This window comes from Danio aesculapii, chromosome 3 (assembly GCF_903798145.1).
Source record: "Danio aesculapii chromosome 3, fDanAes4.1, whole genome shotgun sequence".
In the NCBI taxonomy this organism is placed as follows: Eukaryota; Metazoa; Chordata; class Actinopteri; order Cypriniformes; family Danionidae; genus Danio; species Danio aesculapii.
In genome coordinates this window covers 26,166,931-26,455,288 of record NC_079437.1, presented here as the reverse complement: position 1 = coordinate 26,455,288, position 288,358 = coordinate 26,166,931, and the positions used below count along the sequence as shown (strand labels likewise).

Sequence of the window (288,358 nt, the reverse complement as noted above, 5' to 3'; positions counted from 1 at the left end):
AAAGTCTAAATAGGTGGGAAAAATAAACATGAAAAAAAAAATAGGGAAAACTGTAAATTTACAGATATTTTTGACAGTCTAGTCCATTTCTGCTTAGATACATAGAAATCTGGGCTGTCAGTGGAATTAATATAATAATAGCAGTCTATTGTTGGACTTCGATGGACTATGTTTAGATGTTTATTAGATGTCTAATAAACACACACACACACACACACACACACACACACACACACACACACACACACGCTTGCTTGTTAATCCCACCTTCTCGAAGATATAACATCACACACATTGCAAAAACATGAAATGTTCTGTCCAAAACATGCCAAATAAAAACATACTATACAGCAATACTATAGTGTTTTTGAACCATACTATAGGTAAGCATATTATACTGTACATATCGCAGTATTAACAACACTGCAGTATACTACAACAACACTACTACAGCATACTGTAGTATTAACTGTAGTCAACTGATAAACAGTAATAAATACTGTAGTGTATTTTAGTTTTTACTAAAGTAAACTGTGGTGTATTTTAGTAAAGAATACCCTGTTTGTAAAAAGCTGCAGTCTTAGTTCATTTGTTTATTTTAATATAGTCATTTCTATAGCTATTATAGAATTACCACAACAAATTAATTCAAGTACTATATACTAATATATTGTAGTATTTACTATAAATCACTATCATTTTATTTATTTATTATTTTTTAGGATGACAAGAATGAAATAGTCAAAATAACAGTCTAACACAATCATTGTAACAGAAAAAGAAAAATGCGCTCAGAACCTGGCATAAGACAAAGTAGTAAAAAGGTCTAATAAAGCATCTGGCTTACTTTCATCATTCAGAGTGAATTACCTGTGTTATTTATTTATATTTTTAAAACTTTTTTCTTCTTCTGTTTTTGGTTCATGCCTGACTGCCAGCATCTTTTTCGATGTAATCAGCTGTGTTCAAATGTTGGGTCAGAAACTATAATTGTTAAAAAACTAATATAGCAAAAATTTGATTAGTAAAAAATGAAAAAACTAAAAGAAAAAATATGTTGTGGATAAATGTTGTGTTAGTCTCTTTTAATTTCAGCAACAGATTCCCTTGCAGGCTCCAGGGACTATTGTATGTGCATAACTTTAACCCTTCTGTCTGCCGTGTCATAGTAATGTGCTAACAGAGCAGAACACAGCTCCACATCTCTGCTCTCAGTGTTTGCCTATGGACACAGTATCTCCCCTACCAATGCCGTCCATGAAATCTAATGAAAAAGATAAGGCCAGAAAAGCCGTGAAGGAAAATACTGCAGCATTTACTAAAAAAAAAAAAAAAAAAAGAGAGAAAGAGAGAGAGTGAGAGAGAGAGAGAGAGAGAGAGATAATAGCAGTGCCACCTAGTTTAATGAGATCCACAATGCCACAGCTTCTAAAAGTGTAGAAGTGCAAAGTAGATCATTTAGATACAATTTAGAGATTCTGAGCAAATAGTCCTACTTTAGTAAGGGTAAAAGGGGTCCATACTGTATTCATAATGGAGTTAAAGTGTTTGCTATTACATTATCTTCACATCTTCAGGGTCAATATATTATTTTTACTTTATGAATTATACCATGTCATTTAATATTGAACTTTTTGGTTAGTGCCAGTTAACACTAACACAGAAATGCTTTATGATGTTTGTTGTACTACTGTATACTTTGCCTTACACCATGTCCTGATTACACGCAACATGGCACCATGACGCATGATAAAAGGTATCTTTTTTTCAGTGTTAAAAGATGTTTTGTTCCTAACCATCTGCAACGGCAAACATGTGAAATTTCTATTTAAGAAAAAGTTTTTATTTCTACAACGTTGTAGATGAACAACAGCATAAACTACTATGACAATGATCACCTCAGGTACAGATTATGTGCTTTATTCAATGTTAAATGCAACTGTGAATTTACATATACATTTTAATGTGACATTTATTGCCATACTTTTGAAAGCTGCCACAGACAGTTCACCTCAGGTCTTGGAAATAAAATAACTTGCAAATGGTTTGAAAATGAAAGTCAGAACTGTGACATAGCAGGCCAACAACATTAGTAGCCCATAGGTAATCTTAGAGGTTTAATATGTATTAAATGGATTAAAAGCCTTTACATTTCATTAGAAATGCAATGCTTGGTATTTAAATTTTTTTTTAACTCATGTCGTGTCACGTTTGGTGCAGACAGCCAAAATTGCTTGTCGCTGGAATCTTGTTGCGTCGTGTGTTATAAGGACACAGTGTTGAAGGTAGATTTCTTCTCAGACATCCCACAACAAAGGCATTTTTGGTTTCTTTCTTTAGTTTGAAAGATGATGTAGGGATATAAGAACACCAAACAGAAAGGCTACAGTAGGTTGTACAGGTGTTTCATTGTCAGCACAGGAGTCTCTTGGCAGCTAAATTGTAGAGGATAAATGATGCTGTTCTATGCTAGCATGTGTTCTGCAGATGGACGGTTATCAAAAGAGATCATTTACCGTTTTGCACACCTGGTTTAGCAAATGTGTTTGAGAAACAAGTTTTCACTTAGAATAATGTGTTTTGTGCAGACCATGGTATATCTGGTATTTAAACAAGTCAACTTCTTTTACACTTTGATATCGATACTTGACATTTTTAACATGGAACATGTCAAAGCAATGTCACCAAACACACTGCATTAGTTAGCTTTAAAAGAATTGTTGCCATACATTTAACAAGCTAGAAACATTATTCAATACTATAAAGATGCAATCGTTGACTTTTAAGTGTATACTTACACCTAAACCCAAACAGCTACTTTAAATATTACATATTTTTTGCCAGTGTATATGTACTGTAATGCAGAAGTTTTGACATTCAGAATTCAGCAGAATGCATTTCAATCACTATATTAACAATGACTTTTTTCCTTTTCATTTGTTTTAAGCTGAAATAAACACTTTACAAAAGTCATAAAGTACAATAGCAGTGATTAAAAAACAACTAAATAAATAAGAGGGATACATTATAAAAATGCAACTGGAAGGGCATCCTTTGTGTAAAACATATGCCAGACTAGTTGACGATTCATTGCTCTGTGGCGACCCCTGATAAATCAGGGAATAAGCCAAAGGAAAATGATTGAAAGAATAAATGATTATATATAACAAACTTCTATTTATTAATACTCACATCATGTTGATCCAGACCTGAGAGACTTTTGCTCATCCTTGAAACATAGCTGAAGATCATTTTAATAAAATTTAAGATATTTAGACTGTTATAGATTTCAAAAACATGACTGTTATGATTTAAAAAAAAAATAAAAAATAGAAATCTAAAATGGAATATTTCATGGGATCAGTCCAGACAGGTATTCAGTTCAATACGTAGCTACAGTATATCTAAATTTATCATCAATGTACACAGTAACCTTATGTTCAGGGATTTCAATCCAACCTGCTCTTTAAGATCTCAAAACACAGGGCTTCTGGTAGTACCCAGTATAGCAAAGTCTACTAAAGGAGGTCGAGCCTTCTCATTTATGGCTCCTAAACTCTAGAATAGCCTTCCTGATAATGTCCAGACACACTCTCTCAGTACAAAACTAAATTAAAGATCTATCTTTTTAGCGAAGCGTACACACAGTGCATCACATAACAGTATGATGCATGAGTGTGCTCCACGCAGGTGGGCTTGACAAACCCTCATATGCACATGCCTGTTTGTTTAAATGACTACTATTTTCATTTATAGCTTTCCATTTTTACATCTCGTATTTAAATACACTACACAGCAGCTATGCTGATTATTTTCTTTATTCACTATTTCCACCTGAGGATACTCATCCCAAGGCCTCTAGAGAATTTGCAGCACCATTGATGTGATCAAAGACCTGTGAAGATTTGCTCTTCAGTGTTTGGACTTTCATAAGACGTCATGTATAAAAAAATGCTTTCTTATTCCACTTCATGATCTCTGCCTTAACATCTTTCAATTAAAAAACACTAACAAAACAATCCAACGGACATTCCTCTGCATCTTTTCAGTCAAACAAATGTATGTGAACCCCAAACTCTACTATATTCAGTCAAGACATGAGATACTGTATGTTACACAATAGTTGCTCAGTCAATGACTGCTGTGAAGCCTCTGTACTTGTTTAGCACCCATACAGAGCAAATTATCTGTCTGTCTGTAACAGAGCTGGCACAGCATTTACTGAAAAATGGCCGGCCACTATCTCAAATAAGAATGCAGCCCTACTTGTGGATCATTTACAACCTCCGCAAACTCTGTCAAGACGTGGGAGCAGGGAAGAGGGAGCGGACGAGCGTTTCGAAATTGAGGTGACGTCAGGGTTATCATATTCTTTTCAACTGCCCACCAAGTGCAGATTACTCGTCGGGGAGCAATTTAGTCAGCATCAGCCCTTGTCTTCCCTAGCAAATAGCAATAGCTGTGACTACGATTTATCAGTGTCCAGCAGGAACTGAGCCTGTGGGCAAAAGAGGAGAGAGCATCTGTCTGTTGAGGATAAGCACGAGTGATATTGAATAGTTAACTTCAGCTCTCAGAGATGGCTGTCAGTGCGATCGCTGTCTGTAATTCTTGGTGATAAGATTATTTTCGGGGTTCAACGATGGTGTCGGATGTGTAACTTTAGCATGGAAGCAGTCTGAGAAAAAAATAAATCAGCATGTTAACATGGTGTGAACTGAAGTGTTGCTTAAAAACACAAAAGTAATTGGAAAGTTAATTGTTATAATCATGCAGTGAACAAGCTAATGCAGAGAGTGGGCCTTTCACAGAAATAAGTCATTCAGTAAATTATTTAATGGGGCAAAAATTGAAGTGATTTAAGACAGAGGGAAATCTTTTCCAGACTAAATGATTTAGTTATGATTAAGTCAAGTTAAAAAGGATAGTTCACCCTAAACTTGTCATGTTTTACTCCCACACAAGTGATTTCAAACCCGAGTCCCTTTCTTCTGTTGAACACAAACATAAAGATATTTTGAAGAAATCTGTAAACTTGTATCCATTGACATCCAAACAAAAATCAAACAGGTTTGAAACAAGTTGACGGTGAGCAAATGATGACAGAATTTTCATTTTTGGGTTAAGCAATGGTCCCCACTCACTGCATGCGGACATCTGGGGTATAGATCAGTGCACACTGATTTCATGAATTGGCACCCTATACTGATGCTCAGGAGAAGAAACTGCTGAATTAATTTTTTTATTTTTGTTGTATTTCCACACAAAAGTACTGTTCTTTCATTCATTTTCTTTTCGGCTTAGTCCCTTTATTAATCAGGGGTCGCCACAGCGGAATGAACCGGCAACTTTTCCAGCATATGATTTATGCAGCGGATGCCCTTCCAGCTGCAACTCATCACTGGGAAACATCCATACACACACACACACACACACACACACACACACACACACACACACACACACACACACACACACACACACACATCACAATCTTTTTGGACTTGTGTGGGAAACCGATACATCCACGCAAAAACCCACGCAAACACAGGGAGAACATACAAATTCCACACAAAAATGTCAACTGACCTAGCTGGGGCTCGAACCAGCGACCTTCTTGCTGTGAAGTGACAGCGATACCCACTGCACCACCCAGGCGCAGTGGGTGACTGTTTGGATCTGTTTACAGGCCTGATCTGTTTACAGGCCTTTTTTTGCATAAAAAGCAGAAGTGGATTTAGCTGGTTTTGATGCAAAAGAAAATCTACCTTGTTAAATACCAAAGAATTGTCTAAAGTGACATTTAAAAAAAAAAGTTATGTTATTTACCGGCTAATAACCTTATTACCTATAAAATGAAACTACTGAACCTAATTACAGAAGCCTGATAGAAAATGCTCATTTACAAAAAAAGAGGTCTGATGGATTTAGAGGGTTTTGCATCTGAACTCTTCATATATAAATCTAAAATCTAATAGATGTCTAAGAATAGTCCACAATTAGACTAGTTGTCAAATAAACAGATTACACAGACTTCACGTGTAGTCATTCATTCATGTCTGATTTTAGGCTGTTAGATGCCTATTCGATTTTCAGCCCAAATGTAGCATTGTTTTAGCCCTGATGTCTATTTTTGGATGTCTATTAGACGTCTATTAAATACAAAAAATGCGTAACTTTACAAGCACTGCAGAGGTTAAAGTTCAAGCTAGAAAAGGAATGTGCAGATAATATCTAACAGAATATATTGATGTGAATTCATGAACAATTTAACTGCAGTGGGAGTTTCTACACCATTTGAAGGTCAGACAGTCTTTCTTATGCTGCAAGCTTTAGTCATGCAGCACAGTTTTAATCTAATGTTCCTCAAACACATCTTAGTGGGGACTCTTGTGTGCTGACCTGCAGTAAAGCGGGTTTCGGGAGGCAGAGTTCCTACAGCCATAATCCCAGGAAACTCTCTTCAAAGAGCTGCGTTCTTGTCAGAAGTGATTTCTTCATGGAACCAGTTGGCAGCACAAAGTTTCTCCAAACCCCTTCTGTAATCTCTCCAGCCTTTATCACAGATCGGAGAGGCAACACGCACCTTTTGAAATGCTAATGAGAGAAAGGCTGCAAAAGCTCATTTGTCAGATCAGATCAGATGTAAACCATTACTTGTGTTAAAAGAGAGAGACAGCTGAGGAGGAAGATGCGGAAAAGGTGACCCTCCGAGTTATTCACCGGAACAACCGCTATTTGACTGCAATATGGTAATGCTTCTTGAGAATATTAATGATGTTTATGAATAAGTAATGAAAGATCCTGGCAAAATTTGGACTTTAAAAAAACAATATCAGCCGGAATGAATTATGAGGGCATAAATATTTATTGTAAAGTTTGATATGCAAATTAGATTGTCATCTAAATCACCTACACCAGCCGTGCTGTTTCCTTTTACCTGCAGTCAGACTGGCCATCACTTCCTTCATGTCTGAGCAAACATCTGTTAGCATCCATTTCACACAAGTTGTTAAACAAGTATATGTGACTGTGTTGATTTCTGTAGAACAGTGAAAAGAGAGCTAAGAAACACTTAGAAGCAAAGTAGCATAAATAGCCATGAATCATTGAAACAAGAAAAACTTGCCATTGAAGAAGAAAAAAATTAAAATTGAGAAAGAAAAATTGAGAAAAATAAATTATATATATATATATATATATATATATATATATATATATATATATATATATATATATATATATACACACACACATATACATACACATATATATACATACATATACACATACACATATATATATACACACATACACATACACATACTGTATATACACACATACACATACACATACACATATATATACACATACATATACACATACACATATATACATACATACATATACACATATATATATATATATATATATATATATATATATATATATATATATATATATATATATATATATATATATATATATATATATATATATATATATATATATATATATTTATATATATATATATTTATATATATATATACATCCTATATACATTCCTCATAAATGCAAAAATGTCAAATAAAATAAAATCAATCATGTTTGTTCCACACTGAGCCAACTGTTATCCTTTTGATTAGCATCGTTTCTTTTGGGTTGTGCAGTTTAATTCACAGAATTTTTTCAAAGTATGTTGTATATGGTAAACTTGCAGACTTTGTCACTTTTGCCATTTTCTGCTCCCACAACTCTGTGGCTAGTTGTTTTGAAAAATATAAACAGATGTTTCAATATAATGTTAACATTTACTTTCTCTGTCAATTTATATTTTGAGATTTTACTGCAAATGTCACATCCATAATGCTGGAATTGCTCATATATTTTAATTAGTATTTTTGTAAATTAATAAGCAAATTAATAAAAAATGTCACAATAGAATGGTTTGGATATGGTTTTACAATACATGTATAAATACTGTACATCTAATTTGTATTTTATTTCACCAAACAAGTACAAACCAGGAGACTCAACAATCAGAAATCTGATCTGAAGGAGACATGTTGGTTGTTCTGCAGTCAAACAGTATCTTCAAGAAGTCCACAAGTCTGCAAGAGCCTACAGAAGTCTATTACAGTGACCGGAGAGTCTAAAATGAACTTGGTTTAAGTTGAGTTGTCTTGTAAGAGCAATAATTGTCTTGTCTACACAATATGTTTTTAGTCGTGGGCAGTGGCTAAAGGTAAAAATGGCTAACAAAGCATGCACATGATGTAGATAGGTGAAAGAACCTGCCCAGCCACTGATCACACAAGTTTATCAACAAAAAAGTTTCTTTGGCCTAAATGGATCCATAGATATATACACTAGATCAGTGTTTCTCAACTACGTTCCTGGAGGACCACCAACACTGCATGTTTTGGATGTTTCCTTTGTCTGTCACACCCATTACAGGTCCAAAATGTGCAGAGCTGGTGGTCCTCCAGGAGTGTTATTGAGAAACACTGCACTAGATATTGCATACAGACCCTGAGCAGGCATCAATACCGCCACCACATTTGTACAGTGCTCCCAGGACTAAAGTCATTCAACCACACTAGTCAATTACTAAAGCCAATCTGGAGATGCAGGACTTTTGCGCTGTGTTTGGGTGTAGTAATGAGCAAACAAAGCGTAAAGACAGAACATTTAACGAATAAGATTTAGTTTTTTACAATTTTGTATGTCACAAACTTTTGTGCTGAACAAACAATGTTATTGATGACAACACAGTTATTTACTGCACTGACCATAAGGCAAAGTATAACAGTGCCTGCGCCTCAATGTGCATACTGTCCACCCTAAATTATTGAATATTACAAATGTTCTATACCATTTAGATCAGAAAGGTGGATATTATGCAGGGATATCAATGGTTCATTTGAGTCGGTTATAGCAGAGATTCATTCGAAAAACGAATCGCTCCCTCCGTTAGAATTAACGTTAGAAGTGAAAGCAGGAGATGGGGTGTGTTTCAGGACACGGATTAGATCAAATTAAGCAGGGAAGGAGGATAATACATTTCCATGCACACAAACACATGCTCAAAAGGAACGCTACACTGTACCAAAATGGCAGCTCTATTGACGCATTCCTTCCAACAGACAACAATAGCATAGGCAACATCTAATGCAAATATCTATGGAATGGATCCACAAAGGCAAAGTTGTTGAGACCCTGCCCATAGCATTTGCATCACTTTGGATCAGCCAGTGCTCAGGAAGGAAATGAAAGGATACAATTAAACACCAAAGAATAAATATCACTGTTAGTTTGATGTTAGTATGAAATAATATTTCCACATATAAATGTTTTAAACACTATTTCTTAAGTGTAAAGCAAAATAATAATAATATACACATATATCATTTCAATCATTCCACTTCATATTTTTATATTTAATTGAGTGTGTTGCTGAATTCATTTAATTGTTTGTGAAATTTACTAGAAAATCCTGAGTTTTTCCACCAATTTCTCCCAGCGTTGGAGTGAAATTAGCTATGAAATATCATCTGTCTCCAGCTGACAAAAAAAAACGAGTATGATCTAATACCTCTATCACATGCAGGCACATCAACATCAATGTACAACATCACGTCTTTATATAACATCCATTATCACAAATTGTATGTTACAGAGTTATTCTTCTGCATTCATCATGCGTGTGCTAACATGATTAAATGTGCAACATTACAGACTGATTAAGTTAACTGTAACTGAACAGCAGAGCGGGAATGCAAATCAGCTCCAGAGATACCAGACTAAAGCACAATGATCTATTCCAGCAGTGTTAATGTCTAATTGCTCATTCTTAGCAATTACACATTAAAGTTTATCTACCAGAGGAACATATCTCACCCTACATAGCAGCATGCAACAAAAACCTTTTTAAAACAGAGTTCTGCTATAATTACCTCTTCCAAGCAAGGAAACTAGATTAAAACGCTCCAAATTCAAGGGGAAGCTAATGAAATGTGGCCTCAGTACTGCAATGATAGTGTGCTGCACATTTTAAGCACTTAAGCAATAAATCATGTAACCAGGTCTATAGGGAAACAAGCCAACGCGGAGCCCAAAGCAGATCCTGAGCCAGAACAACGCCGCAGTCAGAGCCGTTTTATTCAGAGATCTTTCCAGAACCCATGTGTGTAGTGTTGAGTGGAGGTGGCTCTCTTCTCTTCCTGCAGTAATGAAATGATGGACACACAGAAAATGAGTCATTCAGGGCTGATGGTGCAGATGATTGAAGGTCTCGCAGGGCCAGCGGTTAACACTCCTCACGCCAGCATGCACCACCTGTCCAACTATTTGCACACAATCTCCTGTAGGTCATGCTGAAGAACTGCCCACGCTGGCTGTTGTGCGTGCTGCGCTGCGAGCTAAATTGTTTTACGGCTCCGGTAACGTGATTTCGAATCAGAAATTGAAGTAATAAGTCGTCCATAGCTGCTCAATTGCCTTTCAGAAACACAGCATTGCATGTAATGCATTCAGAAGAGTGTGGAGTTAGTGCCTAATACAATTCAGAGGCATTTGTATTGACTATGGACACATCTGTGTAATCTAGAAGTGGACAAACTAAATAGTCAAACACCGTCTAAGTGTTGTTTTCATGTGCTGCATGTGTTTGTCGCAGGTTTTGCACAATGACTTTAGCAGCAATTTCATTATTTTTCAAACTGAGCAAATTCAAAACAGATCTCTACTGGAAAAACAGAAAGAAAAAAATCCCAAGTGTTATATATATATATATATATATATATATATATATATATATATATATATCCCATTAAGTGTTGCATTCTGTTGCCTATGTGTGAATTTTATAAGATTTGTATGTAATTTGGTCTCTGAGCCTGTTAGTCTTTCTGATGTTGCATATGTAAGAAAAGAATAGTGTTTATACTTTATATAAACAGAATTCTATACTTTGATTTGTGAGTTAAATGAGCACACAATCTGGTAAACTTGTCAGAAGAGCTTTTTATGTATTCATTGGAAACAAATTCCAATTTGGCTATACAGTGGTCCCTAGTTAAATAGCGGGAGTTACACTCTAAAAATAGCCTGCAACAGGTAAAATCATCAAAGTAGTCTGCTTAATTTTTTAAAAAATTATAATTATTATAGATGTTTTAAGGCCAGTGTTGCCAGATTGGTCGGTTTTAGATTTGATTGTGCGGTTTTGGAACATACATTTTATATCCAATTTTTTTTAACAAATGTGACTGTGTACTCTTACTCCATATAGTTAGTAGTGACCAATGTGTAGCGCACACTGCGTTAGCCCACCCGCAAGCAGGTGAAGGAAAGTTGTATCAAAATCTGACTCCCCGGACAAATCGCACTCCCTTTCGATTGCACGCCCATCTAGCAGCGCCTACAGTTAAACTCACAACGGTTTATCATGACACTATTATTGATCATTTTTCACGCAATTGACAGCAAGAACAAACATAGGAGAGTTTGCCTGATTGACAAACCAGCACCTCAATGTGTTCAAAAGAATGTTAAACGACAAATGAGATGAATTGATGCATTTACGTCATTATGCATCTACCTGAATCCATACTAGGAATGCGTGGAGCTGCTGTAGAAGCTGGAACTCCTGTGTCCTACTTTTGTTTTGTCAGACAAGTAATCGTTTCACGAGTTGCCAAATTAATTATTTTTAGGCTCACCAGATTTACTAGAGACTAAAAAAACTAATAGACTGAAACTAACATCTACAATACAACCAAAAGACGGGAAAGAAATATAAGCAGAATAATTGACTTCGGTCCATTGAATTATTACCACCTCAGGTGTGCATTGTTTTCAATTCAACAGCCACTCTTCAATTATTCCTTACTTAATTTAGAATTAGCTTTTCTTTACTAATGGTTTTATCACGAATGAATTTGTGATACAATGAGCAAAAAGAAACAAAAAAAAAAGCAAAAAAACAAAACAAAATAAAAAAACACATCTCCGAAATGTTTACATGAAATTTAAACGTGCACGTTCTGAATCTGAATAGATAACCTTTACAATGATTAGAGATTAATAGGCAGATTTAATGATTATCAATCTGGCATTTTAAGCTATATGAATACATTTTACCACACATTCAAATTGTATAAATTAAACTAAATATTTTTGAACATTCATTCATTTTATTTTCGGCTTAGTTCCTTTATTAACCCAGGGGTTGCCACAGTGGAATGAACAGCCAACCTATCCAGCATCTGTTTTATGCAGCAGATGCCCTTCCAGCCGCAACCCAACACTGAGAAACACTCATTCACTCTTACATTTACACATATACCCTACTGCCAATTTAGCTTATTCAATTCAGCTATAGCGCATGTCTTTGGACTGTGGGGGAAACCAGAGCACCTGGAGGAAACCCACACCAACACGGGAAGAATTCATGTACAATTTTCAAAAAAAAAAAAACAAACAAAAAAAAAAAAACACAGACTTATGTTTCCTCTGCAGCCCGATAGATAACAAATCATTTTTCTTTCTTTTTTCTTTTTTGGAAGTCAACAGCAAAATCATGATCGAAATGAACACTAAAATCAACTTACTGACATGGACAGCCAACTATTGAACGGCCTGAGAGTCATTGATTAGAGCAACACAACTGTATAGATTTAAAATCTCTTTCTCTTTCTTTCTCCTCTTGTCTACCTAGCTAGCTAGATTTAAAAGCGTAATCTATATTTGCTGAAGCAGCATCACTTGTATACCAGGATTTAGCTGTTTGAAACCCCACAAACAAGCATAAAGACATTAGTTAAGAGAGCAGCTAATGATTTTTTGGTAGGGGTTCAGCAATAGAAGTTAACTTGTATTATTGGGTCAGAAGCACATACTGTAGTCCCCCTTCTGAACTTCTGTCTGCAAATATAGTCACACAATTGAGTAAAATGGTTGGATTCTTTAGAAAGAAGGCACAAATGTGGCGTGTAATTAAGGGGTCATGGCATTTAAGTTGAGTTAAAACTGCAAACACTCACTGTTTTATTGAGGAGGTTCTGCTGCTTTGAATCTGTCTGTCCTCCAGGGTGGAACACGCAGAAATCGGGTTTTCTGAGCCCGCAGCTGTAAGTGGCTGATAAGGCCGTAGGCAGAAAAGCCAACATTTCGCCCCGGCTGTGCAACTTATCCCCCATCCCTTTTATAGGGTGTGATAGGCTCTGTGTCCTCACATTCTCACTTCTCCATAGAGGAATGTGCAGCAGATAGGAGACTCAAGCATGCTGCTGGATTAGCGCAACCAGCTCTAACCTCCCGCAATATGAGGTGTCTTACAACTGCAGACAGTGTACATCAGGCCTGTATCGAGGTGGGAGGGGAGGGGGGATGATGGGGTTCAAAAGACCCACACCTACAGACAAAGTCAAGGATTTGGCCCCTATTTGAGATAATTTTTCCGATTTTGACAGTATATACTTAGAAATTGTGAAAATAAATGGCCTGTTCACACTGGGACGCTTTTTTGCTTGCATTTTTTTATCGTCGGCATTTAACACCTCGTGATTAATTATAGGCTACCAATGTGATCGTGCACACCAGTGCGCAAAACGCCAGGCGTAAAAGCATAATTTTTAAAAGAAACGCCTCGTGCAGATTGGCACTTTTCTTCACGTGCATGGAGCTTACAGTAAACACCACTTGGCGGTGCTCAAGCGCAGTACACACACATTCAGTTCGGTTTTGAATTTGATTGTGCAGGTAAAAAATGACATAGGTGGGTAGAGAAAATTTAAGCGATTTTGAAACGTAGTTTTATGTTGCTGAAAGAACTCTGAAATGCCTGCAAATCAATTAGGAGTAGGGGACATCAGCTGTCAAAATAATTTGCACTTAATTACATAAATTTGGTGTCAATGGGTACCAGCACTTTGAAAGTTAGAAAATAATAATACCTTTACAGGCAAAACATTACTAATACAGATGATAGGTCAGCAAAACAATCTGTTTATGTGTGAGAAACTGAATAGCAGCGCTGAGGAGGTTGAATGATGAAACAACTGATGTTTGTTTACAACAGAGATTGGGACAAGTGTGTTGTGCTGTTCATCAAAATGCTACTTGTGCGTATTTTGGAAGGTGCAATCTAAATTAAAAAAGTCAATATGTTTGCATGTTCAATGAAAGTGCATTTGGGAAGCTGTGAAGCAAGGTTGACTTTACAGATTCCCAATGCTTGATACGTCTCAATAAGCACAAAGTGCAAATTACTGGGGGTTGGGGGGGGGGGGGTGTTTCTACTAATTAACACTGATTTCACCCCCCCCCCCCCCCCACCCTTAAGAAAGTCAAAACTAGATTTGAGAGGATCTGCCCTTTAAGCAATAGAAAATAGTTTGGACCAACTGATCAGTATCTTAAATAATAATATTAATAATACAAATAGATAATATTTCCCAGAGATGGGTGGCGGCTGAAAGGGCATCCGCTGCCTAAAACATGGGAACAGGGACTAAGCCGAAAACCAAAATAAATGAATGAATAATAGATAATTTACTTAAAACACCTGACCACATGTTTAATGGTTTATACCATTGTGAATACATGATCGCCAATCATAGCAGACTATGTGAGAAAATATTCAATTGGCAGTCTGAAACAAGAAAATCAAGCCAACAGATAGATGATCTTCTATTCAAAAAACACTTAAAATAGGTATTTGTTTCTACTTGTTTGTATAGCCTAAAATTTAAGTAAAATTAAACTCATATTGTATAATTAAATAGATGCCCATGCACTCACATGGAAATTAAACCACAGGCTAGAATAGTGTTATCATCCAGTAATGCAAATTTAGTCAAAAATAGGTCATCTTTGAGACTCTTGCCTGTTGATGTGACCCATCAGAAGTCAGAATCTGCTCCTTTCCCCTTAAAACATTAAAAAATTAAATAAAAACTAAACATGATTGATTAATAAATGAGATGTAATAAATAAACATTATGAATTTGGTTCACTGAAGCATGCACATTTTATGTTTTACACAAACTACTGAAAAAAGATGACCCGCCTTAACAGTCAATGCACAATTAAATAAATTAAAATCAGTTTCTTATGTTGACTTACTAGTTCTTTTCATTAGACTTCCAAGACACTGATATTTTTTTTTTCAAATTAGTTTTGCCTGAATATGCTTTTTGCTAGAATATGTTCACTTGCATTTTATGAATCACAAAAGGCTCTATTTTAATGATCTAGGTACAAAGTCTAAATTTGCCATTTACATGGCAGACTTTGTAAGTGGAAAAGCTGAACGCTTCACTAGCAAGAAAACAGTTAAACAGAGCATCTGCAGCAAGGAAAAAGAATAAGCCTCCTCCATCCGGCCTCTTTACTTTCTCTTTACTTTACTTTTACTATTTACTTCCTTTCGTGGATAAGGAAACTGTGTTGTACACACTCCACTGAAGACATCCATTAGCCTACATATTTAATTCCCTTTGTTAAGCGCAAAGATTTGTTTCAAAACTATTTCTAGATTCAGTTGTATTGCGCAGTCATTTTAGTTCCTCAAAATAGCAACGCGCCAACAATAAGCCTTAACACATCTCCTTTCTAGACCAGCACACCCATAAGTCCACAAAGCGGCGCAAATGGATTTACTATTTAAACAACATGGTGCAAAACAGGAAATTTAGGGTAGCATTGGTCTGAAAATAGCAACAAATCGTGCCAAAAAGGTCTTGCTCCTAATTGCTAAAAGGTTTAGACTAAAATTTTTCTCTTGTTCTTCTAAACAAAAGAATTCACCTAATTGTGAGCAAATTAACAGCTAATTTCCATGTTTGTGTCCCTTTAAATAGTAAAGAACAGCTATTTGAATTCAAATAGGAGGAAAATTTAAATGATCTCCCATATTTACATGCATAATTTCATATACTGTACAAGTAACCTATAATAAAATGCTTCTATAAAATGTTTGTAGCTCACTGGGGTCAAGAACTGTTACTGTTTAAAAGTTAGGAAGGTGTAAATCCCCAGAAGTGAGTGCTCACTAACAGGTTAAAAAAATTAATAAAATAATAATGGAGGTCAAAATCTTCAAGGTGACAGACAGACAGTTGATGCATCAAAAAGGAGCCAGTTCTCTAATTCTGAATTTTAACAAACATTTCATGACACAAATGTGTTTTTGCTTGTACTGTGTTCCTTTCAAACAATATTATTTTTCATTCAGTTCTCTTGTTGATTGTGAATTATTTTATTCGAGCTAAAAAAGATCTATACAGTCTTGACATCCACTCGTATGCCAAACTGAAAGGCTAATGCGTAATGAGTTTTCTGTGGACTTTCCTAGTTTAGTTGAATAAATTCTGTGATTAACACCACTTTCAGAGACCACCTCTCTCTCATTTTCGAGCCTCCTTGATCTTTAAAACAGCTGCACCCCTAATAAGAACTAATAAGTGTTGAGTTTAAGCTTGTGTTTGGGTGCATTTCGCATCCTGGAGGTCATCTCTGTAATGCCTGCGTAGATCAATAGAGCTTGTGCTTGAATAATTATCTGTGGCTGAGCTTGCTGAACGCAGTCCAGAGTCAGTGTAAGATATTGCACAGCACTATGGGTACAATACGCACTAATGACCTTCGCTCATCTGTCATCTGGACGTGATCAATCTGTTTGTGTCGAGTGATGGAGGGAAAAGCATCAGATGAGTGATATGGATCTGAGAAAATTTTCCATTCATCACCCCCGTGCCACATGACATTTGCCCTAAAAATGATATTGATGTCAGCTCTATTTTAAGACCCCAACTGCATTTGAGCATTCAGTGTCTTCTTATAGGTCAATTTATCTGCTCTGAACGGGAAGTAGCAATGAAAGGTCAATTTTCCCGAAAAGCCAATTTTGCAGTTGTCGTCACATTTAAAAAAAAGCTCCAACAATGACGTTGGCTACAAAACAAGCTACGCACGAACACAATAAAAAGCTATTGTCTAACCATAAATAAATTCATTAATCTTCCTCACACTTTTTTTCTAAAGTCCATCATCTGCATACATTACTGGATGTGACCTAGAGGATTAATTTAAACAGGATAGCAGATACACGAGCCAGCCTGCAGTTCTTCCACACACACATCCCATGCGGCAGCACCATTACATTACATACAGTACATTATTCAGTTAACACACACTTGTTTTTTTATTCAAAGTAATTTACAGTACATACTACAGGGACAACCTTCCAGGAGCATTCAGAGGTTAAGTGCTTTGCTTAAAGGCAAAATGTTGGTAACTTTGAAGTCACCAGGGGTTGGGATACCACATCTAAACCACTAACATGGTTAAAGCAATGTCCTATAGGATTCCCTCCACTTGCTTCTACAGGTCTAACTAGAGTCAAGAAGGTTCCAGTGGGTAAGTCAGCGCCATCAAGGAGATGCTCCAAATCACTTTCCAGAACCTTTTCATTTACCATTTCATTAATTAATTCATTCATTCATTTTATTTTCAGCTTAGTCTCTTTATTAATCAGGGGTCACCACAGCGGAATGAACCGTAAACTTATCCAGCACATGTTTTATGCAGCGGATGTCCTTATAACTGCAACCCATCACTGGGAAACACCCACACACTCTTGCACACACCCACATACACTACGGCCAATGTAGCTTATTCAGTTCACCTATAGCACATCTTTGAACTGTGGGGGAAACCAGAGCAACTGGAGGAAACCCACACGAAGATGGGGAGAACAGGCAAACTTTACACAGAAACACCAACTGACCCAGCCGGGGCTCGAATCAGTGACCTTCTTGCTATAAGGTGATTGTGCTTAGGATTGTGCCACCGTGCTACCCCATTTACTATTTATTTTTTTTATTATTATATTTTAGGGGTTTTTCACATTTTATTGGGATAGGATAGTGAAGGACAGACATGAAAGTACTGGGAGCAGAGAGAAGGGGAGGGTCGGCATAGGACCTCAAGCTGGGAATCAAACTCGGGTCACCGTGAGGCCCATGGAGCTATATGTTGGCGCACCTAACCCCTAGGCTATTGGTACTGACCATTTACCAGTTCTTGCTGGTGAAACCAATCCCATATGAAATCACAGACAACAATAAAATAGCACTTGAAAACTCACCTCCCCCATAAGCACTCGACAATCTTAAAATCAAAGCAAATACATTTTATTATTTAGCTTTTCAACCCTTCTCTAATCATTGTGCTTGATGCTTTTTGGCAGGGGCGTCGCTAGACCCAATTCACTGGGGCACGTGCCCCAGTAAAAATCTCCAGTGCCCCAGTAAATGCATTGAGGTATGATTTACTTCATATGTAAGTGTATTTATTAAGAGTGGTAATTCCGAAATAAAGACGTTATTCTCTAAATGCAACCGAACCAACGCTGGTGAAAGCAATGTGTTTAATCAAAAAGCAAACTGACGCATCTCCGCGTGTGCGCAAAGAACAGGCGCGCCTCTTGCACGCTGCTCTGAGAGTCCGGGTAGTAAACATGCGCACCAAAAAAGACGGCTACCTGCTTGTATACGTGCCGCTCATGCGTCGTAAAACCAGCATAACAGCTTTGCAAGTGGACAAAACTAAAGTTTAAACAATATGATGGTGATCTTACTAAGCATGCCTCCTGATTGATTTTTTTTTGCATGAAGCAAAAAGGAGGGATGACGAGTCAGGGAGGTAAGACTTAACAAACCTAATTATCTGCCATGTGTCAAGTCTACAACAGATAATCCTATAACACATCTTTTTTTTTTGTATTTTATTGAATTGTCAATATTCATTAAAATGAAATTAATATTTATGCAAAAGTAATTTCTTAAATGATCTTAGCATCACTCCAGTTGTCTTAACATTGTTTTCCAGTTACATTTAAGATTATTTAGAAGAATAATAATATGTATATAAGAATAATAATATGTATATAAAATAATGTATAATAATAAGAATACTTTTATTTATAATTATTTTAAAGATTATGACTTGAGAATATGATTTTACCTCAGCGCTGCACTTTTCTCCTTCGCCCTCGCGCTGAGTTCAGGTGACGGAGTGTTGTGAAGTAGTTAAACTATTCTCAGTTTAATTTACAGTGTCAAACTGGCACAGGAATATCAGTATATTAATATTGGCTTTGCTAAAACTTTGAAGTCACCAGGGGTTGGGATACCACATCTAAACCACTAACATGGTTAAAGCAATGTCCTATAGGATTCCCTCCACTTGCTTCTACAGGTCTAACTAGAGTCAAGAAGGTTCCAGTGGGTAAGTCAGCGCCATCAAGGAGATGCTCCAAATCACTTTCCAGAACCTTTTCATTTACCATTTCATTAATTAATTCATTCATTCATTTTATTTTCAGCTTAGTCTCTTTATTAATCAGGGGTCACCACAGCGGAATGAACCGTAAACTTATCCAGCACATGTTTTATGCAGCGGATGTCCTTATAACTGCAACCCATCACTGGGAAACACCCACACACTCTTGCACACACCCACATACACTACGGCCAATGTAGCTTATTCAGTTCACCTATAGCACATCTTTGAACTGTGGGGGAAACCAGAGCAACTGGAGGAAACCCACACGAAGATGGGGAGAACAGGCAAACTTTACACAGAAACACCAACTGACCCAGCCGGGGCTCGAATCAGTGACCTTCTTGCTATAAGGTGATTGTGCTTAGGATTGTGCCACCGTGCTACCCCATTTACTATTTATTTTTTTTATTATTATATTTTAGGGGTTTTTCACATTTTATTGGGATAGGATAGTGAAGGACAGACATGAAAGTACTGGGAGCAGAGAGAAGGGGAGGGTCGGCATAGGACCTCAAGCTGGGAATCAAACTCGGGTCACCGTGAGGCCCATGGAGCTATATGTTGGCGCACCTAACCCCTAGGCTATTGGTACTGACCATTTACCAGTTCTTGCTGGTGAAACCAATCCCATATGAAATCACAGACAACAATAAAATAGCACTTGAAAACTCACCTCCCCCATAAGCACTCGACAATCTTAAAATCAAAGCAAATACATTTTATTATTTAGCTTTTCAACCCTTCTCTAATCATTGTGCTTGATGCTTTTTGGCAGGGGCGTCGCTAGACCCAATTCACTGGGGCACGTGCCCCAGTAAAAATCTCCAGTGCCCCAGTAAATGCATTGAGGTATGATTTACTTCATATGTAAGTGTATTTATTAAGAGTGGTAATTCCGAAATAAAGACGTTATTCTCTAAATGCAACCGAACCAACGCTGGTGAAAGCAATGTGTTTAATCAAAAAGCAAACTGACGCATCTCCGCGTGTGCGCAAAGAACAGGCGCGCCTCTTGCACGCTGCTCTGAGAGTCCGGGTAGTAAACATGCGCACCAAAAAAGACGGCTACCTGCTTGTATACGTGCCGCTCATGCGTCGTAAAACCAGCATAACAGCTTTGCAAGTGGACAAAACTAAAGTTTAAACAATATGATGGTGATCTTACTAAGCATGCCTCCTGATTGATTTTTTTTTGCATGAAGCAAAAAGGAGGGATGACGAGTCAGGGAGGTAAGACTTAACAAACCTAATTATCTGCCATGTGTCAAGTCTACAACAGATAATCCTATAACACATCTTTTTTTTTTGTATTTTATTGAATTGTCAATATTCATTAAAATGAAATTAATATTTATGCAAAAGTAATTTCTTAAATGATCTTAGCATCACTCCAGTTGTCTTAACATTGTTTTCCAGTTACATTTAAGATTATTTAGAAGAATAATAATATGTATATAAGAATAATAATATGTATATAAAATAATGTATAATAATAAGAATACTTTTATTTATAATTATTTTAAAGATTATGACTTGAGAATATGATTTTACCTCAGCGCTGCACTTTTCTCCTTCGCCCTCGCGCTGAGTTCAGGTGACGGAGTGTTGTGAAGTAGTTAAACTATTCTCAGTTTAATTTACAGTGTCAAACTGGCACAGGAATATCAGTATATTAATATTGGCTTTGCTAAAAGGCTGGTCAAATGTCTTTTTTACAGAAGCTAACAGACGCGCATGCTGCGACCGGTGATGAGTCAACAATGCAAATATTTTGACTTATTTAAAGTAGGCTATAGGCTATAGCATATAGTAATTTTGTGTAAAGACATTTATAAAAATATGTAGCTAATATATCACAGGGGTTTGTGTAGCAACAATTACGGGAGCATTAATTAAATCCTTTTTTCCAGTGGAGCGAAACAAACACTGCACAGATAGCGGATGGAGACGCACAAAAATATATATTAATTATATATATTTTCGTCGGAGGAAAAATATTCTTTGAACGAATTTTGTTTTGTACAATTTGTATCTTAGTTTTTGTGGGTCAGTTATTTACAAAATAAACAAGAATAACTAATAAACTGAAGTGAAGCGATGTGCCTCAGGGTCCGCTATATGCCGCGGCCAAAACACAAACTGGTCTGTTAAATACAATCGTAATATAAATAAAATAAAAGTGAAATATTCAGTTTCGAATATTGAATCTTTGTTAACTGTATGATCAAAATTAAAAGAGCAGCCTATATTATCAATCTTTATGACAAACATCCATTGATCGGTCAGTTTCGCTTTAATCAAAGCGTTTGAACTTTTTGATATTTTAGGCAAAGTGGTCTGCATAACCAATGATTGAACTTATCCACCTGCGACCCACCCATAATTAAACATCATGTAGGCGAGCTGGCTTTTTGATTACCTGAACCGTGTATTAACGGCTGCACCAGCATAACCGAGATCTGCGTATTAATAGCAGCACCAGCAGATATAAGAGAGTTTTATAAATGCTTTATATGCTTTTATGCTTTATGCTTTATAAATATCCAATATTAAGAGAGTGACTCCATAAGGTACATAAACTGCACACACTGGATTATTACTTATGTGTAAAGTCATGGACGCATCTCACAGCGCAAAGCATAACTTATCCTTTAAATGTCCATGCTTAATATGTCATTGATGATGTCTATCTATTGAAAGGGTTACAATATAGGCTATATATGCACTAGCAGGGACGTTAAGGTTGTAGGTAACCCTTTCAGTAGATAGGCCCTGAGGCACATGGCTTCACCTCAAAGTTTATTTGTTATTATTGTTTATTTTGTAGATTACTGACGACAAAAACTAAGATACAAATTGTACAAAACGAAATGCGTTAATTGTAAAAAATATCTGAATTGTATATTTTTGTGCGTCTCCATCCGCTACACAACTGTGCAGTGTTTGTTTCGCTCCACGGGAAAAAAGGATAATGCTCCACTGTAACTGCTGCTACACAAACCCCTGTGATATATTGGCTACATTTTTTATAAACTTCTTTACACAAAATTACTATGCTATAGCCTATATCCTACTTTAAATAAGTCAAAATATATGCGATTGTTGACTCATCACCGTGGTCGCAGCTTGTGTGTCTGTTAGCTTCTGTAAAAAAGACATTTGACCAGCCTTTTAGCAAAGCCTATATTAACATACTGATATTCCTGTGCGATTTTATATATATAAAATCCCCCCTCCCCTCAAAAAAAAGGGGCACGTGCCCCAGTAGAGCTTTATGTCTAGCAACGCCCCTGCTTTTTGGTAAGCCTCATTCACACTATCGATTCGCAGCAGCAAAGTGACGTGACCGTTCATTTTAACGTAGAGTGAGCAACAGCCACCGTTGACGACCTGGTGGGCGTGTCTATCGATGCGACAAAGTTAAGAATCCTTCAGCTTTATGCAAATGAAAAGCGACTTTGAGCGACAGCTAATAAGAACCCCAGTAAAGCTCATGTGATCCTATCTCAACTCGCTCAGAGGCTTGTTGTTTTCACAATGTTGTAAACCTACAGTACACAGACCTGAGTTTGCAGCAGATCGCCACAGAGCGACAGGCAGCTACAAAGTTGCTGCTAGTGTGAATAAGGCCATAGTATTGGTCACTTATGTGCCTCTAGATGCCTTTAAGTAATTTTGGATAAAAGCGTCTGTTAAATGTCTAAAAGTAAATGTCAATTTAAATAACCAACAAACTAAGGGAATGTTTACATGACAGTGTTTTCAACTAAAACATATTTTTTATGCCTTCGGCCATTCATCACCATGTCAGCACAGTTTTTGGGAGCCTATAAATGCAAATCTTTGAAACTGGGTTCATTTTTCTGTAAACTACTACATACTGTATCTACATACAGAAATTATATATATATATATATATATATATATATATATATATATATATATATATGCAACGATTAACTGATTTCACAAGTAACCACACTTTAATTGGTCATGGTTAATTAATCGTAAAGGCTTTTCAATACTATGTTTCTGCAAGGAAAAAAACTTCTGCAAATAAACAAAGTTATGCCAACTGTGCGCTAGTTCCAAGATTGTGCACCGAGGCTAATACGCACGCAAACTGGATTAACTATGGCTAAGGCTATTAACTAAGGGCTGTTCACGTCGCTGTTTTTGTGCGCGTAAGTTCGTTATTTCTTTTCTTGCGTGCATATTGGGAGTGAAGGCTGATATACACTTCTGCGTCAAGCGCACACATATGCTCTTGCGCAGCATTAGCAACGATGTTTAGTGTGAGCTCTGTAATTGGTCGGCTTGGTAGCGGTGACGAGTGTGGGCGGTGCTGAGAGCGAGCGAGTGTTTACAAGTGTCAAGTCTCGTGAAGTAGCTCTAGATGTTGTTTTGTGATTACCTTATGATTATTGTTATTACACCTCCGACAGTTCCCGCCTGAATGAGTGAGTTTTAGCTACTTGTACATTAAGGTAGCGTTGAGGAAAAAAAAATACCAGCGAAGAAACTAGACACAGAGGAACATAAAAACCTACTGCAAGCTAGCGTGTCGGAGGTGTTATTGCAGAGCAACACAAACAGCACGCAGAAGTTTAAATGCACGGCTACGCGCAAGACAGGCACCATGGATCATGTCGATCACTCAATGCAGAAATATAAATCAGCCTTGCTGTGCACACGATGCGCAAGTGGCACGATGTGCTCACGCTTTCCAGGTGCACCTAGTTGAAAGAATGCTGTGAGCGCACCGTGAGTCATGTGACAAGAACTGACCGTTTAGCTTTTTACTTAGTATGGAATATACATACACATTTCTACTCCAAAAAGAAAAGAAAAAAATACAACATGAAAATACCAAACAAGTTCATAATATAGTTAATCAAAAGTGCCTTTCAGACAGAAGTTCAGCAGCCTTTGACTACATTTGGTCTCTTTAAAAGGGAAATACTTAGCTAATGTGTTGCTTCGAGTTACATTAGACAATTTTTTAAAATTATTCTTATTTAATTATTCTTTGTTCTGTCATTTATTTTCAGTGTAACATTATTACTTATGTTTAAATGCCAAAAAAAAATCATTTATTTTTAAGTCCAAAGAGAACGCTACGGTTACTAAAGTAACCCTTCGTTCCCCGAGGGGGGGAACGGAAATGCTATGTGGAAACTTCCACTATGGGGATTTCGTCAGAATCCAATCATCTGAAAGAGTATAAAAACGGGCCAATGAAATGCCAATGAGTTGGCAGCGTCAGCGTGCACAGCTGGCGTCAATGACAATCAGTCATGCTATAAAGACGCAGCGAGTGCCATGCTCGACATCCTTTTCTAGCTGAAGAGACTTTTGCGCTCAACAGTTAAGGGACAATCGTTGTGGCGAAGGAACATAGCATTTCCGTTCCCCCCCTCGGGGAACGAAGGGTTACTTTAGTAACCGTAGCGTTCCCCTTCGGATGGGGAACTCCAATGCTATGTGGAAACTTCCACTATGGGGAAATCTATGGAAAACGCCACAACGAAAGAACCTTACTGCGCCCCTGGCGAAGGGTGTGCCACGCAGTAGAGCGAGCGCACCTACAACGCCCCGAGACACAGTCTTCCAACGTGTCCCCTGGCCCTCACTTACCTGTTCAGAAACGGTTATATTTTTCGGGGAGTCGCAATAACCCAGAAAAAAAGGTTTTGATACGACAGTACGTTGGGAAAGCGTTCAGTCCCGATAGGGAGGACGCTGCGGAGCTCACCTGCTACCCAGAGGGGAGACCTGGTGACAATCTATGGACCAGCCCAGAGATGGGGGGGTCCTAGCATAAGGAAGGTTAGCGGGGAGGGAAGACACGAGCCCGCCTAGAAGGGGGGACTAAACCGTGGCTGAGTGAGCGTATGGGATCGCCAGCGGGGATCACGCATAGCAGGCACCTATACCCAGAACGCGGGCTGACCAGCGGGCATGCCAACAACGTAACGGGCCAACACCTGACTCCTCCGCTGAGTCAAATGCTGGGGGCCTCGGAGGAACTCTGCAGGGTTCGCCAAATGGGGAACAGAACTGACAAAGCTGAAAAGGCGCACGTATCTCCGGGTTAGGGAAAAAAGGCGCAGCAAGCGTATTTCGACACCTCAACCGAATTGTTTCCTCAATCACCAAGGGTTACCTAATACCCTTGAGGAAACCGGCTCCACTCGCAGATTGTAAAACCTTGCAAATGTATTAGGTGTCACCCAACCCGCAGCTCTACAAATGTCCGTTAGAGAGGCGCCGCGTGCTAACGCCCAGGAGGATGCGATGCTCCGAGTGGAGTGCGCTCTCACCCCCGGGGGACACGGCTCACCCTGGCTCTGATAAGCGAGGGAGATGGCATCCACTATCCAGTGGGCCAACCTCTGTTTAGATACGGCACTTCCCTTCTGCCGACCACCGTAACAGACAAAGAGCTGGTCAGAGGATCTAAAGCTCTGAGTGCGGTCCACATACACTCGCAAAGCGCGAACAGGACACAATAATGAAAGGGTTGGGTCTGCCTCCTCCGCGGGCAGCGCTTGCAGGCTCACTACCTGATCCTTAAACGGCGTGGTAGGAACCTTGGGCACATAGCCAGGCCGGGGTCTCAGGATAACGTGAGAGTAGGCCGGCCCGAATTCTAGGCACGAGTCACTGACCGAAAATGCCTCCAGGTCCCCAACCCTCTTAATCGATGCCAACGCGACCAGCAGAGCTGTCTTCAAGGACAGAAATCTCAAGGATACTGAGTCAAGTGGCTCGAAGGGATCCCCACGTAGGCTCGTTAGCACTGCCGCGAGATCCCAAGAGGGCATGAGAGGGGGGCGGGGTGGAAACATCCGCCTCGCACCTCTGAGGAACCGGATGATGAGGTTATGCCTCCCCACGGTGCCGCCATCCACCGCATCATGATGAGCGGAGATGGCGGCCACGTAAACCTTCAGTGTGGAGGGCGACAGCCTCCTCTCCAACCTGTCCTGAAGGAAAGAAAGCACGACACTGATCTGGCAAGATCGGGGGTCTTCTCGGCGAGAAGCGCACCACTCAGTGAATAGACTCCACTTCAGGGCGTAGGCATGCCTCGTAGAGGGTGCTCTAGCCTGAGTGATGGTATTAACCACCGCCAACGGTAGGTTACCTAAGTCTTCCTCGATGCGTCTAGGGACCACACGTGGAGGTTCCACAGATCTGGGCGAGGGTGCCAGATGGTGCCCTGTCCCTGAGAGAGTAGGTTCTCTCTCAACGGGATCCGCCAGGGAGGGGCCGTCGCGAGGAGGGAGAGTTCTGATAACCAGGTCCGGTTGGGCCAGAGAGGCGCAACTAGCAAAACCTGCTCCTCGTCCTCCCTGACCTTGCACAGTAACTGCGCGAGTAGGCTCACTGGGGGAAACGCATATTTGCGCATGCCCCGAGGCCAGCTGTGGGCCAGTGCATCCGTGCCGAGGGAGCCCTCGGTCAGGGAAAAAAACCACTGGCAATGAGCGTTCTCGGCGGAAGCAAACAGGTCGACCTGGGCTCCCCCGAAGCGCGCCCATATCAGCTGAACAGACTCGGGGTGGAGCCGCCATTCTCCCGGGGTAAGGAGCTGCCGTGAGAGCCCGTCGGCCGCACGGTTGAGCCCGCCCGGAATGTGAACAGCACGCAGTGACTTCAACCGCGTATGACTCCAGAGGAGCAGACGGCGAGCGAGCTGAGACATGCGGCGGGAGCGTATACCCCCCATACGGTTGATATACGCTACCGTCGCCGTGCTGTCCGTCCTGACCAGCACGTGTTGCCCCCTCAGCACCGGTAAAAAGCGGCGCAGGGCGAGAAACACTGCCAACAGCTCCAGGCAGTTGATATGCCAATGCAGCTGGGTTCCCTTCCAAAGGTCCGCAGCAGCATGCCCGCAACACACGGCCCCCCAACCCGTACTGGAAGCATCTGTCGAAACGACAACATGTCTGGACGCCTGACCTAAGGGCACTCCGGCCCGTAGGAAGGAGGGGTCCCTCCAGGGGGTGAGGGCGCGGCGACACAGCGCAGTGACAGTCACTCGGTGTGTGCCCGCGTGCCATGCGCGTCTGGGGACCCGATCGTGAAGCCAATGCTGTAGTGGTCTCATATGGAGCAATCCGAGCGGCGTGACCGCGGCTGCGGATGCCATATGCCCCAGGAGCCTCTGAAATAATTTCAGGGGGACCACTCTTTTCCTGTCGAACTCTCTCAGACAGTTCAGCATTACCTCGGCGCGCTCCCGTGAGAGACGCGCCTCCATAGTGATCGAGTCCGGCTCCAGCCCGAGAAAGGAGATGCTCTGCACGGGGGCGAGCCTGCTCTTTTCTCGGTTGACCTGAAACCCCAACAGGTGGAGGTGCCGGAGCACCTTGTCTCTGTGCACAATCAACTGCTCCCGAGTGTGGGCTAAAATCAGCCAGTCGTCGAGATAGTTGAGTATGCGGATGCCCACGAGCCGAAGGGGCGCGAGGGCACCCTCCGCGAGCTTGGTGAAGACCCGCGGAGACAGAGAGAGCCCGAAAGGGAGGACCTTGTACTGCCATGCTCGACCTTCGAACGCAAACCGCAGAAACTGCCGGTGGCGTGGAAGTATGGAGATATGGAAATACGCGTCCTTCAGATCTATTGCTGCAAACCAATCCTGAGGACGGACGCATCGGATGATGCGCTTCTGCGTAAGCATTGTGAAGCGCAGCTTGTGAAGGCAGCGGTTCAAAACGCGCAGATCTAGGATTGGCCGTAGCCCACCGCTCTTTTTGGGCACGATGAAGTACGGGCTGTAGAACCCGCTCTCCATCTCGGCTGGAGGGACCGGCTCGATTGCATCCTTCGCCAGGAGGACAGCAATCTCCCCTCGCAAGACAGGGGCGGACGCAGGGCTGACCCTGGTGTAATATACGCCCGTGAACCTGGGAGGCCGTTTCGCGAACTGAATCGCATAGCCGAGTCTGATCGTACGGATGAGCCACCGCGATGGGCTGGCCCGCGCTAACCAGGCAGGCAGCGCCCTCGCAAGTGGCCCCCCCCCCGCGCAATCGCTGACGTGCCAGTGGTGGGGCAGCGTGGAGTGAGTGGGCTTGCCCGGGAAGCGCTGGGGTCCCACGGGAGAGCAGGAAACGAGAGACTCGCTCTCGTCTCGCACCCAAACTCCAGAGGAGGGGCTGAGAGGGGGAGAGAAAGGAGACCGTTCTCTCGCGCTCCGTGAGCCCTTGGCGAAATGCACCGATCCTGCGAGCTGGAAGGCATAGCGTCCCAGACTGGCAGTGTTCGGGCTGTCACATCCGGGGAAGGAGAAAAAAGCTCTTTCATTGGGTTTTGAGTGGCGTTGAAAAACGCCTGTGATGTTATTTGTTGAGCCCGGCCCCCCACCGGGGAAAGAGCAAGTTCTCTCTTCTCCGGATGGCCCGTCTCAGGGATGCTTCGCGGTCCGTTTACCGGACTTAACGGCGCCCTGGGGCAGGGGCGCTGGCTGCCTGCGGGATGCTCGGCGCGGCCGCTTGGCCGGAGGCGCGGGCGGGGGCACCGGAGCAGGTCTTGAAGCCGCAGGCGGGCGCCCTCGGCGAGGAGCAGCGGAGGTGGATGGCTCGGCGGGGGGAGCGGTCTTACGTACCCGCCGATAGATGACTTTGCCCATCGCATCCGACTGCTCTCTCACCGCGGTGAACTCCTGGGTGAATTCACCCACGGTGTCGCCGAACAGGCCAGCCTGGGATATGGGCGAGTCAAGAAAGCGAACTTTGTCAACTTCGCGCATATCTGCCAGGTTAAGCCAGAGGTGGCGTTCCTGGACCACTACTGTGGCCATCGACCTTCCCAGGGCACACGCCGCTGACTTGGTGGTACGCAGAGCATAGTCAGTTGCGGTGCGAAGCTCATGGAGCAGGCCTGGGTCGGAACCACCCTTGTGCAGCTGGGCCAGCGCCTGCGCTTGGTAGCGCTGGTAGGTGGCCATAGCGTGCAAGGCGGAAGCAGCCTGGCCCGCAGCTTTGTAGGCTCTGGCTCCGAGGGAGGCAGAAGACCTTCATGCTTTGGACGGGAGCTGAGGCGGACCCCGCCAGGAAGAGGCGCCACGCGGACATAAATTGACCGCAATGGCGCGCTCGATCTGAGGAATCGCCTCATACCCCCTGGCTGCTCCACCATCGAGCGTGGTGAGGGCGGAGGCGCACGCAGATCGGGCAGAGAAAGGTGCCCTCCAAGACTGCGTGAGCCTACTGTGCACTTCCCGGAAGAAGGGGACGGGAGGTCTAGAAGGCTTTGCCCTCTTAGCATCCTCCACGTAGCACCCATCTAGTCGGTCCGGCCACGGAGCTGGGGGATAAACCATCTCCAACCCCACGGCCGAAGCAGCCCGAGAAAGCACGGCTAGCATATCCGCTTCTGGATCCGTGACCGCGCTCGCCACCCCAGAGGGAGGGAGCGGGTCCGGATCCTCGTCGGATAGTGATAGCCCACCCTCCGATGCAATGATGGACATCTGGTCCTCGGTGTCATCAAGCGAGAGGGCGACCATCCCCGAGGATGGAGCGCTTCTCTCGCTCAAAGCTTGGATGGAGCGCGCTGAGGAGTGGGAGGTCCGCGAGCCCGAGGGCGGCGGATTTACTCCTACTGTGACCCTCAGATCTGCCCGAGTGCCAACCGCAGAGCGGGGGACAACTGGGGTGGGTCGCCCTTTTGCAAGGGCGAGCCGCGATCTTAGCTGCGCAACAGACATGACGTCGCAATGACGGCATGAACTGCCCGCGAGCACCGCATTGACGTGCTGGACCCCCAGACATGCCACACAGTGCTCGTGCCCATCATCCGGGGACAGGGAACCACCACATCCAGAAACGCACGGCCGGAACGACATCTTTAAAAAGACGCGCTGCTCGGCCGTGTTGCTCTTTTAGGAAACTTGTTTCCTTATACCAGCCGCTCTTTGAGGACCGGAGCCAAAGAATGCCAGGCAAGGGCGAAGAACCCAGCTCGACCGACTGCCGATGCGTATACACGCTCTGGACCGGGAGAACTGCGTCTCGAACTCTCTCTGCAGTACAGCTTGGAGAAACCCTCAGTAACTCTCTCAGAAACTCGCGAAAGGCTCTGAAAGCGAAAGGATGTCGAGCATGGCACTCGCTGCGTCTTTATAGCATGACTGATTGTCATTGACGCCAGCTGTGCACGCTGACGCTGCCAACTCATTGGCATTTCATTGGCCCGTTTTTATACTCTTTCAGATGATTGGATTCTGACGAAATCCCCATAGTGGAAGTTTCCACATAGCATTGGAGTTCCCCATCCGAAGGGGAACTGGACTGTTGTTTGTTTTTTATCTTTTATTTTGTGCTGTATTATTTAGTTACTGGGCAATAAATAACATGTTATTTTCTAAACTAGTAGTGTTTTGAAATTAATGAATGTATAATAATCATGATAACCATGAACCAGACTATAATCGTACAACCAAAATCGAATCGTTGCATTCCTACTGCACACTCAAAATAAAAGGTACTGCATTAAGGTTCTCTTGCGTACCAATACACTGTGGTTGTGACAATGCAGTCAGCTTCACCCTTTCTGTAATAACCATGAAAGATGGAGCTGATTGTACAACAACCAATTGTACAGGTATAAACAGAGCTGTAGGATTGATGATTAAATGTGTGATTGCGTGTTAGCTAACACTGCATATTTTAATGATACAAATAGTATAGACAAACCAAGAGAAATCTACACCTGCAGATGTTCTGTACACCCACAGTATAGATGTAGCTTTGCTCCTTGTCTAGCAGATTATCATACAGTACGTACTATAAATATTATTGGAGTGCACAGCAACAGCAGACATGTGGGCTACTGAACACTTTAGAAGGCAGGAGAACTGGCAAGAGTTATGTTTTTCTAAGAATTAAAAGGTCCATGGGGAATTATATTATATTATATTATATTATATTATATTATATTATATTACATTATATTATATTATATTATATTATATTATATTATATTATATTATATTATATTATATTATATTATATTATATTATATTATATTATGGAGCAGCATGGTGGTGCAGTGGGTAGCGCTCTCGCCTAACAGCAAGAGGTTTGGTGGTTCGGGCTTCGGCTGGGTCAGTTGGCATTTCTGTGTGGAGTTTGCATGTTCTCCCCGTGTTCGCGTGGATTTTCTCCGGGTGCTCTGGTTTCCCCCCACATGTCCAAAGGCATGCAGTATAGGTGAATTGGGTGAGCTAAATTGTCTGTTAAACGTTATATATAGCGAGTGGATGAATTGATTTCTTTTTCCCCCATGATAAAACACTAGTTTGGAGATTATAAGAGCAGATGGCATTTTATAAAGTTATATGACCCTTCAGACGAGACATAAAGCTGCCAGTGTGGCTCTGACAGTGTTTAAATCTGAAGACGGTGTCGAGAAAAGCACTATTTCAGATAACTGGGAGTGTTTGGATGGCTCACACCACTATAAACAATGTTGTCGGGACCGTGGTGTAAACAGCAGCAGCAGAAAACAAGCAAGCATAGCACAGTTACATGAACCCAGTGTGATAATTAGTCTCTAAAAAACAACCACCCTGTTTTGTATGTACTACATTACTGCTTGAGATTTGCACCTGTTGATTTTCTTTTGCTTGTTTGCTGCCCCTGTGATGCAGACGTGTGGACAGAGTCCTGCTGAGGGGACAAATAAGGCTAGTTTCAAATGATAGGGTGATCACAAAACAGGCGGCACAGCCAGAACAGATCACATTAAAACTCTCAGAGCTGTTTCCTCCCCAATTCCACTTCAGGTTATTCATATTCCTCCCACTTCCTTTTTTCCCCTCTACTCTTCTCTCCTGCCTTGATTTGCTGTCAAAACACATTTCACTCTCACTGAAGAATCATTTTGCATGTTGAGTTTTGAAGCATGTGCTCTCGCTCTCTCTCCACTGACTCTACTCATGCCAGCTGCTTTAATGTTTCTTGCAGCAGTTTTGACCAGACACATATTTTTTTCCTTCTCATCTAAGCTTCGCAATAAGAGTTTCAGACCTGCAGAGCTCTGTGAGCAGGAATCGCTACAGGATACATGCTAAAAAAATATCAGTCTGTGGCTTGAAAAAAAAAAAAAACTCCCAAAGTTTTGTGTGTGTGTCAGCATAATTATTACAATTTTAACTCTGCATATCTCATCGAGCTAACTAAAGGTAACAACACTGCTGGCTTTCAGAAGTTCAGAGAAAGAAAAAGTGTATAAATAGTGAAGATTTTTCATGTAATAAGCTACTTTTCTTCTGATATGAATCAGTTTGTTCAATTCCAAATGGTTACATTTAGAATAATATATTGCATATATGGCAGTGTTTCCGCCATGTGTTTGAAACTTTAGTTCTCCCTAAAATGAAAATCATGTCATTGCTTACTAGTTGTTCCATACCTAAAGGAAATGTGCATCTTTAACCAAACTTAGATTTTGGTTTCTGTCCCTATATTGAACATCTATTCACCCAAAACTTCAATGCCTTAAAATGCATGTTCATTCATTCAATCATTTTCTTTTCAGGTTGGTCCCTTTATTAATCTGGGGTCGTAACAGCGGAATGAACCGCCAACTTATCCAGCATATGTTTTAAGCAGTGAATGCCCTTCCAGCTGCAAACCATCACTGGAAAACACCCATACACACCTATTCACACACATAAATTACAGACAATTTATCTCACCCAATTCACCTATGCCATGTCTTTGGACTTGTGGGGGAAACCAGAGCACCCTGAAGAAAACCTACGCGAATATGAGGAGAACATGCAGACTCTACACAAAAATGCCAACTGACCCCACTGGGACTCAAACCAGCAACCTTCTTGCTGTGAGGTGATTGTGTCACCGTGCTGCCTCAATATACTTGAGAAAAAATGATAATTCAATTCAATGGATCTGTGATATTGCAGACTTGTAAGCTTGTAAGGATTTGGAGATAATATTAGAAGAGGAAATGTGGGATCACTCATGTAAATATTCAAATTTGATGTCTGGGTAAAGAATAACTCAGTTTAAATTTAGCACACCAACTGTAGGCTGATATACACAGCTATGTCAAGCACATGCATATGCGTATGCTCCGGCGCAGCCTTCGCACGGTTGAGTAGCCCTCGCCGTGGCTGACCTCTCAAAAAAACATTTAACTACATATCGCAACGATGCGTAGTAAAAGCTCTGTGATTGGTCGGCTTGGTAGCTGTGATCATTGTGAGTGGGACTGAGAGCTGAGACAACCCATTGGAGCGAGTGTTTATAAGTGTCGAGTCCTGTGAAGGAGCTCAAGATGAATCCCATTTTTTTGTGTTTACCTTATGATTAAAGTTATTGCATGTCCGCCAGCTCCCGTCTCTGAATGAGCAAGTTTTAGCTACATTAAGGGAGTGTTCAGAAAAAACAAAACACCGGCAAAGAAACACGAGACAGAGGAGCATAAAAACCTGCTGCAAACTAGCATTTCAGAAGTGTTACTGCAGAGCAACACGGATAAGTATAAATGCACAACTACGCGAAAGGCAGGCGCCGTGGGTCACACCGAAATCTCGACACAGAAGTATAAATCAGCCTTTACATTCCATCCAGATTACAGCGATATACAACATTACACTTCTCTGCATTTAATGTGGTATAGAAGGCAAATGTTTGCATTTTATGTGGTTATGATAAAGTGAATGTGTTTTCAGTACAGGTACTGTATGTACTGTAATGTCATATAACAGATGCATTGATTTGATTTTCCATTGCTCCCGGAGATATGAATATTACGCAATTTTCTGAACTCTAATGTCCAACATAATCAAGCTATTAAGCATGCAGAAATGTTCCTGATAATAGCTAAACAAATGCATTGCTTTGAAATGGAAGGCTGACAATTGGACTGTGGTTCTTCTCAGATGGTTGCAGCTGTCTACATTGGAGAAAAGGACATGTTCTTTGGGATGAAGGGCTGAATTCTTTTAATTAAACTATTTTTGAATGCTATAAAAATATTTTCAAAATAATTTTGATTTGATAAAATTGGTTTATATTGTATCTTGTTTGTCACGGTTGTAAGAGTGTAAATTATCATATGCATTTGTTTAAATGACAAAACATGTCTTTTTCCACCAAGAAGGTTCATACAGATTCCTAAGGCAGACACTGATAAGATCAGGTACTGGTTAATATGTGTGTGAACTTTGGGGGTTTTATGATGTGGTCACAAGATGATTGGTCAGTTTGTATGTTTCAGTTTTTGGGCTTTGTTCACAGGGTCAAGAAAGATACAAAATATGTGGTAAAGTTTGCTCTGGTCTCTTTTTATGCTGTGGAGTCTATCTTCTCTGACTCTACTGCTTTCAACCTCTCTTTGGAGCCTACTCTCTGTTCTGTGTTTGTCTCTGTCTCTCTCCCTCCCCCTGTCTCTCCCTCTCTTTCTCAGGTAACATTATTTTACATCTAAGTTGGGTGCAATTAGTACAATTAATGTCACATGTTTTTATCATTTGATGTTTATTCTTTTTATATAGTTATTTCATAACTTATTCAGTTGTACCCATAGCAAATTGTCATTAAATCATCATATTTTCAAGTGTTTGTGAATTACTTTTGATTTAACATCAACACTTAATTGCCCCATACTACAATAGAATACAATCACATAATAGCAATGCTCTCCCACATGTTTAGCTATTAATGCTGCCCTTTTTTCAGTTTTTGATATAAGATTGCAGAAGGTTGGTTTGACTACAAATGTAAATTTTTTACCTTCATACTGATAACTTTTTAGTCATTCGGCAAAACTACAGTTCAAACTGCTGTAGTTAAAAACCCATTCTTACACAGTAGTCCAGGGAAAAGGCGACTCCATGTGCAGATAGTACATTTAATAAACAAAGAACAGTAACTTCGTAAAAGAAGTAAGGGAAGACTCAAAGAAAATGGCTTATTTTCATACAGTAATTCTAAATACCAAACAGGATAAACAATGAACGACCAACAGAAGCTTTAAAACAAAAGAAGCTTATGCACTATAGGGAAAAAACGTATGACTCAGAGCAAGAACTTCTGCTATAAAAGAAGAAAAGCAACTTACTGTAGTCAGGAAACATGCGCTGACTGGACTATTCGCCTTAGTGTCGACAACCAATCAACCACAATTTCTCCCTGTTAGACCTGCCTTTTATATACACTGTTTGCATAGGTTTTAAGATGCCTTTCCACTGCACACAACAAGTGACAGGAAATTATTTATCTGCAGTGAAGAGTAATACAGGAATTGAGTCGAGTTCCGATCTTATATCATGCAGATAATCCAGACCCGATTTGAGCGGTCAGTGCATTAAAATATTTTAACTTCTGCATCACTTCCGATCTCACCAGGAAGCGTAAACATTTGAAGTATTGTGAGAAAAAGGGGCTAATCCATACAAATTCACACCATTTCATTCCTATAAAAAGCATACATGTATTAAACATTAATCTAGACTAACTCACAGTTTTGCTCCAAGCCTAAGCAAACACAGCTGATTCAAATAATCAAGTTGTTCAAAAGAGTCTCAAACACCTTGATTAGTTGCATCAGCTGTTTGATTAGGGTTGGAGTAAAACTGTGCGGAGCTACAGCCCTCCAGGAATTGAGTTTGAGATTGCATCTCGCCACGTTATTGCTATTTCTAATCTTTTAGCTAGACGAGCCATTCCTATCTATGGAAACAGGTACTTCCTCCATCACATGACTTGTGGATCAGAGAAATCTTTAGCTGCATAAAACTTGAGAAGTTAAGATGCTTGTATACAGGATCTATTAAAACATTTTACAAGACCTGGAACAGTTTTAGACTAGATCAAAGGTTTACCCTGTTCAGTTGATATCAGCTCTCAGAACTTTTCTTTTTTTACTCTTTTATTGTAAACTAGCTCAATTATTATTATTATTTTTAAATAATTATTTTCTTCATTTGTCATTTTTATTTATTTCTATTTATTTTTTCCTCTCAGAGGATATGTTTGGTTTTTAATTTATAAATTGTATTTATTTTATTTTCAGGGGATAGTGGGAAAATAAGAAAAGTCTGTAATTCTGTAATTTTTCCTATGTTGTATTGTATACTACTATGTATGGTCTTGCTAAACACCATCAAAAAAACAAAAACAAACAAAAAAAAAAACATTATTTTAAAGGGTGGTGTGCCTCTAAATCCCACTTGTAACCCTCATTGGGGGATGAGCAAACTGTACTAAAACTATGAATGAGCCATTAAATCCAAAAGCTATGCTGTGAGATTGTGTTAGCTAGACCGTATGTGACTGTTTGATCAGATGTGATGAATTCCTGTGTTGTCCAATCAGGTCTGTGTGCTCAAGATGAGAATTACTACATTTTTATTTATTATTAAAAAACATACTTGTTTATTTATAAATATATTTAGTATTTTAATACTCTTTCCACATTCTCTCCAAAATTGGTGATGTTCTACACATTTCTGCTTATTTACTTTAGTGAGATATGTTCCTGTCACTTATAAAACTTCAGTAAAGCAACAGAAAACAGGTTCATGCATTTAAGGGGCAAAATCTATAGATGATGGTTTACGGTATTTCAATAAATAAAAAATGGATGATCACATTAGCTTATTAAGCATAATTAAATTAAGAATACACATGTAAATATGTTTAGTGATGCTGACCTCAGTAATAAATACTGTTCAGTGTTATAAAAGAGAACTTTTTATTATCTTGTATTATTCGCCTCTCCTCTCCTTTAGACAGAAAGAGTGATGGACCTGCTTTTAACAAGCTCATCCAATCAACATTCAGCTGACTATTGCGGCTAAGCATTTGTCATGGACAGCATGACAGGCATTTTGACTTAAATCCTTCAATATACCACCATTTCTGGCTATTTTGGGATGATGTTGCTGACAGTTTGGCTTGTATATTTGCATCAAGTGTCAATTAGAGCAGTAATAAGAGTGAATGATGATATGAGCCTCTGATGGGGAAGCTGCAGGACGAAGCGACGCTTCACTGTCACTCATACATCATTACACTGTATGTTTGTGCTTCAGAGTGTGCAAATGCAGTGCTGCATTATGTAATGCTTGTTTTTTTGGAGTTCACGTTTAGTTGTGTGTGCATGTCTGGGTCAGTAGTCAGAGCTCTGTCCATCTGCTCTGTGCTCCTGAGCATTTCTTTCAGTCTCTTCGGAATTCTCCAGCGCACATATACTGTACATCAGCTGTACATTACCCTAGCGAGAATTAATAGCATGTACAATGATGAATACATTTCATTTGTACTCATAACATCACCAATTATAATTATAATAATTGCTGTTGTTGTTTACTGTAAGGTCCATAGTTATAGCAATAATTATTGTCGCTTTATTTTTACAGTGCTGTATTTTTTTACATTTACTGATTTTTAAATGTAACATTTTCAATGTAAATATTAGTTATATATTTAGTTATATACATATATACAAATAAATAAATCAAGAGCAAAGATATTTATTACTATTATTTTATGATTATTTTATTTTTATCATCATTTTTACAATTTAAAATATTGTAATTGTTAGTTTAGCTATATTCATACATATACAAATACATAAATCAACAGAACAATTATGCATTATTTTTTATCATCATCACCTGCTAAATAATATATTTATTTAAAATAATTTAATGAATTGCAATAAATTATTTATATATATATATATATATATATATATATATATATATATATATATATATATATATATATATATACATATATATACATATATATATATACATATATATACATATATATATATATATATACATATATACATATATATACATATATATATATATATATATATATACATATATATACATATATATACATATATATATATATATATATATACATATATATATATATATATATATATATATATACATATATATACATATATATACATATATATATATATATATATATATATACATACATATATATATATATATATATATATATACATACATATATATATATATGTATATATATATATATATACATACAGTATCTATGTATATCATATGTATATGTATGTATATATGTATATATATATATATATATATATATATATATATATATATATATATATATATATATATATATATATATATATATATGTATATATATATGTATATATATATATGTATATATATATATATATATATATATATATATATATATATATATATATATATATATATATATATATATATATATATATATATATATATATATATATATATATATATATATATATATATATATATATATATATATATATATGTATATATATATATGTATATATGTATATATATATATATTTATATATATATATATATATATATATATATATATATATATATATATATATATATATATATATATATATATATATATATATATATATATATATATAAAAATATGTATGAAGAAGAAGAAGAACAAAAATAAGATGAACAACAACAACAACAACATGAAGAAGAAGAAAAAGAAGAACAACAACAAGAAAAATAAAAACAAGACAAACATAAAACAACAAGCAGAACAATACAACAAACAAGAAAAAAAACAATAAATTAACAAGACGTACAAGAAAAACAACAACAACAACAACAACAACAACAACATGAATACAAAGAATAAGACGATGAAGATGAACAAGAAAAATAAGCAAGAACAAGACAAACATGAAAAAAACAACAAGACGAAGAAGACAAAAAAGAAAAACAACAACAACAACAAGACAAAGATAATGAACAAGATAATGAAGAAGACGAAGAACAAGCTCAAGACCAAGACAAAAGTACAAGATGAAGGACAAGGAGAATGAGTCCCTGACTAATTAAGTATTAACACAAAAATCGATGTGAAATGTAAACAGAATCTCTCAGGAGTTGAACTGGTCATATTTGCTCATTCTAAAGAAGAACACTTTCGCAGTATGTTCTCATTTTGAAAGGCAACAATGAACTGTTGAACCACACATTCCGGTTTCCCAAATGATTGTCTAAATTGAAGTCTGGAAAATGAAATGATAATTAATGTCAGTGAAAACAGATGGTGGCAGTTTATACTTGCATATTAACAGCAGTCCAGATGTTGTAAAGCCATGTTTATTTCAAGGGCAATGCGCAGTAGCCTAATGAAGAGTGGAATGACTTCAGACTGTGGGTCATTTTTCAATTCTTCGCCAAAAAATTCAACTTAGAAAATCCAGTGTGTAATATTTCCATCTATTCACATGAAGATTTCACACTTTTGTGTCAGTGGATTTTTTTAAGGGAGATAAACAAAAATCAATCATTTAAAAAGTCGGCAGTGTTTATGAATCAGTCGACAAACAAAATAAATAAATACAAATACAGTTTCATTATACGATACTAAATGCACATGAATATTTATACTTCCATCATGATCAGAGCTGTATGTGTGATGAATTATTCATCTACTATAAGCAAATAACTGACATGTTATATAACATTCTGCTGAACTGTTTCTGAATCACAGCGACTGCTTTTGTCTCAGCCAAACCACAACATTAAAGGGAAATATATTGGTTTAGTTCTATTGCCGCTGACAAGATTGTGGTTCATTAGTGCGACACAGAAATAAACTTACTCAGAATGTTATTCTGCATACTAATATGACTCCTAAATAGAAGGAAGGGGAGACTGTACACAAAGGATGAAAAGGAATGCATGGAAGAACAATGAGGCTTATTAAAAATCTGTTATTTCATTTGATTTGGTCTCTATTGACCCATTTTTAGCTAAATTCAGGAATCTTTATTTACAGTTTTTTATTTTAAAATGAGAAATAATAATCCTCAAAGTAGGAATGAAGAATCAAATTTGTGCAGGGTTGTAGGGCATTGTTCAGAGGTATATAATCTACAGACCTCAGAAACTGCAAGTTTGAGAGTATTAACGGAAAATGGCAAGTAACACACTGAATTGAATGTGAAATTGAAGTATAAAAAGAGTTGCTATTTAAGATCATAAATCAGAACGCTGTGCATCACTACTTTATTTGCATTTTGATATTATGCTGGAAGTTTGCATGTTTTTCAAAATGAATAAAAATTTTCTGGTTTTCAAGTTTCTGCTTGATTTGTTCATTTTAAATTAAGGGATGACATAAAATAGAAGATATTATATTCAGATTTAATAAAAATTAAATATAAAAAAAGAATTAAATGTAATATAATTAAATATAATTTCTAATATTTAATTAAATATAATTTATTAAAATAGTTAAATAAGATACATTTAAATGCTAAGATTTATATATATATATATATATATATATATATATATATATATATATATATATATATATATATATATATATATATATATATATATATATATATATATATATATATATATATATATATTACACACACATAACAAACATACATAACAAACAAACAAACAAACAAACAAACAAACAAACAAACAAACAAACAAACATACATACATACATACATACATACATACATACATACATACATACATATATATATATATATAAAACAGCCACATTGCACTGCTACTCATGTGATATTGCATTTATACAACAGTTTGACGGCATAGTCATGTATATAAAAAAGAAAATCAAAAACAAAACACGAAGAGTCTAAAACCCTTTTGTATGAGAAACTATTTTCTTCTGCCATTCATTCACATCTGCAGCTGATGTCAGAACAGCAGAAGCTGTTACTAATTCACCAACATCACTTTAGAGCTAGTATTTGAATGATTCTCTAGCGTAATGTCTAAAGTGATGACAAAACAGGTGATTTTGCTCACATTTTAAGAATATAAGGCTGAATGGCATGAAAGGCCATCAGTCTAGAGGCAATTCAAAAAGGTATTTCTCTGTTTCAATCGGGATATCACAATAATTAACCCAGAAAAAGCCAAAGTAAAGCAAACACTACCAGAAACTTTGGTATAAACACAGCACTACAATAAAACAGAGATTGACTTAGAAAGTCACTTACCAATTTTATAATGATTTGATCAGCTGTAACTAGAAATGACATGTTTTTCTCCTCTATGGGCTTATTATGCAGTCTTTGTCACCATCTTGTGGTGGAGCGTCAACCGTCTTTGCTCTGCTCTGTATGACAGGCTGATGGATGCTGACATGCGCTGAATGTGCTGTCTCTCAGAAATTACAAATATTTAAAATAGGATCGATCCTCATAAATAAACTGCATAGTTGCAATCTAAACAACTACATTCTGGCCTTAAAAAGCACCAAAAAGTACATTATGTTGTCCAACAGCTGCAATGTTTGTCAAACTATAGTGACTTTATTGACCTGCTCTCACTCTATGTGGGCGGAGTAATACAGAACGGTGAGGAGGCTGTAGGAGTGCTGTTAGTGCAGAATATCAGATTTAAAACTAGACAGAACTGTTATATACTTTTTTTTTTTTTTATCATTAATACTGAATATTAACTAATGCCAGACTGCGTTTTATTTTCATGCCATCTAAGACTACATTCACACAGTGAGTGTACAAGTGCTTAATTTTTTTCTCTCAGTTTTTGTGCATAGGCATTTACAATGTTGTTTTAAAATGTGGCTAAAATCAGATTTGCAGTATGAAATGACTATGGTCCTTAACAGACCAGCATATGCAGATGAACATTTACACATTGTAAACTTTTTAATGTACACAATGTGTATACTGTATGATGTGACGTGACATTGTCACATTGTGTTTAATGATTGTGATGGTCGTATTTGCAGACATACTACAAATGGTTGTTTTTCTAGTTCTAATGTGTAACTTTATTTATAAAAATATGTGATTTAAAAAAAAAAAAGAGAGACAAAAGTTGTGATCTATGAAAAGCGGGTCAATCTAGAGAGCAGTTCAATCTAGAGAACAGCCAAGACTGACCATACCGGTTTAGTGCACTCATTAAGGGCAGCCATGAGCAGTAAGAGGATGTGTGTTTCATGTACAGTACCAGTGCAGGATGATGACACATGCCGACTGAAAATGATGTAGAAGTCAGAACTGAAACGATCAGATTCCAAGTGGATTGTGCTGTTCAGAGTCTCATGACAAAACAGAATTGGGACACATCTGCCTGCTGTGTGAACATAGCCTAAGCTTTCAACAAATTGTGAGTTTGTCTGCCAGTGTCCTAAAGAAGTAAACTAAAGGGTAATGTGGTAGCAGATGTCTTAATCCATTCATTACTCAGGCTGTTTGAAGAGATTAAATGTATTTGCATTAAAACACTTTAAGAATGTGTACAACTTTAGTGGTAGACAACTGTTAAGAACTGACAAACAAAGCAGAAATGAGGAGCTTGATCTTTGTTCGCCCGTATATTACCGTTCCACATATAGAGGTCAAATATTCATGCATCTTTAGCAACCTTCTCCATTTGATATATTTATTATTTATTAGATCATTTGTAGTGTCAGAAGACAGGATGAGGAAATCTGTCAGAAAAAGGTGTCACTAAAGCTTTTATCAAAGCCACCAAACATCAGAAAACCCCAAGACATAATAAACCCCTTAGCCAGATTAACTGAAATCCCCTTTTTCTGCTTAAAAACTTTGTCAAGATTAAAGCATTACCGTACTGTGGATTGTGTTTTCTGCTGTAAGGCGGGCTGGATGTTCAGTGAAAGTCATGTACTGCAGCATTTGTCTTTTATAAACCTGAAATTGAAACACAGTGTGAGACTTGCCATCCTTAAAATTGGGTTCTCTGGAGTTTCTTTGGGTAGAAATCATCAGATAAAAATGAGCAAGGAGTTAGACATGCACTGGAAAAACAGTTCATTGCAAACAATTGCAAAAGCAATTGTTGCAAACAATAAACTGAATTTAAACAAACCAATTAAACAGTACAGTACTAAATTTAATTTGTGTTTAAATCCAGCCTATATACACAGTACATTGTTTGCAACCAAAAACTTAGTAAACTTAATGAACAATTTTTATTTTAGTGTATGCAGATGCTTACTGTCTACCTACTGACCACTGAATCTGTGCAACACGCTGGGGGGGAAAGTCTATAGGCCATTTTTGCCATTTTGAACAGACCAATATCTCCTTATAAATTATATTTAGAACTGCTGAAAAATTTATACCCAGAGCCATTGAAGGAGCTATGAATCATCTATTTAAATATCTCACAGAGAACAACGATGAAATATGGTCAAACTGAAGCTCCCACTGAAATGTCTGGCCTCCACATTCAGTATTAAATGGCTCCTGTCGTGACTGCAGATTAAAAGCGGCGGAGGATGTTTTAATGCAAAATAACATGATTCACTTTCAGCTAAAAGCTGTATTTCATCAATTATTTGTTTCAGCTTTAATTGGTATTTTGGCAGGGCAAAAATAAGCAACACTTACGGAGAAGTGAGGAGTTATCACTTTGATTCATGTGCTTTCAGTGAAAGAGACGAGTACAGCCCACAACCCTCATCAAACTTACATGAGATGCAGTCAAGTTTTTGGTATATTTAGATATCAGTTTTAGTTTTTTGTTATGTTAACTTGGACCATGTGAGTTCTGATTTAACCCTTAAACATATCCTGACTAAACCAGCAGTTTTCAGTCTGTGAATTTCATTATATATATATATATATATATATATATATATATATATATATATATATATATATATATATATATATATATATATATATATGTATATATATATATATATATATATATATGTATATATATATATATATATGTATATATATATATATATATATATATATATATATATATATATATATATATATATATATATATATATATATATATATATATATATATATATATATAAATATAAATGACACATATTTTTCTGTTTATATACAAAATCAATTTATTTGACATTCTAAATATCCAAACAAATATATATTGTTTGGAAACGAGGGACAGTAAAACACTAATAAAACTAGGGGTCCGTTCTTTGTACCTTGCTTAAATGATCTAAGATAATTTGACAGATCCTGGATCTTTTAATCTTGATAACTGATCTCTGGCTAATTTGGTTCTTCAAACAAGTTTGTGAATCAGATTAAAATGTCTGAATGAACTGATCTGAGATCGCTGCGTGTGCTATGAAGGACAGATCTATTGATCCTCGAAATCATGATCAGCAATCCAACAATTGGCTGATGGCACAGCAGCGTAATGACATCATCTGATTAATATTCAATTATCAAAGTGAACAAAATGTAAAAAAATTGGTGGTAATATGTTTGTTAAATATGATAATAACAAGCAATAACTTTCCACCTTTGTTATGGGCTGCAGACTTTACACTCATGTGTCAAGAATATTTAGCAATTTTGTTAAGTTTTACATTTATAGCAGATTATCTTTACTATAGTAGGCTAGGCCTATTCAAGTTTCTTAATCGGCAAATTTAAATGAATTTAGCATCAAAAAAGCATTTTGATATTGGTAAAGGTGTCTACAACTTCTGCGAAGAAACAAATCACCGTCATATTAGTTGTCAAAACATGTGCATGTCTGAATAAATGTATTATTATATCTTTAAATAACAAACAAACAAATAACCAAACAAACAAACAAAGAAAAAACAGTTGAACATTGTGCATGTCTATTATCATACACAAACTGTAAAGCTCGGTCGGTACCTTAAAATAGTACGCGTTTATATCTAAAAAGTCAATATTAATAAATGTTCTGATCTCCTTGGGGAGAACCAAGCCGTTTTGTATTTTTATTTTAAAGTGCAGATTGCATAAATTTTATTTATATACGTATATAAACATAAATATAACTAATTATTTAATTACTGTAAATTATAAAATGTAAATATACATTTTTTTTACTATTTTCCTATTTTCCTAAGTATATCCTATAGGTTACTACTGTAAGAAAATATCAGCATTTGGTACAGTACTTTCAATATTACCTTAGCTTGAGAAGATCCGATCTGATCCTGTTTATATAAAATAAGCCTACTTCCGAGCAGGTTTGAGCTACCAGAACTGTTGGTATGACAACAACTCTCCCATGAGTTTTGAAGAATGAAACCATCCTGGATTGTGTCAAATTGTCAATAGCCAAATTCAGCCAATTGACTAATCCACGTACAAAGAATAGACCCTGGGTCACAAAACCAATGTATACAAACAACCAATGTATAATTGTAAATTTCCAAAATTGTATGCCAGTTGCTGAATAAATAAGCTTTACATTGATGTACAATTCAACTTTTTGCAGCAATACAACCATTTGTAATCTGCACTGTAAAAAATTCCCTAAAGTGGCAGTTTTAAGATTTTCCACATTTGATTCATGTTTTTATTCATGCTTTTAAATTGCATTATGGGACCTTGATTTTTCTTCCAACAACAATTTTTAACCTTGAAAAGTAAAAAAATTTGACTTTTATTAATATTTCTAATGGTTTAAAGTGATATATTGTCTAGATTGGTGCTCTAAATTATAGCACAAAACCTTGTAATAAACTGGCAGTACATTTTCTGTTATTTTAGACTTATTTCTTGATATATTTTTTCTTATACATTACATTAACGCATTTTTTGTACGAGGAATTGTATGAAAATTGCCTTTATTGTTGTACAATTTTAGATCTTAGCAATGCATATTACTAATTACAATTAAGGTTTAATATATTTACATGATCTTGATTTCATTTTCTAATGCGTTTGGCAAGTAAAATTCACAAGTATCCACGAATGAACAAGAGAACTCACTTGACAGCAACATAGCCTGAACACCCGCCGGACACCCACTCAGACCTGCAGCTTCTCTCATGACGGATATCTATCGTTCTGAAGCCTCCGGCACCAAGACTGCGCAGCTCTACACAAGATGCTTTGCCAGAGGAGAACTGGCCGTGCCCAGCTGAGCAGGTGTAAACAGGTGTGCCCAGCTGAACCTGGTTTTTCTCAAGTTTTTTTCTCTCACTTTTAATCAATTTCTGAAGTTTGTTCCTCGCCACTGGCTTGCGTGGTTTGACTTGTGAAGCTGCACATTGGGCAAACTCACTTCAGTGTTTAGGCTTTCATAAATGACATCTACATTGCACTGAACTGCACTAAGCTTCAACTGTGAAAACTGGACTGAAGCGGTTTCAATGAACTAAATCTAAAATACTGCTTTGACACAATCTACACTGTAAAAGCGCTATAGACATAAAGATGAATTTAACTGAACACAGACAAACAGCATTTCAAATAGTAACCATCAACTACCTGAAACAAACACGAAACTTCAAAACCACAGAGATAATGACTCAATGAATGTCAAACAGGTGATGCAGATAAAAACTAATTATGGTGGGATAAAGCTGCGGTCACACTTGACTTTTCCTTCCATAGACCCCGGAAATGCGGGTTCATGCGTCATTTCGCAGGTTGCTGCAGTGCAAAGTTCAAGCTTGGTGAACGCTAACCTGCTAAATAGCATCACTTGACTGCGTGAGACCAATTGAAGATCAAAACACGACCTCTCTGGGCAGAAATGTAAAACATGGAGCAATCGCTGGCTTTTTTTTAATGTCTAATAAGCTTGTTTAATCCCGCCCTTTTTCGCAGCACCGCACAACAGATTTTCGCCCGGTGTGACCGTAGCTTAACTCAACATCGGCCTGTTTACACCTGGGCACATATTTTGTTTGGTTTTTTGATCGAATAACTCTCTAATTTCAGAAAATGACTCCTTTTGCACTTGACCACACGAATGCATCTCCACTAATGATTCTGGTCTTCAAATCTCACACTATATGCAAATTGAACTAGTTCACATTGACTAAATCATCAGATACAGCTGCCACTTTTTTAAAGGACAAAAAGGTAAGATGCATATATATATGCATAGACACTTTGTATATTGATGGCTGTAAGAAAGAAATTGTTTCTACTAGAAGTACATCCTACTCATTTTGGGATAGGCTGTGTCACTTTCCTTTTTTTTGACTACAGCTGCTCACATTTTGAGGTGTTTTGACAACAGGTGTTTCCCCAGATGTTATTTAGTTGGGTCAACGAATGTGCTGGCACATGTTTTTTGTTCAATACTCCATTTTGATCATACAAGTGATGTTTGATAAACAAATTTCGGGGGGAGCACGCGCAGAAGTTTCAGTATCAAATACGTCATTGACAATTATTCTATTATCCAATCAGTTCTTGACCAAACCCCTATATATACCAAAGCTGTCTTACCTGCAGCATCTTACGACTTAGCATCCCTCCACCACCCCGTCACCTCACCTCTTAAGCATTACTATCCCGGGGGGAGCGTTCTGGGGCCGGGCTAGATACTTCGCTCGAATCCCTATTCCTCTTTGTTTCCTGATAAGAGGAATGACTCGAGTTTAGGTGTCTTCCCCGAGCTCAGAGCCCTCTCCCCGGACAGCACGCCAAATACGCTTTATTCTGAAACTGTTGCAAGTGTGAACTCGTGAAATAAGAGTAAGACATCCTCCGAAACTATAACTGGGGGTTACACATATTCTGCTGTCTTACTCTATGTCAAAGGTCTCAAACTTTATTCCTGGAGGGCCTCAGCTCTGCACAGTTTTGCTCCGACCTTAATTAACCACACCTGATCCAACTAATCAAGGTGTTCAAGAATACTAGAGATTATTAAGCAGGTGTGAGTTGGAGGTGTTTGAAGCTAACTATGCAGAGCTGTGGCTCTCCAGGAATTGAGTTTGAGACCATTGCTCTATGTGAATGAATTGTGGTGTGTGAACCAAATATCAGCAAACTTGGCATGCAGAAATAACACGACATACAAACATACTATAGGTGTGCACAAAATGCTTACGCAAGCTCTGTCATTGGTCAGTTTGGTAGTGGGGAAGAATGTAGGCAGCATTACTTTGCACTACATTGATGATTGGAAGCTGCGCCAGAGATGCATTGAGACGGTTTATTTTCCATTACAGTAAAACTATTATTTACATAAAATATTTGTTTACAGAATATTTTGTTTACTTGTTTTCGCACAAGCTTGCATTTCTGCTCTGATGCATTTGCATGCGTATGAATAGAAGTCTGTGGGGAGAAAAGTCCAGTGTGACCGCAGCTTTAGTTGGTGGTTTATTCACCAGTGGCAACCCCTGATTAATAAAGGGACTAAAGCTACGGTCACACCGGGCTTTGTGTGTGCGAAATTCTGTCGTGCGGCGCTGCGAAAAGGGGCGGGATTAAACAAGCTTATTAGACATTTAAAAAAGCGAGCGATTGCTCCATGTTTTACATTTTTGCCCAGAGAAGTTCTGTTTTGATCCTCGATTGGTCTCACGCAGTCAAGTGATGCGATTTAGCAGGTTAGAGTTCACCAAGCTTGAACTTTGCACCGCAGCAACCTGCGAAACTTAACGCATGACCCCGCGTTTCCGGTCTGACGCATTCGCGTGCGTATGAATGGAAGTCTATGGGAAGAAATGTCAAGTGTGACCGCAGCTTCAGCTGAAAAAAAATTGAACGAATGACTACCCATAGTTAACATAGTTATTAATGTTACAAATGGTAACAATTGCCTGAATGCTTGCAAAATCATAATACGATTACAGGAAATGATGAAGTAAAATCCAGACTCAACATTGCATATGTTGTAATGTGACTATTGTGAATGATCACATATTGATGCTGAAATGATATATTGTGCAGCCCTAGCTTATAATGACATTAATCACGGAGCCTGCCTTGAAAAGTTTTCACAAATCAGATCCAGTCACATAAAGTGGCCAGGTGTAAACAGATCTTTATATGACCTTGATTAGCTTTATCAGGTGTAATTAATTAGGGCTGAAGCACAACTGTGTAGAACTGTGGACCAATTCTTGCACTCCTTGCAACTGTTCCCAGAACCAATCTTTGTGAACAAGTGCAATTTTTGCAAAAAAACAAATTTCATTTCACCTTAGGGAGCAAAATATTTCTTCCTGAGGATTTATATGCCTATATGGTAATATGAGTGCCTAATATAAGCCAGTTTGTCAGACAAATTTAATCTGTCTCAACTGCTTTCCCCATCATTGTATTCATTAAAAGATAATATATTAAACAACCACCTTAAAATGGCTTAGCGCTTTCTTTTTATCTTGTTAAGCTGCCCTTGAATTTTCAGCAACTTTGCTCAAACTTGCTTTTTTTGGGTCATTTGCAGTTCTGTGAAGCGCCTGCACGGCGATAAGGCGGATGTGAAGGTTTGAAGCAATGCGCTAGTCACCGGCATTAGCATTCACAACACCAGACTTCATGTCTTAGAGTGAAACTCCAGAGGAGCCGCCGAATTGATCCGCGCTGTGACTTTCTCTGTTTCTTTCTTGACTTTACAGCAAAGGTAGCAGTTTTTGCTACTAATTAAACTTACAGTGCAGAGAGCAGCTCAAAAGTTAGCCGAGCCGAGAGAAGATGAGGACGGTGAGGGATAGTCAACGCCAACACTTAATTTCATGCATCGCGGCTCCCTTCAATAACGGAGCAGGCCGTATGGATTAGCGCCATTCACTTCTGTCAAAATTTACCTTGAAAGGACTCCTGATAACCAAACTTGATAATCCACACAAAGCCTTCGACTTGCAGTATTCATGTTAATGAACTATTATTGTCTGTTCAGTGTGATGGATTTAATTACCTCCAGATGACCAAATGTTTGAAATATGATAGTGCTCATTATCTAAATATAAAGATGGAGGAAATAGCTCCGCCATGAAAGCATCTCTCTGACTAATTGGAGATTTTCCCCCAAATGGAGCCTCACAGCTGAGACACTGTCCATATGTTCAGATACGGAGTGGAATTCTCCGGAGAGAGTCTTGCTGGTAACTAAATTAGCCTGAAATTCAAATCACTGCCTGTTGAGTTGTGAAGGACAGTCAAAGCGCGACTACATGAAGTCAGCGCATGCAGATAATGCAAGATTGTCTTTGGCCTCGCTGAAACGAGAGTGTTAGATCAAGATTTCAAACTAAAGTTAGTCCACATGAGTCATCCTTCTGCTTATTAAAAGAGATTTTTTAACAGCTTTGTTACACACAGCAATGAGTCACTGCTTGTGTTGCATTTTGTCCTTAAACTAGCCTCTGGGGCAGCGCATGGATGGCTAACTTTGTGCCTGTGGCTGATTTACTCGCATATCGCTGTCCACAGTGTGGATTATATGATTTAAAGGTGGTGAAATATAATTGGGTGAAAAGAATTAGAGCTGCTTTATAAACTGTCAATGCAGGCAATCTGAATGCTAATATCTCAAATGTGAAATTGTCAGAAACTCCCCAGGGCCGATAACTGCATGACTGCATTGAAGATTTAACGTCACAACAAACAACCGCCAGCCTGAAAAAGCAACTGGGGCTCAACCACAATGATCAAATGTGTTCATTCTGCATGGATTAGCCTCTCAGCTATAGACATGTGTCAGGATGACCACAATTGTGCTTGACATGCTGCTTTCTGGTGTTTTTTTTTTTTTTTTTTTTGAAAGGGCTACCAGGCAAAAGTGATGTTTAATGGTACAATATGCAGTGGTGTAAATAAATGAATTCCAAATATTCAAATTAATTGTAATTTTTTCCTCACGAATCGTACTAGGTATTTTAAAAATGTTATCTTTTTTTATCTTTTTTTTTTTTACTTGAGTGCAGTTTTACTACTGAAGTCACTAAATTTGTGTTTAGTTTTTCTTGTTTACTGTGATTGGTCAAGTAGAATAATCATTCCTGTCCAATCAAATCATGCATAGATAAATGGCATTAGATAGACCAACCTCAAGACACTTTATACAGTAAATGCAGCGATCATATGAAGAGTTTAGAAGCAAATACCTCTAAAAGCCATGATATATTTTATTCTAAATTATAATTTTCTCAGACTGCTATATGCTCAGTAATTTTACCTTTATAGTGACGAATAAGTTCTTTTCATTGCCTTTTCAGTGAAATAACTGAACATAAACATAGGAGGCAGAGAAAAATGCTAATCTTAGGATAACATATCAGACGGCATTTAGAGGTTTTTGCATCGGAACTCTTCATATAATCATTAAAGAGCCCCTATTATGGGTTTTTGAAAATAACCTTCCATGCAGTGTGCAACACAGCTCTAAGTGAAATAAAACCTCCAGCTGATGTTTAAATCTGAAAGTGCACCTTGTTTAAAAATATTGAACTCAGAGTCGTTTAAATGATTCGTCATTTGTCTGGATCTTTTGTCTGTTCGTATCGACATCAACACGAAACAATACCCAATATGAAGTGCTGGATCCAGTAAAACGTAAACGCGCCTTTCCCTTCAAACTCTAGCAGAGTGCGGGTGTGTGTGGGACTTATCACGACTGAAGATGAGTGAACATTAACAAGTGAACGTTCAGGTGATTAATGCAATAATTTACCCTGCATTGGGGGATTTGTCAGCCATTTGTTAAGGGAAGGATCAGGAAAGACTGTAGATGTATGGGACTTTGTCAGAGCTTGACTGGAACTGTGTATCAGTACACAGTTCATTGATCAGTTTCTTCCTATAGTTCACAAGTGTAAGCAAGTGTAATTAAAATGGTTGCCTCCTCGTTTTCTCTAGCTTGCGAAATATGTAGTTAATTGTGTTTTGTTACTTGTAATCGCTCCATGCAGCTTGTACTGTATCTGGTTAACTCTTTATATACTCATATCTCGTCTAAAACCCCGTTGGAAATGCGACGTGTGCCGCTTTCTTTACAGATTTAAATGTGTTTGTGAGCTCGCGATCCTCTGCCGTTGTTATGGCCACCGTCAGCTGTTCCTGCACACGTGTGGCAGTCAAGTTTCAAAATAGTTCAGCTTTTTACACTGTGTTAATACTGAATGCATGTTGTTTTTATGTATGGTTAACAATAGAGCATAGAGCAATATGAGAATAAAGCAATATGCTGTTGTTTAACTGCATTGCTTTAATGCACTCCTGCATTGGGCTTACACATATACTCTGCACTCTGACTACTTCAGCAACGTTGATAAGCCGTGGTTGGCATTTCTCGTGACTGAACACAGTCGACCAATCAGAACAGACTAGGTCATCGAGCCAATCAGCGCAGATTAGCATCGTGCTAAGGAGGGGTTTGGGAACAAATGAGTCACTGAACAAATCATATGGAAGTCGTTGGGATAGTTAGGTAAAAATAAATGCATATTATAAGACAATGAAAGTGTTTTTTGACCTTACCCATATCAGACCCCCAAATCCAAAAGATGACCTTTTATAATGCATAATAGGAGCTTTTTAAAAGTGTACAAGAAGATGAAAAGTGTATCAAGAGACTGTTTAGACTGCATGTCTCTGTTGAGAAAATGAACGACTGAAATGACTGAATGACTACTGTATGACTGAAATCGCCAAATAGCCTTAAACTATAACTAAGTGCACTACAGAATATTACGTTTTCAATTACATGCACAAACCGCATGTATTCTACAGTATGTGCTGTATGTATCTACAGTAAGCTTGGTTTATGGTGCCAACTGCTGGATGTATAAGGAGGGCATGCTGAACTAAATATTAAGGTATTGAAGTATCATCACAGCTAGATTCTTGCCCCTTGGTTACACAGATTTCACTGCATGTAAATGCATCAACATGATTTCTGTTAGGCTTATTATAGGTGCATATATAAATGTAATGTTATCACATTAAATTAATCTCACATTTTAAATATATACTCCATTAATGGCAAATAATTGAACTTACAGTACACTTAGAAAGAATGAAAATGGCACTAGGCATGGGACAATAATCGTTTCCCGGGTATAGTTAGTTTTTTAGGACAACAGTATCTCCAGCAGAAAAGATATCCAGAGATGTTGTTTAAAATTGTGAAGAAATCAGTGTGTTTGAAACTAATGAAGACAGCAGATGTCAATGATTCATTAGAATTATTTCGCCTGACATGTTTACTGCTCCAAAATATTATAAATATTTCTCAAAATAAAATATTTTGTGTTCAAAGGGGAAAAAAGTTCTTGTTTTTTACGCAGACATTTAAAAAGAAGATATTTTAGAGCAATAATCACAATACCGTGAAACTGTGATATTTTTATCCAAAGTTATCATACCGTCAGAATCTTACCGGTCCATGGTACTAATGAAAGCTACATTTTTAATTTGCAGGGAAAAAGAAAGGAATAAGAGTTTGCAGGGAATAATTTCCACAGCATAATGCTCAGTACTCTTAAGTACACTGTAAAACCTAACAGTCAAAATCACTAAATGAAATAAGTTAGTTTAACTTATAATTATTAAACTAATAATTTTTTAAAATGTTACTTTGACTCAATGAAAGAGTTATCGTAACTCATAAATGATTTATATTAAGCAGAACTTAAAATGAATGAGTTATGAATGAATTTATTATATTTAAACTAAAAGCAATACCAAACCATTTGAGTAGCTATATAGTTGGACTTAATTTGTTGAACTCATAGCGATTTGATAACTGAACTTTAATGTTTAAGTTACTAATACTCTAAAAGTTTGATAACACAAATTATTAGCACAAATAATATGTGCATATGACTTTATATAGTCATAGTCATATAGTTTACAGTACTCAAACCCTATTGTTCCAAAACTTAAATGGTTTGCCGCAATTGATTTCCTCAAACAGTGTGAGTTAACTTTATTTATCAGGTTTTACAGTGTACTTGTAGAAGAGCTACATTTTACTCAAACTTTGAGTAGAATTTAGAATAGATGTTTTTACTCTACCAGCATTACTTTTTTGGTAATGGTAATGGTACTGCTACTTCAGTATGATTTGTTAGGACTTTTTCCACCACTTTTAACACTGTATGACAAAAATGTATGATCCTATTCAAAAATATCCCATTGTCAAAAATGACATGAAATTACAAGTATATTTTACACTTATTTACAAAGACAACCAAACACATTACACATTTACAGTCGAATATGACCTTGTGACTAAGGCTACAGACTACAGGCTAAAATCTTATGTAATTTACTTATTTCTCCATATGTGACTCACAGCACTTACTGTATCCAGCACAGTTAACTTATCATTTAAATTTCTGATATGTAAGGTAATTAAGAACTAACTCGGATGTGTTCATGCAGCAGACAAACGTCAAATCCTTGATGTTTTTTTTTTAAATCTCATATCTGATACAGGTCACATGTTTTACAATGTGGTGCACTTGCTTTTACGTCACTGCGGATCAACATTAGTCATAATTCTGTGCTGACAGGGGTCACACCAAAGATTTTTCCAGGTCTTCTTGAGTCACTGTGAATATGACAGACAGTAGCAGAGGTATTCAGTAGGAAAAGCCAACTCATAAGTAGTACTATACAATACTACAGCGAGATGAACCTCAACAGTCAGGTGGAACTCATTAGTTCTACAATGACAGTACTGAAAATATTTTAAAGCGTTGCTCTTTTACTGTGCTTCAATTCACGTCTTCCACAGCACATCACTTTATAAATAACTGTATAAATGCTGACTTCAGTATTCGCCGTGTTTGCTTCAATGTGACAGAGTGCTGCATGCCGTCTTGTTGTTGTTTTTTTGCACAGGACTATGATTAGGGGTCTGTTTTGTGTATGATACCAGACATGCACATTCGCCTGTTTTTTTAAGGGAATAAAAATTAATGCAGTCATGTACATGTTTTGATAGCTAATATGCCGGTGATTTGATGCGTTGCAAATGTTGCAGACACCTTTGTTGATATCAAAATACTTTAAAACAGCCAGTTATTCCTTACACCGATTAAGAAACTTGAATAGGCCTAGGCTACTATAATAAAGAAAATCCGCTCTGAATGTAAAACTGAATCAATTGATAATTACTCTTGACACATGAAATTGTAAACATGTAGCCCACAACAAAGGTGGAAAGATTTTTAACAAACAGTTTACTACGATTTTTATGTAATTTTGCTCACATGGAATATTGAATATTAATCAGATGATGTTGCATTGCTGATCATGATTTCGTTGGATCAATAGATCTGTCCTTCACAGATCTCAGATCAGTTTAGTCAGACATTTTTAATCTGATTCCCGAACTTGTTTAAAGAAAAAAATTAGCCAGAAATCAGTTATCAAGATTAAAATATCCAAGATCTGTCAAATCATCTTAGATCATTTAAGCAAGGTACGAAGAACGGACCCCAGTTCACACTTTAATGTGATATTGCCTGCATTTATAACACAATGCAAAAGCAAAAGAATTAAAGAAAGAAATAATATGATTGTTATTTTAATTCTGACTTTTTAATCATCATTAAAATCAATTATTTATTTATTTTTTTGTTGTTGAAAAGCACAGAATTAAAGACAAAACTGGCATTCAAAGACGTAGAAAGACTCAAAAAATAATTTCTCTCTCAAAAAAAAACGTACAGCTTAATTATATGACTCATACAGCACAATAAACCACACAGAACGCAAGCATGCATTCAAATCTGGAAATAAAGCCAAAGCAACCGAAAGAGCCCTGCAGTTAAACATGATAATAATATTACCCTTCCCGTCTTTCCATGGTTTGTTAGAATTATTGCATTATTTAAGATGCAGTGTAAAACTTCATCTCTCATTCTCCCGTGTGAGGTCGCAACCTGATAAAGGACGGTGGACTGAGACAAGCAGCATGTGAAACAAGCTGGAACTGATAAGCAGTCAACGTGAAGCACATGCATTTGAATACATGCCCTAGATACCCAAATAAGTCTGCCTCAATTGCTGGAAATCATATTCAAAGCGGTCGGCTGGGGGATCTATACTGGTAACCCAGATAACTTTTTGGCTTTTAATAATGCTAGAAGGCATCCTAGAGCATGGCGCGTTATTGGGTATCATAAATCTTGTGTCCTGTGCATTAGAACTCCAGAAAGATGAGCCATTACATCTGTACAATACCTCCGGCCACCGAGACCTGCTGATCTGAATACATTCATAATGAATAAAAATCAATTACATTTACATTTATTCATTTAGCAGACGCTTTTATCCAAAGTGGTTTATAAGTGAGGATAAAAGAAGCACTTCAAATCATTAAAGAGTATATAAATGCTATGAAAAGTTGAACTTTTTTGCTTGTTTGTTGCGTTTTCAAAGAAGTAAGGGGTACTTGAATCACATTAAGAATTGCTAGATATTTTTCAGAAGCATGGATTGTGGACAAAGTGTTTGGTGCATACGGAGAGGAGACTTCTTATACGGGTAGGATTGCAGACGGATTATTTCATTTGTAATTATTATACTTTACTATGGCATAGGTTTCTCAAAATTATTGACTTTGGTACCAATCAATTCTGACATTTAAAAAATATTCATCCTCTACAACCGCTCATATATCAGCTGATGGCTTTCAAATGTTCCTGAGTCTGTGTATAAGTGTTCGCACTTGGTGAACAGAGGTGAAGTATGAGTGTGGTAAAATAACGATCATATCTGGTGAGCAAGTAAACACAATGACCAATCAGCTGAGTTTACAGACAATAAAAACACTCAGTTACCAATTGTTTTTCAAATTTAAGCACAGATTGGGACCAAAGTCATTATTTATGTCAACCCCACTAAGCTATGTGCTCAAATGTATGATGGTCGAAAGAGCTCAAATGTACTGCAAGTTAAGTAAACATGAAAATAGACACTAACAAATTGATAAAACATCTTTGTCAATTTGACAGCAAATGAAAAGACAGAATGTGCTGCAAATAGCACAGAGCACAATGGAAATGTGTGTAGAGGAAAACAAGGTATGAATCCTGCTGCTTCCAGTTTAGAGTCAGAGGTGCTGTCTAAAATCGGAATGGAGAGTTTCTTGTTTATTTTAATATCATGATTGTATGTTTTTTTTATTCTTTGTATATTTTTAGCCTTCATAATTTTAAGAATTGCACTTTATGGGCTCATGTAACATATTTCTGTTGTGCTCTGCGTAATTTTGCAGTGAATTTTCTGTATTTGCATGTGTTGTAAGAAACACAAATGTTTTATATAGTTTCTCAAAAACTGTTTAGAAGTACAAAAGAAACAATTTCCTCAATGTTTTTACGTACCATGTGGGCATATACACACTTTTCACACAATAAGACTGCAATAAGATTCCATTAGTTAATGTAATGTATTTATTAATATGAACTAAGATAAAACAATATTTATACATCTTATTTGTAACATTTACTATTACATTATTAAAAACCAAAGAAGTGTTTTCTAACATTATTTAATGTAATGTTAGTTAATGGGAACTAACAATGAACCACTCCATTTTCATTAACTTAAGATAAAGAAATGTTAATAAATATATTGCTCATTGTTTGTTTATTGTTTGAATTTTATTGTAAAGTTTTACCAGTTTTCAGCTGCGAAAAAACTATAGACCATCAAATACCATGCAATATTAAAGGTAAGCTGTCTATAATTTTATAATTTCAGATTTACACAATTCAAATCATTGCTGGCCCAATAAGCCTTTCCAAAGTGTGACCATTTTACATTTTTGGTAAGCTATTAAAAAACTATACAGCAAGAGAACTACTCAAAAAACAGCAATCTTCGATGAGGTATAAGTTGGTTTCATATTCAATTCAATTCACCTTTATTTGTATAGCGCTTTTACAATGTAGATTGTGTCAAAGCTGCTTCACATAAAAGGTCACAGTAAATTGGAACAGTGTAGTTCAGTTTGTAGTGTTTAAGTTCAGTTCAGTTTAGCACTTTTGGACTTCAGCGTTCAATGCATTTTTTGATCAGCATGTAAAAAATGCTAAAATCTGTTGTTGTTGTTTTTTTTTTTAAATCATAGTCGATTATAAGCAGAATGAACAATATATTTTTTCTGTAGAACTCTGCATTTTAAAGTAGTAAAAACATGCTTACCTCTTTGGAGGCTGTGACGTCATCACTTTTTTGAAGGACTGATGTGATTGCAGCAGGCATAATCAAGTGGTACTCAGCATAATGTTGAAAAATCATGCTACTATCAATGATATATTTTTGTATTTAATTTAATCTTTAATAACCTCATTTCAAAAATGAGAAAAGAGATGGGAGCCGACTCACAGGCTACTATATATATTAGGTAATAAGTCTTGTTTGATATTTTAACTACTCAGGTACCTTGTCGCTACTCATAAAACAAGTTGAACGTCAGTTATCTAAGCTTGTCAAACATACCGATGCGGCACATACTCTCCAATAGTATCTCTCACACGATCCGTGACTTACTCTTTATTCTAGTGAAATCTCAAAACAAAAACGAAATGTGCTGTAAATGTGAGTTTACATAGATTCATGGACAGCTGGAATTGATTTATATCTGAGTTAGAGACAGCCACAAAAAGCGGAAAGGGCGGGGCTTATGGTGCATTCTGGAAAGTTCAATTGTTTTATATGGTTACTTCACGCAGCCGCCATTTAAAAAAAAACAAATGTAAGGCCACAGTGGGAAGAAACCCGGAAGTAGAGGATCAGCACTGTAAACATTGCAACAACATGCTGTGGACTACAAACCTCCAACTGTTGCTGCGATTTCAAAATGCAGATATGGTGTAAACATTACTGATGGTGTAAACAGCGCTGATTTGCTATAGTATTCACCAGTGCGCAACAGAAATGACTGTGTTGGTCATGAAGGTCATCAGTTCACTGCTCTTCAGCACTGTTTACCGAGTGCAAACACAGACGATCAACTGATATCCGCAGCTTTAAAACACTCCAGTGTCCATGTATCTGTGTTTGCAATCGGTGAAGAGCGGTGAACTGATGGCCTTAACGGCCAATCACAGTCATTTCTGTTGAGCACTAGTAAATAGTCAACAGTGCTTTAATGTTAACGGGAAATGGATGTTTTTAAATTTCAGTACTGAAATTCAGTATCGTGACAAGTCTAATATAAACAACAAATCTGTTCATTGAGTTTGATAAACGGCATCTAAAATGTGTGTTTGGGAAAGAAAACATTAGCTAATAGTGCCATTTCCCTTAACTTGAGAAAATGAGATCTGACATCCCTTTTTATTTTCACTATTCATTCAGAACGGACCTTCGGGTCACTCGGAAGGCAATGAAATGATAAATTTGTGTCACTTTCTCTTCACTGATAAGATATACAGCCAGGTACACAGCGTTCCTGAGTGACTCAGGTGATGCTTCCGGGTTTCTTCCCACAGCAGCCTCGATTTCACTTTTGAAATGGCAGCCATGTGAAATCAGTCTATTGTAGCTAGATTTTCTGACAAAGTTATGAATGAAGAGTGGACTGTATTTATTTATTTATTTTTTGTCATTGCTATACAATTTATGAGGGTATTTTAAATCAAAATTAGGTGCTATCATATTTTTGTAGGCTATTTGCAGTTTTTTGTAAATGAAAAAACATAGCCTATATTAATTTCATATATTTTAACAAATTTAACATCCACTATGCGCCATTTATTGCACACACCGAGGTTTTGTTTGCCGTCAACGTTCAAACATATTCATATGTTGGCATAACAAGACTTACAGGGTATTTATTAGCTCACATATCAACACAGAGTAAAAATTGGTGGCAAATTACCAAAATCTTGTACTGAACATTTAACAATAGCAAAAATAACTTCTGGCTGAGGTAAAATTTCATTTCAATTATTAATATTTACTTAAAATAAGACAAATCTGCTATTGTTTTTATTCTCCACTGTTATTTAGCAGTTTAGACAATGTTTTAATGCTTCACTTGCTAGCACAACACACTAATCCAGTTGTACTTAATTAATTACTACACTTTTAATAGGCTAAGAAAACCATGGCCTACTTTCAGACTAACACGCAGCCAAATCAGAAACACTGTGCTCAAAGAGAAACAGTTTCACAGTCATAACTGCACTAGCCTTCAGGTGCATCCAGTTCAAAAATAAGATCTTTCTGACATGGCATAAATGCGCCATAAGGTCAGCTGAAGCAGTTACAGCGTGTTCATTTTTTACCCGCACAATATATTCATCATCAAAATCTCTGGTTTGTCATTTGGATTCACACACGCTGAGCCTCATTTGTTCAGCAGAACAGAAAAGGATCACAACAGAAGAAAAGAAAGCAGAAGGACAGCGTTTAGCCTAGAATGCTGTATTTTGTCAGCCCATGTCAACGGCAAAGAGTAAACGCTCTGGAAGTGGGTTTTGTTGGCTAGTTTGTAAAGTAATTAATTACAGGCTCAGTCCTGCCAGTCCACATCACACTTGTGATGATTAATTGCAGTCCTTTACAAGATGCGAGCGAGAGATCAGGAGTGTACATTAGCCAGTGTTTGAAAATGAGCAAAGCTGAGCAAACTTATTCATTTCCCTTCAGTGAGCAACAAAGGCGCATCTGCGGCTGAAGTCATTCGACATGCACACACACAGATGCTGGCCGCTAGATTTGCTGTCACTGCGGATTTTGTATCAGCGCCTGCGGGGTCTTCTTTTGTATTTCTTCTTTATTTCTCTTTCCTTCTAAAAAAAAAAAAAAGAGGTTACTCATAAAATAAAATAGGAAACCGTTCCACGGCTGAGTAAATTTTCAGACAGGTAACATTGTGTTTGCTCGAATGCTAATTCTTTAGTCCTGAAATGATGCAAGCAGTTCATATCAAGTCAATTGATGTAGACCGAGCAGGTTTTTCTCCTGAAGATTACATCTTCTATTGTTTCCTTTCTTCCAGTGAGAGCGAGCCATTGTTAGTTTTTTGACAGTCCCGTTATTGTGCTTTGTTCCAGCGTATTCAAGCATGAAACCTAAAGATCCATTAAATAGCAAAGACATAAGTGATAGTGCTTTCTTCTCTCTAAAGCACAAAGCCTATTTAGATATTGAAAGTATTTGTCCCAGTCATAGCAGATATGATCAATATCACATTACTGAAGAACAAAGGGAGAGCAGCGGAGGTGAGGTGCAACTTCCAGAACAATACAACATCCAGTGCAGGCTGGAAATTGGTGGAAAATGGCCTGAAATTATTCTCGACATATTTAGTGACAGTATTTTCTTTTCACTATTGTGGTCTTTCATTTGGTTCAGAATTATTTACTGTAATAATGAGTTATCATTAGTTGAATTGAAGCAAAAACATCATGATTCAATGTCCAGATCATTAAAATGATTAGATTATGAGAATAAGCTGTGTACTTTGTGGTTTTGTGGATATTTTTCTGATCAAGAAATTAATATGCAGGAAAATAATGAAAGATAAATCAGAAATTTAATTATTTTTATATAAATAATGGGTTTGGGCATGCATGGATGGATAGATGAATGACAAAAATATGAATGATATATTGCACACCCAAAGCTATGTTTTACGTACTCCCAGGGCTGTTTATAGAGAAGCTGATATTTAGCCACACCATGTTGGTGTTTGGTAACATCTAATTTTTACGAGGTGGGTTGTTAACCCAACATTTAACCTCCAACCTAAAGGTCATACATACACATGCATTACAGACAATTTAGCTTACCCAATTCACCTATAACACCCCAGCAAACAATTTTGTGTTTAATAGATGTCTAATAGACATCTAAACATAGATAGCTAAGGCTAAACATGGGCTGTCAGTAAATAGACATCTAAGAATAGCCCAAAACTAGACTAGTCGTCGAATAGACAGATTAGACAGACTGTATATGTGTATTCATTCATTCATTTTCGGCTTAGTCCCTTTATTAATCTGGGGTCACCACAGTGGAATGAACTGCCAACTTATCCAGCATATGCTTTACCAAGCGGATACCCTTCCAGCTGCAACCCATCACTGGGAAACATCCATACACACTCATTCACACAAATAAACTACGGTCAATTTAGCCTACCCAATTCACCTCCATGCTTTTGGACTTGTGCACTCTCAGAAATAAAGGTACAGGAGCTGTCATTGGGGCAATACCTTTTTAAAAAATACATATTTGTACCCAAATAGTCCACAGTGGAACCTAAAAGGTGCATATTAGTACCCAAATGTACCTAAAAAGTACCTCTGAGGTACCATTGTGGACCCTTCAGTTACAAATATGTACCTTTTGAAAAGGTACTGCCCCAGTGACAGCTCCTGTACCTTTATTTCTGAGAGTCTGGGGGAAAACATAGCACCCGGAGGAAACCCACGCGAACACAGGAAGAACATGCAAACTCCACACAGAAATGCCAACTGACCCAGCCGGGACTCAAATCAGAGTGTGTAGTCATTCATTTCTGTGTATTTGATTTTGGCTTATTCTTAGATGTCTTTTCACTGACAGCACAGGTTTGGGCATGTTTTAGCCAAGACGACTACGTTTAGACATCTATTAGACATCTTTTAAAAACAAAAAATGCTTGCTGGGACATGTCTTTGGAGGAAACCCACGCAAACACGGAGAGAACATGCAAACTCCACACCGAAATGCCAACTGGCCCAGCTAGGACTCGAACCAGCAACCTTCTTGCTGTGAGGCAACAGCGCTACTAACTACACCACCAAGCTATGTTTTAATCCTCCATATTTAATTATTGCACTAAAAAATGGATAGGGTGTTGAATTAGGATTGGGTCCCAAAGATTTCAGTCAGCCAACATTTAGCTAAATTAAGCCAGAAATGACAAAACCCAGAAATCACTCTTTTATTTCTCCACAATGTCTGTGATAGAGCCTTTCTGCACACATAATTCCTTATTTTTGCTGCCAGCGAAGCTGCTTTCCTGACTCGTGTAATATTGCTGGGTCACGGCCCCTGTTTCACACATGTTCAGCCTGAAGTCTCGAGGCCAGAGCGCCACATTTGTCGCCATTATAGCATGTACTGTACCAATCATCACTTAGAATAACCAGAGCTGTCAGTCAGTTTGCAAACCTCGGGCTTCACGAACTTTCTACGTGTCTGCAACCTTCACCTGGAGCACGGGCATCGGAAACACACCGCAACAGATACAGTGATCATATAAAGTGGCAGAAAGAGCCTTTATTAGAAAAATGAAACTTTGACTTATATACATGTTTTTACATCTTGTAACCCAGCACACGTCCTGCAACCACATTGTACTGACATTTCACAAGTCACATACCAAACCTGTTCCTTTAATATGATCTACATACACAGAAAAAAAGCAGAGAACGCAAAACAAAATCCGAACACAATACTTTTATGTTACAAAATGAGAGAACAGGAGATATGTTCAAACCGCCCCACTGAATTAGTACTTTCTCATGCAATTTTGCCAATAGCAGAAATGATTTCATTTATGCGAGTTTGTGTCAGCTTTGTGTAAGCGATTATTCCAACTTACGTTAAAAAAAGTTCTTAAGACATTTCAGCACGCACACGAGTGATAATGCTTCATTATAAAAGAACATTTAGGCAGCAGGTCACATGGTTTCAGTGATAAATAGGTTATAGTCACATGACAATCCCCGCCCGCCCCTGTATAAAACACTGCTCTAAAATAAGTTCTACTTGTAACTACATAAAATATGAATGCAAAGCTCACAAGAGAGTGATTATTAAACATGAAACACAAGTGATTCATTTCAGACCAATGTTCCTTTGCTTATTGTGAGTCCACTACGATCATAATCATAGTCATTTATACAGGGAAGGCAGCGTTGCTTTTTCCTTAAATAAGTGCAAGTATTCCAGCAGCTCTGTGCTCAAACTTAGAAGAAAAGATTTCAAATATCCATCACGAGAAATGCATTACAGAAATCAAGAAGAGCGTTTAGTTGTTAAACCGAAGGTGAGCGAAGATAATCATCAGTTAAAATGGCATTGCTTAAAAGAGCCACGACTGACAGCGAGTGTTTTCATGTTGTTTCCAAGCTGCCATTTTGTTTTTTGCTCCTGAGGGTTATAAAACGGCCTGAGAACGAAGGCGAGCGAGTCGATACAGTCATGCATGAGGACTCTCGCTCCTGTCTTTAGCCACCTGCCCCTTCTCACTGTGCCTTGTGTGGCTCTGGCAGATGTAATTTGAGCTGAGGTGATTTCTCCTTGAAACTACCTCGATGGGAACTCAGCCAATGATGCAGTGACAGTACAACAGCTTGCCTGGCAGCCGAAAGCGCTTATTGTTCTTACTACACTGCACTTGGCAAAATATCAATTTGGGAAAGAATGGATTTCGAATGGTTTTACATGTGGATGTAGAAGCGACCTGGAAGGAGATCCATTGTGGTGTTAAGTAACGGTCTCACTTCCTTGCTTCACTTTTTCGATATTCTGCCCTGCTCGGTCAAAAATAATTCTTCATCGGGAAAGAAACTTGGTTCTGTATGTATCTTTTGGTGTAATGGCTTTTCATAAAAGACAAACTGGCGACAGCAGGATCTCTGTTATCTGAAAAGACTTTTAAAGTCTAAATATTCAGTATAGCGAATAACTGCCATTAGCCGTTGATCCAAAAAGTCCCTTTCTTCATCATACACAAACACAGATCTCTGCTAAAAGAAGTGGAGCGTAACAGACGTGAAGGACAAAACAGATTAACCCTTAACTGACGCTTAAGGTGTAGTTGAGAAAGTACTAATTTTTTTTTTCTGAGATTTAAAGATCCTTGCTTACCGACTTGTACTACTGCGCCTAGCCTAGCTCGTCTTATGGAAATAATCTGCATCTGAGCTACTTTAAATTCACATTTGTGTACTATTCTATCAGAGGTAAATGAAACCAAAAAATATATAATATATCATAGATTTTTTTAAATGAACTACAGATGGCTTTTGCCTAGCCAAAAACTGCTACATAAAATAAATCTACACGGTTCATTCGTATCCAGTTGCAATCAATACCTGACCTGCGCTGTTCCACCCGACCCATCCGACTGCCTCCGATAACCTTCAACCAATAAAGAACGATGAAGTAAAAAGTACGTTTTGGTTTTCAAGATGTTTTTGTGTAAAAATCCCAGAAGTCTGGTGGCCTAAACGACAGGCCAGAGTGACCACAGAGCTTTGGTTCATGAGCAGGATGGATTCGTACCCTGCAGTTTCGCGACTGTATGTGTATGAACCAAAGAGGCCAGTTTTCCTCACACTGATCTGCTTGCTCATCTTCAAGTGGATTGACAGTATTTACTTTACTAGAAAAAATCTGCCGCAATGCTTGTAGGCCCAAAACCTGCCCCACCCCCAACCCCACCCCAGCCCAAAATGTTCAAGCTTAGAAAAACTGCAGGGCTACAATCCCTGATAACAAACTGCACAGAGACTTAGAAATCTCGTAAGGTGACGTTTCGTTTTGATGCAGACCTTGTGAGTTATGTCATTTTTTCAGACATACGCTACAGAAAACGAGTGCTACTGTACAGACCTGTGAAACCCACACAAAAAATATTTACTCTGTATCATTGTAACTTTCATGAATTATTTGAGTATGAATTTACAAGCAATTTACAAGTGTCTTATATTCAAAATAGTTGCTAAGTCTTTGAGGAATTAAAAAAAAGCTCTATTCTTACAGCAAATCATAGATAACAGAGAAAAAAAGTAGATGTCATATCTTTGGAGGGATAGGCATCCCGGATTAGGACTTTTTTTTCCTCTCTCTCTCTCTCTCTTTACAGGTTAAGTCTGGCTATATGTGACAGGTAAGAGACAGAAAGCATAGCTGGTGATGTTTTCACCTGCCAATCGAGGAAGAGCAAGCATATTCGCCTCGCCTCACAAAGGATGTGAAATCAACGCAGATGTGGCTCTGTGATTAATACTAGAGGCTAATACCTTGCTTATTTCCCCAAAACAGCAGCTCTGCAATATGAATGATCATTTTTCTTTCCATATATATGCTATATTTGCACCCTGTTACAAATAATTTGTGATCATAACATCATAACAAAAACATAGAAAGAGTTACAATTGAGTTGCATGCCATTATTATAATTCATGTTCATGTAATCAAAATACATTTTCCTTAAAGACTGGGGTTATTACAAGGGTGAAAAAATAACTGAAAAACAAGTTGCAAAGAGTAAAAACTATGTATGGCATATATATGATTACACGACCTTGATATTTTACATGTGCATACGCACATTAGCTTCTTAAAGCAGCACTTCATATGATGAATATGTTCATGATTACGATAGTGATGACATATTCAAGATAAGTGTACAGTGAATTATGTCACATTATTGGGGAAGTTCAAAGAAATCAAGTCTGATATGAGAGTGGAAGCTGCGAGAGCAGTCATAAAACACGTTCACGTCGATACACATCCTGTTTTCCAACAAACGTTGGAGTCGTAAACATTAAGCTCATTTCAGAGATGGCTGCAAGATCCTCTCTCTACTGTTCACATAAACACGATCGCAATGGAAGTCCTCAGACCTCCATAGCGAAGTGAAGGGAAACATGCCAAAACGCAATGTGAGTGTGCCTTTCGGTAGTGCACAGAAAATGTTAGACAAAATGACACAGAACCATCCTGAGGTATTTGATCTACACGATTTGGCTATGTGTTCTGATTCACATTGCATGGAGTTCATTGAGTGTGTTCGTACAGTATAAAGTTTAGTAATAGGTCTGCAGAACAAAGGTCTTGCATGGTAGTCCTCAATGCGATAGCATGTTGATCATGTTACGGACTGCAACAGAAAACCAGTGCTCTAGTTCAGACTTCAAGCTTCACATGCGGCCCTCGTTACACTTAATGAATGGATCGCGACAGCGAAGTCAGGCTCCGCCAAACTACAGTAAACAACAGTCTTCGAGAGGTGATGCTCTGATTCGGTTTCACAGTGTACAGTGACGGGATGGAAGTACTGAACAAAAGAAATGCAAGACAAACTTCCATTGATAAAACTTCCCCACAATCTTCAAATGGAGGATCAACACAATATTCGAACAACTTACATACAGGTCAAGTTTTCATTGCACAGATGACCACCTCAGCTTTCAAATGAAATCACCTTAAATGTAAGTATATCTTCAACCGAAATAAGACAGGAAAATAAACACACATGCAAAAGAAATCTATTCCTGACAGTAATATAGAAGTTCTGTTTATAAAGCAGAGGTGGGCGGTTAACTAATGATTATTGTGCTACCAAATAAGATAGAGAAAGATAGAGTCTAAATTCTAAATAGGGATTAGAATGCCAAAAATCCCGAGTCTATAGTAATAAAAGCAAAAATGCAATTGCTGAGTGCCATGAATGAAATACCCTTGCTTGACTTCAGTTCAGGAGCTATTCCAGCCACAGTCTGTCTAATACAGGTACACTCTTGTCACATGCAACGTGGGGCCAAATCCCTGAAACCCCATTCTAAGATCTGCTTCGGTTCACCATGGCTTCGGCTCAGAGCTTCGAAGCAGCAGATTCGTCCTAGCACTCAGCGATTTGAGAACACACTAGCATTAGGCCAAGTGTGGGGGATAATAAACTTCCATGCTGGACCATATTTAATTACACTTGACTAACTGTCTTTCTGCAGATACCTGCCCAGAAAGCATCTTAAAATGCTGGAAACCTTTGGAAATCGCTCGTGAGCGGTATCTTGGGTACTTTGTAGATGTAGGTGACTGTGGCATTCTAAGTGAGTAAATATTTCAACTACACAAAAAAGCATTAAACATCTGACTCGAGACTAGGTATTTTCTTATACACTCGTCTATTGCTAAACTGCGAAGAGTTGAGAACCCGGGGAGCTGAGTATGCACTAGTCTTGTTGGCTACATAAGGCATTACATGCTCTGAAATGTACATGTCATTGGGTATTCGACCATCCCTGGAACAGTATGAAGTGGTGGATTTCACAGAAGACCTCAGATTGTTCTCGTTCCTGGCTTTGATGGGAGCCAACTGTTTGTAAATATCCGAGGAGCTCCTGCCGTGGACCAGGCGAGTGTCGTCCCGTATAGATTGCATGAAGGGGTTGTCCGAGGGGTGATCGGGGTAAAGTGACTTACTACGCTTGCTTTCCTCCAGGTTTCGGTTAAAGAGCATGGACCTGCTGCCGAACAGTTTGTCAGCCTTAATGTTAAACATGTTTGCATAAGGGCTGTCCTCCAGGAAGCGATCCTTCTCTTTTAGGCTGACGCTCCGCGCCGGCCGGTTCAGGTCAATCTCTTTGGGCTTCTCGAGCATGATATTGTCAAAGGAGTGCTGACGGCTGAGCTTCAGTCTGTTCCTCCTCTGTACGTGTGGCCCATCCGTCTGAGGCCAGTAGTGGCTGAACATGTCATCGTGGTGCATGCTAGGGCTAATCATGGCCTCCTGCAGCATCTGATCCTCACTGATGTCGTACAGGTTGCCCATGTGGAGGCACGCCTCGCATCGATTATACGGCGAACGTGCGCCGGCGTACGGCCCTGTGTTGTAGTTGGGCACCTTGGAAAGGCAGCTCCTGCAATGAGTCTGTTTGAACCGGTCATTGCTTTCATGCGGACTGATATTCTTCTCCTTCAAGCTGTAGTGTTTATTGTAGACATTGTCTGGTAGGAGGTCTGATTCACTTTGATGCATGGGGCTGCTGTTGAGATGGATGATGGGCTGGTCGCATTTTCTGTAATTGTCATTGTGGTCTGAGTAAATTTCACCAAAATCCAAATCGTCTGTTGTTAGGCCTCTGCCTTCCCTGTAGTGCTGTGGATCTGAGTGCAGACTCAGCTCCCGGTCAGAGTCTATGGTGTATATTTTCTCCCGGCCCGTTCCGCCCTGCTTATTTTTTAAGTAGGACAGCTCCACTTCACTGCAATCCCTAGGGTATTTTGACGTCATCGATCTTTTTTTTAAGTTATCCTTGGGTTTCAGGTGCTTATTATTGTCTGGATCCTTGTAGGAGGTGGCCCTGCTTGAGCAGTCAGAGATATCTGAGTGTGCTGTGTCCTCTGGCAGGTACCTCTGACTCTTCATGGACAAGCGGGGGTCTAGGGTTTCAGGACCCTGAGGAGTTTGACGCAGAGTATCCACAGATTTCTTCCACAGAGCTCTGGGTTTTGCATTGGTCTGGGCTGTGTCTGCACTCACTGCCACCTCTACAGTATTGGGGTTAGATTCATTGAGAGTGAGGGGATGTTGACCCTGAAAGATGTAGTTGTTCAGATGGTCCTTGTGGCGGTTAGTCAGATATGACTGCAAATCACTGGAATCCCCGTAGATGTCCTTTTGGGCATAGCTCCGATTGTCGGTGTAGATGAAGTTCCCTTTCTCTGCCATCATGTCCATGATCATTGGGCTTGCTGAATGCATGAACTCGCTGCCACGTTTAGGAGAGTTGATCCTGGAGCCACTGAGGTTCGTCATATTAGTCATTTGTTTGGCAGACTTGATAAGCTTAAGCATGTTGGACTGTGGACTAAAGTCCAGGTCTGAAGACTTTTTCTTCATATCGATATGGACGCCATGAATGCAACTCCATATACCCTACGATTAAAAACATAGGATAAAGTTCAGTATTCATACATTAACCTTTCTGTCTGTGAATTTTTCATACTGTATTACACGACCCCAATATCTGATCTTACTGCAGAGACTAGCAAATGTATTCATCACCGAGATCAAAGAACACTTATTAAGTTTTTAATCACAACATAGATCAAGGCGGTGACAAAGATGCTTTTAAATTTAAAATGAATAGCCAAGGGGGTTATTTTGAAAAGCACATTTCCTTTAAAAATGATCCTGTCTTCTTACCACCTCTGTCAATCTCTTTTAACCAGTAAACATTCTATTAGTTATGCTTGGGTTCCCCAACACCAGCATTTCATTACATCAAAAGATGCTAATCAGAGACAACATATTCTCACACTGACAGCAGCATGTACACAAAACCATCGGGGATAGAAACTAAACAAAGACATACTGAGCTTTTGGCGGTTCAGGAGATCATGCTGTCAAAACAGACTGCTGCTCTGTCGTTTTTAAGCTCCCTGGCCATGGAATGAGTGGTCGAAGATCACATTTCTGACAAACTTTTTCTTTCAAACACTGGCCATGTCAGGGTAAGCATTGAGCTCAAACATTAACTGGATTACAGCTGACACTCTCACAAGTTAGGTTGAGTGATATTGGCTGTCCTTACTGTCAAGACAGGAAAACTCAGGCTGCGGATTATTTCTGTGGCATGATATGAAAATCAATAACCGTGAGGGCGATCCAAATCAACAAACAACAAACAGTGGGCTCTCAACATATGGTGGTGGTTTCATTGTCTCTCCCACAGTAAAATGTAAAGGAAAAATTATAATGTACTGTACAGGTATAAATCAAGTCCCACAGCAGAGGCAGATGTCAACCATGAGTGTTGCCATGTTAGCATTTGTTTTTGCTGACTTTACGTTTTTATCAACTTATTGAATAAACAGACTGAATGAGAGCCTTACCCTGCTGATGCTAAAGAGCAGGCCGGGCGTGCCTGAGCAGACGCCAGTGAAGCAGTATCTGAGTCTCCAGTAGAACAGGTGCTCCCAGACAAAGGTAATGAGGCTGAGACCCATGGCAGTCGCCAGCATGTAGAACACTCCAGCCATGTTGTCCACATCCAGCTGGCTGCTCATTACCTCGTTCTTCTCATTGTGGCAGATCCCAGTCAGCCACTGAGCCTCCAACTCCTCCATCTCACCTGAGGAGAGATGCACATGCCCAGATCCACGTCATCAATCAGCTGTCTTCCAATTCATGTACACCTCAGTGGGCCACACCGCTATCGTCCACAGACACATCCTCCTGTTCCAGAACTCCCTATGTGCTAGCATGTCAAACTGAGGATCAGTAAAATTATACACTCAAGTTTCAGCCATATGTTAGTACCATCTGAGACTTTTTTTCTCTTTCTCTACAAGGTGCAGCTGCCAGGAGGATAATTCTGTCATTTTTCATGCTCTGCGTACAGGACTACTGTGAAACATGGCTTACAATGTATAGAGAGGGAAACGCTGCAGAACTGCATGTTAAAAGAAAGCTAAATAACGTAACAGATGGGCATTCTACATCTGAGTTTACAACACTGCATGATTTTTTATATTTTTTGAAGCAGACATTGATATTTAAATGTATTCATTTACCAGACACTTTTATCCAAAGCGACTTATAAATGAGGAATGTATATACTTTCAACATACAAGTAGAGACAGCAGCACATACATATTTCAAGATGTTAGAAAAATATGCACATAAATATGAGTAGCTGACAAATAACACAGATATATTTTGGGGATAAAGTGTCTAAAACATATGGATATCCTGTTGTTCTGTTTATAAACAGAGATGGCAAAAGTACACAAAGATTTACTTAGCTTACTTAGTTTTTTACTTTGTTTTACAAGTTAGGTAAATATTGTACCCCCATTGTATCATCATCCTGATGTAAACTCACAGCGTTCATTGTGTAGTTTTGCGGCTGTTGGATTAAAAACAGCGACTGCCATTTATGTTCATACACTCTAAAAATAATTCCGTAGGCCTGTATATCTTTATAAATAATGTCTTACATTTTACATTGAATTCTGTCCAAAATATATAGAATTTTATATTTGAATATTTTTTAATTGAATTTATTGAAATTATTTTTCGTATTTGACCAGTATAGACCAGTAAAGCAAATAAATCCCAATGCATATAGTTTTTATAAAGTATTTGATTGTTCTATTAGTAAATGTACAAATATTTCCAAAAAAGCCCTTTTTGGGGGTATAAGATTGAAAGACCACAGAAATCCCATGCAGTATGATCGGAAGTGGACAAAAGACTGTTTACCTTAAGCATTTGTGTGTCATGTTTTTGAACTGGAATGTATCTTTCTTGTTTACCTGTGATCTGATCGTGCCAAATGTGTCTCATTACCGTGTAAACAGGGCAGCATCAGTCATGTTAAATTTGCCATCTCCCTCTGTCTTATCAGCGTAGTCATCCTTGCCTTTCTCATTGTAATCTTCATAAACTAGCTTACATATGATGCGTGATAGCCTTGGAGCACGCGCAATCACAAAATGTAGACTGACTGCATCAAAGAGGTGCTTAAATTGCACAATGATGAGAAATAATATAGGTCGCACCACCAAACCCATTAAAACGAAAGTAACAAGCCTGATTTAAAAATGTGAGTAGAAAGTACAGATATTTGTGTAAAAATGTAAGGAGTAAAAGTAAAAAGTTGTCCAAAAAAAAAAATAGTGGAGTAAAGTATTTGTACTTAGTAATTCCCATCTCTGTCTAAACAAATACAGTACAGGCATTAACACCTACCAAATGCGGGTAGATTTTAGCTGTGGCGGGTTAGACAATCACACCCACTAGCCACTTTGGCTGGTTGAAAATGATTTTTAAATTGCCAGTGCTTGCTAGTCACTAAAGATTAGAATGATTTGTCAATTTATAGTTTGTCAATATGCGTGCAAATGTGATCTTAAAATTGAGTGTTAGCAAAAGAAAGCACGCACACAGTAAGATACAGGCACTCTCCTGTTACCTTGCGCAAAGCAACAGTGCCTGGAAATGCAACTGTTCTCGGTTCTCTTTAAAATAGACAGGACAAAAAAGCAATGCTCATGCACCCAATGTCCTGCTGCTTTCAAGAGCTCAAGATCTTTAGGTAAGCAGCAGCGGTTGCCACTTTCGCTTTAACCATTCTTTGAACAGATTATTACTGGGCCTACTGTTAACTGTGTGCATGTGATCATCCTTTAGTTATCGCACATGTTTTTCACCTGATTTCTTGCTTACAGTTATTTTTAACATAGTTTAATTATCATCCCTTACTATAACATTGCTTTAATAGGAGATTAACTCTCCATTTATGTATAGTTAACTGGTGATCTGGCATCTGGGACGATACTATGCATAGTTTTAGAAACATAACAATAATTTTTTTGTCATTTTAAAAACATTTTTTTGTCTAATTGCATATATTTTTCTATATTTTGCTTGTTTTGACACATTATATAAAATTTGTAAATCTTTAGTGTTGAGCCCTGAAAAGTCACGTGAAATAAATTCAACATGTTGTAACGCGACACTATGAAACCACAATCTATTTTCTCAAGCTCATTGAGCAAGCTCACAACACACAAAATGTTAAATGAGCGAGGAGGCAACACAAAATTTAATATTATATATTAAATATATATGACCATTAAATCATAATCTGCTTTAATAAGTAAGATATTTTTAATTAAATAGTATTGTTAGCACTCAAGTGCAGACCATCCAAGCTTTATTTAAATATACATATTTTAAAAGAATTTGAATCCTTATAGTGCATTCTAACTTGCACATGATTCTGGAGGCACTTACCATCTCCAATAATAGCGAGAATAGCCAGATCCACCGGGCGCTTCCAGAGTGACCCCTTTTGGAGGGCAATGCCGTAACCAGTGGTAGCAAAGATGTAACCACTTCCAATGGTCACTAATTTACAGCCCTCGTCTCTACCAGCCATGTAGTTCAGCACAGCAGCGTCATAAATGAAGGCATCAAGTTTGCTGGGGATAGAAAAGAGCACAGACAGATGGCAAATAGAGAGGTTAAATGTTCAGTGTTCTGAGTCACTCTCATTCATTAACACCACTGTCATGCTACCAAAAGCACTGAATGAATCATAACTCATTTTAACTTTACAGCAATGACGTAGTCACGAAATCACAAGTTTAAAGTGAGAGACAACGCTGGGTGTAATCACACCACAAGAAGTGGAAAAAAATACAGTGCAGTGAAAGAGATTTGATTGACTTTGGCCTGATTTTTTTATGCTGGGGTTGTCAAACTGGTGTCTGCAAAGGGGAGCAGAAAATTTGCAAAATTCATTTCATCAGTAAGAAGAAGAAAGAAAAAACAAAACAAGGCAACATACTTTACAGAAATGTTTGTTTATATAAGCCTGCATCTTCCATCTTGCTATTGTTGCTTCTAACTTACTTACTGGTGCTTTTGAATTCTCTGTACAGTGCTCCTTTGGAATAATATTTGTTGTGAAATGTGAAGAATATGTGAATCAAAAATAAAGCATAACTCTCATACTGGATAGAAATGGCATGTATTTAATAGTTAAATCTTTTGACCTGGATTTTGGTTTTCTCTGCTCATGGTACAATATTGAATAAAAGACAATTCTTTTGTTTACATTTTTTTCTGCACACTTTTAATAACAATTTTTAACTGAATTTTTACTTTAGGAATGGTGTCATATGGGGTTCTTTATTTCAGTTTCAACTTTTAATATTAGTTTTTAGATATAACACTAGAATCAGACTGTAATGTATTATTATAATCTCAACTCTATGTTATACGTCCTTATAAGGGTCTCAGAATTAAAGAATTAAAAGATCACAATGAATAAAAATACCCAAAGAGCATAATTGGTTGTTATTTTTCAAAAAATAAACACACACACACATACAATAAAATTTGGTCAATACAATCTGTGAAATTTGTCTTAAACAGCAAAACTGTTTCGAAGGAAATCACATAGTGCGCACTCGACTTTGGACCCCACCTACAAACTGACATTTGGAGCCTTGGTGGGCTGCTTGTCAAACTCGATCTCTCTGTTGGAAAAGCCTTTGTCTAAGACTCATTAGTCTGGTTGTCTGACATTTCAAGAATGTCAAATGTAACTCAGGGATCATGCTGACATCCAGTAGATTTGCTCAATGATTCTTTTGTATAGGTGCGAGCTGGCTGGATCTGCAGCATGAGTAGCTGCAGGAAACGATGCAGCATACAAGCAAAAGAATTCATCTGCACTTTATTAATATACTGCAAGGGCAGTTTAATAATGTGCATGTGCGGTACCGATTCACAAATATACAATGCAGGCTTGCTGCAGTTAGAGAGTTAATGAAAGCAGTTTAATATCCCTTGCTGATGATCTACGGCGCTTCTCCTTCACTGTACCACATAGTACTCAGAAGGCAGTATTGCAAGTATTTCAAGAACTACATCAAGCTCAATTGTCTTAGTAAACAGTAATATAATCTACAATGAATGAGGATCAGTTCATCATTATTTATATTTTAAAAAGAATTTTCTTTAAACTGCACAAGCTTCCTTATGTTAATAGTAAGGTTTTATTAATCTAGGAATTATAACTTTATCTAGGATATCTTGCTATTTTCTTATGTTTCATTAGTGTTTTTGGCCCACAATGCCACTTTAATTCAGCTTTCACAATTATGAGGACAATTTTAGTGTTTAGTTTCTATTAATTTTTTAAAAAGGAAATGTTACCTTGGCTAACTAATTGAAATGAACATGAAAATAATTCTAAAAGTATAATAGAAACCTTCAAAAGGGAAACACAAAAATATATATATAAATTATTCTGGAGAATTATGAATATTATGCTGGAAACCTGCAACCACTGACTTCTATACTTCCACTACTATGTTAGAAGAAACTGACAAAAGTTTGAAACCACTTGAGGGTGAGTAAATATCTACTAACTAACTATCCCTAATAATGTTATAGGTATTGTAATGTAATAATCCCGAATGTAATAATCCCTAATGTAATGTTATAATCCCTAATAAAAGTATATATAATACTAAAAGAACATTGTTTATTCCTCACACAAAACTATTGTATGATTTTAAAATCATTTTGTAGCTCGACAGGCCAGGATAACATACTTTCTGTGTTCCACAGATGAAAGAAAGCCATACGTAAATATGGAGTGACACAAAAGTGACTAAATAATGCAAAAATCTTCATCGGGTCAGCTATTCTTTCAATAATAGCTCTGCCACTTTAAGAAAACACAATCAGCATTCAGAGTAAGACTAGGGTTATATGCTAGCAAATATAATGACTCATTCACTACATTTCACCCATTCTGCTCAGCTACTAATGCCAGAATAAACACATGATGGTGTGCTATACTCACCCAGTTTTCAGGCTGACCAGCGCGTCATTCACCCCGGTCTGATGATACTTCACCATGTACTGATGCATGTCTGGGTAATTCTTTCGGATGTTCCTCTCTGTGCTGCCGTTTGGAACCGTTCCAAAGCGGAAAGGAGGAGAGTAGGAGTAGGGGCTCTGAAACTACAATTAAAAAAACAAATAAACTATTAATAAAAGCACAGAAGGAAATAAAATGCTTCCATGGCAATAAATACAGGCAATAAAGCAGTTGAACATTGCGTTTTTATCACTTACACTCTTAAAAATACTGCTTCCAATAAGAACTAAAAATTGTTAGTCCTTTGGAAACCCTACATATGGGAATTCTAAAGTACAATAATAGTTTAATCTCCAAAGAAACAAAAGACAATGTAACAATCCTCTTCAAAACATATTGAAGAAGCTTTATGTGGATTTGAGTTTTGAAACTTGCAGTTTTATTTTCTATAGTTCCACTGAATGCTAAATGGAGTTTTAAAGAAAGCTTGATCACCTAATTCTGTCAAGACTAATGAAAGAATATGGGAACAGCTGCTGAGTAAAAAAAAAGTTCTTTATTTGCATTTGTGCTTCCATGAAAGAATCAATGCAGTCAATGAACTGTTCATTCATTTTCCTTGTCCCTTATTTATCAGGGGTCACCACAGCTGAATGAACCACCAACTATTCTGGCATATGTTTTATGCACCGGATTCCCTTCCAGCCACAACCCAGTACTGAGAAACACTCCTACACTCTCGTATTTACACATGCACGCATACACTACAGCCAATTTAATTATCCAATTCTTTTTTTTTTTTTTTTTTGCTGTATTAAGGAGAACTAGCAAGAGGGATTAAATCAGAAAAGAAGAAATTTAAAAAGGATGTTTCCAAACATTTTTATGCAAAAATGTTAAAGAGGAGCATATATTAACTGTTTTCATTGCTTTTCTATTTTTAGAAATTTTTCTTTTATATACATTTGAATCTCTTTTTCTAACACCATGAAGAGAGGTTTGCTTTTGGCTTGGATTTAACTTGGATTTATGTATGTGAAACTTACATATATAAAGTTTACAATAAAACCAGCATCTTTTGAAGAGCGATTCGTAATATAAGATCCCAAAATCACATGTTTATAAGATAAGGAAAATGATTTTTTAAATATTATGAGCAATAAAAGCATAAATATTAATTTAAAAAGGTCGAGTATATTGGCAAGACCAAAATAAATGTAAAATGGTTTCAGTTCATCCAATTCACCAATACTATACTGCATGTCTTTGGATTGTGGGGAAACCAGAGCACCCAGAGCACCTGGAGGAATATGAAATGGGGAGAACATGCAAACTGGCCCAGCCGGGATTCGAACCAGTGACCTTCTTGCTGTAAGGTGACATCACTGAGCTGTTCTTCAGATTATTGCTCCTCACACTATATATTAAAATGGTTCTTTAAGTGTCTTTACTCCGGCATTTTTAGCCCAGGTTATTTTGAAACCAAGTCAAAATGTGTATGCTAAGCATCCGACATCACAGAACTAACTAAGATAGATCTGCATGTTAGCCTTATGTTTTGTACTGGCTGTTTTGCCATCAGAAATGAACAATTTCACCTAGCAGTACCAATTCCATAAATTCTCGTTTGTTTCGCTATGTTTGAAAGCTGTTTATAGAAGAGTTTCTGCACTTCCACTCTTCAATGTGGATTCTGTGGATAATATTTTCCATTGCAACACCCTACACTATTCACAAATGCTGAACTTGCAGTAAAAAAAAGTCCCATGACAGCTGAACAAGACAAATGATTCTACGGTAAAAGAACTCATTGCTACTTAAGAGAGTTCACAATATATGTCAGAGAGCTTTGGGCTGTGTTTTATTGGTGATTTTTCTTAGAAAGGATTTTTATCCGTCTGGAATGGCCAGTGGTTCAAATTTTGATGTTTTCACAAGCTCAATCTTTACCAATGAAATAACTGATTGACATAAAAAAGAAACTATTTAACAACAAGCTTTGCAGTAATACTATTATCATCTATGACATTATATTATTATTAGAGGAGAGTTTGCTACTTTTTTGAAGAAAAAAAAGTTTTGCTTTTTCTTACAACAAACCATTTGTGTAATCCTTTACAATCTTCAAAGCATTCAAATTATTTTAAAGAATGCTCAAGCTCATTTTCATGCATCACGCTGGTGTACTGCAGGATTGTCTTGCCTTCTCTGCACTGAAAAATACACACTAATCAGCTGTGAAGTCTTTATTTTCATGTAAAGGAGGAGCACTCGTTAATCTTGGATAGGAGCCTCATGAACAAAACATCCAACGCCTGAATTTGAAGTCTGCAAAGTAAACACTCTAGACTGCAGTAAATCCCTAGCAGAGACCGCAACGTCTTACCAAAGGTCAAAGTACTTTGTTGTGCTATTATAGGATCGAACCACTGTGTTGCCATTAGTGGCATGGTTTTCATTAGATCTTTGGAGGACTCACGCTTTGTGACTATTGAAATGTATTGATAATGGCAGTTTATGTGCAGATACACTGATTTGTCTCTAATACAAATACACACACATGCTTAAATGCTCATAATTCACATACAGAACAGTACAAAGACTGCATTTGTCTGTCAAAATACAGCAAAAGCAAAAGAGTCACATATGCGCCCAAAATTTTATCTATGTGATCTCAGAATTTATTTGGGAGCATTTATGTGAGTGCATAAAATTTTTGCCGTGCGACCGGTTTCCACTGCAAAATGTTTTATGGGACATTCACGCAGAATGCATCTTTGCACCTAAAACACAACGCTCAGGAATAGTTTAAAACCGTTGTCATTTCAACTTGCTGCAGTAAACAAAACCCGCAATGCTTGCCCCGCCTTCAAGCTCTTATGATTGGCCCACTGCTCTAGAACTGAACGCAAATGGATTGGTTAATATCGGCTATCAATCACTCAGTCAACGCCTTCTGCCTTCAGATGACAGGGAGCTACAACCTCGAAAAAATAAAGAGCTGAAGATGAAAACAACATGGATAGATTTTGTTTTAGAAACAAACTAAAATTACAAATAATGGCACAACTGTGATCATGTGGTGAATGTTAATCCACCATTTATACTTTTCGAAGAGTGGATAAAAGACTATCACTGGGTTAAAGTCTGCTATGAAAATGACTAAACCATTAACCATAAAGCCAGTGTTTCAGGTAGCAGCGTTTGCCACATCTACACGATTTAAGCGTGAAAGGTTCTGTTTAATTCTTAATTTAAATTAAATTAAAGTGGCAGCTATATGTAAAACGTAACTCCACATACACCATCACAAAAGGGCTTGCATTGCTATTAATTGCATTGCTAATAAGATGACGTATACAAATAATAAGTTATTTGTCAATAGCATCTGTGCAATATCAGACACCACTCGTGAGAACACATCACAGTTGTTATATCATTGACTAAGATTCATTCATGTCAAGCAGTGTATGCAGGGCTGGTGGGTGCATGGATATATATTTTGTTTGTTTGTTCGTTTTGATTAGTGTTGATTTCAAATGCAATAAATCTGTTAAAACAAAACTTGTAGTAGTGCTCATAATTGCTGGGTGCGAAATTATTATTAGGAGCACCAGTGCTAATAAGCATAAAGGTTCATTTAGAACCCTGATTAGTATTAATACATTTTACTGATTAGTATTATTACATACACAACTATTTTCCATTTATTTGTTCTAAAGTAATTTATTTAACTATCAATCAAGTCTTTGGAAATCATCCTAATATTTGAATTTGCACTGTAAAAGCGATTTGTTTCATTTACTTAAAAAAGTGAGTAAACCCACTGACAAGGTTATTAAGTAAATGAAATATGTGCAAAATAATACAAGTTTAAGTAAACAGGTTTACTCACTTTTTTAAAGGTGCAGTATGTAAACTTGACACCCAGTGGTTGAACTAGGTAATGCATTCCTGGATAAAAACACACGCAAGCGCAGGTTGCCAGATTGACGTGAGTGTGCCGGACGATCAAGCCTAAACGCTGATTTGAGGCTGATTTAAATCATGTTCTAAATAAAAGCAACAGCATGCGAAAGAAGGAATATTTTCATCTTAAAAGTTATAATACCTAACCAAACCAATACCTAGAATTTATATTTTAGAAACGGCTTCTATTTCATGCAGCTGAACAACAGAAAACTTGATGAAATGATCACCTCAGGTACAGCTCATGCGCTTTATTAAATGTTAAATGCTAAAAATGTGACTTTGAATGCTGTTTTACATGACATTTTATCACCTTAGAATTCTTAGGTTCTATCTGATATTTTTGTCAAAATTGAGTTATTGACATATTCTTATTAAATGACAACTTATTTACATTATGGTATGTTTTTTTATAAGTTGTTTACATTTTAAGACTTTTTATTAAAAAAAAACAAATGTTACACACATACTGTTTGCTATGGAATGCAAAAACTTTGAAGCTCAATATCTCAAAATCATTCATAACGCAGATAGAACTTTATAATTCCAAGGTGTCGATTTATTTATTAAAAAAAAATGTTTGAATTTAGAACTGTAAAATAATGCAAAACAACACATATTAGTGATTCAGCATCTACATTTAATAATGTTAAAGAGGTTTAATATGTATTAATTAGATTATAAACCTTACCATTTCGTGAGTGAGTGCATATTCTGTGCTGCTTCGTCTGGTGCAAACAGCCAAACTGTTTAGGACACGTGGTTACAATATAACCTGCTCACCTAATGTTTACATTCGCAATAATTATATTATTTACTAATTAATAACCTCATGTGGAACTGAATCTGCGTCTCATTTCCATTGGAGGTTGCATTTCGGTCATGGATGCATGCTTTAAGAGCCTTTCTAAATGAATGAATGAAACATGCGGTTTTGCAACAAGGCAACCCGGGGTGCTGAAATTTAATTGGCTAAACTAGCATTGGGCGGGTTAAAAGAACCAAAGTAAAGACAGCGCTCTGGCCAATCTGACTTCAGCATTGTTTTTCAGATAAACAAGAATGTTCACTTGGCATGTTTCTTAAATATCTGCAAATATACTACGTTTTTTTATGCTTTAAAAGAGTCAAAAACTTACATACAGCACCTTTAAGTAAAGTAACTACTGTAATCTCTTTTGTTAAGTGTAATGCACAGAAACATTATCATTTTTGCATCTATTCGCACTTGTATGTTCTTGATGAAAAGAAATAACATTATAAAAGGACATTTCTGCTGACTTCAAACTTTTGAATGCTAATGTGTATATATGTGTTGTTTTACCTTTTTGTCACTTAGGCCTGTCACTTGGTCCACAAACTCCTCCTGGATCATGAAGGCAGCCAGGTTAGCAGTGTAACTGGCCAGGAAGATGACAGCGAAGAAGGCCCAGACAGACACTATGAATTTACTGGTCGTGCCTTTGGGGTTTTGCACAGGCACAGAGTTGTTAAACACCAGGCCCCACAAGAGCCACACTGCTTTCCCCATGGTGAAAGACGGTCCGTGGGGGTCTGCGGAAGACACTTTTTATTAACATCCTTCATTTGTGCCAAAGCCTTTTATTTCAGAAATAACATAATCGCCCCTCTGCACGGTCATTAGAGCACTCGCACAGAATAATGGACACGTACAACACCCTACTGCTCCGCTGTTAATCTTAATATTTTCGAATAGTTAAATATAAATGAAGACAGCATGCAAGACTGTGGGACATTGGGATAAATACACCGAAGCGAATACATAAATGGTTCCTTTGTAAAGCAGGACAGCTGATTTATCTTGGAACTCCTTGACGTGCTTCCCTTTTGAAAGCGAAAAAAGGAGCTCCAAATGAGTCATCTAACAAGAGAAGAAATGCTTTTTAGCACCACGTAACAAAGGCACTCCAATGTGAATTAAATCTGATCCACTTGAATCAAATGAAAATGAATTGAACTAACTAGGAGCCCGAAACCACTCAGCGCTAAACTGGGTGAAATTGGGTATAAATTAAGCCTTTATACTTTGCAGGTTTGTAGTGCAGATGTGAGAGCCTCTGTCAGAGCAGGGGGGCGAGGAATTACGAGTGTGCCTGAATCTGAAAGAGCGACTGCATTGCAGGGGAAGCGCGGAGGGAGAGAGAGAGGGAGTAGCTGAGAGTGCTGGTTACGTACCTTTGCCCTGAGCGAGGTTCCTGTTGAAGCCCAGGGGGCTGATATACTCAAACATGAAGACAGCCATTGCAGTCACCAGAAGTAGCATCACAAACATCATCACCCACACAGAAGCACTGAAGGGCTCTGCGGAGAGAGACAGGTAGATCAGGATAAAAAAAAAAAACACACAGTCAGCGACTATCATCCAGCCATTCTGCTTGATATGTGACTATAGACAAGCCGAAGAGATTAAAGAGCTTTACTGTGGGAAGTAAATGGGAAACTGGCAAGTGTCCATTGGGGAATGTTCTCAGACCCTGTAATTATTGGCCGTATGCTAATTAAATAATGGCTTGCTGATCTAGTGCCATCAAGCATAAAGGAGCACTCAGGGTACTATGAATCTAAAAGCGGCCCACTTCAGCGGATTTCTGTCGGATCTACGCTTTGATTGGCCATTCAATATTTTGACAGGTGGAAACGAGACACGCCCCTTGCCATCGTCAGGAAAGCGCTGCAGATGGTTACCTAAAAATGCTGATGGAGAGACAGTCCCGTTGCTACGGGATACCATCACACTAATCCCTGTTTCCACGAAGGGGACGGAGAAATCGATGACCTCTGAACGCTCCTCATTGATTGTCAGGGAGCCCACGGCCATGACTGCTTTTTTGTACACCACCTGTGGTAGAAGACAAAGATACACAGAGGTTTAGACAAAGGCTGTGAAGTTTATATACAGAACACCAGGGATATTTCGCTTATTTCTGCAGCGTTTTTTTTTTCCTTTTGAATTTCCAATTAAACAGAAAATTTTCAGCTTTTTCCTTTCTTCAATTGCACATTTCTATAGCTAGCAGGCGTTCTCTATTACAAAATGAATTCCAGTGGAGAGCTGAGAGAAGCACACTCTGCTTCTGTGGGCAAAACTTTATTCAATCTATCCTTTGTTTAGATGGTAGGAAAGCAAGAGTTCGATAACGAATTGCATCAGTGGATTTGGCTATTGAAATCTTACCTCTCCCACCATGCCGTTCCACACATTGTTGATCTTCTTCCCATGCTTCCCGTTGGTCACCAGATAAAGGTCGTAGGTGAACTTCACATTTCGAGCGATTTTTTTGAGGATGTCAATGCAGAAGCCTTTGCAGCACTTTTTAATGTACGTCCCTCCTCCCTCTGTGGTGTTGCTGATGGATAAAGCACATTAGTCACAGATCAACTAAAAGCTAAATATATGAGTCAGAATATCAGAATAGTCAGAATATGAGTCAGATATCAGAAACATTTTACGATGAAAGATATGCGATCAATCCAACTCAGACTCATTGAGAATATGTGCCCGGGGCTACATTTTTCAGAAAAGCAAAACATGTGTCTGGGAGTACATATGGCTGCATTTAGAGTGTAAAACATTAGAGGTATGATACCACCGACAATTTCTGCTGCTTTTTACACTACCGCTGACCACTTACCTATGTACGGACGGCTATACTGGCCTGAGTTTTTTACTCGGTAGCTCATTATGTAAAAGGGGGGAGCGGACCAGGGTTCGAGTCCAGAAAAGGACAGTTCTAAGTAAAACAAACTTAAAAAAAGCAATGTGAAATGATGGTAAAAGCATGCAACCACAGTGGCTTTTCTCTTGTAGTCTGCTTATGAAAACACTACACTTGGGTTTAGTAAAGGGAATAGGTGGGTGGATCAGTCCACAGCAAGCAGATTCATGCATGATTGGCTTCTCTTGGACACATGCGAGAAGGATGTTGAGATTGGCAGAAAAGTACACAGGGACCTCTAGTGGATTTATGAGAAATGGCAGGTATGAGAAAACGTGCCCCGGTAACATATTTTAGATTATCAAAAATATACATGGTGACCTCTAAAGAATCTGTGAAAACTTGAACTGCAAGCATACAGTATAACCCTGGGCACATATTTTGCATTTTTCAAAATAATGTAGCACTGGTTACATATCTCCAAAGAGCCTGGTTTCAATTAAATTGAATTCAAGTTTAATTATATAGCGCTTTTACAATGTAGAATGTCAAAGCCGCTTAACATAGAAGTTCCAGTAAAGTCCAGATTTCAGAATTGAAGTTCAGTTTAGATGAAAATGCAACATTTTGAATATGCAAATATGAGAATGCCTTACTTATTATTTTGTGTGTGAACAAAAGTCACTCCTGAAACTACAATGATTAGCATGGCAACTTTGGGGCATAAAAAGGGTATAAGCAAGACACATACTACTCTTAAGATATTCTTTTATTCTACAAAGATGCATAAAATGTATGAATAGTACATTCATCCAAAAGTATATATATTTAAAAAATTGTTTGTTTTATTCAAGGTGTTACTATTTCCACAACAAAAGGCATTTCTATTTGTGTGTTGTATTTGTTAGATTCTTTTACAGCATTTAAAAAAATAATTTTATCATCTCTTTATTTATTTAGACATTTTATGTCTTCTCTGCAAACATTTACAAGGACCCCTAGCAGTATATTGCTCTGTCAGTTTAAAGCTAGATTAAAGACACATCTCTTTGCATTAGCATACACATAAAACAAAAATATCTTTGAAATCCGAATCCTCTAAAAGATCGTTAGTCTGGCTTATTTAGGGCAACCTGAACTGGTAACACTTTCCAAAAGACATTATAATTTGAACGGCATCTACGCTTATGTTAGTCTGTAGCTGTAGCAGTGGTGAACAGGGAGGAGTGGAGAGCATGAGACTGATTCCTGAAAGACCCAGTGACAGATGTGTCTCAGCACTGATCCCGTGGGCCAGCTCTGCACAGGACGTTTGGCCAGAGGATAAATGGTCGTGCCCAACTAAGCCTGGTTTCTCTCAAGTTTTTTTTTCCTTCACTTTCATTAATTGGTGAAGTTTGTTCCTCGCCACTGGCTTGCTTGGTTTGGGACTTGCAGAGCTGCGCATCGATGGATTTGCTCTTCAGTGTTTGGACTTTCAGCAGTGAAAATTAAACCACACTGAACTGAACTAAACTGATCTTCAACTCTGAAAACTGGACTGACACAGTTTCAATTTACTAGAACTTCTATGTTAAGCTGCTTTGACACAATCTACAATGTAAAAGCGCTATACTGTAGAAATAAACATGGATTGAATTGAATTGAATTGCAGTCCTCCGTTTGAAGTATATTGTCAGGACTCTTCGGTTATGTTTATTCTTGTTTTATAACAATGTTGAGTCAGATTTATTTTAATGAAAAATGTTAATAGCTACAAACACCTCTTATTAAATTGGCATTCAAAAAAGTTCCTTTTGTTTTTAAGAAAAAATGCTTTATTTGCAACAAAATAGATGGATTATCATTTATAAATCATTCAGTTGAGAGTTAATTTGGTTGTCACTCCTATATGCAAGAGAACTTAGTGTGAACAGAATGAGATTTAGTTAATCCAAGCACTGATTTCATGACTACATACACCATTTTGTTACTTCACAATATATTTTTACACTCTAATCCAGCCACAAACACGAAATTACACGCAAACTGTACATCGCTATCTGTGGAGCCCTCCTTTAGTGCACCTTTAGTGAGCTTCACGTGATTTTCACTGCATGTATAACCAATCTCAGCGTGAACAGAACAGGATTAAGCCCTCAGAAGAGGAGTCACAATTGCATTTAGCTGCAGTGTGTCTAAAGCATATTTTTGGACAGCAGCCTGATTGCGCAGACCAATTGCTAGCTGGGATTAGAGTACAGTAGGAGGTATAGTGTGCTGAAGCATGAACGATAGAGCCTTTCGCTGCCGGGAGTGGAGATATTTCTTAATTACAATGAATAGTAGGGCTTTCCCATGAGAGCCTCTCAGGGAGCCATCAAGGGAGTGCCAAACCTCTGGTGAAAATTGCAGTCGGCTAGAGATTTCTGATGTCTCGTAAAGACCACCGCCAATCTGTGCTGACTTAATTGCAGAGGGGTTCCTGTTTTCCCTGAGCGATGAGGAAGACAATTCTATTTACGGGGCAATCAAGATGATTATTTCAATTGGAGGAGGACAGAAGGTCCTGCTCTTAGACACGTCAGGAGGAGTTGACTGAAGCAAGACCTGCTTTACTTTATCTTATGTCTGGTGTTTATACTGTCATTCACACTTTATTCCTTTCTCCCTTAGATTCATTCAAGGGGAGGGGTTGGCAAACTATGGTACTTGTTAGGAAAAAGTAATTTATTTTTTATTATATTGTCTCTTTTTCTTTTGATTAAACAATTGTATTTGTATTACTTAAAGATGATATATTTATTGAACTTCTTCTCTTGAGTGTGATATGCCATACTAATAAAGCATTTTTGCAGAAGTAGATGGAACTGATAGAAATGCAAAAGCCTGATTGTCTAAAATTAACTTGAGCACTGCAGCTAAACTTCCTGTGAGCAGAAACTGAACATAGAATATGTGCAGTCGAGAAGTCTTTTGCTTTTAATGTTGTGCAGAGAATTCATAGAGAAAGAGGATGTACGTATGGGTGCGGCCCATGGAGGTCTGGATAATGATTGACTGTAATGTAACTTATTGCATTTCATTGAGAATACCAGAATTCTGTGAATCGAATTATTCATTTGTATCCAATAAATTACTGATATTTTTGATATTGAAGAAAACCCTCTCCTGACCTTTTTTATTGAACACGCATGGAACTGGCTAGATATTCCAACATACTTCACTCAAAAAAATGGCTTTACACTGACGTAACTACATGGGTATTGGATGTTTAGTTTTCATTACTGAATGCTTTGTGTAATAGCATGTAGAAGGAAAAATGTTGACAATAATATTAATTGTATGTGTTTTAAGTGAAGGGGAAGACTTGTTAGAGTTTCATGCTCACCTAGAATGGTTTTAATTGAGTTTTGAGTTTACCAGTGTGTACAAGAGTAGTGTTCATGCTTGGGATGTTGGAGGCTTTATTAACAATGATGTTTATTGCTTTACACAATGGTCAATATCTGTGCTAATGGCAGTTTTATGATCAGTCTCTTTTTAATTACACAGTCTATAAGTTACATAAAAAAAAATAATAATCAAAAATAATAATAACCAGGTAACCGTTTAGTTTAAATACCAAATCCTACTAAGTACTGGCTTAATATACCTGCCTATTATTAAGATTTTGTATTTTTATAAGCACTTATAACCTTATTCTACATCCAAATGTTTGGTTCTACATCCCTAATCCTACCCAATCCTACCTAAACTTATAATGCATTTTAATAAGCAGCAAATTAGTAGTTTATAGTATTATAAGTATTAATAAGCAGCAAATTAGTAGTTTATAGAGCTACTTAACTAAAAGACTTAACTAAAAGTCTTAGTTAATGGTTTGGTAATAGGATTAATAGCACCTTAAAATATAGTGTGACCAAAAAACAAATAAACATTAGAAGTTTAATACTTTGAACTGGAACAGTTCACCGAACAGGGCTTTTTCTGTCACAGCCCTTAATCTGTGGAGTGGTCTGCCTTTACATATCAGGTCATGCTCTTTCCTTGGTGCCTTTAAGTCTAATTTAAAAAAATGACCTTCTGTCTCTTGCTTTTGATTGCAATTCATTAATTTTTAATCTGTTTTACATATTTTGTTTGCATATATATGTATAGATTTTGTATGTTGGTTGTTTTGTAAAGCACTTTGGTCAACAACTGTTGTTTTTACATGTGCAAACAAACAAACAAAACATTCTGGTTGTTCACACATAAAGTATTAAAGTTGATTGGCTCAACTCAAACAGCAACTGTGTTCAATTGAAATTCCCAACATAATACAGGTAAAAGTGATTTGATAACATTGGTTCAAATAGAATTTGCTCTTTGGCTCCATTTGCCTAAATCTAGGTGAAATAACATCATTTAAATGTGTAGAAATGTGTGTCATAATTAGATTACGTTACACCAATGATTTATTTATTGATTTATTTGAGTGTTGGATGGATAATCACTGACATGTAAACCAAAGTGAAAGACGAGAAATTAATAAAAATAAAAGTGCCTCAAATTGGAATACTGGTGCACATTTGGGTGTAATCATTGCTCAAACTCAAACAGCCGCTATAAATACTATTTAAGTGTGAGAATTAACCTGCACAACTTGTAATATACAACTGCCACATATGAGCCTCTGATAGCATTATTTATTCTCTATGTTTTGTTTTTAGCTTTCCGAAATAAATACATTACTGTCAGAAGTTTTTTTTTTTTTTTGTGAATTTTGGGGACAATTCCATAGGTTTCCATAGTTTTTATACTGTACAAACTGTTTTATATGATAACTGACTATATGATAACGGACTATATAATAACTGACTACATAATAACTGACAGAACTGTAAATATTTGCAATAGAGTTCCATACACTGAGTCAGGAACACTAAAAACTTTTTGTTTTTGTCCAAGACAATTTACAGTACACGTATTACAGGGACAAGTCCCTCTGGAGAAGCCTGAGGTTAAGTGCTTTGCTCAAGGGTAAAATGGCAGTGGTTAATGAACTATAACTTGTTGGGGTTAAACCTACAACCTTTTGGTTAACAGCTCAGATGCTTAACCACAAATCAGCACTATATGCACTCTAGGGACAGCGAAGCATGTGCTGGACGTAATTATGAGAGACTTAGGTGAATACAGTGCACTCTCCAATTACCAGGCAGTTGTACAAAGTCGCCAAGCTTGTAGAGAAAAGTGTACTTTAGTATGAAAAAAGAGAAGAAATGACAGGGTTGCAGACAGGACAGAGCTGCATTAGTAATCGAGCCACCATCTGTGAGTTCAGACAGACAACACTTAAACTAGCAAAGCCACCTGGGAGACTCATTTAACTTTTAGATTGAAGCTAATTAAGACTCAGCTCTCTATGTTCTTTAAACAGATCAACGGTGAGAAAAAAACACTTATGAGTGTACTTTGTCTCCACAGATTGCTCCCATGAGCGCCAATTCCTTCTGAAACTGGTACTGTCATGTTATTGTTGTCCCCAATTGTTGTCTGCATGCAGCTATTATAAATATTTGCTTCTGTTGCTTCAACATAATGAAAAAAGTTAGGAAAAGCGCATAAGTTTTGAATACTTGTGAATAAAATCAATTTAAATGAATAAAAACTCAAATAAAATAAAATGTAATGTAAAAATGTATTGCATCATCTTTAAAAAAAAATTCAACAGTGTAGTCTAAAGCAGGGGTTGCTAAACCTTTCAGCCCGCAACCCCCAAAATAACAATTCCAGTTACTCGCAACCCCACTATCCTCGGAAGGGGTTACAAACATAAAAATATTACACAAAATGATGCACACACACCAAAAAGCCTATATAAACACGAGCATATCAACAGCACAAAGTGCAACAATCTAAAAACAAAACTTTTTCATTCATTCATTAATTTTCTTTTTGGCTTAGTCCCTTTATTAATCTGGGGTCACCGAGGTGAAATGAACCACCAACTTATCCAGCATACAGTATGTTTTACGCAGCGGATGCCCTTCCAGCTGCAACCCATCACTGGGAAACATTACTTAATCCACCTATACAGCATGTCTTTAGACTTGTGAGGGAAATGGAGCACCCGGAAGAAACCCACGCAAACATGGGGAGCATATGCCAACTCAACACAGAAATGCCAACCGACCCAGCCAAGGCTCGAACCAGTGATCTTCTTGCTGTGAGGCACCCAAGACTTTTTTTTATAGTAATTTAATTTGCTTAGTTTAATATTAACCTCACCGAATGAAACTGGTGAGCACAATGTTTACAGCAAAAGTGTATTCTTGGTTTAATTTTGGAGACCACCACTTGGAGATCATCATCCATGTTCATTCGTGGTCTTTATTTTTAATGTAGCCTATGTGCATGCTGTAAAGGTGTCAAAGTTTAACATTGTGCTGTAAAATCAATCTGCTGGAACTGACACTATTGCTGTGTTAATATAACATAATCACGGAAGAGGTCGCATTCCAATAAAAAGAAAATCTAAATGAAAGGCTGATGGGTTTTTATTTTCACACTGTTTTTTTTAAACTAACTATTAAATACTATTTTTAATTTTCTAAAGGTTATGGATAAAATATGGTAATTCAAATAGGTTAATAAAATTTCTTAGATTTTTTTAAATCACCAAGCGACTCCTGCTCATTGTCCTGCGACCCCCCAAGGGGTCCTGACCTGTTCACACCAAGCATGATAATTATAAAAAAACAATAAAGACATTGGGTCCTATCATACACCCGGCGCAATAAGGCGCAGGACGTATTTTCCCCGACGTGTTGCTATTTTCAGACCAATTTTCTCGTTTTCTGTCACGTTGTTTCTACATAAATATAAAAACCACTGCATCCATGCCTTCTTCATCTCGGGGGGCTTTCTTTTTGTTTATTCATGACAACTTGCTTTTGTTTTATTATTATTATTGTTATTGTTATTAATTTTATTATTATTAGCAGTAATATTTATTATTTGCATATTTATTTTAGTTTTATTTAAGACAAGCTTAGATTGGTCCACCTGTCAGGTTTTGGATCATATGTGCATAGCATAGTGTTTGAATATAACCACACTTCTTGGTCAAAAAAAATTTGTTTGCTGGAAATTAGAACTGAATTTAGAAATAGTTTAAAACAAATCTTTGCGCTTAACAAATAAAATTAATTATGTAGGCTAACGGATGTCTTCAGTAGAGTGCGTACAACACCATTTCCTTATCCACGAAAGAGAGAAAGAGAATGTGAAAGTAAAGGCCGATTGGAGGAGGCTCATTCTTTATCCTTGTGCTGCAGATGCTCTGTTTAACTGTTTTCTCGCTAGTGAAGTATTCAGTTTTTCCACTTACAAAGTCCGCCATGTAAATAGCAAATGCGCCATGGTGCGACGCAACTGACTCTTAAAGAGAATGAGAGGTGAGACTCTGATTGGTTTATTCTCAAAACACACCCATAACTCATTAAGAGAATAAGCTCAACCCTGTTAGACCATGCGCCGCAACGCAGATCATATTTTTCTGTCTTTAAAATAGCATAAGTGGATTTAGACACTCCCTAATGCTTTTGCGCCATGGGCTTGGACTTTGCGCCTAAATCGTTAAAATAGAGCCCATTGTTTCAAAAATAATTTTGAATGTAAAACAACAGGAAAGTTCAGCTATAATGATAAGGATGTAGAGAAACGATAGTTGGGATCACTTTCAGAACAACCTTTTTTCCAGTGTAGACAAATACATTTATCATTATATATGCTTGGTGTAAACGAGCCTTATTATGCTAAGCTAAGCTAAACTAACCCTGCCAGAATATGAAATCAGCTGAATTGGTTCAAAAATGGTTCAAGTCAGTGGTTTAACTCAAGGATACGTGTACAATTATGTTCCTTTAAGGAAGTTAACTATGAAAGCCTTAAGATATAACCTTTTGTTTCTTGTTATTACGTTAGGAAAAAATCCAATGCATAAACTTTAATAAAAACTCATTTTAAAATTAGGTCAATTAAAAATGACTCAAAAAAAGTCTTCACTTTAACTTAAATTTTCCACAACCAGTTATCTGAACAGAATGTATAAAAAAGCTGAGATATGGAATGTGTGTTTCTTGTTATTGTGCTTGAAAAAAGGGCTTATTGTAAAGCCAGCCACTGATCACATAAAAGCAGAGGAGTGTTTTTGGCAGCCAGAAGTGGCTGTGTGCCTTCTGACTGCAGAAATGAACAAACTTTCCTGTCTCCACAATGAGAGATACACATTCGACTGCCTAGGCAAAATCCAGTTTAAAATCAATCTCTTCCCCTCTGCGCTGGCTATGACGCACGCCATGAATTCCCACGGCTCCTGCAGAGGCTCCATTCAAACTCTCACATGGCAGAATCCATATTATAACGGAGTCTTCCTCAGATTTCCATACCCAGAGGCAATAAAAAGCACTCCCTTATGACACCAGACCACCTCCTCTCTGTCTTTACTACACCAATTACACTCATATGAAGAAGCAGCGGCCACTATGTTTGTTTCTCTTTCTTTTTTTTTATTCCTTTAGTATTTTTTATATGGTAGGCCAATGTGGCCACTTGCCAAAGCAACACATAGAGTGTGAATCATGCCTGATAGCCACCTTTTTCTTACAGCACATGATGCTTTAGATTAATTATGGGAGTTACACCAAAAACTCTCCACAGCATCATACAAATGTGTTGAATATTTCTGTAATAATAATCTGAAAATAATAATAATAATCTCAGCGAACTCAAAAGGCTCTGACCACAGATATGCTTATGATACTAATGTCATATCAAAATACCAACCGTCACATTATTTTTATTAAGAATAAAAAATAAAGCACAAAGCCTCTCACACAGATTTCAACCAAGGTTATTATAGTTAATGAAAACGAACGAAAAAAAAAAACTAAAACTAGAGTTAAAAAAACATTTTCGGTGACTAAAATAAAAATAAAAACGAGAGTTTAAAAAAAAACTAACTGAAACTGCATTGTGTACATATAAAACTAACTGAAACTGCATTGTGTACATACAAAACTAACTGAAACTGCATTGCGTACATACAAAACTAACTGAAACTGCATCGTGTACATACAAAACTAACTGAAACTGCATTGTGTACATACAGAACTAACTGAAACTGCATTGCGTACATACAAAACTAACTGAAACTGCATTGTGTACATATAAAACTAACTGAAACTGCATTGTGTACATACAAAACTAACTGAAACTGCATTGCGTACATACAAAACTAACTGAAACTGCATTGTGTACATACAAAACTAACTGAAACTGCATTGTGTACATACAGAACTAACTGAAACTGCATTGCGTACATACAAAACTAACTGAAACTGCATCGTGTACATACAAAACTAACTGAAACTGCATCGTGTACATACAGAACTAACTGAAACTGCATTGCGTACATACAAAACTAACTGAAACTGCATCGTGTACATACAAAACTAACTGAAACTGCATTGTGTACATACAAAACAAACTGAAACTGCATTGTGTACATACAGAACTAACTGAAACTGCATTGTGTACATACAAAACAAACTGAAACTGCATTGTGTACATACAGAACTAACTGAAACTGCATCGTGTACATACAAAACTAACTGAAACGAACTAAAATTATAGCAAAAACGTAATTCATTTTCGTCTTTGTAAATTTATTTAATGCATGTGTAAGCCTTTTAGAAGTAAATCTATTTACTTCACGCTGCAGGTTTTTGACCTGAACGGCACCTCAGAGTCTGTAATCCTGATGCCATTGACCAGATCAAGATGGTCCTTCTCTAGTCATCCTTGCTGTTGCTCCAGCAACAAAAACAACGGCTGGACATAACAGCAGCATGGTAACAATATTACATACGACCCAAGCAGTGACTTAAAGGTATTCATTTAACACATTTGTGCCAAATAATGGGTTTAATTTCTGTATTAATAATCGCGATCACGTAGGAATCATTCTTTTTAACCGGATTATCTAAGTTGAACTAATTCACCAAATTGAACTTAATCATTTGAAATGATTCACGTCTCCAGTAACGTTAAGCACTCTTATCCAGAAATTACTTACTTTTTAATATGCCTGATACCCACTCTGACTCGAAAACAAACCTATTTCCCGAGTTCTTCTGTTATTAGAACAGTGCATAGAGATCAGATTTGAGAAGTGGTAAACCGGCATGACTGCGCATGTGTGATGCAGCAGGTGAACCAAACGCAAACATTACATGACAGCCTGCTATGACTGAAATAAACTTGAACAACTGCAGCACAGGTAAACCAAGGGCTTAAATGAGAGGTTCTGGCAAAACGTAAGTTTATTTCATAACAGGAAGTTGTGAATCGTGCTTCAGTTGGGATGCAGAGCGTAATTGTAAGAAACTTTCCAGATCATGGTGATGTTTTAACTGACAGAAATGATGACTGCTGACTATATTTTGATATGTTCAATCCAAACTTGGGAAGATTGTCACAAAAGATCTGGTTCTTGTTAAAGATGTGAACTTCCCATTACTACTGTGTATTTAACCTCAGGAGCAGTCTTGCACACATATTTTAATTAAGGCTGCTATCTTGTGGGCCGTTGTATTTGAATATGAGAATGGGTATATGGTAGTGGTAGATTATATTGTTCTTGTGTCAAAATAAGCTATCTTTGGTTGAGCTTTTATTCTATTATATTTATTCTGATGATTTTGAATCTTGCACCTAAAATAATCCTTATTTACAAAAAACAACAAACAAAGAAACTAAAACTAATACTAAAACTAATAAAAACTAAACTAAAACTTTTACAATATATATATATATATATATATATATATATATATATATATATATATATATATATATATATATATTTCAAAATATAAAAGCTAGTAAATCTACCTCTAAAAGCTAATTAAAACTAACTGAATTTGAAAACAAAAAGTCAAAACGAAATAAACTAATGAATAATCTAAAACTATTATAACCTTGATTTTAACAAGTATAGGGATTATTTGTTGCACAAACGTATAATGCGAATCGATTTGTTTCAGCTCGAATGGAAGTTTTCCAAACCAGAAATGCAACACATCATTTGAAACACAGTGGAAAATGTAGATAAGAAGTCAAAATTGCTGGTGGTACGCCGACAGAGTTGACAACAAGCCTCAGACATCTGAATTCTGACATTTGCATTGAAAACACAAATATCTCAGTGGCTCAGAGTGATCTTGAATTGTTTGCATCTGTTTGTGTGTCTGTGTGCATGTGTGTGTGTGTCCTGGTCACTGAAGCATGTTTCCTCTGTGTCTGTGGCTTGTCAAGCTGGCACTGCATCAGTTTCTGCATCTACAGAGCTCGGCGGCAGCTGAAGTTGAGGGTAAAACGACAGCTGAGGACACCAGATGAGCAGCCGTTCCCACATCACCATATTTATCTCTGACAAAGATCAGTCAGAGTGTTAGACTGTCTGTCTGTCATACTGGGCCCAAAAAAAGTGAATCATCCCATAAATAAAGTTCACCATTTTGGGATTAAAGGATTAGATCACTGTATAAAATGAACTTCTGGCAATTTCATCACTGACATTTTGTTCCAAACCTGTTGACTTTCATCCTTCATGAAACACAAGAGAAATCGTAACCTTTAGATTTTTCACCTTTTCACGCAACCATTTATCCATGCAATTGTAATGAATGTGCACTGGATTCTTTTGAGATTCAAAAAGGATGCAAAAGTACTATAAAACATAAAAGTTGTGCAGTATATTTAAAGTCTTTTGAAGTCCACCAAGGCTGGACATTGCTAAATCTCTTGTGGACTCAATGCACAAAGACCATTTCCTGTAAATATTAATGTCTTGGCTGTCCAGAAAGCCTTTGTTTGACTTAAGACAAAAAATACATTGCCATATGGAGAACTTTATTATATTTTTATGGTTTTTAGAGCCTGACAGCCCCAGTTTTCTCAAAAATTGAACCTTTTGCAGTTATTCACCTTATTTTCTATTTATTTATGAGATTTAAATACTGCTTTATAGTGACATTTTAAGCACACTTTTTTAGCTGGATTAGCACTATTTTTACCACTTTTTGAGGTACTAAAAACATTTGCTAAATATTTAGAATAAAGAAATATGAAAAAAAAAAATTCTTGGTTTTTCTTATGTTTTTTTGTAAAAAAAAAAAAAAAGGTATATTTTGAAAGTTCACGGATAACAAAAATAGCCTAATTAATATAAAAATGAACTTTAATATGGGCTAAAATTTTAAACCTTTTTCTAGTTATTTTGTTTTCTTTCAAGAATAAGGTCTAAGATTCAAAACAAAAGTTACTTGTAGTGAAAGATGACTTCACTTACATCAGATTCTATGCTTTTTTTTGTTTTGTTTTGTTTTGTTTTTTGCACAACTGGACGAGGACTATAATTGTTTGCATTTATTGGAAGTCTTCTTTGAAACCTTTGCAATTTATGAATTTATCTTATTGGCATAGAAGCCAAAATAAGACAAACGAGTTCATGGATGGGACAAATTCTGGACCTTTTATCAGTGGGGGGTGGGTCTTTCGAATTTATTTTATCTTTGCCATGATGACAGTAAATAATATTTTACTAGATATTTTTCAAGACACTTCTATACAGCGTAAAGTGACATTAAAAGGCTTAACTAGGTTAATTAGGTTAACTAGGCAGGTTAGGGTAATTAGCAAAGTTTTTGTATAACGATGGTTTGTTCTGTAGACTATTGGAAAAAATATAGCTTGAAGAGGCTAATAATTTTGACTTTAAGAGGTTTTTTAAAAAATTAAAAACTGCTTTTATTTTAGCCCAAATAAAACAAATAAGACTTTCTCCAGAAGTATATTATCAAAAATATTATCAGACATACTGTAAAAATTTTCTTGCTCTGTTAAACATCATTTGGGAAATATTTATAAAAGAAAAAAAATCAAAGGGGGGCTAATAATTCTGACTTGAGCCTTTAAATGTCACTTTAAGCTGTATAGAAGTGTCTTGAAAAATATCTAGTATAAAAATATTTACTGTCATCATGGCAAAGATAAAATAAATCAGTTATTAGAAATGAGTTATTAAAACTATTATGTTTAGAAATGTGTTTAAAAAATCTTCTCTCAGTAAAACCGAAATTGGGGAAAAAAATAAACGGGGGCTAATAATTCAGGGGGCCTAATAATTCTGACTTTAACTGTATGTAAATTATAAATATATTATAATGATTTTTCTAGACTTTTTGATGAACATAAAAAAGAATATCATTTTCTTCAGCGCAAATCTTTTACCCACAACATTTTCAGCGCTAAAGCAAACTAATCGTTTTTTAGCATGTAAACAAGGCATAAACATAAACTGCAATCACATCATACAGAAAATAACAACAACTCTCTGATCTTGTTTACATTATGTCGAAGTTCTCGCTGGTGTTTCTGATGTACTAAAGTAATTTTTACTAGGTCTGTTCACCACGATTGTGGCTCAGTACTTAATTTGGGGGAGTAATTTTGCTTATAAAAGCAAGCAGATGAGAAACCAATAAACTGAGAATGAAAGCGAGAGAAAATGAATGAGAGACGTGTCCATCTCGGGGATGACTGGACTGTGGATCATGCCAGTGTGTTTGCATGCCTCAGTAATTCCTGCCTCTTCTTCTTTCTTTAAACAGGCACAATGGATGCTTGAGTGGGAATTGTGCCACTAGAGGAACACAACAGTGAGCATTGGCCTGTTTGCAAGTGGACATGTGTGGCATCCATGTATTCTCTAGTGTGTTTGTGTGTTGCCTTTGATGAGACTAATCTTCATGCGTACAGAGCAGCCTATAGTGATCCTATGAGATCATATATTCTTCGCCCTATTTAGCAGTGTATAACATAAAGGCCCCTGTGCATTTCTTTAAGGTACAAGAGCAGTTTTAACAGCCTGTGTTAATCATGGCTCAGAGATCACACCAACATTTACAACTGTGACCTTTTTAAATGAGTTTTAATTTAAGTTTACATATTAAGAAATTAATGCATTTCAGCAATAAGTATTCAGCAAGGACACATTAGAATGACGAAAGTGACAGTAAAGACAATTTAATTAAGTTTTTTAGATAAAAAAGACATTAAAATGTTTTTTTAATGCTATTGCTTTGTAAGGAAGCTTGTTTTTGCATCAGTACAAAATATTATTAAAAAGTTAATCATAAAATATTTATCTGAATAATTGTCTTTTATGTCTCAATTTAGAAAGAATAATGTGCTATAACCTCAAGTTTGCATACTATAAACACAATTTTTTAGGAAAACCATATTTTCCTAAGAGTTTATACTGAGCAATTTCTCCTTTTTTATCTTCCAAAGTGCAAGATATAAATGTGCAATTATAAGTTTATAATTTGTATAAAAGCCAAGCTGCAATACTGAGATAAAAAAAAGTGAAGTCATAAAATAACTTTATACTAAGAACTTTATACTTGATATTCTAAAAAGGCAAATCTAAACTGCGACGTAAACTTGCAAAAACAAATTACAACAACTACACTTAATAAATAAATGTTTCTTGAACATCTAAACAGCACATTAAAGTGATTTCTGAAGGACCATTTAAGACACTAAAAATGTTGCCATCATAGTGCAATTTAAATAAAACATACTATGTTTTTTTGTTGTAATAAAATTTTAAATGCACCAATTTTATCCCTTTTTCAAGATTCATGTCTTTTGTGTCTCCAAAATGTGTTTGTAAAGTTTCAACTCAAAATAGCCATCAGATAATTTAATTTACCTTTCTAAATCTGCAAAATTTGAGCTGTTATGACATTGTAGCTGTTTTTGTTGCCTGTGCCTTTAATGCAAATGAGCTGGTTTTCCCCGCCCACCATTCCCACGTGCGTAACCCAGGCTCATTCTGAAAACATACCGCTACAGAAGGTTCTGGAGACCGCGAAATATGTCCGGCAGCACGTTTTTCTGCACGTTTCCACGAGAGGCCGCTGTGTACACATTTTAAGATCTCAAATTTTCCTCGGGAGTGCAATTCGCGCCTGCTGTTCTTGCATAAACCCACCAGAGGCCGCTGTTGACTGACTTTTTGACAGACTTTTTGACTGACTTACTGAGCGAACGATCGACTGATCCACCCTCCCCCTTCCCTAAACCCAACCAATTTTAGCGATTTTAAGAATGAAGCAGATCTCCCTTACTAAAGTAAGAACTTTTCCAGTAGTTGGGATATTTCTTGTGGAGTTAATTCAAGCCTTTCTGCAATGATGAGTCGCACACAATGTCGTTATAAAGCACACACACATATAGCTTTGCACTGTTTTTGCACAGTAACAGGATGCATGTTAATATACACTGCTGTATGGACATCTGTTATGTTGATGTACAAAATAAAATCTGATTTAAGTTCACAAACTACAATTGAAGCGTCTTTTTAGAATTGTACTAACACTATGCGGCTATGGTGATGAATTACATAGCGATTTTACTGTACTTATTACAAACATCGACTGTTTTAAAAACGCTTTAAACTTGTGAAACTCATTCTTGAGGTGCTGATGATCACAGAGAGCTGAGATCTTTTAATTATGTTGCAGTGAGTCTCTAAATGGGAGGGATTTGAATCCTATTATAAGAGACTTATTGTGTTTCTATCACTCCGATTTGACCGTGGACACACTATACCTACACACAGTGCTGTCCAAGCAGCTTACAAAAGTTGATTTTTATCATAGGTGCCCTTTGAATTAAAACAGAAACATTGCTGAATTGTAAAAATACTTCACAATATTACAGATTTTGCAGTATTTTTGATCATATAAAGCCTTGGTGAGGATACAAGGCTTCTTTCTTCCAAAACATTTAAAGTTCAAGAACAATGCCTGCAGGTCTCTCTTGAACAATAAGTCAAGGTCAAGGTGCTATTTATAACCAGGATGTAAAAATCTTTGATGTCTTCCAGTCACAAACAGACAGTAACACGCTACCGTACTGATTGATATATGTAGTCATGTAGTCATCAACAACCCTCAACATATATCAAACACTCTTCAAGAGCACTCTTACATCACTTTACGCAGCTCTCTAGGGCCAAAACGGCAAGCATCCAACAGTTTGAGAGTGGTACTTTGAGGTGACATATGAGTGATGGGGAAGATGAGGAAAACAAGGCTTACTCTTTGATGTGTTTGCGGCAGGGTACAGAGTTCCTCATGCAGGTGCCCGTGAGGCGCTCCACGTTCTCCACAATGACGAAAGGCTTCTCCTCCAGTGTTACAATGGTCAGGTGATTGTCATCAGTCTCCGCATCCCCAAAAGAGTTAAAACGAGGCCACACTGGATATTTCAAAGTCAAACTCTGGTTCTCCCATTTGCCCATCTGAAAAAGAATTTAAAAAATGAATGACTTTTTTTAGTTCAATTCGATTCAAGTTTATTTGTATATCGCTTTGTATGATATACAGTATTTCAAAGCAGCTTTACAGAAAGAAAGCATGCTTCTAGTAATAATGTTATCAGAGGTGTCTGTGTCAAAGTAATTTCTATATTGTAGAAATGTACAGACCTGGGTTGATACAAGCATGTAGTATATTGTATATAGTGTATATAGTGACATAGTGGCAGTACATAGGCCCAATCCCAATTCTATTTTCGTACCCCTTGGCCCCAGAGTGTAATGCTGAAGGGCTTCTAATTCACCCCTAAGAAGTAGGACAGCATTACAACACATGCACACGTCATCAAATGTCGTTACAAGCTCTTATTTCAAATGAGATTGACGATGGCAACTGCTGTAAATTTTAAAGTTGTGTTATTTTTTGGTATTTATCTTCAGGAAATCACCAAAGGCAACGATATCATGTTATCATAATGATATAATGTGGCAATAAGCTTGTAACTGTACTGTGCATTTACACCATATTCATCTATGCACAATAAATCAACATTAACGTTATACTAGACACTGGAAAAAAGTACTTCCCAGTCACTACACTTTTATGATCGGGTATACTAGTGACAGATGTGAAAGTATGTTGTGGGACTACTACTGTATACAGGAGTTGTTATCATGGATTAAAGATAGCGAAATTAAGAGTTTTTTTATCTTTTATTTTTAAAAAGCATGATCGTAAAACATTAACGCCAATATAAATGTAATAAAACATTTGCTTGTTTAATGTAAAAATTCTTAATTATGCTAAATATTACTTAAATTTGTGCATATTCTGACTCGCATGTGCAGCCATTTTGCTATCGTAGCTGGTGTATTCTGGAAAATTTTCGCACCCCTTGGTTTTGAGTGTGGTCCTGGAAAATCTCCATTTCAAGGGCTATCTTGACCTTCCCTTAAGCCCTATGCCTTCTAACTAAAAAGAATTGGGACACGACGTAGGGGTAAGGGGAAAGGCTATGGGGTAAAATTGGGATTGGGCTATAGTGACACATTAAAGAATTCAGACCTGGTAATTGCAATAAAATATTTTGAAAGTAATGAAACATGAGAAGAAGTAAAGACGAAAATATTATTTATTCTATATATATTATTACATTTTTGTGCATATCAATCTGGATTAAGAATGCATATTTTTTCCTTTCTAACCATTTAAAAATATATATATAGTAGTGAAAGTTGTGCCTCTGCCTTTAACCAAATTACTGTCAGAGTAAAAAAACAAAACAAAAAAGAACCATTAGCTTATTCTTCCATTGGATGCTGTGTTTATCTGTGTCTGTCTTATTTGGCGGTCCATGAACACTATAGTCTCTGCTTTGCATCCTTTCTCTCTGTCTGTCACAATGTCCCAGAAGACAAGGTAAGTGGATGAAGCAGTGCTTGAAAACAAGCCATATCAGACCCACAGAGGCCAACACATTCATCAAATAGTGCCACACAACACGGTGCCAATGCCTAAATAAGAAGAATAAGAAGTAAAGACGGTGAAAGAGAAAAGTTGAATAATTTATCATTTCAAAATGAAAAATTTAAAAATAACACAAAAGGTAAACAAAATAAAATAAAAAAACTATTAAAAGTAATAGAATTTTTTTAAAAGTCTGCCGTTATACTATGCGTTTATAGGTCAACCTATGAAAACAATCATAATTAGTTTTTTTTTGTTGATTTTTTTATTTTATTTTATTTTTGCGCTGTCAAACCTTTCAAAAACCAATCTGACTATAAGAAAAACTGACTTATCTGATCTAAAAATTGTATGAATATAAAAAAATACACCAAGAAAATAAAATGGAAGTAAACTGTAAAATCACCACATTCCCTGTGGGTGATTACTAAATAATATACACAAATAAAGTGCATTAAAACAAATATTTCAGTTAATTGTACAACTAAAATATGAATATTTCTTTGCAGTCTAATCTAAAGTGGTCCATCAAATCATTAGGATGTACAAGTACTCTTTAAATAGTCTTGAATAAACAGCAGGCTGGCGAATCCAGGGTTATACCAGGATAGGTGCCAATCTGAGGAACATGACGGCCTAAATATCAATAGATATCTATCTACAGTACCAAGCAGATCTACTGCAGTGAGATATTATGGCTCAGATACACCAAAACTTTCCTAAGTGTGTTAGGTCAGTGCACTGGAGAGAGATGAGCTGTGAAATCACTAGCTGCAGTGGTGCTAACCAGTGTCACAGGAAATTTGGGTTAATGCCGTTAATCCTATCAGCTTGCTTTAGGAGGAAGCCACAATCGCGTTCCTCCTACCCCTGATGAACCGGAGACTGAGGACGTCTTTGACACCACCAGAGCTCCTTTTATCTGCAGCACAGCCGCCGATTCAACCGCAGCCTTATTAGAGTCAAAGCGCCTTTCTTTTTTGAGTTCCCCCTCCAACTTTCTTCAATGCTTCTTGTTCGGCTGTGTGAAAATTTCATTTCATTAATCTGTCTCATTTGGTTTGATGGCACATTTCTTTTGTCAAGCACTGTGGGTAAAAATGGCTCACCCAGCTTATCTGTCTCAGCTGAAGACAAAAGCAACTACTTGCAGTTTCTGTCGACGTCAGGCTTGCCGCCCGAAAGGAATGATTTATGATTTTGATGTTTTCAGAGCATTTTCTTCATTGAAAATCAAAGGACATGATGACTGTTGTGCTGACAGTCATTTAAAAAGATGCCGTGCAAAACTTTTAATGATGCTGCAGTGAAGACGTGTTGCATTCAAGCACAACTCTCAATTTGATTCTCGATTTGTTCAAGTACGTGATTCATTTGTTGATGAGTCATTGAATCATTCGTTCAATTCGATTTTCAAAACTATAATAATTCATTAAACTGATTAAATATTTTAAGATTGACTGTAAGATTGACCCTTAAGTAAATAAGGTTGACCCTTAAGTTAATAAGGTTGTTTTGCTTAAATAAAATTGTGTAATAATAATAATACATCTCTATATTAGGCAAAAATCATTCTGATTTCAAACAGAATCATGCAGTTCTACTGTCTATAAACAATACAACATTAACGAGGACAGATGTTATTCTGTGATGATTGTATTCAGATCACAAGGCAATACAAATGTGAAACTGCTTTTACACAACACCAGAACAAATAGTTTTTGTTTTCAGACCATTTTCTTGACTGCAAATAAAAGGACATTACTCCTATTATGCTGAAAGTAATTTAAAAAGATGGCGTGTAAAATTGTAATGACTCTGGAGTAAAGATGTGTTGCATTCTAATCTCAATTCATCTGTCGATACTCAAATGATGTGTTCAAATTTGTTGAATGTATGTTCAAATATGTTAATGAAACAAGTGAGTCATTAAATCATTCATTCATTCAATCAATCTATCTAATCTAGACCTAAAAGGTCTTAAAATATAATTTGGATTTAAAGTAATTGTTTTTCATGTTTAAAATATGATTTATGCTTGTGTTTAAAGCTTTTGTCATTACTCTTCTTCGGTGTCTCTGAGTCTTGCACAAGAAGGTTTTTATTACAACAGTTTTGCAAACACATTTTACACCATTTTAAATATATTTTTGCTCATGCTGTTTAAGTGCACATACAGTGTTAAACAATAGTGTTTGCATGGTCATAATACAGCAAGTAATAAAACAAGCATTTTAGTTTGGGCTAGCTTTTGGAGCTGGATATTGCTTTACAATGGCCTTGATGGGTGAACATTAGCCAGTGGGGAGTGTCTTTTGTTTCTCCAGGTGTGAATTATTCATGACCATTGTCACTCTCACGCATACAGTATGCTGACCCAAAATAGACTTTACAAAACGTAAATCATTGTAATGATTTCTATGAATTAGAGAACATGACAATTTTCACATAATTGTGAAGTAAATATTCTACAAGACTGGTTACTCAAAAGTCGTATTCAGACCCATTCAGTGTGTTTTTTGGACATTATTTCAGCAATTTTTTTTTCCTCAAAATGTACTAACTATGCATAATTTTTTTTCCTTAAAAATCTCAAGCATGTAAATCAATATTTCTCACATATTACTGTAGCACAGTTTGTGCTGAATACAAAAAAATGCATCTTGGCCATGTAATAAGTAACTGAAACAAGCACAAATGTCAGAGTGTGTCAAAACATCCTAGGCGCCCCAAAATCACCTCAGACCCCAGAGGGTTAAAAAATGAACCAAATTAGACTTATGAATTACACTACCCTTTAGCTCATTAATTTTTGGTTATGATAAGGTTATTTTGCTTAGTCAAGATGTTATAATTCACACAAAATCACAAAACTCTACAATCAATAAACAACACAACATGAACAAGAAAGGAAGCCATCATTCTGTGTTGGTATACTGTATTCAGAAAACAAGAAACCTGATACAGATTTTTTTACACAGCACCACAATAAATGATTTGTATATTTTCAAAGCATTTTCTTGATTGAAAATAAAAGGACATGCCTCCTCTTGTACTGTCAGTCATTTAAAAAGATGGCATACAATCCTTTAAGTGACTCCAGAGTAAAGATATGTTACATTCATGCACAATTCCCAATTTGCGTGTCGATGCTTATGGATGTTTGGCAAGACACATCATGTTGCTGTACGTGCTGATGATGGAGCGACAGGCCACAAGCAACTGAATAATTCAGTGTGTTTTGGAAGGGTGAGCTGACGTCAGCAAGCCCGCCAAAGAAAACAGAACGCAAACGCTAAGAGAACAACAGAACGCAGCCAAGAGTTGAAACTGCACCGAGCCATTAATTCTTAATGAAACAGGATTCATAAATTGCTAAACGTAGCTCCTGCTCCTTTTTTCTCTCTTATCTAAGTTACTCTTCACTGTCTCATGTGTGGCGTACACACGCTCCTTCTCTCTATTTTTCCTCTGTTATTTGGGAATGTTTGAGAGTTTGTTTTTGAAACACTGTTGCCCTTGAAACATCATAGTGTATATGTATTGCAAATGCACATGGATTCCTACATTATAAACATATCCAAATATGGAACATCTGATGTCTTCTGATCTTTCAGTTTTTATATAAGAGTTTGATTATTCATCAAAAGGCTGTAATCTGGAACCAAACACCCATGCAATCTTGTTCCTAAATTACTATGATTCAGTTGCCTTTTAAACCTTTGATAAGTTTGATCACGTCAAACATTGACATTTGTTTTAGAGCTGGAGCAAAACCACGCAAAGCAGTTTACATTTTGTGGAATTATTAACTCAACAGTAGTGTAATTTATGTACATTGAGAAAAAAGTACTGGTGTAACAGTATAAATTCCTCAAGTTTATTAATGTGTATAACATTTGTTCAATTATTTGTTCAAGAAATTAGTTGAAAACCCTGATTCATCCAGCATTTACATTTATAATATTAAAAATATTTAATTAATAATTACAGTGGACCTATTACGCCCCTTTCTGCAAGATGTAACATAAGTCTCTGATGTTTCTAGAGTGTGTATGTGAAGTAGGGATGGGCGATATTGCAAAAATTAATTATCACGATATCATGTTTCATATCATTTGGTTTTGATAATTATTGAATATTTTTTAACAATACAATTAGGTATGGTAGGATTTTTTAACCACTTTATTTCAATTTACCAACATTACTAAGACAAATAGTTTTAATAGTCAAAAACAAAAATATTTAAACAAAATATATCTCATCTCCTTATAATAAAATAAACTAAAGTGTGAAAGAGACTTTTAAACTTGACAAATAAAATGTTGCAAAGTGTTCAATGGTAAAGTGTAAATGCTGAACAATCAAAGCAAACTTTAAAGGTGTGAATAATAATGATACAGTAAACCTCAAACTTTGTAAACAAAAGAAATTATGATAATCAAATCTGGGCTTTCAAGTAAAGGAACTAATCATCATTATTCAAATACATACTGTAACATTACAAATTGTGAAGCTGGATGACTACATTAACCCCTATGCTTGAAAATCTTTCAGACGGAGAGCTAGTTGCTGGGATGCACAAGAAAAGAAACCAAAAAGCCACTCTGGAGACATCCTTACATCCTTTTTTATTTACAATCTCCTCATTTATTAGTAGTGTTTCCAATGCGCGTGCTCAGTGGCCACATTTTATTAAAACTATAGCGCTTCATGCCGAAACTTCATACCAAACTTTTTTAAAATCAATATTGACAATGGTGTTCAGTCAATAAATACATCAATTTTATTACCCTGCCCTAATGTTAAGTTTTCAAAAAATACCAAATAAATAATCTTTTATAACTCTTTGAAACTGCCTCTTTTAGGCTTAGATCTTAATCCATTGATCTTGAGCTTAGGCCAGGTGACTGTTGCTTTAAATTCAACTGAGATTGTGCTCCAAGAGGGTGGAGCTATAAATTCATATGTGTCAGCATAATGGCAGGTTTAAAAATAAGACTAATGGCATATGCTAATGAGGGATAGATTGTCACTAATGGACGGGACTTTCACCCACTGATGACACGTACAGAGGGAGAATGGCAATCAAAAGTGTTTCTGCAGACTGGTTTAATGATGTGTGATTCTAAAGATAAATGTAATAATATTTTATAATTTTTAATAATTGTTTTCGTAATATTGACAGACTGTTGTAAAACAACTGTTTAAACTACTTATAAAAGTAATTTTACATAATAGGTCCCCTATAAATAATTTTAAATAAATGACAATTAAAAATATATAATTTAAGACTGCAGCACAATAAAGTCAGGATGTTTAGGCAAATTACATGTTTTTAGTCGCCTATTCAGATTTAAATGAGAATCATAAAGTTTTTCAAAAATCATCCAATTTATCCAGAATCTTAATGTTCTAAACAGTGTCAAAAATGACAAACAAGAAAATGCGGTAATTCTGTATCAAAATCAGGGAGTTTAATAGTCTACAGAGTTTAATAAGTTAAATTTAATATTTTAAAATATCATTTTAATACCAACTTTAAGATTTAGGACCAGCAATCCTGCAATAAGTATACATGTGCATAAGATAGGATGCTAGGAAGTTCAAAATTTTTAAAAACTAGCCTCTTGTTTCTGCTATCTCACATTTATTTTATTTATACTATCCGCACACACTTTTGCTGGCTTCCATAGCATAATAAATAAATATGTAATCTCTTCAATATATTCTGTTTACATCTGTACAACAGTGTGCTGCTTAATCATTCTTTTGCACATGAAGGATGTTCCAGGACCATGATCTGTTCACACCAGAATCTGAAATTGTCCACATAAAAGTTAATAACTGTACAAAAAAATATGAAACTGAGCACTAAGGTTTGCAGTGTGAAGGTGAGTGTGTGTTTGACTGTTTGTTTATATACTACATACATAGCTATAGCTGGAAGCCATACTTAAAATGTCCTTGCTCATTAAAAATAAGCGAATGCAAAGGTTTGTTTTTTAAGTAAAATATAAATAAGCAATGCGTAAGTCATTAAACTCCAGCTGGGAAAGCTTGTGAAATACTTTCTCTTTTGCATGAACAATTTTTTTCCTTTTAAGTACAGTGAAAAAGATTGAATATCCTAAAAACCATGACTACCATAAACCCAGCAGATGCTTAAACTTAAAAAGACATGTAAAACAAGCAAGAAGAATATAAATTGGATAAACTAAGTTGATGAAGAAAGGGCACTTGTGCTCCAGACACTAAGTAATGACAGTGTTTGAGCTACTCAAAATCTAATCAAACAACACAGGCAATGTAGCGCCTGTGATGAAAACAGCCCATCCCGCCACTATGCGAAGAAAACGGGCTGTGGCTATGCATTTCAATGACCTCATTAGATAAATATAATTAAAAAGGAGCTTTGTGAAGCAATAGAGCAGAGAATCCAAATTAAGATGCTTAATTTTGTCCTCATTGTATTACTGCTCTTAATAGAGAAGCAGTACGTTGGTTTTCTTATTTCGTTCGACTTCAGTTGTGTTTACCATGAAATAGGGTCGTGATGGATACAAGCACAGATTAACCAAACACGTCTCTAAACACTTGAATGGCCAAAAGACTAGCATTTATGCCAATGTAAAATTACTGTATAACAATTGTGCTGTTTTATAAGTATTTAAAAACTTTAAAGGGAACCTTTTGAGCAAAAATCACTTTCATACAAGGTTTAAACACAGTTGCATAGCAAGAGTGTGTGAATATAGCCAGCCTCTAATGGTAAAAATAAATGAATTATATTTTTTATAATCACACTTGATAAAAAATCTGCAGAAACACAAAGGGGGAAAGCCCTGCCCAGTAGTGACAATCTCTCCCTCATTAGCATAGACAGCCCTGAGTGAGAAGCTGCCGGCCACCATTAGAGTTTTCAACGTACCTGCTAAAGATAATGTCTAAGGTGATTAAAAGGCATTATAAATGTTATGCTTTGGAATGCACTAATGAACATTGTAGTCTCCATAGTATGCCGGCCATTTGTAGCTCCGCCTTCTTTTGAAAAGAGCACAAACTCATTTGAATTTTAAGCAACAGACACTAAAACATGCCAATTAGTATCAAAGCTTAAAAGGGTCCCACATTGTCTTGAAGCAAGTGGAGTTCAAATACCTTGAAACAGTAAGTCAGGATGGGAAACCCAATAAGGATCTCAATGCGAGGATCGCCGCATCTGGCAGATTATATTCTAACAGAGCCTTTCCAGGAACTCCACCTATGGGCCTACTCTTACCTAGGGGTGTGAGTCTTAAGCAGGTCGTACACCAGAAGCGCCCCGCGTAGCGCCACGCAGATCCAAACATTTCAGAATTCTAAACATAGGTTTCTATCAGGGTACACACACCGGCGTCGGCGGTTGTCGGCGGCGCCCAGCAAATGACTCAGGACACTGTTCATTTTTCTGCCACGCCACAGAGCGCCATCTGATTAGTTTAATTTAAAATAGCATGCGAATGTGCGCATCTGGTGTGCGATACTTTCAACTGTCATGTGCACGCCGTGTCGCAGCGCTGAGCGACGCATCCGGTGTGTGACGGTCTTTAGGCACTTACTAACAGCAGGAACAACAGATTGCAGGCAATGGAGATGCGGTACCTTAGACGAGTGCCAAAACTCGTAGAAACGTGTAAGGAACCAGACCATCAGAACAAACCTACAAGTCGAACCACTGACTGAAATAATTGACAGGCATAAGATGAGGTGGTTTGGTCATGTTGTCAGGATGAAAAACCACAGGGTTCCAAAGCAGATGCTGGAGGCAAGAACCCAGGGAGAACATCCAAGAGGTAGGCCTCGGATGAAATGGATGGACTCATTTAACCCAGCATTCTAAAAGAGTAGGGTAGACTCAAACTGTGCCAGAACAGTGGCTGCAGACAGGAAAAGGTGGCAGAAACTTTGTTCAGCCTCTACACCGCAAGGTAGGCCAGGAATAAGTAAGTAAGTAAACTTAAAAGGGGCAATTTTAAAGACTTATAAAAATTGTTTGTGTGGTATTGATCTGAAACTGTACATACACACTCTAGGGACATCAGAGACTTATTTGACATCTTTTAAAAAGTGGAATAATAGTTCCTTTAAAGTATTTGATAATCAAGAAGGATGGGTAAATAAAAATGTACTGGGAAGATGTAGAAAAAAGTATTAAGAAGTTGAGTGAGAGTAGGGTTGCTGTACTGACTGTAACCTCACAGTTGAAAGATAATCTAAATGAAACGTGAGAAAACTGCTAAACCAGTGCTATAGGGGATGCCAATATTGAGACTTTGTGCAGTAGTCTGAAACTTTGTTTTTCTAACTGACAGATAAGATGTTCTTTTTTTGCAGTAAAAAATATTGGTGAATTTGACAGCTAATGAACAGCTGACATACTATGAAATATTTGTAAAAACAATCAATATGTTGTTTACTCAAACAGACATGCTTATCTGCAGTAATGTGACTGGTCGTGCTGATAAGTTTTCACAGGTCTTCCCACTATGGACAGATTCTATTTTATAAACATATCTTTTTGAATAAATATTTTATTAGATTATAAAAATCTACAAAAACTTGAATATTATTACAATATTACTTTATTATTAAAATATTATTTTCATGTTTATTCAGTGTAATATGCTTTATACAGTATATAAAATGTCTTCAAAATAAAATAAAAATCATCTTTTAGAACATTTATTTGCATAAAATGGCAATATTGGGCAGTATAAAATATGCAATGCTTTCAAACCATAAATATTTCAGGCATTAAATATTCAAATTGGTTATCCAATACTTAATCAATTGCATAACAACATGGAATATTTTATATTGACAAACTGTCATCTTCTGCAAATAAATGCTCAATTCTGCAAATAAATATTCAAGTCACATCTTAGTTTAGATTATAGATATAGTTAATAATAATATAAAACTATGTATTGATATATATATATATATACACACAGTTGAAGTCAGAATTATTAGCCCCTCTTTTTATTTTTTCCCCAATTTCTGTTTAACGGAGAGACGTTTTTTTTTCAACATATTTCTAAACATAATAGTTTTAATAACTCATTTCTAATACACTTTGCCATGATGACAGTAAATAATATTTTACTAGATATTTTTCAAGACACTTCTATACAGCTTAAAGTGACATTTAAAGGCTTAACTAAGTTAATTAGGTTAACTACAGACTTACTGTGGACATGTTAAACATCATTTAGGAAATATTTTAAAAAGAAAATAAAATTAAAAAAATAATAAAAAATAAAAAAATAAAATAAAATAAAATAAAATAAAATCCTTTTCCAAGTATGTTCACATACACAGTACATTGCAGTGCATGCATAAATATGCCTTACTGACCCACAGGAGCATATGACACTTTAGAAAAAAAACTCCTCAACTGGTTTCCACACTTCATACTAAAACCTTCACTGGGAACTATTTATGAGGTACTGGATGACTAGAAAAGTCATTAGCACTTTACCACTGGGATGGGAAATTAGCATTTTAATTGTTTGTGCGCTGTGCACTTCCATGGTCACGGTGCAAATAGATTTTGTGCTTGTAGATCTCAACCTGCTTCTGTTCCAATCAACGTCTCTCCCCTTCAGGAGTGATTACATGAGTGTCACACAATATTGCAGGGCTCCGGCTTCACCTTCAGGCCCCGGGAGGATGAGGAAAGGCTCACGACAAAGCCTTCATAGATGCTCTGCCCTCAAAAGCGACAGAGAGAAATTGAATTGAAGGAGAACGCCTCCACCAGATGAAAACAGTATAATGCCCGTCCTGAAGGCTTGCTTGCAGTGAGCTATTAAGATAAAATGCTCCATGTCTAATTCGGTTGAGGAGGTATAATTAATGACTCCTGTGCAGAAGGGAGGGGTTGTGCGCGTGTGCTAAGCGCTAACCAAATAGCTAGCTTGAAAGTGGCTGATGCTCAGCAACACGTCTGATTCTGCCCACTCAAAATTCCACACTGGTAGAGCTGCGGTTTGCTGCAGAGTATTGACCTTGGATACTTCACTCTATATATTTCTACAAGCATCATTTATTACCAGGGCCAAAAAAGACGCTTAAATGAATTATGATGTTGGTACTGGGTTCTGATCTGGGAGTCATACCTTGAGGGTTGATTAATTGTTCATATCGGTGCTGCAGAACTCGAGTACTTGACCAAAATATGAAACTATGCTCATTGACACATCCTCATTGTCCTGGAAATGTGATACCATAGACAAAGATACCCATAAGACTATGACACTGTGCTGCTCAAACTAATAATAAGTGCTCAGCATAAATGAGTACCCCCTTTTGAAAATGAAAAATTGCATTAATATCTCTGTGAATATAGACTTTTTGGTGCTTATTAAGTTATAACCATTTCATATTTTTTCACAGCATAATAATTAGGGTGTACTAACTTTTGGACTGTGATGTTAAGTTTTCTAGTTAGTTTGTTACTTAGTTCGAGTTTTGGCTTTTAAACTGACTAATCTGTTGTATATGCTCAAATATATTATTTTAAAGCATCCTATTGTAACATAAGTACGCTAACAACTGATGTGAGGATCCACATGCAGTTCTTTAATAATCAGAGTATTCAGGCAGGCAATGGTCAAAATAGGAGCAAAACGGAAGCACAAAGGCAATCCAAAAATATGTTGTCAAAATACAAGCAAAAGGTCAGGCTAGAGGGCAAACAGGATAAACAATGACAGAACAAAACACGGGAAGGCTGGACAAGAAATAACGCTTTAAATGCTTACAGAAAACAAGACTCAGCCACGTGTGTGTGGTTGAGAGGTGTATAAATAGTCTGTGTAATTAGTCCTGAAAAGCTTCAACTGTGTGTGTTTGCAATCATGTTGGATCTGGGCCAGGTGTGTGAGTGCATGATGGGATTTGTAGTGCAATTGAATGTCAGTGTTCTCCAGCAGCCTGGAAAGAGCAACACTGCTGGTGATCATAAAATCTATAGAACATATTCATTTAAAAGAGGGATCTGTGATGGCATCATTAAATTAAATTGAATAAAATTTTATTTTTAGGTCCTCTGAATGTATAATATAGTTTTTGGCAGACCAAATATTTTCACTTTATTTTGGAAAATGCATGGTTAATTTTAAAAAATGCACGTGTAATTTACTTTTACAATTTTATTTTATATAAAAATATAGTTTAAATGGGGATAGTTCAATTAAAAATTGTACAAACAATATTAAACCCCTCAGTGTCATGGATTGGTCAGGCTCTCACGACCCCCACTCACGAAGATCACCATCACCTGACTTCTAATGAGCACACAGCTGCATCACATTCACGAGCACCAGATAAAAGCACAGCACTCCAGTCGCTCATTGTCCGGGCTCGTCTCGACGAAAGCGGACAACTGAGCGACCACTCAGCGTAGTCATCCTCAGCTAAAACAAACGATTTACTTACCTGTTCTCTTTGTATTCCTCCTAGTCTTCCTGGTCCTCCCGAATCGTCCTGTCTTCCAGTCCTTCCAAGTCTGTGTCATCCTCTGTCAGCTGTATCTGGTGTGTGCTGTCCATCCTCGTGTATTCCTGTTACCCAGCCACGGAGGAAAAGACCCCAACATCATTCCTGATCCTCCTGGCTATCCTTCATGTGCTCCTTGTTGTCATTTAATAAACACCCTAACGTTTCCTTACCTCTGTCTCCTGTCCGCTTCATAACAGAAGCCCGGACCCATAACGACGACAACATGAGCACCCCCGATCACCTTCAAGAGCTGGTGGACCAGTTGAAGCGGATTCTACAGCCACCAGCTCCACTTTCCAACGCACCACCAGCACCGAGCACTTCCGCCTCCACAGTTTCTTCTTCGGCCCTTCCTTCCAGTCCCATGGCCCGACCAGCGCCCTACTCAGGCGGAGCGGGGGAGTGCAATGGTTTTCTGTTACAATGTTCCCTCATATTCGAAATGCAACCTTCTCTATATCCCACAGATAAGTCGAAGATCGCCTACATCGTATCTCTACTCTCTGGACCTGCACTTAAATGGGCTGAGACGATCTGGAACCAAGCCGGGCCGGTCATGAATTCCATCACTACCTTCACGGAGTATTTCAAAGAGGTGTTTGGACGTTCTGATGGGGAAGTAGCCGCTGGAGAGCAGCTGTATCATCTAAAGCAAGGTACTCTATCTACACAGGAATATGCTCTCCGGTTTCGCACTCTAGCAGCTGCAAGTGGATGGAATGAGAGATCGTTGTTGACCACGTACCGGCTCGGCTTGGAACCCACTCTCCGAATCCAACTGGCCACATTAGATGATACAATGGGTCTGGAGAGATTCATCCAACATTCTCTCCGATGTTCCGATCGTCTCCGTTCCTATCAACAGGACACCATCACCCCCTCGTCTGCACTCCTCCAATCGCCTGAGTCAACAGCCTCTCCAGAACCAGAACCCATGATAATAGAGTCTGGAAGACTGACATCAGCGGAACGACAGAGGAGGCTGACCCGGGGTCTGTGTCTATACTGCGGTGTCAGTGGACACACCCGTATGGAGTGTCCCCTTCGTCCCATTCGGACTTCAGTGAGTGTATTCAGTACGAATATTGAACAATGTAAACCACTTACTACCACCGTACAAATAACTACTGCCTCTATTTCTCTCCTTGTCACAGCCCTCATCGACTCCGGGTCAGCAGGTAACTTCATCTCCCAATCCCTCTGTCGTCAACTCCACCTCCGTACTGAGGCGTCCTCGCATATATACCAGATACAACCGATAACCCAGTGCACTCGATCTTCGACCCGTATCCATCGACAATGCGAAGACATCCTTCTTCAAGTGGGGTTGTTACATCAAGAGAGGATTCAATTTCTGGTTCTGGAGGGTGCAAATATGGACATCATTCTAGGGCGCCCGTGGCTGGTGAAGCACGATCCCATCATCTCTTGGGGCACAGGAGAGATAAAGAAATGGGGATCTGGATGTACACCTGCCTGTTTTCCAAATCTCCCTCTTCAAGGTCGGAACCCCATTTCTTTGTTTGCAACATCGGTCGAGAGCCCTCCTGAGAAGCAGTCTATCCACATTCCTAAGGAGTACAGCTCCTTTCATGATGTCTTCTGCCCCAAGAGAGCTTCCCAGCTACCGCCGCATCGGCCATGGGACTGCGCGATCGACCTAGTTCCAGATGCCCAGTTGCCAAGAGGTAGGATCTACCCGCTCTCGCTTCCAGAGAATCAGGCAATGGAAGATTACATAAGGGAGGCTCTGAGTCAGGGGTACATACGTCACTCAAAATCACCAGCCGCCTCAAGCTTCTTCTTTGTGGCCAAGAAGGACGGAGGGCTGCGTCCATGCATCGACTACAGGGTCCTAAATAACGGTACAGTAAAATACCGATACCCCCTTCCTCTGGTACCAGCCGCTTTGGAACAGCTCCGAGAAGCTAAAGTCTTCACTAAATTGGACCTCCGCAGCGCGTATAATCTGATAAGAATACGTGAGGGGGACCAATGGAAGACAGCATTCGTGACCCCTACTGGCCACTATGAATATGAGGTCATGCCTTACGGTCTGGTCAACGCCCCCTCCGTATTCCAAAACTTCATTCATGAAGTCCTCCGGGAGTTTCTTCACCACTGTGTAATAGTGTACATAGATGACATCCTCATTTACTCCCGGAGTGAGGCCGAACATCGCCAACACGTTGCGGAGGTCCTACACACATTGAGAGAACATCACCTCTACCTCAAAGCGGAGAAATGCTCATTCCACCAGAAGTCGATTCATTTCTTGGGATACATCATTGACCAAACCGGTATACGTATGGATGGGAAGAAAATTGAGGCTGTTCTATCCTGGTCAGAACCCACTTCCATTAAGGAGCTCCAGAGGTTTCTTGGGTTTGCTAACTTTTATAGACGGTTTATCAAGGACTACAGCAGGATTACATCACCTCTCACTAATCTCCTCAAGGGTAAACCCAAAGGACTGGAGTGGACCAAAGAAGCAGCCGCAGCCTTCCGCCTTCTTAAGAAGGAGTTCACAAGGGCCCCACTCCTGACTCATCCTGACCCAAATCTTCCTTTCGTGGTGGAAGTGGACGCATCCACCACCGGCGTCGGGGCAGTATTATCTCAACATCATGATACACCGCCCCGACTGCATCCCTGTGCCTATTTCTCTCGGAAGTTGAGCCCGGCGGAGCAGAATTACAGCATAGGAGACAGGGAGCTTCTAGCAATCAAGCTAGCCTTGGAGGAGTGGCGTCACTGGTTGGAGGGAGCCAAACATCCGTTCCAGGTGATCACAGATCACAAAAACCTCCAATACATCAAAGAGGCCAAGAGACTATGTCCACGTCAAGCCAGATGGTCACTTTTCTTCTCACGTTTTGATTTCTCCATTTCCTATCGTCCAGGACCCAAGAATCTAAGAGCAGACGCTCTCTCTCGTTTACACGAGCATCACGATCATGAAGAACTCCCAACGAAGATTCTTCCCGAACACATCTCCATTTGTCCGATCACCTGGAACGCTCCTCCAGTCGTTGCCACTCCGGAAGCCCCTGCTCCGCCGGGATGCCCTCCTCATCGGCAGTTCATACCACCTGAACACCGGGTAGATCTGATCCACTCCTTACATACCTCGCTAGGCACTGGACATCCAGGGATCAACAATACTCTCTCGCTAGTATCCCAACGATTCTGGTGGCCAAACATGGCAAGGGATGTGAGGCAATATGTTCAGGGCTGTAAGGACTGTGCCCAATCCAAGAGCCCACGTCATCTACCCGCTGGAAAGCTCCATCCCTTGCCGATTCCGAACCGTCCCTGGTCACACCTAGGAGTGGACTTTATCACTGACCTCCCTTCGTCAGAAGGTAATACCTGTATTCTAGTCATAGTAGATAGATTCTCAAAGTTTGTCAAACTAATCCCTCTGAAAGGTCTTCCCACAGCCTTTGAAACTGCCGACAATATCTTTAATCAAGTCTTCAGGTCATTTGGTATTCCAGAAGATATTGTGTCGGACAGAGGTCCACAGTTCATCTCACGTCTATGGAAAGCCTTCTTCAAGCTCCTAGGTGTGGCCGTCAGCCTCTCTTCTGGATATCATCCCCAAACCAACGGGCAGACAGAGAGGAAGATTCAGGAGGTGGGACGGTTCCTGAGGACCTTCTGCAGTGGTCACCAGAACTCCTGGAGCCAGTATTTGGGCTGGGCAGAATATGCCCAAAATTCACTGCGGCAACCCTCCACCGGACTCACGCCATTCCAGTGCGTCCTGGGCTTCCAACCACCGCTCTTTCCCTGGGATGGCGAACCATCTGATGTCCCCGCAGTGGATCACTGGTTCCGGGAGAGCGAGAGAGTCTGGGACGAGGCTCATCAACATCTGCAGAGGGCAGTCCGTCGAAGCAAGGTAACCGCCGATAGGAGAAGGTCTGAAGAACCCAGATACACACCCGGACAAAAGGTGTGGCTATCCACCCGGGACATACGCATGCGACTGCCCTCTCGCAAGTTAAGTCCCCGATTTGTTGGTCCCTTCACCATCGTGGAACAGGTTAACCCCGTCACCTACAAACTACAATTACCCTCTCACTACCGTATTCACCCTACATTCCACGTATCACTCCTGAAACCCTATCACGATCCTGTTCTTCCCTCCACAGAGCCTGACCACGAAGAGGAACCCCCTCCTCCACTGCTCCTAGAAGAAGGAGCCGTCTACGCAGTGAAGGAGATCTTGCGTTCCCGACGTCGTGGTGGCCAGTTGGAGTACCTGGTGGACTGGGAAGGGTACGGCCCCGAAGAAAGGACATGGGTTCCCAGAGCTGATATTCTCGATCCTAGTCTCATGGTGGAGTTTCATGAGAGCCACCCTGAGTTCCCAGCGCCTAGAGGCAGAGGGAGACCACCACGGCGTCGGAGGTGTCGGCCCTCAGGAGCGGGCCCTGGGGAGGGGGGTACTGTCATGGATTGGTCAGGCTCTCACGACCCCCACTCACGAAGATCACCATCACCTGACTTCTAATGAGCACACAGCTGCATCACATTCACGAGCACCAGATAAAAGCACAGCACTCCAGTCGCTCATTGTCCGGGCTCGTCTCGACGAAAGCGGACAACTGAGCGACCACTCAGCGTAGTCATCCTCAGCTAAAACAAACGATTTACTTACCTGTTCTCTTTGTATTCCTCCTAGTCTTCCTGGTCCTCCCGAATCGTCCTGTCTTCCAGTCCTTCCAAGTCTGTGTCATCCTCTGTCAGCTGTATCTGGTGTGTGCTGTCCATCCTCGTGTATTCCTGTTACCCAGCCACGGAGGAAAAGACCCCAACATCATTCCTGATCCTCCTGGCTATCCTTCATGTGCTCCTTGTTGTCATTTAATAAACACCCTAACGTTTCCTTACCTCTGTCTCCTGTCCGCTTCATAACACTCAGCTTCAGTGTGAAGATTTTTGTGACCCTGTACAAATTGACATTAAATAGCTATTAAATGCAATTTGGACAATAATTGACTGAGGTGGTAGTGGTGTTTTTTTTATATGAGATTTTAATTCATGAATTTTAAAGTAAATGTTTTTTATCAGGGTGGCACAGTGGCTAACAAAATTGGCCATAGTGTATAAGTGCATGTGTGAATGCAAGAATGTATGGGTGTTTCCCAGTACTGGGTTGCAGCTGGAATAGCATCTGCTGCTTAAAACATATGCCAGAATAGTTAGCAGTTCATTATGCTGTGGAAACCCTTGATAAATAAGGGACTAAGCGTAAGAGACTAAGAAAAGCGAATGAATTTAAGTTTCTAATCATTAGTACTTTCAGAACGTTACCAAAATAAACTTCTGACCAATCATCATATTTCTTAACATACAAAAGAAAGAATGACAAAAATCCACTGCACATATTCAGAAAACTCTGAATATGGTTGTATGCTACGTTCTGATGCTTTTTTGTGTACTTTCTGAAAGCCTTAATCCCCTATTCACTAAAATTCTGCATAGAAAAAAGACCAGCTCATTCTTTAAAATAATAGTAAGCATTTCGTGTTCCACAGAAGTAATAAAGCCATAAAGGAAAAACATGAGCGTGTTTAAATGACCATAGATTGTTCATTAAGAGTGAACTATTCTTTAATCTCGTTGTTTGAATGGGAAGCAATTAAAGAGAGGGAGGAAACACTCACACATTTATGTGGATCATATTGTTCAGCCCATTAGGGGAGCAATTATTTTCTCTTGTGTTTGTCAAACAGTGGACCCCATTTGTCGAGTCAAGTCTTGATTTTTTTTGTGTGTGGGCAGCCGTTGTTCTTGTGCTGAAGTACCATGTGGATCCCAGGACAAAACCCAGCCAAAACGAGACAACGACAACAGATTTTCTGGCTGCCAATCAAAGATGAGGCCGGGTTTAATCACGGAGGCTGGAGCTGTAATTAGCTCTCCAGAAAAACCAGAAAAAAGTCCTCAGTAACTTCTGAGGAGGATGGATTTGCTGTAAGCGTGAGGCGTTGTTGATTATTTATAGTTTAATGGGGGTTGAGCAAGGCTAGCTAGAGTAGCTTGGGAATTCATAAAAGAGGGAAAGCAAAATAAACAGAGAAACAAAGGACAACAGAGCTTTAATGTACGTTATGAGGTGCTGCTGCTGCTCTGTCATTTTCATCATCGTCTCTGGTCACGATTTACAGTGACCTGCTTGTTAATTAAAAGCAGCGACACCGTCTGATGAACTGCCTCGTGGACACAGGTTTGCCACCGCATCAGCTGTACTGCCTTCACAATGAAACGTCATTTGAGTCTATTTACTGACATTTAAATCTGGCCGATCCACTGGGCTTCTGCTCTCAAGCAAACCAACTCGATGTCTAAAGTCTATTCAGAGGGGACTAGTTTACACTGACGATTCTAGGCAAATTTATGTTTGACAAATGTACTTTAATCACAGCTAAATCAAATACATTTGTATTTTTCTTCTACAACATTGGATTAAATAACAGAACACATTTTTACTACTGTTGTCCAACTGGAGCCCCACTGAGGATGAAAACACGTTCTTTGTCATTAATCTTAATATCTACATGTTGCTCTGAATGCCCTTATTATGAAGTTTTACCTTCTGTGAAACAAATTCCATCCAAATAAAGATTAAATAAACAGTTCACCTAATAATTTAAATTATGTGATTAATTACTCACCATAACAACATCATAAACAAAACCTATTTTTTTTACTTAGTGGTGCTTTTATATATGGTGCCACATACAGTCCTGTACACAACATGCAAATGGATACTGTGACCGCAAATTAAGAATTAGTTAATGATGTATTAATTTATCCATGTTTGATTTATTCTTTCCATCATTTCAGGTAAATTGTACCCACGTTTAATTCATTCCATTGTTGTATTTTAAAGGTGCTGTATGAAAGTTTTTGACTCTTCTGAAGCATTAACTTTTATAAGACGTTTGCAGATATTTAAGAAACATGCCAAGTGAACATTCTTGTTTATCTGAGAAGCAATGCTAAAGTCAGTTATTCTTATTTGAAAATGCGTGTTACGTGCCAGAACTCTGTCTTTGTTTTGGTTCTTTAAACACTCCCAATGCCACTTAAGCCAATTATATTTCAGCACCACTGGTTGCCTTTTTGGAAAGCCGTGTGTTTCATTCATTCATTCAGAAAAGCTCTAAAAGCATGCATCCATGACTGAAATGCGACCTCCAGTAGACAGTAGCAGACTCCGAAATGAGACGCAGATTCAGAGTTCCACATGAGGTTATTAATTAGAAAAATTATATAAATATTACTAGTGTAAACATTAGGAGAGCAGGTTACATTGTAACCCCTTGTCAAAACATGCTATGTGACGAGATTTGCATTGTTAAGCAATTTGGCTGTTTGCACCTGATGAAATACGACACATATTTTAATATAGCCATTCAGATCCACAGAATATGCACTCACTCACGAAATGGTAAGGTTTACTTATTTAACATTATTAAATGTACATGCTGTATCACTAACCTACAGTATGTGTTGGTTTTGAGTTACAGTTCAATTACAAACGATTTATTTGGTTTATAACAGTTTATTTGTTTCATAACGGTTTATTTGTTTTATAACGGTTTATTTGTTTTGTAACATTTTTATTTTCAAGATCTGAGGTGAACTGTCTGCTGCTGCTTTCAGTAGTATGGCAATAAATGTCATTCAAACTCACATTATTAGCATTTAACACCGAATAAAGCACATGAGCTGTACCTGAGGTGATCGTTGTCAGTTTTCTGTTGTTCAGCTGCAAGAAATAGAAGCCGTTTCTAATATATCAATTTGAGGTGTTGGTTAGAACAAAAACTCCTTTTAATATGGAAAATGTTCCTTCTATTACGTGCCGTTGCTTTTATATAGAACATGATTTAAATCAGCCTTTAGGCTCGATCAACAGACTCACTCCTATTGGTCAATCTGGCAACCTGCGCTTGCGTTTGTTTTGATCCAGGAATGTAAAACCCAGTTCAACCACTGGGTGTCAAACTTACATACTGCACCTTTAAGTTTATTCCCTCATTTTAATTTAGTAAAACTATGGCCGCCCTAACAGTGAAAATTAATCTTGTTTTATTTTTCCTCTGCATTTGCAAAGCAAAAGCTTTGTTCAACCCAATTTATTTCAAACAAACACACATCCACACACATGTAAATCATGTTAAGTTTGTTGTACCAGCTACTGGTAAACACTGATAACAGGCTCATCTGGTAACTGCACTGCACTGTATACTTGCTAGAAACACTTTTTTTCTTTCTTTCATGGATGCATTGCATTTGGTGAGGTAATTATTAATTAAAGCCTTAATCAATGTGTTGTTCCAGGTGTTTCCTAAAACACAGTTTCAGCTATCTTGTGTACTGAATATATAAAAAATAAATTGTATTTCTTTTTATAGTACTGTGATTTTTTATTATGTATGTTCACCTTACAGATTATATATGATAATTTATATACACTTTAACAGATAGATTTTAAATTGATATATAATCAAACTTTTTAATCTCAAATTAACATATTGATTCGAAATAATTATTTACACTGTATGGTGAAGAGCTACATAAGTGATGTGATTGTGCTGGGCTATTATCCATAAATATTCAGCTTGTTTTAACTTGCCTCCTTAAAATGGCTGTTTTCTTTGTGGAAGTTTTGCATTCAGAGGTCTAATGAAAATTTTGATTCAAATAAATATTTTGAGTTAAATTATTTACATCTGAGAAGTAGATGTCTAAAAAGTGGGATAATGTACAAAAGTTTGCTGTTATGGTCAAATTTTACCCATTCAGATGTAATACAAGACCCTTTGCTTCAAGCTGTGGTTTTGATCACCCAGTCTGAGTTTATTTTGCAACAACAAACAGGTTAATGTATATTATCCCTTGCATTACCCACATGCCACACAGACCATTTTTAATTTGATCTTTTTGTCATTTTCATACCTGTCAACCCTCCTGTTTTTCCCAGGATTCTCCCATATTTTACGGCAATTCTATCCCGCTTTTATCCAGGTAAGGTATATTCCAGTATTTTTGCCATATTTTTAATCTTTCTATGAAAGGTGGCAACAAACATTAAAGATCCGATCCTCCCTATATGCAACCCATACGGTCAAACCACCAGGGGACGCTCCTTACTCTTAAATCGGAATCTGTTCTGTGCTTACATTTTATTTAGGCATGAAAACACTTTGAAATAGGATTTTCTTCCTTTCCATTACAGGCGCCATTGCCCCTCCTATGCAATCCTTTAAACAGTTCATGCAGCGACTGTCAGACGCACTCCATAGTGATCAATAGACGTTGTTTGGACTCCGTACACATGATTTGAAGCGGAGCGAAAGTGGACACTGGGTTTTGGGTGCGTGTTTGAACAGATATATACACATACAGTAATAATAATAATAACATCTAAACATGTCGACCTTGGTGGGTTTTCTTTTAAACACAACAAATTTAGTCTGAAATGAGCATAAAAAGTCAGCAAAGCAATCGAATGCTTTCATTACAGATCTGTGCATTTTTAAAGTGACACCTCAGTTTTTTAATGTATCTAAATGAGAGATTCTTTCGCCACACGTTAATCAGAATGTTTAAATTATACAATGAAGAAAAGGTGGTGGTGTGTGTGTGTGTTGGGGTGGGGGGGTGATGGCAGGGGGGGGGTACCTTATCACATCCCAACGTTGACAGGTATGGTCAATTTACAGCTTTGACTTTCACTTTCATACTGAACAGGGTTCCATATATACAACATACAGAAAGTAATAACAACATTGGAATGCCTTGACAACGAGTAGATAGAGACAGTTTTCATTTTTAAGGCAGGGTGAACTACCTCTTAACATAAATGACTGAAAAGAACCGTAAAAATAAAAGCACAATCTATAAACACACTCTGCCTAATACATCAGGCATTCACACATATTAAATGCTCCATCCTGCCATCGAACTAAAAAAAGTCCAGGAAAGGTTCAATGATGACTGGACGTTTTAATGAGTCCTGACTGAACAATATGAAAAGCACATTGGGGGAAGGGCTTGGGGGAGTTGTGTGTTTTTTGGCTGCCTCAATTGAAAAGGAACACAGCGGTGAAAAATGAGGGCTGTTTTTCAAGGTGACAGCAGTACAGTTTGGATTCTAGTGCAGCGCGTGTATTCCCCCTCTCTGGGTGGAAAAAGATAGAGAAGAAGGAGAATGGAAGCAGGACAGCAGCTTATTTCTTGCTACCATAGTCCACGGCTTAGCAGCCAGGCCAATTCACTGCAGGTCTCCGGTAGGTCACACAGATAGGAGGATTACTTTAAGAGGGCCGACATTCCATTACTCTGTTGGACAACAGTATCAAAATAATCAGCGATATCCAGATTTATGGGCAATATCAAGAGGCCATCCTGAGCAAAGATGAGCAGGACAGAGTTGACCCCCCAGAAGGGATTCCTGATGGGATGCTTCGGCCCCTGAGTAAATTACACAACACAAGCAATTTGCCACAGGACTGCCAAGGGCTGGAGTGAAGGGAGCGAGGGGATGAGTGAAAGTGACAGACAAAAGCAGAATGGAAAGGCTTTCTGCATAATTTTCTTGGAGATGGAGGGCACTTGTGCATCATTTCAGCTCATCAGCAGTCGAAAACACCTCTATTGCCATCCCCTAATGCCCTACACCATTCTTAAAACATTCAATGGCACCACTCTAAAATAAAAGCCATTTGTGCAAACAATTATTCACGGGAAGAAAGCTGTAGTCTTGAGACAGCCGTCTTCTCAATCCTTCTCCCGCAGACGCCTTGTTTAAGTGAAAATCTCTTCTTGTGGGACTAGGGCATGCAGTGAATTCTGATGGCTTTATTTTGAACACGATTTCTCCTCATAAGGACAGACAGACCGCTGTGTGTTGAAAGCGCCGGTCACACCTGCATTACGCTGCCTAAATGTTTACACTCGTTCTTCAAGCCTTGTTTGCTGAGGATGAGAGCTTACGGTGACACTAATAATTACGCAGTATGGAAAGCCATGCTAGGATCACGTTTCAGCTTTCCAGAGGATCACATGCTTGACTTTATAATGGATACAGCTGAGTATTGAAACAGCTAGCATACTTAGTATTGAAATTGTTTCTTGAGCAAAGTAAATGTTAAAGATTTTCCTTCAGGTTGCCTATTTCTCATATCTGATCTTTCAAAATCAGTGTTAATGCAAAGTTTAATTTATGTAAATGCAGTTTGAGCTATTCCAATAATACTCTACTGACAAAAAAGGTAAGTTACATTGATGAATGCAAAAAAGTTATATTTTAATAGTTTTAATATAATTCAATATTTGTCTTTATTACACAACACATCTACAAAAAGCTGTATTTATTATTCAAAGATAAAAATTGTGATTTAAAGCAAACATTTAATTCAACGTTAACTTAATAACATTAGCCCCTTTTATACAGTGAGACCGGTAAATATCCAGAAAATTTCTGGAATGACCGGATTTTTTTTCCGGAAAAGACCATTCACAGATCCATTCCAAAATACCGGTAAATTCTGACATCATTAACCAGAAATGACCTCTAAACAGCAGCGCTTGAATTTACGTATTTTGTATTGTACGCGGTTGATGGTTTCACTATTGATAATTTTTTCCACAGTTTGCATTCAAAAGGAACATAGAAACGTTTTTTGACTAACATCTAACAGCTAAATGTGTCTGGAAAAATATTCAAAGGCTTTTATTTTCATAAACAGCACAGATGTGAATGCGTCTAAATGTTCTGATTGGCTGGAGTGCACGTCTCACGTCAGCGAGTTCTAAACGTGAACAGGCTCTTACAGTCAATTTTCCCTCCGCGTTCACACGGAGCAGCATTGCGGCAAATTACCAGTAATGTTACAACTTCTCTTTCCAGAAAATTGCTGGAACTAATTTACCAGTATTTTCAAAAAGGGCCTGTTTACACATGATCAATTACAGGCAATTTTCCGGAAAGGTCTGTATTTGTGAAAGAGACTATTAACTTAGTATTAACTACAACATTGACATATAGTTCATGTCTGTGATGTTACTTGTCATGTTCTCATTTAGATAAAAGTGTTGACTAAATGAGTAATTAAAAATTAAATATAACGTTTATGAGCTGTAGCACCTGAATCTGTATCAAGTGTGTGTATAATGAGCGCAATTGATTGTGGGAGTTGTAGTCCAGCTGATAATAGTGTCAATAACACAACTTGCTGTAACATTACTATAACATAGAACTGGTGTTATATTATTTACATGTAATGAATTGATAAATCCAGCTTAAATAGCCAAAAAATATACATTTCAAATGACTGCAATAGTCTTCTGTAGGCTTCATATGTGGAGTTTGTGTAGTGGTCAACAATATAAGCTAAAAACGAAAGAACTATTATCACCGAACGAAACTCAGGTCACGGTGCACTTAGGGTGGGACAAACAGGGCATCTCTTTACCCCAGGTTACTTTAGGATGACTGTTGCTGAAAAGATAAAAGCATCTGATAAATATTTAACAAAACGCTAGCTCTGGTAAAGAGGATTTGTATGTTGCCATCCTGTTACAGTTATCATTCATATGTCCAGACTGAGGAATAAGAGTTTCTCAGACCAAACATCACTTGACTGTTGACCATGACAACATACAGCAAGTCTTGACCATCCCATCAGTCAAACTTGGTTGATTCGATAGTGCGTTAAATTAGGCAGCAGACAAGCACATCATGAAGTGTATGTCGGCAACAGAACGCAGTGGCTATGAAGGGCAGAGCTGTGATTGTCAGTGTAGCGAGGGGTGGAGATGGAGAGCAGTGCAGCTGTAAGTATGACGGACAGCGGAGGTGAAGAGAAGCACACCAGGCTTACTAAAGAGAATTACACCTTATCTCTGCTGGATGAGTCAAAGCCAGTGCTAAAGCTCACCCCCTTCCTCCTTTCCTATCTCTTTCTCTCTCTCTGTCTTTGCATTTGTCTGTTTGCGTCTGTCCTTCTTTTGTTTGTTCATTCAATTAGGCTTTTCTTTCTTTCTGTTATCGTGTGTTGTTTTGTGTTGCTCATTTTTTATTTATTTCATTATTTCATTTTTTTATATTTGAAGGTTGCTTTTTCTTCTAAATCCCTCCAGTTTGTTTATTGTTTTGCATTTGGTGGAGATACATTGTTCTTTGCCTAAGTTAGTTGTGTCTTCAGGTTTGCACAGAATGTGATCAAGAACGGTTATTATTAAAATTTTAAGATTGGCCACAGAGAGATTTATACAATTCTTATAAAATCCTAAAGGGATAGATCCCCCCAAAATGAACATTTCCTCTCCATTTATGCACACTTGAGTGGTTCTAAACTTGTCATTCATTGACATCCATAGTAAGAACAAAAATACTATGAAAGTCAATGGTTATTGCTTTCTAAAATATTTCAGTATGTCTTCCTTTGTGTTTAACAGAAGAAAACAACTGAAACAGGTTTGGAATGAACGGAGAGTTGAGTAAATGATGACAGAATAAAATATTTCAGCTGAACTGTCCCTTTAAAGACTTGGAGAAAACTTGCAATGGAGAAGACTGGATTTTGTGTTTGCTGCAAATAAACAACTTGACAAAAGTCTTGTCGCCTATCTACATTTTAGGTACAAATAATAACTTGAGGTCTAGTTGATCATTTGGTATCAGAAGTGGCTTATATGAGGCAAAGGCCTCTAGATCACGCTTATTTTACCAAAAAAAATATGATTATGTCTTGATTTTTAATTATTTAATTAGGACAGTAAGGTCTGACTTTTCTTAGACAAAAGTCTTGTCACTTAACAGAAATATTGTACAGTATAGAATATAAGGTCATGGTGCAGCGGAAAAATAATTAATATTGTGTCTGACTCTCATGAGCTTGGACGACTGCATCCATACATCTCTGCAATGACTCAAAAAACCTCCTCCCTTATCTTACCGCAGAAATGCTCAATAATGTTTATGTCTGGTGACTGGGCTGGCCAATCCTAGAGCACCTTGACCTTCTTTAATTTCAGGAACTTTGATGTGGAGGCTGAAGTATGAGAAGGAGCGCTATCCTGCTGAAGAATTTGCCCTCTCCTGTGGTTTGTAATGTAATGGGCAACACAAATGTCCTGACACATCGGGCTGCTGATGTTGCCATCTACTCTGCAGATCTCTCGCACGCCTATAGGTCTTCTTCAGTATTTGTGATGATTGGGATGCAGTTCAACAGATGATTCATCAGAAAAATCTGCCATCTGCCACTTTTCCAAATTATCAACTAAACCTCAAGTTATTATTTGTTGCTCTAACGACTGGCATTGATGACAAGACTTTTGTCAGGTATTGTAGTTTTGCTTTTAAGTTCAATACAACCATTTTGTAATGTAACAATTTTTGAAATAGTTTGCAGTGTTTTGTCATTAAAAAAGCATTTAATAAGATCTTTTTTATGGATTAGTTTTAGGAAAAGTGTAAACATTTAAGTTTAATAACATATTATTGAGTTAATGTAATTGCATTACAAAAAGAGATCTAAACTAAATATGTCTTATTTCCTTCCTTCTTTTTTTCTTCATGAGAAAGCTGCTGGAAGGTCAGACCTCAGCAATTGCCTTAGCGGCACAGTCATTTTCCGCTGTGAGAAGCCAAAAGTGGCAGAGAGATCCATTTCACACTGACATAGTTTACAACAAATGCCTTTCACAGATTCAGTTGCGAGAAAGTCCCGGGGGTATCCCACCACCTCTAACTTAGTGAGCAATAAACTCTTTCTTTGCCTTTATGTGTGTGTATGCTACATGAAAAGACAGGCAGCAAGAGATGATGTACTGTATGTTACTTGACCGGCAATTACGCCCTCAGAGTCCCAAATCTTTCCTCCATCTAGCGGTCAATCCTCTGTCATGGCGAGATCAGTCAGATAAATATCTCTCTCGGCCAAGGTGCCTACAGGTCCAGTGCCTTGGTCTCACGCACCAGCTCTGTCAATAAATGAGATTCTGGGGGCAAACTACAGTGAGCCACAGTCCAGCAGATCTCCGAGATCAGATTTTGATTAACTCAAGGTTCAGATGATTTCCAAGTTCACTGGCTGTAATAATATCTGCTCTTTGAGCCACAGGGACAAGTTTATGGATGTTTGCTTCAGGTGTGGTAACAAATGCACTTTTCAAGCATTCAACAGCCAAATAATGTGAACCAACACTGCTGGAAAAACAAAACAAAACAAAATAAGCCATCACAAAAGATTCAAATGATTTCCACTACAAATAATATAGAACACATTACAAACCATCAAATTTAAACCATTAAAACTAGTGCATTTGAATAGTCTCTAGTGTGTTTTATGTGTTTTATGCCACTAATATACGGCCAAAAAAAAAACAGTAGAGACCCACAGGACCAATATAGTTTCATTTAAAACAATATAATTTCCATTTTAAGCACTGGAAAGTCGGCAAAGGATTCTATTGTCTTTTTATATATTTATTTTTTCCAGCAGGGAAGTGTGCTTGGTGGACACAAGTGTTAAGATTCATAAATATGTGAGTACAAATCCCAGATTATAAAGTTAATTATTTACTGACTTGCCAATGTATGATTCAGCAGCACTTTGCACATCACCGACTTTGTATTTTATGATTCATAATGAGACTTGCTCTGTTATGTGGGCAGTATGTGATACACACACACATACAGTTGCCCTATAAGACCAAAGTGAGTGGCCATGTGGCCCCTGACTGTACCAGTCACTTCCAGGCATTGAAGAAGCCCATCAGAAGCCAAGATGCTCAGACTTCATCTGTTTTAATTAGCCAATCATGTTCTCCTCCTGGCTCTCCATGAGAGCACTTCTTTTCCCGCTTGGCGTCAAAACAGAAACACAGTGTAGCTCAAGCACCCCCCAAACAATCAGCCCGTAGAGCTGCACCGGCCTCATCAAGCCTCGGGTTCTGGAGCCTTCTTCATCGCTCCTTCATCTCTAATTGGCATTCAGACCAGCCCTCAACACAGCAGCTGGAGCAGGGTCTTGCCAGCACTGCCTGTTTGGCTTGAATGCAGAATGATTGGTGGTTTTGTTTTGCCCAGACTTTTTTTGTCCATTCCATGTTACACTGCTCTAAGCAGATCAGACCATTTTTATAATGGCCAACTTTAAAGAAAATAATGCATGTACAAAGAAACTGAAAATAATTAGAAAACAAGTTTTTATACATTTACTGATTTGCTACTGTACACACACATTACCCCCCCCCCCCCTGTACATTAAAATGTGTAGTTTTATTTTAGTTTATTTTCTCAAACTTGTACACTCAACAGCCACTTTATTAGGTACACATGTCCAATAGCTCTTTAACGCAAATTTCTAATCAGCCAATCACATGGCAGCAACTCAATGCATTTAGGCATGTATATATGGTCAAGATGATCTGCTGCAGTTTAAACCGAGCATCAGAATGGGGAAGAAAGGTGAATTAATTGGCTTTAAACGTGGCATGGTTGTTAGTGCCAGATGGGCTGGTCTGAGTATTTCAGAAACTGCTCATCTACTGGGATCTTTAAACACAACCATCTCTAGGGTTTACAGAGTGGTCTAAAAAGAGAAAATATCCAGTGAGCACCAGTTCTGTGTGCGCAAATGCCTTGCTGATGCCAGAGAAGAATGGCCAGACTGGTTCGAGCTGATAAAAAGGCAACCATAACTCAAATAACCCCTTGTTACAACCGAGGTATGCAGAAGAGCATCTCTGAATGCACAACACGTCCAACCTTAAGGCGGATGGGCTACAGCAGCAGAAGACCACACCAGGTGCCACTCCTGTCAGCTAAGAACAGGAAACTGAGGCTACAATTCTCACAGGCTCGCTAAAACTGGACAATAGAAGATTGGAAAAATGTTGCCTGGTCTAAAGAGTCTCGATTTTTGCTGCGACATTGAGATGATAGGGTCAGAATTTGGCATCAACACCAAGAAAGCATGAATCCATCCTACCTTTTATCAACAGTTCAGGTTGTTGAAGGTAGTGTAATGATGTGGGGGATATTTTCTTAGCATACTTTGGGTCTATTAGTTCCAATTGAGTATTGTGTCAATGCCACAGCCTACCTGATTATTGCTGTTTACTATGTCCATCCCTTTATGACCACAGTGTATCCATCTTCTGATGGCTACTTCTAGCAGGATAACGTGTCATGTCATAAAGCACGAATCATCTCAGACTGGTTTCTTAAACATGACAATGTTCACTGCACTAAAATGACCTCCACAGTCACCAGATCTCAATCCAATAGAGCAAATCTGATGCTATCATGTCACTATGGACCAAAATCTCTGAGGAATATTTCAAGTACTTTTTTGAATCTATGCCACAAAGGATTAAAGCAGTTCTGAAGGCAAAAAGGGGTCAAACCCAGTACTAGTAAGTTGTACCTAATAAAGGGGCCAGTTAGTGTATAATGACCATGATAAGTAGTTGAGTGACAACAATTATCTAGTCAATCATATTCATTCGTACATTATCTTTTGGCTTAGTCCCTTATTTATCAGGGGTTGCCACAGCGGAATGAACCCCCAACTATTCTGGTTTTACGCAGCGGATGTCCTTCCAGCCACAACCCAGCACCGAGCAGGGAAACATTGTTAGACATATTTAGAACAAAATTCATTTGATTAACTAACTAAATTAACTAATTATTTGTCATTTTAAGTCATCATACTTTGCCACTATCCTTCAAACTACCAGGTTTTGTCAACTTCTTTTTAATTGAATATACACATTTTAACATAAATTAATTAATTTAATACATTTCATCGTGAATGAACAAAATGGAGACTCATTTTTTGGGGCTTTTGCATCAATCATACAAAATGATACAAAATAACACTGCGGCAGAACCGGGTTATAGCAATATCAGACAGTATTTTTACATAATACTCTAATATATTTATGGGTTATAGTACTGTTAAGTGCAATTTTTATTTTAATAATTAATTTTATTATTATTGTAGTAAATGCTAGGCATTACACAAGATGTAGACTGTCATGCTGAAAATGAATGTTACCACACACACCAAACAGCAGCAAAAAAAGAACTAAATTGTTAGTTTTAGAACTGAAAACAGTGTTTGATATGAGCGGATCAATGGTGATATTTACTTGTTAAATATGACCTGAAATTATAGCCCCAGCATCTACTCTGAAATGTCAGTCTCAGTGGTGGCATTTCTTAGTCCACCTCGAATTTCTTTGGAAAATAACTATTTCAGAAGAGAAAGAAAGAAAGAAAATAGTAATGGTTTTGACACTGGTGTCCAATCCACTCAATAACACAGTAACCCTAGTGTGTGACATACTGACTGCAAACTTGTCAGGATTATGCTTTTCAACTAAAACTGTGGCTGGATGAAAAAGCGCACAATTACTCCAGCAATCTGACAGAACAAAAACAGATGTCAAAATAAAGCTTTCGCCAATGAGCAAAACAATGAATCAAGACGTTGTGTGCTTTTTGTTCATGCATCTATTTATGGTATTTTAATGAATGCACACTAAAAAAGCTTGACAAATAAAAAGCGGCAGACATTCCAGACTGCGTCAGGATGACAACAAATCCGTTCCAGTCACAATAAGATCACCGTAAACAAGCAGGGAACAAACAGATGTTCATGTTTGGCAGAGCTGTCCAGACATAACTATTCACAATCTCATACTTGGTAAATGAAAATGAATGCAAAAATTGTGTAAACTGCTTTCATGGCAGCTTACAATGAGTTGTGGACTCATTAATAAACATTGTTTCACACACAGTCGCTGGCATTTACAGGCAAATCCCAGTTTTGTATTATATTGGAAATTATTTTCCAAGGATTTCCAAGGACTCATACTTAAAACAATACTGCCTACAACTATGTGGACACCTATTCATTGTCTTCTACGTATTGCTGTCAACATTGCCAATAGCACATTGTCTTTTTTTCATTGTGTGTATATTGCACTGTTTGGAGCCAGCACCTAAGCTTTTCACTCATCATAGCACACGTGCTGCTGATGATCTCACAATAAAAGTGATTTGATTTGATTTGATTACAAAATGATTTCTATAAAATTGTTGCAATAATATTTATATGGGCTGAAGTTAAACAAATGAAATAAATTTAGTAATGTTCAACTTATTTGTTTGTTTAAATTTAGCCCAAATAAATTACTTACAACCAATTACTTTAAAAAATGTTTATACAGTAAATCTAAGCAATCATCTTTGAATATTTTTTCAGTGTGCAATGGAGAACTATGATCTTTACCTGACTGAAATGGCAGCTCTTTAAGTAAAATGCTTTCACTCGCAGCAGTTTGCAGTGACAGTAAATGTTTATCATTCATTTCTAATTTAAGATGATCCTTTCTGGTGACATAAACACTAGTGACCACTGGCAGAATTATGCAACTTGCAGCATTATGCAACTTCATGCAAATGACTATGTGACAAAAGCAGTGCAAACAGCAGCTTAATATACATCTATAGATTTTTACACGAATTAAGCCACTTTCACATTAAAATTAAGGAAAATAAAACTGTTCATAGAATTGAAAAAATCTCATTATCAATGCAAATCCATGCATATTTTAAGTTTACATCCTTCAGTATAAAGATAAAGTAAATGCAACAATCGATTTGTAGCTTTATACTTAGAACAATGTAGAAAGCACAACATAGCATCGTGGCATGCACAAAAACAACAGACAAAAAACAACTGTATTGAGGGCTATTAATACTAAGTAAACCAATGAACCAAATAATGCACAGGTGTGATAAAAATCACCATGGAAATAAAGGAAAACAAACTCAGAAACCACAATGACAAACAAGGGAACCTGCACACATTTCCATCAATCCAAACAAGCTCAAGCTGTTTATATGTACACCAAACATTGCAATCCTATTCAAATATTGGTTTATATGTGCATTATATGCTCTGAATAAAACGTCTGTGCAAGCTCACAATGCCTGCTGTCATAACAAACCACGGAGGAGAAAGCTATGAACAAACTTGATTTCATACAGTCGCTCAACAATCTTCTTAACACTTAGGGCTCTATTTTGACGATCCATGCGCAAAGTCCAAAGCACAGGGCACAAAAGCATTAAGGGCGTATCTGAATCCACTTTTGCTATTTTAACGATGGAAAAATCCGATTTGCGCCGTGGTGCATGGTCTAACAGGGTTGAGCTTATTCTCCTAATGAGTTATAGGTGTGTTTTGAGAATAACAAATCAGAGTCTCATCTCCCATTCCCTTTAAGAGTCAGTTTCATCACCATAGCGCATTTGCTATTTTCATGGCGGACTTTGTAAGTGGAAAAACTGAACACTTCACTAGAGAGAAAACAGTTAAACAGTGCGAGAATGAGTGATGAGCCTCTTCGTTCTTTACTTTCACTTTCACTCTCGTGGATAAGAAAGCGGGTTGTATGCACAGACATCCATTAGCCTATACATAATTAATTTCGTTTATTAAGCACAAAGATTTGTTTTAAAACTATTTCTAGATTCAGTTCTAATTTCCAGCAAACAAATAAATGAACAATAATAACGAAGTGTGGTTAAAAAACTGAGTTATATCCAAATACACATGCTGCGCCCCATTTAGTCTAAAACCTGACAGGTGGGCACATCTAAGCTTGTTTTTAATAAAAGAAATATAAATATGCATATAATAAATACTACTACTATAAAAACATTATAGAAAAGCAAATTGTTATGAATAAACTAAAAAAGCCCCCCGAGATGAAGGAGGCATGGAGGTGGTGGTTTTCATATTTATGTAGACCGTGCAAAGTCTGTGCTGGACCATACGTGTGTGCTTGATGCAGAAGTATAAATTAGCCTTAAGAGACAGACATATTAATCATTGCCCTACACAAGTATTTTGGAATCTAATTGAGGGCATAGTCAGGCATTTTGATTTAGTTGACTGCATTATTTCAGGTCTCCACCACTCCTCCTTATCTAAATGAAATTTTGTTCATATCAAACTCATTTGTGTACGTAAAGGTGTTTAAATACATATAATTGCAAGTAAACATAGGTGTTATAATTTGAATGAATGAGCAAACGAATGAACAGACGGATCGACAAACAAATGAACAATTAAAAGCACAAACTAATGAAAGAATGACTGAATAAATTATGCTTTCTTAAGTTGTTTTGCTTGTTTTTAAATGAAACACATGTATTAACCAAACCATTTTTTATTTATTATCCAAAAATGGAAACTTACTCCTTATTTACTCACTCTTCATTTTTCATATTCACACTTCACACTGTAAATCAAGTTTACTTTTTTTTTATTTTTGTAAAAAAAAAAAAAAATTCCTAATTACCCTAACCTGCCTAGTTAACCTAATTAAATAACTAATTAAATAACTGATTTACTTTATCTTTGCCATGATGACAGTAAATAATATTTGACTAGATATTTTTCAAGACACTTCTATACAGCTTAAAGTGACATTTAAAGGCTTAACTAGGTTAATTAGGTTAACTAGGTAAGTTAGGATAACTAGGCAAGTTATTGTATATCGATGGTTTGTTCTGTAGACTAACTAAAAAAAAAATAGCTTAAAGGGGCTTATAATTTTGACCTTAAAATTGATTTAAAAATTTTTTTTAAACTTTACTTTTATTCTAGCCAACATAAAACAAATAAGACTTTCTCCAGAAGAAAAAATATTATCAGACATACTGTGAAAATTCCCTTGTTCTGTTAACCATTATTTTGGAAATATTTAAAAAAGAAAAAAAATTATCAGGGGGCTATTAATTCTGACTTCAACTATATATATTACATAGTATTCTGCTTGATTTGTAATGAGACAATTGGAGTTGTAAAGAGTGGAAATGTGAAACGCCATTATGAAACGAAACACAGACGTTTTGAATGGCAGTATCCACAAAATACAGATAAAAGGACCGCAAAACTACAACACCTAAAGTTCTCATAACACACCTTTTGTATTTCACATCTGTTTTTGGAGAGGGATTTGGATGCAGACCTGGTGCAGTTGCAGTCTGAGCTGCATGTGTAACGGAGGCCAGCTAGTGAAGTGCTGTGCAGGTAAACCTCACTCCTCTGACCTCTAGAGGTGCTCTAGCGACGGACGCTATTGGCTATGGTCTGCAACCGACTCCCATACGAAGAGCCACTGGTTCGATCCCAGCTCGGAGCAGGTTGGGTGGTGTAGGATCAGGGGGGTTACAAATGCAATGCTTTTTAATGCGCACACCTAACCCTACCCCTCACGGTGACGTCACTAGCTCCATTGAGTGCATTGTTTATGACATTGCATCTCTGAGATATGCAATCTCAGCTTGCGGCATCATGGCTGCATCCAGATACTATTGCTTTTTTGGCCTATCTTTTGTTATGAGTTATATTTGCACTTATATTAGTGTTTTTTTCCACATTTTCATTGTATTTAATTTGTTTTGAATGCAAATGCCAGTTTATCTGAGGAAAAATAAAAAGTTGTGATGCATTTTATAGATGTTTATTAAAAACAAGTTATGTAATATAAATTGTTCTGAACCTTTGTCCTTAATAAAAATTCAAATTTTGACCTTTTAATGTAGACATTGAGAACCCCCGCTTTAAGCCCTATACAACAAAACATTCAAATATAATAAACTTTAACAAATCTCTGTATTATAAACACATGACAAGCTATACCTTTACATGAGAATTGGAAGTTGTCTTGACATTAAAAACTGAACAAATCTGTACATAAAATGCAAAAATGTGCATATATGCAAAAAAATTAATGCATATGAACTGACCAAAGGAATACTGTTCAAGGACTATGCATTATTGATTCAAGATCAATGCTATTCTGCCTCCCATTTGTTATCAGTTATTGCCATTATTGCAGTTTGTGCAAAAGTGCAATATTCTCTATGATGTTCTCCACACTTATGGCCATGTGGACATGCTGTCAGGGCAGAATGTGAGATATTGCTTTGGTTCACCTCAGCTGTAAATCTGTCCCATGCTTTTGTCTTTGCTCTGCCAGCAGTTCACATTGATGAATAGGCTTTGTCAGATTAATATCAACATAGTGTGGTGTCAAACTGCATTACACCGTGGTTATGCTCCTTAGAGCTACTCGTTTGACATGCTCTTCTTCCTGCCTACAGTTCTGTACAAACCTGTGGATTCAACAATACATTCCTTTACATGATTTATTTTCTATTGTCTTTCTTCTATGAAAAACTACTGCATCCCTTCAAGCTGTCTGTTTTCAATCCATTGAGCTGAAACCCGATGGAGAAGGTTCACTGATGAGTCAGTATGCGGTTAGTAGTCAGCTGTGAGGTCGCCACATTTGTGTGGTTATTTCCTACCAAGTTGTAATTCTTTTCCTGACACTTGTAGTCCGATGTTTTCTGTCATCGGTTTCCAAAACTCTGTCCGAAGGCGAAAAATAATATGTGACAGCACACAGCCAGAGTGACAAGCAGTTCAACATTTTATCCGCTTTAATCAACATCAACAAGAGGCAACTTGACATGGAATTAATTAATGTAATTACTTTCATGTGGATTTAATTTGGCACCACAGCAGCTTGATCTTTGCAGCTGTCAGCTCTGTGATAAAAGGAGGGAGGAGCGTGGTACGTTTGTACATGGCCACTGGCAAGCACAGAGTGCAAAGAGTCAAAGGCTATTTTTAGAGCGACCGAGGCCTAACAACTGAGCTGACTGCCATTAGTTGTCCCATCACTAAAGATTTAGAAATCTGGAGGGGCGAAATTAATTTTTTAAAAAAGACCTGTCATTGTCTGTTATCTTGTATGATGGGAAAAAAAATCTAAATGATTATCATTTAATTGGGTTTATTTCTGGGGGACATGTTGTCATGGCAGCTAAGAGTAAATACTATGATATACTACACAGAGAGTCTGATATGATAATAAATTATTTGTAATAATTTTTTCTAATATACAGTAGTCAAAGAAGCAATACGGTGGCTTAGTGGTTAGCACTGTCACTTCACAGCAAGAAGATCGCTGGTTCGAGTCCCGACTGGATCAGTTGGCACTTCTGTGTGGAGTTTGCATGTTCTCCCTATGTTGGGGTGGGTCCACAGTCCAAAGACATGCCGCACATGCACTATTGGTGAATTGAATAAACTAAATTGTCCATAGTATATGTGTGTGAATGAGTGTGTATGGAAGTTTCCCCTGTACTGGGTTGCAGCTGGAAGGGCATCCGCTGTGTAAAGCATATGCTGGATAAGTTGGCGGCTCATTCCACTCTGACAACCCCTGATGAATAAAGGGACTAAGCTGACGGAAAATGAATAAATGAATGAATGCTATACTTTTTTAAAAAATCTACATTTGAATTAATATTCAATTATAATCTATTTATATTTAAAATAAATTCCTAATCTCTTAATATGAAAAGTGAAACCATAACAATTGCAAACTTTCTTTTTGAAAAGCACTTGAATTTGATGTTTTGGTTTGGACTTGTTACTCATGAAAACAGAAAGATGCTTTATCAAAATTCTCCATAGAGGCAGAGACACAGAATAATTCATAACACCTGTATTTACATAAAATAGTCAGTAATATCTTTGGTGAACATAAGCAGTTGGAGGGGGGATCAGATGCGGAACATTACATTAGATCCATGTATCAGGATATGATTTAACAAACCTGCTGCTATCTATGTTGATTTTATTGTGTTCTTATGCTGTACTTGTTTCGGTTTTTATTCACATCTTTGTTCCTCAAACTATATTTTAGTTTGTTAGGAATCAAATTGAACTGTAAGATTCATAATTTAAATACATAAAAATGACTACTGAAGCACCATGATAAAAATATACAAGGATTGTGTTGTTTCAGCTTGTTTGAAATAAGTCGTTTGAGCAAACAGCAAATGGAATGTTTTGAGAGTACTTAGATAAAGATTGAAACTGCGAGTAAAAGAGAGAGAATGAAGATGTTGGGGAAAGAGAGAGTTAATCTTGGGAATCATTTTCTATTTCTCTTTTCTGGTTAATTTAACTTTTGTTCAGTGCTGCAACTCAGTGAATCAGCTTTGACCACACTGAAAAATGTGGGTTTCAAAGTTTACACTTATCTAGGCCACCTACTTCATGGTGAACAGAACTTTAGTAATTGAATCAGTACAAGAAGTTAAAAAAAAACTCTGTATGTTATTAAACTGGCAGAGCTATATATATATATATATATATATATATATATATATATATATATATATATATATATATATATATATATATATATATATATATATATCAGATACTTGGAATGCATTTTATTACAGATTGAACAAACTCTTAAAGCTCGATCAAAAAAAATAAGACAGAGCCACTTTAATAAAGTCCAGAAGAATACTTTAACAATCAACTATATAACAAGGACCTAAACACCTCTGGGAGCTAATTTAGTTTGTTTTGTCCTATAATGCTCAATATCATATCTGCAAAACAACCGCTGTTTAATGAGCCATAAAATTATATATTTAAACAGACCCCAAGTATGCAGATTCCTCTCAAAATAACACAATTTCTTGTTTTAATATCACTTATGATCTTGACGCATTCCCGACGAGAGATCAAGAGGACCGAACAGAACAAATCAGCCTTTAGCAGCATGGATGTGTACTCATAAGCGAGTCCGTCTCTCAGTGCGAGCCTTATTCTGTCAATTAGACTCCTACCAATATTGACTGATTTCCACAGCGAACTTCACAAATCAATTTCCCCCATTGTTTTGCTGTTCCAATTATTCCTCCCGCTCTAGTTTTATTGAACTGCATTCTCTCTTACAACAGAAAAAAAGAGGGATTCGCTCATCCAAGATATCTGCACTAATACACATGTGTGTATTCCCGTCCGCCTGGACTGCGGTCTAAAAGGAAAAAAAGAAAAGAAAGGAAAAAAACAGTTCCTAATTACACCACCGAATTTGCAGACTCTGGCTGTGTGCGTCTGAGGTAATTACCGCACTGACACACTTTTACACCGTTCCAGGGTGTAATTAATACGGTGGATTCATGAGTACTAATATTGTGTGAACAGTTGTTAATGACGCTTTGCTTGGAGGAGTTATAATGAAATTATAATGACGTGGTTAAGAGGGTCAGTTGTTTTCGACTGCCTTACCTTTTCCCACTCTCTGTCCTTGTTCAGCACGATCACCACCAGTTTGGGATGCACCTGGTAACCGTCCTCAGTGAAGGACAAATCTTTGCCATCCCAGGTCACGTTCATCATGTACCTACAGGAAGCAGAGAGCTCATCAGGGCCAGAAATAGAGCAGTCAGGTGACACGAATCTTATCTGCTGCACAAAGAGAACTTTTCGTCCTAATGATGTTCATTCTATACCTAAAAGATCAAAATAACATATGAAGGTCATTTTCAACATGCGAGAAGACAAAAAGAGAAATTAATGAGCCATCTGAAGACTAATGACTGACCTAAATCAGACGTCACATTAAGCGAAGATGAAAAATCTGCCCGAGTTATTATTAGTATCCAATGAAATCTACATGAATCACAACCATTCTTTCTTTTGTGCTCATCTTCAAAGAAAGTGCGTATAGTCATAAAACTGAAAGAAATCCATTCTAAGGAAACATTATGGGTTCATTCTGGTTGGCAATATGCAGATTAACACATTACTGTGTAAGGTTCTTTATTAAAAGACAATCTTTTTTTAGTAAATTGCACAAAGTCCACAAGATGGTGCTGGTATGTCCATAGAAATTGTATTAGTAAATTAGTATTTAGTAGGGATGTCCTGATCAGGTTTTTTTGCCCTTGAGTATCTACTGATTCCGAAACCTGATCTGATACTTTTGTAATACATAAAGGCTTAGTAGAGACATGGGAGCTATGAACGAACTCCATATGTCTGTGGTGAAAGAAACATGAGGTACATCTTATAACAGGACAAGTAGTTTGTCAGAAATCTTCTTATAAAGGGCTGGAAAAGCTTTCTCTGTAAAATAGTGCTGAGACGGCATTTGAAATCGAGGTTCTACGTTTGTTTTTGAGGTGTCTTATCAGGTTTGTTGTGTTAAATGTAGCCTTTTCCTTTCCACCTCTTGCAATGCCAAGTTGACATTTATCACAAAGTTGGCAATGGCAATGTTGACTTTGTCAACTTTATAATACCTTCAGACTGCAGACATACTCGCGCTCTCCGCTTCAAGCTGCTTCTGTGTTCTACTTTGCCAGCATTTAACCAATAGCGTCTCTGTAACAAAGTGATGTCATGCCGCACACCTTGCTGTTTCTGTGTGAAGTCAAAAAAGAGGTCTAACTCTGTGCTACCGCATTACTACAGATGTGTTTTAAAAAATACTGATTTATATATATATGAGTCTGAAACTTGAGCATCCAATTGAGTCTGAAACTGCATGACCAGGTCCAATTTCCGATCATATGATTGGATCTGGGCATTCCTGGTATTTCGTTTTTCTTTTAATCAATTAATTAATTTATTTATTTATATTAAATTATTTTCAAGACTATAAAAGTAAACATTAAGCTAGCTTAAGATATTAATTCATATTTTGTACACCTGAAATATTTAAAACTAAAACTCACAAACCTGATAATAAATAAACACAGGAATAAACAAAGCATGATCAACAAATTATTAAAAACCAGATGGCATTTTGTAGGAAAAGAGTCAGGCTGCTTCCATTTTCCCAATAGTGTACCTGTCATATTGCTTTAAAAGTGATAAACCGAGGAACATGGTGTGTTGTCTTCCTACTTTTCACACCATGTCGTCAGGCCTCCCTCAGAGACCCAAGTGGCAAAACACCGGCTGACACAAACACACCAGACTGACCCTTTTCCTCAGTAATTATGACCCAGCCATTTTAACCGACACTGCAGCATGTGTACAACCTACTGGTAAAGTTTTATTCCACCACAAAACTGCCAGGCGAGCAAAAACTGCAAATGTAGCACAATAAACGATTTTTGAAGCGGGTCTTAGTGGGCGTCCAGTGACTGAACGGCACAGTAGCTTGTTGAATTGATTGGGGTCCTATTTAGGGGGCCCACTCACCCTAGATATATCGTTGAATCCAATTACATCAGACTGTGGGAGAGGGAAAGAATCGATAAGCTTCTCTCTTCCTTCACTGCAAGACATGTTCCCATTGGCAGTGGATTCCCTTATTTATTTTAAAGCTTCTTTCATATTTCACACCTCTCCCAGTCCCCTTCGCTGTGGATCACAACACTGGTCACACCTGCAGAGCCCCTTTGACCAATTAATCAGGACAGCAGACACTGGACACAGCATGTCGATAGAACTTTAGGTTCTCTGCAGGACTGCAGGAGTCATGCTCATTAGCTTAGTATGTTCTATCACTGCTGGACCATCGGCGTGTGAACTGGATGAAGCACACATTGACAAATAGCAAAGAAGTATGTTGGGGATGAAGGGTGAGATTTGATTTGATTTTGCCTTTTAGAGGTGTGAATTTTTGTTACTAGTGTACATTGGAACTTCCATAATACAAATGGATGTGACAATATTTGAATCTCAGCTGATACTAAAAAGCTGATTTTTTTATGGCCGATCAACCAAAAATGATCAATAATAAGATTATGTATACTGCTTTGCTGTTGTTTCATTGTCTTAATAAATGAAAATGACAACGTTAAGTGCAAAGATTGAGCATTGCTAAAGTATTGAGCATTGCTTGAGTATTGTTAAATATTTAAATCATATACATTTAAAAGATTAGATTTTTTTATTATTTACATAAAAATATATTATTATAAGGGCTGTTAACATATTAATTTATTTACTTGTTTTGGAAAAGCATAATGCAACATTATTAATGCAATTAACACACCACCAAAAGACTGTGGTTTATCTAATATTTTATGGCCTGTTTTCACTGTATGCTTTTATGACAGTTTCCATTGTCAAAGGGTACCTAAAAAGTGAACTGCACTGACCACTTTTTGGGTACACTTTCCAAAGGGTACCTAGCATGACAAAAGGGTACCAAAAGGCGGAGCTAGACACGCAACTGAATGCCATTGGTTTACAGAGAAACATCACTAGTGCGTACACATGCTAGGAGAATGAAAACATATACATATAATAACAAGCCATGGTCGACCCGAGCTCAAACAAACCCCTTGTTGTCAGCTTGATGAACAGCCACAAAGCCAAGAAGAACAAAATCTGTCCTGTTTTTGTTTTACGAGGCTGTCTAAAAGTGCGAGCGGTTTCACTTTCTGACATCCAATCCTTTTTGAAATGGATAAATGCAAGAGTGAAGCGTGAAAAGACAAAGGAGAAGCCGGAAAAAACAAAGGAGCAAATGATTCTTTCAGAAACCTAAAACATGAACAAACTGCCATGTTTAACTATTTTCATCACCTTTTGGACTATTATGAACTCGGAATGAAGTAATTACTCTCTAACAGAGGTTACTTGTGCTGGTGAAGATTAAAGATACAGATGAGAGGTTTGCACTGACTGCAAATAAGGATTAGATGTAAGCTGTGTGCAGTATTTATGTATGTGTTCATTTATGTTGCATTTGTTTATTTATTTATTTTATATAATTGCAGACATTACAGTAGGCTATTTCGCAGTAGGCTATTTTGATCATTGATCTGCAGTTATAATAAAATCATGTTAATAGAAAGTTTAGTAATGAACATTTATTTAGGTATTTACTGTATGTGTACAAAGCATCTTTTTTGTGAGAAGTGCTTCTTATATATGTGAACGACCTGTACAGCTTTACTTTGACATTTCCTCCAGCAAAACCTGAAACTTTTTGGCAGTGGAAACGCAAGCCTCAGTAAATGATCATTCAGTACACCAAATTAGCTTTGCAGGGACATCAAACATGAACCATCTATGATCTTGTTTAGCTGTGGTAGAGTTAAACATTGATTGCAGAAGTATTAAAACCATAATATTAATACATGAGCAAGACACCTAATTACAAAACAACTGATTACACACAAAGAGGGAATAAATTTTTTACATTAAAACCATAAGTCCTAAGCAAGTTGTATCGGAATGTGACCATGTCTGTGTCCAGTACAAACGCAATCCTTTCGTGTCGAAAATACCTTGGAATCGTATTACACACTGACCATCCAGTCTTTTCAAAATGGGAGTGGTTGATGGTGTATTATTTGTTGAATAAAGCAAAATAAGTTTGTGTCTGATCAGCCACATTGGTAACAACACCTGCTTAATAGTCTCTAGTAGTCTTGAACACCTTGATTAGTTAAATCATGTGTTTGATTAGGGTTGTAGGAAAACTGTGCAGGAAAAATAGTTGAAATAGTTGAAAAATGAATAGGAAAATAAATTATCAGCCAGTAAATTATGGATTGTTTCCGCCACTTGATCCACTTCACTTGGTGCCATTCACATTAGATGACGTGGCATTTTGTTAATGCTAGAGGCAATACAAGATGTCGGCAGTGTGGGAGTTTTTCACTGACTTCAAAAATGCAATTTGTAAATGATTTTGGGAAAAAAATGTCTAGGTGTTTTCTGGCAGTTCCCTCTAAGGATTTAAATAAAATTTGTTGTCCACTGTATAAAACTTTCTTTGATAAACAGACCTTAGAGTATTCATTCATTCATTCATTCATGTATTTCAGCCAATGTAGTTGGATAAATTGAATTGCATCAGTTTATATATAAAACATATGCATATATACTACCTGACAAAAGTTGTCACCGATCCAAGTTAGGAACAACAAATGAAAACTTAACTTCTAGTTGATCATTTGGTTTTAGAAGTGGCTTATCCGAAAGGCAAATGCCTCTAGATTATGCTTATTTTACCAAAATAAAATTTGATGATTCCTTGATTTTTAATTATTTAATTAGGACAGTAAGGTCTGACTTGCTTAGACAAAAGTCTTGTCACTTAACAGAAATAATGTACAGTATAGAATATAAAGTCATGGTGCAGCGGAAAAAGAATTGATATTGTGGATGACTGCATCCATACATATCTGCAATGACTCAAATAACTTATCAATAAAGTCATCTGAATGGCAAAGAAAGTGTTCTTGCAGGACTCCCAGAGTTCATCAAGATTCTTTGGATTCATCTTCAATGCCTCCTCCTTCATTATACCCCAGACATGCTCAAATATGTTCATGTCTGGTGACTGGGATGGCCAATCCTAGAGCACCTTGACACCTTGTTTCTTTTAGGGACTTTGATGTGAAGGCTGCAGTATGAGGAGCGCTATCCTGCTGAAGAATTTGCCCTCTCCTGTGGTTTGTAATGTAATGGGCAGCACAAATATCTTGATACCTCAGGCTGTTGATGTTGCCATCCACTCTGCAGATCTCTTGCACGCCCCCATACTTAATGTAACCCCAAATCATGATTTTTCTTACACCAAACTTGACTGATTTCTGAGAGAATCTTGGGTCCAATAGGTCTTCTGCATTATTTGTGGGGATTTGGATGCAGTTCAACAGATGATTCATCAGAAAATTCTATCGTCTGCCACTTTTCCAAATGACCAACTAGATGTCAAGTAATTATTTGTTGCTCTTGTTGTTATTATTTGTTGCAATTTTAAAAAGTAACTTAAAAAACACCAGTAAACCAAAAAAGAAAAATGAAAAGGCTCCTGAGAGCCCCTCTCAACATAACAACCACACCTGACCCAAGCCGACAGCCTTTTTTCACGAACATCTTCACAACATCCCAGCAACCCTGTCATCAAAGATAAAGCCCAACCTGAGTACAGCTCACTTCTCTCTAATTAAAGCGCATAACAACCCTCGTCCCCTGCTTGCTCGCACTGTGAGCCCTTCATCAGAGTCCTCATTACAGCAGGTGTGCCCGAAAGGCCTGCACAGCTGCTCTGGGATCAGCCGGATTAAAATAGGTGGGTGGTACAACTGGCCTGAAAATGTTCACAGTTTTTTTATGTGGTCAAACTGAAGTAGGCAGCTGCATTCTAACCGGTCGAATGCGGCTGAATAAAACAGTTCCTCGTTAGGCATTTATAGTAACAGGGCTGACACTAATGAGGGCAGTCAAGATGTTCCCTATGCGACATATAGAATTTTTTCAGTCATTAGAGAAGCAAGAAAATGTTCCAACATGAAGTTAGTTCATCCGCGGGGTGTCTGCACATTTCAAGATGAACCCACTGCGATGACGGAACATGTAAATGAAATAAACTCTCCCTTGAGTAAGAACTCTGCATGCAATACACAAACAAATCCAATCATATTTTCTGACACAGGTATCAGAGCAGTGCTCAATCAATGTCACAACAGAGTGTGGCATCTGCGCAAAAATACCAGGACAGCTGGAACCATGGAGGTCTTATCACCTGGGGCTCAGGCAGACGCTTCACAGACCCAGGGAATGGCAGAATGAGTGCATGCGCAAACCTGTGCTGCTAAGTGCATCTGATACAAAGTGGGGCACAGCGAGGCATAGAAGAGGAAGTATGGTCTTGACAGCACGTGTGTGGAGAAGGGAGTGACTGGTGCATGTGGGTTTGCTTTCTCTCTCCTCTCCCCTGAGGACACATCCAGGTCCATTAAAGTCCCTCCAGCTAAAGGGTTTAAAATAAAATAAAAAAAACAATCCAAACATGCTACCTTTTGCCAGGCTTGTGTAAAAAAAAGAAGGTTTTTTAAATCTTATGGATACTGACAAAAATCATCTTTAGGCTTCTTGCTCATTCTCTCTACATGCTCTTACTTGACCAGATCATTCCACCATATTCAGTGAAGCAGCGTGTGTGTTCTGTCTGAGTGCCTCTGCTGTAGACAGAAGAACGATGGTAAAAGACTAACACCCATTAACTACCTCACCAGTGTCTGTGTGAAGGTGAATGTACTGTTGGAGAAACTAACTGGCCACGACTGTTTCCGGAACCGTGTTGAACATATGTTGTTTGAACTACTGTATGTTGGTTAGATGTTGTGTAGGTAGTGGAGCAATACATTTTGTTAATTAATAGGTATATGATCAAAATAGTGTCAGATTATTGCTGTAAATAATGAACATGACATCTAAGGGCTACTTCATAAGTTTGAACATATATAAAGAAAATCATAGCTAATATACTTGACTGTATATGTAAAAATGTGTAATTCCAATGGTTTAAGAAAATATTTATGTAAATGGTCCTTTTTGCAATATTTTGAAATAGATGATGCATATAGTGGTTTATTTATAAACTAATTTCGAGAGGAGCACGTGCTTATAATTGATCATGGCTGGTCCCGCATTAACTAAAGCATGATTCACTAATCAGATGATTCCAAACTCACTATAAATAACCAGAGTTTCTTACTTTAGTTTTCTTAGCATTGAAGAATCCCCTCTTCCACCCTTAATCCTCCACCTTTCTCTTTATAGGGCGGCATGGTGGCCCAGTGGTTAGCAATGTTGCCTCACAGCAAGAACGTCACTGGTTCAAATCCTTAACAGGCCAGTCAACGTTTCTGTGTGGAGTTTACATGCTCTTCCCGTGCTCGTGTGGGTTTCCCTCGGGTTCTCCAGTTTCCTCCCACAGTCCAAAAACATGTGTCATAAGTGAATTGATCAATCTAAATTAGCACTATAGTCAAGCTCTTAAACAGCAGTATATCTCTATATAGCAATTTAAAATCTGTTATCAGCTCTAAATAAGAGGGAGTTCTCGAGACCAAACAGAGCTCAAACTCCCCTCTCACCCTGCAAATGGGAGGAACTTATGAGCTCAGGGCTCTCTCCCGGGACAGCATGCAAAACTCGCTTTATAATCAATCATAAGCTAAGTCTTAAATGACATTTTATATAGGTAAAAAATCCAAACATAAACCTGTATGTCTTATATGTACTTTATTATATAGTTATATGTCCAATTTTGATATACTGTAGGTACCCTTGGGTCATTCCAGGATTTCATGCTGAGTTTTGTAACTTTGTGACTTAACTAAGGACTGTGCTTCAACATGGCACGCATGTAATTTCACTTTAATATTAATGTAAGAAATGTACTACCAGTACAGTATAATGGCTGACAGAACACATCAAGCCATTAACTGAAGAAAAGGCTAAATTGAAGCTCATGTCTAAAGGCATTCTGTCTAAATAAACACAGTTCTTGTCAGGAAAAAAATAGACAGAAGCCAAACATAGCTGCACTATTTATTAATTGCATTAAATATTTAAAATGCTGTTATTGGCTGTCTGGTATCCTCAAATCTAATTTGCTCAGTCGTATCATTCCAAGGTATGTTATTCAGAGATAATAACTAAAAAATAACACAAGATCGTCCAGGAATTTGCCATCAGTAAAAAAGTTCAAATCCTTGCACTTACAACCACATTCATATGTATCTGCTGTTTTTGAAAGTTTTGTGAATGAATAATAAGTAGGCTAGTCCACATGTGTCAAACTCAGTTCCTCGAGGGCCGCGGCTCTACACAGTTCAGTTCCAACCCTAATTAAGCACATCTGATCAAACTAATTGGGTCCTTCAAGCTTGTTTGAAACTCACAGGTAAGTGTGTTGGAGCAGGGTTGGAACTAAACTGTGCAGGGCTGCGGCCCTCCAGGAATTGACTTTGACAACCCTGAGATAGTCTATGCTCCATTCAACCAGTTTAATTTCTGTCAACTTTGCGTTTAATTAAAGAATTAATAAACTACTATGGCTCAGAACAAGGTTGTGTGTCAACAAGGTTGTGTGTTTTGTGGCAAGTAGGCATGTAATAAGCAGGATAAAGTACATCCAGGATAGTTGTTTTCACAAAATAAAGCTCATATTTAATTTGACTGGAGACTTGTTACTTTTACATTACTTTACTAGTCTCATTTACATTTATGAATTTGAAACCAATATTTTAGATTTGAATTATGAATTGACAGTCATTACAGTTTAGATGTTTGAAAACCCGTGTTGTAAGCAATTTTGGCTATTTTCCAAACTTTAATCAATCATCCAGTCCATTACACACTCTACAAAACCCACCCTCCACAGACATTGACAACAAACTCAAACACATGATGGTCACAATAATCAATAAATCAACCTATCACGCAATAGACCTACATGAAATTGACCTGAATAATATTTGGTGACGCAATATATGTCGCCCATTATGTATACATAAAAATGGATGTCAGCAACATTTTAGCTGATTGTGCAGCCTGTCATCTCATTTAATCTCTGATGGAGGTGTCAGCAAGCTCAGGGAACTAGTGTACAAACAATGCTTACTGACAGGTGAAAAAATGGCGAATTTTCACACTTTCCTAAAAGCTCTGTTTCAAAGTTTCAGTTCACTTCAATAAAAGTGCAAAATGACACACATTCACAAATGATTTTATGTGAAATCAAAATAAAGATTATCAGGAGTTTCTATAAGTTCTCTTAAGGATATCTTTATGCTAGTATGATAGAAGAATTTCCTCCTAACTGCTCAGAACTTTTTTCTAATATCATACTTCAGTTTCTCATCAAACCTTCTGACCAATCAAATGCACTATAGTATCTGACATGTCCTGCCTTCTTCAAGATGCTTCTCGTTTGCTTTTCATTTGATGCAATTGAGCTCAACCCCACTCACCCGCACTCAAAAAAGAAATAAAATGAAATAACTCACTGGATGAACCTGTTTAATTGAGGGCAGGATTTCCATCCAATAAATTTGTTTAGCAGCAACTAAAAATATATATATATTTACACAATTAAATGCAATTGAGTTCGTCCAACATGATTTTAATCATATAAAAGTTTAAATGCATATGTATTTTTATTTAACTTAAACTCAAAGGTCTGATAGTATCATGTATGTCTATTATGTGTCGTACATTTCGAAGTGTCTTAGTTTTATTTGAAGATATTCTAAACAGACTAAAAGAGCCATTTTTAAGCATATTTAATGAGATACATATACAGTTGATTGAGACTGATCTCAGAACAAATATTAGGACAGTTATTTCTCACTGAGTAACACAACAAACTGCATTTTTGCTAATTAAACTGCCAACACCCAAAGCATGGGTGCTTCTGGAAGGTGGTAATCTCAAAACCCAAAGCATGAAAATCTTCTAAATCTTCTAACTAAAGTGAAGATTAAACCCTAACAAGTCTTTCTATTAAATTTAAACACTTAAGATTACTTTTATTGTCGACATTTCCCTTTCTTAATTCAATTTCACGCAAAGGATGCTGGGAACTACAAATACGCTAATCAGGGAGTTGGACCAACACAATTCTTTCAGGTTGTCCCACCACAAAACATTAAGTTAACTTAATGGTTCACAAATTTAAGTGGACTGAACATAAAACAAATAAATATGTCAAAAAACTACATTTAACGAGTGTTGACTGTTAAAGTATTGAGACTAATGTATGGAGACGCATGTGATGAGGAGGGTGCTCTTTTTGTTTTCTTAAGTTTTCTCATGTTTTATGGTTAGTAGGGAGGTAAGTGAATGTTGTTTTATTTGTTTTAATTTATGTGCAGGTAAGAAGGTTTTGTTAGTTGTTGAGTTTTCGTTTGTTATTTTGCCTTTACCTGCGCAAGATTTTTATGTCTCCTTTAAATTTAAATGTCAAATAAATTTGACTTTACGTTATTGGTCAATCGTCTTTGTTGTTGTTTACTTTTCAATAGGAGATAAGAAACCGGGCACCTCCTGCGATTTAATAAAATTGTATTTAATTTATTGTTACGAGATTGTTTAGAGAACGTAAAAATATTTCAAAGTTTGTTTACGTCCATCACCAGTGTCAAAGTTTGTATAAAACGTTTTTGTGCATTGAACATGTTTCTGCCTATTTACATTATGATATTGATGTATAATTATTAAAAAGTTAAATAAAATTATTTTAAAATGACAATAATATCAACTATTGAAATAATTTCTGGTACAATACATCACGCAACAAAAAAATAATTTCTTTTTACATGTCTACCCAAGCATTAAAAAAAAAGACCCTCAGCTGCATTATTGGCTAAAAGAAAATTCATTCACACCTTCTTCACCACAGCAAAAAGGCTCAAGTCAGTTATTTAAACCCAGCTCTTTATATTTCTTCCCATTGTGCTGCTGCCTGCCAACTTAACTCTTTTAATGCGCTGTGATGGCCACATAAAAGTGTTATTTCCACAGGAGCTCATATTTGCCTTCACTCCAATCCACACAGGCTTTGAGCAGAGGGTACAGCTCGGGCCCTTTAAGGTCAATGTGCCAGTGACATCACCACTAACCCTCCCCACGCCAGAATGACCCGTTGTCACTGCCTGAAAGCATTCCGCCCACCTCTGCTCATATTCCACCATTATAACCCCCATAAGTCATGTTTAATTTTGCCTGTGAAAGTTCAAAGTAATAGCGGCGACTCCTGTGGCACTGCCCTCTGTGAAATGGCGTTTTGTTGGGGGTGGTCAGATTGGCTCCAGTCTCAATGGGACTGTTTAAAGTGGCCTTTATTTCAGAAATGTATGGTTCCAGAGAGCGCAGTTGACAGCTACCCTTGGTCCCCCACACATGCGGGAGTAGGCACAGTGGACTCGCCGTGCCTCTCCCCTGTTGACAGGTAATTTCAGTATTCGTCACTGATATATGAAGGCTAAATTTTGCTAAGGTCCGCTTTTCACAGCACTTGAGATGACAGTCTTAAATCTGTCATAAAGGAAAATTTTGCTTGGGGACTGCATATTTCACCCAGGCTTCTGACACTCAATTTTAACAAGAACATGAAATGCAGAAAAAGCTTCACTTGCCATATTTATTCTTTCTTTTTTCCTCATCCTATAGAAACAAAGAAAAATGTGGCACTTACAGTACATTCCATATGCTGTTATCACAGTTTAAACATTATATAAATTATATTATTAAATATATACAGGATTATATAAACTTTTCTGTCAGTAGCAATAATCAATTTCTAATAATTATCAGCAAGATAAAATGCAGATAGGCCATTCTGTGTCAAATCAACCATGTCATAAACTCCTGGGACTTTTACAGGTTTTCTCTTGCGCTCACATTAAAATACTTAAAATTAATATTTAAAAATATACAAGATGTTTTCCTTTAAAGGGAGCCTATTATGCAAAAAAAAATTACTTTCATAAGGGGTTTAAACCCAGTTGTGTGGCAACAGTAGCCAGCCTCTAAAAATAAAAAATTAATGAAATAAAAATTCATTCATTCTATTTCTTATAATCACACTTCATAAAAACAGTCTGCTGAAACACTTTGATTGACATTCTCCTGTTGTACGTGTCATCAGAGGAAAGCCCCACCCATTATTGACAATCTGACTAAAGGCTGATTTATACTTGACCATCCGCTAGTCTGCTTGAGTGCGCGTGGTGACTGACGTCATCGCGGTGTTTGCAGAGGTTTGCTTTGGGTGTGCACGACATAATTTCGTCTGGCAGAGCACACAAAATTTTTCGAGACTCGAACGAACAGTTCGTGTGGCGTCGCATTTCATTTGAGTTGAATATGAATCACTTTGAAAAGATTTTGTCTGAAACAGGTACGACTGTACAGACATCTTTATGATCCATCCATGCGTGATCATAGGGATAACCAGATGACCAATAATTCTTGGCTAGAAATTGCAACAGCAGTGGGAAAGGAAGAATGTTAAAAATTTTAGAAAAACTTGACAGGTAAGTTTGTTAAAACCAAAAGAAAGGCCATGGCAAAACTGGGTTCATAGGTTTTAGACTAATGTATAATACAATTTTAAATTTAAAACAATTTAATAGTTACAAAACTATAATGAAGTAACAAATTATTTATTTGATAACTTGAAAGGAATATTTGAACTTATCGGTTTACTGATGCCATGTTTTTCTAGGCTTTATTGGTGATGATGGTCAGGAATGTTGGACCATTATTGCCTTTTTGGCATATAAGTAGAGGACACAAACTAGCCAGTCAGTAATGTGTGAATTGTGGAGTGCGCAAAATAAAATAAAAATAAAAAACGTCAGTATTTTTTAGTAAGTGTACTTTTTTTGCTTTTATTCTTTCCATAACAATATATATATATATATATATATATATATATATATATATATATATATATATATATATATATAGTGTTTGCATGGATTTCCTCCGGGTGCTCCATTTTTCTTCTGGCCAAACTTCCAGAGTGAAGCTGCAGTATCAAAACAGCGAACACGTCAACTATAAAAGCCTTGTCCATTTCGTGAGGTGCGCGTGCAGTCAGCGGAGGTCCATGATGCGACGATTGGCGGAAGTGTAAATCAGCCTTAAGGCATAGGAGTTTGTAGCTCTGCCTTCTGCCTGGGAGCACAATCTTGCTTGAATTTAAAGTGACAGTCACAGCACAATTTGGATCAAAGCTTATAATGGCCAGTTTCAAAGAGTTTTAAAAAGATTATTTATTGAGTATTTTGAGCTGAAACTTTACATTCACACTCAGAGACATCAGAGACGTATTTTACCTCTAAGAAAAAATGGGCAAAGTAGTTCCCCTTTATCAAACGCTTTTCCCTACAAGCACAAAAAGATTTTACTAACAAAACAACTAATATATGTGCAAAATATTTTAACCCTTTCATAAAATATTGGATTACTCTATACATGTACATTCATGATATCCAATACGTCATGATTTTGGAAAAATAATTAACAAAATCAATAATATGAAAGCTGCCAGTGTATAAAACTTCAAATGTGTTTCTGGGTCAATGTGATTTTAAATTACAGAGGAGGTCACATATTCTGTAATGTAAAGCTAGATAAAAATGTGCACAAACATAATTATTAACAAGAACATGAACAAAAGCTGGTATTTTTCAAAGAATCAACACTCTTCCCTCTGATGACCTACATGCCTGAAACATCTAGAATCCAAAAGAGACTCCATGCAGTCAGGCCAGGAGTCTTCTTCTCTGCTGGATCTAGTCGAGTCGATTTCTGGCCAAGCCTTTGACCATCTGTGCTGAGACTATCAGGATTAATGTACCCCAGACACCAGGGTGAACGTGTATCTCAGGCAACACCGCTTCACTGCAAATGGGGCGATTCGGCGTGTCTGCTCAGCACTGGCAGGTACTACACAGGCATATGGACAGAGGCATATAGACAGACTAAAGACTGGCACTATGCAAGCGGGGTGCTACAGCGGGCAAATTCAGGAGTAAAAGCAACAAAAGCACTGGACTCATCAAGAGCACTTTATATTTGGAGTGCTCTCCAAGCACATTAGCAAAGCCTCCATGTTGTTCTGGCCAACACTGGCTCTCTCAGGACGCTGTGTAAAACATTATTCATTAAAAGCACAGGAGCGCTGGGCTGTGCCGTCCCAAGAGAATTTCGAAAGTGCAGTAGTACCCACCTCTGGGTGTCTAAGCGGCGTAAAAACCTCCCTCGGCCTCTCTCCCATTAGCTCACTCAAGAACACTGCTCACTCTGAGAAATATATTAGCAGGATGTAACAATGAATTTTGCATATGCCCAAGTCATGCTTCTCTCTAACAGACCACTTGGGTTGCTTTTTTTCCACCTCCTACTTTATTTTCCTTTTTTCCACTTGGCTGATCAAAAACGGTGTTTTCTTATATAAATAGCTCTCTTGTTTCCCATTTTAAAGGCAAGAACAAGTTGGATGGTAAAACATCAAAAAGAGTTGATAAGCCTGTTCTTGCAAGCTTACAAACTATATCCCACATTCAAACAGTTTGGTGCTCTTTAAAGTGTTAGCGTACACATCTCTCATCTCTGATGTAAAATGATGTGTTTAAATTGTAGCAATAATATAATAATAACAATAATAATAGTATTATTAATATTACAATTAATATACATGTGCATTTATTATCATTAATATATTTATTAGCCCCCCTGATTTATTAGCCCCTTTGTTTATATTTTTCCCCAAATTCAGTTTAATGTAGAGAAGATTTTTTTCAACACGTTTCTAAACATAATAGTTTTAATAACTCATTTCTAATAACTGATTTATTTTATCTTTGCCATGATGACAGTAAATAATATTTTACAAGATATTTATGAAGACACTTTTATACAGCTTAAAGTGACATTTAAAGTCTCAACTAGGTTAATTAGGTTAACTAGGCAGGTTAGGGTAGTTAGGCAAGTTATTATATATAATGATGGTTTGTTCTGTAGACTATCGAAAAAAATATACCTTAAAGGAGCTAATAATTTTGACCTTGAAATGGTTCTTATAAATGTTTAACTACTTTTATTTTATCTGAAATAAAACAAATAAGACTTTCTCCAGAAGAAAAAGAGACAATTTCATCAAAAAACAGGGGTAAACTTTAGAATAATGGTCCATTAGTTAGTGTCAGTTACAGCCCATTCACACGGGGCGTCAGTTTCAACGCTTACCATTCACTTTGAATGGGTGGTGTCAGGCGTTGCCGAACTGCATTGTGGATACGTCAGCGCCGCTTCAGTGGCGTTGCTCGCTGCAGAAGTTGGGACTTGCTCAACTTTTCAAGCACCGACGGAAGCATCAGCCAATCAGATTATTGATACAAATACACCAGCTCAGACAGTGGCCTATTGCTGACTTATTTCATTGGCAGATGCTGCTATGACGATCGAGTCAGCCCCAACTTCAGACACACCCTCTGTCAAGCGTTGACGCTGAAGCCCCGTGTGAATGGGGCGTTAATGTATTTACTAACATTACCAAAGTATAAATAATCTTGTAAAGCATTAATTAATCATAGTTTAACATTATTTACTGCATTATTAAAATCTAAAGTGCTTGTTAACATTAGATAATGCACCGTGAGTGAACATTAACTTAAATAACATTAACTAAAGTGAATAAATACCGTAATACAGGTATTACTAATAGTTTGTTCATGGTAGTAAATACATTAACTAACAATAACTAATGGAACATTATTTAAATTAATTGTTCCCAAAACAAGTTTTAATGACACCCATCTAAAAATATAGTTGGTACAGTATAAGAATGTTTGCGTTTTCTCGATATGCCCTTGTCTCTAACACAGACATCTTAGTGTTACCTTTTTCCACTTTTTCCGGTCCATTTTCCACTTGAGTGTTCAAAAACAGTGTTTTTCCACATAAATAGCCCTCTTGTTTCCACTTTTTTTTAAGTGAAAGAGCTAGACGGACAGGCTGTTGACAGAAAACACTCACATACTGCAGACACACATATAATAAGCCGGTTCTCACGCTTCACTCACTTGTGCAATGCACTGGGTGGCAACTTGGTTTTCTCCATTTGGCCATAGCAGCTGGTTTTGGCCTCCGGGATGTCGCCAAACTCTTCCAACATGGCCGCAGCTGCCGTGGTAATAATCCCAAGCCCATCTCGAACCCGTGCCTCAAGAGGATAGTCCCAGTCATCGTAGGAAACGGAGATCATTCCAGAGGGGAACGTATCTGGAGTGATCTCCGGGTTACCTGTGGTCAAGCTTGGCACGATCCAGATGTACCCGAACCCAGTCAGACCCAGTGACCGGGCCTCCTCCAGGATGTACGCCGCTTCATCCTTAGAGCAGTACAAGAGGACGACAGGAGATTGAACTTTTTTCAGCTGGATCTGGGTCCTGGAGTCTCCATCCACAGCGTCCAGGGTGATGATGTGCTGGAGGTCCCAACCCACGAAGCTGTTGTCCACCGTGGTCTTCAGGATAGCGATAAAATCCTGGTAGCCTGGGAACTTGCTGGTCACTATGGAGAAGACGTGCCAGTCGTACTCTTCCATGATGTTAAGCATGAGCAACGCCTCCTGCTGGATGGAGGCCCCAAACTGGAAGAATGTTGATTTCACATCCTGTTGGACAAAAAGAAGGGAAAAAAGGGTCACAATGTGTTGAAGACAGGTTTTCAGCTCCCAATACTATATCGGGAACATATCCTTTGTATAATGGTTATTGGTTCATATTATTCATATAACTATATGGCAATACTTATTAGCCATAGAACTTGTAGTATCATTGGAGTCATGATGTCTCTAAATAGATGATAGGTATTTGGATTAAAATTGTCCCAAGTTGATAGAACAGGCATCTGGTAATAAACATAGACTATACTACCAATTTAATACCAATTTATAACGTCTTTGTTATATTCACCTTTGGTAACATCTAACGCTGCATTAAAGTTACACGTTACAACTTAAAAACACTAAACAGTTTAAAATAATTATTAGTGTTGGTGGTTTAAATCTGTGAAATTGAGTTCAGAGAGAAACTATGTAACTTTAACTGATTCTGTGTCTCTAGTCATTAAAATAAAAGCCAGTAGAACTAATATAAATAAATGAATATTAAATTTTTCCAAAATGTATTTACATTACAATTGTAATTGTATATTGTCACGATCACCAGGAAGCTAGGCTTTGCAGATGACTGAAAAACATGCATTATCACCCGGACTCTGCCACAATATAAACTACAACTCCCCGAAGTCTTTGCACTTATCACTCCTGCCACAGCTGACAATCATTCAGACACTAGCTACGTTTCCATCCACCTACTTTTATGCACATTTTGGATATGTGCATAAAAACGGTTGATGGAAATGCCAAGATGCGCATATGTTTTGAAAATGCGCATTGAAAATACGTATGCACATAACTGAGTAGGATAAACTTTTTATTCGATAAGAAAAGATGCTTAAAAACTGTGATGGAAACACTTACAGAACAAATTCCAGAAAAACAAATTAAAAAAGTCATGTGATTCTGTTATAAGAGATCATGTGATGATAAAATGTGTGTGAATGAACAAACCAGCAGGCTCAGCACATTGTAAAACATCTGAAATGTTGGTTTGGTTATTCTAAAACACCTCAATCATTTCAGTATTAGTGTTATTACATTATTAATGACCTCTAGAATCAAGAGCGTCTGTGCTCCACGTCTCATGCCTTCAAATGCCACCACGCATTCATTGCGTGTCAGGATTGCCTTCTGAGACGCAAGTCATTTATTAAATGAAGAAAAGATTCACGCAGCTTCTCCTACAGCAGTAAATTTTGATTTTACTGTTGATATTCGGCGCCAGATAAAATCAGGAAGTGACGATTTTGTTCGATTTGACTTGTTGGATGGAAACGCTGCTTTACTTGCACACCTTTTATGCAATAATACAGTTTTGCGCATGAAGTTAATTCTCATTTTTGGATGGAAACATAGCTACTGACACACACACAGCTGAAGCACATAATTGACTCATTACTTGGACTATTTATACTCCTCACATTCTCAAACACTTTGCTGAGTCTTGTGTATTTCCTGTAGCATTGCGAAGCATTTCATTGTCTTGCCTTGCCCTGTTTTCTGACCCTTGCCTTGTTAATTGTTTTATGTTGTTTGCCACCTGGACTGATATCTTTGCCTGTGACCCCGACTACTCTTTTGGATAACCTGCATGCTTTTGTCTGTTCATGTTTGACCATTGCCTGCCTGACCAAGCTGTAAATAAACTGTGTTTGGACCCTTAACTCTGTTGTACCCCAACTCCCTTGTTACATATATGATGCTCAAAAAAATATTTATCTTGAAATGAAAAGATTATTAAAATTATTATTATGAAAACAATTTTTTTATCCTAAATTAAAATGATTATTTCATTTATTTACATTTAATTTTATTAATTAATGGCCATGTTGTGTCAAATAATAGTTGCAATAAATCACACAGATTTTTGTAGGTCCCTAATAAAATTCTAATTATACAAGTAACAAGTTCAGATTCCCTAACTCACTCAAATAAAATATACTACAACAGCTAGAAGAAAGAAACAATTTAAAAATGTTGAGAGCTCTGAACCCAATGATACAGACTGCCAGAGTTAACAAAAGTTAATAAGGTTCTTTATTAAAATGTAAAGAGACAAAAAAGGAAAGAGATGAGCTTTTCTGGTTCTTTAACTCCTTTGAGATTCGTCTGATATGTGCAGCTCTGGCCTTGATGAACTCATTGTCTAATCATAATGACGCACCGAGCCAGTTCTTTCTGGCTGAGAACATTCAATCCCCATGTGCCTTTAGAACTATTCCCTCCAGCATCCCACAATTCCACAGCTTTAACAGGCCCTTTAAGGCACAAAGGACACAACAGTTTCAAGATCCATACTCAGAGTTTAAGCTTTTCATTCATTTTATAAGTGAAAGTATAAGGAACGCGACATGCCTTCATTAACTTTCTCATTCATCTGGATGCTATTTGTCCCATTATAATTTCAATGTCAAACCAATTACTGTGTCCTCGCAAATGGCAAATGAAAGCTAGCCTATGACTGAATACAAATGAAAGACACTGTTTATCTTATGAAAAATGCCTGTAGGAAATAACATACTGTGAGTATGCGTATGTTGGGAGGAGAAAACGCTTTACTTCGTTTTTTTGGCTATTTTTGGGAAGCTTGGCATGACATTGGCAATTTCACACACTGGGGAGGAAACTAAACAGACATTGACGCTGGAAAGTAAACAGTCTAACAGAGGATAACACTTCACACACGTACTGTATACACGGCCAAAATGAACACAAATCTCTTTTGACCAAAACCGTCGTGCTACTTTTCCATGAGCAACCATCTGCACTCTCAGACGACACTGAGCCACATCAATGTCTTCAATTTCCATATTAGATCTCCTTCAGGCCTTTTGTCGATCTTTCATTCAATGTCAACCAAACACATTCGTTAAAGGCGCTTCAGATAGGCGCAGTGATTATCTTCTGTTTTGGTGATGGATAGGGTCACACAGGGTCCACGCTGAAAATGCTTGATTGAGTGGTCTTTGTAATAGATGTTTATAAGCCAGTTGGTGGCCAGGTAATGAGAGACCTTTCCACATCTGTGTTGGTTTGTTCTTTAGAAAATATGACATTATTTTGGTGTATATTTTTGATTTATGATCATTTTTTCCCAAAAATAGAGTGATGATTTTAAAAATGTAAATAAAGAATAAATTATTATTAGTGATAATAGTATTCATAATTGATTTGAGTAGTATTCTACTAAAAAAAACTATATATAAAATAAAAAATATTAAATGACACATTTATCACACCCCAAACAGGGCCAATTTAACCCTCATTATGCATTCTAGGGTACATTTACATTTACAAAATAAATATATACATTTTTTTTCCCATTGAATTGTGTGCATCAATGTCACTGTAATGTGCAGTGGCCTCCGTGAAACCCGGCACATTCAAGTGATGGATGGACGACAAGACAGTCGTAATTTATTCTCCCTGCCTCACCTTGGAAAGATTTTAATTATTTCTCAAAGGTTATCATGATGTTATCTTAAAGTGCCACGCTCTTGAGTGGCAATTTCTTTTTATTCAGATCGGGGGATGTCAACCCAAATGGAGCAGATTATATTACATGTATGGAATAATGGCGAATAGATTAATCAGCTTGAGTTTCCCGCTCCCTGCAGTTGTCCATCAACTCTTGAAGTGCAGGGTTAAGCAAATATGACCTTCGTAATAATCGGTCTAGTGGGCTCTGTGTGTGTAGGGTGAACACGTAGATTGCGCGGGGTGAGCACTCGCTGCCCTCATTCTGCAGATGAACTCTGCAGTGAGTGAAGGGGGTAATTGCAAGGTTTGAAAAACTGTGTCTCTTTCTCTTTCTTCAACAAGGATAAAACCAATAAGTAAAATTTTTGATATACCAGCAGTTTATTCTGTAGAATTATTTTTCTTTTTTTAATGTAATGTGTTGTGCAGTTTTTCAATTATATTTTAATTTCAATTATATTGCTCTATTATATTTTATTTTATATTTTACTCAGAAAGACTTTAATTAGTAGCATTTTTTCAATGACTCTTTCTACACAGTAAAAAGCCATTAGTAACTTTTAAAAAGTGAATAAACTTGCTGCCTTACAAAGCGAAAAGAAAACTGTTTTACTTATAAAGTGAGTAATGAGTAAACTAGCTGTAACGTTGAACTGTTAAGTTGACATATTACACTAATCATAATAATTATGCACATATTTCATTTGCTTAACAGTTTTATGGCATGTATTTATTCACTTTCGTAACTTTTATAACTTTTTGACATAAAAGCAACAGTTTTTTAAAATAAAGTCAACCAATCGCTTTTTACAGTGTGCAAGTTATATCATCACATCTTTACATTTGAGTCATTGAATCATTCAAGCAATAAATCAAAATCTCTGATTTATTCAAAACAGTGATTCATTCAGAAATGAAACACAAATACAGTTTTTTGCTCAGAGCCATGCAGGGGTTAATTCTGCTTTGGTTGTACATGACTTGATTCTAGTTGATCATGTGGAAAAGTAGCAGAATGTTGTTCTGATGAATCATCTGTTGAACTGCATCCCAATCATCACACATACTGCAGAAGACCTATTGGAACCTGCATAAATCAGTCAAGTTTGGTAAAGGAAAAATCATGGTTTGGGGTTACATTCAGTATGGGGAAATGAACAATATTGAGCATACACAATATTTATTTTTTTTCCATGGCACCATGACTTTATATTCTATACTGTACATTATTTCTGTTAAGTGACAAGACTTTTGTCTAATAAAAGTCAGACCTTACTCTCCTAATTAAATAATTAAAAATCAAGGCATGATCACATTTTATTTTGGTAAAATAAGCGTAATCTAGAGCAGTGTTTCCCAACCCTGTTCCTGAAGGCACACCAACAGTACATCTTTTGGATGTCTCCCTTATCTGAACCATTCATTTCAGGTTTTCAAGTCTCTTCTAATCTTCTGATGATTTGATTCAGGTGTATTTGAATTGGGAGAGATTGAAAATGTGTACTGTTGGTGTGCCTTCAGGAACAGGGTTGGGAAACACTGATCTAGAGGCCTTTGCCTTTCACATAAGCCACTTCTGATACCAAATGATCAACTAGAAGTCAAGTTTTTATTTGTTGTTCCTAAAACTTGGATAAGCCACAAGACTTTTGTCAGGTAGTGGATTTTGTTTTATTTTATTTTTTGTAATAAAACAGACAAAATATCTGCCAGTATTTTGTCTAAAGTTTAGGAACAGATTCAGCAATAGTCTGTGAATTTCTGCAGATGAAAACTAGACATACCTAAAGAAGTCTGTGCAAGTTTTGTGTGTGGGCAAAAAAGATTTTGTTCGTGTTCAAGTCGGTCAATTAAATTCACAAATGCTAGCTGGGTTTCTTGACTTGAAAGTGGGGGGTCATTGTGCAATTGAAATCCACAACACTAACACCAACCAGCACAGTAAGGAATCTACGGGTATTGTCTGATGACCAACTATTCGTGTATGTTTGTTCTCTACAATGTCAGGACAATCAGACTCTTCCTGTGAGTATATGAGGCAAAAGCTACTCATTAAATCTCTTTTAAATAAAAGACTGGACTACTGCAATCCCCTACTGGCAAGTCTTCCAGGCGTGGACACACTGTTAGCCAACCAAAAAGCATTGTTCGTCAATATGATTACAACTTCAATTTCTGTTAGTCAATAGAAACAATTGAACTTGCCATCGTAGTTGCTTCTGAAAAAATGTACCACCACCTTTACAGGTAATCCAAAACACAATAGCATGTCTGGTATTGAATCAGCGAAAGAGAACTAAAATAACACCCCATCCTGATCTTACTCCTCTGGCTGACATATCTGACCAGAAGTTTCCATGCTAGATTTCAGTACTGTCACTAGTACAGTCTTTTCCTTACAGTGACAAAACTTCCACCCTCTCTGTTCCTCTGCCGACTTCCACCTGAACTGCCATTTAACCACCCTACATCCTTAACCCAATGCCCAAACACATATACAGTATCATATTTAGCATAACATAATTTAATTGCTTAATACTTTTCAAGTAATTTATAGCCACAAACTGTGTCATGGAAAGTATGATTCACAAAGTACATTTATAAAGACTTTGCATTGTTGCCTAAATGTAATTTCACAGCGAGGCACCGAGTGTGACATGAAAGGCATGTGTAATCAGCTTCAGAGGTGTGAAAGAAGATTTGTGTGCGTTTGACTGGAGCGTAGCAATACTAGTTTCTAATTTCCCACCCGCTTTCCCGAGCATCTGCATCATCCCTGCTTGCTGCTCAGCTTTCTCAATGGCATTTGCTTCATATAACAGGATGCCATCACCAGTCAGGGTGTTAAATCCATATTGGTGTATCATATATCTAAACAGATCTTAATAAACTGGAGATATTTCTCAAAAGACATCTAAGGTTTCTGATCACTCCTTTACTGCAGGTGAAATCAGAGTTTGACATCAATCATTACGCACATCTTTCATCTCTCAAAGCCTTGTGCTAGTTATTATAATAAAAAGAAGATAAACAAATCTTAATTGCGAGCTCCATGCTTCACAGCACCACATCAAAACACTTAATTTTCCTTGTGTGCTTGCAATGTTTTAAATCTAAAAGCAGCTGTCAATCTTGACAACCCCAATGTGTTATTTCTAAAGAAACTAAAGCGATGAATCACATCAAGTGTCTAAGGTGCTGTTTTGGCATCTCCGCCGTGTGTGCTCTCAAACACATTAGAGACATTTAGATCTCTACGTTCAGAAACAATCACTGCGATTTTCAGATCAAAGTATCCTGCGGCAAAAACAAGTGGCCCCAATCTCTACAAAGCCCTGTTTGATGGACCATCATGTCTGTTAGCCTGATTAGACCTCCAGTATGAGGAGACATAAAATGCCAATATAGGTTGGCAAGCAAGCACTGAGAGTGCATGTGCATAATCTGCAGTAAGTATGCCATTTTGTATGTCAGTGAGTGTGTGGATAATCTGAAGCGCTTCACAGGGCCGCCTCGGGGGTGGCCGGCATTATCCCCACAGCTCATGTCATTCCCAGCAGCGGAGCAAAACAGCACAGTTAGTCTAATAACACAACACAGAAGAGCCACACCACGCTAACGCAATCACAGCACCCAGTCTGGCTCCACTTTGTTAAATTGTGACTTGGTAAACTCTATAAATTGTCAATTCGCTTTTGATGGAGTGGTCAGCCAGCTAGTAGTATAATAGTGTTGCTGTTAATACCTATGTTTTGCGCCATTTTTCAAAGGACTGGTCTCGAGAGCTGCTTCGTGAGCTCATTTTAGTGTGCCACTGAGCTCTCGGAGAATAAAGCAAATGAAGAAAGAAGGAGGCGGATATACACAGAGCAGTGCTGTAGCCAAACAGACAGAACTACACTTTGCCATCTGTCCTACTTAAGGAGTGGAAATTCTCTCCCAAATATAAAACTATGACGTGTTTTTGCAAATGAATTGGTGGCTTTTCCTGCCATTCATGAATACTGCATTAGGATTTTATGGCAAAACCATTTTATAGAGACTTCTTGTGCAGCTATCAAACGGGTAATCAATCAAATAAACAAAAGAAAATGCTCTGAGGGCAGTGTTGCCAGTTATAGCTGACTTTTTCCTGCCCAAAAGCTGTCCACAACCCGCCCAAACACAAAAAAATGCCCAAAATATTAGTTATCTCATTTAATTTTTATTTATTTAAATCGAAATTAACCTAGTTGCCTTAACTGTCATAATAAAGTAGTCACAGAACCACAACATAACCAGATGACATCGAAACACTGCCCTCTCTCACCCACACACTGCACTTAATGTTGTGTAGATTACATTGCCTATTAGAGTATGATTTACTCTCAAAATGGGGCATACATTCGTCTCGTTTAGCGTCTTAAATTCTTTTGAACATAATTAGGTGCTGCTTGTCAATCGTGAAAAAACTTGCTGTCAGTTGTGAAAAAAAATGATCGATAAAAGTGTTATGGTAAAGCGCTGTGAGTTTAACTGCAGGGGCCCCCTGATGCACGTGCATTCGAAGGGGAGTCAGATTTGTCTGGGAATCAGATTTTGATACAATTTTTCTTCACCTCCTCTCATCAGTGGGCCTATATGGCTTGTGCTATACACTGGTCACTACTAACTGAATGGAATAGGAGCACACAGTTATGTTTTGTTAAATAAGTTGCATATAACATCTAAGTTTCAAAGTGACCGAATTTGGTCAACCCGCCAATGCCAATTTTTACCTGCACAATCAAATTTCAAACTGCGTAATTGGGCGGGGAAGCTGCCGATCTGGCAACACTTTCTGAGGAATGCAATGATTATAAGTTTTGTTGGTAAGAAGAATAAAGAATATTCTGAAGAATAATCACGGTTTCTTGATTATTATACATTCATTAATTTCACAACATTATTATTTATTATTAAAATTCCTTATATTTCAAAGTGTTATTTATTGCTGCTGTGTAATCAAATAATACAGCACAAAATAATACTAAATGCAAACTAAAGTCAGTTTGTCTCAAAAAAAAAAAAAAACTCTAGCTAGGCTGTTGACAGTGAAGCTGCCTTTTGAATAAAAAAAAAAGTACAGTGGAAGTAACTAAGAAGAAACAAGCTCCGCATCTTTGGGATTGAACATTAGCTCGCTATAGAGTAACTTGTATATCTTTTTGGAACAAAATAATCAGTCGAAGTCTGTTTTTAATTACTTGCTTCTCTGACATGCATAACTGACAGGATGCAAGCGTTCAGTTAATCTAAACTCTGCATATCTTCATCAGAAAAAACAACTCTCTTCTTGTTTATTTGAATTTTTACATTACATTAATGCTTAATAGATGCATGTGCCGTTCAGTGTTAGCGCACTGTAAATAAAGCTACATTTTTTAGGTCCAAAATATAAACTTGCAATAGAGGAAATCAAGCCAAACGTAAAAGCACAAACTGATCGCATCCCCAAACATAAAGACATCTAAAGCGTTTGGGACTTGTGGAGCTGCGCATCGATGGATGTTTGGACTTTCAGCAGTGAAATTAAAACTACACTGAACTAAACTGAACTTCAACTCTGAAAACTGAACTGGCACAGTTTCAATTCACTAGAACTTCTTTGTGATTCATTATACATTGTAAAAGCACTATAGAAATAAAGATTAATTGAATTGAATTATAGTGCAATATGTGCATTTCGCATATTTAAAGTTCATGTTTTGATTCCAAAGATATACAAATATATGTCAAATAGGCACATATATTAAAAAAAAAATGAAAGTAGATGTTTACATACAGTATAAATATAGCAGGATGACTGTGGCATTAACAGTGTGAGGACCAAGCAGGTATTCACCAGGTATTCATTGAAGAACAAGACAAACATGTTATGGGTACCCCTGGTAAAAGCCTCTGTATCTTCTATAAACTCTAAACTTTAATCTGTCGCACAGCTGGTATTATTTTGTTTCCATCATAGTCCATTCCATGGAAACAGGAATGCAGTGTTGTGGGTCTTTATGTTTTATTAAACTGATTAATTAAAGCACAGTTAATAGTGAAATCAGCTAATCTCTGCATCCCAAGTTGAATAAATGATTTGGTTGTAACAGACAATCAGTATTAAGTTGCTTGACCTATGCTAATCTGTTCACAAAACATGTCTGGAAAAAATTATTTCAACATATAATTCTGAGGTTTGTTGAAGTAAGGATTCGGTTGATTTCTTTGCTCAAATTTTATTGTGGACTTTAGTTCAGTATTCAGTGGCAACACAAGAAGGCACATGCCTCTGTTTGTAAGGTGTAAAAGAACAAGACAAAAGCCAATGTCTACAGAAGGCAAGTGAAAATGGGCTACAAATTCTCTCTGCTTGTAATGCATCAATCAAGCTTGTCAGGAAAGCGAGTGAGTACATAACTAAAGATGCGTTGACCTATACTGTACATCGCAGACAGTGACCATTTAACATGAACTATATTACCACTTAAAAGAATACTTCACCCAAAAATGAAAATGTACTCACTATTTACTCTCTCTTAAGAGGTTCCAAACCTTCATGAGTTGCTTTATTTTGTTGAACACAAACTAATATATTTTGAAGAAAGTCAAGCAGGAGAAACAAATACTATGGAAGACTAACTGTGCTGTGGAAGACAATTACAGGTTTCCAGGTTTCCAACTTTCTTCAAAGTATCTTCTTTTGTGTTCAACAGTCAAACAGCTTCAAGTAAATAGTGAATAAATGACAACCGAATTTTTCATTTTGGGGTGAAATATCCCTTTTACTTACGTACTTGCAGTAGGTGTGATTCACAGGTGTGCACTGGAGTTCAGAAAACCATCAGCCAAACAAACCAAAGTCTGATGTCAAACAACCTGTGTGCATGCCAAAAGACCTAGTGCAGGCATGGGCAAACTCGATCCTGGAGGGCCGGTGTCCCTGCATAGTTTTGCACCAACCCTAATCAAACACACCTGCTTGTAGCTTTCTAATGATCTTGAAGACACTAATTAGGGTGTTTTGGTGTGTTTGATTAGTGGTGGAGCAAAACTCTGCAGGGACACCGGCCCTCGAGGATCGAGTTTGCCTATGCCTGACCTAGTGTCAAAGTCTCATTACTGCAGCTTATGAGATAAAGATATGCTGTTACCTGATTCACAGTTCCGAATAAGGTAAATATAATTGAATCAAGTTGAATAAACATTCTCAAAGCTTAACTCCTTCTTCACTGTATTTCACTCAAACTCATAATGTGCATAATGATGAACACTGCTGAATTCCCAGTAATTCTACTTGGCGGGACACTTTCAGGTGAACGTTCCCAGAGATAAAGCACTGCACTGCAGCACCACCGTCACTAGTTACACAACTCCATAAGATCACAGTCTTTCTCTGTTTTCCATTCAGTCAGTGCTTTTCCCCCCTCTCCTTATTCATTCTCTCCTTTCATCTCCCTTCACTCCTGTCTGTTTCTCTTTTTTTATATTTCTCTCTCTCTCTGTGTGTGCTCTGCCTGAGTGTCCCTCCTAAACCTACCTTATCAGCACGTGTGATTGATGAAAAAGGGGAACGTGTGCAGAAATTCAATTATACTGACATGCCGGTGACAGAGAAAGCGAGAGATAGAGGGGGGTCTGGAGAAAGAGAAACAGAGAAAGGAAGAAAGAAAAAACATCACCCCGGTGAAACGTCCCTCACCAAAGTGCAATTAGCTCTCCTGCGAACAAAAGACATGATTATTCTCTTTAAGATCATGTCTGAAAAACTTGCGATATAAAGGTTCATCACTTTGCGTGTCACAACTGGGAGAGAAGCATTATTTATGATCCTGTTGGAACAGATTCTTCTGAATATTTAATGACATTCCTCCACGATGAAAAAAAAAGAGGCGAGATAGATAGAGGAGATGGGTGGAGGTATGATGAAGAGGGTCTGTAAAGCTCTGGATGCTGCGCTCTGAGTAATGACTACGCCACTGTCTCATGAAGTGTTCATTACATAACTGTCATGAGTTTCTCAAAAACAGATTTTGCAGAACACTCTCTGTTAGCCTTGGGGGACGTGACTGACAGCTGCCTTAGACAACAAGGTGTTCACCTCGCAGTACAAGTGAAATACAGATTACTAACCGCATTACCAGCAAGAGATGATTTAAGGGAGGAGAACTGACAAACTGTCATTGGTTCTGTTTTCAGCAGCATGCATTCATATAATATATTGTGACCTACAAAGGGAAAACACAGTAACCATAGACAAAAATATAGTTTTTATTGATGTGAGATTAATGTTCACATTCTTGGATCATATTCCAAGAGCAGCAAAGATCAAAAGCTTCCAATACTACATCTATATTAAGTATCTATCTATCTATCTATCTATCTATCTATCTATCTATCTATCTATCTATCTATCTATCTATCTATCTATCTATCTATCTATCTATCTATCTATCTATCTATCCATCCATCCATCCATCCATCCATCCATCCATCCATCCATCCATCCATCCATCCATCCATCCATCTATCTTTATCCAGACACACTATTAGGTACACCTTACTAGTATCGAGTTGGACCCCCCTTTGCCTTCAGAACTGCCTTAATTCTTTGTGATGCGAATCTCCTGTCGCACCACATCCCAGAGGTGCTCTATTGGATTGAGATCTGGTGACTGTGGAGGCCATTTGAGGACAGTGAACTCATTGTGATGTTCAAGAAACCAGTCTGAGATTATTTGCGCATTATGAGATGGGTACACTGTGGTCATAATGAGATGAACATGGTCAGCAACTTTTTCGGACCATTCTCTGTAAACCCTAGAGATGGTTGTGTGTGAGAATGCACCAATCGTGTCACATTCAACGTCACTTAAATCACGTTTCTTTCCCATTCAGATGCTCTGTTTGAGCTGCAGCAGATCGTCGTGTCCATGTCTACATGCCTAAATGCATTGAGTTGCTGCCATGTGCGTTAACGAGCAGTCGGACAGCTGTACCTAATAAAGTGGCCGGTGAGTGTATCTATATATATATATATATATATATATATATATATATATATATATATATATATATATATATATATATATATATATATATATATATTTATATATATATATATGTTGTTATTGTTATGTATCGTAAATGGGTAATATTAGTAAAATAAAGTGATTATATTAGCTAAAAACTATACTATAACATTTGGTAAAGTAATTAAATTATTATTCTCAATATTCTCAAAAGCTTATTCTCATATCCAACATAAAAGCTTTATCAGGGGTCACCACAATGGAATGAACCACCAGTTTCTCATATATTTTACCAGCAAATGCCCTTCCTGATGCAACCCAGCACAGAGAGTACAACCCTCAGTGCTGAGAAACACCCACACACTCTCTCATCTACACACAATGGCTAATTTAGTTTATCCTATTAACCTGTATCACATGTCTTTGGACTGTGGGGGAAACCGGAGCACCAAGAAGAGACCCACGCAGACACAGGAAGAACATGCAAGCTCCACACAGAAAGACCTTCTGGTCCAGCCAGAACTCAAACCGGTGACCTTCTTGCTATGAGGTGACTGTTCTAAGCACTCACACTAAAAATAACATAATTAAAGTAAAAAAAAACGATTGTAATTGACATTCTCAGAATTAAATCAATATGACAAATCACATTATTGATTCAAATGATCTGTTATATGCATTATATTTTGTCCTTAAACATCTTATGTTGTTGTTTAATACATATAGTGTACTGCAAACAATCTAACTATATATTAAAGTTTACAAAAAAAACATAAAATAAAAATACTGGTGACAGTTTATTTTGAGGTAGAATTCTCATTATTAACTAACTATTCACTGTGAATAGTGTAAAAAACTCCTAATATTCTGCTTATTATTATAGTAGTTTTTCCCAATACTGGGTTGCAGGTGGATGGGCATCTGCTGTGTAAAAAATATGCTGGAATGGTTGGCGCTGTGGTGACCTCTGAAATAGAGACTAAGCCGAAGGTTAATGAATGAATGAATGTATTATAGTAGTTATTAGGTGGCAGTTGGGTTAGTGAGAATTGGTGCCGAAACTATTACCAAAAGGTGATCCCATCATCTTTTTTATGACTATTTACATTTTCAGGTGTGTGTACTACAAGATAAAAGGCCCTGCATTTTTCAACCTAATACTTCTAAGCACCTCTTGAAATCACAATCTGTAGCAATAAAGAGTATTTTCCACTCTTCATAATGAATCTTCCATGCTAGCCCAGTCAGATCCCTTCATTAATTCCCATGCCCACTTCTGAATAAGACCTGATCCTTGCTGGAAACTGTCAGGAGATCAATAGAGAACAGAGGTTATATTTTACCTCAAACAAGCGGCGGTAATGAATGAATGATCACAGTGCCTTCCTGTTACAGTGAGCCCCCTAAAGCACTTTACAATTACTAGACTTAGACTGAGCCTGTACTTTAAACATCACAAGGCCAATCAGTTCATCTGAACTTTAAAAACACACACACACAGTATGATAATTAAATCACGAGTTCACACTTACAGATGTTTAAGAATAAAGCGTATTTGGCATGCTGTCTGGGGAGAGGGCTCTGAGCCCGGGGAAGACATCCCAGCTCGTGTTATTCCCCTTATCAGCGAATAGAGAGAAGTTGGGATTCGAGCGAAGGGTCTAGAGAACGCTCTCCCCGGGTATATAATGTTTAAGAGGTGAGGTGTCGGGGTGGTGGAGGGATGCTAAAGTCGTGAGATACTGCAGGTAGGACAGCTTTGGTATTTATAGGAGTTTGGTCTAATACTGATTGGATAATAGAATGATTGTCAATGACATACTGAATTGCTGAAACATCTGCGCATGCTCCTCCCGAAATTTGTTTATAAAACATCACTTAAATACAGAGAAGTTAAATGGATGATCATCTGAAGTCTCGATAGAGTGAGATATGTTGCAAAAGTGAGCCAACAAGAAGCAAAAGACACTTTTTGGTGCAAGATAAAGTTTAAAAATAGCAGACGGCTCAAGTTTGTTCATCTACATGCTCACTGAGCTTGCACTCACAACTGTCTTTTTGTTACTGCTGCTGTTTTTCTGTCAGGACTTTTTAACAAGCACCAAAACCCCACAGGGGCAAGCTGACAAAGGCAGATAAACTTTCTCTGAACGCAGATAGTCTCTCTCTCTTTCTCCCTCTCTTTCTCTCTCTCTCTCTCTCTCCCTCTCTTTCTCTCTCTCTCTCTCTCTCTCTCTCCTCTTTGGGCACTGCCCCACTCCTGTCAGAAAATTCCTGAGGACGTTCCTCTCTGAGTCCTTTATGTTTACATCATCAGATTACTAATCACATTACCAGCGCTGTCATTCTGAGGAGAACTGCATGTTTGCACTCTATTCAACTTGTTTGTTCAATCTTTACATGTCATGATCTGTGACGCAGCTTGTCCAGGGAGATGATGATCCACAAATCACACAGTCGGTCAGAGAGGTCAGTGTCAGGGTGGCTGGTAATCATTGGATGTGGCAGGGAATGTAACATGGAGCAGGCATCTTTTTTTCTCTGAAATGACCTGATGACTCAAAACAAAGCATTATATGGTAGAACGGCCACAGCAAAATTTCCAATGCTTTTAATACCGAGGCAGCCAAGCTTTAATAAAATATTCATTTTGTTTGGGTTGCATCGCATCTAAGGTGCACAGAAGGCACTTATAAAAAACAACTGTCATTATTTACTCAACCTCAAATCTTTTTAAAGTTGTAAACCTGGAAAAAACTGTTCAACATGCCCACATTTTAAAACAAGTCAACACAGTAATGAGAATGTGTACTATATTTGTGGCATCTGTTTAGCTTAAATGAGTGAACAAATTAGTAATTACTAAAAGTAAAAAACATAAGTAAAAACTAATTCAAACTACTGATACAAAGTGGTTCCTCAATATTAATTGATTTTCTGTAATGACTTTCAGCCTGATGCGTTTATAGCCCATTCCAGTCCATATATTTTAGTGTTTTCATAATTATTATAAAAATAAAATGATATAATAAAATAATAAATAATGTTTATTTCGTGAATCAGCTAAATTAGTTTCAAGTTATTTCATTTTTAAGTAATAATAAATTTTTTTTGTTAATTTACATAATTTGGAAAATGTTTATACTTATCTTTAATTCAGTTCTAGTATTATACTTTTATTAACAAGTAAATTAGTAGGTAAACTTATTGAATAGTTTTTATTTAAAGTCAAAAACAAGACAAGCAAAACAGTTTGTTTAGGATTTCAACCAACTCAGACTTTTTCTGGTTATGTACCCCTATATACATTTCTGGAGATCGGCAAATACGTCCCAGGAGCTAGTTTTTTTTTGCAGTTTTTGTTTTTGCAAATCCACCAGAGGCCGCTGTTTATGCTTTTTCAGATCTCAAATTTCTCTAGCAAGTGCAATTTGCGGCTGTTGTTCTCACGTAAATCCTGCACAGATTGACCCATGCACTCACTTTACTAAACCCAACTGCAGTATTTTCAAAATCAATGCAAAAAAGAAAAGCCCTTACTGCAGCCTGATTTTTTACCACGTTTTCAGATTTGACCACATTCCCACCCTGTTATTTACCTGTTTATTTCATTTTTTGTCTTTTGTCTTACCTGCTTTCTGGAACCGTTCTTCTCCTCGAATACTGCTGTCGCGGTCAACTCCCCTCTGCATTTCAAGTCCACCTACGTACATGTCGATCTACCGAACAAACTGGTAACAGTGGAAAAAGCCATCCACATGGAGGTAAGCGGTCAGCTGCTATGCGAGAAAAGGAACAGCATCATACCGGACCGTAGCGTTCATTTTAAAGATGAAACGCAGTCATAAGTAGCTCTGGCTTCATAATTCCCGATCTCCAGAAAAGTATATATTGTAGGGCTATGTTTTCAGAATGAGCCTATGTAGTTTTTAACTGTTTCAGACAATATTCAATTGTTAATTTAATTGTTTTTAATTCATTTTAATAATATGTTTTACTTAATAATAACAATCTAATTTTTAGCTAATGATAAAAGTACTACTTTTTCAGACAAAGCTACAGTATCATATGCCTTCAAAAGACTTTTATAATGCTTTTATAATGCTATTTAGTTTCACTTCTTTGCATTCTACAAAGGACAGTAAGTCATGTGCATTTATAATGAAACAATGATGAATTAAGTATGACAGAATATTAATTTTACTATCTTTTTAAGCAGCGGTTAAGAATAAGAGTTGAGCGAGCGACTAAAAAAGCAAGAGAGTACAACTGCACTACGGAAATTGCATTTAATCACTTCTAAAAGAAGCCAAATAATGAAATAATTAACATTTAAGCTTTACGTCAATTGTCTTACGCTATTTCGTTGTCATTTTTCCTTAGCTTGCATTCATTTATTCAGCAGCCAGAGAACACGCACACACACACATACTGAGCTTAAATCAGATTATGTATACAGCAGCTCTGGGCAGGGCCTGAGTGTTGTAACGGATGGATGTTCTGCCCTGTGGTTTGTACTGTGTCCATTTGCACTGCAGAAAAAAAAAGCTGCAAATGTCACAACCTAACTTATTAAAATCACTAAAGTAGATGCCATATTTAATGGACTTCAAAAACAAACGTTGTTCGCTCTTTCATCACATGGCAAAGCAGGTTCTGGGAGAAATGCAACCAGCCCAAGTTAAGTGCTCCTACTTCATTTTGATTGGCTGCCAGCAAACAGTACAGAGTTACTGGCACTTGTTATACTTCAGCAGACAAATGGCACTCCTGGGAGATGTCAATCAAGGCCGCTTGAGGCTGTGACGTAACACCCAGAGCTACTAAACCTGAAACCACACAATGCTTTACACACACTGACATACGTAAAAAACAGCATGTCAACAGCAGGATCCGATATACATTTACATTAATCCAAAGCAACTTATACCATGGAAGATACAATCCAGAACAGTGGGCTGCCAAGGGTGCAGTTGGGGGTTTTGTACCTTGCTCAAAGAAGAGAGTAATTCTTTTGGTAAAGTGAACTTTGGAAAGTAATTCACTACCCAAAGCTTGAACCCGCAACCTTTTGATCAAAAGTCCAACTCTCTAACCATAAGGCCATGGCTGCTCACCATAGCAGACTTCAACAGTGAACAAACTCTAGCAAATACACAAACTTGTGAAGAAAAATGTCACAAGATCCAATGAAAATCCTGATAGTCACATTCAGTGCTGTGTCTTTTATTGGCCTGTTTTATTGTCCTCTTTTCATCAACAAAATTATATTAGCTGCTGTCTCAGCCATTTAACTTTTCTCCTGCTTCTCTGAAATAAAAATGGATTATTATGTTATTTTATTACAACCTTTATCTCAACTAATGAAAAGTAGTCTTAATTTGTAAAAAAAAAATAAAAAAATGGTAATGTACTCCCTAAATCAGGGAATCAATCAAACTTTTTCTCATGAAGGGCCAAAAACCAAACTTGATTGAGGCTAGTGGGCCAAAGGTAAATATAGTTGCCATGGATAAATTCCTAATTTATTTATTAATAATTAAAAATGACTAGAAAAGATTGCTTTACATTAATTAATATAGTATTTTTTACATTTTATATGGACTTATTACATATATTCATTCATTCATTTTCTTTTCGGCTTAGTCCCTTTATTAATCTGGGGTCGCCACAGCAGAATGAACCACCAACTTATCCAGCATATGTTTTACGCAGCGGATGCCCTTCCAGCTGCAACCCATCACTTGGAAACATCCATACACTCATTCACACACATACACTACGGACAATTTAGCTTACCCAATTCACCTAAAGCACATGTCTTTGGACTTGTGGAGGAAAACGGAGCACCCGGAGAAAACCCACGCAAACACGAGGAGAACATGCAAACTCCACACAAATATGCCAACTGACCCAGCCGGGGCTCGAACCAGCGACCTTCTTGCTGTGAGGTGATCATGCTACCCCGCAGGGGTCACGACCCCAAGTTTGAGAACCACTGCTCTAAGTTAGGATGGTGGGCCAAATCAAAGGTTGTAATGGGCCAACTTTGGCCTGCGGGCCCTACTTTGGGCATCTTCAGGGTTCTTGGATTTTCCTGAAAAAAAAACAAACTTGCTAATCTCACATGTGTTTCCGCAAGAGATTCAGATTTCAACACTTTGTCATGAGTCCTGCTATAACATCAGTGAATTAAAAATATATATCTAGAAATTCAATAAATTCTTACAAGGCAATTATCTGAACAATGATATTCAAATTACTTTTTAGTGCTTTGTTTTATGACTACTCAGTCAGGATACTTTGATTGAAACAGGAGACATGTTTTGCAAAAATAATAATAATAATAATTTTCATTTTCATATGAGGAAAAAACAAAACAAACACTTTGCCATAAAAAAAAAATTATTAAGCCAATGAGTAAATGAAACAGAAATTGAGTTTTTGGGGCACAGATGTTAAGAGAATCCTAAAACCAAAGTAAAGATAAATAAATTTAAAAACTCCCAACCAAACTAAATCCGGCCCTTAAATTAATCAAACTGCACCAATATAGAAATGAAAAAGGGGTTGTTTACATATCAATAAAAACAAATAAATAAATAGAAATTCACATATAATTCCAAACAATTAAATAAAGTATTAGGGGCCACACAGGGGCACACTGGGTAGTGCTGTCACATCACAGCAAGAAGGTAGCTGGTTTGAGCCCCGAATAGACAATTAGGAGTTACCTGCTCTCCTTCTGCAGCCAAAACACAACAAACTATCTAACTTAGTGCAAAGCTAACAAATAAACAAAAAACTACAAATTTACAATAAATAATTTAAAAAATACATAGAAAACACATATCAAAACAAATAAGCACACTCATTCATTCATTTTCCTTCAGCTTAGTCCCTTTATTCATCAGGGCTCGCCACAGCGAAATGAACCGCCAACTTATCCAGCATATGTTTTACACAGTGGATGCCCTTCCAGCTGCAACCCAGTACTGGGAAACATCCATACACACTCATTCACACACATACACTATGGCCAATTTAGCTTATTCAGTTCACTTATAGCGCATGTCTTTGGACACCCACATGAACACGGGGAGAACATGCAAACTCCACACAGAAATGCCAACTGGCCCTGCTGGGACTCGAACCAGCGAGCTTCTTGCTGTGAGGCAACAGTGCTAACCACTGAGCCACCGTGTCGCCCAAATAAGCAAACAAGCTTATCAAATAAGCAAACAAAGCTTATTAAATAAGCTTAATACACATTTAAAAACATTAAATTAATTCATATAAAATAATATTTATGTGTGGCGTCTGTTCACACATACAGTACATAAAGTCAGTTTTACTCAATTTTTATTTTTATCAACTTATTTTAGGGGAATCTGTGAGTAAGGTAATACATAAGATCATCAGAACTCAATGCAGTCTTGAGTTATTTAAATATCAACACTTTCCATTAAGAAATAAAGCATCCATTTAATATCCCTATCGATTCTCGATTGTGCTATAAAAAGAGAGCAAATAGAGCCTTTTTGCGTAGCTCTCCTGCTTTACGGCTTTTTCGAAATCTCTCGACAAAGATGTTAATAATCTCACTCATTATATTCCATCACAGTCAGGAGACTCGGTCTGAAAAAAAATTGAACGGATGAAACTGCCAGAGACTCACAATTCTCACCCCTACAGTCATTGTGTGAGAATCGTATTTCTTCCTACTGGAGTTTACACAAATTGAAAAAATATTACGTGACTTTAAACTCAATTCCGAGAGAGTAAAAGTGGGAAAACGTGGTTTGCTTTGTTCAGACAAATCAGAGCGAAAACAGAGATGGAGCAGCTTTGTGCAGCTCAGCCCTGCCACATCTGTCTTAATACAGCCATGTGTTCAACATTTGATTTCCTCTGCTACACACAGAAAAAACAAACAAAAAACTGGCAAAAGTTTTCGTGAACTTTCCTAAGGACAAGTCTAAACAGCCAAAGTGTCACCATTGACTGGCCCTCTATTGACTTTGTGGCTCATTTTCCGCTGGCTGCCCACTCTCTGTGTACTCATCAGCTTGATTGACAGGGCGTCTGGTTCACTCTCAGCCAATCAGCATCTGCGGCAGAGCAGATGTTTGGTCTGATCAGACGGAACCTGAGGGTGAGCTGATGTCAGACACGCGCTCGGACTGAAAAACAGTTTAGGACGTGTTGTTCTAATGATAACTATTGCATGTCGTATTACCTCATGTTTTTATATACCGTGATACAAGCAGTCAGAACTAAAAACTTTTTTAGCATTTATTATTTACAATTATGTATAGCATTATGAAATTTGGGCAGTTTATATAAAGGAACAAGTTCCAAAAATTACTATTTAATTTGTTTTATGTAATGATATATGATTTACAGTTGAAGTCAGAATTATTAGCCCCCCTGAATTATTAACCCCCATGTTTATTTTTTTTTTTCCAATTTCTGTTTAACGGAGAGAGGATTTTTTTAGCACATTTCTAAACATAATAGTTAACTATAACTAATTTCTAATAACTGATTTATTTTATCTTTGCCATAATGAGAGTAAATAAAATTTTACTAGATATTTTCAAGACTTTTATACAGCTCAAAGTGACATTTAAAGGCTTAACTAGATTAAATAGGTTAACTAGGCTTGTTAGGGTAATTAGGCAAGTTATTGTAAAACGATGGTTTGTTCTGTAGACCATTGTTTCCCAACCCTGTTCCTGAAGGCACACCAACAGTACACATTTTCAACCTCTCCCTAATCAAACACACCTGAATCAACTTATCATAACATCAGAAGAGACTCCAACACCTGAAGTTATTGGGTCAGAAAAGGGAGACATCCAAAATATGTACTGTTGGTGTGCCTCCAGGAACAGGGTTGGGAAACACTGCTGTAGACTATCGAAAAAATTTATAGCTTAAAAGGGCTAATAATTTTCAACTTAAAATGGCGTAAGACTTTCTCCAGAAGAAAAAATATTATCAGACATACTGTGGAAATTGTCTTGCTCTGTTAAACATCATTTGGGAAATATTTAAAAAAGAAAAAAAATCAAATGGGGGTTAATAATTCTGACTTCAACTGTATGTAATGATTACAGTGCTGTTTACTGTAACATAGGTTGTAATATTAGAGTTGTATTATTTTGGCTTTTTTGAGGTTAATTATTGTGAAATCCCAACTGCAACAGAGAAATACGTTGAGATATCTCTGTAGACTGATGGAATTTCATGTCGGTCAGCCTTATAATCTTTAACTTTAAGCAAAATCACCTGTTTTGTCATCACTTTAGACATTACGCTAGAGAATCATTCAAATACTAGCTCTAAAGTGATGTTGGTGAATTAGTAACAGCTTCTGCTGTTCTGACGTCAGCTGCAGATGAAAATGAATGGCGGAAGAAGTAGTCGAAAAAAAATTAATAATTAAATAAATGTTAATTATTTTAATAAATGTTAAAATTACAGAGCTGAATTTCAATTTAAAAAACCCATTTAGAATTTCAAGGTTCATTCATTCGTTCGTTTGAGGCATGAAGGCAGTGTTTTGTCAGGTTTTTTCATGAATAACATTTACAATTTATTATTACTTTTGATAAAATAGTTGAACTGTTTTAATAGAAGAAGCTTGCAACCTGAGTAGACCTGCTGTAACATACAATAGAACCAGTTCCTATCTGACATGAAACTGTACAAGTATCACTGAGCGAGAAGCTAGATAAAAATGAACAGTGTTCATGTTTCCCTCCTATTCCAGACGTACTTCATAATTAACCTATAAAAAATATTTTTTCACTGCAGCCTGGTGTTTTACCGCAGTCTAATTGGACTAGAATCAACACAGTCTATACCATGCATGTAATATTAAAAATATCCTGACCTTTGAAAAGATAAAAAGCCCTTTATGTTATCTTATTAAGACTTCTTTAAATTCCTCAGTATTGCAAATGCGTCTGGAAATGTCTACGCTCAGATGGCTGTGAAATACGGCGATCTGACATCTCATAAAATGCATCAAATCAAAGGTCTGCTGCAAACGGCCCCCTCTGGCATTCAACGTGAGGGCATGGGCAGAGAAATATAAACATTTAGTAACAGTAAATTAAAGTGCTTATATAAGGCAGTGTGAGCCATCTGTGATCCGCACTGCTGAAGGAGGGAAGTGTAACTGGGTCAGCCGCCCCGTCCTGTCCTCTATCTCACTTTAGCCCGCGGCTCAGAGCCAACGCAACTTTAGTATACAGGTGAAACCGAAAAGATTTCTGTATGTGTTAAAGTCAGCGTGATACATACCTGAGTGAAACCGCTTCTCCAACAAGAAACAAAAAATGTAGGACAAGACCAACGGAATGGAGTGACATTTTGATACCACCCTCATGCCAGTAAACATGCCATCATTGACAAGGTAGGGGAAGATATTATGAGGGCACATACATTTAATTAATGATATGCACAGTTAAATCATTTATTAGAAATACGGAAATATTCCATTAAAATATGAATGTTTGATGTCTTGGTTTGAAATACTTGGTAACCTTTTAACATTGGTAACTTTTTAAACTTGCCATTCAACCATCAAAAAGAGAGAGCGAGAGAGAGAGAGAGAGAGAGAGAGAGAGAGAGAGAGAGAGAGAGAGAGAGAGAGAGAGAGAGAGAGAGAGAGCAAGCTAATACTTGATTACATCTGTTGAGAATTGATGGGATTATTGTTGTTTGATATTGGATTATCTCATATGAAAGACAGGTTGATCGCACTCTTACATTACTAAACATGTAAACAAAGAACAGATGCGAGGTTGCAAATATTTCTGAATCTTATTTTTCATAGGTGTGTAATTAGCTTGTTGTGAATGCTGAAGTTCAGGAATGTTTTAAAAACCAAACTAATGATGTGATGAATCAACTCCCATGCAATTCCAATGGTCATGATCTTCCTTGGTGTAATGAGTCTGGTGTGTCTGTGTTGTGTTCATGTAGTTGTTGTGTCATGTGACGTCCCATGTGTTTGTTCCATGTGCTTCTGCTTATGTCATGTGATTCCTTTGTTCTGTTTTCCCGCCGTTTGTTCATTTTCATTAGTTACACTGTGTCACACCCCTGTATGTATTCAGTTTAATCATGTCTTGTGTATTAATATCAGTTTATTCATTGTCCAGCCTGTTGTGAGTGTTTATTGTAAATAAATACATGTTTTTATGATAAACCCTGAGATCTGTCCATATGTGAGTGAGCCCACCATGACAAATGACAAACCCTACTCAAACACTGTTCTTTAGACCACCTTTTAGTGATCATTTATCCATTTCACTTCAGTATAAGATTTAGTTTAATTGTGCATAGCCATTTTTTGCCCCCCTCATCTTAGACTTAAAGTATTTTATTTATTTTGTTGCCATTATTTCTAAAAGGTTCTGGTTTATTTTTGACCCAAAAGACATAAATATGTTAATTCTGATGTAGGCATTTTGTTTCTAACATGCACTGTAAGCAATAGTTAGAATAAGAGCAGAATAAGCTCTTAGAAAAAAGCTGTTTCAGGAGTTCGCCCTTAGCTGATGATTGATTATAAAGCGTGTTTGGTATTCCCGGGAGAGAGCCCTGAGCTCGTGAGATCCTCGAGCCCGGGGCTCCCCCCTGTTGCAGGGTGAGAGGGGAGTCCGAGTTCAGGTAGGTCTCGAGAACTCCCCTGCTTGATAATGGTAGATGTAGATTATGAATGCTATAGAGTGAATCCTGGATTCAACGCTTGTCTATAATGTCAATTTAGTTTTGTCAATTTACTTGTATTACATGTTTTTGTCTGTGGGAGGAACCTGGAGAGCCTGGGGAAAACCCACGCAAACACGGGAAGAACATGCAAACTCCACACAGAAACGCCGACCTGGCCAGGTAAGATCTGAGCCAGTGACATTCTTGCTGTGAGGCAATGATGCTAAACATTAGGCCTCCGTGCTGCCCTGACAAGGAAATGGGAGGAGTAGGGGTGGAAGGGGGGATCTTCAAGGCTAAGATGGCTAAGGTAAGATACTCTGGTTATTCATAGTGTATAAGGAATCGTCTGACTGAATCATGCATTAGCTAATGAGGACCAGCTGCTATCAATCATAAGCACTTCCTCTCGAAATTAGTTTATAAATAAACTTCACTTTGTAACAAAGCATCATTCAGAGTTGGATCCATTAGCAGGTTTTTATTAGAATGATGGTCAAAACACCATTCTGGCAAAACTACAAAAAGGTTTAAGAGCAACTGACGACAGTAAACAGTTTGTAGGTCGGGGCTGGCGGCAGTATAACAATAGTACATAATAGTAATAGTATAACAATAGTTTAACAATAGTAGCGCAAGCTGCTTATATAGAAGAGAAAGTTGCTGACAACTGGGCAAATCAATCAGTACCAGCTAGTGTATGTGAGAGTGTCTGAAGTCAGTATTCGGTGAGGGAGCCCTCTAATGTTTGGAGGAGACAATTACAGAGTTCATCTCTGTGACAGGTTGTCTAGATGAACATAAACATTTTGTTGGAAAAGACTTTCAACATAGCAATTTTAAAAAATGTAAATAATTGATTTCATGGTGAATCACAAGCGGTACGACCGACCGGTCTAACTGGTTACCGGCCGATAATCTGACTAATTCCAGCCAGTTGATATTATTAACAGCTGATGAAACAGACCTTGACATCATTTTTTAAATTATTAATTTAAAGAAAATGTATAAAAGCATATTTTTGTTTGCATATGATATCAATTATACGTCTTAGAAAGAAAATCAGCAAAACCTGGTATCGGCATGTCAAATTTAAAAAAATATCTGAATTGGGCATTAAAATTACAATGGGTGCATCTCTACTTACAGGCTTTTGAACTTGGATTAAAATTAACTTCAGCACTTTAACCTTAATTGACTACTAATACTAAAAAGTTCCAATTAATAACACATGGAAACAAGCTGTTGTTAAGTTGAAATGGTGAGTCCAATATCAGTTTCATTACCATTTAATGTTTTTTTTTTATGTTCATTCGCTTAATTCACATCAAAAGGAAGAAGAGAACACAGCAAAAGTTGCTGACCTACTTTCACTCCTTCAAAGTTTCCGATCCCCCTATAGAGAGGGCCGCGGAACGGCATGTTGGTAAAGCTCTCTCTGCATGGGAACAGAGGAGGAGCGCCAGGCTCAAGCTGTTCTTTAAGAGCTGTGCTCCACAGAGAGGCTTCACCTGCTCACACACAGACATCAGATCCCCGGCCTCCCCAAAACACCCAATCACCCTCCACCAACACACACACACACACACACACGTGCGCGCGCACACACACACACACACACACACACACACACACACACACACACACACGCACACACGCACACACACACACACACACACACACACACACACACACACAATCATCTCTAGTCAGATTGTTGTCACTCCTGGGAAGGAGATAGTGGGGTGAGATGGAAAAAGGGATCTGTTTCGAAATCTTGTAAGCAGTCTTCGTAGGCAGCACTTTAGGCATTATAAACATGATTAAGATTCAAAATCAGATCTAAATGGTAGGTAGTGAAATTATGCTGCCTTCTAACTTCATTTCAGTCACATTTACTTGACAGAGAAAACAATTCTATGATACATTCATTGGTTAAAAGTGGTGCTCCTTAACAATTAATCACAAATAATTGCATGCAAAATAACAAAAATAACATATTTGTGTGCTTGCTGTATATTTATTGATCAATATTGCATATTGGAGCGAGGTGCACAAGTCCCATGACTCCATTGGAAATGACAAACTTACATCCCAAGCTTATTGGCACTGCTTCCAAGGCACGAACCTTAGCAGCCACATTTTAATAAAATTAAAGCGCTTCATACCGAATCCTTTTTTATTGATAATGACAATAGTGTTCGGTCAATATATATACTGTATATTCATATGCAATTTTATAAAATGATAAATACTTTATCTATAAATAAATAAATAAATAAATAAAATGCAAATCTGTGTGTATATATTTATATATTCATTCATTCATTAATTTTCTTGTCGGCTTAGTCCCTTTATTAATCTGGGGTCGCCACAGCAGAATGAATCGCCAACTTATCCAGCATTTGTTTTACGCAGCGGATGCCCTTCCAGCTGCAACCCATCTCTGGGAAACATCCACACACACTCATTCACACTCATACACTACAAACAATTTAGCCTACCCATTTCACCTGTACCGCATGTCTTTGGACTGTGGGGGAAACCAGAGCACCCGGAGGAAACCCATGCGAATGGGTTGCAGGGAGAACATGCAAACTCCACACAGAAACGCCAACTGACCCAGCCGAGGCTCGAACTAGCGACCTTCTTGCTGTGAGGCAACAGCACTACCTACTGCGTCGCCATATATATATATATATATATATATATATATATATATATATATATATATATATATATATACACACATATATATATAGATAGATTTGTATTTTGATAGATTTGTATTTTGTTCATTTATCTATTTATTTGTTCATTTATATATATTTATATACATATAAGATAAATGAACAAATAATTATTACGTTCTGTCACGTAACAATAATAAATATTCACAACACACAATTATGTAAATGCTAACTATTTTTAAAGAAAAAGATTTGTTGAATAGATGTGTTGAATAAATTTTTTAAAGATGAATAAATGTTAAACTATTGTAGCTGTGTATGAAACTAATTATAGCTGTGAAATATAGTTAATAAATTAAGTGTATAATTATATACTGGTGAAATTTACAGAATAGTTCAAATGTTTGGGGTCATTATGATTTTTATTATCTGATGCTCACAAACAGTTCTCAATGTTTTGTAAATTTTAAAAGATATTTATTTCTTTGATGGCAAAGCTTTTCAGCACCATCACTTCAGTTGTCAGTGTCACATGATCCTTAAGAAATAGCTTGATATTCTGCTAACGTACAAACTAATCATGAATTATGAATTGAGCCTTTGGTGTGCTTTGAAGCTTTTTGCCTATGTAGAATGTTCACAATGCTTACTTATTAGGGTCTATTTTCAGTAAGACGCTTCCTCAAAAGTAGCGCACTCAATTTTGGAAATGAGCCAGAGCCACAAAAGCAAAAGAAGATGAGAGGCAATGCTGACATAAATAAAACAGTTTAAAATACTTTAAACCTTATAAATGTCCACCATTAATATTAATATTGCATTATAATTATGCATTAGAAGGCAGCTGTAGTAGGCAGCAAGGCAGCACACTAGGAATTGGAACAGAGCCAGAGACATGGCAGATGAGAGAGACAGAAAGAGAAGAAGAGTGAGAGAGGGTACATGTGTCCATGTGCACTAATGAACATTGTCATTGGATGGGGCTGGCAGACGGAGCTGAACAGACAACATTTGCTTCTCATGACTAAAGGATCTGACACGGCCCTGTGCTACATGCTCAACTCCCTGTAATGCTGTGTTAGCAGAGAGATTATCGCAGATGCTCGGCACAGCCCTAAATGATAGCGTGATGCAGGAGAGGGATGGGAAAAGGGGGAAAAAAACGCCTCCTGATTTGCAAATCAAAGAAATGGGAGTCAGATATTTATAGCCCAAACAGCCTGAAGAGATCTACCCCACTTTTACAGCTCTCTGCTTTCTTTTTCCGCTGCCCACTGGCATCTGAATCTCGCTTCTAATGTATGTTGATAGGTACAAACTTGCGGTACACCCATGGAGACCCACCCTGACCTCGCAACAGAAGTTTGGCCGTGGCGTTGGACACTTCTGTCTCACTGAGCAGTCCTGGCTTATGTGAGCTGGCAGAAACAACATCCATAACAACAGGCACAACAACAGGAGACAGAGCTCAGCCTGCATCAACTCCCATGACAAAAACCTCCACACAAAGCACGCAATTAAAGGTGAACTTCTAAAGGGACACGTCCAGCGCTGTGCAATGTAATGCTTCAGACACTGGCCGAGGGGGCGGTGAGTCACACGGGCACCACACAGTCAGCAGTCAGCGTGCATGTACATGACACAGATCAGGGATCAGTTAAGATGTTGCAGCTACAGTAATGTGCAAACACTGAGGTGTCTTCGGGGTCAGGCTATCGAAGGATACGGAATAACATATTCTTATAAATTACAGACTGTAAAATAAAATGGCTATAAAATGGCAGTTTAGCACTCGGTAAACATTGTGTTAAATACTTATGCTGTGAGATTATATAAATTAGAATAATAGAAAAGACTTTGGGCCTCATCATACCATACCTGCCAACACTCCCGTTTTTCCCGGAAGTCTCCCGTATTTCAGACCCACCTACCGCATTGTTCTGTTTCCCGGAAAACTCACGGAATTCCAATTCCCCCCAACACCGCACCGAACCAACGCGCAACCATCTTCATACCTGCTCCCCACATTGCGCACACCTTACCCCCCACCCCTGGATAAAATTTCCTGGATTTTATGATCGGAATGTTGGCAGGTATGTCATACACCCAGTGCAATAAGGTGCAAGATGTGTATGGTGCAATTTGCTGCTGTTATCAGACCAGCGCAACCCTAATTTTTACGTTTTGCGCCATGTTGACATAATAGCAAATCCAATAGCGCCACTTTGTAGACTCATTGGTGATCCGGTCTATAATGGAGGTGTGTTAAGGCGCATTGTTAGTGCATTGCTATTCTAAAAAACTGAAATGGACTGCGCCATTGACCAAGTAAAAGCTGGTCTAAAGTCCAGCAGAGCACATTATTTTCAGTTTATTCAGGCTTTTTTCAGTTAATTAATGACAATTAGCATTTTTATTATAATGTTATTATTAGCAGTATTATTTATTATATGCATATTTATATTTGTTTTAATAAAAACAAGTTTAGATTTTTCCATCTGTCGGGTTTTGGTGATGTGTGTATCACCATATGGGGCATAAGAATAGGACATGTGTTTGGATATAACTCAGTTTTTTGACCACACTTCATTATTATTGTTCATTTATTGTTTGCTGGAATTTAAAACGGAAGTTAGAAATAGTTTTGAAACAAATCTTTGCAGTTAAACCAAATCAAATATCTAGACTAACTCTTCAGTGGAGTGCATACAACACCGTTTCCTCATCCACGAAAGTAAAGGGGTAAAGTAAAAAGCAAAATAAGGAGAAAGTAAAGAGGCTGAATGGAGGTAGCCCATTCTTTATCCTCACTACAGATGGTCTGTTTAACTGTTTTCTTGCTACTGAAACGTTCAGTTTTTCCACTTACAAAGTCCGCCATGTAAATAGCAAATGCGCCATGGCGCGAAGCAACTGACTCTTAAAGGGAATGAGAGGTGAGACTCTGATTGGTTTAATGCAAATTATGCTCAAAACACACATATAACTCATTAAGAGAATAAGCACAACTCTGTTAGATCATGAACCGTGACACAAACCATATTTTTCCATCCTTAAAATAACAAAAGTGGATTCAGACATGCCCTTAATGCTTTTGCACCATGTGCTTTAGACTTTGCGCCTAGATCAGGGGTGCCCAAACTCAATCCTGGAGGGCCTGTGTCCTGCATATTTTAGTTCCAACCCCAATTAAACACACCTGAACTAGCTAATCATGCTGTTTCTAGGTATACAAAAATTTCCAGGCAGGTGTGTGGAAGGAAGTTCGAGCAAAACTATGCAGGACACCGGCCCTCCAGGACCGAGTTTGGACACCCCTGGCCTAGATCGTTTAAATAGAGCCCTTTGTGTCTCTTTGTATGGTGAATTCAAAAGCACAACAATTCATAAAACATATGATTCACAGCTGAATCGAAAGCAAATAGTTCGCATGGAGTCAATATAATTTATAAAAATTATAACAATTATAAAAAACCTTATAAAACTATTTAATCAGATATACAACAAATGGCTCTTTTGAACACGTCCATTTTAGTGAATCTAATCAGGGATGCAGCGATTTCACTATTAACTGCGCTTTAATTTGTCATGGTTAATTAATCATAAAGGCTTCTCAACAACGAGTTTCTGCACAGAACAAAACTGCTGCAACTAAAAGTTATGCCAACTGTGCACTAGTTTAAAGTTTTGAGCTTGTACACAGAGGCTAATACGTACGCACACTGGATTATCTATGGCTGAGGCTATTAACTAAGGGCCGTTCATATATCGCATCTTTTGCGTGCGCAAGTTCGGTTTGCATGCATATTGGGAGCACAGAAGAACTTCGTAGTTGAAAACATTTCTTTCTTTTTTTCTTCTTGTTTTATTGGCGGTTGACTTACTTAAAAAGACTATTACAGCCATCTACTGTGAGGTTTGGATCAGAGACTCATATACCTTTACATCTGGACTTTTTAGACCTGAGCTTTCGATACTGCTGCGTGTTCAGCTCCGTGTGTTGTGAGAAATGCAGCACGTTTATTGATGTGTGTGTTTTGGGAAAATGCAGCGCGTTTTTTAATCTGTATGCATTGTGAGGATTTGCAGCATGTGTTCTGTCAAACGGGTGAAGATCTATTTTTAATTTGCTGGTGTATTTTGTAACTGCATGTGTTTTCTTAAATTGCAGCAAGTTAAGCTCTCTCGGCCACCATATCATACTCTGTATGGAATATACACATTACCAAACTATTTTGTAATATAGTTGATCAAAAGTGCCTTTCAGACAGAGGTTCAGCAGCCTTTCACTACATTTGTTCTCTTTAAAAGGTAAATATTAATGTGTAGCTTAGAGTTTCATTAAACAAATACTATATATTTTTTATTCTTATTTTTATTTATTTTTATTCATTTTTCTGTCATTTATTTTCAGCATAAAATTATTACTTATCCTAAAATAGTCGAAAAATAAGTAGACTATTGTTTGTTTTTATTATTACTTTGTGCTGTATTATTTGGTTACTGAGCAGCAATAAATAACACTTTAAAATATAAAGAGTTTTCATGTGATTTTCTAAACTAGTCTGTTTTGAAATTAATTAATGGATAATAATTGTAAAAACTGTGATTATTCCTTAGACTATAATCATACAACCAAAATCTATAATCATTTCATCCCTAACCAGAATAGTCCAACTCATTAAAAAAGGACTCGTAAGAACTGATTGTTTTTCAGTGTAATAAAAAAAAACATATGGTACAGAGTAATATCAATGTTACATAATGTTACAAATAATGAATCAGTTCATGTATAAGATCTTTTCACAAGTACATTTATTGTACTTCACTTTTAATACTTAGTAGATTTAATCATACAATTTGATTGCAGTAACCACTATGTTGTACTTAAAGCATCTGAGTAATTATTTTGGGGCAATACTTGGAGGAAATGAATTTACAAACGTAACTAGTTAGGTGAAAGGCAATCTGCTGGTCATAGAGTAGGTGAAACCAGGACAGTCATGTCAGGCAAGAGAAGAGAAGTGTTGGATTGGTTCACAGTCAAGGCCTTCTAGGGCACTTTATCCTGCCCCTCAGCAAGTCCCCTGCTTTCAGTGCTGTCAAATGTGTGAAAGTGTGTGGGAATGTGTGCATATGTGTTTGTCAGCTATACAGCAATCAAAACTAGCCTTGGATGCAACTCACATACAGCCTGACTCAAGTGTAGAGAGACAGAGAAAATATAAATCAGTCAGAGATTGGACACTCACAATTTTTTTTCAGTCAATCTTACACCACCTGTTCCTGTGGTTTTTACCTCATTAGTGCATATTGTTTACCCTGCCAAATGCTCTTTCCCTTCAACCACACAATTCTCCTTGAGTCGGGGCCTTTGTAAAGCCATCAAAATGTGGCTCCTTTTCTCTTTCCTACACACACATCCACACGGTCCTTCACCAGAACCCTTTCAAACACTCCACTAGTGTTTGAACCCTTTTAAAATGATAAATATGATATCGACCAAGTCTCGCTTAAAAGCCACAAAACCGGAGTTTCCTCAAGAATTCCTCAAGATTTGTTCAAGAATCCTTTCATTTGACAACACAGCATCCTGTATGACCGGGTAGGGTGATGGTAAGTGACAGAGCTTCCTATAAAACAGAAAAGCAAACAGACTGGAGGTCCAGAGTGGGTTGATTATTAGAGTGGGGAGCTGTACCTCGCATGGGCCAAGCTAGAGCTCTGAGACAGCAGCACTAAATAAAGAAGCCACTGCCTCGGAGATCCTCCGTTCTCCAGGATTGTGTCATATGTCAAATTATTTGTGAAGAGAAAGGTGTGTGACGTCATTTTCCACGTTTCTCTACCCTTGTCTGTCTCTCAAGAATACAGTATGGCTTGTTCCTCTGAAGCTTATTTGCTGGTTGTTTTCTTGCAGAGGAGTATCTTAAGCTTAAGCTAGCACACTCTTAAAAATAAAGCTTCCAAAAGTGTTTTCGCCATAGAGTTAAACACTTTGATCCCTTTTCAGTACTTTTCAGTAGACTTTTCTGGTCTTAACAGAATTATGATTCTCTTAGACTGTTTTATATTATCTTTCATCTAGAAATCATTCCTTTAGTGGAATGGAAAGGTTCCATGTATGTTAAGGGTTGGCCATGAAACCATCAATGGTAATATTTTTAATAGTGTGGTTTGAAACACTTGTGGCTAGAAGGACATCTGCTGGATAAAACATATGCCAAAGTAATTTGTGGTTCATTCACCTGTGGCAACCCTTGATAAACCAGGGACTAAGCCGAATGATAGGATAGGATAGGATAGGATAGGATAGGATAGGATAGGATAGGATAGGATAGGATAGGATATGATAGGATAGGATAGGGAAACACAGCCAGCTAGTAACCATTTTAGATGAGGTAACAGCCACATTACTGTACTGGCATCTTAGTCCATCTAATGTCCATCTTTGACAAAACAGTGGCAATCTTAGACCAGCTAACTCTATGGACAACCAAATGTTGATCTCGGGTCAGGTAATGACCATCCAATAATGACTAACAACAATTTTAGATAAGTTAATGGTCTTAATCTAATAAAAATCTTGGACCAGATAATGACCATCAGAGACTAGCAACAACTTTAGACAAGTTAATTGTCTTAAACTAGCTAATGACCATCTTATACAAGTTAATGATATTGAACCAAGTAATGTATATCTTAAACTAGATAATTAACATGTTAGACCAGTGGTTGGACTGCTTATGTATAAGCTATATAACAAGTCTAAATTAAAAAAAGAAAAAACGATTACTTCTTTTTCTTGCTCATCTGCTAGTTCTTAAGATGCAATCTTACTGCAAAGGCAAAGTATATGCATCTGGCCCCAACTAATAATAAACATTCTAGATCAGATAATGTCCACCTTGGGGCAGATAATACCTATGTTAGACTGGCTAATGACCATTTCAGACAATCTAATAAACATCTGAGACCAGGCATTGGCTAATATCTAAGACAGAAAGTTAATATCTAGTCAAGCTAGTCAAGCTCAGTCTTTTTAGTCAAGCTAATGATCACCTTAGAGCAAATAATGTAAATCTAGATCTGATTATTCTAAAATCAGCCAACAACCAAATTAGACAGCAAATACATATCTAAAACCAATTAAACGCCCTATCGACTACTCAATGACCAGACAGCTAGCAAACATCTAAGAACAGCCAGTAACCAGTTACCTATCAGTAAATCAGTCTTACTTCTTGAAGTGAATTTAGGGCAGTCATGACCTAATGGAAGACAGTTGGTGGTGGGAGTGAATGACCAGTACTCTCACCACCCTCAATATCACGATCTGCTCCCTGGGTGCAATGCACAATAAAGAGCCTAAAATTATGGTCACCATACTTGTCCACATGTCACTTGACATTTTGAGTTTGTGTAATTTAATTTCGAATTGAAGAAAAAAGAAATATGATTTATTGTTTAAATAATGTAACACATTTATGCAACTAGCCACAACTTAAAACCATCTTTGACTAATTAAAATCAACCTTTTACACAATCAAACAACCATCTCACACTAATAAACATACCGGACATTATGACTACCTTAAGCCCTTTTCCCAATATGTACAATTGTGAGAGAAACTGGTAGGGTATAAGATTCGATTAGAAAAAAAAATAACTTACACTATATCCAGTAGATCTCAATGGACTGTAGGCAGCGGCCCAGGAGATTTGCTCTCTCCAATAGAGATTTACCAACAAATAGACACCAGGGATCAGGGTAATTACCAGGTGAAAGCTTATGAAAGATTTCTAAAGTGACTGCACACACACACAAACACACATCGATCAATAATAACAGCAGCTCACAGCCTGGGGAAGTGTCTCACACTGACAGATGATAAAAAGTGACTCAATTCTACTCCAAGTCAACTTCACATTTAAGTTCATAATTCACATCCACACTAACATTCACGAGCACTTAGATTCACACTTAATACAGCAGCGGTTTGCTCGTACAGTAATAATGCTGGTAAAATGAATCTAAAAGGCAATGAGTCATGTTTACGGTGCTGTGGATTCAACACACCACCTGAGACTTTCTCTGAGGGGTCTAAAAGACTTGCAGCACAATGAATCACACCTTCCTGAACACCTGTCCCATTCCCACCTACTGTAGGTATTTAAAAGAGCCATTGGGATTTTTTAAGGAAATTAAAGCACTCTTCCAACCACAAAAGGTAAAAGAACCAAAACAAAAACAAACCTTGGACGCAATATTACTCAAAGTCTGGGTTTCTTTCTTTCGCTGTTTTGTTATTCCAGAGTATTATTTTTAAGAATGTACATAAGATTACAGTGGATGTGCATGAGGAGAAGAAGGGAAAGATTTTGGGGCTTGGTAAATTGCAGATCAATGTGATTTGCTGAAGGGAAGCAGGTGGGCACAAAGTTCGGACTTGGATGGGAGAGATTCTTCTGGCATTATCTTACAGAGCATTCGGCTGATGCTGCACAGCTCGCTGCATCTTCCAATTACAGTTTCAGCCCAGCGATCACTGCAAACCCCTGTGTGATTTGATGTTCGCATCTCTCTGGCAGTTCCTTCCAGTTGGGGCCAGCTCATTTGCACCAAAGCTTTCTGGGACGATGGAAAGGACTTGGCTTAGTAAGAGAGAGAGGATATCTCTAGACCCCAAACACATACACATGATATCGAAAGTGCTCGAGCCACAATACTGTATTTACTCAGCGAGCGAGATGATCACTTTATCACAACAACATTGATCCAATTAAAATATCGCTTTCATCAGCCTCATCCAGCAAATGGATAGAGCGTCTGCTTGTAAGCTGATTTTCACCAGCTAGTTGCTTTCCAGACCTGACAGCAGCTGCACACCTCGAAAGCTCTATGGAATCGGTGTATTTTTTAGTATTTCCAGCTAAGTGTATTCACAATAATCAAGAAACTTTTTTTATAAAACCTACAGTATGATTAAAAATGAAGAACATACAAATTATATTTAAATAATTGTTCTTGGATAGTTAGATATTCACAAACAGCAGCCAATTTTGTGTGATTAGTTGTAGAGCACAACCTTTTTATTTACTTATCCAAAAATTACCAAACTCTCATAGGCCCCTCACACAATAAAAAAAACTAAGGTTGTCAAACAATTCAGACTAAATTAATTACAGGATATAGAAAATAATTTCTTGACACTATTTTTGTACTCTCAAAATTAAGACAACTCTTTTAAGATTAAGTCAAGAATGCTTTAAGGTTTATTGAGGTTACCCAGCTTGCACAACATCATATGACGCTTATCTTTAGTTCTATTTTGGTTGCAACATCAGGCGACCAAAATTTAATGTCATTTTGCTGTATGATGTCAATGTCAGCTGACATCTAATACCGAAGTCATCTGGAGTGGATATTTTGTTGGTTTTAGGTTGTGTCACTAACTAACTAAAATCCAACATCATTTTAACATCATATGACATCCATACAACGTCAAACTCTAACATCAGTAGACGTTTATTTTTAGTTTGTTTTCTGTTGTGTTGTTACGTAACTAAAGTAATAATGTTATGTCCATACAATGTCAAAAGCTAATATCATTAGACGTTGATCTTTGGTTGATTTTATGTTGTGAACAGAGTTGGGTGCAACACGTTCCTCTGTAACGCGTTATTGTATTCTAATGACATTTTTACAGAACGCAGTAATGTAACGCTTTACATTTTGAGTTTGTGTAATTTGAATACAGTTAATAAAGTCAATGTAATTGCGTGATATACGTTACAAATATATATATAGTTTTTAAAAACGCTTCTTTTAAATCACATTTTCTGCTGCAAGATCAGTTAATAAGCATGCGCTTTTAATTTGCTGAAGAACACGAGCTAAAATGGCTGCTGATGAGAGTGCTTGCTTCAAGTGGAAATACAGACAATACATTGATTTCATAGAGCCTAAAAACTAAAAATATTGCTGTGAAATGCAGTCTATGTCAAGTCTCTAAAGAACTTTCGACTGCTTTTAACTCGACCAGAAACTTGTTCAAGCACTTGAACAGAAAGCATTCTAGGACAATACTCGTCACCAAGAAGGACACCGGCGCCCAAAAACATGATGGTCCAACTCAGCCTAAACAAGCTAAATTGGACTTTTTGTGCAGGATCTGGAGTGAAGGTATCTTCTGAATGTGAAGAGAAGTGTAGCTACTTACAAAGCTGTCACATATCGATTCTTTTGCATGCGCAAATTAACATTAATTCCAATCGAATTTAAATTGCGCACCCAGTTGAAAACCGCGAGTCACGTGACAAGAACTGACTGGTCAGCTTCATACTATGTATAGAATATAGACATTTTGGTTGATTAATTACCTCAGACAAACACAGAACACCCAAACATTGCAGTGCTTTTCATACTATGGATGTCAATGGCTACAGGTATCCAGTTTTCTTCTAAATGTCTACTTTTGTGTTAAAAAAAAGATAAACAGGTTTAGAACAAGTGAATGAGAAATGTAAGTTTTAGGTGAACACTTTAAGTCTTTTGAATATGACAAGCTGCTGAGATCAACCCATTGTATCTTAGTATCATACCCATGTTTCTTAGTGAATATTAAATCACTGAAAGAGCTGCAGTTTATTTATTATATTTATAGGTATATTTTGTGTTTTAAAAGTAATTTCAAAGTAAAGTAATTAGTAATCTGATTACTTTTTACATTAAGTAATTAGATGTAATCAGATTACAATTTTCCAGTAGTAATCAGTGATTTGTAATCTATTACTTTTTGAAGTAACTTACCCAACACTGGTCGGGAACTAACAAAAATTCTAGATGATAGATTCTAGAAAATCTAGATGTTAAAGTCTGACGTCAAACTGATATTAGGTTCTGAAGTCAACCCGATTTTCATATACAACCAAAATTCTATTTTAGTCTGACATTGGAGTCCAGCGTCAAGTTTACATCTGTGTGAAGACTCGTGCTTGCTGGGTAGTTTATTCATTATAACTCCTAAATAATGCACTTCTTAAATGTTGGTTGCAATTACTGACTGATGTCTTTGTCCATTCAGCATTTAATACTTTGATTCAGTAGTTTCATGTTTAAACATTTTTGTGATTACCTGGCAAAACATTTTTACAATGTACGTAAGCCCAGAACTGCTTTGTGGACTGGCGGCCCTTTGAGTTCGCACCCCTGCCATGGTGTAAATCAATAGTGAAGGAGAGCGAAAGAGTCGTAACTGAGCCGTAATCCCGTTCCCACAGGACTGTTAGAGTGCCATGCTCTATAAAGCACAAGCCATTGCACAAAGCTGTATCTGCCATGTGCGGCTGGGATCGGGTTTACAGCTTACCTGGCCTCCCTGTGTCCGTCCCATGGGTAGCGTGAACAGATTTTCTGACAGTCCTCCAAGCAGCCCATAATGGTTGGTTAAGCGAGATTTGATTTCACAGTTCGGCGAATCTGCGCAATCTGTGATCAATGGTGACAAAATGAGTGGGTGTGTTCATTTATACGATTCCTGCTTGTTAGATTGTAGTAATAATAGTAATAATGTCACTCATATTCACATTCAGACAGGCATAAAAGCGTTCAGTGGGTTCATACGAGATATCTACATTCAGGTGAATGAGAAGCATAAGAAATTATAGGCACACTACAATCAAAACAAACCTCATTGCTTCTTTAATTCCCGAATGAATCTTCTTACAGCTGTCGCTGAATTCTCTCTCCGCTACTGTGAACAGCTGCATCTGTTAAGGCCTGCACAGGGCTGAAATTCTCTTTCAGGGGGTTTGATCTGATGCATTTCTATTTCCAGTCTTTCCCTTCACAAACCCGTGTGATGGCATGCCTAATTTATCTTCGCTCACCTCCCTCTGAAAATTCAATCACGCAGGATCGATTTTAGGTTTGCCAGCAAGGATCTAAAAACAGCTCTCTCTCTTCTGCCACTGACAGATCAGTCCCTGAGGGAGTCCCGGTCTAGACCGCACATCCACTGCATTGTCTTTCTCTCCTCGCTCAAGCACAAGGCCAATGTCCCTTTATCTTTTCATTAAGCTAAGCCATCTTGTGACGTACTCTTTGCTCAAAACTTTGTTAGAATGAGAAGGGCTCTTGTTTCTCACTGGCGTTGCACCGGTGTACTCACTCCCATTATCAAATGTATACAAGACATGATTTTGAACTCAATCAGTACAGTTGTAATCAGTGATTTTTGATTACCTTAATCCAACTAAAGTTATAATCGAACTGAATAGATATCGAACTAAGACGTGGAGTATTTGTATTTTAGTCACATTATTGAAGTGCAGCGCAGACATGTAAACCTCTTAATCAAACTCGACAGGATGCACACATGACAGTTGTCAGATGCTTGACGACAAACAAATAAGAATGGCTTCAAGCAAGAGAGCACATTTTTAGTGCGACTGTGCTCTCATCCAGCACCGCCTACTTTGTCGCAGGGGCATAAATGAAAAGTTAGAAAATGAAGCCCAAAGGTATCTGACTGCAGAGGTGGCCTGTTGCTTGACAATTTGTGTATGCCATTGTCTGTTTGTATGCATAGTGTGGGAAATGATCTACAGTTGAACATGACACAAATTTAAAAAAGAAACGGCCAAAATCACATATGGTGCGGTGACGAACATAAACTGTTATTGCGTGAAACACAGGAAGAACGTAGCGTAACGTAGGATGGTGATGTAATGACATTAATCGAACTATACTATAACAAACTGTATTATAACATGTAAAACTGGAACATGAAAAAACATTCAAAAAGCAACTCATGTAATCATATTATCATCATATTACAATTTTGTGTTTAATAGACGTCTAATAGACATCTAAACGGAGACAGCTTGGCTAAAACAAGGCTAAACTTGGGCTGTCAGAGAAAATCAAATAGACATCTAAGAATAGCCCATAACTAGACTTGTCAAACAGACAGATTAGATCGACTTTATATGTGTAGTCATTCATTTCTGTTTATTTGATTACTAGTTTTGGCCTATTCTTAGACGTCTATTAGATTTTCAATGACAGCCCAAATTTACCCTTTAGCAAGACCACTATGTTTAGATGTCTATTAGACATCTATTAAACATCTTTTAAAAACAAAAAATGCTTGCTGGGTATTGTCTTATTCAGATTAAGGCAAATAATTAGATTACTGATGTCCATGTAAACGCAGTCAATGATTCAGAATTATAATCAGAATATGTTAAACAAAGGCTGAGAACTGTTTCTTACTACCCCTGACTGGCTCATCATTCATCATCATGCACTTCTCTCTTCTGAATAACTGCTACAGAATGTGGTGAAGACATGCGGTCAGGCACAGAATGTTTAACACAGTTGGTCTGGCTAACCCATGCTCTGATAGTTATGTCAGGAGGAAAGTCAAAACTCTAGGATCGTTTTGAAAGGGTAAAGAATGACCCTATAGAGCAAGGGTGTCAAACTCAAGTTGCTAGAGGCCCGTAGCACTGCAGAGTTTAGTTCCAAACCTGCTTCAACACACTTACCTGCAGGTTTCAAACAAGCCAGAAGAACTCAGTTAATGTGATCAGATGTGCTTAATTAGAGTTAAAGCTAAACTGTGCATATCTGTGGCCCTCCAGGAACTGAATTTGACACCTGTGCTATAGAGGTTTCCTGCCATTTTTAGGCAAACATTTGTCACTTATTTGGCAACTTTTTTATGTCATTTAATTTAATGTCAAAAATACCCTTGTGTACATTTGTGAGAGCTGACAGTTACAGTACGTGCTCTCTGGTACATATTGCTGCATTTTGTGTGTAAAACCTAATGCTATGGGGTGCAACCACTGACCAATTACCTCTGTATGGCCAGCTTTTCGCAAGACCAGTTAGCTCAGTAGCTTGCTACGTATGTCGCTGAACTTAGGAGGCACAGTGGAGCAGACCAAACAAATGACGATGCCACAAACCCAGTAAATGAAAAAAAAAAAACTCTTATGGATGTGCACGAGAAAGACGTCAATATTCACAGTAATATCCACAGCAGCCTCTGGTGGATTTACGAGAAAAAACACGTATGCCACAGCAACGTATTTGAGATCATCAAAAATGTACACGTTGCCCTCTAGTGGATTAGTGAAAAGAAAAACTGCAACAAAGTCCAGGGTACATATTTGTCAGTTCTCAAAAATGTAGTCATGGGCACATATTTCCAATGAGCCTGAATTGCATTATAGAGGGCAATGTGTTTATTTTAAATTTTAATAGTTTTATTGTGCTCTTTTGTCCTTCCATGTTTGAAGTCTGTGCCAACATCACATGAAGTGACACAGAAGAATACAGTCATACTTTGTGACTATTGCCTAATAAATATTCATGAGTCTGCATGTCCTTATCCTAAAAAAAACATTTTGCTTAATTATTCATGACTAGTCCTGCTGTGATTTGTTGATATAACTGACTCAGATGACGCTGATAATTACTGCACATCTACTTTTTAATCGACTTATCATTTTATATTACTTAACTTTTTTCTCATGCTTTTTCATTCATTTCATTCAATCCACTAGCATAAGCAATGCACATTGCATCATTCAGTCACCTCAATAATGCTATAGTGTTATTATATCACAGCAGTAAAAGCATGATGCATGAACACCCGAAGAGGAAACATACAGTACAAGGGCTTTTATGGATGATGATGCCTATGTTTCAACCAAACAGCATGTTAGCGTGCAATACGTGAATTTATTATTATTATTATTAGAGGTATATTATTTCATACTTCTCCAGTGAATTGCTTCTGTGTATGCAGACGCCACATTATGTAGTGTAGCAAAAATCTCTGAATGAATATTCTGAAGCAACAAATGGGACCCTGTCAATCAGAACACAGTTCATGCATGAAGCTCTCACCTACAGTAACTCAAGGGCTTGCTGTTATGACTGTACCATTTCATTGAACACTAATGTAAAAGTTGCAAATTAAATAAAATGATTGTAACTGAAATGATTGATTTTGATATAATATCAATCGTTAAGTTTGGTGGAATAATCAATAATTTAATTAATAGATTACTGGCAGCCACATTCATGACAGAATTTGATGTTTTCCTGAAAGAAAAGATTGCAGTAAGATTGCATTCAGTATACAGTAGATGTGTTCAAGTATCAAATGCGATTGTTTGTTTTTGCTGTGGATAAAATCTAACGTAGCTTAAACTTTCAATAAACCCAAGTCTTGAACATAAATGCGATTCAAAGAGGTAACCGATCTTTACCATTTCTTGATATAGCCAATCAAACAGCTTGGGTAAACACTGCAAAATAAGGATATTAAAGTACCAAAAGCATGTCCATGTGTATTTTTGAAGCTGATTTAAAAAAAAAAAACATGGTTGTGCATTTATTTGCACATTACATTATCTGTCATGGTTATATTACGGTTATTACGTATAGCATTTACAGTATTTGCAACAAATATAACAAATAGGTAGAACTGAAAGGCCTCTCTTGTCTTTTGCTCTAAAAGGATCATCAGCAAAATATATAAACCAACTAACTGATAAACAGATCAATGACAAGAGATGGAATCAAAACAATTCCAGAAGGAAGCAGACCCAGCACAACAGGGTTTGTGCACACATGCCTGCTGATGTAGAATGTATACTCTGTCCTGGATTTTCAGATGTACCACAGCACACTTTGTTTATAACAGGAGATACATCAGTAACATGAATGCTCAAGCATAGTCAGATGATCAAACATTTGCATCCTGTACATTTTCCATTTGAAATGACAGTAAAAAAATCTCCTTGAGCGCTCATTGTGGTCTCACTCACATGATTGTACATATTTCAGGAAGTCTTTTAACACCATTGGGTTTGAAGGACTTTAGAAATACAGTAATACGTTTGAGTTTCTTTCCTCGCTGCTCTGTGAATTGAAATGCCTTGTAGTGAATCAAAGAATAGAGCTACCTTTTACTATAAAAGTCTCAGCACTTTCCTTGACATCCTGTTTGTTTGTGGACTGTTTGCTGAATGCAAAGGCTGCAATAAAAGCTCACCCCACCCCCACCCTAAAGCGTGCCCGTCTCTCCACTAGGCCCTTGGGTTCCTTTTCTTCCACAAGGCTGCCTCGCAACGCAAGGCTGACTGCGCTACAGCCTGCCTTTTTATTTTAGCCTGCAGGCTCTTTATAATTTCCCAAAACTTGGTTGCTAATGAGTTGTTTCTATATTTCATGCTTTTTATGGCTCACAGTAAACAGGGGGAAATAATCTCAAAGTTATGAAGACGAGGTATTCCAACATTATCATCTGAGGCCCTGTGTGCTCAAATAAGGTCAATCGTTCAGAGTGAGCAAACCTCATCATATGAGATATGACAGCCTGTGACAACAATCAACATCAGACAAACGCGTACACCCACGGATCCTTCGCTCTGTTCGGGGAGGGTTACAGGAAGTAGTGTTGAGGCTGGCAGGAAGAAAATGTGGTACATGGATGCATACACTGATTTTGACAGGCCACACTGATGATGCTATTTACATGTCACACAGACGGGCTATGCCAAATCACACATATTATGATTGACATGGTCACTGAGTTTCTGACCATACCAAAAAAAAATTGTTAAAACGTTTTAAAACAAACAGCATTAGATACTGTACTAATACTGTAGATACTTTCTAGGTAATTCGCAGTTGTCACTGTCCTCTAAAAAAGGCTAAACATTTGCAGAATAATCATATAGAAATAGAAATAGTTTAATAGAAATAGAAACAGGCAATTCCAGAAAAGTGGTCAATAACAGAAGAGTGGTCGATTCAGGCGGCAAATAACATAATAGTAACAAACATCATCATCACGTTGTAATGTTCACTTGACACTAGACTCAGCAATATGTGTGTGTTTGAGAGGTGTATAAATAGTCTGTGTAATTAGTCCTGAACAGCCTCTACTGTGTCTGTTTGCAATCATGGGGGATCTAGGCCAGGTGTATGAGTGAAGTCCATGATGGGATTTGTAGTGCAGTCGAATGTGAGTGTTGTCCAGCAACCTTTATTATTATTATTATTATTATTATTATTATTATTATTATTATTATTATTATTATTATTATTTTAATAAATTTTATTTAGATTTTACAAATCATTATTTATTTGTATTTATTTTTCATTGTTGTTTTATATGAATACTTTTTTACATATTATTTTATTATTTTCATTATTATTATTATTATAAGTATTATTAATATATACAGTTAGTATATAGATTATGTTACTGCAGATTAGTTATTAGATTAAAAATAATAATTGTTTTTTACAGTATGTCGTATTATATTTTTCTTCTGGAGAATTTCTTATTTATACAGATCAAACCCCTGTTTGCAAGTCCAATGACACACCTAATTAACCAAACTTGTATAGTTCACCTAATTAACCAATAAAGCCTTATTAATACTAGTATCTTGCAAAAAAATAGTAAAATATTATGTACTGTCATCTTGGCAAAAACAAAAGTAATTAGGCATTGGACATAAGTTTTTAAAACTATTATGTATTATAATTAAATAAAATCTTTGACCAAAGGATTGCTAATTTTGTCTTCAACTGTGTGTCTGTGTGCGTGTGTGTGTGTGTATGTATAAATATTATTTTCCACATTACTTCATACTTTAGGTTCCACTAACCTTACATTTTCCACTTCTCAGAGTATAACTCTGCAGCACTTTCACAAAAAGAAACTGCTCGTTGCACCGAATGATATCAATGTCACGAACACACAATCGCCACCCCTGCATTATGACTCTGTGCCATGCGCAGAGCACAGCAAGATGCACAGCAAATGCAGCGGTTGCCCATGCCAGCCCTTCTAACGGCAAGTGTTGAATACATTTTTCATGAACAAGCCCTTTTTTATAGACACACCAGTGAGCAGCAGAGGCAGCAGCACACCCACTGGTCCCTCTAGAGCGGACAGGCGCTGGCACTATATGTATACGCAATGTTTCCTTAAATATTTATGGGTGATCTTAATCCTTCCCATTGAGTGGCTGCTGACCACTGATCGGCTGGGTGACCAAATCTCATTTCATGGTCGTTAACTGCAACAGGCTAATTGGAATGAAGCCTAGGCCCCTAGGCAGGGCAGCGTGGGGCGATAGGGGGGCGAGCTCATTACTGCGCATTTATAGAAACTGAGGGTGAATGCCTTTGACTCGACACACTCAGAATTTTCTTCCAAAGTGGGCCACAAACGATGGGTCGAGAGCAGATCTGCCAGCGCCACGCGCCTACATGCAATATACTCAAGCTAAAAGTCGCAATCAAGCGAAACGGACGACCGATTTTTTACCTGTAGATAAATATGTGCTCAATCTTTCTGACCTCCTTTTCTCACTTTCTCCTTCCTCTCTGCTTCAGAGTGCTATTTCTGACTCGCTCAGTCATGTGCTTCCTTTAAGCAGGACAAGGGCGATGAAGATGACCACTTGCTATAGAACTGAAACTGTCCTTGCGTTGAGCTTGTGAATTCCTGCATTTGGGGCTGTCAGTTACGCATTGCTAAGTGCAGTGATTAATTAGTCTGGTGCTGGCTAATAAAGACGAGGCTCCTCTATGGTCAAGGTACAGCAATCATTAACCTTGCCTGTTGCCGTATTGCTCCTCGAGCATGGCTGAACGGGCAAAAAACAGCTGTAATTGCACTAAGTGGGTGAAAATGTGTATGTAGAAGGTATAATAAGCAAAATGCTACAACACTGGGAAGTCTGTCCAAATTGAAAGCGATCGTCATTGATGTGCATATCTGCTGTGAATCAGATTTAAAAAGTACACTGAATAAAATCTAAGTGCAGGGAGAGCTTTCTTAAATAATGGAAGAAAAGACTGGAACGTTCAAACTGTAATGTCTGGAAGCGCATCAAAGAGATGCGGCAGAGCTGTGGCGTGGGTTCTGTGATGATGAATTGGGCCATTCGGAAAGGGGATTCTGTTATTAATAATACATTGTGATCTTCTGAATTACACACAAAACCATTGCATTTATTATACTTTTATACAATGACTCAAGGGGTCCGGGTTTGGCCAGTTAGCACAGTCCCATTAGCAACACAAACTCATTCTGAAAACGTAGCCCTACAGACGTTTCTGAAAACCACAAATTACGTAACCAGAGGTGCTTATGGCTGCATTTCAGTTTTTTAAACGAAAGCTACGGGGCGGTGTGACACCCTTCCTTTTCGCGCTTACCAGCTGACCGCTTACCTCCGTATGAACGGCATTCCGGCTGCAACTAGTTTGTCCCGTTAGCGCGCCATGTATGTCGGCGAACTTGAGAGGCAGAGAGGAGTTGACCACGATGACGGGGTTCGAGTCTGGTGAAGAGCGGTTCAAGAAATCAGGTAAGACAAAAACAGAATCCAAAAAATAAAACAAACAAGTAAATAGCAGGGTGAGAATGTGGTAAAATCTGAAATGTGGTAAAGAAAAGGGCTTTTCTTTTTTTGGATTGCTTTTGAAACATGTTGGTTGGGTTTAGGGAAGTGGGTGGGAGAGTCAATCGATAAAATTCGTTGGGTTTAGGGAAGGGGGAAGATGGGTCAGACGATCATTCACTCAGTCAGTCAAAAATCTGTCAAAAAGTCAGTCGACAGCGGCCTCTGGTGGCATTATGCAAGAACAGCAGGCACGAATGGCACTCACGAGGGAAATTTGAGCGTACACAGCAGCCTCTCACAGATTCACGAAAACAAAAACTGCAGAAAAACGTGTCACCAGGACATATTTCGTGGTCTCCAGAAATGTCTGTAGAGGGACGTTTTCAGAATGAGCCTGGGTTGCCCATTAGCCTTAGCTGATTGGCCACTTTCAGTTGTGAAGCTTTAATATTTATATGCTTCTTCTTTAACCAGATAAAAAACCCATTAAGATCAAGATCTCATTTACAAAGGTGACCTGGCCAAGAGGTCCACAACACATGACTTATGAAGAAAAAATATATATAATAATAAATAAAAAGTAAAGATAATATAAAAATACAGTAGTTATTCAGCTATATCATATTACAATATGTTAAAAACTCATACACTAAGAAATGGACTGTTGTTGTTTGTTGTAAAGGATAGAGCGAAATATTTAATTGGGATGAGCTCCGACATTTTTAGTTCAGACTGAAGAGTATTTCAGAATGATGGGGCGGCATGACTAAAGGCTCGTTTCCCTTTCAAGATGGAAAGGAAAGTGATAAAGGTGACATAAAAAAAGTGTAATATAATGTCTTGAAGATGATAACAGCATTTAGGTAGTCTCACTCTCGGGCCCAATCCTAATTCTATTTCTGTACCCCTACCCCTTCTCCTTCCCCTTGGTGTGAAGGAGAAGGGCTTCAAAATTTACCCTTAAGAAATGGGACAGCACTACAACACCTGCACACGTTGTCATATGTCATCATGATCTCTTACTCCATATGAGATTGTCGATGGTGACTGCTGTAGTTATTCCAGTTGGTCAGGAAAAGCTTTCAGGTACTCATAGAATGAAACTATATCATGTTATTATAACGATATAGTGACCATTTTCATCTATGTAAATAAACGAAAACAACATTAACATTATAGCAGACACTGTAAAAAGATAATTCCCGGTCACCAGACATTCCTGACAGGATATTCGAGTGTCATCGAGTGTCAGATGTGAAGTATGTTGTGGGACTGCTATTCAGGAGTTATTATTAGGGATTTTATGAATATATTAAAACATATGCCTGTTTGTTGTAAAAAATCTTAATAATGCTAAAAATACTCATTTGTGCATCTTCTGACTTTCATGTCTATTGTAGCTGGTGTAATCTGGGAAATTTTCGTACCCCTTGGTTTCGAGTGTGGTCCTGGAAAATCTTTGTTTTGAGGGCTATCTAGCCCTTCCCTTTAGCCCTACGCCTTCAAGCTAAAGAGAATTGGGACACCCTACCCCTTCATGTGAACTCACAAAATGAGGGGTAAGGGGAAGGGCTAAGGGGTAGAATTGGGTTTGGGCCTCAGTCTTCATTGCAGCGTTAATTGGCTGAGGATGTGTCTGACTGACATGTAAAGCAATCAACCTCTATTATTCACACAATGGTATACTTTTTTCATGTATTATATGTTCTGTTATATATATATCTGTTATATATATATATTGGACCTTGGTAACCAGGTACACTCTTATTGGAGACAGTTTTTTGTAACGTAAACAATTCAATTAATAATAAATCAATATTTTTTTGCACAGTTGACCTTCATTTATCAAAAAAAGAGAGTTAGTTTTGATTTATATTGTTTAAATCTACAATTTTTTAACATGGCTGCATTAGAGAGACATTTCTAATGTTATTAAAAAACCTACTTTAAATAAATAACAGCAACAATATTAAAACTTTTTACCATTGAAAATATTAATAATTGTTTCATAGGCTCCAAATCCACATACTGTAAGCAAATGTTTATGTATACAAAATTTTAAACAGTTATTTTAAACAATATTAACATTTATAATATTGCTCTTTTCACATTTCTTTTCATTAAAATAAACGCAGCTGTATATAAATGTATGCATGTGTGTGTTATTTGTGGGCATGTATCTTTTCCCAAAAAGCAACTGCCATTAAATTGAATGAATGGAGAGGTTTTCGTCAGGTATTACAGACCTCCTTGCAATTAAAAAATATAGCTGCACAGACACCTGTTACTGTGACTATAAAAATGAATCAGGGACATCTTATCCATCTAAAGTAATTCACAGAGCCTTTAATATGGCAGTATTTTCTTAAAAAAAAAATTGAATTGTCTTTTTAAAACCATTTGTACTGTTTTTATGACTACAATGATGTCTTATCGAATAACCGTTATCCTTTTTTCTATTTGCCCCAGTTAAATGACCGTAAAGGAAAGAGAAAAAAAAACACAAATATCTTTTTATATCAGTCCAGCTCCAGACAGAGCAGATACAAAGCACGCTGAAAACAAAAACACATACTAAAACATGTAATAAATGTGTTCTGCTTTGACCCGTTTGTTCTAACATATCCAAAGCATGTTCAAACAAACTGGCGTTATCTGAAACAAATCTGGCCTGATAATAAAACCGGCCCTTGCGGCATGGATCCGAGTCCCAGAGATTTTTCAATACCTTCGCAGATCTACTGCATCAGGAGCTCTTCACACCAACACAGCATCTTTTTGTTCTCAGATAAAATCTCACAGGCTTGAGGGCCTTCTCTTGTTGTATCGCGAATCAATTTCCATGTCATAAAAGCGTGAAATACATGTGATGTATAGCACTTGGCTTTAACCATGGGAATCACACACAACCCAATGTCTAATCACTGTCTAGCACAACTGTAGTACAAATCAGAGCTCTTTTCAAACGCAGCTTATGACAGAATACTCCAAATGATAATGTGAGTGAACACAGGAACTCGACACATGTACTTACAAAGATTCATGCTTGTTCTGTCTGTGCACATTTTTATCGCTCACTTTGAACTTGTTTAAAGCGGAGTTGTGGAAATCTATTAATGTGCAGCTCGCACATGCACTTGAATTCATTTTGCACTGCTTAGCTTGTTCATAAGGTGTTACGCTGATATGTTTTTGCTTCACAATCAGAAAAGAAACTGCAAGGAATGTCAAAAATATTAGGCATTAAACTTTGTACAAGCAATAAACAATATCCACAAAGGCTTATTGAGTTAGTTCACCTAACAATGAAAATTCTGGTATTTATTATGTCTTGATGAAACACAAATTCAGATATTTTAGATTAAATCTGAGAGCTCCCTCATCCACCATAGACATCAATGTTCTCGAGAGGTTCGAAGTTCAGAAAAGTAACCAAAAACACTGTCAAAATATTCAATTCTACTTCTGTGGTTCAACTGTAATCGTAAAAAGCTCCAAGAAACACTTTTGTGCTAAAAAATAACTGTAAATATGATTATGTTCGCCTGTATCTTCTCTCTCGCATCAAATTATGTTGTGGTTTATTATGAGGCCATATGACGTGTTGCCATTAAAGCGAGCAGTGAAACACACAAGCATCTTATTGCCCATAGTAAACGTGCACACTTATCTGATAAGGAAGACATTGACAAACAAAGTTGTTTTTACCTTTTTCAGTACACAAAACTGTTTATGGAGCTTCGTATGATTACAGTTGAACTGTTAAAGTTAGATGTAGCATTCATTTTGAGAGTCTTTATTTGATTTAGTCTTTTGATTAAAATGGCCTTTTGTTTTAGTCATATTTTGATTCTCTGAATCATTTTTAGCCAACTAAATGTTCTGACTTTTTAGTCAAGAAAACTAAATTAGTAAATTTACATTAGCAAAAAGATTAGTACTAACTAACATTACAATCAATCTACTCTATCTAAAACTACGTTCTTTTACACACATACAATTTTTGTATTATTTATGATTTATTTGTACTTTAATTAACCATTGACTGTTTAACTTTATATGTGTTGTATTTTTTCCATTTTGAAACTAAACAACAACACATGCACATTTGTCCTCGGGTTCTCACCATACATCAGAATTTTTCAGCATAACTACTGGATATTAATAATTCACGCTTGGACAACTTCTTCTGAGCCAATTAAGTCACTTTTAAGATACCGTACACCACAAGAAAATCTGATAATATAACCTTTAAAACCACCAAGATAATCGGGGTTTTAAAAAAACATCCTGGTTATGTATAATAAGATCCCACACTATGTACAGTGTCTTACTGTGCGTTCACACCGAAGGCTGTGTGAACGTCAGTCTGCTCTGGCCGCTCTGGCGACAATGCTGTCTGCCTGCACAGCTCAGGCGAGAGTGCCAAAATTTGGTTACATTCCCACAGAAAAACATGCTTTCTGTCATGAAAATGTTGGACGAATTTTCTCAAGTTCATGCACAATGGAAGATCAAGTTGTTGCATGTGGTGTGGATTTGCTCCACTTATCCAATATGTGACCATATTTTTTAAATATTCTGAAGTTGTTATAGTTCCCGCTTTTTTAAAGATGTGGGCAAAGTGCTTGGGCAAAGATTAATCGCATCCAAAATAAAAGTTTGCTTTGACATAAGCAATGAGTGTGTATTATATTTATTATGTATATGTAATACACACATAAAAATATACAAAACTATACAAAACTTTTTTTGCATAGATATTTAATTATTAAATTATTAAATGTACATATATTTGTATCACATATATATTACTGTATTTGTAAATATAAATAAAAAAAAAATTCAATGTACACCTAGCGGTCAAAAGTTTGGGGTTAGTTTTTTTTTAATGTTTTTTTAAGAAAATTATTCTGTTAATCAAGGTGGCATTTATTAAATGTAAAAAAAAAGTTAAATTGTTAAATATTTATTACAATTTTAAATAACTGCTTTCCTATTGTATGTAGTTTCAAATGAAATTATTATTCCAATCATTGCTTTGACCACTATTAACATTAATAATAATAATTAATATTAGATGTGATTTCAGAAGAATCACGGGACTGAAGACTGGAGTAATGAAGCTGAAAATTCATCTTTAAAATCACTGAAGTAATAATTTAATTAAATGATAAACTACTTTTGAACAGTTATTTTATACTTCAATAACATTTCACTATTTTACAATTTGTACTGTGTTTTTTAATAAATACATCCTTGGTGAGGAGAAGAAACTTATTTTAAAACATTTAAAAATCCGACCCCAAATTTTTGATCGGTATTGTACATGCATGTGTGTTTTTACATATACATAATAAATATGCACGCACATATATCATTCATTTGAATTCGATTCCCCTTTATTTGTATAGCGCTTTTACAATGTAGATTGTGTCAAAGCAGCTTCACATAGAAGATCATAGTAAATTGAAACAGTGTCAGTTCAGTTTTCAGTGTTTAAGTTCAGTTCAGTTTAGCTCAGTTCAGTGTGGTTTAATATTCACTACTGAGAGTCCAAACACTGAAGAGCAATATCATGTCAAAACAAACTTTTATTTTGGATGTGGTTAATAGCAATGAAACTTTCCTCAGCACTAGTTATAACATTTAAATCTAACATTAAAAACCTTTAGATATTTAGTTCCATTACTTAATGCTTGTGTAGAGCTGGTTGAAGTCTGAATGCAAAAAGGTAGAAATAAAGAGCAATAAATATAACAAAAAGAACCAACTCTTGAGGATAATATGGTTCTCAATAGAGTTGTCACACTGCGCAAAAAGAACCTTCTCTTTTTAGAGTCCAGACATGTTTGTTTTAATGCCCGCATTTGATGCTTTAGTAAATGTGTGGCTCTGAAAGGACCCCAGATGCCGCCGCCTCGCTCCCTGTGCCGGGGTGGACATATGCGGGCTGCCTTTGGCACGGCTGTCACAAGCTCCAGCGCTTCCCTGAGCTAATGTGCCAGGGCCAGTCACCATTAGCAAAAACACAAACACAAACACACACACACACACACACACACACACGATAGCGCCTGGTGTGGACTGCCAGTGTTCAACCAGCTCCAAATATCTGCAGACGTTACCTTGAGCATGTGTGCAGAGGAATGCATGGAAACACAAACAATATGCATACACACTCACACACACACACACACACACACCTCAGAACCCAGAGCTGTGAGCTGTTTGAGCAGAAGTGTGTGCATCAGCAATAAGGCGTCCTCATTTCAGTCCTGTGGGCTGATTCACCCCCTCCTCATCCAGCCAGTCAGTGAAAGAGAGAGCGAGAGAGAAGGAGGACGACGATAGGGAAAGTGAGTGATGAAAGAAGAAGAAGAGACAGACTTGCGTGAGGTTACTTGGATAAGTGGGCCACTGCTGCAGCGTAAGACATCAGCATTCAGGCGGCATAGCGGAGCAGGGTTTGACTCTCTCGCGCACACACTGCATAGCACAGGCAGAGCCGCTCGCTCATGGCTGCTGATTGTCTTTCTTATACACACACACACACAGACAGAGCTCAGCTACAGTGATCAGGAGCAGCGATACAGGGAATAAGAGAGCGAGAGAGAAGCCAGGCCCTCTGCTGGTCAAATAGAAGCACTGCAAATGTTACAGTTCTAATGCAGAAATAACAAATCATGTCTAATGCTTTACAGATATAGTGATGTTCAATGTGTAACGCAATAAATAGCAGCTTTTTGTGAAGTATAGACAGTGCCTCCCACAGGTTTAAAATATACTTGCGGTGGTAGCCGGATTGAAGCACCTTTTACCCACAGCACATAAATAGTTAACTATATGTGACAAACAAAACATTAATTAATTTTCAACACTTATTTTTATTATTATCCATTTTAAACTTTTTCTTTTCAATTGGTTAACATTAAAAAAAAACTATTTCTCTTTCATGCTATTCAGGAGTCATGTGCACCCACTGACAGGTCAAATCTGCTTCTCTCTTTCTCTCATTCAAGTTCAGGTTGCTTTATTGGCATGACATTTTGAACAGTATTACCAAAGCATTTTAGAGTATAAAATATGTAATATATTGATATCATCAAATTTATAAAATATACAGCAAAAGGGAGATAGCCTTAATGACAGAAAAAATTAATAAAAAAATCAAAATAATTACAAGAATAAAATGTTTAGATTATATAAATGAGACATATGAGTTGATTAGCCATTTCTAATGGTGTACATGTATTCTGCAGCAAATTTAGATGTAATTTCATCCTCTGAGAATTTAGTAAAGAAGAGAAGTTTAGTAGAGAGTAGAGAAGTTTTTCTGAGTCGTTTAGATTAAAGAACTAATTATTTAATGTTTCTCTAGATTTTGCGGCTGTGCACCAAGGTTATAATAGTTTGGGATTTTTCATTAGTTTTAGTTTTTATTTCATTTTGACTTTTTGTTTTCAAATTCAGTTATTTTTAATTAGTTTTTAGTGGTAGATTTACTAGTTTTTATTAGTTTCTATCATTTAAAACTGCTTAGTTTTAGTTTAGTTTTTATTAGTTTCAGTATTTGTTTTAATTTTTTTATAAATAAATTAGAATATTTGTTAGGTGCAAGATACAAAATCATCAGAATATTGTATAATAACTCAAACACTCACACAACTCACAATTCACAGTATTAACAAATCATTAGCTAACACTGCTGGCTTAATAAACTACTAACTAGCTGTTTATTAATAGTTAATAAGGTAGAAGTTGCGTTTAGGTTTTGGGTTGTATTAGGGATAATATCATACAAATAAGAATAAGATCATAATAAGATCATACTTTATAATTACTAATGAACAACTAATATCTTAATAATAGGCGGGTAATAAGCCAGTAGCTAATAGCATAAATTGTGACCTAAACTAAAGTGTTACCAGATATATTTTTGAAACCTGTATTCAGGGGACACATGAACACTACACATTATTATGAGTTCACCGGTTCTCAAATCCGATCTTTGTGTGCTGTTCTAATAACGGCATTACTTGGGAAATTTGTTTATTTCGAGTCAGAGGGGGTATTAGGCATGTTAAAAAAAATAAGTCTTTGTGGATAAGTGCTTACTGGAGACACGAATTGTTTCAAATGATTCAGTTCAATTTGGTGAACTAGTTCAACCGGTTCACTTAGAGGATCCGGTTAAAAAGAATGATTCGTTCACGATCAGGATCACTAATCCATAATTGGACACAAATGTGTTAAATGAATACTTTAAGTGTCATTTTAACATTTGTGAAACATTTTAAGGTTAATATTTTTAGCCCCTTTAAGCTATATCGTTATACAATAACTTGCCTAATTACCCTAAACTGCCTTAACTAATTAACCTAGTTAAGCATTTAAAAGTCACTTTAAGCGGTATAGAAGTGTCTTGAAAAATATCTAGTAAAATATTATTTACTGTCATCATGGCAAAGATAAAATAGTTCAGTTATTAGAGATGACTTATAAAATCTTCTCTCTGTAAAATAGAAATTGGGGAAAAAAATAAACAGGGGGACTAATAACTCTGACATCAACTGTATATATATATATATATATATATATATATATATATATATATATATATATATATATATATATATATATATATATATATATATATATATATATATATATTGTAATACTGTAAAACCATTGTTTTTGGTCCTGTTCATGTATAATGTATTGATTGTGACTGTATATTTTTTTTATTTTATGTGATGCTAATGTTAAAAATTATAAAATAAAAATTATAAAAAATAAATATAATGATTTCATATTTAAATATAATGAATGTAGCTTTATATTGTTTATTTTGTCACTTATTTATATAACCTGCATGCCTAAACATACCCCTAAGATTTTTCTCATTTACGTAGCAAAGCTGCACCCCATAAGACTCACTTAAACAGTCTTATTCAAATCCTCTCTGTTCCTTTTAAAAGCTGATTTGTTTTCAAGTGTGAAAACGGGCATCATTTTCTTCAGACAACATCCAGACTTATTGACTCCAAGTCAATGCATCAATTCCAACATGAGGTCTGGCATGAAAGACTATAGATCTGCCTCTCCGCGTCAGGGGACTGATAGTGCTCAGCTCATATTGGATTTGATTGGATTTGTTGCTCATTTATGTCAGTGGTGTCAGCCGCACTGTAACAGCAATCCTCTGATTATTGTGCCTCGCTGCATGCCAGATGACCAGAGAGAACATCAATCAGGGCTTTGTAATTGAAACATTCTCCTCAGGAGCTCCTGTGAGCTGAAGAACGATGCAGATCCACCACCTCTCCCACTGAGCTTAGAAGAAAACCCTGGGGGGTTGTGTTTGTCATCTCTTGTGCAACATGCAATGTTAATATTGTTGGATATTGTGTTGACTGTTCTGTAACTTTGCACCTACAGCATACTGTATATCTCACTGTGCACACAATTTACTTATACTCAAGTGGCAAAGTTACTTGTAGTTCACAATTATGCCCATTTAAGTGTTCTCTCTAGTAAGGGTGGGATTGGGGTGGTTAGAGAAGAATGTTTACATGTATATACAGAAATGATTCTGTAAATTGTTGATGCAAAAATAAAAAATATATTGACAAAAAGTTACTTATAGTTCACACAATATTTAAACAAGCGAAATTAAATTAAAGCAACACCTCATCTTATGTTAAAATTAATATTAAATATAATAAACTGCTAATTTTATGTATTGTATCATTGTTTGTAGAATGCATAAAATATTGAAACATCAGTTATCCACTGACATGAATGCTTCTAAGTAATTTTAAAAATGTTACATTTTTATTAATAATTTAATATTGAAATCAAGTGGTAAAATATTTAATATTAGTATAATAAAAATACGGCATTTTTTTCCGCTGTGGCGACCCCAAAAATACAACTTAAAGCTAATATCATATGTTTAATTTGTAGTGGGAAAATTGACTTTATATTGTCACAATCACCAGCGATCGAGCGTTTGCAGATCAATGGAGAACTACACAAATGCCACCACATGAACTACAACTACCAGGATGCTTTGCGCAAATTAACTCAGCAAATTACAGTTGACAACAATCCAGACACTCTCACACACACACACACACACACGCACACACACACACACACACACACACACACACAGACACACACACACACACACACACAAAAGGCTGAAATAAATGTTCAATGATTACCTGGACTATAAATTCAGCACACACACTTCTGGGCTGAGTCTTGTTATTGTTACAGTGCGAAGTGTTTCCCAGTCTAGTCTTTTCGTGTTCCTTTACCCTTGCCTTGTTTTCATTGTTTGCCGCCTGTATCAACCATTTGCCTGTGACTTTAAAACAGTTCTGGATTTCCCTGTATGTACTTGTTTGCTCCTGTGATTTACCATTGCCTGTGTGTTGATCATTAATAAAGCTGCATGTGGATCCTCACCCTGACTTCCTAGTTACATATACATTTTTTTGTTTATTTTCTATAATAATTATAGTTCTATTAATTACTTCTTACTTTTTTAGTAAATGGCCATTAATAAATGATTGAAAAACAGTTATTGTTTCATTAGTTTATTATTAAATCATTAGTAGTCAATGTTAAGAATGTATAACATTCACCCCAGAACAACACTTTTTTTTCTTGTTAAAGGGTCACGAAACACCAAAACACATTTTTTGAGATGTTGATAGTTTTATATATTTTTTTGAGATGTTGACAGTTATATCATGTCCCACCTTGCTAAAACATTATTAAGACACATATATTTCACAAAAAAAGTAAAAATTGGTTGTTTTTGCGTTGTTTAAAGCAAATTCGTTCTTCCGGTTTGAAAAGAGATCTTGAAGCAACGTCACGCCAATGAGATCATTGAGTCAATTTTAGCATGGAGATTGGCTATATGTTGACTTACAGGGTATTTATTTTTTCCATACTATTATGAAAGGTAAACTGGTCACTAACATTATTATTTTAATTCAAAATAAATTTTTTTATGTTCTTATGGGTTCAAGAAGAAAGTAATTCATGTACATTTCTCACAACAGCCTTCTACGAGACCAAACAGGTCAAAGTCACCCAGCCACTAGGCCCAGCATGATCCCCAAACAACTTAATAACTCTTTCTGACTTAAAGTTTCTCCTCTCGGTCACTTGAACTCGCACTGCTCAGGTCGTCAGGGTGTATCTGATCATTCATGCAAGCATGCTGAGATTGGTAGCTAAAGGAGACTCTGACCGACGTTTCTGTGGTGACCCTGGCGGATCAAGTCTAGAGTGTTTAATTAATACCATCATTTTAAATTCAAATTGGCCAATTAACAGAGCCACTTGGACAGGAAATAGAGAAGCCCTGTCCTCCAAGTATCAGCATTTCTTTATAGTGGGCGTCTCAGCAGAGCGGTAGAACTTGTCTTGACCTATAGGGACATCATTAGTACAACATAAAACCCTGAACTCTCTGAATGCCACAGAGCTGGCACGAAATTGCAAACAGGCAAGATGTCGACATCTGTGTCGCTAACACCACTCGCCACCAGCATGGTGCTTTCTACGCCAAGGTTGTGGGATTGAATACATGGCATGACAAATTCAGTGGACTCAAATAGACTTTAATTTGCTTAGCAAATAAAATGTAATACAAGTTTTTAACATTAACATCGTAAAATATACCCCAATGAATTTTGACTTGTAGAGAGGGTCAAGATGATCTGCTGTAGATCAACTGAACATCAGAATGGGGCAGAACAGACATTTCAGTTAGTGCAAAAAATGGCTAGTCTAAGTATTTCAGAAACTGCTGATCTACAGAGATTTTCATGCACAACCATCTCAAGGTTTTAAAGAGAATGATTTAAAAATGAGAAAATGCTGAATTGTGAAAATTTTCATCTCAAGGTGTGCCTGGGGAAAAGGAGTGCATAGCAGCTCATAAGTGTTGGGTCCGTGGTACCACTTCAAAAAGTGCCTTTCCAAAAGGTGTACTTTTGTTCTTTTTAGGTACTAAAATGTACCTATATAGTACAATATGGACACCTTAAATACTAATATGTACTTTTAATGACCCCTGTGATAGATGTCAGAAGCGAACTGGTACACATCCAGATCAGCTGACCATCCCGAAAAAAAGATGCAAAATGTGAAAGATCCATAATGGTTTAAATCTGATGCATTTTACAAAAATAACATTTAGAAATTCTATAAAAAGTTTTTTGTTGTGTGCGTGTGTGTGTGTGTGTGTGTGTGTGCGTGCGTCTGTGTGTGTGTGTGTGCGTGCGTATGTGTGTTTAGGAACAGCATAATCTACAGTGTATGTAATTTTTACGATGACTGTATGTTTATGTGGTTTATTTGTAAGTTTTGTTATAAATGATGTGTTTTTGACTAGTTCAAGTTATTTGAACTGAACAGAATCCAACTGAATTTTCAATCATTCATTCATTTTCTTTTCGGCTTAGTCCCTTTATTAATTTGGGGTTGCCACAGAGGAATGAACCGCCAACTTATCCAGCATATGTTTTACGCAGCGGATACCGTTCTAGCTGCAGCCCATCACTGGGAAACATCCATACACACTCATTAACACACATACACTATGGACAATTTAGCATACCCAATTCACCTATACTACATGTTTTTGAACTTGTTTAGGAAACCCTTTTGTATTATTACCTTTTGATAAGCATTAGATTAAGTTTATTCAAGGTTAAATTCAGGTTATGTGGTTGGTGTCAGACAAATATTTGGTGTCAGTAGGATTTTTTGCTTGTTTGTTTGTTTTTAAAGAATAAAAAACACATTTTTATTCATTAAATGGTTCGTTCATCCAAAAATTATTAAAAATGACTTTTTTTTTACTATAAAAAAGTTAATGGGTCCCAGCAACCCAGCAAAATTAAAATATCTTCTTTTGTGTCCAAGTGAGGGGTGTGTAAATGCTGACCTATTTTTTTGTTTTTGCGTTAATTATCCATTGAAGAAATGTATCAAAAGTGACAGTAAGTTATTTACAGTAGTACAGTCAGTATATACATCTTATTTCTCACAAAATTGGGCAAAGCCATTTGTAAAATTGCTGTTTATGGCTTTGGGTATCATTTGCTGCCCAAAACATGCAGCTTTATATTACAAAACACTATTTCTGCCATATTGTTTTGATGTATAGTCTTAATTATAAAAACGCAGGTTTGTAGAGCCAACAGTTTTACAGTTTACTGCACTTTTAATACTCTTCTTTTTATTTCCCCACAGTGTCCATTGAATCAGATACTGGATTCATAGTAAACAGTTTACTTTCATGTTGAATAATAAAGTGCATAGACTGGCACCAAAATATCACGCATCGCTAGTGTCAATTTTCTGTTTCAGTGAGTTTACAGCATACTGTATCAATACAGCATAGGTAAAACAGTGCAGGTTCTTGTAAGATGTACAACTGTCTGCTTAGAGTCGCCATCAGAAAAACAAAACCCTTGAATGATCATGGTATCTCTTTCTTTTTGCTTGCACCAATCCTCCTGTTACGGTTATCCTGGAGGGAGAAATGAAATTGGCTCATGTTGTCAGAAAGAAAAAGCAAACAGAAGCTAAACAAAAATAAAAACAAATCAATAGACAACATGATTTAATGAGATGGACTTTTGTTCCCCTGGTGGTAGGGAGTCCTAATAGATACCGCTTGCACTTTCTGCAATTTTATTTGGACAGAGTTCAGAAATCCCGTCCCAGCGCAGAAATCTAAAATGAAGAGTGTCATTTTAAAAGAGCCCAGGCATCTCCAGGAAAAAGAGAACAATGACTAATTGAGATAGCTATTAAAGTGTTCTGATGCCAAAGGCTCAGCGAGCAGTCTGTAGACTCTCAAACTGATCTTTTTATAGCATGTTCTCCATTTACGAATCAAACGTCAATGCAGCAAACATGCTAAAAATGGCTGCGAGTTGAAAAGTGCAGAAGTATCAAAGCCCTCGCGCGTGTTTACACAGATGTAATACAATCCCTCGACTCTTTCTTTCAGCTGTGCATGTAGGTAAGGTGCAAAACTCCAACTGTTCTCAATGAGATCACAGCACAACACATATGCATTAGGTGAATTATTTAGCAGGCAAGAATTGAAAAAATAAAGCAAGTCAGCAAAACTTTCGATACACTGAGGGATGGGATGATCACCTAGCGAAAGAGTGAAATATGTTGGGAAAAAAAAAAGAGTAAAGACAGCAGACAAAGAGGATGGAGGTTGATCCAGCTGTGTTGATAATGGATGAAAAGTAGCATCTGGAAGTGGTTATCGCCCCAGATGAGATCCATCACTCACGCGCACACATGCACACATGCATCGGCCCCTGACAAACACATTATCAAGGTTATTCTCTCACATTAGCAGCCAGTGGAAGCTACTAATAAATGTTACAAAAAAAAAACATCAGGGGCTGCGCAGTACATGAGCAAATCAAAAGAGAAAGGGGGAGAAAGAGGTGCAGAGAGAATGAAAATCTAGCATGGCTTTGTTTCCAAACAGGCAACAGCAAGAGAGAGGTACATTGAATAAATAAAGAGAGAGAGAGAGAGAGAGAGAGAGAGAGAGAGAGAGAAAGAGAGTGGTGAGAAAACAATACACGGAAAGTCAGTCAAAAGCACAGCTGGGAGAGAGAGAGAGAGAGAGAGAGAGAGAGAGAGAGAGAGAGAGAGAGAGAGAGAGAGAGAGAGAGAGGGAGAGAGAGAGAGATGGGGTGGGCGCAACTGCACTGCAGCAAGCCACACACAACTTCTCCTGCTCAGGTTATTCAACTAGACATGGGAATGTGGGAATGGGGAAGTAGGAGATGCGGCAGAAAGCATGAGGCTAGTACAGAATTCTACTCGGGTTCCAATTACATTCTAGTTATTTTTTTTACTATTTGAGGATGTCTGATGTCAAATGACGTGATCATTTCAGACTTCTACATATGATTATACATGGCGAGTGTATGGAGATTTCCATCCAGAGAGGACAATGGATATTAAACCTCAGATCTAAAGAATTAAAGGTGCAGTAGGTGATCTGCCTAAATACTAACTGGTTAGCATAATATGTTTGAAACACAGTCCTTCCCCTACCGTCCAAATCCAAGCCTCCTGAAATCAGTACTTTATAATAACACAATTCTGAATGAAAAACTGTATCATACCTAGCACCTTTTCAGTTGTGTAGCAAGCAAAACTTGTCATAACGTGCAACATTTCATGCAAGGATAGTTGGTCTCACTCTCTTACATGCTTTGTCCTAAAGCGACTGCTTAGTGGTTGGCCATCGGGATGCAGGAATTACACTTATTACTAAGCCATACTTACATGCTATTTCAAACCGAATACTCAAAGTTCGACAGGTTGTTCAAAAATGAACCAATGTGATGTTAATATCAAACCAACTTCACCTCAGGCTAAGTGGAATAGCACTATTTATTTATGTTTTGTTATTAAACTAAATAATGGTGTCCTTTAATCATTGGTGTACTTTAATCATTAAAATTGGAATATGAAGACTTTCAACCAGCACAACAAAAATGTTTCTGAAGAAAATCACCTACTGCACCTTTAATTGAAAACAAAAAAAAACAGTGAACTACTGAATTTTATTCTAGTCTCTAATCTATAGTCTATTTTACTCTCTTCTAAAGACTGTTGATGTGAGTTATGCGAATGCAGTGGGCTAGCAAGAGCTCTATTTTGATTGGCTGTGGTTTTTGACTCTATTTGCATCTAGTTTCTTAACAACATTTTAAAAACGTCCAAACTGATGCAGTTTCCTTCTGAGAAACAAAAAGACAGGATTTTGATGAATGAATCATTTGATCCAATATTATCTGAAATTAGCTAGCTTGATTGAGTCATTCACTAATCATGGGTGATTGTCCCAAACCCACTACTAGCATTGTTAGCATCGTTGCCAACATTGCTCAATAATTCATAATTTACAGAAACAATGGTTAAAAAAAAAATTTGCAAAGAGCTTTGTGATGAAAAAAAATGGAATCCTTACTAGGAGCTAGAATTCTTAAGTGTTTTCCTTAAGAGGGTGTAAGCAAATTTATCAAAGAAAGGGCAAAATAACGAATGATTCCACTGATTACATTATCATTATCTGCAATAATAATCTGACATTAATTTGATATTTGAAGCGATTAATTAGCAGATGTTATCACCACACCTCTTGTGTGATGCCGTTAATTACAGTTCTATATTGTTAAATCAATATAGGCAAGGCAAGGCAAGTTTATTTATATAGCACATTTCATACACAGTGGCAATTCAAAGTGCTTTACATAAACAGGAATAAAAGAAACAAGTATAAGAAAAATAAAAACAAATAATAAAAATGGTAAAAAAATAAAATAAAATAAATAAGCTTAAAGCAGATAAAATGTGTTATAAAAGAATGAAAAAGAAGAGAAAAATATAATAGTGCGATCTGTGGGACGTAGTACAGTGCTCATTCAGTAAAGGCACAACTAAACAGATGTGTTTTCAGTCTTGATAGTCGAAATTGCAAACCTGAAACCTGAAAATATTGAGATTACACTTTCATTTTGTTCAATACCTCATCAATACCACAGCAGCGATCTACACTGCTGTCCAGAAATTGTACCGAAGACTAATTAATTTCTTGAATTTTATTTACTCATTCAATGATTTGGCAGCTCACTGGAAACAAATTTAAAGTGAATAATTATTTTGTCATTATGTATGGCTTTTGTATGGCTTTGTATATCTATTATCCATATTATGTATACATTTGTATGGCTTCATGGGATTCATATTATTGTTTTCATATAGCACTTGTGGACACTTTGCCAGCTTTTTACACTGTATTTTCATGAAAAAACACAAAATCTTAAGGTTTAGCAACATGTTTAAGAGGTCACGAAACACCAAAACACATTTTTTTAGATGTTGATAGTCATATATATGTCCCACGTTGCTAAAAACACTATTAGGTCACATATATTTCACAAAAAGTGAAAACTGGTTGTTTTTGCATTGTTTTTGCATTGAAGCAACGTCACGGCGATAAGATCATAGTGTAAACTCCAGTGTGGAGACTGGCTGTCTGTAGCAGCTGGTACAAAGTGACGTCATTGATTTTTCAGCACATATGTTCATTAATTCATGAGAAAGACTTAGTTCGAACCAATCAGCGCGCTCTAATGTAAACGAGTCGATGCAACTTCATTAATATGCATGATATAGCTTCGAAGACTTTTTTTTACCTGTTACAGTATTCAAAGAGACGCCATTTTGTGTTGCCAACTGTAATTCAAACAAGTAGTAGAAGAATTGTTCGGAGACATGTCAGTGTCATCAGTGTTGTGTTTATAAATGTGCCGCAATTAAGTTTTTGTTTCCATTTCCCTGTGATGAGAGCACAGCTCGCATGTGGACCTTACACTGGTCTGCTAACACGCGACAAAAATATGCTTGTAAGGAACTTTTTTTCCCGAGAGCTTTTCCAATCTGGAAATGGTAAAATCTGGATATGCCACTTGTCTTCTTTTAATAAAGACACGGTTCCAAGTGTGTGATCAGTGTTCTTTGTTTGTGTTTCTCCAGATGGCAAAGTGAGTTAGTATCATCAACAGTACTCTTTCAGTTTTTAAAGACATACCATAGTCAAAGTGATTTAGTTACAAAGTTTACAGTAATATCACTACAATATTATGGACGGAAAATCCTCCACTTCCACACAGCTCTCAGATTCGCTGTAAATGCTGCTCTCCGAATCACTGTCTATCTCCCCTGTGTCTATGTTTGTGTTGCTGGTGTAAAAATCAGCTGTAGTGCATGTAATGAAACTCCCCTTTTCATGCAGAACCTTCACTCTTCCTAAACAAAACTGGACTCACCAACTTTTTTCAAACTAGAGGTGTGAAAACACCATGCCTGTCCTTTAACATATAATCAAAAAATGACAACACAACACAATCAACACAATTTTTGAGGTTTTGGGTGGACAACTTAACTGTTTTTATGTTCAATCCACTTGAAATTGTAAAATCAATTAAGCTAACTTAATTTGTGCTGGGACAACATAAAGGATTTGTGTGGAACGTGAGCATTTTTTACAGTGTACTTTCTATATAAGGTTTGATGTATGTTTTTCTGAAATGCCCTTAGATACAAAGTGGCTAAATAAATCAATAACAGCATCGATTTCAAGGGCAAACATGCACATGTCCATAAATAATAAAACCCCATTGGCAGTGGATTCAGTGGCAGCGGGTGACCAGGAGCTGTCCGTGGTCCTGAAAACAGCTCCCTATAGGAAACACAGGGCTCCATCAGTCTCAATGGGGGTAAAATGGGGAAAAAAAGAATGATCAATACTACTTATCAGTCACCTGGCCATAACTAGACCTGGGACCCCGAGCCTATTCTCCCAAGCTGTGATTGATTAAGCTCTAAGAACAACGGTACAGTCCAATGTTCCTTTTACAGCTGAATTGTGTTGCATGCATAAATAACAGTTTGCCTCCCGCTGAACAAAAGCCCTGCTGGTGCAGAGAGCCAGCAAGAAGCATCAAAGCACTGGAAAAGAAGGCTTTGTTGTACCGTGTGAATGAGGTCCATGTTCTGGAACGTGTTAAAACTCTCCACAGGGGTATGGTGAATCTCTAGAAGTTCCTGTTCTAACAGTGTCTGAATTTTCCTTTGCTTGCAGAGATAAACTTTGCAGAGCGCAGCGTTAATCAACTGTTTGACAGTATGGCGCTGTCAACAAGTACTACCTCCCGCTTTCTTCAACCTTTTTTTTGTTCTGCACATCCTCTAATGTACAACTAAAATGGGGAGAATGCTGGTAATTTACTGAAGATGTAATACACTAATGGGATCTGAGCATCACCCCTGTCTACAAAGAACTGACTTATTGACAAAGCCAAATTATGACCAGCTCTAAATTCCTGCCCATCATATTTAAAATTCATATAAGTTAGAATTCATCATATAAGTTGCCACTCATTAGAGACCCAGTCTGGTCAACCAGTGAATGAGATATGAGAGATAGAAAAAAAATGAAAAACTGCACTGCTCACATACAGACCTGCATGTATATTATATCATGATTTCTGTGAAATGTGTCTACTATATACCAACTGATCCCTGCTTAAATGCCACAGCTTACCCGAGTATTGCTGCTGACCATGTTTATCCCATTAATTTGAATCTTCTGATGGCTACCTAACATGCCATATAACAAATCATTATCAGAAACTGGTTTCTTGAACATGACATTCACTTCACTAAAATGGTGAGCAGATCTCAATCTGACAGAACATGTTTGGAATGTGCTAAAAAAATTGCAGAAACAGAATATTTTAAGAAGGTTTTGTTTTTATACAAGAGATGACAAAACATCTCTCATTTTCAAAATATCTTGTTTTGTGTTACATACAGTAAAAAAGTATGCAATTTTGGTTTGTCCTTTTTGGATAACCTCTTTTAACTACTTGGCACTATTATTGCCTGCATCCAATCAACAGTAGGGTTCTGGAAGGTAAAATTCCATTAATTAAAAAAAAAAAAAAAAAGGGTTGGTTTTTAATGATGAAAAGCTTGTGGTTATACATTCAATCATTCATTTTCCTTCGGCTTAATCCCTTTAACATCTATACACACTCATTCACACAAATACACTATGGCCAATTTATTTTATTCAATTCACCTATAGCGCATGTCTTTGGACTGTGGGGGAAGTTGGAGCACCCAGAGAAGACCCACGAGAACATGGGGGGAACAAGCAAACTCCACACAGAAGTGCCAACTCACCCAGCCAGGACTCGAACCAGTGACCTTCTTGCTGTGAGGTGACAGTGCTAACCACTGAGCCACAGTGTTGCCCCCTTGTGGTTATACATTTACACTACAAATTACATAAAATCTCGCCAAACTCTCAAATTTGTATTTGTATCAAATATACATCGATGAACATAGTGTTGGTGATTCATAATCAATTACTATAAAATCAACAGTTTTATATTATTCACTGTGTATGGCAAAAAAAATGTCATTTGTGATTAGTTTGGTTTAGAACTCTTTACCAAAGAGTTTTCTAAAACCTTAGGGAAACTGCAGAAATACTGCCAGAACCACTGCTGGGGAAAATAAAAAATACAATATACAAATATTTTTGTTTACTTAAAATAGAATAATCTTCACTAAAAACAAACAAAGATATATTGTCTGTACACTACCTGACAAAAGTCTTGTCGTGATCCCAGTTGTGAGAGCAACAAATAGTAACTTGACTTCTAGTTGATCATGTGGAAAAGTGGCAGAGGGAAAATTTTCTGATGAATTATCTTTTGAGCTGCATCCAAATTATTACAAATACTGCAGAAGACCTAATGGAACCTGCATGGACCCAAGATACTCACAGAAATCAGTTAAATTTGGTGAAGGAAAAATCATGGTTTGGGGTTAAATTTAGTATGGGGGAGTGTGAGAGATCTGCAGAGTGGATGGCAACAGCCTGAGGTATCAAGACATTTGTACTGCACATTACATTACAAACTACAGGAAAGGGCAAATTCTTCAGCAGGATAGCGCTCATTCTCATACTTCAACCTCCACATCAAAGTTCCTGAAAGTAAAGAAGGTCAAAGTGCTCCAGGATTGGCCAGGCTAGTCACCAGAATGAACATTATTGAGCATTTCTGGGGTAAGATGAACAGAAGATGAATCCAAAGATTGTGATGAACTCTGGGAGTCCTGCAAGAACGCTTTCTTTGTCATTCCACATGACTTTATCAATAAGTTATTTGAGTCATTGCAGAGATGTATGGATCCAGTCCTCTAAGCTCTTGGGAGTCATACACAATATTAATTCTTTTTCCACTACAACATGGCTTTATATTATATATTCTACATTATTTCTGTTAAGTGACAAGACTTTTGTCTAAGCAAAGTCAGGTCTTACTTTCCTAATTAAATAATTAAAAATCAAGGCATGATCATATTTAATTTGCTTAAATAAGCATAATCTAGAGGCCTTTCATATAAGCCACTTCTAAAACCAAATGATCAACTAGAAGTTAAGTTATTATTTATTGTTCCTAAAACTTGGATAGGTGACAAGACTTTTGTCAGGTAGTGTAGTTACTGTATACAATTATTCAATTTCAGCTAGCTTTTTTATTTACTTTAAATGAACTAAAAAAAAAACAATTTAAATTATAAAGACAACCAAATGTATAAAACCTTAACTAAACTAAGGTAAAACAGTAAATCTTAAAATAAAAACTTGCTCAAAAAGATATTGATGTCTAGAGTTTTTCCCTCTTTTTCTTTTTTAGCTGACCACACCCTCTGTCCCAGCATACTTCATGTCTAGCCAGCATTTTACACCCCTGCTGTTTGCACTGACTAAGCTGTGTATCTCTCTCCATTCATTAACAGCTACACAACAGCATTCCTGCTGAACATCACAAACACGCACACACAAGCAAAAACTTGGCAGTTTACCTCATCAAACAGCTACATTCTCTCATCCTAACATTCAATTAGCCCCATAATAGGATTCACTTTGACCTACGTGTATACCAGCAACTGCAAGGCTTAATAAGATATTATGAGGTTGTTGATTTAGCATTATCTATATTAAAGTGTATTTGTCCGAACGCTGTCTGCCAGCAAACCTAAATCCAAAATCTGCCAATAGACCATTTCTCCCACCGAGCACCTCGCTGATGAATAAATTACCCCCTGATCTTGCATTGATTCTCTTTAAAATGACAAACTGCCCGTTGATGTCCTCCATAGTCCCCTAAAAGAGAGTTGGAGACTGAGTTTGCTCTTACAGTAGCAGATCAGGAGATCCACAAGGGTTTTGGTGAGATTATAAAACTAGATGGGAGTATTTTTGGTGCAGAGAGCAAAACTTGCTCTTCTTCTTGCTCCATTTTAAGTTAGTCAGGGGTGACGTACATGCAGCCACAGGGGTTTAGTGAGGTTTCACACTCTCACCTTCAAGAATGTGCGATTCTGTTCTCAATAATGGCCTTAAAGCTTGTGTTGTCTATTACAGTGCTAATTGTTTGCTAATAACACTGATTTATAGGCCTCAGTATATGGATATATTCAAAGACTATAGAATACACAAGATGTGTCACTTGTATAGTTTTGAATGGGGAAAAAGCAAAACCTTCTAGTAAAGAAGCCAATCGTTGAGCGCTATAGACTGACAGTTTCATGACAGTTTGTGCAGTTTGATGGTTATAAACCCACTGGGATCAGCAAATATGGCATGAGAAAAAAAGAGCTGAATTTTTGCAAACACTTGCCTCAAAGGCGTGAGAAATATCTAAGCTTGAAATGTCTCATTTTTGATTAGCCAACTGAAAAGCAAATGTTTTCTGGAATTGTAATCTGTTTGAAATGAACATAGTCTTTCCATTCTGACCTCATTATCATACGAGTTCCCGCTTCACGATGGCAAATTACATTATGTGATAACATATGATGTGATAACAATGATGTGATAACATACAAACTTACACAAATAGGTTGCTGTCATTTTGGCAGAAGATCTGCTGTCAGGAATATGTTGTAAATTACCTTACACTGTAAACCCAATAGGTTGAGGCTACTCAAATGATTAGAGGAAAGTGATTCCCTCAGTTCGTTTGAGTTCTGGGAAATCGACAACTCAATTCATTGAGTTGACCAAATGTGGTCTCTATTGAATTAACTTAAATGTTTAAGTACAGATAACTTAAAATGTTTAATAGACTAAACTTCCCAAATTTTTCAGCTTTTATATTCTTTACTCAAATACTTACTCCCAGGGCTGTTTATCTCAAAGTATTATTTAGCCACACCTTGTTGGTGTTTCGTAACATCTAATTTTTACGAGGTGGGTCATTAGGTCAATGCTACACCCCCAACCTGGAATACCAGGACATACACATAAACACTATGAACAATTTAGCTTACCCAATTATGGGGGACTTATGGGGGAAACAGGGAGAACATGCAAACTCCACACAGAAATACCAACTGACCCAGCTGGGACTTGAACCAGTAACCTTCCTGCTGTGAGGTGACAGCGCTACCCACTATGGCACAATGTCGCCCTTGTGTGTATATCAATTAAGAAAAATGTATATAAGCATTTAAATATCTGCTTACTCATTTAACTTCTCTCTTTTGTCAGATGGGTTCAGGTTGTGCCTCTGTCCAGCTGCGCTTCAGCAAAATTCAGCATCACAAGCAAAATGACCACCTTGTGGCATATAACATCGACCGATCAGTGTGGTTGTCAAGGCAGAATTTCAAGCACAACCAGTCATTTTAAACATGAGTGACATGGTGAATCGATTAAAGAAATTAAAATGTTCAGTTCAGAGAACTTGCTTTTTGCTGACTAATGACTTGGTTAAACACACCTGTTTAAATTTTGATGCCAAAACTTGGCATTTTAGGTATTGTCAAGTTATGTTAACTTACTATTTTTAGTAATGACAACAGCAGGGTTTACAGTGTTAGAAGATTAGATACCGCTTTACAACACATAATTATTGATTTGTATAGTACTTAAATTTCATTGACTGCATGACATCTGATCATGTTTTTCAAAAACAGCCATAAAGGAGGCTGGTGTTGTGAATTCATTCCCTTCAAGTGTGCTAAATCTACAATTAAACAGATGTAACTGATAATGTTAATACCAAACAATTGAAGTACTACAAAAATGTCTTTTTAGAATATACTGAATATACTGACCTCCTGAAAACAACAGGTGGTAAAGAAAAAACTACAGGACAAAACAAAGTTCATCACATGGTTCATTAAGCTAAGGTCACAGACTGTATGCTTTTAATCTTTACGAACAACACAATGAAAACTGCAGTTAGTAATGTAATCTAGATTGCAGGGAATCATTAAAGATAATGCATCCTTTTGGATTGCTTTCTGTTACTTGTCCTCAACACGAACTTGTCTATAACACGCACTTTAAATTTCAGGAGGACTTCAAGAACACAAAAAGCAGACAAAAAGAATTAGTGAAAATCAGTTAATTAATTTATGGCCACTGTGCTAATAATATGTAATCTCATAATCCATAAAAAACTATAATCTTATAATGAGCATTTTAAAATATAATATGATCTAATTACAATCACATAATATCTCAAATCTGCCTACCTAAATTAGATTTGCATGTAATGAGTTATTAGCCCAGCACTGGCTAAGATAAATACTAATAAATTGACACAAAACACAAAATAATATCACGGTGACACATGAAATCTTAATATTTATTTTACAACAACATTTAACAGGCTTATACACGCATGTTTTGTGTGAAAGACCAAAAACTACTTAAACTCAAAGGCCAATCTATTCAGTATGAGGACACATGAAATTCGCCTCCAGATCAGATAGTTATTTCACAATTTTTTCATCAAATACACTACATAACTGAATCGGAAAAGGTCTTATGACAAACTAGTTTACCTTGAAGGATTTACCACATAATTACATTACTACTGAATACTAAAATGTAATTCTTAACATAATAATAATAAAATAACTTGTTTCCCATATACAATCAACATGTTTTGACTCATATAAATTAATACAGTTCTTCTGGGCAGCATCTTGATCAAAAATAAAAACTTTATTTAGTTACTTGCATTTTTAATTTATTCATTTACTGCAACTGATAACAAGCCTAATATTTTATTTATTCAGTTTATTTACATTTTTTATTAATTTAATTTGTTTAATTAATTTGTTTAATTAATTTAATTAGACACATATGATGATAAATGTTTATTAAACCACAAAACAATCTTAAACATACAGTGCTTAGCATATACAAGTACATGCCTAACAAATCTATCTTTAAGTTCATATTTTAACAGGAAGCTATACAATATTATATTTGTGCATATACATTAGGTAAATCAGTACTGAAGCCAAATCTAGAGCTACCTAACAAATCTAACAAAATAATTACGATAACGGTCCAAAAACTAGTACACCTATATTTATATGTTAAAATATTAAATAGAAATTTAAAAAAGAGAAAAAAACAAGAGAAGCAAAAAAAAGTGAAAAATTTAGTTGAAATTTTATAGGTTGTAATTGTTTTGCAATATTTTTCTTGAATTTATTTGTATTATCTTTTAATTTCTAAATATGTTTGATGACTAAAAGAAATATTCATTTTCAAAATGGGGTGTACTTAATTATGCTGAGCAATATATATATATATATATATATATATATATATATATATATATATGAAGGAACATGGAGAATTTAAGAAAAATTAAATGCGATTTTCATAATGGCCCTAAATGAACTAATTTTACAGCTTAATCTGTGGCGTTTGACTGTGAACAAACAAGTAAATTCATTCTCTGACAAAAGTGTAATTATTTCTATCTCCATTACCAATATCAATATGTTATGATATGGGGGAAAAAAACTATATTTATGGCCAAAGCTGTCCTGTTTATTGCAAGGAAACTTACTGTTAACCAACTAACAGGTTAATTTTCTGAGGAAAACAGAGCTTTACTTTTAAGATTTGTATTAGTTTTACATTGTGACTCATAAGTAAAATGTGATAAAGATAAATAAATGTAAATGACAAAAAAATTTTAACCTCATGTTTTTGTTCATTTCTTCTGTCAAATCTATCATGCGGATTTAGAAAAATTTATATAAAGCACATGAGGCATTTAGTCCACTTTAATGCAACTGTTATGGTGCTTTTTGTCACCATTAAAATCTTCAGCTCTCATCCACTTTCATAATGCACAAAATAGTGTGCAGCATATTATTAAAAATAAATTCACCTCAATCCATTAAAGCAAAAAAGTGTTTATATCAACGTCCTAACTGTCTTTTTCCATTAAACGAGGGCTACAAATCTTCATTATTAAAATAATTAACTTTATTAAAAAGTGTGAGTAATGCAATATTCATTTCTCGACTTCCCACCTAAGGCCTTGGAGATAATTGCAAAAATACGCCACCTTTTTAGAGGAACTGCTAAATTATAGATCTATCAGAGAGCCCAAATTATATATTTAAAAATTGATGGTTTTCGCAAGTAGGATGGAGAGGTTTGTATGGCAAATTGCTGGTAAATTAATCATAAATATCAGTGATGTTTTCAGCTGAGTACAAATAGGAGCACTAAGATCTCTAGCATCTCTACCCTCTGGCTGATATCAGAATTTAGCGTTCAGCACGATGGATCAGCAATAATAAAATGGGATTTTGTGAAGATTACATATGATCTTGATTGCACCCTGGGCAGCCCTGTTGGTGATGTCTGCATCTGATTGTGCTGAAAGACTGTAATGAGAAGTCAAATCTGAGCGCATGGTTATTACTGGATACAGGAGAAGAAAGGCTGGCTGGCAGTGAGTCTGCTTGTCCAGCACCTTGTATGGGCTGGTAAGATACGAGAGGAACAAGTCACTTAGACAGTGCCAATGTGCGCTTGGGGACTATGAAATTTCTCTCCACAAAGACTATCTGGAAAACAGATATACAATTGTAACTTCACAATGTGCTACAGTAAGAGAAATGATACGCTGATTTTTAATTGTTGGAACAAAACAGACTACAAATGGGTATAATATACTGCTTTATCACACACAATGCACTTAGATATTCCACATGAACTCGGATATGAAACAAAAACACTTTTATATATTTCTATATTTTATAAAGAAAGAAAAATATTTATGTATGGCATGCTATTTAAATTATAATAATAATAATATTAATACTAATAATACTACTACTACTAATAATAATAATAATTCATTCATTCATTCATTTTCCTTCAGCTTAGTCCCTTTATTCATCAGGGGTTGCCACAGCGGAATGAACTGCCAACTTATCCAGCATATGTTTTACTCAGCAGATGCCCTTCTAGCTGCAACCTAGTACTGGGAAACATCCATACACACTCATTAACACAAATACACTACAGTCAATTTAGTTTATTCAATTCACCCATATAGCGCATGTCTTTGGACTGTGGGGGAAAAAACCAGAGGAAACCCATGTCAACACAGGTAGAACATGCAAACTCCACACTGCAGAAATGCCAACTGGCCCAGCCGGGACTCGAATCAACGACCTTCTTGCTGTGAGGCGACAGTGCTAACCACTCAGCCACTGTGTTACCAGAAATAATAATAGAAATAATAATAATGAAAAATGTAATAAATGCTCATTTTAATTACTGACAAACTTTTGCTGCTAGCTAATAAATAAACACTCAGATAATGAGATAAATAATAATAATAATAATAATAATAATAATAATAATAATAATAATAATAATAGTACATTATAATAATTGCTATAATTGTTGACAAATCTTTGTTTCAAGCTATTAAAACCACATGTGCCAAAACCACATGTGCTCAGTCATGATACAATATTTCATCTGACAGCAACAACAGCAACATCAATGCAATATTAATATTAGTTTCTAAATAATATAATTTTTTGCATACACACATGGAATTAATACAGACACCAGCTAAAATATTTTTATGCAATATGTGATAAACTTTGATTCATTTAGAAGAATAGACTTCTAGGGCTCTATTTTAACGATCTAGACGCAAAGTCTAAAGTGGATGGCGCAAAAGCATTAAGGGCATGTCTGAATCCGCTTTTGCTATTTTATGGATGAAAAATATGTTTTGCGCTGCAGCAGATGGTCTAACAGGGTTGTGCTTATTGTCTTAATAAGTTATGTGTGTGTTTTGAGCATAACGTGCAATAAAACCAATCCAAATTCCAAATTGCACCAAAATGACTGGATTTGTTTATTTGTTTGTTTTTGTTTTGAACAATACATCAAATACCCCAGTGCCTCCCTTCAGTCCTTTCAGCAGGAGGAGCCATAAAATGAACAAAAGCTTCTAAAGCTTTTTAACACCGATACACCAACGGCAGGACGCACTGTGGTAGTTTAATCCCGCTGCAGCCCTACACACCCGTAGCTAAAAACAGCTCTGAATGAACATATAAGCTACATTTCCCCTCATTATTAGTCAAGGCCACGACTGCACATTTCTCCCTCTCCCGGTCACAAGCACAAAACAGAAAGAGATTATGGATCCCACTGCCACATCAGCTTCTTTTCCTCCTTCATAAATTCATACACTTTTATTCCCTCACTGTGTCCAGAGAGAGAGAGAGAGAGCCAGTCAGCTAAAGTCAGCCATAAGCAGCGAGAAAAGGGTTACGGGTACAGCAAGAATTCATACAAACAGCCCGTCCTAAAGGACCGTGTCTATGCGTCTAGAGATATAAATCTTCCTCCAGCACAACCTTCTTTTTCTCCTCCTCTTAATCTTGTCATCCTGGATATGACCACGGGACAGAATAAGATCATTTTTATAATTTAAAAGTGCAAGGCTTATAATTAGTTTCAAAGGAGAGGAATATGTGACCCAGTTCATCTTAAGATTAAAGTGCACCGGACAGTTTATGATGCAGAAAGGGGAGTGGGAAATCACTGTATTAATCAGGCAAAGTGCAGCACTGAAGCATGTCAGTCTCCAACTCCTGCATTTGCTTGTCTGGAGACGTTCCAGCGGCTTCAGAGGAATACGGGGGATCTTGTTTATTTATTTACAGCCTCGCATATATGAGAGCGATTTAGCCGCTCTTGTGCCGTGGATGTGAGTGTAATGTTAAAAGTCAATATGAGGGAAGCTATGATTTATACTCCCAGAGCCCATTACCTGAGTCCCCTGGCAGTGTTTTACAGTGACAGTGACGTCCTTTAAACACCATTTACACTGGCCCCCCCAAAAAACGTGTGCAAAGCAGTCCCTACGGTACACAGATGCTTCCTACCCATCATCAGAGGTTTGCTGGAAGACATGGAGATTAATTATAAAAGGGATCCTGCGCAAAAGAATGCCATCAGCATTCTGAACAACTAACCTTGTGCACCTTATCTGAGGCATAGCTGTGTTTTAATCAATGGTGCCGTCACAAGACTTGGAAGCTGGAAATATATGAACGGCCATCTATTTATTACCATCAACGCTATCAATAGTGCATTTAATGATGTTTCTAGACTGGTTAAAGGTGACCTGAAGGCTACGGGGGTAATCTGTGTGTAATTTATCACTCTAATAGTTCACAGTTTCTCTCAAAGTAGAAAGTCTGATAAGAGTAATGCTTACATTTCTTTTCAAGAAAGTCTTTCATCTAATTGTTGGAGCCTAATGGGCTGAATAAAAATTAAAGTCTTACCAGTTCGATTGATTTGGAATCTCTAAATCCCAAGGCTGATCTTTATTTATTTATTCTTTTGAACATCCAAACATCCAAATTTTCTTTTCTATGTCAATGCCAGTCATGTACATTAGGCAGTATCGGTATTGACTACAAGATTTCTAAATTTCTCAGTTCAGCAAAATTCAGTTGTTTGAGTCATTTTTATTTAGCACTTTATTGTGGCTGTGATGGTAGCAGGTATTGGCCACAACAGTGATGAAGGGGTCGACCACCCCAAGCGTTGCGCTGTTTGGCAGAGGGTGGCAGACTGCCTCCATCCACTGGTTTTCATACACATTTTGGGATACTTCATTATTAAAAATGCTTAACGTTAATGGCAAACTTCACATAAAACACTTTACACTTTACTATTTATAAATATGGGTAAAAGTCCAACATTAACGCGGATTAATGATCGCATATCAGTTGTATCTACCGCTAAAGTCATGATTGTGTGACAGATTTAGAAATATGTTTCAATTTCTACTATAAATAATCTCTTTGCTGTTTACTCATGGATGTCTGACCTCTGTGGCCTGAACAAAAAAAAAATTAAGGCAGAACTTCAGAGCCACATCTACCAACACAATCATCGCAGACCAATGGTTGTTGGTAGCTGAAAGAATTTTTTCTTTGGAAAGCTCTGTCAAACTCCTGAATTAAGCTACAAATTTTACCTAAATTATCCACAAATAATTTAGCCTGATTTTAGTCAATATGAAGTCTCCATTTAAACTTTATGAGGGACTTTATGAGCCAGTTCTTCTTAATGAATCTAAAACATCATGTGTGACCTGTGGATCCAAATCAATATGCTGTTTTTTTAAACAAGTTAAAAGCCTTAATCACAAAACAAATTACTCTTAGAAGCCAGTTATTTTTAGTGAATCAAAAATACATACCACTGTCTTTCCTGTGCTTAGGTGGAGGTGGTATCCTTATCATAAAATCTTGCTACTTGAAAAAAATGAAGTTTTGTAAACTAATTTCAAGAGAAGCACGTGATACGATTGATCGCAGCTGGTCTCGCATCAATAATCATTGCAAGTCCGATCAGATATCATTGCTAGATCAATCAGATAAATTCTAGTCTCCAATTAATAAGCTCATTCATTCTACCTTCCTTATCTTCATTTTGAAGAAACGCCTGCATCCACCCCATCTCCCCCTTTTCTTCCTTTAAAGGGTCACGAAACACCAAAACACATTTTTTGAGCTGTTGACAGTCCTACACGTGTCCCATGCTGCTGAAAACACTATTAGGACACATATATAACACAAAAAAAGTGAAATTTGGTTGTTTTTGTGTTGTTTCGAGCAAACTTGTTCTTCCAGTTTGAAACAAATTTTTGAAGCTGCGTCACGCCGATTAGATCCCTGTGTGTATTCCAGCGTGTAGACTGGCTGTTTGTACCTGGGAGTACTTTGTGACGCTTCTGAGTGTGCTGCATTCATTCATGAGAAAGACTTGCAATCAGCGCGTTCTATTGTGTATGAGGTGCAACTTCATTAATATGCATGATAGCTTCGAAGACTGTTTGTACCTGTACAGTGTTCAGACGGCAAAGAGACGCCATGTTCTGTTGCCAAAACAAATGGGAGAAGAAGAATTGTTTTGGAGACACGGGTCGTCAGTATTGCTTTTATAATGTGCCGCATCGAAGGTTTTGTTTTCATTTTACCGCTATGAGAACGCAGCTGGACTCACGTGTGGATTACAGTGCAGGCAACGCGCGACAAAAATCCGTGTCTAAGGAATATTTTTTACCCGAGAGCTTTTCTCATGTGGAAATGGTGAAATCTCCTTTTAATAAAGACGCGGCTCCAGTTGGTGTTGATAGTCCTGTCTCTACAGATTTGGTAAGTAAGCGATCATTGTCATTGTTTGTTTATTCAGATCGCAAAGTTAGTTCGTATCATCAGCAGTACTCTTTCAGTGTTTAAAGACAGACCTTAGTAAAATGATTTCTAAGTTACTAAAATTTACAGTACGTTAATATCACTACAATATTATAGACTAAAAGATCCGCAGTAATTGCTGCTCTCCAGTGTAACAGTGTTACAGTGTAAACATGTAAACACCGCAATCAAACTATTACCGTCATGTAGGATTTTCGCCGCATTTTGTGACAGGAATAACACACACGGGTTTCTGATGCTACCGAGTGCATGTCGAGAAATGCGGAGGTTTTTTTTTCTCTCATTCGCCGTGTGGTATCAAACATTGCATTAAAAATACACGCTTCCAGCAATTCCTTAAATCAAATATCTCATTTGTCAATGAGAATGAAAGTGCCAAACTGCAGTTAAAGTCCACCATTTAATCATTTGTCAAATAATTCGATTACTGATGTCCATGTAAACACAGTCACTGTCTGTCTGCCCTGCGTCTGTGTGTTTGTATTGCCTCTGTGAAAATCAGCGTGTGCCCAAATCGAAACTCCCATTTTTATGCAAATTTTTATGCACCTTTCCTCTTTCCCTCCTCCGACACTCCCCCCTAAACAGAGATGGACACGCCCACTTTCCTCACTTTTTCCAAACTAGAGGTGTGAAAACACCCTGCTGAAACAAGGGGGTTTCGTGGCCCTTTAACAAGGGGAGCTCTTGAGACTTACCTGATCTTGAACCCCCTGTCCAGGCAGGAGCCATGGGCTCAAATATCTCTGAGCTCAGGGTTCTCTCCCAGGACAGCATGTCAAATCTGCCAATTATATCAAGCTATGTCTAAGTGTAAACTCTTGAAAAACATTTTGCATTATTCTTATCTCATCAAGTCACTTACCTTATTTAAAAGGGCTCAAATTAAATGTGATTAAATACATGACCAGTGCCTGAACATCACTTGGTTTCTGTCGTGACTGCCTGCCTGGTTTTGGAAGGTAGTACAAACTTTGATGGAGATGGCCACCTAGTAATTTTCTTTGCAGGGAAAACCCTGCATACTCTGATCAGAATTGTGTGATTCACAAACAAATGTCTCCTGTGAGATTATTCTTTAAAGTAAAATAAACATTGTGCCCAGTTTAGATGACTTTGCTCAAACAAAATTCATAGATGCTGATAGAAATCAGAAATAGAAAATAGTTGTTATCCATTTTCTTTTCATTTGTTTGTTTTCGCGAGTTACATGGGTTCATTCATTCAATAACACGTCCTACCGAGGGCACCCACGAAAGTGATGTAGAGCTTGACAAAATAAGACAGAAGGCAATGTAATCAGAAAGAAATCAAGAGGTTTTCACTCAGAATCAAATTGAATCAAGAAATCTATATAGATACCCCAGTCCTAAAAGCCTGTGTAGGTGAGTTATAAATACAGTACCTGGTGGGATTAGAAGGTCTAATGCAAGTGGTATCTGGGTGGGCTGGCAGTCTCTGCTCTTTAGACTGAAGCCCAGACTAACAGGATCTGTCAGAGATGTCAGAGTAGGAGTAATGGACATGCTGTTTTCACAAGGTTGGCCATACCATGAGGCCAGACAACCTTGAAGATAAGAACAAATCCTTTAGCGACAAACAGCCACCCTCCCATCAAACTGGGGCTATATGGTACAATACAAAGAGAATCGATACCAGGGAAGAGATGGAGTAATGACTCTCCCGGGCATGGACCAAATCGCTACCAAACCTCTAAACAGCAAAAAGACAAAGTGGGGGAAAAGACCGAAAACAATATTGCAGAGGTCTTCTGAATGGCTCATTTAGCAGCGTTGGCTGGATGCTTCAACAATAGTCTATGAAATGCCGGGCAGGAGTCCACCATCCGCTTCTCGTCTGTGCTCTCCAGTCATTCATACCCATCCTTCAATTCCCACAATCCCTCCCCTCATTTCTCTCATCTGCTCCCCATACGAACCACAGCCTTTATCTTGACTACGCCACCATCTCAATGAAGCAGGAGGGCTGCCTGCAAAATCAGCCTGGCACCCTTGAATGACTCTTCTGGCGTATCATTGATTTTGTAATTCTCATGGTTTCCCTGGCAAAGCTCCCAGTTTAAAGCAATCATCACTGGCTTTTAGTGAGGGAACCTAGGAGGAGGTACAGAGCTGTGCGGCTTAGCGTGCTTTACTGCAGTGACTAATGATTTAGGAAAAGCACAGGCCTCTGACTATCCCGAACCCGCAGAGGACATCAGACAGACAGCCACTTCTGAAAAGCCTGCAGGCAGACTCGGGTGATGCAAGTGTATGTATGGCTTCGATGTCTTCCAGAGAAAGAGGGTGGCATGCGTGCTGACATTTCAATGGATGGAAATGTGTGAGGGAGTTGTGATGTGTGTGTGCAAGACATTTTTGCCACTTAAAATGGAACAGCTCATCCAAAAATGAAAGCTGTGTCATCATTTATACAGCATCGTCTTGTTCTAAACCTGTTTTATCTTTACAAAAAAAATTGGTTTTGGAAAAACATGGCACTGTTCAGAATTATTCCTGCTAACCCACTCTCACCAGATTTATTCAGTTAAAAATGGTTCTATGGACTTTTAATTCAATAGCCTGACATGTTAAAGGTCCTGTGAAATTTAAAAAGTTTAGACGTTATTGTCAGTATGTTAGTCTTAAGGATTTTTATAATTTAGTGTGCTCCAATACAGTTAGACAATTTGCATTGCTTTTGATAGAATCTCATACGCCAGTTTCTCATCAAATCTTATGACCAATCAAATGCTCTATAGAAGTGGTCCCAAACCTTTTTTTTTCACCGCCGACCAGTCAACACTTTACAATTTTTCTGCGCCCTGTGTGTTTTGGGCGTAATGTGGTATCTGTAGATTGCTAGGCGACCATCAACCATTTTCTCAGAGGATGACAAGCTGATAAAACGTTGCACCAGCTCTGATACAAGTTTTAATTATGGAAAAAAATCAAAAAGAATTAGTGTTTGGGTGTTCTGTGTATGTCTGAGAGTCTGAGATAATTAGTCTACCAAAATGTGTATATTTCATATAAAGTATTATGGTGATCGGTCAGTTCTTGTCACGTGACTCATGGTGCACTCGAAACATTCTGGGTGTGACAAGAAAACGCGAGCACCTCCATTGGAAATAGTGAACTTGCACATGGAAAAGATGCGATTTGTAAACAAGGCCGCCGTCTTTTGCAATCTCCAGCAGTTCTTCTTTGTTCACAGACATGCTGGATTCACCTGATTTGTTGACAAATGGGTTGTGGATCTTTTCCTTATCAGTTTGTGGGTCCCTTCACAAAGAAACTTTCAAAAGCTGTCTGTTTCGTACTAATTTTGCTAGCTTGTGCGTTAAATTTTGGCACTAAAGACACCTGGATGTAACCAAGAAAATATTGTAATTTTTCAAAATAAAACATTTTTCAAAATAAAAGATCATTCAGACTAAGATAATAAATAAAACTGAAATAATTAATGATTTATTGTGTGACATATTACCAATTGCTCCACGGACCGGTACCGTTCCAGGGGTTGGGGACTACTCTATAGTATCTGACATGGACCACCTCACAAGTTCAAAGCACTTCATGGGACCTTTAACGGTTTAGTCTTGAAAGTGTTCTAATAAAACCTAGTTTTGCTTTGCCCAATGAGGTTACTCTTAAATGGATTGTTACTAGTTTTGCTGTTGTGTTCTTGCCTAGATGTAAACACCTAGTTGTAACTTTGCACAATGTGGTTAATCTTAAATGGATTGTTACTAGTTTTGCAGTTGTGTCCTTGCCTAGTTGTAAAAACCTGGTTGTAGCTTTGCCCAATGTGGACAATCTTAAATGGACTGTTATTAGTATTGCTGTTATGTGCTTGCTCTGGAAGAGTTGGGAGATTTGATACATAATTATCCTTCAGAAATTTGAGACAGTAATTTAGTACAACATACACTGTACTAAATTATAGCTGTACACAAAAACTTGATTTCAATAAAATGTTTGGGCTGATTCAGGACAGGATTGTTTTTTATTTTATTATATTTAAAAATTGTATCTATTGTACTGTCAAAGTTTAGTTTTCAGCAGCCATCACTATCAAAACATTTTTGTGTCACATGGTTCTTCAGAAATAATTTTATGCGGATTTTTTGTTCAAGAAACAACATTAATGATTTAAAAGCTGAACATGTTCAATGTTAAAAAAAGGCTGTAGTGTTCATTCATGTTGTGGAAAACAATGTTAACTTTTCCTACATGCTTAATTTCTGATTAAGTGTTCATTTAAATAAAAACATTATAATAATTCTACTGATCAAAAACGTTGCAATGATAGAGTATATTATAGCACATAATTAACATATACTACATTAATGATGCTACTAAGGTACTTTTTTAGGCATTGTTTAACCTTGACGGCTCCATTTCCTTTCATGAATTCAGAAACGAATACAGGTTCGAAGCAACATAAGAGTGTTTTAATTTTTCTGTGAACTATACCTTTAATGAATAACATGTGGGTGTGTAATCAAATCAGCTGACAGATGCTGAAGAGACAGCCGGTTGACAGAGCAGAGGAGGACGAAGAAGTCCCTCAGGGCTGAGAACATGAGTCTCTCAGTACCTCAGTGGGGTCAGTCAGTGAAGTGTTACAGCCCAATACACCGGCACGATCACTTTATGAGACAAGAGAGAGCTTTACGTCGCCCTGATGGAGCCATTAAGCAGCCTCCTTTAAATCCTGCAGAGCAACACACACACACACAGTCATCCCATTGACCCTCTCTACCTGCCAGACAGCCCAAGTAGCAGCCACTCTAGTTTAAGAGCCCCGGGTCCGCCCATATTGCGAGCCAGAGAGGAGAGGGAAGCTGGCACTGTCCAAGAACCATTAATAATTACGCAGTATAAGAGGGAGAAGGAGCCCACAGGGCACACACACTCCAAAACACACACACGCAGATAAACCATGGCACTCCACTTTATACACACCCCCTCGCAAACTCACAAAACACACATGCCGCCTCACAGCCTGCGAGCGACAGATAGAGTCTCCTCCATTCATCACTGAGCCAAGCAGAGGCTGCACACTTTACTGGATGGGTGAGATGATTTTTTTTCACTTGGGCCAGAGGAGAGAAAACATCATTCTCGTCATTTGCGCCACCTCCAAAACAACTGGCAGACTCTGTCGCCACAGATACTGACTTTCACCTGCAGATAAAAGCATGAGAAGCATGATAACAAGATTGAAAGCATTGCTGCATCGTTTCAAACACCCCCATAATCTGTTCTGAATGCTGAGGTCCTCTGTACTGTACAGAACATACGAGACAAGTCAGATGAAAAGAGCAGGACCTGTCCTTGATAAGTTTTCAATGGCTGTGTGGTGGCAGAATAACAATGCAGAGCTTACTGTGCATAAAAAGCTTCCGCAAGCCTTAATAAATAGCTATTCAGGTTGTTATAAAGTGACGATTACTGCATGATGTGAAAGTGCTGAGGTGAAGAGGTCAAGGCTTGGCTGGCTAGAACAGCTTTCTCCTGTTGGTGAATGCCGCAATTACACACTATCATCATTGAGAATTTAGCCATGATTTTAAGTAAATGCAATTAACAGCACTGCAAAAAAATCATGCTCAGTTCTGTAATTATTTAGAGACTCCGTCTTTTATATTTAACCAAAAAGTAAAATAATTAGGTTGTAGTTATTTACTGTAGAGTTTATTTACAGTTACAGACCTATTAAATTTTATAGATGGATGGACGAACGGACGGACAGACGTATAATATATACATAACTAGCCGTATGAATGGATGGATGGATGGACGGACATATAATATATACATAATTAGCCGGATGGATGTATGGATGGATGGACGGACATATAATATTTACACAGCTAGCCGAATGGATGTATGGATGGATGGACGGATGTATAATATATACATAACTAACCAGATGGATGTATGGATAGATGGACGGACATTTAATATATACATAATTAGCCGGATGGATGTATGGATGGATGGACGGACATATAATATTTACACAGCTAGCCGAATAGATGTATGGATGGATGGACGGACGTATAATATATACATAACTAACCAGATGGATGTATGGATAGATGGACGGACATTTAATATATACATAACTAACCGGATGGATGTATGGATAGATGGACGGACATTTAATATATACATAATTAGCCGGATGGATGGATGGACGGACATATAATATTTACACAGCTAGCCGAATAGATGTATGGATGGATGGACGGACGTATAATATATACATAACTAACCGAATGGATGTATGAATAGATGGACGGACATTTAATATATACATAACTAACCGGATGGATGTATGGATGGATGGACGGACGTATGATATATACATAACTAGCTGAATGGATGTATGGATGGATGGACGGACGTATAATATATAAATAACTGGATGGATGGATGGACGAACATACAGTATAATATAAATATGGATGGAAGTATAATATATATATGGATGGATGTATAATATATAGATGGATGGATGTATAATACAGGGTGGGCCATTTATATGGATACACCTTAATAAAATGGGAATGGTTGGTGATATTAACGTCCTGTTTGCCGCCCATTAATATATGTGAGGGGGCTCATGAAAGTTAAAGGCTCATGAAGTTAAAACCAAGCACACCATTGTTTTTCTTGTGAAATTCACAATAAGTTTGATGTGTCACATGACCCTCTTCCTATTGAAAAAACTAAATATGGATCCAAGATGACCGACTTCAAAATGGCCACCATGGTCACCACCCATCTTGAAAAGTTTGCCCCCTCACATATACTAATGTGCCACAAACAGGACATTAATATCACCAACCATTCCCATTTTATTAAGGTGTATCCATATAAATGGCCCACCCTGTATATACATAACTAGCCGGATGGATGTATGGAGGAATGGACGACGTATAAAATATAAATAACTGGATGGATGGATGGATGGATAAATGGATGGATGGACGGACGTATAATATATACATGAATGAATGTATAATATATAGATGGATGGACGGATGTATGGATGTATGGATGGATGGATGGATGGATGGATGGATAGATGGAGATTTTACATAATCTTTAATAAATTCATTTATTCATTCATTTTCTTTCGGCTTAGTCCCTTTATTCATTAGAGCTCGCCACAGCAGAATGAACCGCCAACTTATCCAGCATATCTTTTACACAGCGGATGCCCTTCCAGCTGCAACCCAATACTGGGAAACACCCATACACGCTCAATCACACATACACTATGGCCAATTTAGTTTATTAAATTCACCTATATCGCATGTCTTAGGAAAGCCACGCCAACACGGGGAGATGCAAACTCCTCACAGAAACGCCACTGGCCCACAGCAGTTGGCCCAGGCGGGACACAAACCATTAACATGTGTAAATGATAACTAAAACTAGTTATTATTTTAAATATTCACTTCCATTTAATTTATACACTACCACAGGATATGCAGACAAAATATTAATCCCATAAAATAATATATGCGTTTATTTTTGTATTAAATATGTGTAAATATATGTATTTACAATGTATTAATATATTAAAACATATTCAATTCTATCAATATTTCACAAAATTATATGTACTCTACCTTAAAAGTTTAACCCATGATTCTATCCAATTCAATCCAACCAGCTGCAGTTGAAATGAATTGGAATGCTAATTGAAAATGTTCCCCAGGTATTCCAGACCTCTTGTGGCAGAACCTCTCCTCGCATAAGGTTTAACAGAATCAAGTCTTTATGTAAAAAAAAAAGCTCTTACTTTCATCAGGAGACAAAGCTTGTCTTTTCCAGAAAGCTTCAGCCAAAACAGAGCATGACTTGTGACTCAGCTGTGAATGTTCGTCAGAAGCACACACACAGAGAACAATCTATTCCCAGCCGTCAGATGCATCTGGAGGTGTGTTGACCTCACTCATAATTAATCTGCCAGGAACGGCTGGTTTACGCTGGCTAATGTTGGGGAACCATGAGGGATATTCACACACACACACACACACACACACACACACAATATCAATGGAGGCCGTCTCATTGTCTCATTGAACAAGAAGTGAAGCACACCCACAATAAGCCAATCAGGTCACTGGAAACAAATGGAACACAGATGAGTAATGACTTGTAGCCGATGAAACTAAGCTCAGGTGACTGGATTCAACCAGTTGGAAACATCTCCTGCGGGATGAAAGTCATAATGGGCCTTCTTCAGGAACATTACTTACAGACTATGATAGGATGAAGACAAGCAAATATCACAGATAGCATATGATATGACAAAAAAAGCAGAATAAATGATTAGGTTGAAATTGTTGGCTGATGAAAACAACATTCCCAGCACAGACGGTGCTCTTTCGGTCTCGCTCTTTATAATGACAATCAAATTAAATTGTGGTGTATGGATTTCTCAGTGGCACTGGATCGATGCATGGTCTGGTCACCATGACAAACCCATTCAAATGCCAAATGTCTGATGGTGGCACACATGCTAGCAGACCAGCAGGTCAGTACGGTCACAGCAAAACTGCATAAACACCCTGAAGGATACCTCCATCTTAATGTGTTCATATTTGTGTTCCTGTCAAAGTATATCAGTCAAATGTTTATTTTAGTGAATACACCAAATGTACAAAATAACATGTAAAAACATCACACATTTAATGTCATATTCAATAAGAAATAACTGAACAAATTATTTGCTTTAAAAACAAAACAATATTTTGATTATAGAGCCCCTATTATACATTATAAAAGGTAATCTTTTGGTTTTGGGGGTCTCCGACAACAGGCTGATATGCACGCAAGCTTCAAAAAACACTCATTGTCTTATACTATGCATTTATTTTTACCTAATTGTCCTAACGACTCCCATATGATTTGTTCAGTGATTCATTTTTTTCTAAACCCCTCCTTTGCATGATGCTAATCTGCAGTGATTGGTCCAATGACCCAGTCTGTTTGGGTCGACTGCATTCAGCGTGAGATGGAAAGAAACACCCACCACGGCTTATCAACATTGTTGAAGTAGCCAGAAGTACAGATGTGTGAGCCCAATGAAGGAATGCACCCACCACGGCTTATCAACATTGTTGAAGTAGCCAGAAATACAGATGTGTGAGCCCAATGAAGGAATGCACCCACCACGGCTTATCAACATTGTTGAAGTAGCCAGAGTACAGATGTGTGAGCCCAATGAAGGAATGCATTAAAGCAATGCAGTTAAACACCAGCATAATACTCTACTCCTAACCATAATCCCAAGTAATAACAATATATATTCAGTATTAATCCACACAGTGGCAAAAGGTGAATTATTTTTAAAATTGACAGTGCCATGCCTATGTAAGAACTTGCAAGGAATTACGAGCTCCGAAACTCATCTAAATCGGTAAAGGAAGCAGCACGTGTCATGTTTTCTACATGGTTTTAGATTCGGTTTGTGAATAGCCCCATAAAGATTTAACCTGAGAGATACAGTACAAGCCGCTCAGAGCGATTACATGTTACAAAATACAATTAAATACATATTTTGCAAGCTACAGAAAACAAGGAGGCAATTACTTTAATCACATTTTGTGATCCTGAGAAAGAAGAAACTGGTCTATATGAACTGTGTACTGACAAAGTCCAATTATACATATTCTGCAAGTGTTTAAAGGGAAGGGCGGCTTCAAGTTTTAACGGATCTGGGACCTCATATATGGAAATGTTTTGTGCTGATGTCAGTATGAAACGGCAAAAGATTTGAACACAAGACGACTCATATAATCGACTCTGAGTAAACTATTTTTTATGTGAATCAATAGGAACAAATGGGAATGCTCCGATCAGGATTTCTGCAGTCGAAACCGAGTACTGATCCCATGGTCATGGTGATCGGCCAATACAGAGTACCGATTCTGATGCTTCAAGTTTTATAATATATAAAGCACATTTTCCCTCTATGTGTGATACTTAAGAGCAGATCTCTCTTTACTTAAGAGAATTAATTAAGGATGCTGCATAAAATCCCTTAAACGTGTGTCTTATAGCCATTTAGGTGTAAACATGTTATGGTCAGAAGCAGCTTTACAGAAAATAGATAAAACAATTTTAAAAATTGATAAGAAACATGACAAGGTAATTTGGAAACATTGCAAATAATGGAAGAAGAATTCAACATGCCTCAATAAAGAAAACATTTGGAGCTTATATTTGATGCATAAGAAGTTAAAATGCACACCTATAAAATCCATTACTTCTTTACTAAAAGGAAACAGGTCTATAAACTATTGTTCATTGCAATAAGTATATTACAAAAAGTTTTATTATTAACTATTTATGAAAAATATATATTTTTTATGTTTTATTTATGCAATTTTCCAGCCAGGTTTTATTGATCATAATTGTCAAAAACACAGAAGTTCTTTCAGTTCTTATATTTAAAAGGCCTAAGCAAGATCATTCAAATATTTTGTCTCTCCAACACTTGATCGGTTCATGAGATCGGCCAGATCAGCTAGAACCAATTATGTCATTAAATGTGATTAGCGGCCGATTGATTGGAGCATTTCTAGTTTTAAACAAGGTGCACTTTCAGATTTAAACCTCAGCTGGATGTTTTCTTTCACTTAGAGCTGTGTGACATACGGTATGGAAGGTAATTTTCAAAAACCCATAATAGGGGTTTTTCAACTATACAAAACTAAATGTAAAAAATAGATTAACTCGAAACTTTTACATTTTGTACTTTTTATTAACATGTTTATTTACAATTTTGTCCAAAGCCACAATTAAAATGGTAATCAATAATATAGGTTTCAATCAATAATAGGTTTCAAAAACTAAAATAGGCACAAACAAATTTAAGCAAAGTTACAAAGTCACTTTAATAAATGTAAATACGTTTTTAAAAACGTATAATAATTTTAGCCAATGACTGCTGTAAACGAATGAGCATTAGTGTAAATTCTAAAATAGTAAAATCTACACCTTTAAACCAAGCTATACGCAACAAGATTTTTAAGGCTGGTGTTGAGTCTAGCAGGTGTTGGAGTCCTCACCTCTGTCACATGTGTGTGAGGAACACACTCAGCCAGCCACAATCATCAATCAAACTCTGAAATCTCCAGGCCTGTCTGCAAAAAGCGTCAGTTCACATTGCAGAAAAAAATACAATAAAAATGAGACTGTTCAATGAAAGGTAGCAAATGTTAGTGCTCTTATATCAATATGCTCAGCCAGGCTGCAAAGCTGACTATTTCTGAATGCATTATGCAGCAAAGTTTCAAAGGGACCGTAAGTCGATTCCTCACACCAGGCTTTCTGATTACAGCCTGTAACAGAAGCAAATGAAATCCTCTGAGAGCTACAATAACCACATTTCATTTTGTTTACAATGAAGCACTTATTCCAGATACCTCCACGCAACTGCCATCAATGAACAAATGCACACTGCTTATGAGCATGACAAAAGAGAGGCTCGGAGCAGCGCCCTACAAATGTCTTTAGACGAAATCTATCAAGTGTTTCTTCACAATGACTTGCCAATTCACTTTGTATTGCTCTCTAAACTGAATTACATTCAGTACAATCATTTGATGGACTGTTTTATTTTAAGCACGTGCTTACATGGTGTCACATCAGCACTGCTTTCACATCTTACCATCTCTGCACTCTTAAAACAGAACATTTTTAAGCATAAGGTTAAGGTACCATGCATTGAAACTTTCCATTGAATGAAATATTTTTCATGATTAACCCTTTGGTAGTCTTCTGTCATTTTAGACTGAAAATAAATGTGTTTTTTTAATCATCGGAATGGTCTAAAATTCCCAGTTTTTGTTTGCAGAGTCCCTATTTTACCTGGAAATACAATACTGCAATAATTAAAACATAAAAATTACATTGTTTTTAGTAGGGGAAATGCATGTTAATTACAAATTAATAACAAAACCTCTCAAAATGTCAAAATAAATAGAAAAAATATATATTATTTAACATAATAATGTTCATTGATTTTACTGAAAAAACATCTGAGGCATTTGTTCCTTTTTCATCATGAAGACCACAAGCATGATTTACAAATAAGGATCACTAGAGAGTTAATGAAACATTTTAAGAACACATGATGGTATTAGTGGCATTGCTGCAAAACCCCCATTTTTGAGTCTCTATGTTTTAAACCAAGCTTAACGTTCTTTTTTCATGAAATCCACTATGATGCATTGAGAATAGCATAGATCAGAGCTTGCCACCTAGACATTTCAACTTGGTCCAGTAATGAGGGACCTCGTCAAAGCTAAATGAGGGTCATGTGATGGAGTACGGCTACTTTTACACTGTACTACATTTCCAAGCAGATCTGTTACACCTTGCTTTCACATAGCAATTACAGCAAAGTTCAGCATGCATTCTGAATGAAGAACTGATCTTTTTCCCCTCATGTGGCTTTCATCTGGTAATGTCTGCAGGTTATCTGTGATGACACGAGTCAGCCAGCTAGAGATAACCTCTTCTTCTCCTCCTCTTCCTGGCTTCCTCTATTTTTTCTGTCATTGTTGATGGATTCTCTGGTCTGATCACCAGTGCAGGTTGCCAGAGAGTGATTGACATGCTAGAGGCAGCGAGGAGCTAAGGAATCCAAACAGGTCTGTGTGTTGGACAAAGAGATAAGAGAGAGTGTGTTGAAAGGCGCAGGGGGTCCCCTGGGGGAAACTCAATGAGCTGCCACAGGGGAGGAGAACATCTGACAAAGTCAGACAGGGAGAGCGGAGATACCAGGGGGAGCTAAGAATTCACTTACTGTTTTCTTAACCAAAGAGGATCTGGGATTGAAATCAACCTAGGATATGTGCCAGCTTCATAGAAACCACTGCCTTCTGTATTAAGCATCACAGATATGTGGATTTTCAATGTGTAGTATTTTGAAATGTGCATACTTGATTAAGTAGTTTGCAGAAGCAATGCAGTTAGCAATGCAGTAAGCAATGAATTAAAGAGTTCCATGCTTACTAATGGGACTGTTTTGTCATTTATAATTTCCAAACTTGTATGACTTTCTTTCTCTGAACATAAGATCAACTTTGCCACTCTTTTCTATACAGTTCAATTAAGCTTTCAGACTTCATAAAGGATGCAAAAACAGCAATTAAAGAGCTTCATGATTATTGATGCATCAAAATAAACTCACATTCAATGTACAGGTAGAAAGACATATTTACGTTCTTATTCACCCAGTTGTCTTCATTATTCAGTGCTTGAATCAGTGTCTCGTTATAACTATTTAAACAATGGTTATAATAAAATCAGTTTATTATAACTATTGTTTAAATGTAACCATTCAAATGTAACAGGTAAACAAGTGTGTTAAACAAGTGTGCCTCACACATCCTGAAAAGTGAAGCCAAAAATCTTTCAACTGCCTCCTGGTGGCTGGCTGCAGTATAACTGAATAAAAATAACTCAATTTGAATAGTTCTTATGACTCTAATGTATGATTCAAAGGGTTTGTTTTTTTAAATGGCTGCTTTTATTTTATCATCGATGCTGTAGAGTTTAATGATGTTGTTTGGGTGGGATTTTAATTCAGCTCCTTATCAATTCTGCACAAACTCAGGCTTCAAATCCAATGGATTACAGTGGCCTGACTTTTGGCCTCATTGGAAGGAAGTGGAGATGCATCATTCATCCATTCACCAATGAATAATGTTAAATGTAACAAATTGGGGTAGATAAATTCATATTTATGTTGTATAAAAGCTAATATAAACATTATATTATATTATATTTATATTATTTTTATAATATAAACATAATATGATATTGAAAATTTTACTTGTGCAATTTTTATCAAATGCCATGTGTTATTTAATTTGTCAGTTCTTTCAATATTCAGTTTAGTTTGGTTGGCTAAAGAACCATCATGACACCAACATGACACAAACACAAAAATGTCAAAAGTACTGTAGTCAACATTTAAAAAGGATCAAAAAAGTTTTTCAAAATTGTCCCAAGACAAAAATGGGTGTTGTTTAACAGATTCATGACAACTTTAATGAAAGGTTTGGATCTAATTTAAATGTTGACTACTGTAGACAGATTATGTAGAAAAGTAGCGTTATCTCTCTAAAGCAGTAAAATAGATCGTGAAGAATCACCAATGTATGATGCCATCATGATGTCATTAGCCTGTAAACACACTGGACTTCTTTGGCAGCCTTAGAGACACGTGTGTCAGACATGCAGACAGAAAATGATGTATGTAAGAAGTGCCTACACAAAAAGGCTCTGCTGAATTGGCTAAATCTGATAATATATTGTCAAAACATATATAAAATAAAACTCTAAAGCCAATTTAAATTATTTTAAGGTTTTGTTTTGAGATTACATTTAATAGAAGATTATCTTTAACAGTTTTTAATACTGAAAAAATGTTTACAGTTATTTATATATTACATGCAATAATTAGTTTTATTATATTACAATTTTACATGGAACAATTTACAATTAATAATGATAATAAAAATAACAATAATAATAATAATAATAATATGATCCACTATATGTCCTTCTAAATGGTATGTCCTCTCCCTATGCATGTGTGACACACATATGACTCACTAGCTCCCTATGAAGCGCTTAAGGTTAGAGCAAATGTGTTCACAGGCTAATGACATGTCATAATGGCATCACGCTAAGCAGTGCCGCTACATATATAGAAAAAAGTCTCCAATTCTCACTAAGACTTCATTTATTTGATCAGAAATACAGTAAAAACTGAAATAATGGAACAATAATGGAACAATAATAGTTTTCTATTGCTTTAAATTTTAAAAATGTAATTTATTATTGTGACATCAAAGTTGAACATCCAGAAGACATTACTCAAGTCTTCAGTGTTACAGCATGTTTTTTGGAAACATAATACATTTCTTGCACTTGCTAATAAAATTACAAACACATAGAATTGCATGTGAGTATTTACTATTGATTATTACCTGATATTTTTACCCTAGTGTTTTTAGCTACAATGCAACTCTTTTTATGCATTTGGGGTTGTGTAAAGTGAATAACCTTAGTGAAGCAATAAGTTGCATTTTCTCCTCCAAATCAGCTGCATTAATATTATGAACAGGTTTTTAAACACAGATGCCACATGACCATGAGGGGCAGCCGTTGACTGGCTAAAGGCAATGTCACAAGAAGTTTAATTAAAGAGCTTAAGTCACATGACCACAGGCAGCGATTCGGTGATGCTATTGACCTTACAGACACATACCTCAAACCCTGCTCTGCCCGCAACACATACACAAAGTACAAATCAAAACTAGTCCGACTGAGCTACGACAGATGTCTGAGCAGTGCAGAACTCAGCTGGAATAGAAGATTTCACAGCTTTACCCTTGGGCCTCTTTTCTATGCACCAAATTCCAGTAAAGACTTCACCCCTTTGGGGCAAAACACATGCTTCAAATTGACTTCTGAGGAGTTCAATATGCTCCGTCCTGGCAATAATCACAGACACTTCTGAGAGAAACTGTGTCAAAGAGTGATCTCGGCAGCGCATCTGCTATTTCGAATCTCAATTTAGACATAAAATGGGGCACACGAGTACCTCTTTGCTCAGTAATGCAATAAATCTCCACTGAAAATCTGATATTTTACAGTTAAGCGTTCCTTTATCATTCACCTCCTGTGAAGGTAATTGGTTTTGAACCTGTGTTTGTTAAGTCCTCTGGTGCGCTTGGACTGCCTCCAGCTTGATGCTGAAAATACGCCACCTGGTTAAAGTAACGCTGGCTTTTCAAAGTGTGTCTACACCCACTCTTTGATATGGTTTCATAGACTGTTTTTCTGAGCAGACTGAGTACTAACAATACACCCAAACATTTCCGTTAACATGCTTTAAAATGACTTCTAAGCCAAGTTTTTGACAATTTATGATCATTCTAGATGCATTTTTGTTCATTTGAAAACTTTCTCTGATAATTTTTTTCATGCAGACACTAATAATTGAGTTTATATTGTATCTTTCAATACACATGCAAATGCAAATCAAGTTAAATGTGCCATATAATGCATTGATTTAATAAGTTAAATTGTTCTCTGATATCTACATAGGGCAGCACGGTGGCGCAGTTGGTAGCACAATAACCTTTACAGTAAGAAGGTCGCTGGTTCGAGCCCCGGCTGGGTGGGATGGCCTTTCTGTGTGGAGTTTGCATGTTCTCCCCATGTTTGCGTGGGTTTCCCTCTGGGTGCTCCAGTTTCCCCCACAAGTCCAAAAAACATGTGGTATAGGTGTGTTGGGTAAGCTAAATTGACCGTATTGTATGTGTGTAAATGAGTGTGTTTTGATGTTTCCCAGTGATGGGTTGCCGCTGGAAGGGCATTAATAAGGGGGATTAATAAAGGGACTGAGCCGAAAAGAAAGAAAAGAAGATATCTACATGGGTAGGTTTATGGCTTCGATAAGTTCAATAAAATCTCCAGAAACTGTTTTATAAGCTCATTTATTACGCCATAACATATCCACAGAATCAGAAGGTCCATGATTGACCATATATGGCTTGTGTCGTGAATTTACATAAGAATGAGGAAACAGTGGTGTCTGAGGCCATCAGTGTGTCCACTTCCATATACTGATCTTTTATTGTTCTATGCCTTGGTATACCCAGATTTTCATTATGGGGCACTAGAGCAGTGAACCTACACTGGTCTCACGGTTCGGTTACGATTATCATGCCATCGATTTGGTTCAATTCGATATCTCGGTGCATCATGGTGCATTGACGATGTTTTCCATACAGAGTTTTATATTTTCTTCACAGCACAGCAATTCTTGTATTAAAATGTATAAATATATTTATATTTATATACTATTTGTAATACAATTTTGTCATTTAGTACAAACAGTCAGATATATAAACTGTACCTTTAAACAACACAAGCATTCATAGCAAATAATATAAACAAATATAAATATCCTGCTCGCTTTCTGATCCTTGTCTACTAAGTTCTCTTACTCCCCTTTGATTGGTCACACGCTCAACAAAAAGGGCTGCGATTGGCTCTTGCACGCTGCGCTCTTCACAGATGAGTGACACTGATAAGCGGCAGTGGCGATCACAGCTGATCCATGATAGACACGAGAAAACTCTGCAGGCACGCGCTCATGTCTTTATCCAGAAGTATCGCTGTAAAACAGCCGAAAGGAGAGGAAAAGTCACGCCAGCAGGTCAAATGGGCCACAGTGAGTGAGAGAGAGAGAGAAAGAAATTTAGTTTACTTTCATTCCCTCAATCGCAGTGAAATAGGGTTTTCTGCTGTAAGCGTCAGTGAAAGACTGATCCAGCAAACACACATGAAGTGAAATTGCGCACAGTTTCTGCGTTTTTAAGTAGTAGGAGCGTTGCAAATACTCGCGCTCGGCCGCTCGCCTCCCTCGCCTCCCTCGCTATAGTAAGCTACGACATAGCGCATATGGTATAAATGACGTCAGTACATAATAACCGGTTATGATTATTACTGAACCGATACTGAATTGTCCGCGTCTGCATCGCGGTGCACTGAAGAAACAATTAATTTTAACACCCCTATTGGGCACCTTTATACGAATACTTTCTGAAAAAAATGCACTGAAAATATGTTTAAGTTAAACCAAGTCATTTTAACTTACAACAATTAAGCTGACATAACGGAGTTTAAATATATCTAACTTAAAAAAAATAAGTTTAAACCTGATTAACTTTCTAAACTAAGCTAAAGTAAAGAAAAAACACGTCATGACTTTATGGAATTTTTTACAGTGCAGTTTTCCAAAAAAATATCATTACATCACCATTTGCTGTTGACCGCAACAAAATAATTTAAAACAATAACAATAACTTTAAAACACTTGTGATTTAACAGTGTCAATGCAATTTTTATCTCTAAATCAACATTTTAATGCTACATTTCATAGTAATATAATGGCTATTTTTTTTTTATTCTACTTTCCCTGTGATAATATTGTTTATTTATTTATTCATTCTGGTCTGAATGAATCTTTCCATAGCGTGACATGGTACGTAGAACATCCTGTAAGTACAGTCAATTTTTCATGCATTTGACCTACATTGAGGTAAATCTCAAGTGTGAAGCTCATCTTTCCACCTCAGAAACTGAGTAATGCGGGAAGCCTCTATTTATCAGCAACATAATCACTCTTTTCAGCTACAGTGAACAAGCTCCTTCTTTAAAATCCTTTCACGCGTCGCACTGTAGCACCTTCCAATGTTTCCTATGACTGTCGAACATTGTCACCTTACCGATGAAATAAAGCCTTTGACATTTTCCCCCCAATGTTCTGTACATCTTCAAGGCCACTTTATAAACCAGAACGCCTCTACACTTTTCTTTATAAGGAGGGCTGTCACGACTCTGCGCTGAAAGTCTTTGGTTTTTGTTGAGCACAAATAGCAGTCAAGGTTTCAGGAACAAGAATTTCATCAAATCTAAACCTCAGCCTGATGTTTATCCCAACATCCCTGACAACGAATTACAGCTATGTACATTTACATCAGCAAATAGCACTATTTCAAGACCTCGACTGCTGCCTCCAGCATAACTAAAATGCATTTCCCTCCACCTCCTGAGATTAGCGACCTAACTGTGGAAGTCTCTGGAGCTCCGAAAGTCCGCTGCCTCATTTGTCAAAGCTGACCCTGAAAAACTCAGCTGTTTTGTCATTTATCTTTGCTACCTTTGGACCTATTTTTATGGCGTGTCCATGTATTGAGAACGAAGAAACATGGGAAGAAGTAGAACAAAAACTAGTTTACTCTCAAGGCGTGAGACGATTTTAGAAAAGATCATGGCTTCAGGAGGCAGAAAAAAGAATGAAGAGTGCACATTGGTGGTCACTGTCCTGAATTTGACCGTGGTATGAGTCTATGAGTAGCTTCGGTTAATATTTTAGCTTTTCATAGCTTTTCATATCCACCACATAGATAAATTACATTTAGACTTGTAAAAATCTGGAAGTTTGTGCTGATAATTTATTGTCAAACAAATAACTGGGATGAACTATTCAAAATTCAACCATCTCAAGGGTTTACACAAATGGTTCGAAAAAGAGAAAAAATATAGTGAGCAGCAGTTCTGTGGGCACAAATGTCTTGTTAATGCCAGATGTCAGAGGAGAATGGCCAGACTGGTTCAAGCTGATAGAAAGGCAACCGTAACTCAAATAACCACTCGTTACAACCGAGGTATGCAGAAGAGCATCTCTGAACGTTCAACATGTCCAACCTTGAGGCAGATAGGCTACAGCAGCAGAAGACCACACCGGGTGCCACTCCTGACAGCTAAGAACAGGAAACTGAGGCTACAATTCGCACAGGTTCACCAAAATTGGACAATAGAAGATTGGAAAATCATTGCATGTCTCGATTTCTGCTGTGACATTCGGATGGTACAGTCAGAATTTGGCGTAAACCACATGAAAGCATGGATTCATCCTGCCTTGTATCAACGGTTCAGGCTGGTGGTGTAATGGTATAGGGGATATTTTCCTGGCACACTTTGGGCCCATTAGTACTGAGCATCATGTCAACGCCACAACCTACCTGAGTATTGTTGCTGACCATGTCCATCCCTTTATGACAAAAGTTCTTGAACATGACAATGAGTTCACTGTATTCAAATGGTCTCCACAGTCACCAGACCTCATTCCAATAGAGCACCTTTGGGATGTGGTGGAACGGGAGATTCGCATCATGGATGTGCAGCTGACAAATCTGCAGCAACTGTGTGATGCTATCATGTCAATATGGACCAAAAGCTCTGAGGAATATTTCAAGTACCTTGCTGAATCTATGCCACAGAGAATTAAGGCAGTTCTGAAGTCAAATGGGGTTTAATGTAAACATAAAAAAGTTAAATATTTTTAAAATAATTTTTAAATGCATTTAATTTTTTTTTTTATTTAAATGTACTTTTTAATATTTTTAAAATGTGTTTATTAATACATTTAATTTAAATTTTGTATTAATTTTAAAAAAAGATGACTGACAGTGCCTGATCATGACTTTCTGGCATTCTTCAGCAAATAAAAAATGAACTTAAAGCACTTCAGGCAACTCAAAATTAAGCACAGAGAACCTCTCACGGAGCACAAAACAGGTCTATATCTTCCCATCGATTAAGATGTTAAGTCTCTGTTAATCAATTATCTGATCAAAATCCTCCAGCAGATGCTTTGTAATACATTTTCCAATAATCCTGTCTACATAACCTCTAAATTAAATTCAGCCTCTATAGTGCCTTGAGCAAATGCAGCTCAATGTGAAAAGGATTGTGCGTGATGTTTACGAATGAAATGCTTTCTGTCCACAATTATTCTCAGCTATCTTATTTGGTCTGAAAAGTCACCTTGAAATGTTCTTTCATTAACACAATTTAGCAAAGCCACCATAGCCTTGGTCTAGTACACCATGTACATTTGATTGTTCTTCTGATCCGGTGAATCTTTTAGAAAGCAAGTTCTTAGCGACGTCCTTAACATGAACAGCCTGAGCTCTGCAGAGGGAAAACAATAGCACTCAATGCTGTTCCTACCCAGGGATACGCCTTTCGATTCTCCTCAAGACTACGCCTTTGCTTTTGTGAGCAATTAACAATCTTGTAACTTCTGCTGGGCCATCGAACATAAAAAAGTGTTTCTAATGAATGCATGCAGCACAAAAGCAATCTATATATATATTTAATTCAAGCCATCTTACTTCCATTTTCTGTCTTTGAACACACTTCACTGCTTCTGACAAGGAATCGTACCAATACGGAGGAGTGTATTCTGATGTAATTGTGTTCGCTGCATGAGCACTGCAGTGCATCTCTCATCTCGCCTCTACTGAGGACAAGCAAGTCTAGAGGAAAGCTTTATTCATTTTGCAGTCACATGAAAGCCAAACAATGTGCGGTGAAGATGCTGCTTAAAATACAGCACGAGACACTAAAAGGTGGATGCAAAGCTAAGCAAAAGCATATATAAATGCATATATAAATCTCTGGCACACAGTAATGATGAAGTCCGAATGTGTGTCGCATGTTTGGAGGCATTTCAGGACATGGGTTATTAATATTCTGCTTAGCACTCCACTATGGCAATTCTGTCGAATTCTTTAAATAGTTCAGTTCACTCAAAAACGCAAAACATCATTCACATTCACTTCAACATAACGACAGTGAATGAGAAAACGTAAAGACTAAATAGTAAATGAGTAAATCTGACAAATCTTCTGATGTCATGCAATAGTTTGAGTGCCAGTTAAGACATCAATTGAGAAACTTGATATCTCCAGTAGCTCTCCTTAGCATATTCATGTCTGATTTGTGAATGAATCTTTTTTTTTTGGTCTTAACCTTCTGATCTAGTTCAATATCTGGTCTGAGGTGCGTTTCCAAAAACCATTGTTAGCCAACTATAGGTCGCAAGTTCCGTTGTTACAAACATAGTTCGTTGATTTGCCGTTTCCCAAATATATCGTTCCAATGAACATTTGCAAACTGTGTCACAAACTTGTACACTTGCAACTACACATCTAGAGCTATAGTTAGAAGCATTCCTGGCGTTCTATTCGCAGTTATCCACCCTATGCCCTATTCCTTTCGAATGTTCCAACATTTAAACTTGGAATGTTTAAAAAATAAAACATTAAAGTCATCTCTCTTGGGTGTAATTTGCTTTCAAACTATTTTTACAGTTCAGTTTTATCAATCTACGTATTGACAATTGCGTTCCCTTTGCAGTGCACTTTGAAAACATTTATGCCATTTTGAACACAGCTGTGGCTCATGACTTGGGCCAAACAGAATATGCGGACATTTTTTGCTATTTCTGCAGAGAACTTTGTTAAAACTCTGCGGATTTATGCGGTGATATTTTGGACTATGACAACTAAAACCTTAATCTATGAAATAAAAAATAATATATATTTTTTTTTATTTAATGTTTACAATGCAAATCCAATTAGGTTCACTTTATTTGGGAATAAATATAATACATCTACTAAAAGATAGTGTATTGTAAATAAATCATATGAACATTTTCATATTAGTCAATGATCATACTGAAAAACTGAATAAATATAAATTTACATACATTTACACAAGTAAATAAACAGAATCAATGTGTTAAAAATCTGCGGAAATCTGCAGAATTCTGCGAGCACAGATTGCGTATGGGCCTACTCATGACGAAAGCTATAGGTGACCTGCAGTATGATTTAAAAGTGGAATTACATCTCCAAAGCTTGTAAAAAACAAAAAATATATATAGCATACGTTAATGGTTTTATTTATAGTAGGTTATTTATTAAGGAATGTATCTGTACTGACATGGAACTGTTGGTTAGAACATGAATGTGTCAAATTGTAAAAGTAGACTTTGCAAAACAAATTAAATAAATAAATAAACAATATCCTACTAAATAATAAAATTATTATTATTATTATTCATTAAGTTAAATTTTTTTTCTTAATAAATAGCCTACTGTAAATTAGTGATTTATATGATTTATATATGAGATTAGAATTTGTGTTTTATGTTTTAGAATAGAATATCAAATATTCTCAATACTATTTGTAAAGGAAATATGCCCTATATGGGCTGTTTAAATATAATTCAATTAAAATGGAACGCGAGTGCATGTTTTTACCAAACTTAAACTTAAAATATGTGTGCGCGTGTAAAAACATAGGGTTTTTCTTTAAAGAAGTTGTTACTCCACCCCATTTAGAGTGTCAGTATGGATGTTTTACATAGTTCAAACGATGGATCTTTATTTTAATTTCTAATATTTTACCTTTACTTTACTATTCATTTGATTTTAACAATTTTATTTATAGGGCTTACAGCACATTTTTTTTAAATAAAGTGCAGCCTAATAAAAATATACAGCCTGCAGTTTCACATGCTTTATCATACATTGTTGTAAAATATGTGTGTAGACATAACACTGCTCCAGAAACTTCCGAAAATAATTGAAAAGGTAGAGGCAAATTCCTTGCTGTTGGATTGGATTGGATTGGAAAAGGACTAAACTACACCTTCCAATCTAAACTCAGTCAGATAAAAATGATTAAGGTGTTCACATGAACGATTTTGAATCTGACTGAATCATCATTCTGATTACAATTATATGATTCATTCTCAAACTGGGCTAATCTGGTAACAGCTTTAAAAGACTGAAAGTGAATCAGGGAATGAAAAAACTTGCATTAAGAAAAAGAAAAATTTGATAAATGTAAAAATATATAACCACAATGCACAATTAATAATATGCACTGCCACTACTTCTATGATATTGAATGGAACTTTAGGATTTTTCAGACTTGAAATCTCTGGTTTTGATTCATGCTGTTTGCATGAAAATGAGCAACCAATTAATTATTTAAAACCTCGGGATGTGGTTTAAAAAAGTGAAGTGTTTCACATGTTTGACTCATTGCGCACATGTGGTTTTGCTGTAAGGTAAGAAAGACATTAACAAAAGAGAAAAGAAAAGGGTTTGAAATGATAATAAGTTTTTTTTTTCCTTTTGAATATAACTCAAATAATATTTGGATAAAATTCATCATATTGTGTATATATAGAGTGTAAGGGACTGTAATGCAGTTGCAGTAAAAAGTAACATTGCGTGCATTTAACCAGGCCAAACACGAACACTGCAGCAGCCAGAAAAACATCTGCCTCACGCCTCACCCTTCACAGCTGCACTGACCTGTCTTTAATTAATGAGCCAAGCTCCATAACGCACTGAATTCATTGTCATTTTCAAGCTCGCCCTGTACTTTCAGCCTGCCTTACATAAGATTACAGTTTGGCTGTTAAGGTCCGCTGTTAGCAAGTAGCCCAATGTGTGATTACACCCTCCAATGGATTTGCCCTTACATAAGAGAGCATATAGCTGTGGGGTCAATCTCAAAGCTAGACCTTTGTTGTCTAATAAATGTCAGAGGCTTCATTTAGTTCATAATTGATGGTAAATAATTTGCAGCATTTAACATATGAAACAACACAACAGCTAGCCTGTGACCATATAGATGCTCTGGTGCAAACTACCTTGTCTTTATAGCATCCTTCATTAATAGTGACATCAGCGAGTCTGAACTGCAGTGTTTCCAGGGGTCAATGGCACATTTCCAGCTCAGATTGTGACTTACAGCTGCTTGGGAATCAAGGACTGCGGTAAACTAGCTCACTCCTGTTTACCTTGTATAGATTTATAGACTTTGCTGAATCACAGACCACAATGACAGCTCAAATTTAACCACATAACTATTTAACCCCTTCTATGATTATCCTTAGATTTAAAAGATTATTTTACTAAATGAAAATCCGGTCATTTACTCACACTGTTGATCAAAACCCAAATATCTTTTGTTCATCATCATCAAAACACAAATTAATATATTCTTAAACAAAATATGAGTGATTTCTATCTGAATAAAACAAATCCTTTAAATAACATGTTGGAAAATAGATAATCTTCCAAATTTCATGCCACTGGTTGAGCCACTGTTGCTGCATCAACCAATAAACCTCTTACTAACAGCTGTCTCTGCATAATAAAACCAAAAAAACACACCTTTAAGTAACATTTGCAGCATGTTATTTCCCAGAGAATACGTCTCCATTTCTGAAATATTATATTAGTAAAATTAATTGAAGCCTGTGTTCAAAATCGTTCCAAATAATAACTGTTTATGTGCCTCCAGGAGGGAATAAATGAAAATGTGGCATTAATCTATGAAACTGTAGCTGATTGTTTTTCCGTTCGATTCAATTCAGTCAAGTGCTTCCTGGCAGATTTCACATGCTTTAATTTGCAACAAAAACCCCACTTGGACTCAAATTATTGCCAGGCTGAGCCATGCGAGCATAAAACATTAGCTTTACAATTACTTTAAATGGAAAAGGCAGGATTAAATGCTGAATTTTTAATAGGCTGGTAATCCACTCTTCCTAGTATATTCTAAACACCAACCTTATATACATCATAAACAGACCATAAACTAACAGTCACATGGTGTGAACTAACGGACTGAACAAAATAAGCACATAGAACAGAAAATGTGTTTTGAGGGAAAAATACTCCACTATACAGCATTTTTGGAGTAAATGTGATATCAGTTAGCACTAAATCAAATGAAAATGTTGTTGCCCATAGGTTGTTCATAGCCCAGCAAACCGTTTTGTGTTTAATAAACATCTAATAGACATCTAAACGTAGACAGCTTGGCTAAAACAAGGCTAAAAACTTCTAATAGACATCCAATAGCCCAAAACTAGATGTCAAATACACAGATTAGACAGACTTTATGTGTAGTCATTCATTTCCGTTTATTTAATTTCTTTGGCCTATTCTTAGATGTCTATTAGAATTTCACTGACAGCCCAAATTTAGCCTTGTTTTAGCAAAGATGACTTTTTTTAGACGTCTATTAGACATCTTTTACACATTTTTTAAAAACAAAAAAATGTTTGCTGGGAGCTTAGGAGACTTAAAAAGATTTCTCAATTATGTTACATTAAAAACTCATGAATTACAATTACAATTTATTTAGTTCTGCATTACTTTAAAGGAAATGTTTGTGTTCCATTATGATAAACTTTTATTACTATTAACTTTTGCCTTTATGAGATTCAATGTGATGCCACTTTGAGCTCTTACCACAAAATCCTTCCAAGATCAGGTATAACTAAGGATGGGGAGTCGACTCCAAAAGAGTCAATTCCTCAACTCTCAAGGGACCTAGTACCAGAATTGACTCAGATGGAGCGGGTCGGATACTATGTGCGTATCGATGTCTTACATTATACTGCAGGTAAAATTACGATGTTATGTTATTGGCTGCTGCTATATGCTCAAGTTTTTATTTACCCCATGCCAATTTCACAAATTAATAAATAAATAAAACACCTATCATAATGACAAAAGTAGCCAAGATTTATTTATAGACACAAAATCTGACAATACATCTGGTCGTGGTTTTGTTTTGGCCTACAAAAATTATACCAATTGAAATTTGTTTCAAAAAGAGGAATTTTAAATAAAAATATAGCCAAGGTTATGTTCAAAAACAGGTCTGACTCACACCTTTCCTTCCGGCATATGAGGCTATTAACATAACCTTATCGAATCAATGAACAAATTGCACAAAACAAAAAGTGATATTTTAAATTACAGTTATAGGCTATTGAAAAGTACACTTTAAAAAAATCACATTTACGAGAGAGAGCAATATGATGTGTTTTTAGGCACAGTCTGTCACGGTGCTTTTATTTTTTATTTTAGATTTGTTAATATATGAATTATTTAAGTTTTGTGTAGGGGTTTAATATTTAACTGGTCATTACACCAAATTGAATATTTAGCTATTTTGTTTATTGATTGATTGGAGCATCTGTTGCCGTTAAAAAACTAAGGAAATGAACAACAACCATAGCATCACGGTGGCGCAGAGGGTAGCACAATCGCCCATACAGCAAGAAGGTTGAGCCTCAGGTTGAGGTTGAGGTTTGAGCATCAGCTGGGTCAGTTGGCATTTCTGTGTGGAGTTTGCATGTTCTCCCCGTGTTCGCGTGGATTTTTTCCGGATACTCTGGTTTCCCCCACAGTCCAAAGACATGTGCTGAATTGAATAAGCTAAATTGGCTGAAATGTAGGTGTGTGAATTTATTAGTGTATGAATGTTTCCCAGTGATGGGTTGCAGCTGTAAGCGCATTCGCTGTGTAAAACATATGTTGGATAATTTGGTGGTTCATTCCGCTGTGGCAACTCCTGATGAATAACGAATCTAAGCTGAAAAGAAAATAAATAAAGGAATGAACGAACAACCGCAGATTTGGGTCATTTAGGTCAAAATTAGGAGTTGAGAATCGGAGTCGACTCCAAAAAACCCAGAACCGAACACCCCTAACTAAATTCTCCATTCAATTTTTATATGAATTCTTTTTCTGATTATAAAAAGTTACATTTCCATTTTCCTGCTGGAAAAAAAAGTGTTTTTCTTCATCATTACTCTCACGCACCGCTGCGCAAAGCCTCATTGCCTTGAAAATAGCAGTTATCCAATTAAATTATTTTCCGTGCTGTCCTGTCCACGGGAGCCAGGAACACAAGAAAGCACCGCTATAATGAAAGGAATTTCGTAACGCTTATCCCGCAGACATGAGCTGTGATCTGATGAGTTCTGCACCCCATGTGCAATCCACCAGCTCTGGGATCCTGCTGAAGAATGATAACAGGCAGCCATGTTTAAGTCCTCAGAGGTAACAGCCAGCGACAGTGTGCTGGACATTCAGCATCTGTGTGAGGTTTCGAGCACATTTAGAGGTGTCCCATCTGTGGTACTGCAGAAGGGAGCAGATATGCATGTCCCTCAATGTTAGGTGTGTGATAATACAACTGCAAATAATATTTGATGAAGCTCAGAGGACCAGGATATTAGCATTTCAGAAGATATTTAAAATCTCTGCTGTATTGCTTTACAATAGTACAATTATTTTGTACAGGAAAGCCAACTTGGGCGTTTCACTGGACACCTGCAAATTGTGTGCATGAGTCTAGATTAGCACTCGCTGAAATCACAAATAGAGAGGATAGTGCTAAACACAAACATGATACACAAAGGCATCTTTTTAGAGAGACTGATAATATTGTGGGAAAACAATGTGTGTGTTTGTTGACTACCAAACTATCGTAAAAGCACACGTCTGATCCAAGCTTCTGCCCAGAGAAACGTCTATATCGATCGATGATTGGTTCCTGTACTTGTAGGCAGGGCTTTATTCGCCATATTGACCGTTACACTGTTTTTTCATATTCAATACGAGTGACATGTCTTGTGTATTCTATAGTCTTTGGTAAAACTATGTGGTCACAGTTAGGCATGGGACAATAACCGTTTTCAAGGTATACCGCGGTTTGGAAAAGTTAAGGTTTTAAAACCGTCAAAATGTTCTGCTATACTATTCCTAAGGTATGTGTAAGAATTTTTTATGTTTTTTACGTTTTTTAAGACACCAGTAGAAAAGAGATACAAAAATGCTGTTTTAAATTGTAAATAAATCTGTGTTTTTGAAACTAATGACGAGAGCAGAAGTCAATGATTCATTTGAATTATTTAGCTTGACATATTTACTGTTTCAAAATATTATAAATGTCTCTCAAAATAAAATTATTATGTTCAAAGGGGGAAATTTTTATTTAGTTTTTTACCCAGACATTAAAAAAAATTTTACAGCAAAATTATTTTACAGCAGTAATCACAATACCGTGATATTTTTATCCAAGGTTATTATACCGTCAGAATCTTATACCGGCCCGCGCCTAGTCGCAGTACACTTTTCTTTTATGTTTGCTTTTGGAAAACACTATTGGTTGGGTTTAGGGAAGGGTTGGGATCAGTGGTTCGCTGAATGATCTGTAAGACATACGCTTTCTCATAAACGTGTACAAGACAAATATGTATTTGAACCTTACAAGTAAATAACATTTTGGATTCTTAAAACATGCTGACAGCGTCCTCTAGTGGATTTAGCATCAAAAATGTACAACAAACCTTACCCAGAGCAACCTATTTTACATTTTGCAAAAATGTAGGCTGAGGCACATATTTCAATGAGCCGGAGCTGGAAAAAGCTGTGACATCACATTGGCCCATTTGTAGTTAATTAATAATTTCATTTAAAATCCCCACCCTGTGGTTGTTCCCTCATCTACATCAACAGCAGGTTATTAGTTGTAAGATGGCAGCAAGTTAATTACATTTCATAATTCGCATGTTCATAAACGCTCCCTTATTAGTGAACTGTAAACACAAGTGCTGTTCTTGTTCACAGCATGTCTTCGTTAATGAATTTTTATAGAAATAACATAAAGTGCTTAATGATTGAAGTATGATTCATGGTATCCAATCCAGAAGCATTATAAGAGCAGTAACATGTAAAAAGTTTACATGGTTACTATCAAAGGGATGCCATAGGGTCACCATATGCTTGTTGATGCCATAACTACCCAATCTGTTCCATTTGCCCAGCCATTAAAATGCAGTTGTATGTTCTTATCTGTACTTGTATATTTCATATAAACAAAATATCAAAAAGAATTATAATTACACAATCGTTTAAATATTTAAGACTAGTAAGAACAAAGGAATGAATACTTTTATTTAGCAAGGATGAATTAAATTGGCCAAAAAGTTATTCAAACCATTTAATGCTGCACATGTAGTTCTGGTAAGTTTGTCTACATTCTCTAATAATGCACTGTTTTAATTTCTCACACACATATCACTAAAGTACAGTTTGAAGATTGCACATCGCATACAGAGAAAAAAATTCAGAAGCACAGGTCCCTGCCAGTGCTGCCCTGTGACTTTCAATTCATAAAATAACTTTGATGCTGAAATGCTGCGTCACCGTAAATTTGAGCGAATAGATCATTGAAGTAAATAAACAATCTCCGAAATAATATATTCAAATAATGATATAATTCATTAATTCATTTAACTGAATGTGATCTTACAACACAACTTCATCTCTTTGTCTGATTTGAAGTGGACAGAATGCTAGACCTAACTAACCAAAACTTCCGGTCTAGCATTGCACTGTAAAATATCATTAAGAGCTTTAACATCAATTCTGGAAAATGACCATGGTATAAGCAGTATAATCCATGGTTAGCTGTGCATTTAACCATTTGACTGCATACTGCTGTGTTGCAGGGGTTTTTAGCTTTAAACTGTCTATTAAAATAGTTGAATGGTCATGCAGCTAGTTGTGGATAATCCATTACTTATGAGAACATTGTGAAAAATTGTTAATAAAACTAAATATTATAAATATAATAAATAATAATAAAAATTCTAATTATAATTGTTAAAAAAGTACAAATCTAATGTAACGATTATTGTTTTGTGCTGTATTTTTGGTCAAATAAATGCAGTCTCTGCAAATATAAAAGAATTATTTAAAAACTTGATTTTTCCTTGACCCCAATATTTAAATGGTAGTTAAATATATTTTTATATTTATTATTTATATAATATATTTTATATTCATATTATTATAGTTATAATATATTACTGATATACAAATGTTTTTGCTCGTTATCTCTTTTTTTTAATAAAGCTAATGTCTAATTGAACAGAATGTTTATCTTGTGTATATATAAAACAGGGCCAGGATGTCTCCACTCCTATGCAAACATTTACCTTAAAACAAAGAGCCAATGCTGTTAAAAGGTTTAATTACTCTGTATTTTGTGTCAGCTTACAAAAAGTAGTTTGTCTAGAGAGTTAAACATGAGTGCTGGCTAAAATAAACCAGCTTTCTCAAGGTAAGGAGAAATGGGATTGAAGTAAAACTACTAATTATACTTCAGGATCAACCTATATCACGGTGTCCCTTTGCATGCATTTCATTCTCCTCCAAGCTAAAGTCCTTAAAATGAGCACTTAAAAGCTACTGGCGTATCTCATCTGAATCGCCAAGTTCATGAACAACGCTCTGCATGCCTTAATAGAGGTCACCATAGAGTAATGGAGCCTACTGCTATAAAATGAAAGACTCACCAACACATTTCTCTTAAATGTGATCATGAGAAGAACATTCTGAGATTGTGGTTTCCCAGATAGTCATTCTCACAGCACAAACACCTGCATTGTTGATATCAGGCATACTGAAGTAGTTCTGTAAAAGCCCAGTTTTAAAACCTTTTTAGTGCAGCTGTTGATTGACAGGTGAGGACAAATCATGTCAGATTACTGTTTACACTACATATGCAATGTGGTCACATGCATTTCCGACTACCTCAGAGTGGCGGAACATCGGAAAGGATCTTTAAAATAAAGCTAAAGATAGCAAAGGCTCTAGTTTGAGCCACATACTGAATCTCCTGGGAGAATATAAATGGATAAGAATACAAATTTATTTATCCACACCAGCAATGCAGATCATGCATTTCTCTGTCAGTGATGGAAGAGAGAAATTGCCTAAATGGCCATCTCCATTGCATGTTGCCTCTCTTGGTATCTGCGTATATTAAATGACAATCATGTGTCTTAAATCAATTGCTTTGGGATGAAGATATATGGGAAGGCAACCTAAAAACATCAATAAGACAGTCGGTTGATCTTTGGCCGTAACTAGCCGTAAGCGTGCCTCTGCATTGGCTGCATTCAGTAGGAGGCAGCAATTTAGATTTAAAACAAAGCATCCCCTGACACATGCCAATGATCCCTGTGTTTATTGGGCTCAAATCCTGCTGGATGGGCACTAAATGAAGTAAGACCTGCTCAGCAGCCCAACATTAATTACCATGTGTATGCTTTCCTGTCTCCTGATGAATGAAAAAGCCATGAGCTACCTTTGATTTACCATAACCAGACTCCTCTAACCAGTAATGGCTCTGGGAATCAAGTCACATGACTCCTTTTTTGACATAACACTAATATAAATCATTTAGGACAACACACTACAAAGACAATGACAAACAATAGAGATATAAATTACTAACTGAAGCAAACCTGTATAATAAAGAAAATGTATAGCATGTTGGTAATGTTGGTATGAAACTATGAATGCTAATATAGTAGTAGCTTTTGTTTTTGGTGTAAACAAACCTTTATAGGCTATTTAAATTGCAATCAACATTATAAATAATTAAGCCCATTTGAAGAGCATATAGGGATTTTTCAACATGTTGCCATGACGCAAACGCATCTAAACCATTCAGAGTTCACGACAACATGTCACTGGTAGTATTTGCTCACATCTTGGTGATTTACAGTTTAAAATTTATGCACATGATGTATTATTCAACAAAAGAAGACACAAAGGTTCCTGTGAGTTAAAACAGTGCCGACATTTATCTCCTTGAGGATCAACACGGAGTGCTTTAGAATGGCTTAATGTAGTGCTGAGGAAAATCTCCTGAGAATAAGCTTTCAAAACGTTGCTTCATTTGATACAGCGACATCCCGAGATGAAAAGTGAGTAAACACATTTAAATGCAGCAGCGAGTGCTCAAGAGAAACAGGATTATTATATAAACTCAATGCAAGTCTGCAACGGGCATCTCAGCGAAGGGATTTGGGGCAATTCAGATGTGCAGTTAGTGGTCGTAATGAAAATGGAACAGAGTCAACAGAGTGGCAAATTATCACTTCTCATGGTTTACAGGCTTAAACTGAAGCCTAAACTGATCTCAGAGCAGATTTTGCACATTTTCACCTCCTAATTTGCTCTCCAGCTGAAGTGAGTGTTGCATGAAGACAGCTGTGATTGAAATTATGATGGTTCAGTATAAAGAGATATTTGTTATCGGGTTCAGTAAAGTGATTACTCCAGCTTTTTTGACGGAGCATATGTTGTGAAATAACTCCATATGGTAATTTGTCACGGGAACAGTTAAGGCACTATTGCATGTTGCACTAATAACATTATTTTACATCATTGTCATTACCAAACCACATTAAGGGCGCACATTTTTACCAGCTGAACTCATTTTGTAAATAATATTTTCCCGCTCATCTTTTCGAGCAGTTGAGCTGATGCTTGGCATATTACTGACCTTATCCGCCATGATCATGGATGAGCCACCATGGATCCCCAGGATGGGTATCAAAGTCTGAGAGGAAATAAAATCCAAAATCTGGGCGATGGCTTCCTGATCTGTGCCGTCCCCAAACACCACCCCGTGGATTTTAGTCCCGGACATGAGGTCACACACATGGGTAATGATGCTTTTGGGGTCTGTTTCATTCACCAACAGGGTCACCACATTGACATCAATGGGATCATCTTTGCTCCACAGAGCCCGTATATCTCTGTCAGAGATGTAGCGAGTTTGACCCAGGATCACAGCAATGTTCAGTATGGGCACTTTCTCTGCCGCATGTGAGATGCTGATGAGGGTAAGGAGAGCTGGAAGAGTCAGAAGAACCAACCTGGAAAACCCCATAGTGCTCGACTTCATTCCCTGCGAAAGAAATGCACACACACAACAGAGGCCGTTTGAGATATAATGCATTTATAATCATATAAAATATAGATAATTCACAGATATAATACATTTATAGGTTCTTCTCAAAGAGGAGACAAGAAATGACTTCAGACATCTAAAGCTTATGCAACATTGCTTAAAGCTCCTTAGTGCGTTAGCAAATACATTGATTTAATACCTTCATACGTTTTCAACAGCATCCAGTGGAGTTGCACAACAATAGTAAGAAGCACAATTTTTTTTAAATCTCATTTTGGAATTTAAGCAATGAATAACTACAATGAGCAAATGATGAATATTACATGTGACACTGGATCTGAGCAGCAAGCAGGGCAGAAGAGAGTGGAGCTGACATCATCACATGAAGACTCTTGGAGTGACTGAGCGGAGGAAGCTCACAGGCCCGACGCTATACTGTGGCCAGCATGTATACGCAAACAGATGCATTGAAAAGCAAGGCATAAAACTGCAGAGAACAACATATGGTGCAGAGGCTGTTCTCAGGAAGAATAATGCATCATATCGCTGTTATGAAAGACAAATGAATGAGCAAGCTGGATTTATCACATATTCTGCTTATAATCATTCAGCAGGGGAAGTAACGAATGGTTGATTTGTTTCAATGCAAATGTTAAGGCATTGGTTTGTGGGGTGTGGGGGGGGGGTTGTCTCTGTGATTTAAACCCTAGTTTTTTAGAAGCTAATATTCAGCATTTTATAATATTTAGCATTTTAAATGGGTACTTTACAGACTATAGTATATAAATAAAATGTTTAAATATAAACAGACTATCATTGTTTTATGTCTTGCAGTAAGTCATAAGACAGGGTGCAATTTGTCAAACACAGATACTGTAACAGTATTGCAATTGCCGCAAAAATGTTCAAGCTCTGAACATATGGAAAATTAAATTAATCATCAAATGAGTATATTCATAAACCATGTGTCAAAACTAATGAATGCGGAGCTGAGAGACTTTAGCCAGAGGCCAGGTCTTTTGACAATTGCATACTGCATTTATTTATATTTTATATAAATGTAATTAATTAGAGAGGGAGAAAGAGAGATGTGGAGATTAATAAACAATAATTAAGGGTTTACTGAATAAAATTAGCCTGATTTGTTATTTTTGGCAAATGCGATATCAGTGTTCTAACAACGTGACAGAGATCTTAACATGGGAATATATCTAGATGAATATTCCTTCTGATACCTCATTAATTTGCTCAAAACGACCATTATGCAAGCGCGCCCCCTATTGACGAGTCTCGTTTTGCGTTCTCAGCTGGAACCACAGTACGCTATAGGACAGCATTATATTAGGAAATTAACGCGTCAGAAATGTACAACAGAAACATCTTATAAGGCTAATAGCATCCATTATTCTGACAAAAAGGAAGATGAATTAACAATCCCCGTTTTCAATGAAAAGAGAATCATTGCGGTTTAACCAGAAAAGTATGCAAGCCTATTCGAAGTTGGAGCAACAACTCGACCAAAATCCGCATTCATCTGTTACATATCAGAAGGAAGCATGGACAAGTGTTATTATCCCGTAAAACCCCTTTGAATCCCACAATCATCTTTTTTTCTGCTGTTTGTTTAATATTTTGCCTCGATCATCAGGAAAACATCTCGTTTTATCCAGCAAAAGCGAAGCGCACTCCTGAGGGAAAATCCTCAGATGTTGCTCACATGATCATGACACGAGTTTTCTTTCAGGTAAAACAACAGCGTGTTCTTGAACATAACTCGACAAAACATTCTTACTGTCTAAAAATCCCACATCCTACCATTATAAACTAACAAATCCCTCTTTTTTCCCCTTTCATCCCTATTTTTAGGATCGCGCATCCCCAGTGATGCAGGAAAGCCGCGTTTTCCTGCATCAAATTAATTTCAGTGTAGCTGGATGGCGGGACTGGATTTTAAAACGTTTCTGCTCGTTCTCCAGTGTCCTTTAGAGAATAAACCGCAATGGACGAGGCAAAATTTAACAAAAGAGAGAAACAATGATACTCACAGCATCCCTCTTCCACAAAGCTCCAGAGATGTTGAATGGGATGACATTGCAACAGTCCTCCTCTCACCAGCCAGGTTGAAAATATGGATAATTATTCCCACCGACGAATCCTGGAAGTTCAACCACAGAACCATGCGAATCAAATTAATCCAGTGGTTTGCATGTTTATGAATTATCCATGACTCTTCCTCGATGAGAAGAACCGCGAGACTCGAACGGTTGGAAACTGAATCCGCAAGAAAATGGGACTGAATCTGCAAGCAGGACCACAGGACAGTCTCACAGTCCTCTTTCCCCACAGCCTCTCTGGAACTGAGGGATGCCGTCAGTAACACATCCTTAAGGTGAAAATGAGAATTACACCCTGTTTTAGAGCAAGGCACCCTTAAGAAGAAAACATTTCTCTGTTGTCAAATCTTGAGCGCTGGTCAACGGTTTCAAACCTCCGAGCGTTTAAACACCCTTCCAACCGTCACTTGTCGTAACTTAGGCTTCACACAAATTGTAAAAGTTACAACAAACAAATTTTTTAAAAACTCTTTAAGACTTTAATGCGGGTTGTTATAGCCTATTACCTCGGTTGTGGAGCTTTAACCCGTCGCGGCGTGGTTCTTCTGCTTTTTTTCAGTGATCTGAATGATTTCGGCGAGGATTGCCTCTCGGTGACGTATGAGCGTTTGAAATTCCAGAGCCAAACTTCACTGCGGAAACCACTGAGCTCGTCATTGCCATGTACAGTGAGCGGGGCTCGAACAGCGCAGATGCTGCTCTCACTCACACACCTCACATTATTCTCATCTGAACGTTCATTATGCTCGATTCGATGCGTTTTTTCTGCATTCGTTCACAAGCACTTTTCTGTGAGACGAGGAAACGTTGAGCCTTTTATTTGTGCACGTTCATATATTATAATGGCTAACCGATCAGAGTGGTTTAGCTTCTGCATTTTTCTCTCACGTTTTTATTTCTGCGTAAATCACGAACAAATCTTGTAAAATGCAGTGACCATGTTTCAGGTAGTCCATATTTATGGATTATAACGTTGAATATAATTAGGTAATATGATGTTAATATGTCAATAGCCTATGTTGAATAGACAACATAAAACATGAGATTAAAAATACCTAATGTAGACTATATAACAGAATACAAATAATGAATAACATTCAACACCATTTTAGAAGAAAACACTGTACCTTTAAATTGTTTTGTGTTTTACAATTGAAGGAACAAGTTCACTGAAATGGAAAACTGTTGTTTTCTTACACTCAAGCTGATGATACAGGTTTTTGTTCTGTAGAACAATAAAGACTGCAAAAAGCTGTCAGTACTCTGAGAGTAATAAGAACATACTCTGCCTGCCAAAAAAAAGTCACACACTCTAAAATTTCATTGAATAGGACTGGATTTAATTATGGCACACAATGGCAATGAAATATGAATATTCCATCCAGAGTTGTATAAATCTTCTGCCAAGATCTTGCATTGTTGATAAAATCGGACTGCTACAAAATGTTTGCTCCAGCAAATCCCAAAGATTGGTTAAGATCTGGACTCTGAGGTGGTTGATTCATGAGTAAAAATGTTCTTTCTTTCTCTAAACATGGCCTTAAAATCTATTATTTTTATGATTTGATTTCACTGGATTTTTAAGTGGTCGCAGATTTGAATCATGCAAGATTTTTTTCCAACCACATTTCTTTCTCAAAGATGATCCCAGCAGGCACAGGACAGCAACATGATGTCAGATTGACATTGCAGCCCAACATTGTGGGGACATTGCATTTTGTTTGTAAATGAAAATCAGGTTGACATCAGAACCCGACATCAGGCTGACGCCAATGTCCAACATCCAACCTAAAAATCAACCAAATATCAACATCTAATGATGTTACAGCTTGACGTTGTGGACGTTACTACTATGATGTCTATCAGACGTTGGATTTTGGTTGCCATACCTGATAAATAAATGTCAGTATTTCATGTTAATATGATGTTGGTTTAAGATGTTGGCTCAGCGTTGGATTTTAGTCTCTTTCTAGCACAATCTAAAATCAGCCAATTATAAACGTAATTTCACTTCGTTATTGGACGTCAAAATATTGTTGTCCTTAGATGCTGGCAAGACATTGAATTTTGGTCACCTGACGTCACAACCTAAATCCAACCTAATATTAACATCTTTTGATGTTGTTTGCCTGCTGGGATGCTTTCAGTTTTTAATAGCATAGTTCTCCACTATGCTTCCAGTTCTTAACCCAACTTTAGTAGTTTCAGTAATCTCTTTAGACGATTCTTTGCTCGTTACATGCCAATAATTTTATATTTATGAAACAGATAAACTTATCTTTCCACGACCACAAGATGTGTCTTCTAACATGGTTTAATGCAAGACATTCTGGTCGTCTGCACCACCTGCCCACCACATTTTGTAAGTCTCTGTCATTTGACACACAAGCATCAGTTCATGAATCTCCATGTTAACGAGCTGATGATTTGAATCAGGTGTGTTAAGTTAGGAAAACATATAAAATGTGAAGGAGGGGATGCAAATAAAGCTGCGGTCACACTGGGGTTTTACTCCCATAGACTTCCATTCATTCATACGCACGCAAAAGCGTCAGACTGGAAACGCAGGGTCAGGCGTTAAGTTTCCCAGTTCGCTGCGGTGCAAAGTTCAAGCTTGATGAACTCTGACCTGCGAATTTGCATCACTTGACTGCGTGAGATCAATCGAGGATCAAAACATGACCTCCCTGGACAGAAATTTAAAACATGGAGCAATCACTGGCTTTTTTAAATGTCTAATCATCTTGTTTAATTCCGCCCATTTTCGCAGTGCCACATGACACAATTTCGCACACACAAAGCCCGGTGTGACCGTAGCTTAAGTCCACAAAGACTGGAATTGAGAACCACTTTAATGAATGAGAAGATACTCTGCATCAGGGATATAAATAATTTGTTATCAGCTGAAACACATTCATCAATGCAGTAATTATCCAATTGGAAGCTCCTATCTAGTTGCTTAGTTAAAGCTGCGGTCACATTGCACTTTTCTCCCCATAGACTACCGTTCATACGCACACGAATGCGTCAGACCGGAAACCCAAGCTTATGCAACAAGTTTCGTAGTTCGCTGCATTGGAAAGTTAAAGCTTGGTGAACTCTGACCTGTGAAATCGCATCACATGATTGCGTGAGACCAATCGAAGATCAAAACATGACCTCTCTGGACAGAAATTTAAAACATGAAGCAATCGCTCCTTTTTTTTATGTCTAATCATCTTGTTTAATCCCGCCCCTGTTTGCAGCGCTGTACAACAGAATTTTGCACGCACAAACTCTAGTGTGACTGCAGCAATAATCCAATTTATTTATTTCTTTTAATGGGCATCATGAATGTACTGTATTACTGAAAAGATTGTTTTAATTAAAGATCTAAAATGTGGTAATGTTAATTTTCTTGCACAAACCAATTGTTTAATTTCATAATGCCTCAATGTTTCAATTTACATCAAGTCTTCCAAAATGTAAGTATCACAAACGAAACCTCAACATTTTATTAAGCATTCCATTCTTTATTAAATTGTTTACTGTACTGCATATGTAACCCTGCCCGTCCTACACCACACAACCCGCTCTGAGGTGGGATCAAACCGAAGACCTTACGCATGGGAGTCAGTAGCTTTAACAAGGCTAAAGACCATGGCCTCTAGTGTCTGTTGCTAGAGCACCTTTTAGAGGTCAGAGGAGTGAGGATTACCTGCACACCGCTTCACTTACTGGCCTCTGCTACACTCACCCCCATAAATCTCATTCCCATCTGGGTCACAGCACAATTGTAACCCCGCCAGTCCTACACCACCCGACCCGCTCCGAGCTGGGATCGAACTGGCAACCTTCCACATGGGAGTCAGTTGCTCTAGCAAGGAGGCTAAAGACCATGGCCTCTAGCATCTGTCGCTAGAGCACCTTTCTGAGGAGTGAGGTTTACCTGCAGAGCACTTCACTAGCTGGCCTCTGCTACACAAAGTCTATTGTAGATCAGCTTTACATTTTCATGCCCCTAAATGTGTTGCCAAACAAAACAATCTGTGCACGGTTGCTTTACATGTCAGTCCAACAGCCTCTTGGGTGGTCCTTGGCAGTGAAAGCTGTGATTAATCGAGACTATTGTTCATTACTAATGATAGGTTATAATTCTTGATTGTTTTATCCCCTAACAAGCTCACCTCAGGAAATGCAATCAAACAGCACAATATGATGATGTTTCCTCCCTATTTTCAAAACTCTCTATGAGTCATTTCAGCAAATATGACTTGCACTACAGTATATTCAAACTGCATTCAAAACACAGGCATGACTCACAGGAAAGCATATTCTGCAGTGTCCAGATTTTGTAGGAAGAACTCAAAATCATGGATAATTGTTAGAGTCTAAGCACTTCCCAGCCCCTAACTCCCTATTTGGACAGAAGCAAATGGCCATTTTCTCATTTTCTGCAATTGAAGTGAACATGATGCTCATTAACGGACTGCTCTAAAAGGTGCAGAGCATGACTGACGCCATTACATCTAGAAAGAAAACAAGTTCATCTTGTCCTCAAAGCTCTGATTATGCAGTTTTTTACACATTAGCAATTTTAGCCATTTATTTATTATATATAATTCTGCAATTTATTCAGCATGTCAAAGCACAATAAAGCCAGAAACAACACAAACCAGAACTTCTTTTTCTCTTATTTTGATGTGTTCTGCAGCCAATAAATTTGTCTTTTTCTTTTTGGACACTGTCACCACTCTTACTTGAATTGAGTTTTAAAAAAGACTTTAAAAGAAATAAAAAATTAAGAAAGAAAATAAAAAAATCGAGTTATTGCTTAGGCTCAAATTGCAGCTCTCAGTTTTCCCTGGGGGTTTTTGTATTTCAGCTTAATACTATATCTACTGTGGCACTGGGTATAAAGTCAAGCGTGAATGCAGGGAAGCGGTATCATGTCTGTTTGAGAAGTAATGCAAAGTGAATGCCCCTGCAAAACAAAGAAAATGTGAACAGTTAAATCAAGACTGTGCAACCAAAGATTAGGTAACAAAGCTCAGATGAAGCTTGTTGGAGAAATGCACAGGACGCTCTCTAAACTTGCATAAACAAATACAAAACACTCAAATCTCAAAAGACAGTAATATTTTTACCAAAGAAATCACTATTATATATAGTCTAAATTCCAGAGTGCAACCAAACATTCAATACTGAGGGAAATCAAAAGTAAAATATGTTTTGTTGAAAACCTACAAAGACCCTTTCCATTGTACAAAAGATTCTTGATTTAAACACTATGCTAAACTTTTTTAGATGATTCTAATTATCTTGTTTCTGAGACCAAAGAAAATGGTTCTTCTATAGGCATCACTGCTAAACAGCAGCCCGCCTCAGCATATAGTATAGTTCTGCTTGTACCATTAGCATAATATACCCTTCTGTAGGGTGTCCAACAACACACAACCATTAAAAAGAAATATTATACTTTGCTGCACAGTGGCATAGCAGCATAATAATTTGCAGAACCCCACTGAAAAGGATGTGTGGAAACGCTAATGCCTGAAGGACCCTAGGGTGCACCTGGGCTATAACATTTTATATCTCAATTACAGATGCGGTAAATTTGGCATTTTAAGGGAAACGTTTCATTATATACCTGCACTGTACAATGTATGCGTAATTTACCCCTGTGGTACCCAACCCAATAGTATCTGGATGCAGCCTAGATGATGCAAGCTGAGACTGCATATCTCAGTGATGCAATGTCAGACACAATGCACTAAATGGAGCTAGTGATGTCACTGTGAGGGGTGGGGTTTAGGTGAGCACATTAAAAAGCATTGGATGCAACTCACATTGCACTGCACAGGTCTGCATCCTGACCCCTCTCGTGGCACAGACGCGTCTGCACAAACATCTCCAACCGCAGGGTGGCGCTTTATCCTCCAGGGGCTAATGTGTTCATCGCTTGATGTGGTTTTTGGAAAGTGCGTGGGCCAACACAATTGTGTGTGCGTGTGTGTGCGTGTGTGTGTGTGTGTGTGTGTGTGTGTGTGTGTGTGTACCACAAAACTAAGGACAATCAAGTCTGATTAAAATATGTCCGCCAAGCTTTATTTAAAAAAGAGTGAGTTTTCTCTACACTAAACTCAATAGTGTGAAATACTACATAAATAAACAAACAGGAAGCAAAAATGGCAAAAACGAAGATTGTGGGAGCACTGAGCTGATCATCTCCCAGTCTGACCATATATTGGTAGTGATTGAAGGTCAGCGAACATTTGAACAGTTTGTTTCCAAGAACCGGTTCAGATAACCGACTCAGCCAGGATACATTTCAGGGTGTTCACACCTAAATTGTACATAGATATATTATGTTAAAACCCATTTAACCTTTATAAATAGTTGCCTATCCCATTTGTCATTAAAATGACGTCCTGTATCCATTACTTGATTATTAGAAATACATTACATTTTTTTTAAAAATTACGTTCGCTCCACCGGATAAATAATCAATTACATTATCAAACATTCCCTACTACTGGATCAATAGACTAATATCAGTCAATCACGAACTAAACATGTAAAATAGAACTGTGAACTGTTGACTCGTCAAGCCGCTCGAACCATTCCTGCAAGAACCGATTACACCAATTCATTGAAAAGATTCGACTCAGATGAACGACTCATCATTTATGAAGCAGTTGCTGCTTACCCCATAACCTCTCGTAGAAGGACTTATTTTATTAAGGAAGCTCAATACCGGAGGAAATCCCCGCAGTGTCAATACACACTAAGCTGTTTACCTACGACCAGTTCGTCATTCTGTTTAAATTAGAGATTCGCCAGGTGGGTTGTTTTTTTAGATTGTTTTGGCAGGACAATGCCCACGGTATTCGCGGGCTTCGTTTGGAGTTTGATACGCTCGTTTTATGGCAAGCGCTAAAACCACGCTTTCCCAAAACTCGTTGACAGTGCACGTGTTGGTGAATAGAAAGTTTTATTTATTAAGGCTAGCTGATTTACTAAGCATTTGAAATCGGCCACGGTCGGATTTTGCATTTTTTTCTCTGAATCAGAATAGCAAAGTTAATCTTAGCATCAGCGTTAGCTGTGGTTGTCAGTAGTAACCGTGCGTTAGCGCTTGGTTCGTCATCGCTGAATGTAGTCCGTTATGCGTCTCTGAGCAAACATTTAGCATTCATGTAGCTATAAATGTTGGTAAAGCTTTTGACTAGATATTCTTCTGCCATTTCCCGTTAATCACTTCCGGGTTATATACCCAGAGCCCTTTACTCATGTTCAATCACCCATGGAAAGCGGGTGTGCTGTAAGAACAATGTTTGTAAGTTATGAGTAAAGATAAATAAAATGGCTATTATTCAATATTTGCATTCTATTAATGTAAAACGAATCGCTGATGGTTGCATTCACGATCTTACGACGTATATCTAATCCGTTATGTATTGATATGTAACTCCTGATCAAACCAAATAATGCGAGATTTGCATCTGTTCACACCTCAGGTATGAAAAGAAGCAGATATGAAGATGATTCTGGAACGTTACAGTTGGCTCCAGGCAGTGGTCAGAAAGCTAGCAAGCTCCCCCGATCCGAGGCAAGTTATGGTATAATGAAAAGATGACACTACTCGTCTGATGCGTTGACATCTTTGTTTTAAAATGAGAAAACGGAGTATTTTGTTCGTTACACTTGGATTTTTGTTAAATTCAGACCTCTTTTAGTCTATGAGCTGGGATTAAAGTTAACTTGGCCACAGATCTTATAATGTTGAATTTGAGTTTACTTTACAGCAGTAACATTGACCTGCAATTCTGCAAAATCATGGTTACACAAAAGTCTTTAATGTAAATTGGTAGTGTACTGTTTTTGGGACGTTTATCTGATTATAGTTCAGTGGTAAAAAAGAAAATCTGTATTACAAAATACGCACTGCCCCTTTTCCGGGAAGTAATATAAACAGTCTCAGCATCTAAATATGCAGTAGTACAGCATAAACAGTATAATAGCCTATCAGTATGTTCAATGAAGTCAGTAAGTTTTAAATAGTAGTACTGCTCCACAGTGATTTGACATTTAGGGTAACAATCATTTTGTGAAATATCTTTACATTTAGTAGATGCTTTTGTCCAAAGTGACTCACACCCATGATCACACATCCAAAGCAGTGGGTTGAGTTGGGGTATTGGTGTCTTGCTCAAGGGAATCACCTCAGCTGTGGTATTGTAGTGAGTGCTGGTTATTCACTCCCCCCACCCTTCCTTGCCGGGACCAAAACCTTTGACTTTTGCATCACAAGTTTAACTCTCCAACCATAAGGCCATGGCTGCACAGCTATTTTCCAGGGATATAAATGTCACCTTTTATTTTAACATCCTAAAGAAGGTTTTTTTTTTTTTGATAATGATAATCTTACCACCCTTCTACATTGTAAAAAATGACTTAATTTTAAAGTTTACGGCAATCAGCTTCAGGTCATTTTTTGAGTTTACTCAACTTAAATCAAGTCAAGTGCAGTGCTTGGGTTGAAACTGAGTCAACTCAAAATCGCACTGCAGCAAGTTGCCTTACATCTTTTTTACAGTGTAGTTTCTTGGCTGCAGTTTGCACATAATTGTACGTTTAAATGGTTGAACTCCCTGTCTAAAGTTTAGATTTTCTGCAAAAAACAGGCAATTAATTTGACAGTAATTGGCTTAGTGGGAAAATACTCAAATTAATTTTCATACATCAAAATAATAAGTCACATGCTTTAATTTTTTTATTTTCTATACTTTATAGTCTGTAATTCCGTTAAGACACTCTATCTAGGGATCACAATTTAGTTTTTAGTTTGTAGAAGTTTATTGTCATTGCATCATTTTGCATGTACAACAAAATTTAAACATGTCAACCAGTCAAAGTGCAGCAGTCATACATGCATTCAAACTATTTTTAAAAAGTGTTATTAAGTGTTATAATAGCAAATTATTTTCTTCCTGTTCACTAGGAATACATTTTAATGTGAAAACTGAAATTGAATAAAGTCAGACAAAGTTTGTCTTTTAATTGGTTTAATTCTCCAGAGAATGATCAGTTTACACACAGACAGCCTCTGTGAGCAAAAAGATCCCAAGCATGGGCTCACAGCCATTTTTAAAGACAATCTTTCAATATTTTAGATAAGAATTTCTCTACAGCTCCTTAACTCTTGAACAACCAGTAGATTACACATGGCTGTAATAGCCCAATGATTATAATGCATTTGATCTTGACTTTAGCAAAGACTTAATCGATTTATAATATCAATGTATAATTATCAATCATCTATATGTGATCATAAATATTACAAATTTCCATCGCGGTATATAAGAAAATATCTAAAGCATAAAAATGTCTGTCTATTTGTCTCATGAGTCATAAAGGCAGTTGCTGTGGCCCAATTCACATATGTATACTACACCCTGGAAGTATGTACTTATGTTAACTGTAATTGTAATACTTTAAACTGTACTACTATCTTTCAATTGTTTACAAATTTATAGTGATGGTGATCACCCAGTGATGGTTTGGAGCTGGATGGACATCCGGTGCATAAAACATATGCTGGATAAGTTGGCGGTTCATTCCGCTGTGGCGACCCGAGATTAATAAAGGGACAAAGCCGAAAATAAAATAAATGAATGAATAAAACTTAATGAAACTAACAACAGTAACTGAAAAAAAATAACTAATATAAAATTATTTGCAAAAATAATAGTTATTTTGAGAATTAATAAGCACTCATTCTGTGGCAGAAAATCTGGTGCTAAGAGAAATACTTGTACATGGTGCTTTGGCAGAAACACATCAGTCAAGTGCACATGGTGGGGAAAGGAGCGAGGACTACTAGTGCTTTACAAAAGATGGGTGTAATGATTAGAAATCATTTATGAATCATTTAGAATTCTTTTATATATTTAATGAACAAGACAGAATGTTTTATTTTTACAGTTACAGTGAATTGTGATTGAAGACTTTAGCCCATATTTTATCATTTTATGAACCTTTTTTTTCAATTCCATACTTTCATTTTAACATGTTTTTTATGCATATAAAATAGCTAATTTTATTTGATGCAAATACCAAAATGGGAAGCCTCACTTATGACCTTAACATTATATTTAGACATATCAGATATTTCTTACCTCAAATCAATTTCATTTCCAACTGTTGTGCAAACCTGCTTTTCAGTATTTTAGCAAGCACTTCATCTCACCATTTGTTGCCTTGTTCACTGATAGGTTGAAAAGATTATTTCAGATAAGGTTGGGACTGCAGTCGAGCAGTCTGACTACAAGATGAAGAATCTGATGGAGAGGATCAGTGAGGTGAATGGTGAACCCAGATATGATGCCAGAATCAAGAGTCTAGAAGTAAGTGGCCAGATTTCCTTCTTTTTAGTCCTCTCTTGTTCTATCTATAATCAAAGAAAATTGTGTATTAAAATTTCCATGTTGGTGGCGCAGTGGGTAGCACTGTCACCTCACAGCAAGAAGGTCGCTGGTTTGAGCCTCAGCTGGGTCAGTTGGCATTTCTGTGTGGCGTTTGCATGTTCTCCATGTATTCGGGTGGGTTTCTTCCAGGTGCTCCGGTTTCCCCCACAAAGACATGATGCGCTATAGGTGAATTGGGTAGGCGAAATTGTCCATAGTGTGTGTGTCTGTGTGTGTGTGTGTGTGTGTGAATGGGAGTGTATGGGTGTTTCCCAGTGATGGGTTGTAGCTGGAAGAGCATCCGCTGCGTAAAAAATATGCTGGATAAGTTGGCGGTTCATTCTGGTGTGGCAACTCCTGATTAATAAAAGGACTAAGCCAAAAAGAAAATGAAATGAATTTTCATGTTATTATGACATCCTGCAGGGCCAGTATGACATTGCCACCACCATATATTTTCTCTTTGCTTTTAGGCCCATGTAAAGAAGATAAAGCGAAGAGGAGATGCTGTATTTGCATATATCAGAAAATGCAGGTCCCTGGGGATTTCTCATAGTCGGGTATGAAATGAGATTTGATTGTTAAAAGACTGATATGCATTTTTGTGTGTGTAACTCATCACTTTTGTGTCGTTTTTATCTTCTTAACAGTTTCTTCCTTCTTTAAGCCCCCCTTCTGGACAGCCACAGCGATGCATTTCTCCAGCTGAATCGCTAATCAATACGTCAAGGTATTCTGCAATATTTTATACATGTTACAGACTTAAATCATAAAACGTCAGTGGATGAAATATAGCCTTATTAAATATTTTCGATTTTCTGTGTTAGTTTAGATGCATGTACTGCATAGGCTTTAATGCTGCAGTCTGATGCCTTTCCATTTCTGTTTGGGAAATGGTGCAGAGGCAGTGTGCCTGCTGTTTGAATGACAATAGCTAAAATATTCCATTTACTGTTTAATCAGAACATATTCTAATAGAGTGATCAAAGTGAAATCATCTCAGTGCTCCCCTGTGGATCTTTTTCTTTTCAGTCAGTTGTTTTTTAATTCAGTAATGATTCAAGGCTGCAGTCTTGGCACCTTTCCATTTCTTTTCTTTCCCTGAGGTGCTGCATGCCGAGTGGCGTTCCTTCACTTTCATGTGTGGCTGTTGCAGTTCTTATAAACTAGTGTGCTTCACTGGAAAGGCGTTCATTGCAGCTTAATGTTTGTGTTCCAAGGCCGACAAAGCAGACTCATTCAACCCATTGATTACAGCTATTTGTTTTCCTAGCCATCTGCTTAATTGGTGAATTACTGCAGTCACGATTAACTGTAAGAACTAAAATGTGATGGACGGAAACTGGGAATGTCTGACTGCCTTGCAGGGATTTAAATGTAACAAAAATTATGATTTTACATAATATAAGGAAAGACTGTAGCACTAAAATCATGAGCATTGTAAACAGTAAAAGAACTGTAAAAAAAAATAAAGCATTGTTTTTTTGTGTGGTTTTGATAGAAATGCAGCAATACTTCAGTTGTGGGACAATTATGAATGTATTGTTTATTGTGTTGCATTCATTTTGTGGGTGAATTTGTTAGTTTATTGTTAAATAAATACAAAAATATTTATTGAGTTGTTCTTTTAATAACAATATCTTTATTAGTACCTCATGTACAATTAATGCCGGTCAATACAGGAAAGCTATGGAGATTCTTAAGTGTTTGATGTCACATGAAAAATATGGATAGTGAATAAAATGAATTTAAGCATCACAACATTGTAATATGCAAATTATATGATATATTATATTTAGTGTTTATTAAGATATTTAAAAGATTAATTTTGAAGTGAGTGTTGGGTAACCAATTTTCATTTATTTTTTAACCAGAGGTTCAGTCAATGGAGGATCTATTAGTGACAACGCTTCGGTGTCATCAGCAGGTCATGTTTCTATTGCCATCATAGTATTTTAGCTGCTAAAACATTTGAATTATAACTTAATGTAACTAAAGTGATTGTTTTTACATAAATAGACAATGATGGAGATGTGACACTGAGAAGACCAAAGGAAGGCTTCTGGCAGAGTTTGGTAACTGTTTTTGTCATTGTTTTTAATCTCTTTAAGAATCACTGGCCTTTTGTTTACTAATGGAGGTTTTGATTATAAGTGCAATATCTGTCTCAGTTGATTTGGGTAGACATGCCCGGTCTGTGCTGGAGAAAATAGCCTACAGATGTTTATATATTAGAGTTGGGCCGATAGACGATGCCATTGTCCATCGCCAATGGCCGATAGACAACACGATGCTGAGCCAGCATCACCGATCCTCTGCCCCGCCCCCGTCGCAAACCCGCTAGGGAAAAATATACACTTAGGCCCTGTTCACACTAATTGGTCTTAGTTTTAAAATGGCATTTTAGAACGAAAATGATCTACGTCCACACTGTGTTTTACCTAGCATTTCTGAACAGCCCTCCGTCCGCTGAAAACGCACATCACTTGACCACACAATACTAACACACACAGACACACATGCTGTCATGCGCTCGTCTGAGCTCCAGAGAGCAGTGCACGTCGGACAGGTCATCAAGGATGTACCGCTGGATCATGTCTCACTATAGTTGTTAAACGTGATATTAAATTAATCTTGTCTCTATCTAACGACTCTGTCGTTTGAATCTATCAGGTAACATGGCACCGTCAGTACACTGCATCAATCTTTCACACTTGTACCTAGTAATTTTAGTGAAACCCTCAGATATTGTTGGTTGTGCACCTTTTAATAACCAAGTTTGTGGACGCCATTACAACGACACAGATCGCGCTGCCTATTTATGCCAGAGTCTCGCGGATAAAGTGATTGACAGGTGGTAATCTGTGTGTAACTTACCTTTATTTATTTATTATTTGTTTATGGGTAAAACAAAGACCATGCGGGTCAGGTAGTTGAAACTGTAAAATATAATTAATTCATTAGAAACTAATTAATTATTCATAAATAATTCACCTCCACCTATGACAACGATGCCATTGTCCATTGCGATGTTTCACATTAGACATCATAAGATGCCAAATTTGTCAACATCACCCAACCCTATTATATATGAACCAAAAAATGGTTTTCTTTTCATTTTAGCGGTCTAAGAAAAAGGTTGTCGACCTTACAGAAGAAGACAAAGGTATCTGGTCTTGTTTTGTAGTCAAATTTTATTTAAAATGCTGGACTGTTGTAATTACTGTATTTTGTGTTTTTGTTGTGGTTCAGGTTCAGCTGCCAGATTGAATGAAGAGAGACTGGTTGCCCAGTCACCGGACCAGGTATGCCAAAAACTCATTTTAGAGTCATTCCAAATATTTTTTTTATTTTTTAACCATTTGTTAGTTTTTTCCTCACATTAATACTTTTTTCTCACAATTACAATTTGCATATTATAATTCAGAATTGATAGTTTACTTTTCCCAATGGGGCTTTTTTTTCTTGGGGGGAAAAACATTTAATTTTGCATCTCATAATTCAGCTTTTTCCCAATTGTGTTTGAATTTGACAGCTAAATGTTTACATTTCACAATTGCAAGTTTTCATATCACAATTTGTTCTATTTTCAATTGTGAGTTGATTTCTTACAGTTGTAAGTTCACATTTCCGAGTATTGTTTTTTTTTTTTTTTCTTTGCTTTGGAATTCTGAGTGTACTTTTCATGATGGTGAATTTTTCTGAAACTTTTCTGTCTTTGTTTTAGCTTTGTTTTTGATTGTCAGTGATTTTCAATAATAAAAGATTTCTATCTCTCAGTTCAAGCTTTTCTCATTATTGTAAGCTCATATTGTGATTTGATATAACAACTCTGAGGGGGAAAAGAAGTCTTGATTTGTAGCACATATTATACCAATTCTGTTTCCAAATCTGTGCCCTGCAGAATTTGAAACCCTCCAAAAAGTCAAAACCCTCAAGCACTCCACCACCTATAGCCATTAAAGGTATGATGACATTGAATTAATCATGTTTATAATGTTTATCATAGTTTCATTCTAGAAATATAATTAATGCAAGTCATAAACAGCTTTCTTATATTCCCTTTCTTAAACAGAAGAAAATCCAAGCAATACAGAGGAGGACCGTGTCACTTCTGTACAGTTTGAAGAAGTATGCAAATATTTTCCACTACACCGATGAGTTTTACATCAAAACATCCATTTACATGTACCTTTCTTTCATAGGAGGACTGGCACTCAAAACTACATCCGTTTCCAGACACTCCATTTCCCAAAGAGCTGCCGGTTGCAGCGGCTTCTTATAACTTGCCCCAGAAACCAGTACTGAAGCTAGCTCGAATTGGACGTGCGCAAGAATTGGGCATCGCGTGGAACGTTGAGCACAAAGATCCCCACGTGGCTGAGATGAATTGCTATCACATTTACGTTTCCCATGAACACAAAAACGGCACGTTCTCTCCATGGAAGTGTCTTGGCGTGATCAAAGCCATGCCTCTTCCTATGGCCTGCAAAGTGTCTGACTGCAAAGGAGATAAACGAATGTGTTTCATCGTTGTGGGAAAGGATATATTTGGCCGTTTTGGGCCATACAGTGACATTCGTACCGTTGCACGGGGACAGAAATGATTTCGGCAACACTTCTGGAGTGCGTAGAATCCATTGTTCAAGTTTGGATTGTTCAGCGAGGATTAATGTGAATCTTTATACTGAAATATAGAGTAAATATTTATTTTTTAAATGTTTGAATTTCACAAACAATGTTGCATTTGGTTAAAAAAAATAAAGTTAAAGCTGCTAGTTTACGCTTTCAGTTTTTGTATTTTTAGTTGTTTTTTCATACACTGCATACGGGTTATGTTCATTAAGGCAGTGTTTCCCAACCCTTTTCCTGGAGGCACACCAACAGTACATATTTTGGATGTCTCCCTTACCTGTCTAATTAACTTCAGGTTTTGGAGTCTCTTCTTATGTTCTAATGAGGGGATTCAGGTGTGTTTGATTAGGGAGCCGTTGAAAATGTGTAGTGTTGGTGTGCCTTCAGGAACAGGGTTGGGAAACAGTGCATTAAGGGTCATTTCTCTTGTATTTGAATATCACATAGAAGTATTACCAAAGAAGCCGTTGTCTTGTGGTGTTTTTATTTGTTATAAAGCTACAAACTTATTTCGTTTGCATCTGGCTTTCGTAAAATGAGGTCTTAAGTGGTATGAGTCAACAAAGCAATCACTAGCCATAATAGACTGGAGTGGAATCTTATTGTCTAATGTAAGTGTCAGAAAAGCAATTCAGAGAAGACATTTGTTTCCTGTAATGACTGCGTTTGAGGATTCTACTTCACGCTGCTGCAGAAATGACATTCAGCCCAAACGAAACGCTGAGGAATTGCACATTTTGTTTGTCTTCTTCATCTGACACCTGATTCATCTCACCAGCTCATTAGTATATCTGAATTCTGTATAGGAGACTTGAGCTGAGTGTGTGCTGGTATTGGGAGGAATGCAAATTGTACCGCTTTAAAACGTCTGTCCTGAGGTCTGTTGTACAAAATGTGTTGAACCATCTCTGGGGTGGAGTAAGTTTTGAGTTGACAAATCCAGTTTGTTTAAGATCAGGTCAAGTGGTTTCACAATGCTTGATATAATTTCCAGGGTTTAATCCAAAGTTTGTAATGGGGTATATGCACACAGACTTTTAATTTCAATCAGCCAGCCCTATTGATTGAATTATCTGGTTTATTGTTATCCATACAAAAGCACTGCGTTTTTAGATCTGATTTCTTAAAAAAAGAAAGAAAAGGAACTAATCTTCCCTGCCTGGCTGAGATACGATATAAAGTGGGTATCAGACCAAACAAGAAGCACTGCATTAAATAATTTGTTTTTTCTACGCCATGTCTTTAAAATATGAAAATTAATTTTACCCCAGCATTTGAATAGAATTTCTGCGCTAACCTGCTGCTAATGATGGCGCCTGCGTTTAAATGCTATTTCGTCTCTTTTTACACTTTAACAACCAAATGAATGCTCAAGTCTGTTTATATTTGAAAAACAATACAACATCGATGCTGTAACAGAAACCTTTTGAAATTGAAAATAGTCATAAACCTTTCACCAGAAGTTCATCGTAGGCTAAAAAACACTAGCTGTGCAAAGTCCATTAACTGTGGACCACTGGAGCTGCAAACCTCCGATCACATGACATTTGACTAGGTCAGTTTGATTAATTTCTCTCTTGAACTTTAAAAGATATTGTTTAGTAATAAACAATATTATATAATATATTTAAATGTATTTTCAAGGCAGATATAAACACTCCTGAGACAAAAAATAAATTGCTAACGCTTTATGCTAATGTTGTTGACTAAATGTCGTCCGAAATAAGAAATGTAGCCGCATACTCTCTTGAGTAGACACTTGTAACTACTACACACAATTTGCCATGTTGTCATTGTCACATGACCTACCAGCATCGGTCTTATCACTTTAACGCAGTGATGCTCAACCCTGTTCCTGGAAATCGACCTTCCTGCAAAGTTCCGCGCCAGCCCTGATCAAACACACCTGAACCAGTTAATAAGGACCTGAACAGCACTTGATAATTACAAGCAGGTGTGTTTGATATGGGTTGCAACTGAAATCTGCAGGAAGGTCGATCTTCAGGAACAGGGTTGGTCACCCCTGCTTTAACGTCATTCATAAATTCTGTCCCGTGGCCTTGTGGGATAGTAAAGTGTATTAAATGAACACTTCAGAACCTCACCAGAAGTAGCCCATCTGGGCACTTTCTGCTCAATCGTTTATGATCATTATAAATTCAGACATACTACTTTGGTCAGATACTGGATTTTACCTGCTATAGTGGTTAAGCATGAGGTTTCAGACGCAGCCTATATTTATTACGAAATGGGGCAAAGTCTCTTCAGCTTAAGCTTGATGTTATAACAACCTCCCTACACTAATTTGAAACACTAAATCATTTTGTTTCATCTTTATTTGTTCTTATTAAATTATTAATCTCTTTGTTTTGCATACATTTAGTATTTGGTACAGTATTTGTCAAATTAGAAAAATCTAATTAGTAAAAACTAAATAAATGACTGACATTTGCACCCTAGCGTTTTTCAGACACAACATAAAAATGCAGGGTCAAACAATTAATTTTATTGCATAAAATGTAACATTTTTAAATAATAGCTTTTATTTTGTGCTTGCCTTAGGATTTGAATCATATTTGTTTCCATATGAATGACTCTGCAGTATTATGGAGTGCGTTGCTATACATCAGTATTTTGTGTTCATCATCCAAGCATAAAAAAGCCTCAAGACAGATTGTTTTAATGTAAAATACATTTATTTGATTAAAAAAGAACAATTCTGAGCCCTTGATGGGATCAGTCTCCAGAAACAGAGCAGACCTGAACAAGTCAGCAGACATTTAAAAACAAAGCTGCCATTGTGGTTTCATTTCCGATTACAAAAGCCTTCTTTAACAATGAATTAAAACCTTCAGAAAAGTGAGCATTAAACAACCATGTTCAGGTCTGTTGATATAATACTTCATTACAAAAAACAATATTAACAGCAACAATGCAGTTAGTCTTAATAAATACAGCTTAACTTCACTTTCGCCTAAATGATTTTAGCTAGTTGCTTTTAATTCCATAGCAGATTTGAGGACGAAAATATAAAAGGGTTAGTTTGCCCAAAAATGAAATAACTGTCATCATTTACTCTCCTGTTAATTGTTTAAAACATATTTAAGTTTCTATTGAAAACAAATTATGTTCTTCTGAAGAATGCTGGATGATGGTACCCATAGACTTCAATAGTAATTTATGGTACCATTGTCATTTTTCAAAGTATCTTCTTTTGTGTTCAACAGAAAAAAAGAAACCCATAAAGGTTTTAAACCACATGAGGGAGAATATATTGCTGAGGAAAATTAAATTTCTGGGTGATCTATCCCTTTAAGACACGAAAACTGAAACCACTGGTGTGCTTCACCAACACCTTCATCTTACGGTTATTATTTGCATGAATATGACAGAAATCCCAAGTGCCCTAATCAAACTCAATGCCTAAAAAACTACAGATCTGTACTTATGTTAATAATGATTTTATATTAAATGCTGCAAACAAATAAAAACATGCAATATAATAATTAGTCAACACTAAAAGACTATTTTACACGAAAACAAAAACTATACACGAGAACACATCGTGCCACTACTATCAACAATTTGTTCAGCTTCAAGTATGATATAGTGCTCTGCAAACTGGCAGCACGATATTTCATATTTTGTTGGTTTTAATGACTTCATCCCAGGCACCAATAATGACCCGGAAATATCAGAATAACATGTTATTTAATACAAACTGCCAACTTCACACCATTCACGTCGAGCCCATAGTGGTTGCATGTAATAAATATGTCCTATTATATCTACCACTCCTGTCTCATTCTATTCCTCTATAAATCACAGCACTTTTTAATGGGAATTCTAGAACTAAATTATACACAAGATTATAAAAAATAAACAAAAGTGACACTATTATTAAAATCTAATTATGTTTCCAGTATGTAGTGATTAATATTACAAGTGGCTCTAACTTTGGCAAGTACACTACCAGTCAAGAGTTTTGTTTTTAAATGTTATTAAAAGAAGTCTTTTCTGCTCATCTGCATTTGTTTAATCAAAAATACTCTAAAATCTTGTTTCCCAGTACTGGGTTGTGGCTGGAAGGGCATGCACTGCTTAAAACATATGCTGGATAAGTTGGCGGTTCATTCTGCTGTGGCGACCCCGAATTAATAA

The 288,358-nt window shown here is 37.2% G+C and overlaps 3 protein-coding genes across 3 annotated transcripts in view; 1 reads left to right on the top strand and 2 right to left on the bottom strand.

The window, feature by feature from the left end:
- Window positions 1-65,584: 65,584 nt before the first annotated feature.
- On the bottom strand, window positions 65,585-269,583 carry grin2aa (glutamate receptor, ionotropic, N-methyl D-aspartate 2A, a). The gene is made up of 13 exons (XM_056453522.1): window positions 269,046-269,583; window positions 266,590-266,997; window positions 155,666-156,258; window positions 139,590-139,704; window positions 100,123-100,325; window positions 83,440-83,611; window positions 82,950-83,103; window positions 82,440-82,565; window positions 81,568-81,797; window positions 76,257-76,417; window positions 73,670-73,857; window positions 70,762-71,000; window positions 65,585-69,802 (listed from the first exon to the last, which is right to left on the bottom strand). Exons 2-13 carry the CDS (start codon window positions 266,992-266,994, stop codon window positions 68,006-68,008), a joined length of 4,383 nt encoding a protein of 1,460 aa, XP_056309497.1. The 5' UTR covers window positions 266,995-266,997; window positions 269,046-269,583; the 3' UTR covers window positions 65,585-68,005.
- A 6,800-nt stretch (window positions 269,584-276,383) lies between these two features.
- atf7ip2 (activating transcription factor 7 interacting protein 2) lies at window positions 276,384-284,340 on the top strand. The gene is made up of 12 exons (XM_056453521.1): window positions 276,384-276,432; window positions 276,614-276,705; window positions 279,371-279,502; window positions 280,036-280,122; window positions 280,213-280,292; window positions 281,437-281,489; window positions 281,582-281,637; window positions 282,686-282,728; window positions 282,815-282,867; window positions 283,467-283,527; window positions 283,638-283,693; window positions 283,768-284,340. The coding sequence occupies exons 2-12, from the start codon at window positions 276,616-276,618 to the stop codon at window positions 284,167-284,169; spliced, it is 1,113 nt and encodes a 370-aa protein (XP_056309496.1). The 5' UTR covers window positions 276,384-276,432; window positions 276,614-276,615; the 3' UTR covers window positions 284,170-284,340.
- Window positions 284,341-286,871: 2,531 nt separating this feature from the next.
- emp2 (epithelial membrane protein 2) overlaps window positions 286,872-288,358 on the bottom strand; it is a 31,355-nt gene continuing 29,868 nt past the window's right edge. Inside the window, 1 exon segment of the mRNA XM_056453520.1 lies at window positions 286,872-288,358. This exon segment is cut by the window's right edge and continues 1,873 nt beyond it. The gene's annotated coding sequence lies outside the window, so the exon portion shown is untranslated.

Excerpts from the sequence above, each read along its gene's own strand:
- atf7ip2 (XM_056453521.1), top strand. The coding sequence starts at position 276,616 with ATGAAAAGAAGCAGATATGAAGATGATTCTGGAACGTTACAGTTGGCT. Across the intron at positions 281,490-281,581 it reads CGCTTCGGTGTCATCAGCAG|ACAATGATGGAGATGTGACA; the intron begins GTCATGTTTCTA and ends TTACATAAATAG. Across the intron at positions 283,694-283,767 it reads CTTCTGTACAGTTTGAAGAA|GAGGACTGGCACTCAAAACT; the intron begins GTATGCAAATAT and ends TTTCTTTCATAG.
- grin2aa (XM_056453522.1), bottom strand. The coding sequence starts at position 266,994 with ATGAAGTCGAGCACTATGGGGTTTTCCAGGTTGGTTCTTCTGACTCTT. Across the intron at positions 71,001-73,669 it reads TCTCGCTATTATTGGAGATG|GTGAGATGGAGGAGTTGGAG; the intron begins GTAAGTGCCTCC and ends ATCTCTCCTCAG. Across the intron at positions 69,803-70,761 it reads TGCTCTTTAGCATCAGCAGG|GGTATATGGAGTTGCATTCA; the intron begins GTAAGGCTCTCA and ends TTTTAATCGTAG.